The sequence below is a fragment of the Cyprinus carpio genome, chromosome A11 (assembly GCF_018340385.1).
Source record: "Cyprinus carpio isolate SPL01 chromosome A11, ASM1834038v1, whole genome shotgun sequence".
In the NCBI taxonomy this organism is placed as follows: Eukaryota; Metazoa; Chordata; class Actinopteri; order Cypriniformes; family Cyprinidae; genus Cyprinus; species Cyprinus carpio.
The window spans coordinates 7,863,795-8,131,790 of record NC_056582.1 but is presented as its reverse complement, the minus strand read 5'-3'; the positions used below and the strand labels follow the sequence as shown (position 1 = coordinate 8,131,790).

Sequence of the window (267,996 nt, the reverse complement as noted above, 5' to 3'; positions counted from 1 at the left end):
CATTATAATTATGAAAATAAATTTTTAAAGATTTTATTGTAAACCAAAAATATTTTTATTAATATTAAAAATATGAATAATTTCCTAGAACCTGATTCATAGCCTGTGAAAGAATCAGCAGTGTAATGGTTGATTGCTTTTAAATGGACCATCTGCACAGGCATATGAGCACATGGGACGTTCTTCCCTCAACTGTCAACCTCTGTCTCAACTTTATAAGAGTCAACACTGAATCAAATCAAGCTTCACTGGCTCTAGAGAGAAAATATACTGCAGCCAGCATTTGCTGAAACACAATACATAAGACACATAAAGAAACCAACTGAAACAGAAATGAACAAGGATAGAAAGGCAGCTGGTCTTAATCTTCATTATGATCTCTCTTCTTCTGCTCTGTGAGATTTTAACACCAAAATCGATGCCCCATGATACACATAAATTATTTGATCATGAACCTCACTGCAGATTTTCTATTACTAGCATGCTTCAGTGTGAGAGGACCAAAAATGAACTTCAGTATTGTGCGCGAGGCACTTCGACTTATTGTGGAAGGTTAGAGCTGCTTTCAGGAGGTTAAAATGTGCTCGTTTTACTACCTGCGTTTGCGAATTTCTATGATCTATAATGATATCACCAACACGTTCCTCAAGAGCCGTGTGAACCACTATGGTGAAATCCAAAGGGCATGTTCTATCCCTACGGTGTACAGAAGCAGCTGCCAGAAGAGAGTGACGCTCACTGTGTCTCAACGGGCTACCGTCTAAAGACAGCCAGTGAGGATCACATGGACAGGTCAAGGAGCAACAGGTCTCAAAAATTAACACAGCAGACACCCACAAGGTGCAACGCAGAGCATGGGCACATTCTCTGCCGTGGGGCCTGTAATCGGTGTCACCAGAAATGACTCCTGGGAATATAGTACAGGCTGTGAGGGGGTGACTTACAAAGCGGGTTTTACTTGTTTTTTTTGACGATTACGCCGGAGTAGTCTCTCTCCGGTTCCTCCCTGCGGGACTTAACTTTGTCCTGGTGTTATTGAGATTCATTGCTGACCGGGGCTTCTTTTGGGAGCCGCTCTCTTTTTTCATTTTGAGGGAATGTGAGTTTGTCCTGTGTTAGAGATTGATGATGAATTTTGTGAAGATATGTGTGTTCTTTTGGTTATTTCACTTAATTTACTATTTTTTTTTTTTTTGTATTGTCACATTATTTTCATATTATTTATAAACATGCAATGATTATATAAAACTTGGCTTAGTTTTCTTTAAACATTATTATTGTTATTATTATTATACTGTTTTGTTTTTTCTTTGGTTAGCTAGCCCCCTTTTTCTCCTTTATGTAAAGCAAACAAAACTTTCAATTAAGAATTTCAATTATTAATCAAAAGGGAAAAAGGATAATATATATATATATATATATATATATATACTATATATATATATATATATATATATATATATATATATATATATATATATATATATTAAATATTTTAAAATAATTTTTGAATTGTCACATTATTTCCCTGCAAGTTGTCCAAAGGTGTTACACTGTATTCAGGCTAACATTTTTAATTTACTAAAATGGTTCTCTGGAATTGAACCACAACCTTTTGCCCAAAAAAACGCAAGAAAACCCCCCCCCCCAAACCCGTTTTTATTTGGTGTTTTTTGGTTGCTGTTTTTTTTTTTTTTTTTTTTTTTTTTTTTTTTTTTTTTTTTTTTTTTTTTTTTTTTTTTATGTTTTTTTTTTTTTTTAGCTTGAAATATTTTTTTTTTTATTTGTATGTTTATTGTTTTGTTTTTTTTATTTATTGTTTTATTCCTATTTGTATACAGTACAATATTCCTATTTGTGAAATACTGTTTGAATGAATAATAATTATAAAGCAACCAGAAGGTAAGTTGGGCGGATCATGCGGGAGAAAGCCAACGGTTCCAGAGTCGTGATGGGGCCTAGGTTCAAGCGGACTATTAGTGCGTAGGAAAAATAGCGTGGTAGGGCACGCGCGTGTTTCAGTATCGACGGGGAAAAAAATTAAAAATCATAATTAACAAAAAATATGCCAAAGTGGACCGCTGCTGGCGCCGAATGGCACGGTGAACGGCTACTGTTTCCAATGAAATGTGCGCGAAGGCAACCAGCGCGATCAAACAGCTGAAACAGAAAATCAAAATTTTTGGTCACACAGTAAAGGCATAATTCAAAAATGCAAAGTGTTAGCAGTTGAAAAATCAAGAATAATACAAAGAATGACTCATAATTATTGCTAAATGCTGGACCGTTTCTCATTTCTGTCTGCAAATGGAACCTGAAGGGTTTTTTTTTTAATTTCTATCTGCAAATGGAAATGAAAACATTAACTTTTAAGCTATTTTATTCCGTGAATATAGGCCTTATATTTAATGACTGTTTAATAACAATAGCAAGCATATCCTTTGTGGAAAGGTCTTCTTTTAATTTTTGATGAGTAGACTGTAGCCTAAGACTATCCTACATTTTGAAATTAAAACTCACTGTACATTTTTTAATGGTTTTTTAAAGATGGGTACAATGTTATATCATAATGTTATTGTTGTTTTACCTCCTCCTTTTATTTCATTTTACAATTACATTCAGTTCGCAATCCGTCCCTTTGCGCCACCTGGTGGTAGTTTCGCGAAGGATTTTTAACACTTGACTGACTTGAAGTTAACGCCGCGGCCCTGCGGCGGCGGTACGCGCGGCGGTATTACTCATTTTGGTTGTCTACCATCTGTATTTAACGCCGCGGCCCTGCGGCGGCGGTACGCGCGGCGGTATTACTCATTTTGGTTGTCTACCATCTGTATACCATTATAATATATAATATATTATATATATACATATACATATAGATATTATATATATATAATATATTATGTATATAAATATACAGTACAAGTCAAAAGTTTGGAAACATTACTATTTTTAATGTTTTTGAAAGAAGTTTCTTCTGCTCATCAAGCCTGCTTTAATTTGATCAAAAAAAAATGTAATATTTGTGATATTTTATTACAATTTAAAATAATTGTTTTTAAATTTATTATACTTTAAATTATCATTTTTTTCTGTAATGCAAAGCTGAATTTTTGGGATCATTATCACATGATCCTTTAGAAATCATTCTAATATAATGACTCATTATCAAAGTTGGAAACAGTTCTGCTGCTTAATATTTTTTCAGAACATGTGATACTTTTTTTTAGGATACTTTGATGAATAAAAAAAAAAAAAAAAAAAGAAGCTATGTTTTTAAAATATAAATATTTTGTAATAACCAATACACTACTGGTCAGTAATTTGGGGTCGGTAATTTTTTTTTCTTTCTTTTTTTTTTAAATGAAATCAATACTTTTTATTCAGCAAGGATGTGTTAAATTGATAAAAAGTGATAGTAAAGAAAATATATTATTAGAATATATATTATTAGAATTTTTTTTTTTTTAATAAATGCAGTTCTTTTTAATCTTTTATTCATCAAATATGTTAGACTGCAGAACTGTTTCCAACACTCATAATAAATCAGAATATTAGAATGATTTCTAAATGATCATGTGATAGACTGGATGTTACATGTGAGCACACTGAAGGCTGGAGTAATGATGCTGAAAAATTCAGCTTTGCATCACAGGAATACAATTATGTTTTTAAAGTATATTCAAATAGAAAACTATTATTTTAAGTTGTAATAATATTTCACAATATTACTGTTTTTTTCTGTATTTTTGATCAAATAAATGCAGGCTTGATGAGCATAAGAGAGTTCTTTCAAAAACATTAAAAATATTTGTTGATCAAATAAATGCAGCCTTGATGAGCATAAAAGAGTTATATATATATATTATATATATATATACATTACAAACACACACACACACACATATATTTGCAGACATCAGTGTGAAGTTGCTGTGCAGTTACTACATCTGATGAATCACAAGAGGGCGCTAGAGGTTTAATGTAAGACCTGTTTACCAAAAACCTCAATAAAAGGTCATGAGGAGGGTAGTTCAGAGATACAGACACATCTAGCTTTCAGAAACAATTGCTCCTTTCTTTTCTTTTTTAAAAATTGTGACTTGAATATTATTACTAATATAACAAAATGCGCATTCAGTTTCTCTTTTCTAATGTGAGCTGGAAAACAGAAAAACTTTCAAATATAATGAATATGTGATACAGTGCATATATTTAGCACAATCCTCAGTTTTAGAGTTCATTTTTAACAATTTTATGCCATTACATATGTCTTTTCTGAGGTAAAACGTGACATTGTTTACAAGCTGGTCTTGGTATTTAAGAATCTTAAGAAAATAAGAATTTATTAAAATCTAATGATTGATATTTTCAACCCAGCATTAAAAAACACCTTCTCTAAGCATCACTTTTATAAATCATTGTCCTATAAGAACATCTAATAGATATGTAACATGGAGCTGAGGAATCCCATAGGAATGAACTGGAGTCTGGTGCTCAGATATGGAGGCTGGTCGGGGAAGTAAGGCAGCAGTTTTGAGTATAGACAGAACTGTAGATGCTGACACGGCAACACTTCAGGCCGGCGCGTGCCATGGAGATTCGTGTGAACCATAAAGACTGTCTATTAAATGTTGCAAACATTTAAGTTTACAAACTAGAACAGGGTTTGAATATTTGCATGGCCAGAGGAACATTAGGGTACTTGTTTACTGCCTCACTGACTAATCTGCAGAACATCAGTAGCGTAGCGATTCAGAAATGTTGTCAGATCAGTGGAGACTCGGCAGAGATCCTGTTAAACTGGTTCCTCTCTCTGTTTTGAGGGACAGGCCTTGACATGCCTCAGAGGTGAAGCTTGGTTAACAGAATAAATCTGACCTATATTAATCTATATGTATATATACAAGGTATATAACTCCTAAAGGTTTGGGGCTGGCTTTTAATGTTTTTTAAAAGAAGTCTCTTGTGCTCACCAAGGCTGCTTTTATTTGATCAAAAATAGGCCAACTGTAAAAACAGTAATATTATGAAATATTATTTTAATTTAAAATAACTCTCTTTTCTCATTTCTCTTCTTCTGTTTTAATATATTTTAAAAGGTGATTTATTCCTGTGTGTGGATAAAGCTCAATTTTCAGCAGACATTACTCCAGCCTTCAGTGCTCAAGAAACATTTCTTATTATTATCGTGTTGAAAACAGTGCTGCCTAATATTTACGTGGAAACTATGTTTTTGTGTGTGTTTTTTGGTTTTGTTCAGGTTTTTTTGATGAATATAGAGTTCAAAAGAACACCATTTATTTGAAGTAGAAAGCTTTTGTAACGTTATAAATGTCTGTACTGTCAATTTTGATCAGTTTTATGCATTATTGCTGAATAAAAGTAATAATGTCTTTCATATATTGTAAAATGTAAAACCCTATTCGTAAATAATTAAATGATGTTTTATTAATTCATTAAATGATAATGAAAAGCATATGCTTAGAGTAGATATAGTGAATGCTTACTGGAGCTTTCAATATTTCAAATGATGCAAAAATAGTAGCGTATAGCCTACTATATTGTACACTATATATACTTTTTAAGTTTATATATTATTCAGCATATATATAACACACACACACACACATATATATATATATATATATACAGTACAGACCAAAAGTTTGGAAACATTACTATTTTTAATGTTTTTGAAAGAAGTTTCTTCTGCTCATCAAGCCTGCATTTATTTGATCAAAAATACAGAAAAAAAAAGTAATATTGTGATATATTATTACAATTTAAAATAATTGTTTTTAAATTTATTATACTTAAATTATCATTTATTTCTGTGATGCAAAGCTGAATTTTTAGGATCATTATCACATGATCCTTTAGAAATCATTCTAATATGATGATTCATTATCAAAGTTGGAAACAGTTCTGCTGCTTAATATCTTTTCAGAACATGTTGATACTTTTTTAGGATACTTTGGTGAATAAAAAGTAAAAAAAAAAAAAAAAAAAGAAGCTATGTTTTTAAAATATAAATATTTTGTAATAACAATATACACTACTGGTCAGTAATTTGGGGTCAGTAATTTTTTTTCTGTCTTTTTTTTAAATAAAATCAATACTTTTATTCAGCAAGGATGTGTTAAATTGATAAAAAGTGATAGTAAATGAAATATATTATTAGAATATATAGTTATTATTAGAATTTTTTTTTATTTTGAATAAATGCAGTTCTTTTTAAACCTTTATATTCATCAAATATATTAGACAGCAGAACTGTTTCCAACACTCATAATAAATCAGAATATTAAATGATTTCTAAATGATCATGTGATAGACTGGATGTTACATGTGACTCTGAAGGCTGGAGTAATGATGCTGAAAATTCAGCTTTGCATCACAGGAATAAATTATTTTTTTTTTAAGTATATTCAAATAGAAAACTATTATTTTAAGTTGTAATAATATTCACAATATTACTGTTTTTTCTGTATTTTTGATCAAATAAATGCAGGCTTGATGAGCAGAAAAGAGTTCTTTCAAAAACATTAAAAATAGTAATGTTTCCAAACTTTTGGTCTGTACTATATATATATATATATATATATATATATATATATATATATATATATATATATATATATATATATATATATATATATATATATATATATATATATATATATATATATATATAAAAAAATTTTTTTTTTTTTTTTTTTTTTATATTTTTTAGTGCACCATAACACATTAGTCAGATTAGTACGATTTGTAAATTGAGTTTTCTTCAAAAGAGGAAAGGCAGAGCTATATCAGATCAAATCCTCCTCACAAGATCAGCACACAGACATACAGTATCAGCATCTGACAGCATGCGTGTGAGACAGAGACAAACTGATGGACTCTGGGAAGTGTTAACCGGCCCACACTCACTTCCCCTCTCTCTCTCTCTCTCTCTCTCTCTCTCTTTAGCCCTTAAGAGAAAATGGTGAGTAATGCTGGCAGCTTTCCAGGCCGCTATTTACATGTCTGCACTGTGGAAGAGAAACCGGTCTGAACCAGTGCATACCGACTAGCAGGGCCTTTCCAGAAGTCCGTTCACTCATTCCCTCTCTCTCGCTTTCTCTCTCTCTCTCTCTCTCTTTCTGTGTGTGTCATTGATTCAGACGTAGGAGCGCACAAACTTCCTTAAAGCGCTCCGGTGACATTCTGTCTCCTGGAAGGGTCTATGATACAGATTCCTGGGAATTGTAAGAGGATCCCCTCTTAATCCCAGCTGACCAGGGGCTTGTCGAGTCCAGGTGTCTCTTCACGTTGTGTGATATGTAGTGTGTCATGAGGATGTCACAGGTCACGATTAGCGCAGGCATGTGTCAAACATTTCTGAGGTTGCATGACTCGGAAGAAATAGTCCGGACTATCACTTTTGTTATTTTAGTGTCACCAACTATATGCTGCTGACAGAATTAGAATGCAATTGTGACAAGGTTCCAGCACAGAAAACTGCTTTAGTTAACTAGTTATTTAACTGTAATAACTGTCAAAAAAAATTATATATATATATATATATATATATATATATATATATATATATATATACATTTCAAATGCGCATCAAGACAGATTCATTCACAAACCTATATTTAATAAAGTTTTCCAAATAAGTGCTGGACCTTGGTCTGACCATTTCTTCTTATGAACATGAACAATTTATATGAATATTTTCCCCCAAATAGTGTTATTTTAGTATTATTGAGATATTATTATTATAGTTTCATTTATAATTGGAATCCATTTTTATTTCTATATTTTCCATTTTCATTTTCATTTCAGTTGAAGTTAAAGTAATTTTCTTTTGTTTCATAATTTTAAGTGATTTCTGTTTGTTTGTTTTTTTTTTCTATGAAGTTTTTATTCATTTGTATTTCAGTTTTAGTTATTTTAAGTTAGACTTAATAAAATTAGAAATGCAACTAGGTAAAAATAAAAAAGTTTTTACATTTTATTATAAATTGGTTAACATTTATTTTATTTCAAGTAACAATTATTTTGAATGGTTTGAAGTTTAGTTTCAGTTTTAGTTCAGTTCAGTTTTTAGCAAAATTTTCTGTATGTATGTATGTATGTATATATATATATATATATATATATATATATATATATATATATATATATATATATACACACACACACACACACACATATACATATATAAAATGAAAGGATATATATATATATATATATATATAAAATGTCCTTGTAATGTAGTTTATATGCAAATGTCAAAAAATGTAGTCTTTAATGTAAACCATATGCAGCCCTTTAATATCCCTCATTTGAGCAAGTGAACTGCTTTACGGGTTGCCTGTTATCTACAGTTGTGGGGGGAGGAGGGGTCACGACCTCTGACCTCCTTCATCATAAGCACATCCAGGTGCAGAGGTCATTTTCCTGCCCAGTGATCCTAAAGGTGCCATTCGTCTGAGCGTCTTCTGTACTTCAAACTAATTGAGCTGCCTTCTCATCACGTTACAAAGAATCAAAGATGTCCAAAAAGTGAGGAAAATTTTCATTTGAATACACAGGTCACAGGACAGACCCGTCTGGAACACAGCTAGAAGCTTCTGGAATACTGTGGCACTGTGTGTTTTCACACTCGCTGTGGTTTCTTGATGCCATTAATGTAAAATATTGTTGTGAACAAAAGCTATCCCTTACAAAAATGGACCACAGTTATGACAATAAAACTGCGGTAACTTGGTTTTAGCCACAATTTTGATCAAAATAAAATGACAGAATGATAATAAAAGTTTCTTACAGTGCATGGAGATCCCTTATTCATTTATTATATTTTACTGTAGTAACAATAACTGAAACTATTGTATTTTCAAGGTTGCTTGAAACTACACTGCAGCCAATGAATGTAAAACCTAACAGGTTCATAAAAGTAAAAAAAAAAAATTATAATAATAAAAAAATAATATCCACTATATTTTATTTATACACTCTAAAAATGACTCAAAAAAGGCCATGTGGTGTAACCATTAAGTCAAAAATGTGAACATATTTTCATATCTTAATCATTTTTACCAAAAAGATCTCAAATATACTTTTGAAGGAAAACACATTTTATTGGGAAAAAAAATATTATTAATTCACAAATATTATTATATTGTGAAAGAGTCACACCAAATAACATTTTACAACCTACATTAACTTTGTCTTGTCATAGAAAAGTCATTAACACACTTACAAAGTGGACAAAATAACCAAATAATAATAAAAGATTAGCGCAAAGTATTGTTTTCTTCATTACATTCATGACATTTAATTATATCTGTTAAAATCCCGTTTTTGTTGCTTTGTAAACACATCTTGATTGGATGAAACACTTACTTAATGCCCCAAACCTATGCTTTTGCATGATTGCTCATATTATCATACAGGTGTTTTTTATTACACAAAGCTATTTTTGGCTTTTCCATGTACATCTTTGACAGAGTAAATTAAGTATAATTACAGTACTCTGTCGCTACTCGCTGTTTAATAATACCTTAAGGACATATTATGAAATCCTGAGTCTGACATGACATCCAGAATGGAAAACAAGTACTCAGGGAACCAAACTGCACACAATATGGACCAGGTCAAGCTGTCAGCTCTGCCGTGAACCCCTCACCCTGGAGCACAGCCAAGCAAATGCAGAGTGAACCAGAGTAAGCCAGTACGACAGAGATCCCTGTAACCTCGCACCCGCTCCCCTGTGACTCCTGAACACACTCAGACACACGCTGGCACTTCCTGACTCACTCTGTCAGTCTCTTTCTCTCTCTTTCCCCCCATGTCACTGCTAGGACAAAAATATTGCATGTTTTTCTCACATTCCTCCTGCTTCCAAGTTACAAGATAAGTTAACTAAAACTATTAAGTTAAAACCATAAAAAAAAAATGTTACTTGAAATAAAATAAATGTTATATTAAATGTATTTTTATGATGTGCTAAAATAACTAAAAATGTAATAAAAATGAATAAAAATTAAATAGTCATAAAAAAATTGCTAAAAATGACAAAGACAAACAACAAAATTACTAAAACTTTAAATAAAATTCTAATGAAATCAGACAATATAATATACAGAATATATAAACTGGTTCAAAATATTAATAAAAACTATAATAGTATTTCCAAGATACTAAAATAACGCTGTCGGTGTAAAAAAAAAAAAAAAAAAAAAAAAAAAAAATATATATATATTATATATATATATATATATATATATATATATATATATATATATATATATATATATATGTATGACTTAATTTCATACATATACATTTCTCTGAATACAACATAACTACAAAAACACTCTGATTTCTAGATCTGACTTGAAAACGTGGTGAACAGTTGCTGGTACCCATTGACTTCCATAGTATGAAAAAAAACTAGTCAGTGCAGAACAGAAACTCTTTGATTACCGACATTCTCAAAATATCTTCTTTTATGTTCCGCAAAAGGAAGAAATTCCTACAGGTTTGGAACAACTGAAAAATGAGTAAATGATGCAGAAGCTACTTGTTAGCAATCTAGAAAAGCTAGAATTACTAGAAAAACTATGATTTAGTTGAATTACAGCCAGAAATTGAAGTTAAAGAGATAAATCACCCCAAAAATTTTGAAGAATGTTGGTCCCCATTGACTTCCATAGTATGGGGTAAAAATACTATGGAAGTCAAAGCAGACCAGAAACTGTTTGGTTACCCACATTCTTCAAAAATATATTTTGTGTTCAACAGAAGAATGAAACTCATACAGGTTTGGAGCAACATGAGCGTGAGTAAATGAGGACATTTTTGAGTGGGCTATCCCTTTAAGTTAGTAGCATCACTACTTTTAGTTAGTTATTCCCAAACACAGTGCTAATAACTCCTGAACGAGTTCAGCCTCTGTAACAATGATAGATTGTTCACAAAGCTCAGTGTACTAATATAGTCATGCTTTGCTGATTCCCAGAAATGGCCTGCCTGGAATACAAGAAAATATGAAAATTAACTTTTAACTGTTTACAATCTCCAGTCTTGCTTCACCCATGTGCCTCATATTCTTGGGGTACTCATCTGGATTTGGATGTCACACCTGCTTTCAATCAGGTCCCGTGCTAGGGTAACTAGGATGTTTCCTGGAAAAGAATAGCAGCCGAGCAACACTTGAGGGTAAAGACGCCTTTCAAATGCTGTTTTTGCGCTGTTTTGAACTAGCTGTGGTAATTCTAAACACATCTGAGAGAACAGTACCACTGGTATGGACTGTCATGGACAGACAATGCTGACATGTGCCAGGACATTAGCTGCGATTCGGGAATACACTGGCATCCGAATGACTTTGGTCATCTTGTTTACTTAAAATCCAGAACAAACATCTTATAAATGTGTTTTTCAAGCTTCTATTCTGGTAAGTGACTTTTTCCCCACACCCCTTGCTTACACCACAACAGCCTCTGCCAGAGCTAATAGCTCCAGAAATAGTCATCCACACACATCAGATGTAGTGCCCTCAGTGTTGTCCCCGTCTCACTTTTAACCCAGACAGTAGTTAACACTTCTAGTTCACACTGGCTCAACAAACAGCACATTTTGAACAGTTGATACGTTTCGTTGGATCCGTGCGACCACCCTGTCAGTGTTTGCTGAGGCATTGTGAACCAGCCTTTAAAGGACAACCATAACACTAATGTTCCAATGTCATTCTTCACTTTTCAGTATGGTTTAGTCCCATATTTAATCTGATGTGAATGGAAATGAGGATGTGAGGGACAGAAGAACAGTGTGTTCAATAGGTTGTAAGATATTAGGATTTGCAAAACATCCGGAAACATTCATTTTCAATTCAAATTGGTTATTTGATGCAAGTGACAGCAACCTTTGGCCATGTGTAAAAGTTAGAGTTTATGCGAATGCACAGCGGCACTATACAGCAGCTACAGATCAGACAGTAGCTATGTTTCCATACACATATTTTCTATGTGCATTTTGAGATATTGCATTAAAAAAAATACTGGGTGAGTGTAACTGGCTGTATAAAATGAGCAATGTACTGTATGAACGTAGCTGTGCTTTCTTGCATTAATCAATGCAGTCATTAATGTAATTAGCACAGATGTGGGTGATATGGAATGTGTAATGCAAAGCAGGTGGGTTTGTCATATGAGCGTTTTAGCATTTCTCACACTGCGCAAGTTATATATTCAGTATAAGAAGAGCAAACATTTATCACATTTATCATTTATCATCAAATTTGAACTCTATCTTAAAGAATGTTTTGATTTAATGTTGTACACAGCTTTAGTTTGCTGCACTGTTTTTTTTTTTTTCTTTTCTTTTTTTTTTTTCTTGATTAGTGCTTTTTACGGATCCCTGCATATGAAAAAAAAAAATCATGTCATATATTAAGTCTTTGTTTCCACAACTTAATTAATTCCCTCGTTTCAAGTAAATCGTGGCACCTTGTTTTTTTTTTAATAGTAGCCATGATTTAACTAAAACGAGGATATGAATTAATAAAACATGGCCATAAATTATGATCCCTGGGAATGAATTCTTAATTTTAAAAGCCATAATTTTACTATTTTATTTGACAATTTTTTACACAGTTTTTTATAAATTTACTTGCAAAGCAATATTGTGCAAGAGAATTTATCTTTCAGAGACTATATCTTGAATTTTAAATTAAAATAATTAAAATGAAAATTTTATATAATAATAACATTTATTCAATCATTTAAATTAACATTTTTGAGAAGATTTTTCCTAACACATGATGCATCAGAATTTTTTACTGGAAACAATACATATTAAAAATAATAATAATAAAATTAAAAACATGAATTTATTAATTATTTATTTTTTTGTGACAGAGGAAGGCTTGATTTTCTTAAGCTGTGTCCTTGAAAACTTGAAGACACGTCTATTTTTAAACAGATCATAAATAATGACTTTTTATGCATTCCACTGTGAAACAGAGGTGGAGGCACCAAATCAATGTACCACTGTAGGACAGCAGTTTATGGATCTTTTCCCAGTCATCAGATATCATCTGAGAGGAGTGACCCTCGAGTCCAGCAGTCTTGGAACTCTGATGTGGATGATAAAATCTTCTTATGGTGATATGTGGTCTAGATAAATCATCTAAATCATGTGCATGCGATTTCACACATTATTTTTGTGTATATTTCTGTATGTTTTTTTTTTTTTTTTTTTTTTTTTTTAAGCGTGTAAAACAATCTTCATTCTTTCTCTTCTCCCCCAAAGAGATTTATATATTGTGTTCTGTGCAAGCAGTCCAGTGCAGTTCACTGTTCTCTGTTTCCTCCTCGGTAAGAGTTTCAGGGGACTTGACCGATCATTTACAAACAGGAAAGGCAGACTGATAGGGAGCACTTCCCCCACACTCATGCATTTTTTTGTTTCTACACAGAGTGAGGCAAAAAAGGGGAAAAGAAAAAAAAATTGTTCCCACATCAAGCATTCCCAACAAATATATCACTTATCAATCCAATCTTTACTATAATAATTCATAATAAAACATAATTAATCAGCCCATCCAAAGTTAAACCTGTGGCCAGATGCATAAACTCCTGAGACTAGTCTTAAAAGTTAGTCATCTAACTTTTTTTTTTTTTTTTTCTGAAAGAATGGTCATAACACTTTTTAAAGTCAGTCACATAAAAACGTAGATTGGTCTAATTTGAATCTGAAAAGTAAGACTGATTACCAGTTGGTTAACTGCTAGTTAGTCTTAACATGATAAACATAACTATGTTTATGTGTGTCATTTCTGTTCTGCCAGCATCTTCAAACAGAATTGCAAAAATAGTGATTGTTTCCAAACAGCTTTCCTAAACACTCCCCTGTGCATTGGCCAAACAAACAGTAAGCCCCGCCCCAAACTCACACCATTGGCTGAGCCACTGTTTCTATGTCAGGCTGGTCGGAATTCTCAGACAAAGAGCTGTGATTTGACAGTACTGTGTTTTTAATAGAATTTAATTTCATTCAAACTAGCCACATTCATACTTTACAGAACATACTTAACTTTGTAATGGAGGTCAAATGTCACCAAAAATGTTTAGTTACCAGTATTCTTAAAAATATCTTCTCCTTTAAGACTTGTTTTCAGAGAATGCATATTAAATGAAATTATATTTTCTTGTACATTTTTTTTGTAAACTTGTTTTAAGTATAAACAAGTTTAAAACAAATAAAAATACACTACTTTTCAAGATTTCAAGAATTTCTGAAAACAAGTCTTAATAGCTTGCATTGTTGCTTCCCTCGAAAACTTGTCTTTTAGGCTTTTTGCACTGGAAATGGGATAGGAAAAATATTTAAGCATTAAAAAAAAATTTAATCAGAAGGTAACGTGGTGAATCATTAAATCATGTATGCATGTTGTTCTTTTATAACATGCATTTCATCATTGTACAGAATAGTCAGAAAAAAAAGCCAATTATGTTTAAAAAAAAAAGAAAAAATAAAACAAGATCAAATCATGTTCCACTGAGACAATGTGTCGTACCTGTGAGCAGAAGCAGCCTGTCAACCACACGCTTGCTTTTTATATGTTTGTGGTTTCATTTAAAAGGCACATGACGTCACTAATGTTACATTTTAGTTTGGTTTGCAGCAGAAGGGAAATTCATGCCTTCGTCTGATTGGCTAAATGTTGTTTTGTTCTCTGCAGACACATGCCCGGAGACAGGAGAGCCAATCAGAGAGAGCAGGGGGGGGGCTGCTGCACCATATGTTGAACCAGGCTGGTTTCCTGAACAGCCACACAGCTCTAGTCCGGATGTCTCATGTCACCCTGTTCTCTCTGTGCACTAGGCCAGCTGTGCCCTTTCCTGCCCTCTTGGCTTCTCCCCTTGTTTTGCATTAAAGGTGACCCATAATTCCCATGAGTTTGGCCCTGCTTGGGTTATTCCTCCAGAAGTCATCAGCTGTGAGAATACACTTAGACCTCACAAGCCTCTACTGCTGTTAGTCAGCCAAATGTTAAGTCACTGCACACCAGCGCACAAACAAACAACAGCATGGATGAAACACTTTTGGTAGCAGCTCAAATTCAGCCCGAGTCTATGCGAGATTATGCTCTACTGTAAGATTTGACCCTCTGTTTCGCTGCTCCTGGTGCTGATGTTTGTGAAGTATGGCACAAAAGGGCTTTTGTACCACTCGGATTCTTGGCTTTCTTTTGTTTGGCACCAGCTCCATGTGTTTTTTTCCCTGTAGTTTGGCACCAGTGACCTCTCTCCACCTGCTTCTTACTCTAAACCAGTCTGTCAGGTCGGTCTGGTTATAAAGCCAAAGATAAGCACTCTGTGGGATTCACTGTTGGTTGTTTTTCGCTGGTTGATTCTCTTCTCTCCCATACAGGAGGCAAAGATAGAAGGTCAGTTGTGGTGAAACAGCACTTATGATATAGAGATAGCTCATCCAAAATTGACAGCTCTGTCTACTCACCCTTATGGTGTTCCTAACAGGTATGACACTTTGAAGAATGCTTATGTTTCTGTCCATACAATGTAAGTCAATGGGTTCCAAAAACAACATTGGAAAAAAAGTCTTACACTAGGAAAAGGATACTAGCAAAATACTAATATTTTAAACATTTTAAACTACAAACCATCTCTTCCAACCCACGGAAGTTTTACGTCAAGAGTGGACTCATGAACATTAACTGTTGGCAGTTTACAAAGTTTGAATTAATAATATATTCCTCACACACACATGGTTTTTCACTTCAGAAGACATTGATTCATCAATTTAGGATTACCGTAGTGTTCACTTTGTGTGGTTTTTGAAACTTTAGCTTTGAGGGACCCATCTACTTGCATTATATGGTCCCAAAGAGATGGATTATTTTTAGTAAAATCTTAATTTACGTTCATCTGAAGAAAGAAAGTCATAAAGACGTGTGATGGCATGAGTTTGAGTAAGTGATGATGAAAGAATTCCCAGTTTTGGTTGGAAATTCTGGGCCAAAATCAAAACCGAAATTTCAGGATGCACTTGTCTAAAAAAAAAAAAAACTTTAATAATCAGTTAATTAATAATCAACACTAATCAAATCAATAATCAAAGAGCATTAAATGTTATTCCAGCACTAGTGTCCACACAGCTGACAAGTCATCAGAGAAGCACTAATACACGTCACTGATTTCTGCACTCCAACACTATTTTGTCCGAAATCGAAACTTATTTCAATCCAAATGATGTAAATAACAAAACATGACAAATATGTGCAGTTGAACTGGAGGCAACATAATAGCAGGTGTGCCTTGAGTGAATGGATTATAGGGAAACTCCAGAGATCATGAGCTGTGCCACCAAATGAGGCAACAGTAGTGTAATCAGATTCATTTTGATTAGCTAAATGGGGAAAACCCCGTAAACCTCACAACAATCCATGTGAGCAGGTTTGTGTGAGAACGAAGGGAATCACATGATCACTGTTTATGGACTTCTGGGAGCAAGATCAAGCATTTGAGATGTTTTTCGTCAGTAGATGAACATCTTGTGCATTTACCTTTAGATTGGCCTCCACAGCTGGTGCTATCATCTGCACGGACAGAACGTAGCCCATGTTTTTTTGTAAGATGAGACCCTCTTACAAGGTAAGGAGACCATCAAAACATTCCTTCATCATGATTTCCTTCACAGGTGACAAAGATTGATATCTCACAGGAAAAATATGAACAACCCATTGAGATCAATGTGGGGTACTGGATTTCTGAAGGTCACATTGGATGGCAGCAGGAAATCCACACCAAAGCTATGTTTTCAAACCTCTGTTACTCTGGCCATGGGACCAACAGGCCTTTCATGGAAACGTCAGTTTGCTGTGAGCAGGATCAGCTACGGTTGGCTGTTGAGACCAAGACAAGACCATGATTTGAGAGGCTGAGATCAAAACAAGACCAAGACCAACGCAGGGCGAGACCAAGTCAAGACCAGACAAGCACTACTCAAATTTATCTGAAAGATCCACATTTAATTCCCTCGTTAATTTTTGGCCCGGCCTAACAGTAAAAATCATTTCTCAGCCAAGGGGCCGGGGCCCACTAGATTTACAATAAGACAAAACACACATTAAAATAAACTAAAACAAAAAATATTCAAGATCTTTCTAAATATTTGGTCATTTTTATATCAGGTTAAAGATGGTTACAAGTAAATCAGACAATGCACTGGCAATTTAGTGATATCCCCAAACAAAATCCTGAGTCCTCTTAGTCTGAGACCATTACTACATCACTGAATCTCAGTCTATAGAGGTTAATTTGAGACCTCACTCAGAGCAGAGCCTGACATAAATCACGTCTTCAGCTGTAGGAAGAGATGTTCTTTATTATTATGTCCTGTTCAGCTGCCCTGCCCACGCTTTGTGTAACATTAGTTTGTTCAGGGCTGGCTGTAAGTGGAGAAGGTGTCTTGTTTTGGTTAGCAGCTTTCAGCAGCCAAAAGTTCTCTGTTAGTTTAAGATGCAGGCATGCTGTCTGACCTACATACACGTCCAAATTCTCATTGTATGGCCAGGACAGGGGTGATAACTTGTTTACAAAGCACTCTGGAAAGAGAGCTAGAGTGTTTTAAATGCTCAAAAATACATGCAAGAGTTTTAGAGAAAAAAAAAAAAACAAGCTTAAATTTTTTTATATGAACATCACATTGAAACAAACTTTTATGTTCTAAAAATTCATTTTTGCTATTTGTCAAATCTTTTATATAGAGCCCTGCACATGAGAGAGAAAAAACAACATGTTGCCACCATTTAATAAATTCCTTAATTTTTGTTAAATCATGACCATGTATGTAGAATATGTATTTATGTATATGTATACAAAAATTAATCTGGAATCTGTGCTGCAGTTTTTATTATTTTACCCTTGTCCCAAACACAGACTATAAATCTAAAAAATAAATAAATAAATAAAAATAATAATAATAATTAATATGATGATCTAAACAAAAAGCGACAATGAGCCTAAACCATTTTGATTATTGTATAAAAATACATTTGTTTACAGAAATTTTTACATGAAATGTTCAGTAAAAAAAAAAAATAGTAATAATAAAAATATATATATATATATATATTATATATATATATATATATATATATCTATAATATATATATATGTATATATATATATATATATATACATATATATATATATATATGTATATATATATATATGTATATATATATATATATATATATGTATATATATATATATATATATATATATATATATATATATATATGCAGATATTTTTATTGTTATTGTGTAATTTCCAATCAACTTTTAATTTTGTGAACTTATGCAAAAAAAAAGTGAAAATATTATTAATATGCAATATTATATGAAATGCTAGCTGTGTAATCAGTCTTAACAAAACTAAGGAGTTGGCCACGTTGTAACACCTGCATGTTGTGGAAATCACATTTGGGGGAAAAATTTGCAAAAAATGCCCAAATTCTTCTGTGATATATTTATGTACACTGTTAGACATTATAGACCAACTAAACGAACCAGTGAGCTAGTTGAATAGGAATAAAGACCCTTATACAGATGATGGGATACGAGAAGCTCAACATGACATTGAACTTCCCAAGTCTGTCATTAGCTTAGAAGAACAGACATAGTGAACATGTCATCCTGATATCCTAAACCCTTCAATATCAGGTTCAATTGAGTTTTAGGCGGCCTGCTGTAGTAATAGCGTCATTCACTCCAGCCAGTACAGAACAGTAAGATCTTTAAAAAAGAATACACAACAAATATTCTATTAAGTGAAACCTGAATCAGTGTGCTGCTCATTAACTGTCAGGAAAAGTCGTCAGTGCCAGGGAGTTATTTAATGGCTGAAAGGTCACCGAGTTTACAGTCACTTCAGGAATATACACTGACCTACATACACACACTCCCTGTCTCTTTCTTCTTTCTGTCCTTCGATCTCTCAGTCCTGACCATCATAACTTAAGTCGGTCAAAAACATCTTTTTCTTACAGTTTTTCTGTCTTCCTCATCAAATCTGCAGTCTTGTCCACACTTTAAATCTTTAGTGTTTACATCTGGCTGTTCCCCTCAGGTCTTCTTGTTTACTTGTACATAAAGTGTGACGTCAGTGAGGCAGGGAGCTCTACTCGTCCCTGAGAGAACTATGAAAGAAAACCTCATTAAAAAAAAAAATATATATATATATATATATATATATATATATATATATATATATATATATATATATATATATATATATATATATATATATATATATATATATATATATGTATATATATATATATATATATATAGTGTGTGTATATATATATATTATATATATATATATATATATATGTATATATATATATATATATATATATATATATATATATATATATACGATATATTTTATTGTTATTGTGTAATTTCCAATCAACTTTTAATTTTGTGAACTTATGCAAAAAAAGTGAAAATATTAATAATATGCAATATTATATGAAATGCTAGCTGTGTAATCAGTCTTAACAAAACTAAGGAGTTGGCCACGTTGTAACACACTGCATGTTGTGGAAAATCACATTTGGGGGACAAATTTTGTCAAACAAATGCCCAAATATCCTTCTGTGTAAGATTTATGTACACTGTTAGACATTATAGACACTAAACGACCGATTGAGCTATTTGAATAGGAAGAAGACCCTTATACAGATGATGGGATACAAAGCTCACATGACATTGACTTCCCAAGTCGTCATTAGCTTAGAAGAAAGCATATGAACTGTCATCCTGATTCCTAAACCCCTTCTATCAGGTTCATTGATTTTTACGGCGGCATGGCGAGTATAAGCGTCATTCACTCCAGCCCAGTAACAGAACAGTAAGATCTATAAAAAAGAAATACACAAAAATATTCTATTAAGTGAAACCTGAATCAGTGTGCTGCTCATTAACTGTCAGGAAAAAGGTCGTCAGTGCCAGGGAGTTATTTAATGGCTGAAAGGTCACCGAGTTACAGTCACTTCAAGGAATATACACTGAACTACCTACATACACACTTCCCGGTCTCTTTCTTCTTTCTGTCCTTCGATCTCTCAGTCCTGACCATCATAACTTAAGATCGGTCAAAAAAAATCTTTTTCTTACAGTTTTTCTGTCTTCCTCCATCGAATCTGCAGTCTGTCCCCACACTTTACAATCTTTAGTGTTTACATCTGGCTGTTCCCCTCAGGTCTTCTTGTTTACTTGTACATAAAGTGTGACGTCAGTGAGGCAGGGAGCTCTACTCGTCCCCTGAGAGAACTATGAAAAGAAAACCTCATTATTCCCAAACCTCCCTGTTTATCTAGCGGCGCTCTTAACATGATCCTGCTGAGTGGGAGTGTGCCTTGCGGTTTAGTATGCATCACATCCTATCAATTATGACCCAAATTGTTCTCTTTTCTCACAGTGTCATTGTTTTGAGAGGGGGTTTGCAGATAATGATGACTGTTTGGAAAGTTGAAATAGGGAAGGGCTGACCAGAAACAAGTCTTACTGATGTCAGTGTGCACATGACTCATTCAGTACTTCACAGTTCAGCATTTTGGAAACAAAACGACCAGGTGAAAGCTCAGAAAATGCTTCTGTTTTTAACCGAAGGTATTCACTGTTAAACTAGGTCCTCAACACCCTTCCAGGCTTACCATGTGTGGAAATGGCAACCCCTCCTAATGGCCAAAGGTGGAACAGCATATCCTTATAGCATACAACTAGTGCTCTTAAAGAGAAACTTCACCTAGTTCACCTCAGTTTTGTTCCAAACCTGTGCGACTTTATTTCTGTGGAACATGAACGTTTTTTAAAGAACCGTTTTTGTCCAAATCGACTTAAAGGCCGAGTAAATAACAGAATTTGCATTTCTGAGTGAACTATCCCTTTAAGGTTATGTTATGTATTATAGAGTGTTATTGGTCACAGTTACACCCTGAAGACACATTTCTACACATAAGCATGAGAGCCAAGAGCAGCGCAAACATCTCTGACAGACCTTTAAAGGAATATTTAATGATCATTTACACATTTCCAGGGTTCTCAGATGCAGAAGTCATAGTTTGGTCAGCATTTCAGGTTAAACTGAAATTTAATGCCAAGGTAATAAAACCTTGAAATAAAGAAAAAAAGAAACATATACTGTCGGTCGATAGATAGATAGATAGATAGATAGATAGATAGATAGATAGATAGATAGATAGATAGATAGATAGATAGACAGACAGACAGACAGGTAGACAGGTAGATAGATAGATAGATAGATAGATAGATAGATAGATAGATAGATAGATAGATAGATAGATAGATAGATAGATAGATAGATAGATAGATAGATAGATAGACAGGTAGATAGATAGATAGATAGATAGATAGATAGATAGATAGATAGATAGATAGATAGATAGATAGATAGATAGATATTAAAAACTGTGGAAATGTGTCATCACAATCTGTGAAAAGCGTCCATTCACTTTCATTGTATGGAAAAGAGCAGGCTGGACATTCTGCTCAATATCTCTTTTTGTGTTTCACGGATGAAAGAAAGTCAGACTGGCTTCAATCCACATGTGGGTGAGTAAATTGTCACAATAGTAAATCTTTAAACTTCAAGTACGCTGGAATATTGCCTATAAAGAATTAGTGATCAAGGGAAACAGTTGTTGTTTCTTAGAGGACTGCGGTTGTGCTGAAGTTTGACCACAACTTTTGTGAGCGAAAGAGAGGGAGAAATCTTGGAGAACATCCTGTTCTTCTAGTAGAGCAATTGTGCAATTGTACTGCAAACACATATTTTGTTTATGCTTTTTCAAATCACCAGAGAAAGATTTGTACGAAACTTTCTTTTGACCCAAGGTAAATACATTCCTCAGGATATTTACCAACGCTTCAGAGCTGTGTCTGAGACCTGGACGCGAGCCAGCAGCGGAGGAAGAACACGTCGCCACGTGCAGCCTGACGGGGGAAGTACAGTAACATGCATGCGCTTTTGACGCATTTAACACTTGTCACCCACATAACATGCAGGAGTACATCAACAACACTTTTCTAAATTCCTGACCTATGCCCCCTTTTCTTGATTCATGTTTGTGTGAAAATCCAAGTGCAGAATGATACATGCAAATAGTGCATGTAAATAGTTTTTTTTTTTTTTTTTTTTGTGTGTTGTGTGTTTGATTTGATTTTGTTATGATTAATGTAATGTCATGATTAATTAATTGCTAGACATCAGTGGGAAAAATCTGACTTCATCTATTTGGCAATGAGCTAATGCATTGATTCAGCATAATTTTCGGGAAACGGACAAAGCTCAGTGCTGTCCAACACGTACAAAGCAAACGGGCAGCTGGAAATGCAATAAACATTGCAGCCTTCCGACGCTCCCAGAGCCTCCAAATGTGTCTGAGATGTAGTGCAAACCAAAACAAGTGCATTTTAAGTCATACACTGCTCAAACAAGGCCAAGACATCAAGAATGTCAGGATATTTTTGGAGATTCCTTGGCTGTAAGGGTAGCCTCTTGATTTGCCCCTAACGTTTCCTTGGTTTCCATGAAGTCCCCGGGCTTCACAGCAAACTGATCTGCCTGAGTGAAGTCAACAAGGGTCTCACACCCAGATGCACAGTCTTGAACGTCATGTCTCCATATAAGGAAGCCTCTCTAAGGACAGACAGACACAAATATCACTGCTGATATGTTTGTGCAAGGTAGTGACTTTTTGATTTCCAATGTTTTCTCTTGCTCTCTATAACCAGATTTGCCTGTAAGACATATTTAGGAGATATTTAGGAGATAATTCACTTACACAAAAAAATAAATTAATAAATAAAAATATATCAAATATAACATTACTGGTTTCCTTAACGTTTTATTTTTCAGGCAGAAACCATTCTCGAGTAATTAAGTGCTTGTTAATCCTGTTAAACAAGATTGTACTTTTATACCAAACATATTGTTTACAGATTCTATTTCAGGAGAGAGATTCTCTGTTTGCTTTAAAACTTGTTCAACTTCTAATCTGAGTCTCCAATCTTGATTTTTTTTTACCTGTACATATCTTGTACTCAAATTAGCTTTGTACAGTCAAAATAAATAAATAAGTTATTTACTTACAGTTCCTATATAGAACACGTTTTGCATTGCACTTTGTTGTTTGTAATTGTTTTTACACCTGCGTTAGATGGACACACTATTGGCGTCTATAGCATGAATGTTGTTTTTCAAATGTCAAATTAAAAGAAGTGGGGGTTTTAAAATCATGTGTCAAGAGCTGAATTCCCACCGATATTTTCGTCAATGAATATCTTTCTTTGACCCATTTTAAAAACTCCTAAAGAAAGAAACATTAAAGAGACATTAAATCAACAGGCGAATCAGGGATTGAAACTTCACGCAAGCACACACAGGTGTACTATATACACAACATTATCTATTGTAAAACAGGGCATGTAGATCTGCAGTCTTATGTGCTTTTGTCAGCGATGAGCTCAAAGGTCTTTAAATTGTCATAAAAGGAAATAATAAAGAGCCTTTGTGACGTGCCTGTTTTATTGTGCAGGTTCTTGATAAGTGATTATTTTAATGTACACAAAGGACCATGTGTTATATTTCCACAATTGGGTGTCCCTGTCTGATATAGTGCCATGTTTAAACAATAAAAACTCACAGAACAAAAGCTGTGTTAATGGCAATCATGAGAACACTTTTCCCCTTCAGCAAATTCTGTTCTTTCATATGTACATCTTATGTTTGTCTACATTCCACACATAACTGATGCATAAGAGTGCATTTGTTTTTAGAAAACATGGGAGAGTTCCTTAACACAGTAAGACTTTAAACTTGTGACGGCAGCTTGACTTTCAAGAGAATGGGAACTCTAGTCACCAATCAGTAATCGTTTGCAGAGTTGTTGTTCCACTTGTTCATGTTACATTATATGATGATAAAATAATAAAAGCCCTGCAGGATGTACAAATAAAAAAAATAAAAAATGACATTCCTCTAATATGACCTTAAATAAGTTCAGTCAGGTCTATATTATGCTGGTGCATATAATATTTTAAATTAATATAATATAAGTAAAATATATATTACTATTTGTTGTTATAATTATCTAATTGTCTTATGAAAGTCAAATCATGATACATATTATGTATTATTATTATAGTATAGTATACACATTATCTAACTTTGCTCCCATAAGTTTTCTTCTCATGAGGTTCAAATTTGAATGACGCGAGTTTTTAGAAATGATGGGATTTTATAAGAATGGAAGGATTTCAGACAACAACACAGAAGGAAAAAGGACACTCAGTGCCTCAGGCTCCACTTACAGTATATACAGTTAAAGCTCAACCCCCAGGAAAACTGCTGTACTCTTGACATTCTCATGGATGGAAAACAAAGATTTTATGATAAATGTAACTCTTGGGGTACTTCCAACTTTAACTTTTGCTGGTCAAAAATGAGCTGAAGCAAAACATGTTGCTTAACCTCCTTCACATAACAGTTATATTAATATTATAATCACATGAAATAAAACACCATATTCAAATGTAGTTTTTCATTTTTTATTTAAGTGATTAGCAAAAAATAAACTTATCACAAATTTCAACAACAACAAAAAAAAAGCTATAAAAAAAAAACCTATAAAATACATTCATTCAGAATGAGTGCCATAAACAATCATTGTGTTTAAGCCTGATGTTACATTTTTTCATTATCTGGAAATGAAGCGAGTCTGTGGTATTTTTGGAATGTCTGTAAGGACACTTCAGGGAGTCGTAACACTAGGAAAGCTTAACGTGACATAATCCCTGTAGTCATTCATTGTTTCTTCTAAAACAACAAAAAAAGGCACCTTGGATACACATGGCTCTGTATTTTCCCCCACTCTTCGTAAAGCTAACTGTCAAGGGCTGCTCTAGCCCTGTCTTACATTACTTTAAGTCACTGGCAAAAATAACCAAGAAAAACAATGGTTTTGCACAAAAAAAAAAAGTTATGTGTGGTTTACATTCAGCGAGGTGTCATGGACTCGACCTCTGACGAGCCAAATGAAACTTGACAACATGAGATCCACTCCAAGAGGGCGGGGGGGAAGATGTTCTACTTCCAGAACATTTGCAATTTTCCCTTTTGCATAGAATTACCCGTTCACATGAACGTCAAACCGAGCTCTTTGGCTAACATCAACACCAAATGAGACGTACATGATGATGGTTTTGGGAGAGGACAGCATCGCATGCCTGCTAGCATCTAAGGTGGGCAGCCTGCAGCTGGTTTTAAGAGGGACTCGGCCCTCGTTCACAGCAAAATAAGGCACTTTGTGCAGCATCTAGAATGGCTTCTCACCCATAATTCTCTAGTGATCATGCCCAAAATTCCCTGATTCTACCTACAACCGTTCTAGGCACAATCCAGAGTCTGATGGCTCTTTGGGACACAAATGTGGGCAGAAGCTTTGTTTGCCCCGGTACTGAATGTCCTCTTTGTTTGATGAAAGCGCTCTGCCTCGCCCAGTCCAGACATCTCCTCCTCTCTCTGCCCCACTGCAGGAAGCACAGATGCGAACGGCACGAACGAGGAACAAGTGCCAATCTCAGTCTCAGAGAGGCGTCCGGGAGAATCAAATCTCGGCTTTTGTTTCAAACATCAGTCGATGCTCAGCTGGCAGAGAGTTCAATAGGTCATGCAGCGAGGACGCATGGTGATGGGCTGAGGGTTTGGGTCCACCTGAGAAGAGAGAGAGAGAAAAAAAAACCACAAGTCAGAAAATTTCCAATACGATAGTTTTCAAAAGCACCAGATTCCTTTATCAGTGAGAATCAACTCTCCATAAGAAGGACAAAACACTTCCTGTATCTTTTGTTGTTGATGTCACAGGCTGCGCATTCAATCTAACTCAGTATTTTGATGCAAATTCATTTGCAACTTTTTAGTCGCAGGCCAAATTGGGAAGATCCCAATTTTGTGATTTTGCTTTGATTTTACACATTTTTATGAAGACTACAGTAAGTACAAAAAAAAGTAACTGTGGAATAGTTCAAAATAAGAAAGAGTCAAATTCTTAAAGTTGCAGTTATAAGGAAAAAGTCGCAACTGTGATATTGTACAACTAGGAGATATAAAGGGGCAAATACAAGTCACAATTATGATATATAATCTGCAATTATGGAAAAGAAAGTCACAAGATTTATAAAAGTGGCAAGATAAGATAAGATTTTACTCTGAGGTAGAAATAGGCTTCCAAAAATTGTTTAATAAATAAATAAATAAATAAATAAATAAATAAAGGGCCTCTTCTGGTGTAAAAATCTCAGTAATAATTGTGATGGAATATTGAGAGATTTAAAGTCACAAATACATGAAGTCACACTTATGATATATTATCTGCAATTATGGAAAAGTCATCAGACATATAAAGCTGCAAGATTAAGTGACTTTTTTTTTAAGTTTTTTTTTTTACATTATTATAATTTTATTAATTTTATTATTAATCATTATTATTATTATTAATTTTTAACTCTCGAGTAGGAAATAGGTTTCCATAAATTTCAGTTTTCTGTTCGACATACAAATTTTGGATCTCTTCTGATGCAAAAACCTTGGTCGTGACTGACAAAAGCAGCTGAAAAGCGCAGTCTAATAAATAAATGAATGAATGCAGTCTTGCATGTAAGCGTCTGCTCACCTCGCTGTACACCGGAGGTGGCCGTAATCTGAACTCCTGCACGTAGGCCAAGAGGGAGCGCTGCAGCACGCCGCTGAGGTCTTCCTCAGGTTGGACTGCGGTGGAGCTCTGGACCGCATCCTCATCTGACACGACAGAGCTGTAATCTGGAGGAGCTGTGGTTAAAAAGAACACAAGAGTTAATGTGAGGGGCATTGCTTTCAGGCTGATGAAAGAGAACGAAACTCGGGGTGGTGGTGTATATACGTACGCTCAGGCTGCTCCGGGATGGCCATGCGAAGCCACTCCATGTTCACGCTGTACTGGCTGCTGACGCTAGACGTGCGACTGCCGAATGGATGCAAAGGGATGGTGCCCATAACCAAAGGAAGCTCCAGGGAAAGCTTGGACGTCCCAGGAACATAAACACACACCTATGAAAATACAAAGAGATGTTAAGTAAGACCATTCTAGCAGCTTTAGTAGTTCAGCAGCGTAAAGGTCTCGAACTCACCCTGAGCGTGTATTCCACTTTAATGATGCGACACTGTAGGATGGAGGGGCCGACGGGGGGGATTTTGATGGCTCGGCCGTGCCACGTCTCCCTACGGCGTGCACCAAGTATGTCCCCGCTCAAGGTGGCCACCACGGCTCGCTTCTGTTTCATGGTGCCCCTTGCGAGGAAGGTCTGCGTCTGGGTGATGTAAGCTTTCGGCACCACGGAGCGAGACGTGGAGTTATCGAATTCGGCGAAGACTGGAATCACTTCACCCGGCGTGTACCCCTTGCGGTCGATCTTTGCGGTGATCGACACCTGCCCGCAGTTGCGGTACCAGATGCGGGCCATCTTCTCTTTGGTTCCGGCTTGAGGCGCCTGAAGTAAAACCTCTGATTTAGCGTGCATGCCACCAAAACTATGAACTGAAAATGACAAGGCAACATTTATTCCGGGCTCCTACCAGCAAACTTGGTGTGTTGATGTCAATGGGCTCGATAACGGTGAACTCCTTCTTGATCTTCTTGACGGTGGCCCACGGGCGATGCAGCTTAACCTTCACCCAGTATCGAATGCTGCCGTGCTTGCCTTCAAAGGATGTCACAAGAGTTCTGACAGACAAAACACTTACATTAACACTCATATCCTTCCCAAATAAAGCTCAAGGAGAACATCTGTATGAGACTTACTCCTCTGGCAGCTGGAAACTGAAAGGGTACTCGTGTCTCCCGGCGGACAGGACAGTCAGCTCACCGTTATCTGCAGGGGAACAAGATAAAGACAGATGATGGCAACAATAAATCATAAAAACACAGCGCTAGGGGCTGTAATGTCAGAACTGGATCATGATATAACACAAAACACAACATTAACCGCTGATGTCGATTATGTATTTCTGTCCAGTTCATAACAAAGCTTCAGGTTAAGGTTTTGTTGGTTAATAAAGGCATAAAGTTGAACTTTGTCTGAAATGTTTCTCATTTAACCACAGCCTCTTATAATGACTGACTTGGTTTATTCAGCAGTTATTAAACGCTGCTCACCATAACAGTTCACACATTAACCAATCTGATGCTGTAGCATGATGTGAAATAAAGGGTCTATAGCAAAAAAAAGCATGTTTGTATTATGAACAGAAATCTGCCGTTTAGAGAATGCAGCGATATCAGATGAGTGGAATATGTTCAGTACACATCGAGCTCAGTTCTTTTGAATCAATGGTTTTGTAGTATGATCAACAAAGTCTGCGCTTTAAATGAGCGCTTCAATCTATTTTCACTTTCATTTTGATGAAAAAAGTGGTCAGTGTGTTTTATTTAAATCACCTCCCACGTGAGAAAGCAAATCATGGGGGTTTAGAGCGACATGGGGGAGAATAAAAATAAAATTATTATTTTTATTTTTGGGTGAACTGCTTTAAGAGTCGCCTCCATCAGCTCGACAGAAACAAGCTGGAACTCTTCTGCACGTCTTAACTCTCTGTCTGTCTCAGGCAGCGCATAGCTTCAGTGAGTCTCTGGCTGTGAGGGACTGACCTGCCTGCAGGAGAACCTCTCTCCGGTTCAGGTACTCCACCTCATCGCTGTAGTTCTGCGTGTAAGCGGTGCTGGAGCCGGCGCTGCGAGACTCGGTCCAGTGGACTCTGGCGAAACCTTCAGCGTGCAACTTCAGCGACTCGACTTTAGTCTCCGCCGAGAGCTCGAGCACAACCTTCCCCGAGACAACATCTCCGCTGCTGAACACCGGAGGACAGTCCATCTCCGGGGAATCAAACACTATCTCGAACTTTTTCAGCTTGTCGAAAATCATCTTTGGTCTTGCAAAAGTCTGCAGCCCCTAAAGTAGGTCGAGTTCAGACGTGCGAAGTCAAACAAAGCGCGAGAGAGCGCGTTCAGGTGCAGGGAAGCTGCTCTTCCTTCAGGTTCAAAACAAAACTGAAGCTGTGCATGTTCCCGGATCGGCCTTTAAACTCGTGTGGGCGGGTCTTACTGATTTTATTATGTAAGGCCAGTGGCAGGAATCGCAGCCTGCTCATAAACATCTTAACTGGGTGTGGATGGAGAGCTCGGATGATTGATGCTTACAGGTTCTCAGACGAAAACAAGCTGACTGAGCATGCCCCAACCAGAGGAACCTCCCCGTGAAGTTCAGCAAAACAAAAACGGGTACTTTCTGTGCTGTTGTGCTACTTTCCTGTCAATCACATTTCTGAAAGACGTGCATATGCGAACTTCCTTTGCATACTATATATAAAACAAACCACGAGGTTTTAACCGAAAGCCGTTTCAATCTCTCAAAAAAAAATAAAAAAAATAAAAAAAAAACTGGTGACAACGCAAAAAGATGAACTTCTAAAGTATTAAGCTGTCAAACAAAACTACAAAAGCACTTCTTTTTTTAATCAGTGTTATTAAAGACCAAATCAACTTTCTTTGTTAGTAGCGGAATGAAGTTCACGTGTCGCCCTCTCGCGGAGAATTCGCCCTAGTAGTTGAGCAGGGTTGCCAGGTTGTGGGGGGATCCTCCGGCAAAATTCGCATTAAATACACGTTTTTGGGGTTGTTCCCCAGCTAAAATTCGCACTTACCACGTTAAATATCCCATGTAAATCAACATGTAAATCAACCAGCGGGAACAGTTGTTAAAGTAGCCCAATCCCGCGGGAAAACTCCGGACCTGGCAACACTCTCTCAGCGTGGCTCGTCCCCCCTCTAGTGGCTCCAAGTTGAAATTACAACGTGAGGACTGTCACGTCTGAGCTTGCCAAGTAACGAGCTGTTTATTTAGATAATGATAAGCAACCCTGGCCATGCGATTTCTTTAACTGACACTGCGGTATGTGAACACGTACTAAAACTGTGTATCATATCCACGACTATGGAAAGATCACTGCTCTCACAAAAGTGTCCTGTTGTATAACTAATATGGTATTGTTCGTAGCAGATGCCAATAGTGATATATAGAGAGCAGCAGGGTGGCAGATGACTGATCAATAATACCACTTAAATGCACATGTGACATTTTGATATAAAACAAAAAATTACGAAAATTGTTGCCAGTCTGTTTTTGTTTTGTGTTTAGTTATAATTTATTTTATTTCAAGTAACAACAACAACAAAAAAGGCTGAAACCTTAATATAGCCAAATATCAGCCAGTTCAATTCAAGCCTTCATAGATGAACAGACATACGCCAGAGTAGTAATCGTGTTCATGTCAGTCGTGATATCTGACTAAACATGAGCTGTGAGGACGGATCTATCATTGTGTCCGCCGCCTCATTTCTCTTTATCACCGAAGAAAGAAAAGAGTGTTTGCATTCTGATAACTTGAGGGGAAGAATGCTCACTATCAATGAAGAGCGCACTGATAGTCAATGTGCAATTTATTTGTAAATAAAATATTTTTCATATATCGCTACTTTGCATGCTAGATAACAGTTTATCAGGCGTATCCTATATAATACATCTCCAAACAACAAAACAGAAAAGTATTGGGACACCGTATCGTACCACATTCATAGAAACTGCCAATTACTGCTGCAAAGTGTTGAAATCAACATAACATCGCTCGTTTTTAGAGCAGTAAAACACAACCTGATGACCTGTAAATCAGTTCTTCCTATTAACATCAACCCAAACGTGCCTTTATTTCATTTTAATGACAACAGCTGAGCTTTTATCACCTTGGCGAGAAGCTTTTAGCTTTGAAGTGCAGTTTGCTCGCGTGTATTTCACCTAAACAGATGAATGATTAACCAGATCATACACTTGCTCAGCATTATCACTCCTGTGCCAGCTGTCAAAGGTCACGACGAAGAAGCCAGTCAACACTGAAACGACTGCATGGCTGCACGATCACAGTTGTACCATTTTGTCATTGTTTAGTCAGCCTCATGCTGTACCAAACCTGCATGACTTTCTTTCTTCGTCATTTTTATGTATTCACAATGAATGGTGACTGAAGATGTAAAGCCTTGAAAAGGGCATAAATATCTGCATATATATGGTCCTCACAAGCTTTATAAGCCTTTTGGAGCCATATGGTATGACAGTGAGGAACCCACCTTTGTGTTATGCTCATTATTATTGATAATATTGATATCTGTCCGGACTCATTGAGGATTCCTGCCAGAGATTTGTCCATCGTCTGCTTTACTGGATGAACGATTCATTTGAATTCAAGTCAAAGTATACAAAACCGATGAATGATGCATTCACAATTTAAACTGATACAACTAAAAAATGTCTTGCAAACTAAAAGTTTTTGTTTTTAACAAAGCTAGCATGTGGCTTTAGAGGATTTGGAATATTCTGACTACAGGCATTTATTATAATATCTATGGTGAGTTACCATTGATTTTAAGATCATAGAAAAGACCGATCAGGACTTTCTTAAAAAAATCTCATTCTGTGATGCACAGACGCATTCAGCAAAAACTATGTTTTTAAATATATTTCAAAATAAAAATAAATATTTTTATATATTTCTGGCCATTTTTTGCACATTTGTAAAAAAAAAATAAAAAATAATAACTATTATTTTAAAGCCTTTAAAATATATTTATTTTATACCATATATTTCAATCCAAAAAAATACATTCATGTCACATTTGAAGAAGAAAAAAATAATTAGTTATAACACACGTTAACAAAATCAGAAAGGAACATAGGCCTACTTTACAATGTTCCAAAAACATTACAATATTTAATTATAAATTAAGCATTATTAAATCATTAGAAATCTAGCTTTGGTCTCGAGTAGGCTATTCCATCCACATTTGCATTAGCCAGAATGTAGGCTACTGTAAGATTGTAAATGTATTTTCTTGCCTCTGAAATACATTTTGAAATTTGAAGGTTGAAACTAAATATATTTTCTATTTTTTAAATATGAAAATAGATTTCATTGAGCTTTACTGTTTACAACACACACACACACATATATATATATAGATAGATAGATAGATAGATAGATAGATAGATAGATAAGAATCTTAATTTTTGAGTGAACTCTTTAAATATCGAATGAGTTGTTAAATCCACTCAAACCCACCTCGGATAAGGTGCCGTCTCTTCCTGAAATAAGTGATCTTGGATGTGTGGTCGCTATAGACGGTGCTGACGCCGACATTGCGGTTTTCCAGCCAGTGGGCTGCAGCGACCCCTCGTCCCAGGACTCTCAGGGCTCGGACGATGATGTCCCGGTTGAGCTCCAGGATCACCACGCCGCTGATCATCTCTCCGCTGCCGTACACAGTATCCTCTGGACCGTCCAGCTCCAGAGCAAAGCGTTTGATGCTTTGGAAAGCCATAACTCTGATGCCCAAAATATAGCGTTCAAGTCATATAAATAACCAGTTAATGCATCTCTTATGATTAGAGATTATTTGTACTTATCCATACAATGGTGCAAGCGCAGTGCTCAATTGAAACATCGTTAAATCTTCAGTGTTAGCTAGTTAAAACGTTACTGAGTTACATGGGTGACATTACAGCAAGGTCAAAAAGAAGAGGAACGTACCTTCCACCTTTATAACCCACAAACTGCGAGAAAAACAGTCAACAACACAGCGAGAGTAAAAGTTAAATGCATTCTGTCTGTTTAGAGACCGCCCAATTTCGATTGTGCACCAATAGGAAGCAGACCACGCCCTTTAATGCTGTAGCCACGCCCCTTAGCGGGTGTAAATATGCCTCCGAGCAGATGCTTCGCAGTGCATAACGGGTCAGTTTTTGAACACATAGAAGAGTAGTAGCCTAATGTTGTTCAGCGATACATTTTCTTCCTATATGTAATGTAACATGGTTTATTGTTGTATTCTGCCTGGATAAAGAGGAGTCCAAACGAGTGCCCCCCCCCCCCCCCAACCCCCCAAAACAAAACAATTATATATACATATTCTTTCTATACATAATGTATAGTTTTCTGTTGTTTATTGTTGTATTTCTGCATAAAGAATAAAGGGGAGTCCAAACATTTGAGATGGGATGGAATATTTTTGTATTTTAAACCTAAAAAAAATATAAAGTTTTGGGATTTTGACTAATCAAAAATAAAGAAAATGACTGAATGAGTTAAAAATATTTAAGGTTTTGATCTATTTTCAAGGTCTCTAAACAAATAAATAATGCTGTCATTAAAACAAAAGGAGGACAACTACTAAAACTCCTACTACTCATACTTTCATCCAAATGATAATGATCAGAATATTCATAATGAAAACATTTTTTAAACTAGAAACATGCAAACGCAGAAGCACTTTCAAAATATGTTATCAAAATTCTGGACCCACCATAAACGTTTACATGATAATGACAATATTCCTAATTCCATTAACTTAATGGAACTTGTGTGTGCATAAGCACCAGTTCAAGGTTGCAACCTGTAACAGGAGTAGATGTTGTGAGTTAGACCATCACCTCATCAGACCGTCTGATAACACACAGCCTCTGGTTAAGCACAGTGCAAGTAGGACATGTTCTGTTGTCATAACACGCCTCAAAGCCTCTTATATGTTGATAAGAACTATTCACACTCGTAGTTATGGAGGTAATGATGTTATGTGCCAAATTCTGGACTTCCAACATGACATGAATTTGACAGGACATACATACACAAGTGATGCTTTGAAACATGCATGCTTTTAATATTTTAAAGTCAAAAACAATAAAGGTCTGCACTCTAAACAAATGTCCTTTTTTAAGTCTGTGTGTATTATCAGGTGTTTATCAATAAAAAAAATCAAGTCCATCAAAGAATAATAAGAACTCATAATTGCTCCTGTTTGTTATTATTGTATGCTGGAGTTGAGTTGGATTTGGTTGATTGTGCATGAATGTTGCACAGGCCTTCAGCCGAAAAAAGACATTTGTATAGAGTGCAGACCTTTTTAATGTTATGTGGATGTTTTTTAACTCAAAACGGCACATGGCTGATGTGTTGTAGAGGTGGCTTTTCCAGGGATGCCTTGCAGTAGGGTTTAGGCACAAATGCTTCATTGTGGATTGTCCTGAAGTCATGTTTGCTGTGTTGGGGCCTTATATGGCTGTCTTTAACCTAGAAAGAGATTCATTTAAGGTCAAGATCAGCTCTAAAACTTACTGTGCTCTTAAACACACATAACTTGTCTTTGAATAACTATTGTGCTCTACAACCCCTAAAAATGGGAAAACTGTTGATAATTATTTGGTAGTATCAATGCCTTATTTCGACAATATCATTTTGTGACACTTTTTAACTACTTGTCCACTAGTTATTATCACATGGTTTAACTTTGGCACCACCAGACGAGGCCCATTTCACAGCTCAAGATGATATTAAAAAAACTGACCAGTGTCTGTGTTTACTTCTGAAGGACTGGAGAATAAATAGGAAACAGGTCAGCTGGAGTTTATCTGTTGTGAAATATGTAAATATTTTACCTGCTGGAGCTGGCTAGGGCTCATTTTCTGTCTTTTACAGTTCAGGGGGACAAAATCTTTTTTCATGGTTGTAAGCATCCAATCTGGCTCTAAAAAATAAATAAATAAACAAAAGAAAATCAGAGAATAATAAATATTGCATTATTAAAACAACTACAAAATTATTGATTTTTGTTTTCCCCTTTATATTATTTTCAGAATATATTTTATTATTTTTATACATTTTATTGAATCTATGTTTTTTATTTAATTTTATTTATTTTTATTTTTTTGTCAGGTAACCAGGGTTATTATACTAAACTAAAACTAAAACCAATAAAAAAATTGTTACTTGAAATAAATGTAACTGAAATAACTGAAATAAAATATATATAAAAAACATGATCCATAATAATGACATATTATAGTTTAACATGACATATTAAAATTACTAAAACTGAATTTAAAAATTGATAAAAATTGATAAAATTAAAAAAAAAAAAAAAAAAACTAATAAAATAAATAAATAACAAAAACAACAAAATTACTAAACCTTTAACTAAAATTAACATGAAATTAGAAAAAAAAAATCTAATTCAGAATATTAACAAAAATATTTTAGTTTATTGGTAATGAAAGAAGATAATATGAAGTTATTTTATTATATTTTATTTTTATAACTTTTTATTTTAAGTGTTTTTATTCCAGTCAGAAAAACAACAACAACACTTAGTATGACTGAACCAGTGACAACATTCAGTCATTTAAAAGGTTAAGTTTAAGCAGAACAGCCGCCCATATGCTCTTTTTACACTCTAAGGGTATAATGTGAAGTAATGTGGGCAGGTTGTTTCAGGAGACTTTTCATTGTGTATATACAGGTAAAAGTACCTTGCTCAGACAGCACATGACTAGGTGGGTAGATCGGAGGCTTGGGGGGGACCACCTCTTTTGGTGGGAACTGCTCTTGTGTTGCTGTGCTATAAAAGCTTCCCGCTAGATCAGGCCTCCCAAATTCAACGCTGCTCAGAGTCCTGATACTGGCTCCATCCACATGCACTGGGAACTGTGAGCCGTTTATCTGAATGGTGAACATCTCAGTTAGAAAAGGCATGCTTTGTGTTATCTAGATTGTCAAGAAAGAGTAAGTTGCAGCAGGTCAGACCTTTGGGAAGAAGAACTGGTTTGTTGTTGACAGTCTCTGCTGGTCACCTGTGAGCGTCTCTCCTTTGAACACAGAGCTGAGAGTCGGGCATCTGCGCTCGAAGTGAACAGGGCCTGGTAAAAAACCAACAGAGTTATTAAAGTCACTGATGAATATGTCATAATTTGTTAATTTTGTGATGAATGTAAAGCAGAAGTCGAAGGCAGGTTGATGTTTGAGTCTACTTGAAATTCACAGAAGTGAATATTAAAAAATCAGGAATACTGAAATGGCACCGTCTGCTGCTCATGCTGTGCTTTTACCATAAACATGCACAAAAAGCAACAGATAAAGCCGACTTCCTGTTTATTTAGAAGAGATACCAACTTTGATTGAGTGTAAGACACAAGCAGGCCAATACAAGGTCAGAATAAAATAACAGAGAATTAAATCATTCTTAGAATTAATGTCATGATTTCAATGTTACATTTAATTAAGATATTAAATTAATGCTTTTAACTTGTTTGTAGTTTAAAAACAGCTGTACAGCATCAGGAGAAAATTACATTCTCGTATCTGTGTTATTTTAATAACACTGAAATACTATTATAGTTTTTATTAATATCTGAATCAGTTTTAATTCTTTTATATTTTACTTTTCATTTTAATTTGAGTAATTTAATTTTGTTGTTGTCATTTTGGGGATTTATATGTCTTTATAGTTATTTTTTTATTTCAGTTTCAGTTATTTTAGTATGTCAACTTTAAATAAAAGCTGAAATAATTATTTTATATAAATACACACACATATATATATTTTATTTCAGTTGACGTTTATTTCAGTGTCTTTAATGCTTTTCATTTTAGTTTTGGTTTCAGTTAACTATAATAACCCTGTCCCATATCCTGCATTAAAGAACAAAAAATACACGGTGTGCAGTTATCATATATACCACATTTGTGTGCACGGAATTCCTCAGATGAGTTTGTCGTCCATTTGTCATCAGGAACTTCCCGAAGGTTGATGGGCCGAGATTTATTTATCTTGGGAAGCAGACATTCCTTGAATTCAGCAGAGCTGTTGAAAAAAGAAATGTTTCTAATTCTCCACATGGTTTTAGTTTCTCTCATCTATGCTGCTCTCATCCTGATTAACTAACTGGAAAGTAAATGTGACCAAATGTTATTTAAAGAGCTTTCTTGTGAGGTTTTATACAATCAGACACGGTACAATATTAAAATGTGCATGTTTTTTGTTCATGCTGCTTACAGAAGCTCAATGGACACACCTGTGGTCACCTGACTGTCCGAAAGAGGTGGAATATGTTGTTTGTTTGTCCACTGTCTTTTCTCGGTCTCCCATCACCACAGATGAATACTGAATTTGTTGCTAAAATAAAAGACAAAAGGATGTTATTGAACTGCAACATTATTGGCACTCTCTGAGACCACTGCCAAATAATATAAAATTGCCTTCTCTGTCTCCGGAGGATGAGGATACCATCTGTACTGGAACTGCTCATGATAACTGGATCTGAACCGGTCCCTTCTGTCCATAATTAGACTCGATCCGACACCTGATCGATACCAAAGCATCTTATATCAACTCCTAAAAAACTAAATGTCAGTGGACAGCGTGAGTGTGCAGTACGTACCTGTTTTCGCCGATTGCTTTGCTCTGAAGATCCGGGACACTTTATGTTTGATGTAGGAAGACCTATAGGTGGGTTCAGGATATTTGTCCTCCGGCAGACTTGTCCTGACTGTAGTGGTGGGACGAATTATTTTGGCTGCACACATCGGAAGGGGCTTTAACTCAGATTGAGTGATCTCATAGTCTCCACACCTGTCCCCCGAATGCAGTTTAAAGTTGGTGCGCTGCATGTTGAGGTGGGTCAGGTTTGGCTGGACGACGGGGGCTGGTGGATGAGACGGGAAGGACAGCGCTGTCTCGGTCTGGTACTCTGCCAGGTATTTCTGGTCTCCACGCTTGAAAAGTGAAGAGACAGGCTGAAGGACAACTTCTCTTTTCGACTTGACAGTGGCATCTACTAGTTTAAAGTGGCTCTTGTTACTTGTCGCATACATGTCATCTGCGCCATCCAAAAACGGTACATTTGAGATTCTTGAGCGAAGCATCTTCACAGCTTTGTGAGCAAGTAAGACGGATTGTAAAATGCAAAAATGTGCGGTTAAAATTGCTTTAGACTTCTAATTTGTCTTCTCAGAGCGATCAGGGCAGAAGTTCGTCACTTAAATAGTAAAAAGAAAAAGAAGAAAGTATTGTGTATGATGTCATAAAGAGGCTGGTGAGATGCGCCAGTCAAACATTCCGCAAATATCATTCAAATATATACAACACGACGGTCTACATCTTCAAAATATTCTTAGTTTCATATAATACTGCAGCATTTTAATTTTTACATTATTAAGATTTCCAACATATGATCCTTTATGACCCCAAAAATCATTTTGATCCTAAATGTCCTGTGCTTAACGATTTGTCGATTAGATATTATAAACTAAGTTCTGCTTAAATTCAGCGAAAAACTGTTAGCAACACACCATTTCTTTAAAATGTTCAGTTCTCTTTCTGCATCTAGAAGCGTGAAGTAATTAGTTTTCTTTGACTCAGGATAACTTCACTCTGCAGTAGATGGCAGTATTGAGTCAGTTACAGTGGCCAATATCACACAACTTTGAAATATACAACTAGGCTATGTGTGTCTATGGTTGTTAGTTTTTTTGTTTGCAGATGCTACTTAATATTCAATATTTTAATTTATAATGCAATGATACTAAGACATTTTTGAACATGACCAATACTTTTTGGGGCCACTGTGTAACACGATGAGACCTGAATTTGTCCGAATTATTAATTATTAAACAATTAATATTATTATTACTACAAGAAAACTAACTAAAATTACATGAGATTCACTAAACCTAACTAAAACATTGGTTTTAATTTCTCACTTTTCAGGGGAGAAGAACTACCTTCATATTTTCCATCATACTTTGAAGGTCATGCATCATTTTACAGTGAAACACGATTAACAAAGAAATGTCAAAAAAGCTCCTTTGGATCCCAATTTATTCAAAACCATAGCAACAACGCTTCAAAATGAACCATAAATATTATAATTGAATATTACACCGAAACACATCAGTGCAGCAGTTTATTCCTTCATTCATTTGCACTCCATGCCATGTAACTCGACCAAATAAATACCAAAGTATAGCTATTTATAAAGTATCATAAGGGCTATCTTTAAGGGTGTTAGGATTGTGAAAGAATGGTTAAAGGACGTATACACATGAAGCAAATATGTTTATTGGGAATTCATATAAAACCAACAACAACACGCACACAATAGAAAAATAGCATATGTGCAAATGTCTTTAAGGTTATAGGGCAAATGTCCAAGCAATGTAAAATGAAACCAATAGTTAAAGTGAAAGTTAAAGGTTTTAAAAAGAGGAAAAAGTATATACTTTAAAGCTTGGTATAAAGATGCATGCTGAGGTTTTGCACACAATAGTGGTCTACAAAAAATTCTATAGTGTTTTTCCTTAAGGGTTGTTGCATTCAGAGCTAATGGAATCTGACAGTGACAATTAAATGAAAGTACTCTGCAAAACAGTTGATCCTTGCAGGAATGCATTGGATTTATAACTACCTACATATTTAGACTGCAGCAGACCAGTTAAAATAATGAATAAATGAGTTAATGGAAAAGAGAAGTAAGAGAAATATCACCTTTTGTTAGTGCTTTGTGCTTAGATTTCCCTGTTTCTCTGGTTGTCAAATGCAAAGCCCTACATTAAGCAAACGTTCTAAGGCATATAAGAGAAACTATAAGCCTTTACATCACTTAACGTCCTAACAGAGACGTGCTGGTGTCCGTAAATAGTAGATAATCTCATTCGCCAGTTCTAGTTATGTATCTAACAATAATACTGGTAAACACATCAACCGGTAGCTTGTATCCACAGAAAGTCTTATTTTAATTAGAAGACTAGTCACAACCAAATCACAGATCTTTATAACACTTTCAACTATATTGTTATCTAGTACCAATAAACAGGTCTAAAGAAGTTCTAGTCTGTTTATGATTTTCCTTTTTCTGTGCGAGAAACATCTGGTAAGTTACACCCATGGCTCTCTGGAAGCGAATGTGGAATGAATGTGTCCTAAATTCATGCTAGTCATCACCTCTCTAGTTTTCACTAGCAGCCTAGTACCGTGACGAAGCGTTGAGTTGTGCAGCTTGGGAAGATTCCAGTACTGAACGAGTTCTCTTCTACCTCATGATTAACGTGTGTCTGAGTGCAGTGGTCATTTCTCCAGGAGCTTGGCTAGGTTCTGCCGCAGGTCGCTCAAGTCGTAGATCTTGACGTCTAAAGTTTCAATGACCTTCTGCACCGCGCTCTCCGCCCTGCTCCGAGCATCCTGGGACGAAGCTAAAGCGCTCTCTGCTGTTCGCACTCGTTTATCCAACTCAGAGTTCTTCACTTCCAGGTCCTAATGCCAAGACAAATAAGACAAAACATGATCATATTTATACAACGAAGTCCAGAGCAGGGTTATTATAGTTCTCAGGGTTGCGGGACAAGAAATAGGAGACTATTGTGCGAATCTAAAGCAAGTAACAACAAAACAAAGCAGAAGGAAACAAATATAGAATTACGTAAAAAGAATTATAGAATTAAAAGAGTAGCATAATGAAAAAAGATGAGTTTTAAAGCCATAAGAACACTTTAACTTAAAACAATACAATAATGCATAAAAATAAAACATTAAATATATATATATGTATATATTTACATCATAATTTAATTTGAACTTTTTTCTAAAATAACTAAAAATTAATTAAAAAAGCAAAAACTAATAAAAATGTCAGAAAAACTTTATCTGAAAAAAAATAAAAATAAAAACTAATTCAAAATACTAATACATATATATAAATGAAACTCGTCTAAAGCTAATACTTATAATACTTATATATTTTGAGTTATGGGAATTTACCTGCATCCTTTGACAGGCCTCTTCCCTTTCTTTCTCCAGCTCACTTAAATCTGGTTTCTTGCTTCGCAGAATCTTTATTTCCTGTAATAACCATTTTTACTGTAAATACGGAATATTCTATACCAAATTTTGTACCATTTTAGAAGTACTTCTATTTTCAATGGAAATTCACTGTTATAAAAACAGACTTTAAATGGGCTGAAACATAAAATAATAATTTTGTAAACATTTCAAATGTATAGTATATAACCAGTGTCACGAATAACATACTAATTTATGTTAAAGCAACTCCATATTTTCAGATTTATGAGTATTTCTGTGCTGGCTGCCTTGTTCACAGGGGACCAGGATCACAATTTCAGTAATTAAGCACAGAAGAACTTGCAGTAATTATGCACAAAAGGTAATTGTACTCTCAGTGTCACTAACACTAATTACTTAAGTACATCATGATTATTACTGAGTCCAAAACAACACAAAAAATGCAAATATTAGCGTACATTGTGAGAAAGGCCACAGCAAATTCAGGAATATTAGGCTGCAAAAATCTATGCTAAATCCTGGTTGGACTGATACACACACACACACACACACATAAATATATATAGCTAGAAGCCACATCACAGGCTGGCACTGTATTTACATGTGTGAGTAATGTTCATACATGATTCTGTTTGTAAATAAATCTTTTATATTAAATAGACATTGATAATACAGTGTCTGTGCAGCTTACAGTGTTGAGATTATAATGGGATCGATCTAGAAGCATCCAGCGTAGACATGGTGAGTCTCAAGATGGATTCTCTTGCAGTGTCAGTTAGCACTGTTACTACATTAAACAATCTTTACCTCATCTTTAGCTCTGATAAGAGCCTCCATCTCTGCCACAGTCTGTGTTAGCTCCTCGCTGCCCATCTCACTGGAAGCAGAAACCCCGCTCTGAGCCTCCAGCTCTGCGACCTGAAACATCAAACCAACAGAACAGCTATTACAAGATCTGTCATCAAACTCAGGCCGAGCCTACTGTATAAAACCATCACAAACATGGAGAAAATCAGACAATCTTTTTAAAAACTACTTTAAAAACAAATGCAAAGTAAAAAAAACAAAACCTTGACCTTGACTTATTGGCTGCACAACACGACTACAATTTAATAGACAAAAAGTTTTTCAAATATTACCATTTGAACAAAACTGTTTCACTACTTATTTGTTTCTAAGAAATAATAATAATAAAGTACTGTGCCAAACTACTCAAGGTTTGCTTTTTAGGACATGCCATCTGTACAAAGGACTTCATATGCATAATGCATAGAATCTTAAATATTTTCATCATTATACTTAACCAAAAATTCTGAAAACTGAAAATTGTGTTTATTTCCAGATAAAATATGTAAATAAATAATTTTCAATATAATCTCAGGGTTTTGGAAAACAAAACACAAAGCAAAGAAAGCAAAACAAAACAAAGCAAAATAAAATGAAACAAAACAAAGCAAAGCAAAGAAAAACAAAAAACAAAACAAAACAAAAAGCAAAGCAAAACAAAGAAAAACAAAACAAAACAAAGCAAAACAAAGCAAAATAAAATGAAACAAAACAAAACAACAAAATAAAACAAAGAAAAGCAAAGCAAAGCAAAACAAAGCAAAGAAAAACAAAGAAAAACAAAACAAAGAAAAACAAAGCAAAGCAAAACAAAGAAAAACAAAACAAAGCAAAGCAAAGCAAAATAAAATGAAACAAAACAGAACAAAATAAACCAAAGCAAAGCAAAGCAAAACAAAACAAAACAACACAAATCAAAGCAAAAAACAACAACGAAATAACCCACTATCCTGTTTGCTATTCTTTTACTTTCCACACAGTCATGGTTTCTGTGATTTAGCATCACGTCTCAGATGTCGTTTACTGAGGAAAGTAAAGCAGGCCATCACTGCACTGGAGCTTTTAGCGCTGTCACAACTCAGAGCCATTTTCTCAGTTTGTGTTAGTGAGAAACTTAGCGGTCTCATTTTCCCTGCGGTCATTTGTCTTTCCTCTGTTCCAGACAATGAAGGCGTATTGTCTTTTCCTATAAATATCCCTCTGCACTCTCTCTGAAGACCTGAACTATATACGTCACCTGGTTGATGCTTGCTTCAGTAGACCTTCAGAGTGTTGTGGAACCCTTTATGTATGATTATGTAAAAACAATGAAGAGTCCCGAAAGGAAAATATTCTGTTTGCTTGAGCAACTGCTAAAACAAATTGTTAACACATGAGAACATCTAAAATGTGGATGTTATCCTTATGTGGTCCTCAAAAAGCAGCAGTGTGGAAAAATAGTTTCATCTGGAGCCACTTCTATCATCTCCCAATTAATCCTAATTGTTTTATATCGTGAAAGTTATCTGAAATATTATGTTTAATGCAAATTAGGGATTAACTGATTAAATATGCAGTAATTTGCATACATTTCCAGAACAAAAAATATGAACATTGAATAAGCCCATGTTCAAAATTCTTGCTTTATTTTGCTGACATCTTAGATAATTTTTACCGAGGGAATTTTTAGATATCTCTTTTTATCACTCCATAAATTAGAAAATTCTGTAAACAGCCAGGAACAAAAAAAATGTAAAATTAAATAAATAAATCATCATGACACAGTTCACATGCATAACTCGAAATCTTACAATTCTGAAATCTGAAAATTCTGTTTATTTCCAGGTTCAAAAAAAGTTAGATATTAAATTTCTATTTATTCAATTTCAATGTATTTTTTACTTATCTTAACATTTAATTTTTAGAATCTAAATAGAAATCAAGCGGGAATGTTTGGAGAATGTAAGTGCTACTAAAGTGGAGATTTCTGGCTCAAACTGTACTGCACCTAAAATCTACAGATGTAAATAGATAAAGAATAATAAAATAAACACTCACATGTGTTTTTGGAAGCTTTCTGAAGGAAGACAAGTTATAGAAGCAAAATAACCTAAAATCTCTGCAGTGCCTGAAAAAACTATGGTTTTGCCTGCACTCCTAAAAACAAAGGATCTTCAGATTCTTTACATTAAGAACAAAATGATTCTTTTAAATGTTCTTTGAAAGGTATTTTGGCAAACCTAAAATTGTTCTTCATTGGCATCACAAAAATTAATCACTGCTTTAATTTTAAGAGGCTGTAGTCTCTTTTACTGGCCTCGTCGTTCCTCACCTGCTCTCGTAGGCGATCTGTTTCTTCCTGATACTCGGCTAATAGTTTTTTCCATTGGTCAATGCTGCTGTTAGCTTCATGAAGAGCAGCTACCAGCTTAGTGTTGCTGTCCCGAAGAGAAAACAGCTCAGCATCTGAGTTTCTCTCGCATATCGACCTGTGAACAAACCAACATCTGGGTTTCAATTATACTCTGGCAAAGACAAATTTCACTGGAGAATTTTACTCCAACGGCAGCAGATGTTAAACGCAGTTTTGAAATGTAATTTTTTTGTATATTTTAGAACAAGTAAATCAATAACAGACTGTGGGCTAAAGATCACGGATGTTACCAGCCAGGTTTCAGATTTAAAGGGTGAGCATGTTTTAACAGCTTCTTTAATCTCATCTTATTTTGTAAGTAAGCCATCTGCAGACTGGCTTCCTGAACACTGTCTCTTTGTGATGTTTTCAGGGTTGCGCTTGTATGGTGAAGTACTTCATGCTTGAATCCGTAAAACTTTTGACGTTAAACTCACTGCTAATTACCCCAGAAAACTACTGAGGAGGAAAAGTACGTCAGGCGGCTTGATTCGCTTCATGTGCATCTGAGCGAGCCACTGATGAAATCCATCAAACAATTGAAATTTTAAACAGTTTGTCTCCAAGAAATTAATTATCGTGTATGAGACTCGACGGGTATCAGGGAGATCTAAATGTTTTACCCTTCAGAAAGCATCTTCCTCATCTGTTCTTTCTCCGTGGATTCCTCCATATCAGCACTCTTGCTGCGAAACAACTTGTCCTCACTGGAGCCATTGACACCAAGCACTGGAGGAGACTGACGGTCCTCAGACAGCACCTGGATTATAAACACATGATAGACAATATTAAGACTTTTGCATGTTTTTAAAGTCTGCATTTGTGTGCTCAAAAATATAGTAAAAAAACACTAATATTGTAAAATAGTATTACAGTTGAAAAGAAATATTTTCTATTGTAATATATTTTAAAATGTAATTTATTCCTGTGATGCAAAGCTGAATTTTCAGTATCATTACTCCAGTTTTCAGTGTCACATGATTCATTCTAGTTTGCTGCTCAAAAAACTTTTCTTATTATTATCAGTGTTGCTGCTGGATAGTTATGATGAAACAATAATATGTTGTATGTGTTTTTAATAGAAACTAATGTTTTTATTGAGCAAATATGTATTGAATTGATCGAAAGTGAGAGTAAAACATTTATAATGTTACAAAGGATTCTATTTGACATTGATAATAATAAGAACCATTATTAATAACGGAGCACCAATAATAATTGAGCATTAAATCAGCATATCAGAATGATTTCTGAAGGATCATGTGACACTGAAGAGTGGAGTAACGATGCTGAAAATTCAGCTTTGGAATTCCAGTTTTTCACATAGAAAACATTTCTTTTAAGTTGTAATAATATTTCATAATATTATAGTTTTTAATGTATTTTGATTAAATGAATGCAGCCTTGGGGAGCATAAGAGACTTGTTTCAACAACATTAAAAAAATCATAACGACTTTCAGTATATATCTCCACCATAACATATAAATTACAACCAGTTTTCATAATTTTAAGTGTTTATGCAATATTCTTAAATGGCGCCATTGATTTGGTGTTTACAGGAAATGTCCACATTTAAAATGAAAGACAGTCCCAGTGAGCACACATTTTCTATCCCATGTTTCAACAAAAAAGAACTTCTTTAAAAAGCACATTCTCAGTCTGTTTGTTTGATGAAGAAACACTTGAGCAGTCTGCACATGTGACTAAACAGGGCACGAGGCAACATATGGCACTGTTCTGTGACTGAGATTTGAAAGGACATCGGTTTACTTCAGCCTGCTGTTCAAGCAGACTTGAGAAAACCAGAACAGTACTTCTGAAAGAACTCGGCTCTTCTGCTTTTACTGTATAGCAGCAAATGCAGCCTTGGCATTTCAAACATGGACAGTGTTTCTGTGCAGCAATACACACTTGCTCTTGTATAAAGCTTGTATAATTCATCAATCCCAAACTCAGCGTTCCCCAGAGGAAGACGTTCTATTTCTAATCCGACCATCAAGGCCGATGACTTGTGTGCCTTCTCTATAGCAGTACGTGGCAGACGTAGAGAACTTGAGATGGAGCTTTCCGTGTGTTTAATATATTTAGAGAGGAATCAAAGATAAGAGATCTCAACTGCATCGTCAACGGCTCGGGAGCTCCATTCCTTCAATAATGCATCTTGCAGATTTCTACATTTTTAATGAGGCATTACAGATTTCCAGAATATTCCTCTCTTATCATGAGCCAATGTCAAACCATAGAAGAATGATACTGGAGTTTAGCAACACTATTAGAAAGAGCTCAGATTAAACCACCTCAATCTTCCCCCAGATATCATTCGAGACTCATGCTTGATGTGCGCTACTGAAACAGGAAGTTGGAGCGGGACACGATGAAGAGCTCATCTTTTTCTTTATTTTTTATAAATGACTTATTTTTTTCTTTTTTAATTGTAGATGAAATCAGTCTAGTTAGTGGAGGAGATATTAGTGGCAGTAGAGCTATTTTAGTACTCTTTTATATTTTAATATTATTAGCTGGAGTCGGACATGAAGAAGGACTCATCCTATTGATTTTTTTTAATGATTTAAATTTGTTTTAAATTGACAGTTTTTATTTTAATTTTAGTTTAAGTTTCTATTGAAACAGCCAATAGTTTAGCCAGTTTAGTTTAGTTCGATGGAGAAGGTATTAGTGGGAAACCTTATTTATTTAATTTTATTTATTTATTTTTTTTAGTGCTGGGCAACGATTAATCGTGATTAATCACATCCAAAATAAATGTTTTTGTTTATATAGTATATATGTGTGTGTGTGTGTAATATATATATTTATTATGTATATATAAATACACACACATGCATGCTTATATTTTAGAAAAATATATTGTGTTTATATATTAAATACATTTATAAATAATATAAATTATATGCACATAAATATATACATTGAAATAAATGTAAATATTTTTAAAATATATAATGATGTGTATGTACTTATATATACATAATAAATATACACAGTACACACACACATATACTATATAAACAAAAACATTTATTTTGGATGTGATTAATCACGATTAATTTGTATCATTATTTTTATACTATTATAGTATTTATTAATTTTTCAGTTTTCATTTTTTTTATATTTTCTTATATGTTTATAAATATATATATATATATATATATATATATATATTTCTTCGTTTAAGTTTTTGTAATTTTGTTATGTGCTTTTGTCATGTTTATTAGTTTTGTTTAATGTTAGTTGCAAACGCAACATTTCTTAAAAGTTTTAAGTTAAAATTTTTCATCTAATATTACCAATTTATTTCACCTTTATTTCATTTAACAAAAACAACAACAACAACGCTGAGTGGGAGGGACTTTATTATTCTTGACAGCATTTGATCGCACACTATTTTGAATATGGCCCTGAGTTCAAGATGATCGACATCAATAAATATTTTAAATAAATCTTTATATTTACCCAAGAAAAAAAAGACCGTCTTAAATGTGCCAAAGATAACAGTCATTTTAATTTTGTTGATATTTTATTTGTACACTTGCATACAGATGGCACCAAAAAAGCCACAAAACTCCCAATTCTGATTCCATAAGGTTTGTATAAATGGCTTTTGTACAAACTGGGACAAAAGCAGGAATATGTCATCCTGCATGAGTGTGTTTCATATCCAGGGCTTCCTGCGGGATTTGAGTAACTCTGTGACAATAGCGAATGGTGTCAGCTGCACAGGAGACACAGGTGTGACATTGTATGTGGAAACAGATGTAGATGGCAGATTGACAGCTTACCTGAGACAGCTGAGAGAGAGACAATCCCATCACCACAGAAGAGACGTGAAAAGAAAGAAGACACAAGCATTTCATGATTTACTATTACTGTCACTCATACTTAAAGAGTTTGACCAAAAACATCAGTGTGGCAAGTGTTGCACAGGCAAGTTCACACACTTTCTTGCAAAAGATTCAAACCTGTGACAAAACAGACCCACTAAAAACCGTTTTTGATGTACAGGAGACATTGCTTGATGTTTCACTATTAAAATAGCAGTTACATAAACATAATACAGGATTTGGACAGAAAGCTCTCAGAAGCAGACACAGATATAGATTGAGTGACCAAAGAGCACATCTCTCTGTTTGACTTATTTCTACACCTCCGTTCTTCCCCCATCGCCCCTAGATTCACTAAAGACCCCAACACACTTTATCAATTAATAAGGGCAGCATTATTCAGCACACACTGTTGCGGTTTTGAACTCTGAACACTCAGGTTTGATTAAATAATGAATAGCTCTCAGTCTGTTTCATTCGCTCTAGAGAGGCACGTTTGAACGCTAAGAGCTCATGGGACGAAAAACCTGTCATGACCATTAAACCACTACAGAATACTGTATATGGCCACACAACACTTAGAGCATTTTACAGCACTATTAAATGGTAAGCTTGTCGACCAGCCTTGTTTTGTTACAGTGTTGAGAAGTAAATTAGCAATTTGTCTTTTTTTTCTGTTTGACCTTTTTTTTTATTATTAAAACACCATCTTGCTGGCAGTAAGCTACCCCTTTAACCCTGAAGTGTCCTTAGAAAACAAAAAATGTCCATGTCAATAAATTGACCTCATCAATATTTTTTCCACTTTCACTGACATAGATTTTTTTTTTTACCAACATCAGTCCTTATCATAACTACTTGTAAAAATCATTTAAAGGGATAGTTCACCCAAAATTGAAAACTACCCCATGATTTACTCCCCCTCAAGCCATCATAGATGTATATGACTTTCTTCTTTCAGACGAATACAATCAGCGTTATATTTAAAAATGTCCTGGCTCTTCCGAGCTTTACAATGGCAGTGATGGGTGTTGATATTTTGAAGTTCAATAAAGTGCATCCATCCAACATAAAAAAGTACTCCACACTGCTCCAGGGTTAATAAATGCTTTCTGAAGTGAAGCAATGCATTTGTGTAAGAAAAATATCCATATTTAAAACTTCATAAACCGCAAAGTCGTACGTGTGTTCACGAGAGAGTGGCGTTCCAGTGGATGATGTATTCATTTACGGGTGAACTATCCCTTTAAATGCCAGGTTGTTAACAAAATACCACTGTTGTTATTTTAATTATTAAAGGGGTGCTATTATGCTTTTTCACCTTTTCATCTTTAGTTAGTCTGTAATGTTGCTGTTTGAGCAGAAAAAAGATCTGCAAAGGTACAAAGCTCAAAGTCCACTTCAAAAGGAGATATTTTATTTAACAGAAATCACTTTTCAAAAACTACAATGAATGACTCGTTTGGACTACAGTGTATATTTTCCGGGATTTGTGATATCACAAAGATCGACGAATGGGACGAGACCTGGTTGAGCTGCACTAGAGAAGGCAACGAGTGTTATCACTATGTCGGGCTTTCATTTGATGCAGGAACTATTCGAGCCATTCATGTCAGACTGGGGAGAGGGGTGTTGTAATAATGTAAAATATGTGAAAAATAATGTGTTCTTCGAACAACCTAGTAAGAGAGCCTGTTCTAGTACACCCCCAAAACAAAAACAAGACTTTGTAAAAGAGCATAATAGGACCCCTTAAAAAAAAAAACATAAAACATAATTTGTAGAATTCACAAAATGTAGAATTCCAATTTTTTAAAAATTCAAGGTTGCAGACGGAATAAAAACGTATGAAAAAAGAATGCATGATTTTATGCTTAAATGGCACTGCAATTTTAATTGGTTTCATTGGGGACATTTTTTGCCTTAAAGTCCTGTGTGTAACTATTTATTGTACCAAGGGTAAGCCTGAAAGCAAATGATGGAGAAATTTTAAAATTCCATTTAAAAAAAATACATTTTTGGTAAAAATTAATGTTTTTTTTTTTTCATTAACCCACCCAAAATTATCAACAACAACAAAAAAAATAATAATTTAAAAAGACAAAATTTGTCTCTAAGGATGCACAAGGGTCAAACATTTTGGATTGTAAGATTATTTTAATGAAAATGAAGCTTATTTTTCCTCAAAATACTCAATCCCATATAGTTTCCAGACTAGAGATGTGCAACAGCAATCGAGTACTCGAGTACTTGACCGTGACAGCTACGATCGATCATGTAAACAATGATCAAAATGTAGTTTTTTTCTACTGATTGCTGATTGGTTATTGCAGCACTTTGGGTGGCGCCCTGAGCTCTGATTATTTAGCTTGTTACAGCATGCATCAAAAGACGTGAGAAGAGAGAGAATGGCCTCGAAGTCACATAGTGATGTCTGGCTTCACTTTGACAAGATAGATTTGAGATATCAACATTTATGAACATGCTGAATGCGCTGCAGTTAACTCAATTCTATTCCATTTAAACCAGCATAAATACATAACATTTAAATGTAATATAATGTAACAATTTCCGATTTACTTCTTTTGATATGTTGATGAAATCTCACCTGGGCATGTTTTTGACTAAATAAATACGCAGCACAGCTCATGGCAAACAAGTCAAACTGGAATGAGCGGTTTAATCAAAGAATACATATTATATAAAGCAATGTCCTAATCTGATGTGGAAGTAGACTCTCAGGCTGCTATAATGGGCATGATAATTAAGGGATGAGTGTGTCACAAATGGTGAATGAAAAAGGTTAGCCAACTGTAAAGTTAAATTAACAAGTCTTTTGTATTCCCCGGTTGACCGCATAGAGTTACATAACTCTACACGGGCTCCAACCAGTGTATCTGTGTCACCTCCTGGCATGCGAGGACATGCTTTGTGACTCACACACACTTCTTAAGAATTCAGAAAGACAATAAACACAGTGGAGCACTTCTCTTGTGGGACTGGTATTAAAATGGATACGTTGTACCATGTGTTAGGTATCATATCACTAGAGGCCTGATGATCCTCTGCGCTATTGTAAGAGCGGCTAATAGTGATGGAATGAAATGCTCTGGCATGTTATCTGAATCGAACAGCTGAGATAGTATAACATGAGTTGTTACATGTCTAAATTTTAATCATTATGCATAATGCTAGTGTGTTGTTTTCAGTCACAATTCTAAAAGGTTTAGCTGAAGTTTTAATACTGTGTTTACCTGTGGAGAAGAGATGTTTAGGCCAGGACTCAACAGCTCAAACTTCTCCTGTGATTTATCCCGGACGAGTCGTGCAGCCTCCTTAAACTCTTTAAACTGCTCTGAGAACTGCACAGACAATTACAGAGACATAACTAAAACCTCCATAGTAGCTTCATCAAATCTTTTTAACAAATGTATAGACATAAGTTACAAGAGGCCATGATATATTATGAATAAAGATGCGGCTAAAGGTCACTGTTAACTCTGCCGTGCAGTGGAGCCCTATATATCTCTTTTAAAATGTCACTAGTCATTACATAATCAATACATATACATTACACCTGTTATGGGTCAATTAGAGCTGTTGGAAATACTGGTTAACCTAGAATATTTCTAATTTCTTATGACAATTTCACATTTAGGATTTAAGTTTTGATACTATGAGGTATTGTGCATGCAAAATGTTTATTACAATTATGGTGTTTGCGGGTCAGTTTGACCCTCACAGGTTAGCGGCAGCTGCGCTGACCCAACATAAATAAAAATAGAATTGATGTATTTTGATATATAAGGTTCTTAGCTACCTTTTGAGGTTATTTACATTCATACATTTGGCAGACACTTGTATCTGAAGAAATGTACACTGCATTAAAGGTCTAAATTTTTATCAGTTCACGGTATCTTGGCATCGCTAGCACTACTGCTCTACTGCTTGAGCTTCATGAAAGCGTACAAGTTTAAAATAAATGGTACATTTTAAAACAGTTTAAAAAAAAGTTTTAAAAATTTTAAAAATGAAAAAGTAAATATTTTTACATTTGTAATGAAAAATAGTTACAACTGTTTATAATATTCATATTTTTAATATAGAAAAGTTTAAAAATTATGGTTGTTTAATTGAAGTAGTAATTTTTAAAAATGTGTGTGCTTTTTGCATTCTAATAAATTCAATAATTTTGCCTGTAAAAGTCTCGTTTCTCTTTATCAAAGACACACATATTTTTAAACATTTTTAATGCGCCTCTAAACTTTTTGAAGGGACTCACATTTTTCAAAAGTAATTAAATCTATAAATATCAAACCACTTTTTAGTTTGTTAAACCATTTATTTCACAATTTACATTGATTGGCTTAACCCACAACATTCCTTAAAGCTTAAATTCACCCAAAAATGACAATTTTGCCATTACTCAAACATTCCAAACCTTCATGTATTTCTTTCTTCTTCTGAACACAAAACAAGATATTTTGAGGAATGTGGGAAACAAACAGTTGACGGTAGCCATTGACTTCCACAGTAACTGTTTGGTTACCAACATTCTTCACATAATATTTTTTTTGTGCACAACAGAAGATTGAAACTCACAGAGGTTTAAAACAACATGACGGTAAGTAAATGATGACAGTTTTCATTTTCATTTTAATAAAACCGTGCTATAATTTGCATTTACCTGCTGAAGCTGCTGCTCAGTGGCAAACCCAAGGCCGTACACTGTGTTGGCCCTACTGTCCGCCCACTGGCCAAACTTCTGTGACGTTTTCGTGAAGGTCATATTAGGTGTAATGGTGCTGTTGATAATCGCCTGCATAAGAGCAAAACACAAAAATACCACCATTAAATAGCATCACGGCACAAATAACAAAAATTAGCATTAGTTGTCTCTCACCTTAGTGCCCCCTACACTGATAATGCGATACACGCTCCTGCCGGCATCATAGAAGAAGGAGACGGTGACGGCGTGTTTGCTGGCTGGAATCCAATTTCGTTTAGTGGCCGGGTCAATTTGGAAGACGTGTGCCTTCAAGCTGAATACTGGCTGCTCCCTTCCGAGAGAAAAAAATATATATATCTATATATTCATAACATACTCTTCATTATTTAATTCTCCATTAGGATGCCATCAGACACATTATTCTTGGGCTGATGTAGGTTGTGACGGGAGTGAGAAGCATCCAATGCAAGGTCAAGTGTGGGACATCAGAGCCAGATCTGATTATGAAGGGGCACGCCCGGCCTGGACTGTCTGACACAACACCTCATCCTCTTATCACCAAATCAACATGTGATGATTATGGACGGATTAATCAAAGATATATTTCTGATCTATGAGAATGGCTCAGACTCCAGACTGTTCAACGCTGCTAGCAAACAAACACTTGGGGCAGACACATGAATCGATTAATTTTCTAAAGGACTATCTAATAAAGTGTTTTTTTTTTACCAAATGTTGGACCCCATTGACTTTCATTGTATGGAACATTTCCTAAAATGTTCGGTGCCCTCTTGATCTGCTCCTGCCAGCCAGAATCCCACTGCTAGAAAGTAAGAGGCTGATGCTAATGACAAGTCAGTGAGTAATTTCAGATTAAGAGGAGATTCATATCAGCCCTGTCCACACAGTACTGAAGGTCACACCTGTGTCATCAGTGTTGTAGCTCCATAGCAAACTCTGGCTCCATCAATCTTTCCTGATTTAAACCTCCAGAGGCCAAAGAGACAGTCTGGTAATGCTTAATCACTCTGGCATTCTGGGAAGGTTATCTAGGACAGAACACCTCCGGAAAAAGCGGTGCAGGTGCGCCATGTAGAAACTGTTTATAAAGCACTTCTGTTGCACAGTAGGATATATAAAAAGGTCTCTTCTCCAACTTCTACAGTAATTTCTCGCCGCAGCCAAGGTCTTCATTCAGAGACTGAGCCTCCTGGATAGTTCCCAAGACTCTTTACAGCATCTTTTTATACCTCTAAGATGAAGAACCCAATCAAATCCTGCAAGTACTGAAACTAAGAACAGCAGACCACAAAATAAACAGGACAGGAAAGAGACAAGTCTTTCTGTCAAGGAGAAGTCACCTGCTGGGTAATAGCATGCTGTTCTAAAATTTCACATCTGATTTATGTGATCCTCTGACCCAATCGCCAGGAAATCTCCAATAACAGCAAATGTATTTACAGAGTGCCATTCGAGCCCATCTGAGAACGGTTCATCTGTTGATTTTTCTCGGCTGCACAGAAAGCGTCATATCACAAGGTGACCTATGAGCTCTCTATATAACGTAGCATATGAGGTCAAACAAGACTGCATTGCAAGACTTTTACTGCAAGATACTGGGAAAGATAAGTAAACAATACAATTGTATTTCTCAATTTTCACACAAATCTTCACACGTCTCACCCAAGTTATATTTTCTATATAAGAAAATATTATCAAGCAAATATTTTTCTTTAATTTATGAGAAATGGGTTTCAATCAGTCAAAAATCAACATTTTGTCCCAAATAAAGTAGCCCCCATGTGTGACAGCTTAATTTAGGCTAAATTTGCAACCCTATTACTCATTCTGCCATTGCTTTTTTTGTAATTGCATGCATATTTTCTATTTAATGTAGGTAATGCTTATTGCTATAGTTTACCACATTTTGGTAACAGGGTTGCAAAAATCGCTAACCACACAGAAAATGAATAGAAAATAAAAGTAGTGACATAGCATTCCTTCCAAAAAGTGACGTACATCTGAATAAACAGAGTATTGAAAATTTGGGCGTTTATTGCTACAATTTCCCACATTTTAACAGGGTTGGAAAATCTGCAAAGCGCATAGAAAATTAATAGAAAATAAAAGTCTCAATGAAACAGAAGTAGTGACAGATAATTCCTTCCGTATTGTGAAGTATTTCCAAGTAAATTGGATTATTGAGAAAAAAAAATGCAGAGCAAGTACTTGGTTTTATCCATAGGTTGTTGAGATTTTACCAGAATCTAAAATCATATTAAGATATCTTTAATACTTCTTGAGTAACAGGCATGCAGACTAAAGAAAAAAAGGACATTTTTGGCACTCAGACATGCATGTTCTATGCAATTTGTCTTGATAGAATGAAACAAGATATATTTCTAATATCTCCTTTAATACAATAAGTATCAGCTGTACGCAAAGTGACCAATTTTTATTTTTCGACGACTGAAAATGTGTAATATTCAAAAATCTGGACATGAAGCCACTTTGGGATCCCCATATCTCTGCGACTGGACTATACAGGGCCTTGAAAATAAAGATTGAAAAAGAAAAGTTTAATCTAAGATAACTTTACTACTTCTTGAGTTGCATGCACACAACTTTAGAAAAATAATACATATGACACTCCGACAGATATGTTCTATGCAATTCTATGCAATTATTTTGATAGAGAGAAGATACAACAATCTATTCTCAACAATATTTGCTCTTCAGATATTGCTCTTAAAAAGATAAAAGTATCATCTCTGAATGCAAAGTGACCAACATTTGATATTTGACCACTGAAAATGTGTACAGTTTAACAGTTTACTCCTGTAACCATATTGAGAGCACTATATATCTGGAAATGAACCATGCAGAGTCTTAAAAATTAAAATGCCAAAAAGTTGCCAAGACCCAAAATCTAAAAGGGCATTAAGATATCTTTCTTGAGTTACAGGCATGCAAACTTTGGAGAAAAATCTTGAAAAGTGCTTTTTCCCATTTTTGAATAATCACCACTGACGTATAACTCAACAAAGACTTCTAAAGTCAACTTATTTTACTAACACACCTAATAATCTCTGTGTAAAAATAATATAATAACACTCAAACACTCAAAAATAATATAATAGCACAATAATATAATAGCACAGTCTTTCTGAAGTCGTTTTCACCCTCTTGTAATTTGGCTCCGAATCTCGCCCCTCTACAAAACACTGGATCACTCAGTAATCATACCACCAAGACATTTCATATCTTTGCTTTCATCACTATACATGTTTATCTTTCTTCAGAAAAAAATACTGACAGTAACGTTACTCAAACCTGGAGCCGGGGGCCTCTGGTTGAGTTGACACGGGATGACCCTGTGGAGAAATCCTTCTCATAAACAGAGCTGAGAGATAAAGAGACTCGAAATCCATTGAGCTGCATAACTGTGGCTTTTCTTGGGGCATGACTTTAGACATTTTCTGCTGGCTCGGAAAGGGCAATGGTGACTACACAGGAGATTTTGAAACCCAGCAGGAATGTTTGCTCGCGTTCGCCTTTTCCAAACGTACTTACACCGTCCAGAAAACACTGATCCGGACTAAAGTTAGACTGAATGTGCAGCTGTCGCACACTAGTAAGTGTTAACTCTAAGTGTACACAGAGAGGTTATCGTGCGCTGTTCATCTGTAGTAAAAGGAGAGTGAACTCACCCCATTTTCACAGAAGTAGCGTTAAATCAGCGAATTTCAGCCAGTTTTCTTTCCCAGCTGATCCACGTCGGCTCGGTTTCGGAGCGGTCTGTCGGGTTTATATGTCGATGACCGCACAGCAACCTAAGTGTCAAAACAGTTGTTGTGCTTTATTTGCTCCGTTATGGAGCGTTTTTATGGAAGCGGAGCTCTCCTTTGTCTCGTGTCTCTGTTTGCTCTCGATTTCTCGTCCTCATAGTCCTGTTAGTTCTCCTCCATCGGTCTCGCTGTTTCCACGCGACTGAAAAGCACGAAGTAAGCGTGCACTTCTGCTGTTAGGTTCCGTGGAGCCCTCATAGTCACATTTCTCAAGTAATCCGCTCCCTCTGAATACTACAGCGTTCACTCATGTTGACCTACCCCACTGCTTCAGGATAATGTAATCTGTTGCCCTCTGCTGGCCACGGGACGCTGGAGACACTGGAGACACTGGAGAGACTGGGCTCATAGAGTATCTATTTCTTAAATGTATTCATAGTGATGTGTGATATCAAGCCTGTGTGTAATAACAGTGTACGCTAGCTGTAGTAACTGCTGAAAACGACGGTTACCATGGTAACGCATTAAGAGTTCTCGCTCCGCTTCTAATGTGAACGCGTGATCTTATGCTATTTTAATCCGTTTGTTGCGCAACGTTAGAAGTAAAATGGTTCATTTCTGTTTCTGTTAAATGTTTTGTCCCACACTTGTACCTGTAAGTGTTTTTTCTTTTTTTAACCCCGGATTCTGAGGAGTTGGAGATCTTCATTTGATTGATTCGCGTTTATCTGAACACGTGGAGTACAGACAGGTACAGTAGCAGAATCACGAAGGTAGGGTACTTTCGTGAAGACAGAGGGCAGCAGCACCTTACTTTGGGACAGAGAAATGTGTAGCTACAGCAGGAGGCTGTTCTAACTAAAGACACCAACACCTAAAGCAACATTTCTCTCAAAGTCTCTCTCAAACGATCGATGCAGATCACACAAAAGTTATAAAATAATATATATTTTAAATATTAAATAATGATGTAACACAGTACAATATAAAATGGAAATGTCACTTTTTTAGGGTTCTACTGTATAGGAACACTCTCAGAAAAATACCCTTTCAAAAGGTACATCTTTGTACCTTATATACCCCTGAGGGGAGCATATTAGTACCTTAAAGGTGCATGTTAGTACTTTTTGAAAAGGGTCCGCCCCAGTCAGCTTTTGTGCATTTTTCTGAGAATAAAATGTATAGTTGAATAAGTGTTGATAAATATCTGATAATAGATTAAAATGTCAGAAAACGCTTAAAAAAAGAATATTTGTAGATTAAAATATTTAATAAAATAATTAGTAAATATTTGTCAATTTTTTTAAAGAAGAAAAAAGAAAGAAAGAAAACAAAGTTGCACCATGGATGTAGATTCCATGCAGATTTATAATGGCTTTACAGTAGCAACATAAACTGTAGTCACTATGGTTAATATGCTAAAACCAAAGATTCCTGGTTTGTGATGTCTGTTTATTTAAAGGGATACTCCACCCCAAAATGAAAATGTTGTCATTAATCACTTACCCCCATGTCGTTCCAAACCCGTAAAAGCTCCGTTCGTCTTCGGAACACAATTTAAGATATTTTGGATGAAAACTGGGAGGCTTGTGACTGTCCCGTAGACTGCCAAGTAAATAACAGTGTCATGGTATAGAATAGTACATCTTCCATCAGTGGTTTAACCGTAACATTATGAAGCGATGAGAATACTTTTTGTAAGCGAAGAAAACAAAAATAATGAATTTATTCAACAATTCCTTTGTCAACGGTCTCCTCTGTGTCTCTCCACATCACCGTATGCCGTGTATGCTCTTCTGTATCATCTGCGCCACAAGGATGCGCTGTTTTCTTTCAAATCAAAGCTAAATACACGTAGAAACAGCACATCCTTGTGGCAGATGGACTTCTCTGACGACGACTTTCATACCTTTTCTGGACCTTGACACTGATATTTATTTGGCAGTCTATGGGACAGTCACAAGCCTCCCAGTTTTCATCCAAAATATCTTAAATTGTGTTCCAAAGACGAACGAAGCTTTTACAGGTTTGGAACGACATGGGAGTAAGTGATTAATGACAAAATTTTCATTTTGGGGTGGAGTATCCCTTTAAATGTTGTAAAAACCCAGTGTCTTTTCAGAGAGATTAAATTGCCCTCCCTAGTGGACAAAACTGTAAATACGTACATATATACTGTATGTGTGTGTGTCAATCTTGATCAATTTAATGCATCCTTACTGAATAACAGTATTAATTTCTAAGAAAAAAATTGTACTAACCTCAAAATTTGGAACAGTAATGTATCTGTGATGGGCACACTAACCGTAACTTTATTATTAAAAACACAGTAGGCTTCAAACATAGACATAATGAGAATCCCGAAGGTGACGTCAGTGACCACAACAAAGCTTGAAAGTGAGGATGCGTTTGCAACCTTAGTAACTGCTGAGAATCACACACTGTTCTCAGAACTGGGTTATTTCCAGTATTATGTCTCAGGTGCACTTTAAAGAAAAGCTAAAAACGCTAGAGATGCATAACGGACTGCACCTGGATGTACAGAAGACACATGTAGCAGATAGAGGAGGTTTGTTTAGGTTCTTGTTATCTATAGTGACGTTTTGTCAAACTCCAGGACTTTTGTTTCAAAGAACAGGCCATTTTTGTATGTGGACTCTGTGTCATTGTCTTTTGAAGTGCTGTCTGTCGTGTGGAAAGGCTCTGGCAGCTGTAGCGTCTGTCCTCTGTAACTAGGATTCGGATAGCAACAGGATTTCATAGAGCTCAAGTCAGTAACTCCACCCTCTTCGTCCTCCTCGCCTTCCTCTTCAAAGACGACAAGCCCGAAGTCTTGCAGTAAAGTGCCCTGTTCAGGGGTCACGTCCTCCCTGGGTTTGCTGAGATCTTGACGTAGCAAGAGAATGAATTCATGCACCTCCTCCATCATCGGGCTCAGGTCCTGCGACACAAACATGTTCTCATTTGGAATAAGATGCACTGATGACTCATGCACAATAAGATAAAAATATATACCCTCTGTTTATTTTGTGTCAATTTGATTAGTAGTTCAAGTCTATAATTTATGTAAATCGGTTGAGTTCTGTATGATGTTTTTTCAACGTAGCTTTCCTTCACTCTTTTTCTCTGTCTTATAGCTGCTTTTAAAGGGGTCATATGATGTTGCTAAAAAGAACATTATTTTGTGTATTTGGTGTAATGCAATGTGTTTATGCGGTTTAGGGTTCAAAAAACACATTATTTTCCACATACTGTACATTATAGTTTATCCTCTATGCCCCGCCTTCTGAAACGCACCAATTTTTACAAAGCTCATCGTTCTGAAAAGCAAGGTGTGCTCTGATTGGCCAGCTATCGAGTGCCTTGTGATTGGCCGAATGCCTCAAGCGTGTGACTGAAATGTTACACCCCTTAAAGGGATCATATGATGCGATTTCAAGTTTTCCTTTCTCTTTGGAGTGTTACAAGCTGCTTGTGAATAGATAAGATCCCTAAAGCTGCAAAGACTAAAGTCTCAAATCCAAAGAGATATTCTTTATAATAGTTGAGACTTGTCCACACCCCCCTAAAACGCCTCGTTTAAACACTCCCCCCACATGTCTACGTCACAATGTGGGAAGATTTGCATAACACCACCCAAATGTTCACACAAAGAAAGAAGGCATAACTTTTATTCTCGCTGTTGCCGCCGGCGCCATGTTGTGGAGACACTGTTTCATTGTGAAAGCAAAAATATTTTTTTGGCCTTCCAAAAGAGGACACAACTAGAAATTAGTGGTTAAGTTGTATTTACAACACTGTTCCAGAACAGTTCAACCCAAATATTCAGATGTGGGCAGCACATTTTATGGAGGACTGTTTCCTGATCCTGGGAGTAGGCTACAATGCCGGCTGTTCTGACTCACAGCCTGTAAGTACGTTTTCATATTTAAAGGATTTGCCACTGATGATTCAAACACGAGTTTTGAGCAGTGTAGAGTTGCGCTTGTTTGTCTTTTCTCTGATCACAAATGCAGACATAATTTTATGTTTATGCGGCGTGATGCAACACAACATGTGAAAACACAGTATAAGTCATTATAATCCGTAATTATGTCCCCACTGGATGCCACAAATGGCTCGTTTGTAATGAGTTTTATTGTTTTTGTCGTCTCGCTGGTGTTCTGACCGGGACACACATCACAGTATAGTAAGTGACGTAACATTTCCGTCACACCCTTGAGGCATTCGGCCAATCACAACGCACTGGATAGCTGGCCAATCAGAGTACACCACGCTTTTCAGAACGATGAGCTTTGTAAAAATCGATGCATTTCAGAAGGCGGGGCATAGAGGAGAAACAATAATGTGCATTATGTGGAAAATAATGTGTTTTTTGAACCTTAAAAAAACACATTAACACATTTCATTACACCAAATACACAAAATAATGTTCTTTTTAGCAACATCATATGATCCCTTTAACATACTGTGATGCGTGTCCCAGCACGACGAGACAAAACCAATAAAACCCATTACAAACGAGGCACCTGTTGCATCCAATGGGGACATAATTACTGATTATAATGACTTCTACTGTCTTTTTACGCATTGCGTTGCATATCACACTGTGTAAACAGTCGGAGAAACAACATATTACAAGCGCTACTCCAGCGATTTTCAATTCCATTCATGTGTAGTTCTCTTTAATTTTATTTAAATTTAAATTGTACGTTTGCTTTGGACTGGAATCATGGCAGAATATATGTCCACTTCGCAGGGCACTTACGTTCGAATAGAACAAACGTCTGAAGCGATAAGAAAAACACACCAAATGTGCAGAGCAGCAGGATGCTAGGACTGGAATTGAGAACTGCTGCTCTACTCTACACTGCTCAGAATTTGTGTTTGAATCATCAGTGGCAAATTCTTTAAATATGCAAATGTATTTACAGACTATGAGTCAGAAGTGCCAGTCTGTCCTTTCAAAGTTGTTATTGCCCCACTTTATAGATGCAAATCTTGCCAATCTTCCCACACAGTGATGTAGACGTGGGGCGTTTAAACGAGCCATTTTATTTAGGAGTGGCTGACTCTTAACTTTTATAAAGAATATCTCTTTGGGTCTTTGCAACTTTACAGATCTTCTTTATGCACCAAGAGCTTGTAAAATTCCAAAGACAAAGGAAAAATTGAAATTGCATCACATAACCCCTTTGAAGTACATCACTGCAAATGCGCTGATGTGACGTTGTGGTTGCTATTTTGACCTCACCACAAATTTTTTTCTGCTAACAGTGAAGGGAGATTTCAGAATTTGGGTCATTATAATGTGCCGCATAATCAGTCATGCCTTGTTAAAATATTGAGGCCGTTTTGTTGGAAATACAGTTTAAATTCTTCAGCAGTCTGTGTTGCTAACCTGCTCTTCCGGACATCTGAACTCTATTGTATCTAACACAGGACTGGGAACTTCAGGTAACAGCTTCAGTCTGCAAAGCAAAGAGACAGTTAAAGAAATAAACATTTACATTTATCATTGTGATTTTTTTAAAGAGATTTAAGACAAATTATAAATGAAACAGTGTCTTTTTATTATTCATCAGAGAAACTGCTGCACATTTCTTCAAAACTGAACTGAAATTTTTAAAAAAATCCTAAATGAATAAATAATATAGATCTCTTCATATAAACAAGCTATGGCCTGTGCGCTTTCCATTTAAAATGACAGGTTAGCATATTATTTTAATCATGATCCAAACAAAGAGCAGTTTTTAATCTAAATTAGATTGTATAATTTAGAAATCTGAAGAACAAACATGGTCTGACTTCAGTTTTGTAAAATTATATTACATAAAACATTTCTGAACGAAACAAAAACACGCTTCCTTGGTTACTGCTGTAAACAAAGCAGCGCTGCTCTTATAAATACTATTTTATTATGCATTTTACAGAGACTAGAATGAAAGAAAATGCCATTTAAACAGTCAGTTGATTATTTTAAGAATAAAGTCAAAATTATGAGATTATAAAGTTTTAAAATGTTAAGAATAAAGTCGAAATTACAAAAAAATAAAACCGTAATATTTTAAGAATAAAGTCAAAATTATGAGAATAAAATCCAAATTATGACCAAAATGTAAAATTTGTTATAATATTTTAAGAATAGATAAAATTACTATAAATACAAGATTAAAGTTGTAATATTTGAAGAATAAAGTCATAGTGTTACAAGAATAAAGTTGTAATATTTTTAGAATTAAGTCAAAATGATATGATATATTTGCAGCAATACAAGATTAAAGTTATAATATTTTGAGAATAAATTCAAATTTACGAGAATAAAGTTGTAATATTTTGAGAGTAAAGTCAAAATTACCACCAATACCAGATTAAAGATTTAAAAATGTAATTTTTTTGTGTGTGTGTGTGTGTGTGTGTGCGAATGTGTGTGCATGTATTCTTTAACCCATGTCTAACCCATGACCTTGGTGTACTGATCTAGCTCTATGTTCTGTCAGTCAAGCTACAGCTTATGTACAATATAATATATCTTGCACCTCAATCATTTGTTCTGGGTTATGGTGATCTCACCTCCTGACAGCTACGGAGCAGATTATAGTACACAAGAGGGCAACAACACAGATGATCAGGATGGTGCAGTCCTGCCATGATAAGCCTGGATGAAATGGCAGAACACATTTGCTGTATATTCTCCCACCTCATTGTGTTTATTTGACAAAAAGCAGACAATGCAAATACATATTTCAGTTCTGTATAGTCATTTCTCATTTTGCACTGACTGTGTTTCAGTACCCATTTCTTTGGAGTGTGTTTCGAAGTTCACCGTTGAGTTCGGCCCATCACCAGCTTCTGTCCTTCCGGCTATAGATACAGTGTAAGAGGTGGCTGGGTGGAGATCCTTAATCAGGAAGCTGGTGTTATGTGCTGGGACTTTGTGGACCTCTAAAGCAAGAGGAACAGATAGCGAAAGATGTTACTCCTCATATTTTACTCTGGTGAATTCAGCGATGATATGTTTGTGATGGGTTTGGTTGTTTGTCATACAAGTAAAAAAATACTTCCATAGCAAATAAATGATTAGTGATACTGTAAACTTTTGGCTTACTCGTGTTTCCATGTCCAGATATCCAAATGACATAATGCTGTAGAAATCCTCGCTGCTCCACCACAGGAATGGCAATCCAACTTACCACAGCTGATTCATGTGTCAAATCAGAAATATTCACATTCGCCGGACCATTAATAGGTGCTGAAACAAATGCAAATGTTCCACTGAGAAAATTAGAGATCATTATGGACTACATCTGGACTATATACTGAGGTCTTCATTTTTCAATAAACTACTCTAAATAGTCTAAACAAGGGATGCACAACATGATACAATATCAATTATATTTTTAATTGATTAATATCAGAATGTATTGTGTATTTAATGTTGTAATTTCAAATAATTTCACATTTATTTGTCATCTAACACACAATTAAAGTTGATCTTCAACCTTTTTTATTGCCTTTTTTCCCCATCACATATTTTAGTAATCATCCTGTATTAAAATTATTTAAACGCTTAAACAATCTAAATGAAAACCATTTTGAAATTGGACATTGCGTTACCATGGAAATGTGTGTGTGTGTGTGTGTGTGTGTGTGTTGGGGGGGGGGGTCTCAAGTGTCATTAGAAAAGTTACTACAACTTTTTCTAATCTTTCTAACATATCTCAAGTTGAAGGTTGCATATTTGGTGGTTATTTTGTGATAGAGGTAATATTGTGACAGAAATTGACAAATTGACAGGAGAAATGCATTAAAAAATAGTTTGGGTCTCACTCTGTGCCTATTTTTGGTGTAGCGCCTAAACAAAATCTCACAGGAACCTCAATTTTTGTGATATCAACTTCAAATTTGGAACATAACTTAGTTAGGCTTTTACATTTTCTTTACAGAAATGTTTTCACTTCAGCAATAATCTGCTGATTGTCTTCTTTAGGAGAACCTAGGTCTGTATTTCAAAGCATTCATGAATTACAACCATTTAAGTTCGGATAGTGAATTTTCATGTGTTCAGTGACAGGTAAGAGGTTACAACCACTAACAATTTAACAGCAATTCAAATAATTTTATCAAGTCCTAAAATATCAATTTTTCATATTGTACATTATAATGATTTACTTTAAGAATCTTCTGCTTTGTTTTAGATTTTGGTATTTTATTAAAAAAAAAAAAACGAACAAAATAATATTGTAATATCGTCCATTTGTTTTAATATCGGCCAGTTATTGGCCATAACATGATAATAATTAACAGAATTTTATTGGCACATCCTTAGTCTGAACTTACCTCTCTGTTCTGAGTAAAAAGGACACATAACAGCAGTTTGATAATGTTTCTTTTTCACGGTGTGAAGAAAGTAATAATGACGTACAAAATTCTCCACTGTAATTAAAACCAGAGACACGAGTTAGCATATGCAGCACATGCTAATATGACACATGAACTGATGTTTAAATTGGATGAATGGCTTATCTTTACCTTTAATGTCCTTGAGTGCTGTATTGTATGATTTATTTACTTTCTCTGGTCGGGTCTCACCGTCTTCCAGCTTGTACCATTCTAAGCAGGTTTTCATAGCCTTGGTGTTCACATTTGAGGACATGTGAGAGTCACAGTCTAAAAATGGTCAAACATTCATATGAGTTTCCAATTTACTGTTTCTTTTTTCTTCATTTTTTCAATATGAGTAATTTTTAACGACACTTTAAGACTACTCAGTCACCAAAAACCCCACAACTCACACTCTAACACACATACTGTACCTGAAAACCCACGCTAACACTTACAGCTCAGATGTTTGACAGCAGGAATGGTGATATGCTTTCGTGGTGAACTTCCAACAGTGTTAGTTGCAAAAATGGAAATCCTGGCTTCTGAATAAGTTATTGATGTATTATATGTTTGATTCACAGTAAAATGGTCCATTTTCTTTTGGTTTATTTTACAAGGCCAAACTGAGATGGTCAGATTGTACTTCACACCCCCTACAGACTCATTATAAGGTGGGGCCTAAAGAACATGATATTTTAGCATCATTCAGATCATATTTTATGAATCTTCAACCTAATAAAAATATTTCTGGTGTGCTCTGTTCCTTTCATACTTACATCCCAGGAGAGAGTAATATCTCTGTTACCATTTGCCTTGTTGTTTTCTACCCAGCGTATTACAGGTGTGCGACTGATTTCTGTAGAGAAGTGTTACATCTGTTAACCAAATATTTTCAGATGCTTTTTACTTATTAAAAGTTGTTTTGCATGCATTGACAGATACAGCTGAAATCGAACCTAAGGGAACATCCACCACTGGGCTCCAGTCACTCCAGAGAGCATGTAGTGAGTCCTTACATAGATGTAAATGCGGTTTGGCCTGCCGTCTCATTTGGATCTGGTAGATTTCCGTGTACTGTAGATGTAGCGTGTATAAATCTATAAACATATTCATCTCAATCAGTTCTGTATGTTTAAGAAAAGGATGGACACAGAATTTTAGAAATATGTGACTGCAAAACCTGTTTTCTCAAGCTTTCATGGTTGGGGTTGCCAGATTTCAAGAACCATAACCATTTCAATACACCAATCAGACTTACTTAACTTTACTTAATCTTCCCAACCTGGCAACCATGCGCCATATATATATATATATATATATAAGCATTTAATCAGTGATAAATTGAACCTGTCCCTGTAATCATAATTTGAGTGAAAAGGAACAAAATTGTTGGAACTGCAGTGTAATGTATTGTATGTATAGGTACATTTTTGCAGTTTTGCAGTCACATATTTCTAGTGATCCTAGATTGCAACCTTCAGATTTTGAGATCATTTAAATTGCAGTTTTTGCACCAAAAACAAGTTTTAAAATAATTTCGTTTTCCACCCTCTCTATACCCTCTTTGGTGCCGTGCCTTTAAGAGTAAACACCATTGTTGCATATGTAATGAATAACTGCTTTGCTGCATATTTGCTGTCAAGTCAAATGATCAGAAACTGCATAAAAATGATGAAAAAATCCTTCACTGGAAGGATATGCGGAGCTGTAGGTGCTACACAAAACCAGATTTGATAACCCTTTCACACATTTTAATCATTATCTTTAGTAAGTTTTATGGGCTGAAGTGTACAGTGTTGACATGCTATTCTTACTATCAGTATTTAATATGCACACAGTATGCACATTTTAACATGAAAAGAATACCTCTATGGCCAATTTCATTTAGCAAAACACACTACACAGAATGCTGTATCCCATGATACTCTCAAATTTACCTTTCCTTTATATTTGCAGCAACAATCTCTTTTATTTTTAAACTATTATCTTAACAGTAACACTTTACAATAAATTGTATTAGTTAACGTTAGTTAATGCAATAGTTAACATGAACTAAAAATGAACAATGCATCTGTTCAACATTACTTAATCTTTGTTCATGTTAACATTTGTTTACTAATGCGTTAGTGCATGCATTAGTTAACATGAAGTAACAATGAACTATGCTTGTAGATAGCTTTATTTAATTATACTACATACAGTATATACACATAAGTTTATTTAGCAGCTAACACACACAATGGATAAACAATACTAACTCCCCATTTGTGCACTGATTTGGGCTATTGGTAAACTTGGAAACTATCTAAACATCAACTGATAATGTTTCTCATGTTTGTAGACTGTTTATTAACATGACTTACTGCTAACAAAGCATTATTTAAGGGAATTTGTGATCCTTATTGTAAAGTGTACACTAGTCCAACATTAACTGATGTTACTAACATTTGTAGATTAGCTGTTAATGTGAAGAGAAGCATTAGTAAATGTGTAAGTTAACATTAACAAAACATTAAGTAATCCTGAAAAGTTGAGTTGTTCATTGTTATTTCATGTTAACTAATGCATTAACTAACGTTAACTAATACAACCTTATTGTAAAGTGTTACCATTTTGACCAATTTTACTTATAATTGAAACCAATTTAAGCAGACTGCAAAATGTTAATAATTATAATTACTAAAGTAATATTTTGTAAAATTACAGAATGTTCTCATAGTACATTGAATTCTTTTATTTAAAAAGATGTAGAAGAGGTAGAATTAGATTTTTGATTTTACCCCTTTAAACCATTGTTATTTTTAATAATGCATTTTGAATTATATCAAAAGAGTCATTAACTTTTTTTGTTTTTATAAACCAAGGACAGATCACTGTTCAGACTGTGCAACATTCAGACTACTTGCACATATATAATTTGTATTAACAGAATGAGGACTCTTACCTTTGGTTCTGTCCTTAGTTTCAAATGTTGCCTACAATTGGAAAACACATCATATTAGTAAAATAACAGATTCATTTCAGGAATTTAAAATACTAGGTTTTCTGAAACGTCTTACATTCTGCCATTCAGAGCCTCTCTCCCTCCATCTGATCTCATATTTAGCACCTTTGTTATCCTTTGGTTTGTCCAGTGTGATATTCAGGATCCCAGCTAACCTTTCCATTCTGAGAATCTGAGGTTTACTGTATTTGACTGTTGACAACATGAGTATACATTAGCAAAAGCTATGCTGATATGTAAAAAAAATACATGATACACATGATAATAATAACATGATACATTTTTAATTCTATAATTATTACATATCCAATATATTTTAATAAATGCACACATTTATGCTCCCATTCATGTGTATTGGCCGTCATTAATGTAATATAAACTTACCCTTGCATTCCAGGATGACTGAGATTTTGCTAGAATTACAGGTGAGGTTGCCGACTTGTGTCTGTATCCATATGTCTGTCTTTCTTTTGGTGATTCCTAGTTCCTCCAAGAGAATGTTTGTCTGTGCTTGCTTGCCACAGTTCTTATGTGTAAGAATTTTTTTATTTTCACTGTCCCTGTGAAAGGTATATTTATGATGACTGACATGCATTATCAAGCCTCAGGTATCTGTTAAACCCAAGGTATACTTTAGTTTTTTTACGCTCAGTCAAACACACAGCCTTTCATAGGTTTACAGTTTTTGTAACTGTGAAGACAGCATGATTTGTTTGTTACTTTCATGCTGAATGTGTTTGTTGAACTCACCATATATGAAGAGTGTGTGTTTGACTCTTCTCAGGGTTTCTCTTATCCCATTCACAAGTGAAGTCCTCTTCTGGCCTAGTTGAATTTTTGTAACAGTGTGGACGACTTGTAGATACACATCCTGCTCCTTTAAGAGCATTTAAAGGATGTAAAAAAAAAAACAACAACAACAACAACAACATCTGTAAGTCTGACTGTAACTTACCTGATCCCACCAAGAGATATAAATGCTAAAGAGTATGTTTTACACACTACACACACAAGACATTTATTTGTCTTGGTAACAGGAGCTTCCAGAAAAAAGTACAGACATATATATATATATATATATATATATATATATATATATATATATATATATATATATATATATATATATATATACATATATACATACATACATAATATATATATATGTATTTTTGCATAATTTTATTTGTGTATAAAATAATGGTTTATATTTTAATATCCTTTAAAATATAATTTATTTCTGTGATGCAAAGCTTAATTTCCATCAGCCATTACTCCAGTATAAAGTGTCACATGATCCTTAAGAAATCATTCTAATATGTTGATTTATTATTAGAATTATCAATGTTGGCAATGATACTTATTTTCAGGATTCTTTGATGAATAAAAAGTTAAAAAGAACAGCATTTATTCAAAATATAAAACTTTTGTAACAATATAAATCTTTGCTATCACTTCTTAACAGTTTAACACAGTTTAGATGAATAAAAGTTTTAATTTATTTAAAAATTTTGTAGAATACAAATGTAATGACCCCAGACTTTTGAACGGTAGTGTATATTAGAAAAGATTTCTATTTTAAATAAATGCTCTTCTTTTTAACTGTTTATTCATCAAAGAATCCTGAAAAAAAGTATCACGGGTTCCAAAAAAATATTAAGCAGCACAACATTTTCCAGCTCTGATAATAAATCAGCATAGTAGAATGATTTCTGAAGATCATGTGACACTGAAGACTGGAGTAATGATGCTGAAATGCTGGAATAAATTAGATTTTAATGTATATTAAAATAGAAAAACGTTATTTTACATCATAATAATATTTCACAATATTAAATCTTTTCCTGTATTTTTGATCAAATAAATGCAGCTTTGATGAGCATAAGAAACTCCTGTAAAAAACATTAAAAATCGTTCTGATCCCAAACTTGACCGGTAGGGTATGATACATGATAATAATAATTATGATAATAATAATAATAATAATAGTTTGTGTGTGTGTGTGTGTGTGTATATATATATGTATATGTGTGTGTGTGTTATATATATATATATATATATATATGTGAAATAATAATAAAAAAGACAACTACATTTAAATATAATACAATATACTAGTGGTCAAATAATAATAATAATAATAATAATAATAATAATAATAATAATAACAACAACAAATAATAAGAACCATTAATAATATGAATAATATGCACCAGACCAGCATATTAGAATGATTTCTGAAAATAAAATAAATATGAAATAAATGCAGGCTTGGTAAACGTAAGAGACTTCTTTCAAAAACATCAAAAAATCTCAATCATTCCAAACTTTCGACCAATAGAGTGTAACCATTTGAAGTTAGCTTAACATTTCAATAAGTATGTGACTTTTTAAAAGCAAAGAAAGCCATTTCTTTAATTTGTTTACATCCTGTGGTTTTAAAGGTGCTTAATGGTGGTTTAGTCAAATGGCGGCTGTAGTAGATTCACAGCTCTGATAACCATCTAACACCATCTGACACAAGAGCACTATCTCAGTCGTCTAATTGATATTGTTACTGTGCTTCCGTAAAAGCTTATCAATCTAATCTCAGTATCATCTTGCTCTGCGGTGTTGAGATCTGCCATCAGCCATGAAAGATGAAAGTCAATGACATACATACCTTCAGTCAGACTGACATAAACAACCAGCACCAGCACAGCTACTCTCATCCTCATCGCTTCTAGTGTTCGGAGAGTTCCTCAAACAAAAGACATGACCAGTACACGGGCGCTTCAAGACAGCCACTGTAGCCAGAGTTTGTAGCTTCATCTAGACTACAGAAAGATGAAGGAGTTTAGTCTGTACGTATTAGTCCTGGGTGTTTCTGGGGCAGAATGAGGTACTAACTACTGCAACACCACAAACCACAACACGAGCTCAGCAGGGGAAGCTCTTCTCACTTCATGAGAAAAAACATGTTCGGTTACCTGCTACACCCTTAAATAAACCTGACTGTTTGAGCCTATTGAGTTTACATTCCAACAAAATCATCTTTAACCTGACGTGGACGGCTTTTAGTAAAGTTTAGTGCTGCAGAGTAATCAGGATTTGACCCCAGAAACTGACTTCATTTGTGTTTGTTAGTGTCTCCCTCTTCCTAAACACACAAACCCTTCAAAACTAATTTAAATACTTTTAACCCTGTAAATACTTTACACTTGACTCAAAAAAAAAAAAAAAAAAAAAAAAAAAAAAGTGGCAGTGTTTGGTTTTGTTTGTTGTGTGCCCGTTCTCTGAAATCTCTGCCAGGGCTATTTATAGTGAACTAAACCTAAAACTAAAATTAAAACCATTAGAAGGAAAAAAAAAAAAAAGTTTATTACTTGAAATAATATAAAACATATTTGAACAAAAACACATTTTAAGGCTAGTTTCCAAAGCAACATTTTTCATTTGAATTTAGTTTAACTTAAAATAACTGGTTTTATCATAAAAACCTAAAATAACAAGAACTAAAACTGTGTGTTTTACCGTGTTGGTTTTCAGTCGACTATGCAGGTTTCTGTCAAATGATTAGTGCAATTTGGTTTCACTTCTAATAGTTGTGTTTTTGCGAGAGGTGAATAGGAAGGCTTCAATTTAACCGCAAGTTGTGGCTATACTCTTACAGTGTATAAACTGCTTCTTGAAGTTATTAATAGTAAATGTGAAGCAGTAAAGGTCCATTGAGTGTTCATCTGAGAGGAGAGCTTTTCACCATCACTTAAGTTTCTTCAGATCTTATGCAAAATTAGAATGAAAGTAGATCACAAAAAAATGCTTTTATGTCTGTCTTTTATGATGACTGCACTTTTGTTAAAAAAAAAGGTCAGTGGAAAGGGTTTCTTGGAAATGATGACATTCATTTCCTCTGACGTTGACTCTTTTTCGAATGTCAAAATATTAATACAAAACAAAATTATATATAAATGTAATTCACTTGTAAAATGTTTTTATGTTTAAAAAAATTTAAAATGACTAAAACATTTACAATATGTTCCTGGCTAGAAACTAAGGATCCCATGCATGCACTGCTATCAGTTTTATTCTGATTCAGACTGAGAGAAAATGAATTAAAGTAATTAAATGAATTCCAATTCAAATTTAGTGTAATACATGCATTTAGAGTATACATTTTTTTCTACATTTTCATTCAGTTGTTTATGTTTGTGTTTATGGCAGAAAATAACTTTAGTCTGATTTCACATTAAAATTCTAAATGCAGAAATTAGTTTTAAATCTTGGAAACGTTTAACACATGCCTCACAAAAATTCTGTTATGTTTTTTAACTAAAACAAAATCTGAATTACCTTCCTGTTTTTGCACATATTGAACATTGCTGAAAATGCATAACTTGAATAAACAACTCTATATTTATTTTATTTGAAATAAAAAGATTAATAAAATGCCGATATATCATATTTATCATAATTTTAGGAAACATAAGATGCATCTGATTTTCAGCCAAAGTCGAATTTGTCGCCATCTCGTGGTCAGAATTTGTATTGAAAATGTCTACCTCCGTAACCCCACAAAAAAGTATAATAAAAATAAAAATTAGATAGATAGATATACATTACTGTATATCTAAAATGATTAAACTTTCTCATTTCAGCACAAGATTCGTCCAAATCCTATTATTATTAAAATCATGTTTATGAATGCATTAAAATGCATTGGCATGCATAAAAATCTGTGGTCATGCTGCAATTAATCAGATCCTATTGTTGCTGTATTGCACCACCAATATATTTTATTTTTAATCCAAAAAAATGAAAAAAAAAAACAGAAGTGGTTGTGACACAGTCATTCTGTGTTAACTGAGTTCACTTCTGTTTATCACCGATTTATAATCAGCAAAAAAGAGAGGGAGAGGAGAAGGTAGGTCCTCATCACCATGGTAACTGAGAGACCTCAGCTCGCTCTTATTTTGCAGTGTTCAAGTCCTCAACACAAAGAGAAAGAGAGTGAAAGGAAAGGCCCAAAATGTTTACCATAATTCATGTTGATGGAAATATCAAAGCCAGGTGTATATTACTCAGTCAGAACATTCTGAAAACTCCTACTTCTATTACATATTTGTCCGATTATTTCAACTACATACCCTTTTAAGTGTTGAGTTAGTTCATTGCATTGATGTAAGCATCTGTAATCAGGAAGCAATACTTCTATTTCTAGTATGTGCAAAATGCACGTCTGCATGCTTTTGCAGCCAGGAAATGCAATCAGCTGATTGGTCAAAGGCTGCCTTGACCATGAAAACTGTAATCTTTAATAACATGCCAAGGCACTGAGATAAAATGTCTCATAGATATTGAAATGACAGGCCCCAACAGTGTAGGGACAGTTTCCAAGTGGATTCTTTGAGGGTTTCTGGTGCTGTTTGTTTTTCCACCTGTGACCAAATAGCAGAGTTGAGGCACATTGTTGAAGTAAGTTATGGCAAGCAAATTTAACATTTATTTCCTAAATGAGCTAGAATCATCCTTAAGGTGGCTTCTTCACTCTGTACTTTTAATAGTTTTTATTGTTTATTTATTATTATACGCTATTGTTGGATTCCTTGTTATTTGGTCGTGCTTCTACATTCATGACTGGGATTGGACAAACACTCCTAGCTGTGCCTGTGTACTCTAGTGGTGTGCCTGGATTTCTCACTGCCTTGTGCTCTCCGTGTTCCCATATAACAGTGTGTCAGAAGTTCTGTTTTATTTTAACGCTTTGTATTTTACCCGGACACTTGGATTTGATCAAACCGTGTCCTGTGTACCGTGTACTATATACTCTGACAAAGCACACCCTGAATTCATCAGGTTCACGCACCTCAATGTACGTTCATTAAACAAAAAGACTGATTTATTCTATGACATCATCTTGGACAAAGAACTCGTTGTCTTCTGTATTTCTGAAACTTGGCACCAACAAAATGACTTTTTAAATCTCAATCTGTGTACTCCACCGGGATTTACATATCTTGACAAACCCAGAGCAATTGGTAAAGGGGGTGGCCTTGCTGTTGTGTACAGTACCGAGGTCTCTGTTACTGAAATTGTTGTTCCTTCTGTTTTATCATTTGAGAGTATTGTTTTTAAAGTTAGTGGTGTTTCTCCTGTTCTGATTTTGTTTATTATCGGCCACCGAAACCTAACCCTCTGTTCTTTGATGAACTCACAGAGCTACTTGCATTTGTAAATCCCCTTTGTCCATCTATGATTCTTATTGGAGATATTAACATTCATGTTGATAATTCTAGTTGTAATCATACTGCTAATTTTATGGAGATTCTGGATTGTTTTAACCTGATACAACATGTCAACTTTCCTATTCATAGAAAAGGTCATTCACTTGATTTAGTGTGTACAGCTGTTGCTGATATTAATCAACTTGAAGGCAAAGATTTATGTATTAGTGACCATAAGCTCTTAAGTTTTAACTTAACTACAAAAGAGGGTTATTAGTTTTAGAAATCTTAAAAATATTGCTCTTAATCAGTTTTCATGTGTGATCAATGATAGTCCTACAGGTAATACTGTTGATGAGTACTGATCACACACACCTGCCCCTCGTCAGCAGCCAATCAACCAGCACATAAAAGACACTCTCATGCACACAGTCACTGTCTGGTCTCGTTTGCACATAGGATTACCTACCTGCTGATCGTAAGGACTGCCACTGGATTATTACCGGTCTTTCTCGTTCTCAAGTTGTCGTGTGTGTCGTGTGTGTCGTGTGTGTCGTGTGTGTCGTGTGTGTCGTGTGTGTCGTGTGTGTCGTGTGTGTCGTGTGTGAACCTGGAATACCTGAAGATGGCAAAGAGACTCAATCCCTGTCAAGCCCGGTGGGCTTTATTCTTTACCTGTTTCAACTTTACCATTTCCTACCGACCCGGATCCAAAGTGTCAAGGCAGATGCCCTCTCCCATTGTCATGCCCCTGAAACCATCTCTAAGGAACCTGAAACTATACTCCCAGAGAGACTGTTGGTCAGCCCTATTACCTGGTCCGCTGAGACCATACCCTCCAATGCCTCAGCCAATACTCCGCCGGGTTCCCCCCCTGACCAACAGTACATCACCAGGACATGACGCACTCCAATCATCCAAGCTGCTCACACCTCACTAGGCACTGGCCACCCGGGGGTCAATGAAACCCTCTCGTTGCTAAAAGAACGCTTCTGGTGGCCCAACATGGCATCCGAGGTCAGAAGGTACGTGCAAGGATGTAAGGAATGCGCCCTCTCGAAGAGCCCCCGTCATCTACCATCTGGCAAGCTCCTACCTCTGCCCGTTCCCAACCGACCATGGTCACACCTAGGAGTGGACTTTGTAGTCGACCTCCCTATGTCAGGTAACTGCACCTCTATATTCATGGTAGTGGATAGATTCTCTAAATCCTGTCGTTTGATTCCTCTCAAGGGACTACCGACTGCCATGGAAACTGCCGAAATCATGTTCGGTCACATCTTCCGGTACTTTGGCATCCCCAAGATATCGTATCAGAGGACCTCAATTCATCTCTCGGGTATGGAAGGCCTTTCACTCTCTCCTAGGTGTGGCCGTCAGCCTATCATTGGGGTACCATCCGCAGTCGAACGGGCAGACGGAAAGAAAGATCCAAGAGATCGGTCGCTTCCTCCGTACCTTCTGTCACAGCCACCAGGACTCTTGGAACCAGTTCCTTGGGTGGGCCGAGTACGCACAGAATTTCCTGCGACAACCATCCACCGGACTTACCCCATTTCAGTGCATACTCTGCTATCAACCGCCACTATTCCCCTGGTCAGGAGAGCCCTCAGACGTACCAGCGGTCGACTACTGGTTCCGAGAGAGCGAGAGGGTCTGGGACTCAGCCCACCACCAGTTACAATGGGCCCTTTGGAGATGCAGAATGACAGCCGACCTTCGCCGCTCTGAAGCTCCTACATATCAACTTGGACAGAAGGTCTGGCTGTCAACCAGGGACATCCGCCTGCATCTCCCATGCCGGAAGCCCCAGGAAGTCCCAGGTTCATTGGCCCGTTCACCATCATGGAGCAGATCAACCCCGTCACTTACAGGCTTCAACTCCCACCTGAGTATCACATTCACCCCACATTCCATGTATCACTGCTGAAGCCTCACCATCCTTCTGTTCCTCTCTCCACAGAGCCTGGCGTAGACGCAGCTGAAGCCCCCCTTCCACTCATCCTGGTCGATGGAACGGCTTACGAGGTGGGGGGGGGTACTGTTGGATTAATGAATGTATGGTAACTTTTCATTTAAGAGCACACTCCCTCACCTGAGTACTGATCACACACCTGCCCCTCGTCAGCAGCCCATCAACCAGCACATAAAAGACACGCTCACGCACAGTCACTGTCCGGTCTCGTTCGCACATAGGATTACCTACCTGCCGATCGTATGGACTTCCATTGGATTATTACCTGTCTTCCTCGTTCTCAAGTTACCTCCTGTGTCAACCGTGAGTGTCTCCTTCCCGCAACATTTCCTATACTCTGATTCTTCCTGGACCTTCATCATACATCACAAGGACAGTATTCAGTTTACTCTCTTATCCATCACCTCAAGAACACCTGTTACCATATTTACTCTGCTATTGTCAATAAACACCACCTTACCTGTTATCTTCCGTCTCCGTCCCTTCTGTATTGTAACAGTTGATCACCATCTTAATTTTATCATCAACTCTAGATGTGCTGGCCCCCAGGAAGGAATGTATTGTTTCATTTTCAAAATCATCGAAATCATGGTTTACTATTGAGCTTAGGGCTCTTAAAGGAAAGAACAGACAGTTGGAACAATATAAAAAAATCAGGGCTCACTGTCCATAAACTTATGTATGATGAGCATTTGGTTCGGTACAGTGATGCCCTCAAAATAGCAAGAACTGAATACTAATCAAGTCATTAATGATGGTACTGCAAATCCAAATAAGATGTTTAAAGTAATCAACAAACTCCTTAAACCTACCAATTCACTTATTTGTTCCTCTGTGCAGCAGTGCAATAAGTTTTTGAAATTCTTTGCTGAAACTTTAGAATATTTATCAGTCTATTACTTCTGTCTCTCTGGGTGCTCTGGGAGATTCAGCCCTTAAATTGTCTGTTAACTTGGTTTTCTAGTTTTAAAATGGTTACCATTTGATTACATTTCTAAATTATGACGAGTTCCACTACCTGTACTCTGGATCCTATTCCAACTCACATTCTCAAAGAGTGTCTGTCATCTATCAGTCCTCATTTTGAACATTGTTAATGCATCCCTTACTACTGGACTTCTTCCCCAAACCCTTAAGGTTGCTTCCAATCACAACAGTTCTTAAAAAGCCCGGGTGTGATGCGTCTGATCTGTCTAACTATATCTAATTTTCCTTTTTTGGCGAAGGTTCTGGAACGTATTGTCACAACTTCATTCTCACTTGTCCATGAACGAGCTTTTAGAACCTTTTCAATCTGGGTTTCAATCAGGACATAGTACTGAGACTGCCTTGGTCTGAGTTATGAATGATCTCCTCGTCTCTGCTGACTCTGGTGCCCTTACTATATTGGTGCTGTTAGATTTGAGTGCAGCCTTTGACACGGTGTGTCACTCTATACTGATTGAGAGACTCAAGACTTGGCTTGGTATTTCCGGTATGTGTTGGAGTGGTTTAAATCTTACCTCACTGATTGCACCCAGTTTGTGCAATCTTTTTTTTCCTTTTTGTATTTTTTAATGTATTTACTTTTGTTCTGTACTTGTTGTAGTGCTTTGGGTTTTGAGTTTATTTTTGCCTTTTTCTTAGAGAAATTGTTAAAGCCAAAAGGTATAAGATATTTAGTCAATCTCCAACAGGTTTTGAATAAAATGTAGCATCCCATTCATTGGTAAACATATAAACATTCACACCACTATCTAGATATTCAGCTGGCAGACGATTCCTAAATTTTGGTCAAATGAATGCTATTTTCACTGTGTTCAATGTAGATGTTGTGGGAAAAACAAATAAAATTTTACAGTACTACAACTATGTTTCACTCCTCCTGTTTATGATTATGATTTATAATTCTGAAATGACAACACGTGACATTCTACACAGAGCTGATTTATGTGTTTCTATGGCAACACAATCAATGCCAAAGTCTTCACATGCTCCAGAACTCGTGATTACAACTTGTGAGCTCTAAATGTTCTGAAAGCTACGACTTGGACCAGGTAACAGCTGTACCACCTGACCGCCACCAGATTCATTTAGGCGCTACATACACTACATCCAACAGATGAGCTACTGTAGCTCAAATTGCTCAAGCAGTTAAAGCTGCTTCTGAAGAAAAGGTGTCATAATACAAAATGCATCGCCATTTGTTGTGTATAGGGCTGTATAGCCGCAGACCAGTCAGGGTGTCTATGCTGACCCCTGTCCACAGCCAAAAGCACCAACAGTGGGCATGTGAGCATCAGAACTGGACCATGGAGCAATGGAAGAAGGTGGCCTGGTCTGATGAATCACATTTTCTTTTACATCACGTGGGATGTGCATTGCTTACCTGGGGACATGGCACCAGGATGCACTATAAAAAGAAGGTAAGCCGTCGGAGACAGTGTGATGCTTTAGGCAATGTTCTGCTGGCAAACCTTGGGTCCTGGCTTCCATGTGGATGTTACAGTACTTTGACACGTACCACCTACCTTAGCATTGTTTCAGACCATGTACATCCTTTCATGGAAACGGTATTCCCTGGTGACTGTGGCCTCTTTCAGAAGGATAATGTGCCCTGCCACAAACCAAAAATGGTTCAGGAATGGTTTGAGGAGCACAACATCGAGTTTTGAGGTGTTGACTTGGCCTCCAAATTCCCCAGATCTCAATCCAATCAAGCATCTGTGGTATGTGCTGAACAAACAAGTCCGATCCATGGAGGCCAAACTTTGCAACTTACAGGACTTAAAGCAGAGGTGTCAAACATTAGTTACTTGTAGTATCTATAACTAGTCCAGGGGTAGCTAACGTCAGTCCTGGAGAGCCACAGTTCTGCAGAGTTCAGCTCCAACCCAAATCAAACACACCTGAACAAGCTAATCAAGGTCTATGGGTTAGAAAGTTACAGGCAGGCGAGTTTTTATCAAGGTTGGAGCAAAACTCTGCAGGACAGTGGCTCTCCAGGACTGACGTTGGCCACCCCTGAACTATTAAGGTTGTAGTAAAAGTTTTAATGTATTTGGTTTTATTTGACTGTTGTTTTGGATTTCTGAACATTTTTTTTGTGAGACCTGAATAGACAGTAGTAAAACAGGAATAAATCAGCACAAATTTGACAAGTTGGAAGTCGATACATGAGATTTGCATATAATTGTATGCAATTGTATGTACAGTAGCTTTGTGTATTTTTGTGACTTTGGAGCCCCCTACGGTAGATTCGTTGCCAACGCAATCTGCCTTTTCCAAGTTCACATTGAGATATATTAAAGCAACACCATGTAACTTTTGCTCACGATTCCCACGTGGTTGATAAGCACATTTTTTTGGTACCAATGTTGTAAATACTGTCACTGTATAAGTTTACCCGTGGCCAGCACAATACACGTGAATTTGTTGACTAAGCTGACAGAACCAGTGAATGGAGAAACCTCTTTTTTTTGCTCACATAGTTCGTATATAGCATTGTTTGCAAAATGTGTAATTTGTATAATAGAATAAAATATCGTCCGCATAATCATGAAGCCATTGACATGAAGTTTATAAGGCCAATTACTCTCTCTCTCTCTTTCTTTTCTTTGCTTCCTCCGACAAATCCCCTTTTGGTTTCTTTGCTGGCTCTGCCATGGCATTGGTTTTGAGACTTGCATATTAGATCATTTCGTCTTATAGTTAGCTGTTGGCTAACTCCACCTGAGTTGGCTGTACCGACCCGAACATGAAACTTACAGAGTGTGGTTCTAGCTGCTAGGAGGCTGCTCAGGTAGCAGCGGAGGTAGAATCAGTCCTGTGAAGAAGTGTTCTACCACTGAAATAATTTTAGAGACATTATGTTAAGGTAAAAAAAAAAAAAACTACATAGTGTTGCTTTAAGGTTAAAATGATATTTTAAGGTTAAAAACTTACATGCTGCTGCTTTAATTGCACAAATTAGCAATGTATTTCCAATAATAATGGAACAGTGACTAGTATAGCTTATAGGAATTAGACTAATTGAAAAGATATTTAATAATAAATACAAAACAACAGTAGAATAAGTATAGTCGAATTAAAAAAGATAGATGAATAAATGTTAACACGGCTTGCCACACAAACAGCTCATTGGTCAAAAGCTGCTCCTTATGCCATGCAAACTGTAATTACATGCTAGGTTATCAATGTAAAATGTCTCATGAATGTTGATATGACAGTTTCCAGTGGTGTCTCGGGTTGTTTCCCTTTTTTTCATTTTTCTTAGAGTGTTTGTTTTTTTCCACCTGTGTGTTAAAGCACACCTCCTCTGAGCAATCACATGGGAGATTCAATCTCAATCATCCCTCACTCGCTCTGCCTACCGGAGTCACTTTCGCTGAAACATGACATCTCTTTAACTAAAAGTGTTCCTTGAGAATGTGTCTATTTTAAGGAAGTGTCTGCACCAGCACAGCACAACATCTCAGGCTGTGACGATGTGTAAACAGTGGGCACTTTGTGTTGTCTCGCGTGAGATCTGAAACAAGCTGATATTTTCACCTGATCGCGCTTCACGGGCTTCTTAGAGATGAAGAGGAGAGACAAGCTGAAAATCCCCTCCCTCACTTTGGAGTAAGCGTAAATATTTTTTTCATTATTTAAATGTTGGTGATGAATGATTTACTCGCGACGGGGGAAACCCCCCGGAACTGGTGAGTGAGTTTGAGAGAGACTAGCCGACAGCGAAAGCGGCGAAATTGTACAAAATTATCCCTTCGTTTAGTAATTTCACTTAATTTCCCGTGTGTTTTAAGGTTAGTATTGGTGTAAACTAAAAGTGTCGGTAGCGAGTTCGCCTTCACAGTGTTTGCTGTACGGAAGAAAATGATCATTTTGTGACGTGAAACAAGCTTTCCATTTGTTTCATGCGCATTACCCAACTATACAGTATGGTTCTTAAACCTTAAAACCTAAGTGAATATCATTTCGTTAAATGTCATATATGAGTAATAGCCTGTGTTTATTACACAGTCCGTGGCTTCTTACACTGTAGAAAATTATGGAAATATTAATGTTAAAAGAATGCTACCGTAAAACTGTTAACTGTATAATCTTTACCAAATAAACATTTTAATACATTTAAGAGCATTTTGAATGTAATTTTACTGCACAAATTACAAATGACTAAAAAGTATGAATTGCCTTGACATTATATTTAATCAAATACACATACGTTTACAGTAAAATATTGTTTAAATAAATTTGTAAGTAGAAAAAATGTAAGTCACCTTCTTATTTATGGTGGAAAAACAGTAAAAGTTCACATAAAAGCTTCACATTTATTTATTTTTCTTACACATTTCCTATTTTGTTACCTTTTATGTTGTTTAGTTAAAGGATTAGTTCACTTCCAGAATAAAAATTCCCTGATAATTTACTCACACCTGCGTCATCCGAGATGGTCACGTATTTCTCTTTAGTCGCAGAGAAATTGAGGTTTTTGAGGAGAACATTCCAGGATTTTTCTTCATATAATGGACTTCAATGGGGACCAACGGGTTGAAGGTCCAAACAGCAGCTTGTATGGTTTCAATGCAGCTTCAAAGGGCTTTTTTTTGTTGTTTAATGAGTGTTACCCTATAAGTGTTTGTGTTCTATTGGCAGTTAATGGATAGGCCCACTTGTTGTTATCATATTTTTATTGTACATTTTTCAAAACCAATAGTTTTACAGTATATTTACCAGGACTATACATTATTTGCCATTCCTTATTAGTCAGAATTGTCTTTACTACAGTCTCTTACTGCGAACTGTCCTTTTATTGGAATAATGGTTATAATCGCATTGCATCACATTAGAGTTGAATACTTGCAGATGTGCTTTCTATTGAGTGACCTCTCTAATCACACTTTCAGGATCCTAATATGAGTCGAGCTTATCTCCTTATCACATCCGTAATGTTTTCCTGCTTTTCTGACACTTGCTTCTGCCTGCCTTCAACATGATCACTGCAGCTTTCCAACCCTGTCCTCCCACTCTGAACTTGGAGTGAATATAGCCGACCCCACAGCCCACTACATTTTCAATCCCAGTGTGTAGGAGCCCATATCCAGAGCCTTTCTTTGATTGAGGATTGCTGCTGATTTACAGGGATTTTCAGCTTTGGGTTCCAAAAGCACTGCATTGTATCAATAAGAAGATACAAAGTGCTTCAACAAATGCTGGTTATTCTAAATGCACCGAGAATGGTTGAAAGCAGCATAACATCAGATTGTTAAGCACAGGGGGGTAGTATTCACAGTTGGGTCGTCTCCAGTTTTCTCTCTTCACCATGACAACATCTTCACACTTCTAGAGCGCTTGTTGCTATCGGTTGCAGTGAGAATATACAAACCGCCAGACAGTGGCAGCCCTATTTGTACAGTCATGCATGTTTAATGTTCCAGTTAGCTTTTAGGCCACCAAAATGCACATTTGTTACTCAAACCAAAGTTCATCGAAGTTCGACTCATGCACTTCGGGGGATAATTTAGTACAAAGTGTAGAACGGTCAGTACTAAAACAGCACATTACCCAAGGTCACAATAATCAATACCTGTCTAAACTGGAATCCGCTAACAACATGCCTCGTGTCTATTTTGATTTGCTCCATTAATTCTGCTTTCAGTTTGACGTGTAAATACCTGTCGGGTTAGCCTGGGTATGTTTTAGGCTGCTCTGCTGATGAGAACATTGAATGGCACGAAGGAACATGAGAAATTGTGCTTCCTGCAGTTGATGGGCTTGTCTTGATTCCACTAATGCATTTTGTGGAACTGAAAGTTATGGTGGTGGTAAACGGTAAATGACTTTGAAGGTCACACATTGAAGTAATTTAGTGAACTTTCCAGGAAAACACCTGCTTCCTGCAGAGCCAGATTTTAAGGTGTTGACAAGAACGGCGGAAATGTGAGATTTTATGGTTTTATGTAGATAGAACCCTTCTAATAATCTAGTGCATATGCTGTGAGATCTCTGATTGTATAAATCATGTTGCACACATTGGCTGGTTATCATACATCATGCATTCCATCATATCTCCTGTGACATTTTCCATTAGGTGGAAATTGTCATTTAAAGAAGCTGTAAGTGATGTTAGCCATCTTGCTAACCTTCGTCAGACTAAACTGTCTCTGTCTATTCATCCACACGCCTTGGGAGTCCAAGGTTGCTGATTGGCTAAAAAAGTGCGGGCCATGCTTAGATTTCTTACAAAACCTTACAAGCCAAACAGAGTGACTGCAAGGACAATAAAGATTTATAAATATATCATAAATGCTGTTCTTTTGAACTTTTAATTAATCAAATCCTGCAAAAAAGATCACAGATTCCACATAATATTAAGCTGTATTCATTATTGGTATTGATAATAAATGTGTATTGAGCAGTAAATATTAGAATGATTTCTGAAGGATCATGTGACACTGGAGACTGGAGTGAAGATGCTGAAAATTCAGCTTTGCATCACAGGAATAAATTATATTTTAAAATAGAAAACTCTTATAATATTTCACAACATTACTGTTTCCACTGTATTTTTAATAAAATGAATGCAACCTATAAGAATGCAGCGTATAAGAGAGTTCTTCCAAAAACATTATGAATTCTTCCTGACCCTAAGCTTTTGAACAATACTGTTTATCCCTCAGACATCTGGACAGTTAATGCATAATGTTAAAAGAATCACTTACAGCAGCTTTAAGATGGTCTTATCAAAGCCCCTGTTCATATCTCATACATTCATTTGTGCATTTATGTTCTCTTTCCATCATTTCATTGTCGTGTTGCAGCACCATGATGCCACTTAATGAATCCCTAAAGCACACTGATTTGCAGTGCTGCCGAGAGCATGAAGAAACACCAAGAAAAATACAGTCCACATGCACTTAGTCAGAGCGCTAATGCATGTAAACGTGTCTTGCTTTTCAGTTTGTCACCCAACCAGAGTCCCATCATCCTGAGTCCATGCAGTCCAGGCAGCCCTTGCAGTCCTTTACAATCCCTTCACCCCTGGAGGTAAGACAGCCGAATCGCATGCCAAAACATTACATAAACCTGCTCCGGTCCTGCAGAGAGACAGAACTGTCTTCAGTTAGTCAGCATGACAAACACATCTCATTGATTTTTTTTTTTTACTCATTTAATTGGTCCAACACTCATATCTATATGTAAAGCTCATGTTATTTGATTCATATGGATAGCAGATCCCCTGAGCAAATGGGATGCGCATGACTGATTAGCTGATTTTAGTGTTGTTTATCTCCTTTTTAAAATCCCCCGCAACAAGACAGTTTATGTAATATGAGAGTTTTAATGTTATAATTTGATGCACATGTTAAATATATTTTAGAAGCCTATGTTATATGATAAATATGGAACAAGCTTGAAGCCCATACTGCTTCCCACATGTGTACATTATTTTTCATAATATAAAACTCAGTAACTTTTGTAATTTTACTCACAAAAAGAAATTAAAATTTTTTTTTTTTTTTTTAGATCTGTCTATCTATCTACACTGAACAAAATTATAAACGCAACAATTTTGTTTTTGCCCCCATTTTTCATGAGCTGAACTCAAAGATCTAAGACTTTTTCTATGTACACAAAAGGCCTATTTCTCTCAAATATTGTTCACAAATCTGTCTAAATCTGTGTTAGTGAGCACTTCTCCTTTGCCGAGATAATCCATCCACCTCACAGTTGTGGCATATCAAGATGCTGATTAGACAGCATGATTATTGCACAGGTGTGCCTTAGGCTGGACACAATAAAAGGCCACTCTAAAATGTGCAGTTTTATCACACAGCACAATGCCACAGATGTTGCAAGTTTTGAGGGGGTGTCCAATTGGCCTGCTGACTGCAGGAATGTCCACCAGAGCTCTTGATCGTGAATTGAATGTTCATTTCTCTACCATAAGCCGTCTCCTAAGGCGTTTCAAAGAATTTGGCAGTACATCCAACCGGCCTCACAACCGCAGACCACGTGTAACCACACCAGCCCAGGACCTCCATACCAGCATCTTCACCTCCAAGATCGTCTGAGACCAGTCACCCGGACAGCTGCTGCAACAATCTGTTTGCATAACCAAAGAATGTCTGCACAAACTGTCAGAAACCATCTCAGGGAAGCTCATCTGCATGCTTGTCATTCTCATCGGAGTCTCAACTTGACTGCAGTTCGTCGTCGTAACCCACTTGAGTGGGCAAATGCTCACATTCAATGGTGTCTGGAATTTGGAGAGGTGTTCTCTTCACAGATGAATCCCGGTTTTCACTGTACAGGGCAGAGGGCAGACAGCGTGTATGGCGACGTGTGGGTGAGTGGTTTGCTGATGTCAACATTGTGGATCAAGTGGGGTGGTGGTGGGGTTATGGTATGGGCAGGTGTATGTTATGGACAATGAACACAGGTGCATTTTATTGATGGCATTTTGAATGCACAGAGATACTGTGATGAGATCCTGAGGCCCATTGTTGTGCCATTCATCCACGACCATCAAGTCAAGTCAAGTCTGCTTTATTGTCAATTCTTCCACATGTACAGTACATACATACAGAGAATCGAAATTGCGTTACTCTCAGACCCCGGTGCATACAGATAACACTAACAGTAGAGCCTAAAAATCTAGATCAAATATAAAATATAAGATATAAAACTATACAATAAGGGAATGTAAAAAAGACATAATAGAAAAAAATAAAATAAAAATAAGGTTAAATAAAAGCAGCGCAAGGCACATGGCAGATAGAGTGCAAACCAGTGAACAAACAGTGCAGATAAAAAGATTTTTAGTGGCATAAAAAAAATAGCTTATTCAGTCTGATTAAAAGTGACAAAGGGCTCAAAGAGCAGTTATTTTATTAAACTGACTGATGAGGAGGTAGAATGATGTCAGTTCCATGGTGAATGAGGTAGTGAGCAGACCACTGCTGCACAAAGTGACTGGTGCATGACATCGTATGTTAGAGGGAGGTGGGGTGGAAGGACCTGGGGATGTGGGACCTGGGTGGGTGGGGGGGGGGGGGTGTTCATAGTTCAGTGGTGCCTGAGGCAGAAGAGGGACGGGGGGGGCAAGTTCGGGAGCGAGTTCAGCTTCCTGACAGCCTGGTGAATGAAGCTGTCCTTCAGTCTGCTGGTCCTGGCCTGGAGACTTCGCAGTCTCCTCCCTGATGGCAGCAGACTGAAGAAGCTGTGTGACGGGTGAGTGGGATCACCTGCAATGCAGAGGGCTACGGGTGAGTGGGATGGTTTGATATGTGTAGTGGAGGGAGGGGAGAGAGACACCAATGATCTTCTCAGCTGCTCTCACTATGCGTTGCAGAGTCTTCCGGCAGGACGCGTTGCAGGCGCCATACCACACAGTGATGCAGCTGGTCAGAATGCTCTCGATGGTGCCTCTGTAGAAGGTGTACATGATGGGGGGTGGGGCTCTGGCTCTCCTCAGTTTGCGGAGGAAGTAGAGACGCTGCTGTGATTTCTTGGCCAGTGCTGCAGTGTTGTCGGTCCAGGAGAGGTCCTCTGTGATGTGCACACCCAGGAACTTGGTGCTGCTCACTCTCTCCACAGTCGCACCGTTGATGGTCAGAGGAACATGCTGAGTGTGCGCTCTCCTGAAGTCAACAACAATCTCCTTCGTCTTCTCCACGTTCAGAGAGAGATTGTTGTCACTGCACCACCCGGCCAGGCGGCTCACCTCGCTCCTGTAGTTTGTCTCATCTCTGTTGCTAATGAGACCCACCATCACCTCATGTTGCAGCATGATAATGCATGGCCCCATGTTGCAAGGATCTGTACACAATTCCTGGAAGCTGAAAACATGGCCAGCATACTCACCAGACATGTCACCCATTGAGCATGTTTGGGATGCTCTGGATCGGTGTATACGACAGCGTGTTCCAGTTCCTGCCAATATCCAGCGACTTCACACAGCCATTGAAGAGGAGTGGACCAACATCCCACAGTCCACAATCAACAACCTGATCAACTCTATCTGAAGGAGATGTGTTTCACTGCGTGAGGCAAATCGTCGCTGCCCGATGAAACTCACGTATGTCCAGAACGGATACTTTTCAGGAAGTGAAAAAAACACCGTATTTCAAAAGCAGTTGAATGTAGCGTTGTCATACTTGGTACGGCATCTTTACATGTAACCATATTCTTGCCAGTGTAATGTTATAATCCACGTTTGACCAAAATTGAGTTTAAATGGACATACATGCATATTTTACAGTAACGGTGGTCGATACGTGTTCTTCCGATCATTAATTAGAATGGCCAAGTCGCGTTTCATATTGACAGATGAATACGCTCAGTTTATTAAATAGCCTACGTCTTAGTTTATTAAATACGCTTAGTTTATTTAATATTAATTATAAATTTATTAAATGTCTCTTGCAAACTATGAAGGGACAATGAATCAATACACTGACATGGTAATGCTAGACAGATACTTTGTTTGCATAGTCCTACCGTAATTTTGTCACTCCTAGATGTACGTCTGGCATCGGGGGGAAACGTTTACCTCGATGAAGGAAAGTCATTGTCTCACCAGGCTATGTTTATTTGGCAATGTATTGCATAAAAGAAAAGTGAAACTTCACGAGACCGGCGAGATGCTTCCACAGGGCGGGAGATACGTGGCGTGATTGACAGCTTTGACACCAAATGGATATATGTGAAAATCAGATGACATGATTTCACAACTTTTCATTGGCCATTTAGATATGTGAAGCATACTGTATACGGAAATGAACCTGGACATTCAATCCGTCGAAAAATCTCAAAATCGGCAAAATGGACATACGTGGTTTTCATCGGACAGTGACGAAATGGTGGTCACACCAGATACTGACTGGTTTTCGGACCCCCTGGACCCCCCAATACAGTAAAACTTCACATTTTAGAGTGGCTTGTTATTGTGTCCTGCCTAAGGCACACCTGTGCAATAATCATGCTGTCTAATCAGCATCTTGATATGCCACACCAGTGAGGTGAATGGATTATCTCGGCAAAGGAGAAGTGCTCACTAACACAGATTTAGACAGATTTGTGAACCATATTTGAGAGAAAAAAGGCCTTTTGTGTACATTGAAAAAGTCTTAGATCTTTGAGTTCAGCTCATGAAAAATGGGGGCAAAAACAAAAGCGTTGAGTTTATAATTTTGTTCAGTCTTTCTATCTATCTATCTATCTATCTATCTATCTATCTATCTATCTGTCTGTCTGTCTGTCTGTCTGTCTGTCTGTCTATCTATCTATAATAATGGTAATATTTTACAAATATTTTTAAATAAAGAAAATAAAATTTAATTAAAAATAATATTTAAAAGTCATTAAAAATAAAATAAATTTCTAAAAATCATTAATTATTATATTCAGTGGTCTGACTTTGACTAACTCTCCTGTGAAAACAATGTCACTGGGGAAAAACTTATTACTTTGCATGTGACTTGACATGCAAAAATGATCAATTATTTAAAAGATGCATAATTTATATTTCTACAAGTACCAACAAATAAATGTAAAAAAGTAATAATAAACTACAAGTTTTTTATGTATGAAATGTCTATGTGTGTGTGTGTGTGTGTGTGTGTATATATAAAGGCTATATAATTATAATGATAATGTATGTCAGGTCATACCATCTTTGGGATTCACTATATCTTCCATCTTGACATGCAAAAATTATACATTTAAAACATTTTAAATACATTTTCTTTTAAAAAGATCCCCCTCTTCACAGCCAGATGGTACATCCCAAGCTTATCACCCGGCAATCAATCAACACGAGAGAAACAACCACAACACAGCATCTTACTATAAACATGGACTCTCTCCTGTTATCCGATGAAAGTCGCTTTTTAGAAAGTAAATAGTTAACTCTGTGCCAGGTCGAGGCGATATCGGAAGATGATTAAAACAGCATGTGAACTTCTAAACTTTTACTAAGTTGCACGGCGAGTCCAGGCAAACAGCAGCAGCAGCAGCAGCGTGCCACACAAAGAGCAGAGATGCACCGCTGCGAGACAAACGCAGTCCCCCTCACCAGTCTATCCAGTCGAGAGGCGGACGCGTGACTCGCAGAGGGGTTCGACTCTCGCTCGGGTTCTGTTCACTTACTCGGTTTTGTGTGGACCTTCTGCGATTATGTCTGACCCGAGTTCCTGGAGCGCGTTGCCTGGCAGCAGCAAAGCTCATTTCGTTACTGGCGCGATGCTCAAGCGATCCAAAAGGTAACATGTGATATCAGAGATCAAAACTTTCTAATGTGTCAACTTTTGACACGTGACGTGGGCATTTCTCGGTCGATTTGTGTAAAAACGCTGCGGTCTGTACAGTGATGCTATGGTTGTGTCTCAAATCAGTGTGTTGTTTACCTAGACTGTATTTTGGGCGTCGTTGTCGCTTGTCTAACAAGAAGTGGCGCACTATCATAGTGCAAGGAGTATGAAGACCGATGCATGATTTTATTTTGAGCTGCTGATGGTGGCACAGAGAAATATCTGCATGCATTGATAAACATCTGTATCTGCAGACTAGCAAGAGATGAAGGTGCAATGCATGAGGTGCTTGATGAGAAAATGACAAATCACACGCACAACTTTATTCTCTCGGGTAATGCAAGTGACAGCTGTGTTGAAGGACCTGCAGATGTTGCAGAATTACTCATAGGAATATTTCTAATTCAAAAATGCTGCGTTATTGTAACACTGTAGAGAGCGTGCTGATCATTGAATCCTTTGTCACTTTCTTTGTTAACTTTGCCGTCGACTATAAAGGCTGGGCTGGATTATGTTGAAAGGTTTTTAATAATCCCTCTCCTCTTGTTTGTGTGTTGCAGCTGTCGCAACAGCAACAGAAAGAGCCTTGGGGTTGGAACGCCGTCGCCCACCCGCCCTCTTTCGCCTCTGTCCGCCCACACAGGTAATACTTGCAGTCACATGACACTGTGACCGTTGACAGGTTGATGTAGCTGGCGTAACATAAGCCTGTCCGCTCCTTTAGCCTCATGCCTCAAGGCTTTACTTGATCACCCCCCAAAAATATGGAAAAATCCAGAACTGTATTTTTTTTCTTTCTGCAGAGCACAAAAGGAGAAGATTATTTTTAAGTCTTCACACAGCTCTTCTCCATTCAGCAGCAGTTTATCAGTAACCATGTCTGTCGACTACAAAAACGACAAAAAAAGCACAACTGAAGTAGATCATATGAATTTTGCATTGTCTTTCAAAGCTTTTGATGCATTATGATAGCTTTGTGTGAGAAAATTGATCCTCTTTCCCACAATGATTGGACTATTTGATTACTTGCACTAAATAAATCCATAACAGAATGACAAATCATGATTATACCGAATGATTAGTTCATGTATCATCAGAATAAAGTATTACGAAATTAGCTGTATTATTTGTTTGCAAATCTGCTGAATGATTCAGCTGAACCGTTTGCTCACAAATTAGCATGAGGAATTTGTTCATGAATCAGATGAATGATTCACAAATCAGACTGAATAATATATTTAACTAAATTCATGAAGTATCATTTACCATTTGCTTTTTAAATTTGTTTTAATTTATATCTGTGTGTCCTTTTTGCGCAAATAATGACTGTTTTCACACTGGTTTCCCTGGCACAAACAAACACATAGCCTCGTCCAGAAAACATTCATCATTGGTGGAGCCAGTGTTGCCATGTCAGGCTGCTCAAAGTTGGTTTTGATTGCACCAACTTTCTTTTGAAAAGTCAGTCTATGAGCTATTAAGCTGGGAGAAAATATTTCAAAACATTGAAATAATTAAACACGTCAGCTTTAAACTCCATAGACAGTGAATCAGACGCACATTATTGTTCCGAAAGGAGATAGATGTCCTAAAGTGTGCGATTTGTGAAACATCTGAGGTCAATCTGACGTCTATTAAACCTTCGAGCTTACGTAACACTGTGTGCTCTGTTGAAATTTCCTCTTGTTCTCCTTCCAGCTGCCAGCAGTCCTCTGGACAGCCCACGAAATGTGTCCACTGCTGTTTGCTCTCTCAACTTCCCTTTCGCCCGCAGGTAGACAAACGCTCTTGTCATAATTTTCTTGTTCATTAAATACATGACAGACCAACGATCTGAATATTTATCAGCATTTACCACGTTGTTAACTAAGTGTCAGGTTCACATTATGTACAGTTGACTCATTTATTCTTATGAATCTTTCTATATAGAGCTCACTAAGTCTGTCGCTTATATTCTCTCTCTTCATCCCTCTTTATTTCTCCTCAGCCACCTGGCTCGAGCCGACAGGTAGCCAATCTCTTTTTCACACAATGGCGTGGCCGAACCTCAATCATCTTATGTATTTCTGCGACTCTGTGTACTAACTTCCTGTTATTTTTTTTGCTTTGACGCTTTGCATCACCATTTTTAAAAAAAAGATTCACTTGGATTGAATCTAGGCCTCGTAATAATAAACTATGGCCATTTTTGCCAACTTCTATATGCATATTTAACTTTCTATTTAATTGAAAGCTTATGAAGAAAGCTGTTGATTAAGGAATTAATGAATGTGCAGTGATCTTAATTTTTTATTATATTGTCAGGAGAAAAAATATACGTGTGTGTGTGTGTATATATATATATATATATATATATATATATATATATATATATATATAGGAATATAATTCTGTCTCCTGAAATGCTGTTATTTTTTCTCTGTAGAGCGGAAGGGAGACGGTGGTCTCTGGCTTCACTTCCATCCTCCGGTTATGGGACCAACCCTCCCAGCTCAACCGTATCAGTATGTGGCTCTCATTCATCTGTAATAAAGTCTTGTGTGTTCCATGAAAATAAAATGAACAGCATTTGCTTTGAAATGACGAGGATGCATAAATAACGACAGAGTGTTTGTCAGAACTTTCCATTAAATCCCTTTAATAGTAAAAGAGCAAAGGAGGAGGAAGTGTTCCTGTCTGAATCAGCTCTGTCAAACATTCTCATAATTACGCATACCCAGACAATAATAGTGATAGGTTTAAGGATGTTTTTAGTAAATATGGGACAGTTTTATGTTCGTTGTAGCCGTGTATTTGGAGTAATGTGTTTGTTTGTTGTTTTCCAGTCATCATCTTCATCACAGGAACGACTGCACCAGCTTCCATACCAACCCACACAGGACGAGCTTCATTTCCTGTTCAAACACTTCCGAAGTTCGGAGAGCATGACTGATGAAGACGGGCGGCCCTCCCCGTTTATACGACCCCGGTCACGTAGCCTTAGGTAAACAAAAACACACATGCACACATTAATTGCAACATAGGATGCCACTGTTTGCATTTTATTCATATGGCTATTAGGGTTTGATCATTTAATACCCCTGAGTAGTGATTCTTGGCCGGTCATCTGCGTTGACTCTATCAGAGCAATGACTTAGACTTATTGAGCTGTGTTGTTCATGGAGGAAATTAGAGTTCAAGTCTGGCTTGCACTATTTTCTGATTCCATTTTTGTCATCTACTGTTGACAATATTAGTGAAATGACAAAAAAAGAAAGAAATATATGCAATGACTGTGATTTGCACCAAAAAGGTCCCTCATTACTTTTTCTTACATGCTTTCTTGCATGGAACACAAAGGACAAAAAAGGTTTACCATGTGGCTGTATTTTGTGTGCACGATATAAATCATAATGTGATTTTGTAGAAATTGTAATCAGATGCTAAAAAAAGAGTACCTATTAAAATGTCTTTGCTTCAAGGACTCGATCATGGAACAATGCACAGTACAAGGGCAGAGTTGAGCTGCTTGAGTCTGTTCAGTAAGGAGCGTTTTGATTGGCGGATTAAAAGCTCACCGCGATTGGCTGAATGGAACACCCTCCAAAAAAAGATATTTATGAATCTGAACTTGCCAGGAAGGTCTCAAAAGTACCGCATGCAAATTCAAAGCAGTTCACGCATGTGTGACGATTTACAAAAGCAGATTCAACGATCCATAAATACATGTAACCTCATTCATAAATGTGTGATGGAAATTAATTCAAGAACTTATATATACATATTTGTGTAAAATTTACATTTAAAGAGCAGGTCATATGGTATTTTAAAGTGTCCCAATATTGTATTGGAGTCCCCTACATCAGGTTTAAATGCATCTAAGGTCAGAAAACATTGTAATTTTCTCAGAATATACATTTAATATTAGAGTCATTTGCCAATGATTAGGACATGATTAGTTTCAAGCAAGTTCGGAGCAAGCCCCTCCCTTCCTCAAGCCTACTCTGCTCTGATTGGTCAGCTGGCCAAACCTGTTGTGATTGGCACAGAGATGAGTCCTTGAGCCAGTTAGCCAGCGCTACCATTGACAAAGCACCTTTACATAAAACAATAATATAATCAATCCGTTCTTATAATGACATAAAATACAAAAACACTTATGCAAGCGAATCGTGCCCACAGCTAAAGTTTAGCTGCTAAACTGTGAACACTAGGTGGATACGTTAGCCGAGTGCTAACGTGACTAACTGATAAAACAATACAGTTTGTAAACCAAAATATGTCTACTGTAATGTTTGAAGAATGACAGACAAAAGACGCTTGGTCTTAACTTTTAATCAGAAAGCAGAACAGTTGTATCACAGGAGCACCAGCCGAAATCACTCATCTGTCCCGCATTAACCCTGTAACTGCCAGTGCAGCACAATAAACAGCAGTTCACAATTATTATAAAGTCTGTGTGCTACACTACATTCTTTATTATTAAACAAAGTAATTAGAACAACGTCAGTCTACAATAATCGACATATTCTTAGGATCACTGCGAATTTTTAGAACTACTTCAGTAAGACAGAAATATCGTGCTTTACCTGGAAACCTAAAGCTGCACTAGGTATACATCACATATTGGCACAAAAAAATTATATTTTGAGCACTCAATTGAAAATGTACACCTAACGTATCAATCGTACTACTTACAGGTCGTGGTTCAGAGAGCTTGTTAGTCCAAATTAAGAAGATTAGAAGCCAAGGAAGATAAAAGCCCAGATTAGAGAAGCAGTTCTTGATAAAAATGACAAGCACACAACAAAAGGCTCGAATTGTATTTCTGTGGTATCCTTAAACACCGCGTCTTCTCAACATGATGTAAACGCACTAATAGCAAAAGTGTTTGTGGGCAGATCAGACTCTGTTCGTATTTCGCGGGCAGGCGGGGATTATGCAAATGTGTTACTCAGTGACGTACACCGGTAACAGCCAAAAGAGTCGAAAATATAACGACTCGTTACGGCGATTCAGAACCGACTCTCTCTTTTGAGAGACAATATCTTTATTTATCATGCACTTTTTTGATTAACAACTTTGCAGATTGTTTTCATTTAAGGATAGCTACGTTATAAACTGCAAAAGAGAGATTTTTCAAAAACCCATCTGACCTGCTCTTTAATTAGGTAAGATGCATTTGGGGAAATATTTACGCGTTTTCTTGTGTATTTATGAATTGTTTTGAATTTACAAATCGGATTTTGTAAATGTAAATTGTGCTGTGCATTTATGAATTTTGTTTTGTAAATGAATTATTTTTGAGGCTGATCTGGCTCCACAGTCACGCTGTGGTCTGCCTGAACCACGCTTCAGCTCCATTCGTCACTCAAACTACATTAAGATACTTGTGTTTCTGTATAACTGAAGCAGTAATGTCATAAAATCACAAGTCTGTTTTGATTTAAAGGTCAGAAGCTATAGCTTACATGAATAAAAATCACAAACATGACACGTGTAAATTAAATTTAAAATTAATTTAATATACACAGATTTATTCAGTAATATGTCATATATATATATATATATATATATATATATATATATATATATATATATATATATATATATATATATATATATATATATATATTTTTTTTTTTTTTTTTTTTTAACGGATTGAAAACTTAAAAAGCTCTAAAAGGTTATTTTTTTTATAGCTCTTATGTTTTAGACCATCTATTAATGTTAAATCCACAAATAAAAAGTTAAGGTTTAAACTGCATCTGTCAAATTAAAAAAAAATAATAATAATAATTGTGCATCTAATGGAAATCAGTGGTATCCAGAAACTGTTTGGCTTTGTGTCCAGCAGAAGAAAGAAATTCATACAGATAAAGAACAGCTTGAGGATGAGTGAATGATGACAGAATTTTCATTTTTGGGTGAAATGTCCCCTTTTAAAGACCACTTTTTGGTATTTCATTGGTGCCTTTGCACCCTTTTTTAAAGCTTGGACTTGAAATGACATGAGAATGAGTAAATCATGACAGATTTTTCTCTTCTTGTCAGATGAGTGGACTCCTGACTAATAGGAATATCCAGGCTTTCCCATCAAAACAAAACAAAACAAAAGGAGTGTTTTTGTTTTGCAAAAGAACCTCCCTCGAGGCTGAGTCAGAGAAGAGACAACTTTTACTGTGGTGTAACACTGGGGTTTGAAATTTGCATCTGACCAGTTGATATGCGAGAGGATGAGTCTGAAGTAGAAACTAAAATCTAATGAGGTGTTTTTTGTTTGTTTGAGGCTGCAGACTGCAGTGCAACACCTCACCTTTAGCCCACATCTCGCAGGATTCAGAGCTTTAGATGTCCACCCACAGTGCTTCACACACTTCAAACAAGGCGCTCGCGCAAACAAAACACTGCTCGCTTAGTTTCTGAAATAAAAGAGGTTTAGTTGGTATGTTTGTCAGTAAAGTATTAAACCGTCAATCTACATGATGGCAGTTTTCATTAGTGATGCAATGGAATATTTTCTGCTGCATTTTTGGTTTCAAGCAGAAATATTTTAGAAAGACCAGAATCATTAAATGGACCAGTGATGTTCAGGGTTGGTCATGAAAAACCTGGAAAAGTCTTGGAATTTTAAAATAGCGATTTCCAGGCCTGGAATAGTTTTGGAAAAATTAACAAACCCAGAAAGTTTTGGAAAAGTCATGGAAATTTATTTCACAAATCTCTGTGCAATACAATATATTTTTTAATCAGGTCCTGAATTTCGGTGTGGTATTGTGCACATATTGCCTAGTTTTACTCATTTCCGCAGGTTGCGCATTTAGAATGTGGGAAATCCCACAAACATTTATTTAATGTATCATGTAGGTTAGATGTAAATAAATCCACACAGAATATCAGATCAAATCAGTCATATGAAAACAGCATGAGTGATTCAGCGGCACCGCATCTTCTCTCTCTTTCACTCTCTCAAAACGGCTTCATATCAGCACAACTCGTCTGCATGCTGCGATACCAGATTTTAGCTCATGTTTTGGGACAGTTGACAGAATTGTCACTTGCCTAATCGGGCCAGTGCTGCATTTTCACAAAACTGTATCATCTTTTTAAGTCATTTTAAAGCATTGGTTAGTCGCACGCTCCAGACGGTTTTCTGTGCGCTCACAAATTGGGGTATTTTTTCACAGCTTATTGCTCTTAATTGGCCAAATACACACAAAACTGTCAATATCCTGGTGAATATTCTCATAAACACAGTCGGTTTTGTCTTAAGTCAATGTAAGCAGTTGTGTATCAGTATATTGGATCCATGCAGTCGGTCTTAAAGTGACAGCAGTTGTGATTTCTTTTATGTTAATCCAAAAAAAAAAGATCAATCACTGCTCTTGACTAAACTTTTGTAACTTAAATTTTAAGGATTAATCTGTTTTTAATTTACAGTTTATTTAATTTCTGTATATTTATGTACCTGAATGCTACTTGCTATACCTAAACGGTTTCCTGAGTCCTGAGTTTATTTGATAATATTGGTTAAATAAATTATAATATTCAGTAATGGGATATGTTTTCTTTGTGGAGTAACCTCTGACACAGTCGTAGCTTGAACTTATTATTAGAACAAATGGAAAGCAAATAAGTAACATTAATAGTCATTAATTTTTTTTTATTCTCAAACTTTAAATGGGTAAGAAGCCCGGCTTGCTGGCCTTTGATCGTGTCAGTGTCTATTTCAGTGTGGATAAACTACCCCAGGTAATCATGTTAGCTGTATGGATGCTGGTGCTAGATTAACAATATCGATTTATCATTTTTAATCAATATGGATTTTCAGTTTCGGCCCAGTACATCTCTAGTTTTCATTTGTTGTTCTCTTTGTTTTAGCCCTGGACGAACTGGCGGCTCTTTTGATAATGAAATTATAATGATGAACCATGTCTATAAGGAGCGTTTTCCAAAGGTATGTAGTGCCAACAGATTATTGCCAGTTTTTCCTCTACAAATCTGAGATGCCTAATGTTCTCTCTGCTGTGCAGGCCACCGCTCAGATGGAGGAGCGTTTGTTGGATGTCATCAGGCAGTTTTCTCCAGACAGCACCCTACCGCTGGGAGACGGAGTCCTGGGATTTATCCAGCACCAGTTGGTGGAGTTGGCCAGGGACTGTCTGGATAAATCCCAGAAGGGCATGATCACATCCCTGTACTTCATAGAGCTGCAGGATAAACTGGATAAAATGCTGCATGAGGTGAGGCGTTTTTTTTTTTTTTTTTTTTTGAAAGTTTCCTGTTCAGTGACAATTGTTTGGGTATGAGACTAATTGTTGATGTTGGAGACGTCGTCTGCACATGCTTCGATATGTGGCACCTGCATACGGCGACCCATGTACAGAAAAAAATTAATAATATTATAGCGACACAGAAGCTAGATTCACCTGATCTGTATTTTAGTTGATGGCAATATTTACTAACAATTGTGAAATTTAGGTTAGTTACATATTAGTTACATATCATGGACAGGAGAGACATACACTTTATGAACATGTAACTGAATTCAGTCCCACAGAAGATTGGAATCTTATTGGAATTTTGTGAGTGTAGACATTTTAATCATGTTTTTTTTTTTTTTTTTTTTCTAGGCTTGATTGTGTTTATGGGGTTATTGTTTAACTGCCGAACACATTTCCCACGACTGTACGCACACTCGCGCCTTTGATAACTTTGCATGTCGTTTTGTCTGACTGTATATGTACTGGCAGCGCGTAGCTCCTGCTGCCACTAAATTACATTATATTTGTCCCATATTGCATATCATTAATATACATACTGACTTCAACTTAGACCACTAAATAAATAGACTGCTAGTGTTATGCAAGTATGAGGGTTAGATTATTTAGTGTACAGGTCATTTCAAGAGTGATAAAGTGATAGAAAATATTTATTTTCATGCATTTTAAATGATTAAAAATGTGGAAACCACTCATTGCATCACACCATCTCCTGACTGCATTATTATTTGTAAAATAGGGTCTTAATGGAGTGTGTGTGTACATGGTTATAAGTATAACAGTGTATATTTCATTGATGTAGGGAAATGAACAAGTGTCTTAGCCCTCAAGGGACTATTTGGCAAACCAGCTTATTCCTGCTTGAAAAGCAAAATTTTATTGATAGTGTAGAAAACATAAACTTTGAAGCATATTCTGATTGATGGACTTGCATTACTCACCATTACTTACTACCTTCCAGCAACACTACATTCAATGAAGGTAAAATAGTAAAAAACATAATAATAGTTCATTAAAATGAAATCGGAACCGGAAAATTTGTATACTGTAATATATATGTTGAATTTTGACATTGCCAACCTTTAAATTAAGTTGACAGTGTAATAAACAGTATTGAGCATTGAGAAGTTGAGTATTGTGCATTTTTCCTTTCCACAATTTTTTTAATAGTTGTTTAATGATTTTAATGGAACCGGAACCGGAAAAATTCTAACGATTCCCAACCCTAGTTAAAAGACAGAATCGTGATTCATATATGAATAGATTTTTACATGCACCTCTAGTTTTCTCTTCCTCTTCTCTAAAGCAGCACAACATGGCCTCGCCCCCTTCGCTGCGTGTTTCCAGGGGGTGATGATATCTCCGTTTGCGTTGAACTTTCAGCGCTGCAACTTTGCAGATATTTTTTATGCTCAAACAGCAACATTACACATTAACTAACGTTAAAAAAAGTGAAATCGCAATAAACTACCCCTTTAATCCTGTTGAATCTGCGAAGTTTGTGTTTCAGAGCAAATTACCTACTGTTTTTCGTCAAACTCTGTGATCGTCTGAGAAATCCTACGCGTTTCCTTGTGTGTTTTGCCCAATGTTAACTACCGTACATGCTCTTACTACTGTGCGCATTTTCTATGTGTTTGCCTCTCAGCGAAGATTAATAGATGCAAGCAAAAAAGGGTCATATTATTGATCCGCATATAACCTGAGCCCGTTCTCAAAATTTGTAGATGACTGCTAAAAGTTTTAGATAGTCAGTCATACGGCTGTGTGATGAATCACATTTTAATCTTGATTTCTGCTTCTCTCGATTTTAAGCATAATTGTGTTTAATAATCGTGATTCTATTTTTCAGCAAAATAATCGTGATTAAGTGTTTAACCATTATCTAGTCAATCAGATATAAAATGCAATTTTTATGCATGAAAACATTTTTGTTTAGGATTTACTTTGAAAAACCTTTAACCCAGAAATAGATTAAATGAAAAGCATTTTAGAATTTTAGAATTACCTAATAAAACATACTGTTAAGGCCAGTTCACACCAAGAACGATAACTATAAAGATAACGATATTAGCGTCCACACCAGCGAACGATATCTTCTGTTTATTCGAAGCGCACGCTCGTCTGGCGCTTTAAATTCTTGAGTGCGTTACAGCAGTATGGATTCTGATTGGCTGTCAATTTTTTATCGTTCATCAGCTGGAAAAAAATAGTTTTGAAAGTGATTCCAACGATATCGTTTTCTTTGTCTTTATCGTTATAGTTGTGGTGTGGACGCTGCTGTACTTTAATACTGAAAACGATTTTTAGAACTATATCTTTATCGTTATCTTTATAGTTATCGTTCTTGGTGTGAACAGGCCTTTACTCTCCAATCTTTGTTTTATTTGCAACTTCGATTTACAACTTCTAATATCTATGCGCCATTAGTTTGAATCTAGTTTGACTTCTTTGGTCAACAAGTCCTTTTCATTATTGCATGAACAACTGTTTTCAGGCTAAATTCTGTTGATTTAGCCAGTGTCAGCTTGGTAACTCTGTCCTGTTCTGATTATGGCAAAGCCAGCTGGTGGTCTGAGATGGTGGTTGTGGTTTGGCAAGAATATCAGGCTGACGGCGACATCAGGGCATGGCTGGGTTCTGTCACTGCTGCTGTTAGTGTGCTGCTGCTGGCTTTAAGGGGTTAGAAACATCACGTGTTCTCAACAGAAACTGTGACCATTTCCCCTAATGAGTGTGATATCCGCCTCATTCCCCAAGGTGTTTTTACTCTAAAAATACTTTTTCGTTTTTTTTTTTTTTTTTTTTTTTTTTACACCCAGCAAAAAAAAGAGCATGCAGAGTTAGCTGCATGCACGTACATTTACGTACATACGAGCATTTTCGTGTAATTGCACATGTCGTTTTGTGTATAAATGTGTGCATACCCTGCAGCAGAGGTTTTGATTAGAAATATAGATCTCCCTGTTAAAGCTCCATGCTCATCTTTGCAACTACAGGGTGTTAGTTTCCATAGCAACCCTTACGCCCACCCTGTATGTAGTGTTCAGACAACCCCAGGCAAGACTGTCAGATCACTGCTGTGCGGTGGATGTCGTGCTCATAGATAAGGCTATTAAAGTGTTTCCCACTTGCCTTAGTCAGCGGTGCCCAGCGCGGGGCCATAGATGCTGCAGTCATGCCGCAGTTTAGCTGTTCTTACCGTTCAATCATCAACCTGTTGTGATTGATAGTCAAATCCTGTGGTTTTGTGCTGGTTTGTGGTTACATCAGTCCACTCTGCACTGTTCCTCTGTCATTCTCTGCTCCCTTCTGGGATCTCATAGTCTTTGCTGATTTATTTTCACTGGCGTTATGAGAAAGAAAAATAAAAGACACAGATAAGGCATGTTGGTGCACAAGTCCTATTTTATTATTACATTCTGAAGTAATGTAAAATATTGGTAAAAACAAAAATGTATATGTACTCAATAAAAAAATATATATATACTGAAAAATCCTTTGAAATTCAGAACAAACTAAATTAGTGGCATTCATTATAAACATTATAATGGCAAGACTAAATTTAAAGCTTTTAAACTTGGGCTCAGGTACCTCTCCTTTTTTTGAGTGAACTTCACAAGGAATGGACTGAGGCTGGGGTCAAGGCATCAAGAGCCACCACACACAGACGTGTCAAGGAATTTGGCTACAGTTGTTGTATTCCTCTTGTTAAGCCACTCCTGAGGCGTCTTACCTGGGCTTAGGAGAAGAAGAACTGGACTGTAACCCAGTGGTCCAAGGTCCTAGAGTCTGGAGGAAGGGTGGAGAAGCTCATAGCCCAAGTTGCTTGAAGTCCAGTGTTAAGTTTCCACAGTCTGTGATGATTTGGGGTGCAATGTCACCTGCTGGTGTTGGTCCATTGTGTTTTTTGAAAACCAAAGTCACTGCATCCGTTTACCAAAAATTTTGGAGCACTTCATGCTTCCTTCTGCTGACCAGCTTTTTGAAGATGCTGATTTCATTTTCCAGCAGGATTTGGCACCTGCCCACACTGCCAAAAGCACCAAAAGTTGTTTAAATGACCATAGTGTTGATGTGCTTGACTGGCCAGCAAACTCACCAGATCTGATCTCCACAGAGAATCTATGAGGTTTTGTCAAGAGGAAAATGAGAAACAAGAGACCAAAAAATGCAGATGAGCTGAATGCCACTGTCAAAGAAATCTGGGCTTCCATACCACCTCAGCAGTGCAACAGACTGATCACCTCCATGCCACGCCGAATTGATGCAGTAATTAAAGCAAAAGGAGCCCCTACCAAGTATTGAGTACATGTACAGTAAATGAACATACTATCCAGAAGACCAACAATTCACTAATTTTTTTTTTATTATTTGGTCTTATGAAGTATTCTAATTTGTTGAGAGTTAATTGGTGGGTTTTTGTTAAATGTGAGCCAAAATCATCACAATTAAAAGAACCAAAGACTTAAACTACTTCAGTCTGTGTGCACTGAATTTATTTAATACACACATTTCACAATTTGAGTTGAATTGAATTGAATGAACTTTTCCACAACATTCTAATTTATTGAGATGCACCTGTACAAGTCGCAGCACACTTCAGATGATAGAAACATGTTTTGTATTTCAGAAAATTATGGAAATATTCAAAAAATATTTATTTTTAACTTCAGCTTTTCATTGGTTAAAAAAAATAAAAGAACTTGTCAAAGTTAAAGGGGCAGGAAGTGATTTTTGAGAAATGCTGTTGAAAGTGAATTGGGCCGAGCAGCAAAACACACTTGTAGCCAATCACCAGGAAGGGGGTTGTCCAGTTGTGATGGGGTAGGTGACTGTGCCTCATAGCATTTTTGTGAATTTGGGGGTGGAGCTTTCAAGATAGGGTTGTGATTCTTTTAGGTAGGAGCATGTTGGTTTTGGTGATATCAAATATCAGCAGCGTTTCTCAGAAATCGCTTGCTACACCTTTAATACAACTCATTTTTTTAAATGGGGGGAAAAACGTATTTTAAGACTTTTGGACATTTATCAGTTTCATGAATAGTTATTGAATGTGGCAAATGGAACACCATGTTGCGCTTGGTCCTTGAGTAAAAATGACTATCTATTTATATGATTATGTAAACCGTAAGGACAGCCTGAAGCTGGGCATCATTATAAAGCTCTGTGCTGCAGGGGCACAAGCCACAGTCGAGTCTGAGCTGCCATCTGCTTATGATGGAAAGAGACTGGCTGGCTGCAGTGCTAAAAAAGGAAACGGTTCATTGTTTTGATGTGACGGTTCGGGTCGAGTTAGAAGCATCCATGTCTCCCTCAAACCAATCTTGCAGTGGCATTTGGCTGTCTGCGAAACATGAGTCACACATCTTATCGTGCTATGAGGCTCTTTAATGCTGAGCATGTCTCCCTCACTTTGTTCGGCTTCATCAAACGCATAAAAATGCAGTAATTGTAGTTTTTTCGTAGGAGTCGCCTGACCGAGCGTGATCCTTTGTTTACTCAGCTTTTCTTCTAAACAGACTTACATGAGGAGACAGCAGCTCAAGAAAGATTAAAAATGTTTAAATGCACTCTGTCGCAGACGCTTGTGTATAATATCTGAATAAATCTCAATGTTTTTAGATTTTGAGATCCATCTAATGCATCTCAAATCCAGATTCAAGGAGTATGCAGAGTTGATTAAAATTCACACGAGCGCCTGGAAAGGATTTGATCCTGTAGCACAAGTAGCTCATTACCTCCCACTCCTGCATCCCACGAGCCAGCAGATTCCCCTGCACAAGAAATAACATTCCAGTCACTTTGCCAAATACTGTCCAGTGTTCAGAACGGATACAGTGTTCTTCTGTCTATTTGATGATCAGCACAGTATGCTGCTGAAATGGTGTGCCTTATTAAATTAATTCACACCTTCAGTTTTGTGACTCTTTTTTTCCCTTTGGGTCCACTTATGTTAGTCAACATTTCATGCTTAAAACAGTCATAAATGTTAGTTTTAGTGTTATACACTTAAAAAAAAAAGTATACTTTTATTTAGCAAGGATGCTTTAAATTGATCAAAAGTGGCAGCAAAGACTTTTATAATATTACAAAGGATTTCTATTTCAAATAAATGCTGTTCTTTTGAACTTTCTATTCATCAAAGAATCCTGAAAAAAATGTTTTAAGAAATAAGAAGCAGCACAACTGATTTCAACATTGATAATCAGAAATGTTTCTTAATTTCTGAAGGATCATGTGACACTGGAGACTGGAGTGAAGATGCTGAAAATTCAGCTTTGCATCACAGGAATAAATTACATTTTAAAATATATGCACATGGAAAACTGTCTTAAAATTGTAGTATTTCACAATATTACTGTTTCTAATGTAGAGACGACTTTTGAAAACATTATAAATCTTACTGATCCCAAATGTTTGAATAGTATTTTACATATTTTCTTAGAGGGACAGTTCTCCCCAAAATAAAAATTGTCATTATGTAAAGTTAATATTATTCCATTTGAACTATTTTATTATTTTTATTTTTTAACTACTTTATTTGTTTTTTATATATATTATTAAACTTAGTATGGTTAAAATTTTTCTTAATTTTTTATGTAAAGCACTTTATATGAAATGTGCTTTATAAATAAAATTGCCTTGCTTTTCCCATTAAATAAATGTTTTTTCCCCGGTTCAGCTAGATTAAAACTTGAATTTAGTTTTGTGTTTCTGTAAACTATCATTTTGGTGCATCACTAGTCAAAACATATCAGAAAAGTGCTAATTGTTTTGGTTAGTGATTTGAACAAAAACGTTCTCCTTTCTTTTTTTTCTTTTTTTTTGTGGCTATTTCAGGCCAGATATTTTCAGTTGCTTAAATCCGTGCATCACTTACTCTCTACTACATACAACTTTATACGTACCACATCCATAGATCAACACTGTTTGTCCCTTTAACAGATTGTGTTTGTCTCACTGGCTCTGGAGCGCTCTGAGAGTGAGGAGGTTTCAGTGATCACCCAGCTGGTGAAGAAGATCCTCATCATCATATCACGCCCGGCACGACTGCTGGAGTGTCTGGTGAGATTCTGCAGCTACACTGATTCACATTCCCAAACCTCTGCTCCTGATTTTCACGTCCATCTCTCTGTGTAGGAGTTTGACCCTGAGGAGTTTTACCATCTACTAGAGGCTGCAGAAGGTCACGCCAAAGTCGGCCAGGGCATCAAAACGGATATTCCCCGCTATATAATCAACCAACTTGGACTTAACCGTGATCCCCTTGATGGTGCGGTTATCTTGTGGTGGTTTTGTTTTGAAAGCCTGTCAGTTTCTCTTAGGCTCATGTTGTTGTGTCCTTCATCTCTTTTGACAGAAGTTGTGCAGCTCGAGGAGCAGTATGACTCTGGCCCCACACTGACAGTCGATTCTGAAGAATCCGCAGAAGTAAATGCACCACGAAAAGAGCTGAAGCATTAAAAAGCCTCGCTAGGTTTCGTAAGACGTCACTAATGATACGTCTCTTCTTGTTGCTTACAGCAGAATAAATCTTTACCCACACCGCTGCGAAGAAAACCACTGGAGAGTGATTTTGAGACTATTAAACTCATCAGCAATGGGGCTTACGGGTAAGCAAATCACATGACTACAGGTAAAAAAAAAATTACTTTAAAAAGGCGTAAGGGCATATTTTTAGCTGGCAAAACGTGATTTGAAGCAGAACCCAGCTAGAGAGAATTTATTGCAACTAGAAGATGGTTTGTTATAACCATCACAGTCAGATTGTTTTTCTGGTGTTGCTTGCTGCCAACAGGACCTTCTTAAATTGAGGCAAATTAGCTTAAAATCCTAATTAGAGTGATTGGTTTGACACATCGTGGCTATGACAGAAACAAATTAGCACAATTACCTACAATTATTTTTATATACTCACCAGAACTCATAGCATGGGAAATATGAATCTAAATGTTCTCATAAATATAAGAGTTGTGAAAAATTGGAGACATTTGTGAAACTTTATAAAATGCATGTAGACGGTAGTAATGTTTCTTTAAAATATCGTTTTTTATGTTCAGTATATGTTTTAATGTTAAATAGAAATAATACATAAAAAAAAAGAGGGCAGATGAGTTTAGAGCCATGACTGAAAATGTAATGTCATCATTTTGATTAAAGTAAAGAGAAAGTCAAATAAAATAGTGTATTTGTGATTATCTGATGATTTTCAAAGTAGAAATGTTGATCATTTAAAGGGATAATTCACCCAAAAATGAAAACGGTCATTATTTACTCACATTCTTGTTGTTCCAAACCTCTATTAATTTCTTTTTTCTGCTAAAAACCAAAGAAAATATTTTGAAGAATGTGGGTAACCAAAGAGTTTTTGGTCCCCGTTGACTACCATTGTATGGAGAAAAATCAATGGTGTCCAGAAATGGTTTGGTCACCAACATTCTTTAAAATATCTTTTGTAAAAACAGATTTTTCAAAATCCCTTCAATAACTAATTTAATAACCACTAAAATTATGCAACATGTTTTAATCATGAATCAGTGCTCCATGTCTTCAAGGTCAGGAAGCTCCTAGAACGTTACCCAGGCGTCCTACTGCTATGTTCTCCATCTGTCCCGCAGGACTGTGTATCTGGTGAGGCATAAAGAAACTCGACAACGTTTTGCGATGAAAAAGATCAACCGACAAAACCTGATCCTGCGGAACCAGATCCAGCAGGTGTTTGTGGAGCGAGACATCCTGACGTTTGCAGAGAATCCCTTTGTGGTCAGCATGTTCTGCTCCTTCGAGACCCGCAGACATCTGTGCATGGTCATGGAGTACGTGGAAGGTAAGGCACTGAACATTTCAACTCAACAAAACTAAATGCTGTGCTACTCTGGATGATCCAGATGGATGGATTTCTAGATGGTTGGTGAATGGCCGCCCTGCTTGGCTATAGAATCACATTGGCTAGTCATTTATTTAGTTTACTTGCCAGACTTGTCATTTTAACAGAATGTAGGGCCCCATGATTTCCATGATGCGGAAAACATGGACGGAATCACGGAATCCAGTCATAAAAACGGAATTTACAGTTTAACGCGGAATGTCACGGAATTTTGTCAAATTCTGAATGAATTAATCAAAAATAGGTCATTTACACTTAAATCAAATCGCGATATGGACTAGTAACTATTAAGCCACAAAAGTCGATTTAAATATGAATCCTGAATGTTCTGCGTGTCTCTGTTAATGAATGCTGCAGACGCACGGTTTCATTTATTACACACACACTGAAGCACGTGTGACGCTCGCGGTGTTTTCAGTGTCTGCTATCCCTCTAAATGAGGATTTAAACACATGAACAACATCTCCAGAACTGCCCTGAGAGTCATTTCATGTATGTAACATTTCCATGTATAAGTATGTCTTGGCTAAAATGATTTCCAGGTGGCGACTGTGCCACTCTGTTAAAGAACATGGGCCCACTTCCTGTGGATATGACCAGGATGTACTTTGCGGAGACGGTTCTGGCGCTGGAGTACCTGCACAGTTACGGCATTGTGCACAGAGATCTCAAACCAGACAAGTGAGAAAAGAACTGCAAACCTCATGTATGCAGCCGTATGTCAGTGTAACTGTTGTTAACCTGATCTGTTAACCCTTCACAGCCTCTTGATTACTTCAATGGGACATATTAAACTGACTGACTTTGGGCTCTCCAAAATCGGCCTCATGAACATGACAACCAATCTGTACGAGGGCCACATTGAGAAAGACACTAGGGAGTTCATCGATAAGCAGGTGGGCAAGAGCACAATACTCCTTGGGTACAATTTATACCAAGTTTGAAAAAAATGTTATTGATATTAATATAGAATCTGTGTTTTGTTTGTTATATTCACAGGTTTGTGGCACCCCGGAGTACATTGCTCCAGAAGTGATCTTGCGGCAGGGCTACGGGAAGCCTGTCGACTGGTGGGCCATGGGCATCATCCTGTACGAGTTTCTGGTGGGATGTGTGCCGTTCTTCGGAGACACAACGGAAGAGCTTTTTGGACAGGTTGTCAGTGGTGAGTTTTAAACTGTCCTGTCAGCTGTCAGGACACAGATACCTTTAAAAGGATCAGGAAGCTTTACCAACTGGTTTAAAATGAAACCGCTGTAAAAGATTTGATAACACTGTGTTCCTCCCGCAGATGAGATTATCTGGCCAGATGGAGATGATGCCCTTCCTGTAGACACCCAGGACTTGATCACACGATTACTGAACCAAAACCCACAGGAGAGGCTTGGAAGAGGTGCTTTGTCATTCATTTGTAGTCAATAGGAATTTAGTATAAACCTTTTTAATATAGTTATGTTACCTGAATATAGGTATTTTTTTTTAAGGGTCATATGATGAGAAACCAAGTTTACATTGATTTGTTTTATTGTCCTATTCAAACAAACTGATGTTCAGATATGCATATTGCATATATTGAAACAAAGCTGATAAAGCAGGTCATTCTGAATTTTAACAACTGACTCAACCAATTTGTTTATGTGTTTAATTATGAATTTTTATAAATTATATAATTTCAGAATTTTTAAAATATTTATATAATTAGATTTAACAATATATATAATTGATCTCAATTAATTTTTGAATATTTATACATTATTTTATTTTTTTATAAAAATGTAATTTTTATTTTGTCATTTTTATAAATTATACATTTGTTTTTTTTTTTTTTTCAGTTTTCATAATTTTTTTTTTTTTTTAATTTTTATCAAATTAATTACATTTTAATTACAAAATTACATTTTTTTTTAATTTCTATATTTTATTTTGGGTTTTTATGAATAATTACTTTTTTTGTAATTATATAGATATTGTATTTTTTAATTATTAGAAATATTTTTTATTTTGTGAATAATTTTATATAATTCATGAAGACACATTTTTGTTCCTCTGAATTGAAACGAGATGTTTTTTTTTTTGTTTTTTTTTTTTTGCTTCTGCAAAGGGCCAGAAATAGGGCCAAAACATGTAATGTAATATAATATAATTAAATATAAAAATGTAATTAAGATTGTATGAAACACTACATTAATTATATGATATAACCCAAATATATTATATGACCCATTTAAGTTCAAAATAAATGTTTAGAATCAGATGTTCTTCAAACATCATTCGTTCAAGGGCTTTGTGTAGAGCTGTGGAGAGTTGTGATGAATTCACATGTGTTTGTAGGTGGGGCTTCAGAAGTGAAGCAGCATATGTTCTTCAGCGGTCTGGACTGGAACGGACTCCTGCGTCAGAAAGCTGAATTCATCCCTCAGCTGGAGGCCGAAGACGACACTAGTTATTTTGACAGTGAGTCTCACTAATTCAGCACAGGGAGGAGATTCTGAGAGCTTCATAAATGCCTGGAGCGTAGCGCTCTGGAAATGTCAGCTTATTCTTGCAGCTTATGCGCTGAGATGCAGTTATGATGTCTTCATTGTACTTACCTATTACACCAAATCCTTTTTGTTTGTTTTTTCCGCATAGCTCGATCTGAACGCTACCATCATTTGGCCTCTGATGAGGATGATGAAACTAATGATGAAGAGTCTTCCTTAGAAATACGACGCTTTTCCTCTTGGTCAAATCGTTTCAGCAAGGTTGGGTCCTTTTGCTGTCCGCACATTTATAATATTAAAAAAATGTGTTTTTTAGAACAGCTATCACACTTTATTTCTTGTCATTATTACTTTATATATAACAATTGCAACTTTCTGACTTTTTTGTTGTTATTTTTAACGTTCAATTACCCATTTTATTTTCTGTTCTGAGATCGGAACAGGCTTCCATTGACCTCAAATTTAAGACCTGTTCACACCAAGTTATATTTATTTAAATATGAAGATAACTCTATTAGCATCCACACCAATGCACTAAAACATTCTCTTTATTATAAGTGTGCTGAAGTATTAAATGCATTCCACAAAAAAGATGTATTCCATGTAAGCATTTTACCTTTTAATAAATGAGTCATGGATGACACATACGCTTGTGAATAATAGAGTATTTCTAAAATAACATCAGTTGTGTCTGTAATTAAACTTTTGCTTTTAAATAGGTTTTTAAAAAAACAAGACCCCTGTTGTATCGACCAGCTAAATAAACAAAAGCGTAACAAGCGTCAGTGCCAGTGGTATTTTAATATTATTTACTTATATATTATTTATATATATTATGAATAAGTTTATATATTTTCAGTTTTAATTTAATTTGGTAATTTTATTTGTTTTCGTAATATTTAACTTTTTAGCTGAAATAAAAGTGAACTGAAAAAAAAGTGAAAATATTTGTTTTTGTTTTATTTTAGTTTCAGTTTTGGTTAACTGTAATAACCCTGGTCAGTGGCAGGTTTTTTTCTGTAGGGTGGCCATTTGTCCTCTCTCTCACATTTATTGTCCATAATGTTGTAGGTGTACAGTAGCACAGAGCACCTGGCCACCCCATCCAACCTGAGTTTCTCCTCCGACCGCAGTCACAGTGAAGAGATAGAGGATGGGAGGGACACTCACTCACATGCAGAGATCCAGCGGCAGGCCTCCACTGGAGACAAGAGGCTCTCGGCTCAGAGGGCAAGGTGCGAACTGAGGAATCCAGAAATCAATTCACACATGCATAAAATCATGTGATTAATTGTGATTAAAAAATGTAATTGTTGCCCAGCACTACTATATATATATATATATATATATATATATATATATATATATATATATATATATATATATATATATATATATATATATATATATATATGTATATATATATGTATGTATATATATATATGTATATATATATATATGTATGTATGTGTATGTGTATGTGTATGTATATGTAGTGATAGAGGCTCAATCCCAGTAGATGTTATTTTCCAGCACTCTGAATGTGTTTGATTCTTCCAGTCTGCGCCCTCGCACTTCTTCCAGCTCCTCTCAGCCTGAGCGAGCTGTGAGCCCCCTAGTGGTGAGCAGCACACACAGCCTGGAGGCCATGCCACGATTCGCCCTCTCCACAGACGATGAGGGTGAGCCGACTCTGAGAATCTGACACATTTTAGTTTTTTTTTTTTTTTTTTTTTCATCAATTTATTGCCCTTCGCAAATTTTCTAAATGAGCATTTTGTCACACCTGCCAATGGTGGTTAACTTGAGAACACTGAAACATTATTATGTTTTAAAAAAAAATTAAAAACCCGTTTGTCAGTATAACACTGGGATTAATTGAGTTATTTTTAATTATTTTAATTTGTATAATTATATGTGTTCTAAAGGTGCCTCCTAGCAATGTTCAGATTAAAGTCCACCTAAATATACTTACATTGTGCTACATTCACTAAGGTGGAGTAGTGTTTTGATGCAAACCTTTTAATTCTGCAGCTGAAGTTGTCGTGTCCAACCTGCGACGAATCAGACTACGTAGCAACAGCACAGGAACGAAACACTCGTCACCAAGGGAACAAGGGAGTCCTCAGTGCTTTGGAAACCAGCTGGAGACACCCGACAGGCAGCGGCTCTCACCAGGGCGCAAAGTCCCCAAGTCTGCATCAGTGTCCACCCTCTCGCTCATCATCACGCCAGGTCAGATCCCAAGCGTGGTCACCACTGCAACGCTATAAAATGCTGCTCCTCATATCTACAGAGGGATCAGGGTTGGGTAGATTACTTGCAAACTGTAGTCTGTTACTGATTACACATTACATGTTGAAAGTTGTAGTTAATAATGTAATCTATTAGATTACTCATTTTAGGTAGAATAATCTGGATACTTTCTGATTACTTTTGTCCTAACTCATTTATAATATTACATATTTAAATATTTTTTCTCATATAAAAAAATTTCTTTGTCGTAAAAAGGCTTGAATTTATCTATTATAATGATTATAATCTATTTTCTACACCTTTATTTCATTTAGTATACGTGGATCTATGAATATGCAAATAAGTTCCTGCCTCCACATAATCACACCAGTTCAGACCTGCTCCACTTTCATTGGGTTAATTGAATTAGTAAATGCTGCACAGTGGCAATACTGGATAAATGCTTAAAGGGGTCATATGATGCTTTTTTAAAGATCATTATTTTGTGTATTTGTTGTAACAGAATATGTTGACATGCTTTAATGTTCAAAAAACATTATTTTTCTAATACTGTACATTATTGTAGGTCCTCTGTGCCCCGCCTCTCTCAAACGCTCGTTTTCTACAAAGCCCCTCCTTCTGACAAGCACAGTCTGCTCTGATTGGTCAACTGACCCAGTGCATTGTGATTGGCAGAACACCACAAGCATGCGTCAGAAATGTAACACCCCTTTCCATAATTGCCAGCTTCATCTTTCAAAATAAATGTAAAGACAGTTAATAATGTTCTTAGTTTTACCATCAGTTCAAGCCTGAAAGGGGAACAGAGTCACATGACAGACACAGTGATGAAGCTCGTATGTGTTTGCAGTAACGATACACAAGCCACGGACGGTTAAGACAGCTGACTCCACTGTGTGACCCCCCCCCCCCCCTCTCACTCTCACACACACACAAATGACGCGCAAAACTCCGCATTTGAACAGTCAATAGCAAATACTTAAACTAATAACAAAAAAAACTTACAGAAGCTGATTCAGAAGCGCCAGATTGTTGTAGCAAAGTCAGATTCACGAAACGGTCATCCATAAAATGTGTTGCTGTTCTGTTGTAAGTAATCTTAAAGATTCCTAAATGCATCTGCTTTCGGAAGACCAAATAAAGTGCTTTTGCTTTTGCCTAGATACACACAGCATCTCCCTGACATGACTGCTTCAACACTAACTGCGGTTACTGAAACCACGCCTTCTTTCTTTGCATGAACATTTGGGCAGCATTATGCAAATATTTCCACATCGTGACGTAGATATGTGGGGGCATGTTTGAATGAGCCGTTTTAGGGGGGTGTGGCAGAGTCTTAACTTTGATAAAGAATATCTCTTTGGATTTGAGACTTTAGTCTTTGCAACTTTACAGATTTTTTTTCATGCACCAAGAGCTTGTAACACTCCAAAGAGAAAGGAAAATCTGAAATCGTATCATATGACCCCTTTAATGGAATGCTGAATGAATTATAGCCTAGAAAGCGGGCAATTAGTGCTCCCTTTGTAATGATTAAAAAACTTTCACTCATCTTAGTTCATTGTGATCTCATGAAGTTCCATTCTAATCAGTGAAGCTCTACTTTGCACAATTAATTTCTTATTTACATCACGTCTACACTTTCTTTGTTATAATGAATGGATCCGCGAGCGGCGATTTGAGTGATGAGTGGATTCTCACTAACTTAAACACTTCTGATGGGCCTTTGTGTTCGTGAAACATTAAAACCTAGATTTTCACCGAAGGGGGCTGTAATTTTTGGAATCTCATACATGTAACTCAGTATTGTTGTTTTTGTTTATTTTTTTAAATAGTGGTATTATTTGAATAAATGTACATTTGTTTTCACTTCAACTGTTTTTTGTGACTTTTTTTTTTTCTTCCCCAGATGACGGGAGTGTCAGCCTGCAGGCGCACTCTATTTCCCCTCGATCATTTTCCTCTAATCCATCATCCCGAGACTCCTCCCCCAACCGAGACCTGTCACTCAGCATCAGCAGGCTCCGCCCCCCCATCGTCATCCACAGCTCTGGGAAGAAATACGGCTTCACCCTGCAGACCATTCGAGTGTACATGGGGACCAGCGACATCTACACCATACACCACATGGTCTCGGTGAGCGGGGAATCACACCTAACACACTCGTTGAGCTTTAAAGGTGCTTATCGGTCTGTTTATTCGGATTCTTCTTGCTCTTTCTGTCAGGGCGTGGAGGAGAGCAGCCCTGCCCATGAGGCTGGACTGCGAGCAGGTGATCTGATCACTCATGTGAATGGAGAGTCTGTGCAGGGTCTAGTGCACACAGAGATGATGGAGCTGCTTTTGAAGGTATTTGAACAGAAGCATGCTGGGATTCACTGAAGCGTTGTGTAATATTCTGGAGTGGACCAAAGGCGAATCATCATTTGAAGAGTTTCACAGAAAACAACCATTTTGAAACCCATAATTAAAGCAATACTTTACAGTGATTCTTACCATGGCTTGGTAAAAGGTTGTTTGTTGCCACACAGCCTCAAGTGGCTTATTAGTTTTCTAAACATTTGGCAACATCAAAATGATAATAGACACATATGTTAAAAATATTGTGTTATGTATGTATAATATATTATTAGTAGTAGAAATTATATATATATATATAATCAAACATTTTTACTAGTGTTGTCAAACGATTGATCATGATTAATCGCATCCAAAATAAAAGTTTTTGTTTATGTAATATGTTTGTGTACTGTGTATATTTATTGTATATGTAAATACACAAACATACATGTATTTATAGTTTAAAAATATTTACGTGTGTGTATGTATGTATTTTGGACATAATTATAAAATATCTATACAAATATAAATATTTTATATATAAACTAAACATTTTTCTTAAATATATACATGCATGTGTTTAAATTTATATATACATGTATAATAAATATACAAAGTACACATGCATGTTATGTGAACAAATCTTTTATTTTGAATGCAATTAATCGTTTGACAGCACTAATTTTTACTAATCATTTTATTAGTCCAAATTGAATTGCTGATGTCTTTGAAATAATTACAGATGTCAGCATATTTATTTGTACTAGTAAATATAAGTGTTAGAATATTTACTAGTCAAAATAACATTGTAGAAACCTGCCATATGAACAATTGCTTGTTAAAATTGCATTACAGATACCCAAGATATGGGTTTTAATGGGTTTCTAAAATGGTTTCTAAAATGTAATAGTCTAAAACATTTATTTTTACTATCTGTAATTCTATTCAAAATATCTGCAAATCAATTTGGAATAGTAAAATGCAATTTTTACTAGTAAAAATAAAAAAAACTGCAGATACCTTTTGTTCTTAGTAGTTCAAATTGCATTATTACTAATAAAATTGTGTATTCTAATTTCTTAACCAAATAGAATTCCAAATAGTAAAGCTGCATGATTAATAGGTAAATTAAAAGATAAATTGGTTTGCTATAAAATATGAGAGAAGGCAAAGATTGCTTTCTTGTAGTTATTATGTCAATTGGTTTCATCTGTGTTCATTTTGGTCCTCTTAATATACAGAGCGGTAATCAGGTGACCCTGCAGACTATCGCACTGGAGGACACATCTATAAAGATTGGGCCGGCACGCAAGCGCAGCTGTAAAGGAAAGATGGCCCGTCGCAGTAAGAGGAGCAAATGGAAGGACAGTCAGGACCGGTCAGGAGAACTCTTGTTTTTAAACTCTCATATTATTTTAATTGGACAATGCTATATATACAGTGGGGAAAAACTTTATTTGATCCCCTGCTGAGTTTGTAAGTTTGGTCACTTACAAAAAAAAATGAAGGGTCTGTAGTTTTTATGGTAGGTTTATTTTAATGTGTAGAGACCAAAGTATTTGATCCCCAAGCAAAACATGACTTAGTGCTTGGTGCAGAAACCCTTGTTGGTAAGCACAGTGGTAAGATGTTTTTTTTTTTTGTAGTTGGTCACCAGGTTTGCACACATCTCAAGAGGGATTTTGGTCCACTGAAGACAGTGGTTATTAATTCCTGACAGTAAATGAATGCCTCATTGTATTTATGATGTACTGAGAGAAAGTTTAATGATTTGCAATGGTTGCATGTCACGACCAGTGTAGACAGCCTTTAGCTGACACAGTGTTAGTGTAAATAGACATCCGGTGTATGGAACCATTTTTGTTGGTGCTATAGAGAAAATCAGACATGCAAGTCACTTAATATTAAAATCATCATCACATTTGCAGTTGTGCTAATATTTGAGTTGACAGCACTCTTCTTCCTCGATTGATATTGCTTAACTATACCATATGTTGTAAATATAGAAAAACAAGAACTCATAGAGACAAACCTCACTGGCACTGTGTGAGAAGAGTGTTGGCCACCCTGATTTACAAAGATTGAGAACAACTCACTTTTTTTTCTTTTTTTTTTTTTTCTTTTTTTTAAGAATAACCAGTTGCCTCATTGGTTAAAATTTCCAAACATTTTACATGTGTTTGGTTACTCAGCAACCCTGTCCATCATTGATGTTTTCCATTAACCTGAATCATGTCCGGTGTTGACCCAGGAGGCGCAGCATGCTGAAGAAGCTGTCCAAACAGAGCACCGTCATGCACAGCAGCCGCAGTTTCTCCTCCGGCCTGCATCACTCTGTGTCCTCCAGCGAGAGTCTGCCAGGCTCTCCCACCCACAGCCTTTCCTCTGGCCCCACAACACCCTGCCGGAGCCCCGTTCCCGACCACACCGCTGGTATGACTTTAACTCTTATGAAAAATGAAATATTTCAAAAAGTTTGTCAACCAATAATTCATCAGTTTAAGGTGCAGAATTATTTTTTATTTATTTCTTTTTTTTAATCTGGAAATAAAAATTTTGAAATATTTAAATATTTTTTTTTTTTTTTTTTTTTTTTTGGTTTCTTTTATTTTTTTACAGTACTAAAGTACTGGGATGATTTTGCGTGAACTATTTCCCAGTACCATTTAAAGAGTTGGATTTGCATTTTTGTAGTTATATGCAGATTTTTTTTATTTAAACTTCTAGTTCATTTATTCTATTAGAAAATGCCAGAAAGTTGGTTGAATGTATTGTTCATAGTTTAAATTGTTACAAATTGTCATAAAACATTGCCGTCCATTCAGACGCCAGCCTGCCCCAGAACGCCTCTCCATGCTCCAGCTCTCCGAGTTCACCGGCAGTCCAGATGCGGCCCAGCTCTCTGCACGGCCTCGGCTCTAAACTTAGCAACCAGCGTTACACTAAAGTGGGGAGACGGAAGTCCACCAGCAGTATCCCGCCCTCGCCTCTGGCCTGCACCTCCTCGCCACAGGCCCTGTCCCCTCAGCGCTCCCCCTCTCCCTTACCCAGCATCTCCAAAACCCTCCACTCCTTCCACGGCAAGACCCTCTCACCCCCCACCATCATTCGGCATGTGGTCCGACCCCGGAGTGCAGAACCTCCACGTTCCCCTCTGCTAAAGAGAGTCCAGTCTGCAGAGAAACTCTCAGGGGCTTTGTTTGCGGACAAAAAGCCCCATGCAGCCCGCAGACACACGCTGGAGGTCCCGCACTGCGAGGTGGACATCCCGGGAGACGCAGAGGCGGAGGGGGCCTGTGGTGCGACATATACAGCGGATCACGGCAGGCTGGGCGGGTACCTGTGCGCCCAGAGATTGCGGGACTGGCCCGGGGAGCGCATGGAGCAAATCGTCGTAATGCGCAAACTGAATCTCTCCGAACGTCGTGATTCCTTCAAGAAACAAGAAGCTGTGCAGGAAGTGAGCTTTGACGAGCCTGATGACAGGGCTCCTCAGATACCCGCTCAGTCGGCCACGTCCGCTGGCGCACGGCCCAAGCAGATGATGGGCGAAACGCAGTCGGAGGAGGAGTGCGTGGCGAGGAGGAATCCGCTGGTTCCCCAAATCGCCGTGCAGGGATCAGAGAGTGAGGAAGCAGATGACTGGAGGCTTTGCTCAGATGAAGATGAGGAAGAGGTTGAGGAAAATGTGTCTCAGAATCAGAGTGAACCTCGGGCCGAAAAAGACGGCCCACTCTCCTCAGCAGATGCACACGAAGCCGCCGAGACAATCGCAGATGCAGCAGAGCCGGAAAAGCATCAGAGTCCAGAAAAAAGCAAACTGAAAGAGAGATAAACGACTGAAGACTGTTACATATCCACAGGCTTCTCAACCCAACCGCTGAGATGTTTGTTGCCACGCAGAATTCAAACAATTACCGAGTGGAGTATTTTATTAGCGTGTAAATGGAAGTAAGCTAGTCTTATACAGGGAATATTTATGCTTTTTTATTTATCGTTTACACTGGAGACGTACTGTTGGCCAAAAAGAGAACTTAAAGGTTGCTAGTACATTTTTCTCACCTTCTGTGAACCTGTTGAGGGAAATTGAATGACTTGATTTTTCTATGAAAATGTGCAAATGCTTTGAATTCATTTCATCCTCCAAGAGCTTTTCATTTTTGCACCGACTTTGTGTGCGATTTTAAAAGCTACAAGTTCAAATGGTATTTGAATGGAATTGTCATGTGGCCCGTTTCATGTTTATTTCACAATCTCAAAAGGGTTTCCAGAGCGTTTTGAAATGATGCGTGCAAAGAAAAAGAAAAAAAAGACTTGCTTTGCGCTGAACATTTGGGCTTCAACTGTAGAAACCCTAGAAGTAACTTGACATGTCGTACATGTTGGTCAGTGTGTCCAAAAAACTATATTCATGCATCAAACCAAGTGCACATTTTTTCTTCTTCTTCTTCTTTTTAAAGATGAATTTAGATTTAAAATATTTTAAATTAAAGGGATAGTTCACCAAAAAATGAAAATTCTGTCTTTTACTCTCCCTCAAAAATTTCCTGAAGAATTTTTGAAGAAGGTCCCCATTAAATTTTTTTTGCTGCATGATGACAATTGAGATCAGTGGGTACCAACAACTCTTTAGTTACCTGAAATCTTCAAAATATCATCTTTTATGTTCAACAGAAGAAAGGTTTGGAACTACATGAGGGGTTTTAATTTTTAGGTATAATGTCCCTTCAAATCCCTTCCCTGACACTCTGTGCTTCGTAATTAAGATAAAATTACTTTTTTTGAATTTATAAAATGAATTTTTTTTAGCATCCAAAATCCAGTCATTATCCATTCAATTCTAAAGTAAATTTTCACAGAGTTCCCACAATTATTTTTTGCATGTCTTTAATTTTCCTTAAATATTCTTCCCATGCACTTTTTTTTTTCTTTTCCACGCAGCTTTGCATGTTCCATCTAAATTATCTGTCAAATGTTCACAGGTGCTAATGGACACCTCTGAAATATTCTAAGAAACAGTAAAGCATATAGTCACACACCTCATGCTAACTGGAACTCATGTGTGCACAGATCACTGCGTAACAGAGCACGTTATCACAAGTTTTCCATGCACTGTTGGCCTGTCGGGAGTCCTCACAAGCTTTTGTACTTGGAATAATGTTTACATTTTTATATATTTGGATTTCTACTGTGCAAAGGGATCTGTATGGCCTGTTTTGAACTTGATTACAAATGTGTGCAGAACTGAAGTTGGTGGGTGGAGGCTTTAGCTGGATTATGGTTTTAAAGTTCGTTGTGATGTCATTGCTAATAGGCAGATCTTGCCAACGTTGCACATGTCAGACTGGATGTTTTTGTGTTCATATGCATGACTCTCTCTCAAAACGCTTTTTCTAAGTTGAATATGTCATTATTTGAATCTAATGGGACAGTGTTTTATTGCATGAAGGTGCAGCAGTCATTTGGATGTTGTCAGTCAGTCAGGATAGCACATGTCTGACAAGTTCAACATTTCTGTTATATTTTTGAAGTTTATTGTTAATTGTGACCTCTTTGTAACTTTTTTGCATCAAGCTACTGAAATCGTAAGCACTCTGTATAAGACAAATTTGTGTCAATTTTAATAGGCTGTATTTTCTGCCTAACAGCCGACTGATTGCATGCTGCATGAATACACAGTACACACTGGTATGGCATCCTCAGTGTAATATGTTCAATGGTCAAGTATAGCCAAGCCTTTGAATTACAGTAATGTTATTAAAAGCTTCATGTTATACAGAGCCTGTTGTGACATTTTATCCCTCTGTGATCACAGACTTTAGTGGATGAAGTGTTTGTTGTGTGGATCGTGTTCAGATGAGACGCCGGGTCACTATCTGCCCTTACATTCACACTAGAGCTTAACAGCACTGGAAATGCATCATCTATATATCCTGATGTGCTGATGGTTTCTTCCATTTTTCCAGAATTGTCAAGAATTCTTGATTATTGGTATGTGTTTGTAAAACAAACAAAAAAAATACTTTTTATAAATATTTTTTTAATGTTATAACTGTCTGATGTTTTGTAATAAATCATTCACTGGTTAAGAGGGAATATCACTGACTTTTGTTTTTCTTTAAAAAGAGTGTTTTCTATACAAACAATATCAAATAAAATAGTATTTGGAGACTGAAAGACACTGAAATAAGCAGGTTACTTGTACTTCCAACAACAGCTTGTAAGACGCAGCCAACAAATGCACTGAGCAGCGCTGCCATCGGAAATCACCCTTAACAGATGAAAGGATAGTACGACAAAGATATCGCTTTCCTCAGCAAACATTCAAACTAATGTTTTATGCTGAATTTGAGATTGAGCTGAAGAATGAATGCTGTATCAGATGCAGGTCATCACACTTGCTCAGTCAATCTCTCTCTCATAATACTTTTAACTTCGGTGTTCTTTTGTTGCTAGTTCTAAAGTGATGTTTTTGATTATTCTGTTGTAATAAAGGAAAAATACCAAAAATAAATCTTTAAAAAAAAAATATCCAAAAACTACTTGCAGCGTGTGATATATTTCATGAGGTTGTGTACTTGCGTTATCCCAAGGATTTGTAAATCCAGAGAAATTCCAGTTTTAAATAATGACTCGTCCCTGATCATTGTTGCCTATCGATGATGTAATATCCGTACTGTCGCAAATACAATGAAAATGAAATGAAAAGTGTTGACTGCAGCATTAAATTTAAAGATGGCTACGTGCTTGTTTCTCTGGCAAAAATGGTCTGTAGTAGAAAAAGGGTTTTAATATTATTAAAATGTTCTCCACACTAACAAAAAAAAATATTCTTTTTAGAACTGATTACCTAAAGGTGCTCTGGGGAACCAAAGATGGTTCTTCAATGGCCCTTTTGGAATCTTTATTTAAGAGTGTTAATGTTCCCATGTGGCTATTGGCCTACACACATGCTTAAAGAGAGAGAGAGAGACACAAATATCTGGAATTTCTACTTGTTGGATCATTTGGTTAGTTTACCAGATTCACATCTGTCAATGTTTAACCTGACTTGTCACGTTGTTTGCTTTTGTATGGAGAAAACCGTGTACTTTGGCACTGTCCGCTGGCCATTTCAAAACATCTGGTCTGAGTTCCACTGCACGAGTCCTCTTTCATGTTTTGACCTACTAAGAAGAGCAGAATAAAGCATTTAAGCATGGGAAATCATCCCTGCACCCCATCTCCAGCAACTATAGACACTATTTACAGGGTTGCCCAGGACAGTGGGATCATCCCTGACATCACTCTTGATGGGACAGTGGCAAACCTCCTGTCCCTTAATTCCAGCACCGCGCTCAACCTGCAGTACACGGCCGTCCAGCAAAACTTCACCACAGAACAGCTGGCAGCTTTAGACACCAACCTCACCTCTATTTTCAGACAGAGCACAAACGTATCTTACGGAGGCGTGGCAGTTGTGGCACTTGCTTTATCTTTCCTGCTTGAAGCTCCTGTATCCAGTATTGTTAGTCAAACGGATGGTTTGAGCACAGACCCATTTAAGAAGCCATTTGGATTGGATAACTCTTCGGAAATAGGCAGCATTGCGAGCGAATACCTCAAACTGGTGTCTAAGAGGGGCCAATGACATTGACGAAATGGGAGAAATAACTGAACTCTATGACCAGAAGCTGAAGTATGCTCTGATCGAGCTCTACGAGAGAATGACTGTGGATCATCAGCTGAACACGAATAATATAAAGCAGTGGATCAATGGAGCAGCAATCCACCTGCACATGAGGATTCATGGTATTCGTTTGGCATCCGTTCCTAAAGGCACGGCCGAATCACTGCGTTTGTCGTACCGAACGGGGTTGGGGAGGTTAATGCAGCTCTACACGGCTTACTTGACGCAGCACGTAAGAGAACGGTCCACCACAAAAAGGTCCTCCGATGGTAAAGGCGGGATTCTTAATCATTGAACCCGTTAAGAAGGTCAGACACCGCGTGGTCCATAACACCTGCCAATCAGGCTATTGCCTCGGCGGTCGTGGCCCGAATTTTATCTGCACAGAATATTGGAAAGATAGAACGATTTTTCGATGAAGCTGGTCAAATCTTAGACAGCTTGCTTCAACAGAGAGAAACTTTTGAACTTCACAGACGCCGGCGAATGAAATCTTAACCGGATGTGACTTATTCTGAGGTGATTTATTGAGCTGCTTTTTCTAATACTTCATATACTTTAAGCACAATACATTCTTAAACTACACAACTAAACTACTTAAATGTCTGCTATTTTTGTTTGTAAGTTTAAATATTGCCATATTCTATCTATGCTAAGTGCTGCATGTATTAGCATTATTTAATGAATGAGCATACTGTTAATAAATAAAACCAGTATCTTGGTGTTGTGTTATGCAGTTGTGTGTGTGACACTAAAACACACACATACACACTCATATTATGTACATATATGTATATAACTGGGACTTATCACATCACTTACATATTGTTGCTCTTTTGTTGGCAGCCCTAATAAACACCCCTTGTGCATCAAATGCCTCCTCCTTGTCTGAGAACGCTATAATATTATACATGTTTTGTCACGGACATATTTTTGGAGGGCTCTTAAAAGCAAAAAATGGACTTTAAAGCTTTTATTTTTCCGTCTTCTGCCTTTGAAGTCTCAGGTCATTTCGCTAATAAAGTTTGGAATTGTGATGTTCTTGTCATTGTTATCATGACATAATTTCCTCTGACTCCAGAGCGATTAATCACAACATTTACGGCTCAGACTCTGCTTTTTTGTTTAATCGATAAATGTTTTATTTGATAGTACATAAATACATTCATTTGCAATGAATACAACAAACAACACATTTAAGAATTTGTTTACAGCATTCAGTTATTAGATTAACAAAGTTTTCTTTTGATACACAATTTTTATACAACATTTACTCAAAATGCAGTAAAAATATTTCTGGGAAAGAAGGCTTGGTAATCAGCCTCTCTAGTACTGAGTGCTGAGTGTGAGATTAGCTGATCGGCGCTCCGGTCGTGACGAGTTTGTAGTACGCGCCCTTCAGGCTCATGAGATAGTCATGCGTGCCCTTCTCAATGACGTAACCCCGTGACATCACAGCTATGATGTCAGAGTTCTGGATGGTAGAGAGACGGTGAGCGATGACGATACATGTTCTGCCTTCTCTGGCTTTATCCAGTGCTTCCTGTACAGTCTGACACACACACAGACAAACATACGACTGTATGAGTTCTCAACAACAGGAAGATCCTCTCAAACTCTGCTTCTGGCTTTCCTGCTCACCTTCTCACTCTCTGTGTCCAGTGCTGAGGTGGCCTCGTCCAGCAGAAGTATTTTGGGGTCTCGTATGATTGCTCTGGCTATGGCAATGCGCTGCTTTTGGCCACGGGACAGCTGGGAACCTTGGGAACCAACATTAGTGTCGTATTTCTGCATCATGGGACAGAAAAACAATCAACTTTTGTTTTTACAGCATTTTACATTGATCAGCGAACATAAATAGAAGCTAAGCCGTATACTTGCTTGATGCACAAGAGCAAATCTCATTGGTTCTCACATTTCACGCAAGCGTGCTTGAGCTTCGGTTTGCCATAACTGATGTGTGTGTTGATAAATGTTTATATGTGAATAATAAAAGCATTATATAAAGCAATTAAGTCCCTTCAGAAAATTTTCTTTATGAAGCGTCAAAGTGGTAGTTGCATAGACTGTCAATGGAGGGACAGAAATCTCTCAGATTTCATTCAAAATATCTTCATTTGTGTTCTGAAGACAAACACAATTCTTACTGAGTGTGAGTAAATGATGACAGAATTATCATTTTTGGGTGAACTTTCGCTTTAAAACCTTTAAACTCTAAACTTTGAAAAATGACTTCAAAATTAAAACTGCTTCAAACTTAAAATCTTCAAACTTCAAGAATTTCAAACTATTAGGCTACATAATGTTGCATAAACTTCTGCTGTTTTTATGTCCTTTATAAATAAATTACTTTAATCTGAAGACGTGAAGAGCTTAGTAGAATTAAAGCAGAGTTGGACACTAAGTGAATGCAGCATTCATTCAAAATTCTTATAAAATGAAGATTCCCCATCGAACACCTCAGGAAGTGACATGACAAAGTCATGCAGCTGGGCTTTCTTGGCTGCGGCGATGACGTCATTCATGCTGAGATCGCGCTGATTGTCTCCGTAGCGGATGTTCTCCGCTATACTGCAATCAAACAAAATCGGCTCCTGAGAGACGATCCCAATCTTCGAGCGCAGGAAAGCAACATTGACCCGAGTAGATTCATGTCCATCAATCAGCTAATCGATAAAAAACAATGATTAGATCACAAACTCAAAATCATTTGATGCAAAAACTCAATTCATAATCTGTGAAAAGTTTTCTTACCACACGTCCATTGTTAGGATCATAGAATCGCTCCAGTAGCTGAACGCTGGTGCTTTTGCCACAGCCGCTGCTGCCAACAAAAGCCAAAGTCTGTCCCGGTCTAACACTCACACTCAGACCATTCAGAACCTGAATATCTGGCCGGGACGGGTATGTGAACTTGCAGTCTATAAACTCAATGTCCCCTTTAAAATTATCCTAAGAGAAAGAGAGAGTCATTTTATATGACGGTCAGACTGTGTCTTCCTGCCTATCCAGAACATTCTTATATTGCTGGACAAAGAAATAATGCAGTAGTAAAATGCAACGTTTTATTTTATTTTTATTGTTTTATTTTGTTTATATTTCCTAACATAGAGTATATACTCTAAATATGACAAATTATGTTCAGTCCTGTAACAGATACGATGATTCTGGAATGTGCACTTCCTTTTTTAAATGTTTTTAAAGGAAATCTCTTATGCTCACCAAAGTTTCATTTATTTAATCAAAAATAAATATAAAAAATTGTGAAATATTATTAAAATTTAGAATAACCATTTTCTATTTTAACATATTTCAAAATGTAATTTATTCCTGTGATGCAAAGCTGAATTTACTCCAGTCTACTGTCACATGATCCTTCAGAAATCATTCTTTAATTGATTTCATATTATTTTATTTTTTATTTTTTTACATTTTTGTTTACTGGGGGAAAATAAAATAACATTTATAGTGTTTGTAACATTTTTAAATGCTTCATTTTACTTCTGAATGTAATTAATAAAATGCGACTTGTCTGTGTTTTCACCCAATGGTGTGACTTTTTGTCTGGGAAATACGGGACGTAAATGATTGGTACTGCTAACTGAATTACCCATTTGTCTCCTTCATTGCTGTAGACGCTGATTTTAGGAATGTGGTCGAGTAGCTGGAAGAATCGTGCGGCAGAGATCTTGGCTTTGGCGTAGTCTGGAGTGTATGATGACGCTCGGCCGAGAGCAGTGCCACTGGTTACAATCGCTGAAATCACCCTGTAGTGATAGAACCTTACCTAATTATGACATCCATTTACTCCAAATGCACAATGTAAACCAAAAAACACTTTGTTTCACTGTCATTTCACCTGAAAACAAAACTGAAATGTAGCCCCTCTCGATAGACCAGGTATCCACCAAATCGATAGGAGGCAGAGTTTGCCATGAAGACCACGCACTGGGCAAACCCATAACAGGCGCCATAAACATTCGCTTTCTTCAGTGCAGCCTGGTACGGAGCCTCCAGCTGTGCCTCGAACATTTCCACAAAGTTACGCTCTTTTCCCAGGCCGGCAATGGTGCGGATGTTATTCAGTGCTTCCCCAGATATCTAAACTCAGAAACAGACAGCGAGACATTGAAAAAGCTCAATACAGAAGATGAAGGGTTGGTGATGTTTTAGTAGGGATGTACCGATGTATAATAATATTTTGTAAAAATCAGTATTACCTTACATAATACCTTATGTGCAATTGAGTTTAAATAGCTATTAGAAAATAATAGTTTGGGCTCTGCGCATGGTATTCTGAATAATCAGCGGAGAAATTTAGTATGGGTGTATCCCCAGGTTTGACCATACTCTAGTCTAGCCTCACCTGTCCTGCTGCCTCCAAGGCCTCTTTGTCCTGCTTGGCGAATCCAGTTAACATCTTAGCCTGAAACCCTCCAGAAAGAGCCAGGAAGGGCAGGAAGCACAGGATGACCAGAGTGAGCTTCCAGCTGAAGTAGAAGGAGATGATGATGGCCACACCGATGTTGGTCAGAGAATTCACGATCATGCCGATCTGAGAACCTGTAGCCTGTGGTGTCATTTAGTGTAATTTAGCTTCATTTTTATTGAAAAGTGTCACAGGTCATCTAGAAGGATCTGCTGAATGTTTTCTTACTCCCTGGACTTGTGAGGCATCAGTGGCTAGTCTTGTGGTCAAAGCACCTGGGCTGTTTCGGTGGTCATCAAACCAGCTGATCTCCTTTCCCAGCATCGCCTGAAAACCCAGACACCTCAGTCTACGAGTCAGCAGCTCGCCAGATTTAGAGAATGCATAGCCCTGAAAGAAAGAACGAAAGATGTAGCTGTATCAGCTGTATAATCTAGATATTGAGAAAGCAAATGTAGACCCAAGGCGCTATGCAACTACAACTTACAGATACAGCAACAAATTCTGAAATCTGACTGGAATGCAATTCATAACAGAACATGTGTTGCATTCCCAGTGTTGCCAAAAGGGGGCGTTAATATAGAGTATAATAGTGTAAAAAGTCTTCTACAGTTTTGCCTTTTTTTGGTCAGTTTGAAGAGAATCTTGCAAAATGAGACACATTTAAATATTTATATATTTATAGCTACCTAAATAATATAGTATGGAGCCCCTCACATGGCATGCAGGAAAAAATAGTAGGCTAAATCGTATGCACAATTTACTAATTCGTTCCCTAAGTGTACTAAAACGTGCACACGATTATTATTGCGTTCCCTCAATTTACTATTTCGTTCACTTGATTTATAAATTGTGCACACGATTTACTAATTCGTTCCCTAAGTGTACTAAAATGTGCACACGATTACTATTTCTTTCCCTCGAATTACTATTTCGTTCACTCGATTTATAAATTGTGCGCACGATTTACTAATTCGTTCCCTTGATTTGCTAAATCGTGCACATGATTTATAAATCAAGAGAACTAAATAGTAAATCGTGTGCACGATTTAGCAAATCAAGGGAATGAATTAGTAAATCGTGCGCACAATTTATAAATCGAGTGAACGAAATAGTAAATCGTGTGCACGATTTAGCAAATCGAGGGAACAAATTAGCAAATTGAGGGAACGCAATAGTAATCGTGTGCACGTTTAAGTACATTGAGGGAACAAATTAGTAAATTGTGCGCACAATTTATTTATTTGTTCTTGCATGTCATGTGCGGAGCTTCGTAATATAGCTATGAGAAAACTTGAAAATTTTAATTTTGCCTTACAACTAAACGAAATCAAAAATTCTAAATAGAAAATTTACTAAAATTAAGACTGAAATAAAAATAAAGTTAAAAAGAACAAAATATAATAAAATTTCCAGAAGCACATTAATTACTAAAACTAAAAACAAAAAAAGCTAATTCCAAATAGAAATCAGCACTCTCTAGTATATAAATAATGCTAAAATAACACTGTATCCTATTCCCCTACCGCAGTTCTCTTTCTTTGTTTTTAGTTAGCCTTCAGTTGGCAAGCTAACAGCTTAGCCTAGTAGCTTAACATAGTGCTTACTCATTAAGAAGTGCTCTTTTTAATTAGCGAGAATAATGAATATTTTTGATCAGGCATTTAGGAAGAGGGAATGACACTTGTGCTGCGTCCGAAAGCTCTAAAATGCTGCCTTCTAAAGCAGCATTTCAAGGCATGAAGGCATCAAGACACATCCGAATATAAATTCTGCTTCACTTCCTGTCTCCGGAGGTACCTTCTTCTGATCGAACTTTGAGGGCAGCATAGATGCTTCGCTGCCTTTGATATCCCACAATCCTGTGCGTCCCATTCCGTGACGGTTGGGATAAAAAAATAAAGATGGCGTCTTAAAGTTGCGTTTGGTGGTCGGTTTGTGTCTAAATGCATGTTTCTGACTAACTTTTTGCACTTTTGATGTTATTTCTAACGAGAAATCAGTATTATGACAATTAAATATTTGTTTAGTTATCATCAAAACTCGTTCTATTTTGTTTTGTTGCCTCAGAAGCCTGTCTGAAATCACTTTCATGAGGTGCCTTTGTGCAAAAACGGTCTGCAAAGTCATTGCCTCATAAGGCAGCAAGTCAGCTGCCTAGGCTTTCGGATGCAGCTCGGCATTTGAAGGTAACTCTGTCGCCCCCTTAAGGTGTAGAGCTTCCACAGTAAAGAAAAAAGTGCATAGAATTGTTGGTCCAACTGTAAGTTTTCATGAAAAAGGCTTAAAATGAAGACAAACCTGTAACATCTGAGTGAAAAACGAAACCAAACCAACGACTACAAAAAACAGACAGATTCCATTAATTTCCCTCCGTTGTTCAACAGGGTCAGGCATCGAGAAGGTCTGCAGGTAAAGAGAGATGAAAGTCACACTTACAGCAAACACATGGACTAGAGAAGAATAGCTGCCGGAAACCTCACCGCCAGGATTTGGCTGAAGAGGAGAGAGTAGACAGGGTTCACCCCTCCATTCACAGCGGCTCCAAAGCTTCCAAAGAGCATGTAGGGCCATTCAGGAGCGTTGTATTTCAGAATACGAGTCACTGGAGCTGGTTCCACCTCTTCTGAATCGTCATCAGGAAGGCCGCTCTACACAGACATACAGTATGCAAATACGTGAGGTGTCTGCGAGATGTTGCGTCAGGCTTATGGTGTTGGAGTCTGAGCTCTAACCATTCCCTGGAATTCCTGAGGAACGCCCAGCTCTCCAGCGATGGCCACAGACAATTCAGGTACAACGTTTGACAGCTGCGATCGAGATCTTTGGTGAACAGAAGCCCTGCAGATATAGTAAAAGAGAGAGAGAGTGGGGTAGAAAGAGTGAAACACTAATATACTGTGATATTTACATATACTTCTAGGCATTTACCATGCATCACCAATAGAGCTGACTTCGTATGCAATGTTTTTAGGCATTAAAACACACGAATAATGCAGCTATTTAGCATACACTAATAATTCCAAACAGTAGGAAATTTCTAAAGAAAAGAGTGCAACATTCGGGTTCCGGAAGTACAAACTCCATTAGTTTTTAGCAATAACTGATAAACCTTTAAAGACAGATCTGTTGTGAGCTCTGAGGTTGTTATTTGATTGAATATGCTTTTGCTTAAGCCATCTGTTCACACTTATTCAAGTTATTTTCAAAATAATCTTGTTTAATAGCAGAATGAAGCACTGCAAATGACGTAATCCAGTCAGTGTCCCTACGTTATAAAAAAAATACTCAATATTTGTGTATGTATATATGCATATTTTGCAATAAACTTAAAATATATTGATTATATAGATACAACCAACAACTTTAAATGAATAGTTCTATATTTCTCCATCAGTTTTTAATTTGATCGTCATTCGCAATACTTCATAAGATTTGTACCTTAAGCTAGCACGATAGCTTCCTGCCCTGTTGAGACTCTTTCTCTCTGCGTCAGGTACACTGCTTTCAGCTTCCTCCATCTCTGAGAAGTGTAAGAAACAGAAAGATTAGAATTATATCACTTTATTTGCTTATTATTTTATGTGAATATATATATATATATTAATACAGTTTTTGTGCTTAAAGGGTTCATGATTTTCATATTTTGAAAAAAACTAATTTTAACTTAAAAAAGAAGAGTAGAAATGTTAACGGTTAACTGAAATAAATTTACATTGAAATACTAAATTGACTAAAACTAAGACTGAATAAAAGCTTAATAGAAAGATTTCAAATAAAATCTAATAAAAAATGGCAAAAGCTTAAAAGAAAATTACTAAAACTAAACTGAAAACATGAAATTATAAAAATAAAAGCTAATTCAAAATACGACTATAATAGTATATAAACAATACACTGATGTAAGGTTAATGTAAATTAATAAAAAGCAGTTATGAGGTATTTAAGATGACTTTTTAAAGAGCCTAATTGCTTTTTACTCCAAAATATTTGTGAGACAAACAAAGACACTGACAACAAACTGTCAAGTTAAAACTGGCTGTTTTTCAAAAGGTCAGTGGTAATGGGGTCAGAGCACCACGTCTTTGCTCCACAGAGTTCAATGCACTGGAGAACACTGACACAAGACATGTTAAAGGGACAGTTCACCCAAAAAGGAAAAGTCTGTCATCAAAAGAAGATATTTTGAAGAATGTTGGTAACCAAACAGTTGATGGTAGCCACTGACTTTCATAGTAGGTTACCGTCAACAGTTCGGTTACCAACATTCTTCACAAATATCTTCTTTTGTGTTCAACAGCAGAAAGAAACTCATACAAGTTTGGAAGAACTTGAGGGTGAGTAAATGATGACAGAATTTCCTTGTTTGGGTAACTATCCCTTGATACAGAGTACAGTTACACTTGAAATTAGGGAACACATATTCACTATTAATTAAGATTTTTTTTTCCTCAGTAAACTCCTAATTTGCTGCTTATTAATAGTTAGTAAGGTAGTTAAGTTTAAGTATGGGGTCGGATTAAGGGATCTAAAATATAGTAATGCAGAATAAGGCATTTATACGTGCTTTATAAGTACTAATAAACAGCCATTATGTTAGTAATATGCATGCTAATAAGCAACTAGTTAATAGTGAGAAGTGTTACACAGAGGGGTAACAGTAGGTCAGGAAGAGTGTGTGTTACTCACCCTGTCGGGCTTTTTGGTTGAGGGCTTTGTCTCCCTGGCTCTGAAGAGTCACCAAGGTGAAGTAGACGCCCTTTCTGTCCAACAGCTCGTCATGTTTTCCTCGTTCCACAGCACGGCCGTGCTCGAATCCCACTATCACATCAGCGTTCTTTATCGTGGATAAACGGTGAGCGATGGAGATGGTGGTGCGACCCATTCGGACTTCAGCAGAGGATTGATGGTTGTGTCTTCAGTGATTTGGATGTAACCGTCTACTATTCTGACATATGTGATATGTCTGCCTGGACACGTGTGACTGTGTGTTGCTGACCTTGTCCAAAGCCTCCTGTACAACAGCTTCACTCTCATTGTCCAGAGCTGATGTAGCCATGTCCAGGAGGAGGATTCTGGGATTCCTCACCAGCGCCCGGGCTATTGCGATTCGCTGCTTCTGCCCGCCACTCATCTGGCCTCCACCCTCACCTACCAAAGTATCAAACTTCTAAAAAACAAAATAAATAAAAAAGACACATATGTTATATACACACTATTTTAAAGAAGTCTCACCAAAGCTGCAATTATTTAATCAAAAATACAGTAAAAACACTAATATTTTGAAATATTACTACAATTTAAAAGAACCATTTTCTATTTGAATATATTTTAAAATGCAATTTATTCCTGTGATGCAAAGCTGAATTTTCTCCGGTCTTCAGTGTCACATGATCCTTCAGAAATCATTCTAATTTGCTGCTCAAGAAACATTTCTTCGTATTATTATTAGGTGTTCCTTAATTATGACCTCTATGTATGCACTGTATGTTCTGGTGTTAGGTGGTCTCCTGCCTGAGGTAAGTCCATGATGAAGTTGTAGGCATTGGCCTCTTTGGCTGCTGTGATGATGTCGTCGTTGGAGACGCCAGGTCGCCCGTACCGAATGTTTTCAGCGATGCTGGTCGCAAACAGAACCGGCTCCTGCTCCACAATCCCAATCAGAGAACGCAGCCACTGGATGTTCAGACCCCGGATGTCATGACCGTCCAGCGTAACCTGGAGTCAAAGAAAATGTTAGAAAGGTTTCAAGAGTTCTGAATGATGTACACCACTAATGTTACAGTATGTAATAGTGCTGTTTCTTTACCATCCCTTCTTTGGGGTCATAGAAGCGTTGGATGAGCTGGATTGCTGTGCTCTTTCCAGCACCACTGGGACCCACAAACGCCGTCGTCTCTCCTGACGTTACCTGCAGATTTAGCTGTTCGAGGATCTGTGAGAAGGAGGTGAGTAGAGTTTGTTTAAAGCAGCCCAGATGGCGTGGCTGTACTGGTGTAAATTTCAGCTTTACCTTCACTTCAGGTCGAGATGGGTAATGAAAAGTTACATTATGAAACTCCAGATCTCCTTTCACTTTGTCTAACTTATATCCAGCCTCAGAGAGACAATCAATCTCTGGTTCCTGAAAATAAGACAGCATTCATGTCAAATCATCACTCTGGACAGAGTCTGGTGTGAGATGGATGTCAGAAATGCAATAAAACAGCTGTTTCCTTTTGATTTGCTCCTGCATTGAGCTTGCTGGGCATTTTCATTCTGTTATTTAAATATACAAAAAATCTTTCACAGGAGGACTTTAACACTCATTTGTCATCTTTACATAAAGTGGTCAAATGTGGTGGTTCTAATACAACTGTCTTTATTACATTAAATATTATCATAAAAAAAAACAGACTTTAAAAATTAATTCAAAAATAATAAAAAACATAAATGTGTTAATATTTCTTACAAGCTGATTATTTATGTTTAAATTAGATCTCATTGAAGAGTTTCAGTGTGTTTTTTAAACAGTTTTAGATTTGAGCAGTTTTATTTCAGTATTATTTATATAGTATTTATTATTTTGAATAAGCTTTTATTTTTCTACTTTCAGTTTTTTTTTCATTAATTTTTGTTACAAACAGAATTGGAAAATGAAATGAAAATTATTAAAAAACATACATGTTAATGTTAATATTTCTTTTTCATTTTACATATCCTAAAAAAGCTGATTATTTACAAGTTTAAATTAGATCTCACTGAAGATTTTCATTGTGAATTTTTGATTTAATCAGATTTATTTTAGTATTTATATATGATTGTAGTAATTATTTAGAATTAGCTTTAATTTTTATACTTTCAGTTGAAGTTTTTATCATTTTATGTGTTTTTGTAATTTTTATTAGTTTTTGAGTTTTTGTTTTGTGCTTTTGTAATTTTTATTAGTTTTTGAGTTTTTTTTTTTTAAATGAAGTTCTATATGGATTTAATTTATTTCTATTTAGGTTTAGCAATTTTTGTATTTATATATATATATATATTTTTTTTTTTTTCATTTCATTTCAGCTTTAAGTTAATGAAAACTTTTTGTATAGGGTAGTTTTAGTTTTCATTTTAGTTAACAATAAGAACACAGATATTAGTCTTCTTTTAGTGATGTCAGTACTAGATGCTACTGGTTTTTGTGATGTGGGTTGTCTGTGTTCTTACACGCTCTATGGTCTCAAAGATAATGGTGGCAGCTCCTCTTCCAGCAGCAAAAGCCTCCAGACAAGGAGAAGCCTGGCCCAGACTCAGTGCAGCAATGAGCACGCCAAAAAATACCTGTAAACAAAAAAACACACAACGAATGACAATAAAGTCAACCATGATGTGTGGGTTCTTTTGCATGTGAGATTATGTGTGTACCTGCAGTAAGGTCCCTGGACTGTACTCTTGTGTGTCCACCACTAAGCTGGATCCATACCAGAAGGCCAGTGCGTAACACAGGAAGATGATAAACCACATGTACCCTGTGAAAAACCCCATGATCAGGCCCTTCCTGATGCCCCATCGCTGGGCAGAGATCAGATTACGGTCATACCTGCAAAAGAGTTTGAGGGTTAAATTATGGTATCAGTTCAGAGAAAATAACACACAGTAAGTAGTGATTACAGGACAGCGTGGGAGTCATTATGCGTGAAGATGATGGTTATACCTCTCCACCTCTTTTTTCTCGCCGCCGAATGCTGCCACGGTGCGTACAGAGGATAAAACCTCATCCGCCACGGCACCTGCTTTAGCGTACGCCTGCAGCTCCATTCCCGTCAGCTTTGCCACAAACTAGACACACACATACAAACAAAACAAGTGTTCATTTATTATAATTAAAGGGATAGTTCATGCAAAAATTAAAAATCTGCCATCATTCACTCAGCCTCAAGTTGTTCCAAATCTGTATGAGTTTCTTTCTTCTGTTGAACACACAATAATCTATCTATCTATCTATTTTATCTGAAATGTGAGTCCTGATGAATTTTCTTTTCTCACCAGAGCCATGAGACCTGCTCCGACCCCAATGAGAGGAGACACTGAGACAATGACCAGCGTTAGTTTCCAGCCTTTTGCAAAACCCATGAGGAAGCCACACACAAATGTGGTGAAGCGCTGGATGAAGATCCCCACCTGATCAGCAATGGCATCGTTTATCTTGTTGATGTCACTAGGATCATATGGAGACGATACACACACAATATTAGGTGACTTGTGTTTATGTGGAGTGTTTGTGCTGTGGAAAGTGTTTGAATGTATCATACTCAGACATGCGCGTATTGAGCTCTCCCACAGAGGTGCAGTCAAACCATCCGATCTCCATCCTCATGACCTTCCTGAAATACATCTTCCTGATGATCTGAATCTGTCGTGCTGCTGCAGTTATCCACAAAGAGATCTGAGGGGAAAAAACTCCTTTATAGGGTCTAACTTTAAATTAGCTGCATTAAGGTCATGGAAAATTCTGCACATTATTAAAGTTTTTCACATTTACAAAAACAGGAGAGAAGCGGTTTAAAAGGTTCACCTGGAGGTATCCTAGAATGAAGACCCCCGCTCCGATGCCTACATAATAGTAGGCGAAATTGGTCATTTCATATTCAATATCCAGTAGCCTGAAACAGAAGAGCACACTATGTTTGAGAGAAAATTAGGAGATAAAAAGTATGAAATGCATTTTAACAGTAGAAATTAAAAATGAAACCATTTAAAATTCTTAAAAATTAAAATTAAAAATTCTTCCAACTATATTTATTTTGTTATTGTATATTTATAACAAAAAGCACTAAACAAATCAATGTTATTTTAGTATCATTAACATACTATTATAGTTTTTATAAATTTTTTGAATGAGTTTTTTCGTTTTTAATACACACACACACACACACACACATATATAGTTTTTATTTTTTTTATTTCTATTGTAGTTTAAGTTATTTTAGTAGAAATGTTGTCTTTGCTGAAATATAAAAATTTTTTTTATTTTATTCCAGTTAATATTTATTTTATTTCAAGTAACATTTTTTTTATGGTTTTAATTTTAGTTTCAGTTTTTTGAGCCTAAGTTATTGATACACCAATAACTTGATATAAAGTAAATCATTTCAATAATATATTTTGGCATTAGTAAAATGACAGTGCTAATAATTTCACTTTGGAAACAACATGTGTTCTCATTTCCTCACAATATAAATGTGTCTGTATACATTAAAATATAAAACTGCATTTCTATATTTAGACTTCCCTCAAAGGGCATCATCATATTTGAGGGTCCTTGGCTCTCACCCGCATGATTTGGTCATGTTCAGTGCTATTTCCGTCAGATTTCTCCACTGAATAGTATTGTTCACACATACTTTCTCCGGGTCACTGAGCTCGTTGAGCTCGATGTCGTACTCTATGAAGGTGTCCGTCAGCATCCCAAACACGAGCAGCATCAGCGGCTGCGCCGAACCATGAACAATCGCACATAAGCTCCCAAAAATCATCATGCAGATCTCCCGACAGCTGGCAAAGCGAAACTGCAGGGGAAAACATATCAAGCACTGTAAAAACAGCTTTTATTGACTTGTGCATAATATTTAAATGGACCAAAAATGCAATATCATGAACAGAAATTTATCCAGATGATCTCCTCGAACCACAAACCCTTGATTTTAGACTACAAGTCATTATAAGTTTGCTGCTGTATCCAACAGGTGTTCATCTAGCAACATCTATGTAACATAATATATTTTGAACCCAGACAGGACAAGGCATGAGTTCATATTCCTCATTGTTATAGTATATGGTTATTACCAGCTGAAAGAAGCTGACACGGATGGCTGATTCTTCTTTCTTGCCTTTCTTGGACCTGTGAATGAGATGGTTTGTGGTGCTTAAAGGAAACGTGAAAAACAAGCTTCCGTCATCAAGAAAAATGTAAAAAAAAAGATTACTTTTTATGCTTTCCAGAAGCCTGTATTAACACAAATTCAGTTAAAGAAACATTCAAATAGGATTTCGCAATACTTAATTTTGAAAAAATGAATGTAGGTTTCATTTAAAAAACAAAAAAACTTACATGTAATCACCATTTGTCTCTGTAACAGAATCAATATGTTCATTAACATCTGAATGGAGTGTGATATAGATTTGAGAATAGTTACTGCTACACAGTTTACCTTCATCTGAAAATTCATAACCAACATTTTCCTGTCCAAACTTCTTGACGCTGCGCAGCTTCACGCTTCCTGGCATCGCTCTGCCTGTTCTTGTCTTAATGGCATTTAGAAAACAGATGCTTTAGGATAACTGAATCAGAGAAGAACATAATGTACCATTTCAAATTAAACCCAACACTAAGAACACACCTTGCTGATCTAAAGTGACTCCTCTTTTCTTTTCTGGTATGTATTTGTTTTATGTTAAAAATTCTATCTGGGATCCTCCTAAAATCCAGTCATGTTCTGGTAGATTCCGTGTCAGCTGTGTCTGAGTGAATCTCTCGGTCGTTGCAGACAGTATGTGCATGAAGTTAAATGTCTTGGTCGGTTTGGCTCAGGTGAGGTAACTGTCCGGCAGGTTTGTTCTGTCAGGGAGGGTGAATGACCTCTGTATACAAACACTGACATGAGATAATTGTCCCAAAAATCAATACATCTATTCGGGCTCACAAGATATGAGCATTATTATAATAGTGTCTTGACATTTATGCTCAAAATCTCATTAAATATAAATAGACATATAATAGGTACAAATACAGATAGAACAGATGGTGCCACCTGGATTTCTGAGGAACATCTGATAGGAAGGCCATTTGTCATGCAGTCATTTTATGCAAAATGAGCCATGATTGAGTCACTGTACTCTAAAATTTGACTGGTGTGAGATTTAGGAGATATCTAAAGATTATTTCGGAGAACTGTTTCTCAGATGTACTAGATCAAGGTAAAAGCTTGCGAGGTCATTTACCTCAGCATGTTTCCGCACAGGACACGGGTGACCCTTCACGGCAGAATAAACAGGTTTGGAAGGAACATGATCTTTAATAGCATCATGAACTGAAACATCACATACAGTAAACATCTTTATAAAGCACTCTGATGTACATAACTAATAAATAATAATAATAATGAAGTGAAATATCCACCTATGTGGTGGTCAGGGGCAGAACATGCAGACACGTGTGAGATCCGCTACGCAGAAGCCAAATACAGAGATAGAAGTGAATCTTTAACTCAGAGGTCAGATCCTCCTGTAGCTCCGCCTCATTCCACACTCAGTGTAAGACTGACAACACTCTGTATGTGACTGACCTCACAAACAAAACACTGTTGTGCTCTTAAAATAATCACAGAAATCAAACATAGATTTATGGGAATTATGGACATTTCTGATGTATTTGTTTGATATATCTGAAAGTCAGATCAAATCAGTATTCAACCGGAAATATATATATATATAATAAAAAGAACCAATTTGCTGTTGTTTTCTAAATGCAGTGAGTTTGTTTCCTCATGCACTTGCATGCAGGGTTGATATACTTTCTCTGAACTAAAAATGACTCTATAGCCTCTCTAGGGCAAAAGAGGACACACTTAAAGGAATAGTTCACCTCAAAATGTACTCACCCTCAGAACATCCAAGATGTACAAGAGTTTGATTCTTCATGGGAACAGATTTGGAGAAATGTAGCATTGCATTACTTGTCTTTATCAGCTGTTTGGACTCATTCTGATGGCACCAATTCACTGCAAAGGATCCACTGGTGAGCAAGTGATGTAATGAAAACTATTAATTTAAAGCAAAACTATACTTGGTAGAATTACAGTAGGTTTTTCTATGATCTGTGAAATAAATAGTTTTAAAAAGCCCCAAGTTTCCTTCCACAGAAACGGGACGTTAAGTATATTTAACAATGTTCTCTAGAGGATTGTTACATGTTTAGTTTGTGTAATCATGCTGAGCTGCCAGAATTCAGAAGCTTGGAAATTCCCTAGAATTATAAAATGGGTCTAAATATTCCTATTGTGTGTAATATTAAGTATATCTTACAAAATAACACTTATGAGACATTTTAATTACAGAAAATGTCAAAACGGCATTGCTGCAGATGTTTGATTTATAATTCTTGTCCATATGTTCCCAGCTTTATGTTTTGACAGCCATGTTGGTGGTCCTGTTTCACATGCATAGATGGTACAAAAAAAAAGATTTTCCAGATTATAGCCAATGATTTCAGAGGCCAAAGATGAGGCACTGAGGAATTCACATTGTTTAACCTACTGATTGGAGGACTTCTGTTTTGATATTGAAGGTTGCAATGTTTAGTTGCACTATAAAGTTTTGATCCACCTTCCAGTGAGTGTCTACGTAAAGGTGAGTGAGTTGATATCCTACAATATTGACATACTGCTGATTTGGATTTGTTATGGTCAGTTTGACAGCAGCTACAGCCACATGTCGATGTGATGTGCAATGGCACCATCATGTGGTCAGTTGTTAATAAGGCTCGGAATACAGTAGTCACTCATTAAAATCATTAGAAACTTCATAGCATAAAGACTCAAAAGCATTTTAGCTAAATAAAAATTAAATTAGAGGGCATGTAGAAGACTGTGTAAGAGTCTTTAGCAAGGATTTGATCATAGCTATTTAGAGGCCTTACAAACTCATGTATCAAAATGGGCTTCATAGGGACAGCATTAGGTGAAAAAAAATACAACAAAAAAAAACAAGACCAAGAGAAACAGTTCACGGTAAGAGTTTTATTTCCATCTTCACAAATTGGAAACATTAAATAGAACCTCAGAATGACCAGCGATAAAGATACAATTTGTTTTTGAATGTGACGTTACAAACCAAGTGCCATTTCATTCAAGCCGCCCTGACTCATTTACACAGACTCATTTACGAATGCTCCTCAGCCAGTTTCTCTGCCTTCAGAACGACCTCCTCGATGGGGCCCACCATGTAGAAGGCCTGCTCGGGCAAAGCGTCATACTCACCTAGTGAAACAGAAACTCGATGAGCAACACTGAATAAAAACAAATACTATTACCATAATCAAAACAGAAGGCAAACTTGAGACTTACCACCCAGAATGGCCTTGAAGCCCTTGATGGTGTCTTTCAGGGGCACCAGCTTGCCCAAGTGTCCAGTGAAGACCTCAGCGACTTGGAAGGGCTGGGACAGGAACCTCTGGATCTTACGCGCACGAGCCACAGTCAGCTTGTCCTCCTCCGACAACTCATCCATACCCAGAATAGCAATGATATCCTGCAGGGACTTGTAGTCCTATGACGGAGAGCAGCGAGAACAAGGTCATGGATTGGAATTCAAAAATGGAGCAAAGTGCTCAGACGTGGCCCATATTCGTTGGTGCTCACCTGGAGGATCTTCTGGACGCCACGGGCTACATCATAATGCTCGCTTCCCACAATATTGGGGTCCATGATACGGGAGGTGGAGTCCAGTGGGTCCACAGCGGGGTAGATGCCCAGCTCAGCAATGGCACGGGACAACACAGTGGTTGCATCCAAGTGAGCAAACGTTGTGGCAGGGGCAGGATCAGTCAAGTCATCAGCAGGCACATAGATGGCCTACGAGAGACAATGACACTGTAGAACATGAAGAGATCCAGGTGTGCTGTGCAAACAGAAGGAAGTGTACCTGCACGGATGTGATTGAACCCTTCTTGGTTGTGGTGATTCTTTCCTGCATGGTACCCATGTCAGTGGCCAGAGTTGGCTGATAACCCACAGCAGAGGGGATACGCCCCAGCAGGGCAGACACCTAAGAGAACAGAAATAAAAGCCAGTCAACAAAACACTCAATTCAGATTAAAGACAAGAAATGGGTCTAAATGATCCCAACGCTGACCTCTGATCCAGCCTGGGTGAAGCGGAAAATGTTGTCGATGAAGAGCAGCACATCCTGCCCCTCCTGGTCACGGAAATATTCGGCCACGGTCAGTCCAGTCAGAGCCACACGGGCACGGGCACCAGGGGGCTCATTCATCTGTCCGTACACCAGCGCCACCTGATGGGAACCGAGAGGAGTTTGTAACTTACTGCAGTTCTTAAGGTAATGGATTTTAACCGGTGCATGTTCCACAGTACCTTAGACGTGGTGTCCTTCAGGTTGATGACACCAGACTCGATCATCTCATGGTAGAGATCATTGCCCTCACGGGTTCTCTCTCCCACACCAGCAAACACGGAGTAACCACCATGAGCCTTAGCCACGTTGTTGATCAGCTCCATAATCAAAACAGTCTTTCCCACACCAGCACCTCCGAAAAGACCTGAAGAATCGAGACGCCTTTAGTTAGCTAAAGCACAGCAGGATTCAAAACAAGCAAAACGTCAACTTCAATTAAAGGGATAGCTCACCCAAAAAAACTGAAATGGTCATTTACTCACTCTCAAGCTGTTCCAAGCCTGTTTGAATTTATTTCTTCTGCCGATGACAAAAAAAAAAAAATTTGAAAAACAATGGTAACCAAACAGTTTCTGGTCCCCATTGATTTCCATAGTATCTTTTTCCCCATATCATGGAAGTCAATGGCTTCCGGTGACTGTTTGGTTACACACATTCTTCAAATGTCTTCTGTTCAACAGAAGAAAGGATCTCATACAGGTTTAGAACAACTTGAAGAGGAGTAAACAACCATTTTTGGGTGAATTATCCCTTTTATATTATATATATATATATATATATTAGGGCTGTCAAATGATTAATCACGATTAATCACATCCAAAATAAAAGTTTTGTTTACATAATATATGTATGTGTACAGGGTATATTTATTATGTATATATAAATACACACACATAAATTATATATTTAGAAAGTATTTACATGTATATACATTTATATATTTATATTCTTATATTTTATATTATATATAAATATATTTAATATATAAACATAACATATTCTTCTTAAATATATACATGCATGTGTGTGTATTTATATATACATAATAAATATACACAGTATACACACATATATTATGTAAACAAAACTTTTATTTTGGATGTGATTAATGGTGATTAATCATTTGACAGCCCTAATATATATATATATATATATATATATTTTGGATGTTATTAATGTTTATTAATATTTTTATATACATAATATATATTTTTTTTTTTATTTATAAAGTTTGGAATCAAAGATTTCTTTCTAATGTTTTTGAAAAACAATTACGCTCACCAAGGCTGCATTTATTTGATCAAATGCAATAAAGAGTAATACTATAAAATAACTTTTCCACTTTAAATCTATATCCTTTTCTGTGATGCAAAGCTGACTTTTACTCCAGTCTTCAGTGTCATGATCCTTCAGAAATCATTCTAATATGCTGATTTGGTGCCAAACACTTATCAAATGTTGTAAAGAACTTAATTTTCTCCGTATTCTATGATGAATAGAAAATAAAGAATAAAATGCACTGATTTAAACTACACATTTTATAACGTTATAAGTGTCTCTACTGTCACTTTTGATCAATTTAGCGCACGCTCGCTGAATAAGCATTCATTAGAAAATACCTGAGCCGTATCTTTTGTATCAGTAGTATATCCACACACATACCGATCTTGCCACCCTTGGCGTAGGGTGCCAGCAGGTCTACCACCTTGATTCCCGTGACCAGAATCTCCTGCTCCACACTCATGTCTGTGAATTCTGGGGCCTCGGCATGGATGGGGGCAGTCCTGAACAACAGCTCACGATCAACTCAACAGCAACAGCACATCTGCCTCCATCTCAAACATTCAGCTGTCTACTTCACAAGAGGACTAATGCTTCTTAAAGGAGCGTGCAAACACGGGCAAGTTGCGTTCGTGTTCTGAATAAACTCACTGTTTTGTGGTGATTGGTCCTCTTTCGTCGATGGGCTCGCCGATGACATTCATGATCCTGCCAAGTGTCTCAGGTCCCACGGGGATTCTGATGGGGGCGCCGGTGTCGAGTACCCTCTGACCGCGCACCAGCCCCTCGGTACCGTCCATAGCAATGGTGCGGACGGTGTTCTCGCCTGAAGAAGAGCAAAAACTGTCACTTTACAAATCTATCGTGACTTTGCAATTCAGATGCAGACGCTTCAGGCTCATTACCCAGATGCTGAGCCACCTCCAGGACTAGCCTGGTGTCACGGCCGGCCACTTCCAGGGCATTGAGAATAGGGGGCAGATCCTCGTCGAACTGGACGTCCACAACGGCACCGATGACCGCAACGATGCGCCCGCTGGCGGCGGCGGCAGCAGCTGCAGGAGCGGCATAATCCCTGCCTGAGAGGAGGAGAAATACCGCGTGAAACTGACACGGATGATAACCTTTTTGCATTTGAAACATGCACACTTGAGCGCTTTTATTTTGATTAACGTTACTCACTATAGTTTCTGTTTGCACAACGTCCTGAGAAGTCAGAACAGGCCGATGATTAATGAATGAACGCACGATAAAATATGGGAGTCTGCACTTAATCTTTATAAACGTGGTTGCATTGACTCGTTATCTTATTCCACGTGTTTATCTGTACGTTACCGTGACCTCGCGAGCTGCGATCACAGCTAGCAGCGCGTGACACATAAAGGTCATTCCTGTTTTCATACCCACCAGAACGAGCTGTCGTCGTCAAATGAAGTATTGCGTTATGGTGATTTATTTCCACCAGGAAACAACACACACGTAGCACATCGCGTGAAAGCAATCACTGGAAAACGGCGAGGTTAGGACTTTGCGGCCTGCACCAGCATTTAGCATGACGCTGCTGTCGGGATAGCTGCGTTAAACCCAACCGTTTTAAAAACCAACCAATGAATTGTACTTACGAGAGAACAGCGCTGCTGGAGCTCCGTTGAGCGCCTTCAGGGGGGTCAGCCCGGGTTTGAGAGCTTGTAAAGCCCCGGTGCAGCAGCGTCCCACAGCTCCCAACATCATTAAAATGGCTGAAGGTGGAATGAGGCAGAGGCTCGGCAGCTGGTGTATAGTGCCGCTTGAGTCCGATAATGCGCATGCGCAGCAGACATGGCGACACAGGAACTGAGCCTCTGCGCATGCGTCAGTGTTGAAGGACAATGCACTGAAACAGCAGTAACTGATTATTACATGCAATCTGGATAACGTAATCATTTTATAATTATTGTAATAACATTTTAAAATACTTGTAATCAGACTACAGTTACTTTTTTATTGATTGCATGTTTACATATTATTCACACAATAGCAATAAATTATAAATTTAATATAACCAATAGTATTGATTGATTCTCCCTAATTGCTTTTTTTAATCTTTTAAATTTTCTAAAATAGTTTACCACTACACCCAGAAAGTCCAGTTTTGTGGACATTGACCCAAAGAAGGTGAATACATAGCATTTGACCACTGGATTTACAAAAATCATTTCAGGTTTAAGAACATTGCATCAACTAGGCTACTGATAAACACATTATTTGAATTATCAGGAACTTATTTGACCATGTATTAGCTAGCTACTATAGCTTTGGAAGGCTTTTGTCTTTCAAACACATTAAAAATGCACAAATTCACGTTATTTCTTATTTACATGCAATGCAGACATCCCCAAACTTTTTGTCATCTGAACCTCTTTCACCTAATATGTTTTATTTTGATTGTTATTTTAAATGATTTATTTTAATTTTACGTTTTTATGATTTAATTGTTGTTAGCTTTTCATTAAACCCATGAACCTCCTGCAGTTTACGAACCCCAGTTTAAGAAACCTTGATGTATCTAATATAATGTTTAATGCACTTTATGTTGATAATTACAACAAATGGAATATATTTTCTGACTCTTTGTATTTTTATATCTATATGGTACAAGATTATCCTATTTAAATCAATGTGATAAACGAGTTGTCTCAAAAGTAATCTAAAAGTAATCCAAAAGTAGTCTGATTATATTACCAAAATGTGAAATAATGGATTACATTGTCATGTAACTTGGAATCAAAAACAGCTTACAATTTGTAATCTACCCATCTCTGACTATACTGTGCAGAGGAACAATTAAAAAGTGAGCCCGAAGATTTTGGCCAAATGTAATACTTTAGGATACATAGGCCTATATAAGATTTCATTTACGTAAATACGCCTTATTATCCAGAATATGTTTGTTTTATATGTAACATATAAAACAAGGGTGGTACAGGTGGCAAGTCTGTATCTTGTCATCTTTTTTAGAGAATAATAGCCTAAATATGAAATGCTTTTTAGCAGATTAGATATAGCCTAAACGTAAAACATACAGTTGAAATCTCACGCTTCCCTGTCAGTGCCGAATACTAGCTTGTGTTGGTCAGCCTTTGACCTCTAGGTGTCGTTGAAAACGTTATTCAGTAATCAAGACTGAACATTTTTGGAAATTCATTGGTCAAAAGACGTGTATGGGTGGCCGTTTTTCATCTCTCTGTCAAAAATCACCTAAATAGTATGTCTTAGTATGCAAATAAGCAGTAACATGTTGTTGTTACTGTAGTGAATGCCAGAAGACCCATTTTGATTTGTTTTGACAAAGAAATTAAAACACTCAGTCCTGTGATTCTAATCTTTTGTTCAATGTAATGAATAAAACATTTTTTTTTAATCTAAACTCATTGAAAGTGTGTTTATCTTCTATTCATATTTAGAGAAAAACAGGGTTACAGAAGTCATGCAAAAATGTCAACAAAAAGCTTTATTAATATCAAACGGAGCAAATACTTAAAAAGCATTAAAAACACTACATGAAGCAACAAATGATTCACATTACATTTATTTTTCATCAAATACATTAAGTCGTTAAAATTAATGTTAGTGAAAGCTGAATTAAAGTTTACAGTCTAAACTCATGCAATTATATCCATCTGAGGAATTGGCTGAATAACATGCTTTATGATACATTTTATGCTATATGAGATTTTTTAGTATAAAACATCTGGTTTCTCATGAATCAGTCAACTGTGTTGGCAGTTTACATTTTTCATCTAAGTGGCAGATGTTCATTTTAAGTTGGGCTGATCCCCTATCAGGTTAATTCAATAACTGCTAAACCTGGCCTCTTATGATCTGGCCTACACTACATGTATAGATATTTTTATATGTCCCTACCCATTTTTAAAATCTATGCTACTGATTCTGTACATTGAATTTTTTTCTAACCAAATACTGTGTTTAGTGTTAAAACTGTTCACATCAAAATGATCCAATTTCTTCCGGTACTACTGACTAGCAGTAGTATGCTAATTGTAACTTTCTTTCGCCTTGTTTAATGATCGACAGAAGCCTGATCACTGCAATGTTATATGTAGAGTAATTGCTTTGGAATTCTCAAAGTCTCTTAGTTGTGAATAAATAACTGGATTCAAATATGAATCTGTGACAAAATATTTATTTTAGATCCTACCAAAATCTAAAATATCTTCTATTAGCTCATCTATTAGCTCCTTTAACAGCTCCTTCAACAGCACCACCAACAACTCCACCAACAAATCCACCAGCAACTCCACCAACAAATCCACCAACTAGACACTCAATTGCAACAAAATATACTCCAGTAAATAAAACCAAAGTCCCAACAATAAGTAAAATAAAAACTCCACCAGCAACTCCACCAGCAATTCCACCAACAGCTCCACCAACAATCCCACCAAAATCTTCACGAACAACTCCCCCAGTAATCCCACCAACAGCTCCACCAACAACTCCACCCATAATCCCACCAACACCACCACCAACAACTCCACTTATAAACCCCACCAAACACCACCACCACCAACAACTCCACCCATAATCCCACCAACACCACCACCAACAACTCCACTTATAACCCCACCAACACCACCACCAACAACAACTCCACCCATAATCCCACCAACACCACCACCAACAACTCCACCAGGAATCCCACTAACACCAACAACTCCACCAGCAATCCCACCAACAGCTCCACCACTGTGTTTTTTTCGGGGGCAGGATTGCACTTCTACAGACTTCACAGATGCAATGCAGTTGCCAAGGCAACAACTCCACCAGCAATCCCACCAACACCACCACCAACAGCTCCACCAAAAACTCCACCAGCAATCCCACCAACAGCTCCACCAACAACTCCACCAGAAATCCCACCAACAGCTCCACCAACAACAACACCACCAGCAATCCCACCAACACCACCACCAACAGCTCCAACAATAATTCCACAGATAGAGTTACTACCAGCTCCACTACCAGCTTCACTACCAGCTCCACTACCAGCTCCACTAAAGGCTGCACCAATAGCAGGAGCTCCGCAAACAGCTCCAAGACCAACTCCAGTAGCTACACTAACTACAACGACTGACAAGTCAATATTATGGCCATCCCCTGATAAAAAAGAATATCCAGAGTTTCTTTGTCTGGTTATTTTTCTCCTCCTCCTTTGTGTCAGCTGTTCTTCCCCTTGTTGAGAATCTTTAAACATCTCATTAGTGTAGTATCCGCCATTCTGCTCTATCATTCTGTCAATCATCAGCAGTAGATGATTGACCTGCTCTCTATCTTCACTGTTTTTATTGTTGAGAACATGATACCTGTCTCCACACTGCTGTACTAGATGTCTTAATGCACAGTTCCTCTCAATAAGTTTCTCAATGGACCCTCCTTCTAACTGATCCCCATGAGTGAAGACAATGACGGAGTATTTTAACGCATCCTCTCCAAACAGTATTTGGACCATCTGAAGAATCTGCCCCTCACGCTCAGTAAACCTCATGTTCGCAGGAAATGCAATGAGAAAAGCTGAATCAGGTGTATCAACTACAGACGCTATCCTGCCTGCAACCGTGGTGCGTTTCTTTAAACATTTATTGGTTACCGCAGATTTGAACACCTTCTGTCCCAGTATGGTGTTACCGGCTGCACTCTTTCCTGCACCAGTTTCACCCAGGAGCACCATCCTTATGGATTCGTTAGCATTTTTTGACATTAATTTGCATCCATTTGGTGGAGGCTGCTCCAGATTCCCATCTCCTTTTTCTGATAAAAAATATGTGAAGTGTTAGTAAGACTGTTTGTCACCAATGTGACAATGTCCAGAACATTACCAAAAAGACTGACCTGTTTTCTTAAGACACGTCTTGAGAATTTTTGCAAGCAGCAGTGTAACTTGTCCACTGTGTCCTTTTTTCTTGTTGTTGAACACATGGTATCTCTGGTCATATTTCTGAAGGAGTTTTTTCAGATGTTCATTTTCATTTATTAACTCGTTTATTGTCAAGTTTTCATCCTCCAGTTGATCTCCTCTGGTAAAGAGAATCCAGGTTTTCTGGAGACGCTCTTGTCCCAAGAGCTTCTCAATCTTCTCCACAGTTTTTCTGTCTTCTTCAGTGAACCTGGCAGCTTTGACGACCAGGAGAAACGCACAGGGACCTGATTCACATTTCTGAAAAATGCTCTCGTATTTCTGCTGAATGTCATTCTCCTTTAGCTTAATGTCAGAGAATCCTGGTGTGTCATGAATGGTGACCTGTAGACCGGAGACAGTTCCAGATTCTTCCACCATATCTTCTGTAACGGATTCAGATGTTTTCTTTGACTTGAAAGCTTTTCGTCCTAGTATTGTGTCTCCTGTTGCACTTTTCCCATCTCCTTGTTTTCCCAGTAGGACCAAATTTAAACCATTCATCAATTCTTCCATTTTCAAGATGTGATCGAAGCTAAAAGTGTTGTACGAGAAGAATAAACACACATTAAAAAACTCATTGATTTGCAAAAATTTTTTAGACCTAAATACTCCTTTAAGTGCTACAAAGGCCCTACACATGGGAGGAAACATTATATTTCAATGCTTTTCAATCCTCTGAGAAACACTCTGTTTGCTAGTAAAACTTTTGCAAACAACCTAAAACTGGTGATGGAAATAAAATTAGGTGAAAGGGAAACTACATTTCAATGCTTTTGAGAGGAAACACAAAGTGTCTCTCTTTAGTAATGAATTTTTAGAAGTTCTGTTTTAGACATTTTGTGTCTTAGTAGTTTTAGTTTTTGACCAGTAATCTAATTGCATTAAAAGCACTTTAACTTTGCCAGGTAGGCCTATTATAAATTATTGTCATTTGCACATCTTACACAACTGGCCATTAAAATGCACAAACAAACAAAATGTTTTTTTTTTGAACGATTTGAAAATGTACGACGGCCTTTTAATGCCACGTTAAAAAAAAATAAAAATCTAAGATTACGAGATTAAAGTCAGAATATTTCGAGAATAAAGTCGAAATATTATGAGAATAAAGGTGAAATGTTTCGAGAATAATGTCCTAATACTACGAGAATAAAGTCGAAATGTTTCAAGAATAAAGTCGTAATACTACAAGAACAAAGTCGTAATACTACGAGAATAAAGTAGAAATGTTTCGAGAATAAAGTCGTAATACTACAAGAATAAAGTCAAATGTTTCGAGAATAGTCGTAATACTACGAGAAAAAAGTTGAAATTTTACGAGAATAAAGTTGACATTTTACGAGAATAAAGTAGAAATGTTTCGAGAATTAAGTCGTAATACTACGAGAACAAAGTCGTAATACTACGAGAATAAAGTCGTAATATTGTGAGAATAAAGTTGAAATTTTACAAGAATAAAGTTGAAATTTACGAGAATAAAGTAGAAATGTTTCGAGAATAAAGTCGTAATACTATGAGAATAAAGTTGAAATTTTGTGGTAATAATGTGGGAATGTTTTTGGAATGTTGTCGTAATACTATGAGAATAAAGTTGAAATTTTATGAGAATAAAGTAGAAATGTTTTGAGAATAAAGTCGTAATACTACGAGAATAAAGTTGAAATTTTATGAGAATAAAGTTTTAATACTACGAGAATAAAGTCGAAATGTTTTGAGAATAAAGTCAAAATTTTACAAGAATAAAGTCAAAATTTTACAAGAATAAAGTCGAAAATTTACGAGAATAAAGTTGAAATTTTACTAGAATAAAGTAGAAATGTTTCGAGAATAAAGTCGTAATACTACAAGAATAAAGTCGAAATGTTTCGAGAATAAAATCGTAATACTACGAGAACAAAGTCGAAATGTTTCAAGAATAAAGTCGTAATACTACGAGAATAAAGTCGAAATATTTCGAGAATAAAGTCGAAATTTTACAAGAATAAAGTCAAAATTTTATGAGAATAAAATTGACATTTTACGAGAATAAAGTAGAAATGTTTAGAGAATAAAATTGAAATGTTACGAGAATAAAGTAGAAATGTTTCAAGAATAAAGTCGTAATACTACGAGAATAAAGTAGAAATGTTTCGAGAATAAAGTCGTAATACTACGAGAATAAAATCGAAATTTTACAAGAATAAAGTCTAAATTTTACGAGAATAAAGTTTAAATTTCAGTAGCCTTAGGGTCATTTAGGTCACCATAGTGGGTGTTGCAGGCTTTGCAAGGTGATTTGCTTCTCTTGCCCTGCTTTTTTTTCTTTTGGTTCTCTTTTCACAGATTGTAGTTGTTTGGCCTTACTTTCCCTCCCTGTTTTATCTTTGTATCCTTTCCTCTCTGGTCCTTGCTCCTCATCTCTTTTCTCTCTTTCTGTCTATTCTCATTTCCATTGCATTCCTTTCTCCTCACCTGTTCTCTCACTTCCTGTCTCCTCTGTTTGTCTCCTCTCTCATCTTTCCTCCTCCTCTCACTTCCTCTTTTTCCTTCTCCCTCTCTTCTCTCCTCTCGCTTGCCATACTGACTGTAAATAAAATATCTACTACCATTATTACTGTTGGGGGGGGGGGTCATGGTGAGTGTGTGTGTGTGAGAGAGACACACACTCACACTCACACACATACACACACATACACACACACACACACTCAAACACATGTGTATGTGTGTTTGTGAGTGACACAGATGATGGCCCATTTTAGCTGAAACCATGTGGCCCATTTTACCTCAGTGGGTTAAGGTAAATTGGGCCGCCAAGAAAAACATCACTTTTTCAAAAAATATGTTCCTATACCAAACTAACAACATTATTTCTGATTGATGCCATTAAGACCGATATTATGCATAGTTTTTTTATGTGCATGTTTGTTTTTTTATATATTTATCATCCTTATAATAGTTTAGTTAGATTTGGTATGCCAGGCTACTTACCATGCAGCTTTCTGGTGCAGTCTTGATAAGAATTATTGCCCCGCCCACCATAGCAACCATAAACCAATCAAATTACCTGTTACTTGTCAAGCACAGTTATGACAACAGTTTGAAATCCTTTGTAGTCATTGGTTATAAATTCCAGAGGGGGTGGGACCCCCAAACCTTAAATGGCCCATTTTACCTGATGGCCCATTTTACCTGATATCACCCTACACTGCTGAAACTACCAAACTTAGACGTTCTGACCCGGAAAAGGAAGTAAAACAGCACGAAATACAATGGATGCAGATGCAAATAATATTATACAGTGTTTTGCTTTCCACAATATTTTGAAAAGTCAACAAAAAAAATCAGCAAAACATTGGTCTCGTACGGCGCGGCGGAGAAAAAAAGCGCTTAAACCGTGCCTCCCCATATCTCGTGAAATGTCTTCAAACACGGATTTATTTCTGTTACAACCCTGCATTTTTGCCTGCACTGTCTCTTCGCCCCAAAGACTTAAAAGACATGAAACCTTGGCATTGCTCCACTGTGTGTATCCTTCGTCCTCCATCGCGCTTATAATAAGTCATGTGATCTCAGTTGGTGGTGTCCACCTGAGTTGACGTCACTTTTTTAATGACGTACGACTCGCATTTACTGGGGAATATCCGATTTGTCTGCTTACATGGCACACGCAAAATGCGCGTATCCGATTCATATCCGATTTATTACCACATATGAATGAGGCCTGAATCCGATCTGAGAAAATCTGAATCCATGCGGTTTTTTCCTGCTTACACGTTCACCGGTCATATCCGATCTGTGCCACATGATAGGAAAAAATCGGAATTGGGTCACTTGAACCATGCAGTGTAAATGGGGCCATATGTCAATATGCCCCGCGCTAGCAGAACATGTGATGGCGGACCACTCATCAGCTGTATATGTTTAGAGTCATTTGAACAACATAAAAAAATTTAAATTTTAAAAATTAAAAAAAAAAAAAAAAATTCCCCTGAGGCTAAGGTGAAATCAGTTTCATACCAAACCCTTACCCCGCGGAGATCTGTCTTCTTTAATCTGAGCTCGAGCAGCGAACTAATGCACCTGCAGCAGTATCTCAGCAGCTGAGTCATTCCACGAAACCGGAACGATTGGGGCTTACACATTTTTATATGTTTTACCAATATGTATTACTTTCCTGAACAACCCACAACATTGATGACATATTTAACTTCCAGAAAAACATATTTTCCCACCTCATGCATCAAATTCCTATTAATTTTGGTCATTATTTAGAGATATGGGCACTATAAGTCTTCAACCCCGTTATGGACACTACGGGAGCTCTCTGAATATGTTTATAAAATGTATTTGTAATGAAATCAACATTTTCCTTTTAATCAGATGTCGCTTACACTAATTCAGTATTTGTAAATATAAAAGTTACATAAAATATCAGACTTTTGCTGTGCTCAGATTGAATCAAGTCTTATGGGGGGGGTCCCCACCATTAGACTTTTTTTTTTTTTTTTTAGGGGTTAGTCTCGCAATGTACAATTTAAATACACAATATAATCATCATATGCGTAACAGGCTTACATAAAAGAACAGGCATTTGTGTTGATAAAGAATAATCAGGCCAAGGTAGCATAACAAAGAAAGATAAGCTATTCTTCTTTTAAATGGCTTACTCCAAGTAATACTGGATTTAGAGGCTGACAAAGCAGCAGACCCAAAAGGGCAACTATGGCAAATATACCAGGGGACTACGTATAAGACACTTGAAAATCCGTAAAAACATGTGACATCAAAATACATTGAAATTTCTCGAAAACAGTAGAAAATATTCAGATGGCGTTCAGACTCACTGAATGGTATTCAGTTTCAGCAGTGGCACAGGAATCATTATTTCGTAATGTCTCAGAAAGCTGTGATAAAGGAGAAGTCAGTAACTTCAAATGGACCTGTTTAAGGACCTTTATACTTAAACAGTAGCAAAAGGATAAAAAATGCTATCAGGCTGTAGTGATACTATAGAGATGAGATTAGGTATTATTCAAAGAGTGCAAGACAACTTGGCAAACAGGATATAGTCTTTATAATAGTTCATAAGTTTAACATAGGCATGTCCAGGAGATTTTCAAAAGTCAACTCATTTATCCAGAACAGCTCTCAAAGTGATTTCAGGAACCAGTGGGTGAAGACATAAACCAGTGTTGAAAACAGTTGTACAAATTGTGTTCAGGATTCTTTGCTGAGTAGAAAGTTCAAAAGAGCAGCATTTATCTGAAATAGAATAATTTGTAACATTTTAAATGTCTTTACTGTCACTTTTGATCAATTCAATGCATCCTTTCTGAATAAAATTATTAATTTCTACAATTTCTTTTAATTTTCTATTCTTACTAACCCCAAACTTTTGAATGGTAGTGTATAATGTTACAAATTATATTTAGTTCAGATAAATGTTGTTCTTTTGAACTTTCTATTAATCACAGAATCCTGAGAAAATAAATAAATAAATAAATAAATTGTACACAACTGTTTTCAACATTGATAATAATCAGAAATGATTCCTGAGCACCAAATCAGCAAATGATAATTATTTCTGAAGGATCATGTGACACTGAAGACTGGAATAATGATGCTGAAAATTGTTTACTACAGTTTTATTATTATTTTAAATTGTAATAATAATGATATTACTGTTTTCACTGTATTTTGGATCAAATCAAGGCAGGCTTGGTGAACAGAAATGACTTTTGAACGGTAATGTACTTCCAACAGAATAAATCTAGCATTATTTACCAATGCAGTATTTATTAATTTCCCTAAAAACAACTGGATGATTGACACTTTGTGATAATAATGTTTGTTCCAAAAGGCTTGTATAAATGCAAGAAACTAGTTTATCAGATATTAAAAATATAAATTGTGACAAGACTGGCTGTCAGTCTGTGTGTTAGTGTTGTGGGGATTTTTCAATGATTTCAGTGCAGTTTACATAGTTAGGTCCAGTAGGTGGCAGCAAGGGACTGTTATGAGTGAGTCTGTCAGTCAGCAGAAAATTTACCATATCCATTGCATGAATTTAATCACATTTGACATTCTAATTTTTACTAAAAAAAAAAAAAAATATCTGAGGCCTTATGGGGGGTCCCTGATTCCCCCAGCCCCCCTTGAATTCGAGCACTGCTAAAGCCTGAAATGGGCACTTTGTGAAAGCAACCTCAACATTTTTGATCAAAGAAGTGGCTTAACTTCACAATTTGAACTAAAATATTCTTATGATTGCTCTGAACATTTCAGACTGAGTTAAACAAACATTAAATTGCTTTTTCATAAACTTAAAATAAATAATAAAAATGTAGGTGTGACGGGGTTGAGACTAACGGGGTTAATGATAGTAATGGGGTTGAAGAGACAAATACATTTTAACATATAAATAGTTGTTTTTTACTCAAATTCACTGTAAGATTTTTTTAAGATTTTCTATTAACACTGTATTTCATTGTGTAACCAAGAAAAAAAAACAGATATACATTGCAACTGAACACAGTTTTATTAACCTGACTGCAGGAAAAACAACAATAACATAGTATACATTAGAGCATTATAAACTGACTGAATACAGTGCATCCAGAAAATATTCACAGCACTTTACTTTTTCCACATTTTCTTACATTACAGCCTTATTCCAAAATTGATTAAATTCATTATTTTCCTCAACACTCTACAAAAAATACCCCATAATGACAATGTAAAAGAAGTTTATTTGAAATGTGTGTGTGTGTGTGTGTGTGTGTGTGTGTGTGTGTGTGTGTGTGTGTATAAAGCTTGGCACACCTATTTTTGGGCAGGTTCACCCGTTCTTCTTTGCAGTTCCATCAGGTTGGATGGGGAGCGTCTCTCCAGATGTTAGATAGGGTTCAAGTCGGGGCCACTCAAGCACATTCACAGTGTTGTCCCATAGCCACTCGTTTGTTATCTTGGCTGTGTGCTTAGGGTCATTGTCCTGTTGGAAGGTGAACCTTCTGCCCAGTCTGAAGTTCTGAATGCTCTGGACTGGGTTTTCATTAAAGGGGTCATATGATGCTGCTAAAAAGAACATTATTTTGTGTGTTTGGTGTAATGAAATGTGTTTATGCGGTTTAAGGTTAAAAAAAAAACATTATTTTCCACATACTGTACATTATTGTTTCTCCTCTATGCCCCACCTTTCTGAAACACGTCGATTTTCTCAGGCCTCATCTCTCTGAAACGGGGGGTTGTGCTGTGATTGGCCAGCTATCCAGCGCGTTGTGATTGTCTGAATGCCTCAAGCTTGTGACGGAAATGTTACGCCTCTTAACATATTGTGAAGCCTTGTCCGGCCTGAGCGATGAGATAAAAACATAAGGACAAACATTCTAGTTGTGTCCTCTTTTGGAAGGCAAAAACAAAGTAGTTTCGCTTTCTCGAAACAGCGTCACACACCGCGGCCTTGAGTGAGCCGCAGCCGGAGGCCAAGACTGAGCCGCGGTCAGCTTGAATGCGCAGAGGCGGGCAGCTTGAGAACAGTGCGGCAGGCGGATTCTACGAAGGAGCGTATCTTACACTTGCAGCAACCACATGTGACGACCCCGGACTGGACTCCGCTTCGTCCACGGTTAATCTGATTCAGCGATCCACAGTGAAAAGTTGATGTATTTCCTCAGCGACCAGCACGGATCAGCTCGGATCAGCTCTACAACGAGAATAAACGGTACATCTTCTTTCTTTGCATGAACATCGGGGCGGTGTTATGCAAATCTTCCCACATACTGACGTAGATATGTGGGGGCGTGTTAAAACGAGCCGTTTAGGGGGGCGTGGATGAGTCTCAGCTTTTATAAAGAATATCTCTTTGGATTTGAGACTTTAGTCTTTGCAACTTCACAGATCTTCTTTATTCACCAAGAGCTTGTAACACTCCAAAGAGAAAGGAAAATCTGAAATCACATCATATGACCCCTTTAAGGCTATCTCTATATTTTGCTGTGTTGAGTGTTCCTTCTACTCTGAGGAGTCCCTCAGTCCCTGCCTCAGGCTGCTACCAGCACACTTTACTGTTAGGATGCTACTCTGCAGGTGATGAGCAGAGCCTGGTTTCCTCCAAACATGATGCTTAGAATCGAGGTTCATCAGACCAGATAATCTTGTTTCTTACAATCTTAGGGTTCTTTAGGTGCTATTTTGCAAATTCCAAGTGTGTTTTCATGTCTTCACTGAAGAGAGGATTGAGTTTGGCCACACTGCCATAAGAATTTTTTGAAGTTATAGTTATATAACTTAAGTTATAAAAGAAGGTGGGAACTTGCCTATGTCTGCTCACAGTGTTGTTCAGAAGACTTATATGATGTCACTTCCTGTTAATGATGTCACATAAGGATCAGTTCATTGTTTTTATGGGGGATAATAATTTGTGTAACGGGGTTGAGGGGTTACTGAGGGGAGGAACTAAATAATATGATTTTAATGAATAATCATGAATTTACTTAGAAAAAAAACATGACCAGCAAAAAAGCACAGATAGATATTTATGAGAGTGGAAAAATGTACGGACTTTTTTCTTATTTCATTATTTATTTCCCAAGCACACTTTCATAGAAGGCCATGAGGGACATGACAAAATAAGTGGTGTCAACTGAAAAAAAAAACAAGATAATTTCTAATATAATGATATAATGGATTTTACTAATGAACTTACTAAACATTACCTAATGATTAACATATGATTATTGAATGTAAATTAAAATGCTTACAAATGTCAGTAAACTTTCAGTTCACTGGTCTTTGTTTTTTTGTGTAGACCTCTATTTACACATCTTAAATAATCTATTAATCATTTTTCATGTTTTGCAATATCCAATCTAAAGTAGAAACTATTCATCATTTGCAAATGTGTATAAATGATTACTAATCATTTTTAAAAAACGTTAAAAATGTTCACTTTTTTTGTTGTTGTTGCCTAAAATCTTCCTGATTATAGCCTTTATCAGTGTTAATATAATAGTCATATCATATTCATCAAACTTCTATTGTTATCCACAATATTGCTGTATTAAGTGCAATAAATAAAGACTGTAGTATCAGTGCAAACGACTTTATTTCTCAAAATTGGAAAACCAAATGAACTCCTCTGACCTGTCCCACAGTTTTTAGGAGTAAAATGACCATTCCATTGACACCACTCCTGAAATCAGCCTTTGTTACTCCTTTAGAGCATCACAGAAGCACTGAATACTGAGAACATATCATTAATATGAGGTAGCGCCCTCTAGTGTCATCCCTGGTACATGAAATGTTTCCCAGTACATACTCATAAAGGTACATACATAATACATGGACAGCCACTAAATTCTTACCATTTCATCTTACCTCAAACAACATTCTGAGCAACAAATAACAGGAAAAAAATAACCGTGCATGATTTTGAATTTGATAATACAAAAGGCAATTGAGAGTAAATTGGTTATTTTGCACATTAGGAGCTCTGCCCCCTCCCGAAATGGCACATTTTGCACGAAATACAAACCAAAAAATTAAAACAAACTCCATCTCGTAACTGAATCGGCTGCAGATAAAATAGTTTATAAAAATAGTTCACTTTTGCAACAAAATAATGTTCAACACTCTTAACAGATATAAAGCGGAACCATGAAAAAAATATACATAAAATGAAAAAATATAATCATCTGAAATCTGAAAAGACAAAAATATGTACTGTGCAATATTTACTAATTATTTGAGCTGAAAATATCTGGTCAAATATCTGTAACACCTAATGAGCACCCTCAGTAAAGCAGCAATACCTCTGGATTGCATTTCCACTTAAGACATACATCATGATACACCTCATGTGTATGTCACTCTCAGGCAGCATGGCTTTACATTGCTCAAATAAACCAAAACAATAACTAAACTACAGCTAGACGTTATATAAATAAACAATAGAAAAATAACAAAGCTAGAGGTCCTGTGCTTTACAGTAACTCGAGTGGTTTTAAAAACGTTAAAAGAATCGATGTTTTGTTAAGAATAGAAATGCTAATGTTGATTAAAAGCCACAGTGATGTGGCGATATTAAAATCAAACCATCTGTAGATTCCCTCAGAGCTGAGCATCCTTTTTATATCTGACTGACAAACACCACCAGCCATAAATATTTGGTAATAAATATAAAAACAAGCACAATTTCCGATGCTTAAAACACAAAAAACTCACATTACACAGAGTGAAAGACCTGTAAATAAATTAGAAATGTTTGGATGTTTTTGGTTTGTATATATAAGGTTAGTCTGTGCCTGTGCTACAAAGTTGGTATCACTGAGCCTGTGGTGCATATACATGTGTGTTTGCTCAAGAACCCATCTGTTCGCCAGAGAAGTTATGTGTATGAAAGGTTATAATGCACTATGGTGTGCACGAGTATAACTGGAGCACCTGTGCCGTGGGTAGGCATCAGTTATTGGCGCGTAGTGCTTGAGATTGTGCTCGGCGACGGGCTAATCTAGAGTTAGATGGAGGGGAGAGCCTCATAGAGCAGACCACGGCACCAAAGTCCTCCTGCTCTTCCTCCTTCTGAGACAGCTGCCGATTGAACGCGATGGCATCAGCTGCGAACTGCGTCAGGTCTTTAGTGCTGCAGTTTCTGTAGGTTCAACCAGAGATGGTTAGAAACATTACAGAAACTGGAAAATATACTTAATCTACTGCATTGACATCAAATACCTTTGTAGAACACGAGGAGTTGAAAGAACTCTTTCAGGTGCGTTCTGAAAATTTAAATGAGTAAATAAAAATGTTATAAAAGCATATACATTTATATAATAATGTATATGATATACATTTTGTACATTATAACATTTGATTTGTATAATGTATACTACCGACCAAACCTTTGGGGTTGGTAAGATTTGATAATGTTTTTGAAATAAGTCTCTTATGCATTTAAAAAAAAAAAAAAAAAAAAAAAAATTTTTTTTTTTTATACAGTAAAAACAGTAATATTGTGAAATATTATTACAATAAAAAAAAAAAAATATTAAATATTAAAATGCAATTTATTCCTGCAAAGTTGAATTTTGAAAATATTTTAATTTGCCGCTTAAGAAACAATTATTATTATCAATAAAACAGTTGTGCTGCTTTGTATTTTTTTTGTATTAAAGTACAGAGCTTTTACATGACATCTATTTTGTGTCAAACGGCTGCTTCTTAATTATCTAACTGCTCTTATTCAAAGAATTAAAATGCAAGTAAACAACAAGTAAAAAGATGGAATCAAAAAGGCTTCAAGAAAAACAGAGCTAACGTCTCACCCCTTGCACCCAGGGATGCTTCAGGACCTGGGCAGCACTCAGCCGTAGAGTGGCATCTCGCACCAGCAGCCGCGAGATCAGATCTTTGGCATCGGATGAGATCTGAGCCCACACTCCATCGCCAAATTCATATTTCCCCTCCTGAATCCTCTCAAACAGGTTGTTCTGAACAGGAGTGGACAACACTTTTAAGTTGTCTACGTGGATGACGTGAATTCTCTGCATTTTTGAATTGGCGTGTGCCTTACCTGGCAGGCACGACATGTCTCTCCTCTTTCCCAGCCACAGTTGGTGCCGCAGTGGCCGGTGAAGGGAGGACTCCCGCTGAGCAGGATGTAGAGAATCACTCCAAGGCTCCAGAGGTCACAGCGCTTATCATAGAACGAAGCCTCATCCGTAAAGACCTCCACCACCTCGGGTGCCATGTACTCAGCTGAGCCACACTAGAGGACAAAACACATCCATCAAAACATGCTGCTCTACACGTTTACAGTTCAAAGGTGCCGAAAACACAAACGTGAGGATGTGGTTACCGGTGTGGTGAGCTCAGGGGTAGTTATTGGGGTACAGGCACTGTTCAGCTTCACTCCGCTCCCAAGATCAAAATCACAGATCTTCACAGGAGAAACCTGAATAAAAGCAAAATACTTGTTACAATTAAGACTGGCTAGATTTGAAACATACAAACACTACTGTTCAAAAGGTTGGGTTCAGTTAGAAATGAATACTTTTATTCAGCAAGGACGCATTAAAAAGATGTGTGTATATAAAATGTTACAAAAGATTTCTATTAAATCAAATAAATGCTGTTCCTTTGAACTTTCTATTCATCTATCAAAAATCTATCACAGTTTTCTACAAATGAATATTAAAGTGCCCCTATTATGCCATTTCCAATATTGCCTTAATGCAGCTGGATGTGAATGTAAACCATCTGCAAAGGTGAGTAAGCCAAAAGTGCATGATTAATAAAGTTATAGTCTCCCAAAAAGATATTGTTTCTAAAAAAAAAATCGAATTTGAATCGGTGCCATAATTTCTGCAATGAATGAATGAATGGTGGATGGGGCAATGCACTGTTTTGTTTGCACAAGCGTGGACGACGCTTGCGGTGTTTTCAGCCTCTGTCGTCTCACTATGATGACATGAATACACAAATTTCATCCCCAGCTTCTCTGAGAGTCACTTCATTAGCATTTTATCGTTTAATTTGACAACACTACCGTCATATCACATACACAGAAGCTGCAAGTTCCTCACGGCAACCTGTCAAAATAAAAGTTTAATTTAACGTGAAGAAACTGACAAAAATATAATACTATTTAGCAGTCTTAAGACTCAATGTAACAACAATAAATCTACTATACAAAAAAAAAGAAAAGGTTTAAAATACAGGCCTGTAGCTCTTAATTTCTTTTTATAAATTCACCATTTGTAAACTGATGTTTCCTGTTCATTTTTTAGAATTATCAATACTATTTGTATCGAAACTATGTTCACTGAATGTAATATTTAATTTTTTTTAATCGAGAATCAAACCAAGAATCGTATGGAATCGAGAGCTTGTGAAGCGAAATCGAATCGGGACATCTGAATCGATACCCAGCCCTAGTGTTTCCTTTCTTACACACGCTGTACGCTGTAGACTAATCAGAACAGACTGGCCATCTGACCAATCAGAGCAGAGTAGGCTCATGGAAAGGAGGGGTTTAGACAGACTGAATCTGAGAACTGCTTCAAACTAATCTTTTGAGAATCACTGAAAAATGATTTGATAAATAAAAAGCGTTTTTTGACCTTGCATGCATGTAAACCTATTGCAGGAGACTACCAAAACAATATTGGGATCCTTTAAAATGGCATAATAGTGGCACTTTAAGCATACCAAGCCGTAAAATAGCTTTTTATGGAGCCCTGCACATGAAGGAACAAATTAGTAAATCATGGTCATGAATTAGTTGTGGAATCGAGTTCTTAATTCTATTACTATACATTTTTTCCTGCATGTCATGTGTGGAGCTCTGTAGTTTTCAACATTGATCAATCAATCAATCAATCAATCAAATTGAGCGTATCAGAAGGATTTCTGAAGGATCATGTGACACACAAAACTGGAGTAATGATGCTGAAAATTCAGCTTTGACATCAAAGAATAACATTATAGAATAACAAGAATTACATTTTAAAACAGTTGTAGGGCTGTCCTTGACTAAAGATTTTTCTAGTTGACTAGTAGTCGTTCATTTTTAGCAATTAGTCGACTTATCACACTTTAATATTAATAAACCACATCATTCATAACAAGGAGCCTTTAATTGCTTATAGCCTGTCAGAGCTCAAGCACACATAAAACTTGCCACTGCACACCAGCAGAAGTCGTGATTGTGAATGCGTCAGAGGAAAAAAACAGCAAGAAGACTGCCTTAACATTATAACAATTAATTGATAAATTTCTGTATTTTTGGTTGCAGTGATAAAGTCGCTGATACTGACTCGTCTTCACCACTGTGGACGTGCATGTTTCATACTGATTACATAATCTGAAAACATTTATTTTCCATTTGAATGGGTTCGTTTAAAAGTAGACATTTTGCTTAGAGATATTTTTCATGTCTGTGCGGCAAGCGGAGAGTTTCAGTTAAGTTTTTTTGACATGCTCAAGTTCACAGAGACCTAGATGGCAGAAAGCGCACAATTTGCTTTCGTTATTTTAATTCGAAAGATGTGTTACTCTGTATGAGGATGTAATGACAGTGTATTTTAAGTTAAATGCAAATGATCGCACCGGTGCCTCCAAGTTAACTGTCATGCAGTGAGTGCGCTGCTTTAATATCGCTCATTTTTCTAGGTTAACGTTAGAACAAGCGGCCATGTAATGTTGCTACTGCTACTATGGCAGCTTTTATTAGTAATGTATACTAATGTTTGATGTAAAATAATGAATTTTTTGTCCTTGCTGGCTAGTCTTTCTGGATTCTCCCAACCCTAATCCTTCTGTAACCAGACAAAGTACACAGAGTGTTACCGAATCAAAATGCATGTGTTACCTTATCAGTATATTCACACAGGATATTTTCAGGCTTAAGGTCCCGGTGAGCGATTCCTGTTGGAAAAAGTGAGAGAAGTCTGTGTAAACACACTCGCGCGGGTCATGGTCAGCGGGCCACAGAGTAAATGTACAGTACTTACCTTTATTGTGCAGAAAGTCCAGTGCATGTGCTATATCCCTGACCACATGACTAGCCTCTCTCTCATCAAAGTATTTTCGACTCTGTATGTGTGTTAAAATGGAACCTGAGAGGAAAAGAAAAAACTATTCAGAAATAAAATACCCAAGAATGAGAATGCATCTGTATTTTATCTCTTTACAACTGTATAGTACCTCCACGCAACTTCTCGAACACCAGATAAAAACAGCAGTCCTCTTCAAAAAACTGAATGAGCTCCAGAATGTTCCTGCAGAGAAACACACAATGTGTGCGGTTGAGCAGTTATGTATCAATTACAGGTAAAACTGTGATTGAGTATAATTATATATAAATTATTATTGAGTATGATGACCATTGTGGAATAAGATCATACTTATTTCCTTGACACTGGTAAAGCGTCTCCACCTCTCTGAAAACTCTACTGCGACTGTGACCAGCTTTCTTCTCGATTATCTGAGAAATGTAACCACACGTTACACTCAAAGTCATTTCTTATGTTTGTTTGACAAAGCAAAACAATGTGTTGTATGAGAAACACTTCCAAGAAAATACAACTTCCAACCGATCTCCATTTTTTTAAAATTAATTTTTACAAAAAATGTCTTATGGTTTGAATATAATTTAAATAATAGTGCTGGCAATTTGAACTAATTGAATGAATAAATGACTCAATGACTGACTCATAAAGACATCAACTACAACCTGCTGGCAGTTTTAGTTTTTATTTGGAGCATCATTTTATTAATATATATATATATATATATATATATATATATATATATATATATATATATATATATATATATATATATATATAATAAAACATTTTCATATATATAAAAAAAATTAAGGGGTAATTTGCTGAAAAATGAAAAACCTGCATGACATTTACTTTCTTTTGTGGACCATAAAGAAGGTACTTTGAAGACTGTTGGACTATAGTTAACAAAGCTGTTTTGGTTTCCAGCATCTTTCATTTTATGAACAAAAAATACTGAGCTGTTTCTCAAATTATCTTCTTTTATGTTCCATAGTTTATGTAGCATAAACATTTATGTGTAATACACTTTATGTTGAATCAAATAAAATATTTATTTCTAAAGCTACTTTTTATAATGTCTACTGGATCATGTAATTAATTAGAAAAATTCTAATCGACTGACAACACTAGAAAATAGCTTTTAATGTACCTTCTGATCACACTGCAAAAAAAACTTGTTTTCCAGTACAAAAGTCTAAAAAAATCTTAAAACAATAAACATTTACTCGACAAGCAAAATAATTCAAGTCATGTTTTCTGTGACATTTATCAAAATTAAGTTAGTTCATAATAAAAAAATAAATAAATATCCGATTATTTTTTGAGAAATTTATGATTATTTGTTTGTGATTAAAAGTTTTCATTCCCCACTGACAGATATTTGTTCTTGTTTTAAACCATCTCACTTCATTTAGTTCAATTTCTCAGAAATCAAGATTTCACATCTAGTTATTATTCTGCATCTCAAGCAAATGTATCTTGATTTAAGCATATTTCTACTGGAAAACAAGATGAAAATATTGAGGGAAATATTCATTTGCAGGGCATGCAAGATTTAATGCCAAGACTTTATGTAATTAAGACTTTTCTATCTTATTAAGGCTTTAATTTCGTGGAACAGCAAATTTAAAGACATTTTTCATCCCCGCGGAAAAACCCTGTTACTCCCTTCTCACCTTCACAGCATACTCATTGCCGTTCTGTAAACTCACACAGCCCTGGACTTTAGCATAAGCTCCCTGACCCAGCAGCTCGTCCGTCAGCTTGTACAGATCTACAACACACACACACACACACACACACACACACTTGTGAATTGACTCACACCTTACCCAATCAGGAAATGTCGGGAGGATATGCAATCAAACATTTTGAAAGATCTGATGATGATGCACGATACAGACTACACAGACTGAAAATGCAAGGTAAACCATAGAACAAGAAGGTGCACATTATGAGGATTAATAAGAGCTCTTGTAATCTTCTAGATGGTTCAGTACCACTAAATTTGCCGGTGAAACTGTCCGTGGCACGAGTTCTGCGTTTCTTCTTCCGCCGCGTAACCAGGTCTGTGATGGCGATCGGTTGACTGCTCTCCATTCCTAATCCCAGAATAAAAACCACAAAACCAAAGGTGTTACGTAACAAATTCTTAAGTACTCTGTGAGAATGCATTCTTTGAAATGATTGCACGATTTGAAGGATGTGTTTTTAAACGTTTCGTCATAAGCAGCTGTACCTGCGGGGCTGCTGGAGGCGTGAGAGATCAGACCACGGCTCTCCACCTGACCAGATCCCAGAGCACTGCTGGTTATCTGAGAGAAAGAGAGAGACACTTACTATCAGGACACGGTGTTAGTATCAGAACAGATAACATGCACCTTTATCAGAGGAAGAGGAAGTGAACACTTGCAGCATGCACTTATCATATTTCTCACTCTGAACAAGTCTATCATGACTAACGTGTTTCAAAACTTCTCCCCATATCTACCTACCATTAAATGTCTATGTGCTAGACTGGAAGCGCTCGTGACCTGAGCGCGAGCTTCCGCATTGAGAAGCGATATTACTGTCCTGACGTGTCTTGTCAAGCTCTTATCATCTGTCTGCTGGCACACTCACCAGCATATATTACTGTTTTACATGAAGGTGGGTTAAATGACGTGGCGTAACGGGAAATTATATAAATATCAATCGTAGTATAAGAGATATCGCCATTCGTGGTTGTTGGGTAATAGGCGGGAATATTGGGTCAGCGTAGCAGCTGGGAAAATTAACACATTTAAAGCGACAGTAGGTGCAAATCAACACTGACTGAACTGAACACTTAATCCACAAATTATAACAAATATATTCCAAACCCGTATGGATTTTTTGTTTTTTTGTGATGACAAGCACGTCCACGTTGATGTTCACCTCACAAGTGAATGGAGACTGAGGGTGTCAGCGCCTCTTTAATGCTCCACGAAGCCCCTGTTTGGCTCAATCAATGACCGAATTCTTGTTTTGTTTTATTTGTGTGTTTTATAAATTTGAGAAGGGACTGTAAATAAGTTACGAGGAGAAGCTACAAGTGTCAGAGAGCTGTTAAGTGTGGCGATGTCAGCAAAACTGTGGTAGCGCTAAGCGAAAAGATGATTATTTTTGAATAACTTTCGTTTTTAGGACATTTGACTTTGATAACAAGCGTACAAGCGTTTGTTTTTGCGACCTAATGTTTCACTGGCGCGAATACAGCCACACACGTAACAGCAGCGAGCCTAATTTAGTACAAGCTAACGTTACTTGAGCTCATGTAAAATACCAGTTACGTATATATAATTTATGTATGTTTAAAAAAAGACTCAAACCTGGAAATTGCGGCCGAATGAGTCTAGCTGTGCCGCGATTGCCTCCGCCATCATCCCGCGCTGAACAGCAGCAATGAGGAGGACAACAACACCGAAACACAACAGCACCACCCCAAACGCGCCGACTGCCCTCCCACTGCTGGACGCTGCCAATCATACTATGGTGACGAGTCGGCTCATGAATATTAGGTAGGCTGCGTGACTGGACGAACAAGGGAAATTACGAGGTCACGTAAGCATGACCGAATATATTCATATAGACGTTACTGCTGCCACGAATAATTCATTATATTAGTATTTCGCACTGGAGAAAGACCGGTTTTGGGGCTAAGGAGGAATACGCTCAAATTAAATGATTAGACGCCAACCCAGGCTCACGGAATGAAACTCGATCTTTATAAAGTTAATGCTGTCTACCGAGTCTGTGGCGGAGAGTCACTATAAAAAGGAGTGACGCAATCGGTAGAGTGACGTGTAGTGAGTTTCGGTGTTATTATGCTATCGTTGAGATATTATCATGCATATTTTTATTAATTTTAATTTTGATTCAATGTTTAATTTTTCGAATTTTGAATTCATGTATTATTTTTTAAATCGGTTTTTTATTTGTATATTTAAAAGTATTATTAATTCTTAATTGCGTTTGTCATTTTAGTAGCTTATTATGTTTTTTATTATTGTTATTTCAGTTTTAGGTATTTTACAATCAATTTACACTAAATTAAAATGAGAAATGTTGCTTTGACAACTAGCTAAAATAAAACTTTTTAATATTTAATTTTATTTCAGTTAAAGTTTATTTTATTTCAGGTAAGGAGTTTTTTAATGGTTTTCAGTTTTAGTAACTATAAGAATCCTGGACTTTAAAGGGGTCATATGATGGGATTTCAATTTTTTCCTTTCTCTTTGGAGTGTTACAAGCTCTTGGTGAATAAAGAAGATCTGTAAAGTTGCAAAGACTAAAGTCTCAAATCCAAAAAGATATTCTTTATAAAAGTTAAGAGTCAATCACGCCTTCCTAAGACCGATGAGCTTTGTAAAAAATCTCAAAAATTTCAGAAACAATTTCAAAAGGCGGGGCATAGAGGAGCAACAATAATGTACAGTATGTGGAAAATTATGTTTTTTAAACCTTAAACCGCATAAACACATTGCATTACACCAAATACACAAAATAATGTTGTTTTTACCAACGTCACATGACCCCTCTAATCTGAATTTTTTTGCCATGAAAGTTTTCCATGCGGAATTCGTTGCCTATTTAGTGTGTTAATGTAGTAATTAGGTTAGTAAATAGGTTATTTTCTAAGTATGGTATTATTTTAATATTGCCATGATCCTGAGAAACCTGGAAATAAAAATAAAATTGTTAAGGCCTGGAAAATACATAATTATTATTAGTGTAGGGTGGGAGAAAACCTAAGAACCCTGTAATTGTTTTAATTGAAACAAAAGTTAAATGTGTCCAGAATGGTTATCATAGTTTTAGTGACAATGACATAAATTACAAACCAAGTATGAAAAATGTCCAGAGTTTTCATGTTATTAGATTTTTAACAAAAATTTAAAAAGCCCCCAGTCTGACAGAGCAATTTGCTTTATACATTTACATCAAAATCAGAGTCCAGGCAGTTTAGCTTATAATTAAAAAGAATATAATCATGATTTAAAAAATTATAATAGCCTATTTGGAAAAATATTGTTAGCTGATGCTAACTGGCAAGCTTACTAGCTACGGGAAAAAAAATGTCATTCTGAAAATATAATTATATTTTTCTTAAATAACATGTACTCCCTATCTACAGGCCTTACTATTCTCATATACATATCTGTGATGTTCTACAAAACAACAAGCTTTTAAACACTTTTTTCTTGCTAAAAATTAGATCCCTTATTGTGAAATCCGTTTTCTCTCAGGTTCATCATCACCAGTGTAAGCTTCTACATCACTGTTGTCAAGGTAGTCCATAGCAACAACAAAAACGTATCTAGACTTTATCTGGTTATTTTGGGAAAAACAGTAGGGCTGCGTTTTCCCCAGCTCCACCCTATTATTATCATTATTGTTGTTGTTGTTATTATTATTATAAAGCAAAGTATAAGGAATGTCAGAAATTGATATATCATTGTTTTGAGAAACTTATGGATTGGATTTTCAGATCCAATTTCTTAAAAAAAGAGTCTTTCTATACATTTAAAATGTTTGTATTTTAAACTTGCATGCAAAAAATATATACTGTAGGCAAAAACAGCACATTGTCAGAACAAAATGTCTGAAATAAGAATAATACTGCTGAGTACTATTCATCATCAGTCACTGGAAAACTTTTCTTACTGTAATGCCCTGGTTAAAAAAAGAGACTAGCAAAGGCTTCTGCCCCTGCACTGGCACAGACACGGCAAAGCTAGAACGTAACCTCTGAAACTTAGCAGAAGTTTTAGACATATCATTTCATGACGTTACCCTCAGGAACAGTTTTTTTTCTATCTTTGAAGTCACATGGTGAAATGCTCAAAATGAATGCAATACTAAGCAAATCAATGCATCATTTCACATCAGTGCTGAAGAATTTGAGCTACTGTGCATGATTTAAACATTTACTGTCTCAAGAATGTGTTGAATTACTGGACCCACAGTTTTTTAGTAACACTGAAGCAAGGATGTATTGCATTTTAGCTCGTCTGTGAGTCTCTGATCTCGCCTGATCTTAGATCAGACCTCAAGTACATTGTTTTTTGGTCTGAATGTTTGACATTTGGATTCCCATCTGTTCTTTCAGTGGCAGATCCTCTCTGTCATTTCTTTCTGTGAAGACAGAAAAGTCCAAGTTATTACGACAAACACACCACATTTGCATTGTGCTGTCAGCATAGCTTTTCATAAAACCTACAAGTAAGCTAAAGAGCAGTAAATTCTGCTAATTGCCACTATCATTTATTATTTTGTGTCTAATAATAACAGTTATTATTATAACACATTGGCAACATACACACTGCAGTAAAATTTGGCTGTCTATTCACCTTTTAGTGCTTAATCATGTTCTGTTCACACACAGTTCAGACCAAACTGAACAACTAGTTGTTAATGACGTATTTAAACACATATAACAGTTATCTTTTTTGTATGTGAAATTACAGGGTACATTTTGACTCATTGGTGTTGACAAATCTTGCTTTAAAAAAAATTTAAAAAAAAGACAAATAAAGAAAAGTTCATAATAAACTCAGATCCAAACACAATTCCTTGGAAATAAGCCACATGGTAAAATATAGCGACCTGCACCTGCCTACTTTATGAACTCCATATATCGCTTTATGAGGCGAGCAAACGTTTGATAAACATTGCTTATAATAAGTGGACATGGCAACCCTTCAAAAGCATGCTTTATGAAGTAGCCTTCAAAACAATATATATATATATATATATATATATATCTATCTATCTATCTATATATATATATATACACTGCTCAAAAAAATTAAAGGAACACTTTGAAAACAGATCATATCTCAATGGGGAAAAATATCATGCAGGATATCTATACTGATATGGACTGGGTAATTTGTTAGGAATGAAAAGGTGCCTCATTGTTTAATGGAAATGAAAATTATCAACCTACAGAGGGCTGAATTCAAAGACACTCAAAATTAAAGTGAAAAAAGCATGCAGCAGGCTAGTCCATTAAATTTAATTGCAGCAACTCAAAATGGTACTCAGTAGTTTGTATGGCCCCCACGTGCTTGTATGCATGACAACGTCAGGGCACGCTCCTAATGAGACGAAGGATGGTGTCCTGGGGTATTCCCTCCCAGATCTGGACCAGGGCATCACTGAGCTCCTGGACAGTGTGAGGTGCAACCTGGCGACGTCAGATGGACCGAAACATAATGTCCCAGTGGTGTTCTATTGGATTCAGGTCAGGTGAGCATGGGGGACACTCAATGGTATCAATTCCTTCATCCTCCTGGAATTGACTGCATACTCTCGCCACATGATGCCGGACATTGTCGTGCACCAGGAGGAACAAGGACCCAAAGCACCAGCGCAGGGTCTGACAACGGGTCCAAGGATTCCATCCCGATACCTAATGGCAGTAAGTGTGCCATTGTCTAGCCTGTAGAGGTCTCTGTGTTCCTCCATGGATATGCCTTCCCAGACCATCACTGACCCGCCACCAAACCGGTCATGCTGAACAATGTTACAGGCAGCATAACATTCTCCACTGCTTTTCCAGACCCTTTTGCATCTGTTACATGTGCTCAGGGTGAACCTGCTCTCATCTGTGAAAAGCACAGAGCGCCAGAGGCGGTCCTGCCAATTCTGGTGTTCAATGGAAAATGTCAATCAAGCTACACGGTGCCAGGCAGTGAGCACAGAGCCCACTAGAGGACGTCAGGCCCTCAGGCCACCCACATGAAGTCTGTTTCTGATTGTTTTCTTAGAGGCATTCACACCAGTGGCCTGCTGGAGGTCATTTTGTAGGGCTCTGGCAGTGCTCATCCTGTTCCTCCTTGCACACAAAGGAGCAGATACAGGTCCTGCTGATGGGTTAAGGACCTTCTACCGCCCTGTCCTGCTCTCCTAGAGTAACTGCCTGTCTCCTGGAATCTCCTACATGCTCTTGGCACTGTGCTGGGAGACACAGCAAGCCTTCTGTCAATGGCACATATTGATGCGCCATCCTGGAGGAGTTGGACTGCCTGTGCAACATTTGTAGGCTCCAGGTATCGCCTCATGCTACCAGTAGTGACACTGACCCTAGCCCAAATGCAAAACTAGTGAAAAACAATCAGAAAAGATGAGTAGGGAAAAAAATGTCAGTGGCCTCCACCTGTAAAACCATTTCTGTTTTGGGGGTTTTCTAATGGTTGCCCATCTAGTGCACCTGTTGTTAATTTTATTAACACCAAAGCAGCTGAAATTAATTAACAACCCCCTCTGCTACGTAACTGACCAGATCAATATCCTAGAAGTTTAATTTACTTGATGCTATACTCTGATTAAAAAGTGTTCCTTAAATTTTTTGAGCAGTGTGTATATATATATATATATATATATATATATATACTCTGATTAAAAAGTGTTCCTTTAAATTTTTTGAGCAGTTTACCATGGTGCCAACCATCAGTTCTGAGAGTGAGTTCTGTTCCATACACATGAAACAATATTTTAGGGGATTGACTACAATATATAAATGGAGTTGTCACTCCTAAAATTATACAGTCTATACACAGGCCATGTACACACTTTGTACAAACTGGGAATGAATGTTGTTATGTATACAGTCATCAAGTTCGGAAGGTTTGCAGAGCTCGCTCTTGAAGGGTTGCCATGTCCACTTATTATAAGCAACATTTATAAATGTCTTAGGGCTTGTTGCTTGTGCTCGGCTCATAAAGCGATCCATTTTTTAAAGTTAATAAAGTAGGCAGGTGCAGATATTTTGGTATGTGGCTTTTTTTCAAGATAATGCCTCTTGCCTTTTTTATAGCAATATCTGGCAACACTGAGTCAAGATGTAGGCCTACTACCTCCTTCGTGATTTCCTGCACCACAATATGTGTTATGTGTTAAGTTGTTCAGTTCAGTTCCGTACAAAACCATGTAGAAGTTCTATAAATGTGGTCGTCACTACCTGAATAATTTAATTCAGTTGTAGAATGCGGTTGTCACTGCTGTAAATTACTGAACTGTGTGTACTGAACAGGATTAAGCACTAAATGGTATCACTGAGAATTTTTTTTTAATTATAATTTTTTTTATTTTAGTTTTAGTTAGTGCCTCAAGTTAAACTGACGACCAAATTTAGCTGCAGACAGTGTGTACGTGGCCACAGTAATGAAAGCACAGTGCTCTCACCAGCGGCTCCAACTCCGAATGGTCGATGAGACTGAACTCAGAGATGAAGTAGAAGTAGTGTTTGTAGCAGGTGTTGATGTGAGCCTCAGCTCCCATACTACAGATCATATCAAAGTGATGGATGTACACGTGCACAAACACCCGAAACAACCGGCTCAGTATCTTTTTACACACCTGCTGAAAGTTCTTGGGAAAAGGGACTCCTAAAAACAGAAGAAAACCAGTGTCACACTTATATCGCACTGCATTCAAGATGTTATATGATTTTTTTTTCTATGAGAAAAATCAAATGATATTTAAGGAGAAAAAGCCTACTGAGTTTTCGAGGGTTTTCAGCCAATAGTTCAGCCTGTGGAATTATGAATTGTTGGCCGTGCTTATAAGTATAGCTTCTGTAACTCTCTCCAGTAATATTTTTTCAGACAGAAGTATGTCTGGTGTTCCTGGCCCTACATATTATACAGCAATTCCTGAGAAACTTAACTGGACCATTTCTCATCCCAGTTATCCATTAATATTTCTACAACTAGCCTAACTGTTTTTGTCTTATTTCCATTCATTTGTATACCTCTGCTCATTTATTAATATGCTATACATTCCAAAGCAATTTACTGAAACAGCTTAAAGGTCAATAACAAATAGGTGTGTCCACAACAAAGAAAAGTAAAATCTAAAATAGAAATAAAAATCAAACACAGATATACTGAATTAGGGGTCCAGATCCGAACAGACCAGGCCCCATGGTTCAGAATCGGCACGCATGTGATTCGTGGATTAACTGTTAAGTTTCAGCAATAGAGCGAAAGTTTATCATTTGCACGTGTTTTGTCTCGCCAATTTATACATTCAAGCAATTTTAACTTGCGTGCTGTTTTCTGTGCACTCAGCTGCTGCCGCACACAAGTACACGCAGAGAGAGAGTTATGTTACAATACCTGTTTTGGCAAGTATTATAGTAAACACAGCTGGTAATTTCTTAAGTAAATGTAAACAGCTGAGAAAGAAACCAGTTGTGTGTTAGCATATAGGTCAGTGCATTTGGTCTTAAAGAAACAGTAGCCAATAAATACCTGCTTCTGTCTGCTAATCAAATAAATCCACATCTTAAACAAAGATTGATCTGTTTTTAACTTGTGCAGTGAGCATGTTTTATTACTGACTTTATTAGTTAGCTTTAAGCTAGTTTTTGCGGTTGTGTAAAAGTACTTAAAGTAAGCTTTCAGTAATTTTCTAAATATGTATTTATTTATTTTTTGCTGATCCGAAAAATTATCTGATCCGTGAGTTTTGTGATCTGTTGCACCACTAGTCTAAATTATAAAAAAAAAACAGAGTCAGGGTTTGATTGTACAGTTGAATAGATGCTCTGAAATCTGAAAATGATTTCCACTTCAAACAAACATGGGAAGTTATGAAAAAATGGTGAACACTACTATATATATATATATATATATATATATACACACACACACACACACACACACATATTCCATTTTTACTTCATTCAATTTTAGCTACATTTTATTCAGTAAAAAGGACATATTATCTGATATTTAACTAAAATTAACACCTCAAAAAACCAAAGTTAAAAACTTAAGGTAAATTAAAAAAATTATTTGTTACTTGAAATAAAATAAAAGTTTACTGAAGTAAAATATATATAAAAATATTTCAGCTAGTTGCCAAGGTAGCATATTTTAATTTACTTTAAAATGAGGCACTAAAATGAAAATAATAAAAATAAAAGAGATTTGACGTCGCGCACCTACTCGTGTAGGAAAGATGTCCTCATTGTTGATGAGGGACTCGATCCAGTTCATCAGGAGGTTCATGTATATAAGAGCAGGCAGTTTGGTGGGCCTCTTATACTGATCCCCATCCTGCCACCTGTATTCATAACGAGGCCCTCCAGACATGATGGGACAGCTCTTCTCAGTGCAGAACTCGCTCACGGTCCCGTAGATGAGGTTGATTCGATTGAAGAAATCCACCACGTGCACAGCTATCCAGTCGTTAATGTTCTCCCCGTCTGGCAGCTGCACCACTTTCCTCAGGTCCAGGCCTGACTTCAGAGACGCCTGGGCTCTTTTGTACAGCTCAAAGCGTTGGGTTCCAGGTTCAAATCGTTTCCGAGGCCGGAATGTTTTGTCTTTGCTGAAGACCTGACCCAAGCACTGAGCCATTGCTGAACTGAGCAGGGTGACGGAGTCGTCAGATCCACTCAGGATCTGGATAGTTGAGATTTTTCACTACTATGGGCCCTTTCTAGAGAAGAGAAAAAAAAATAAAAATAAAAAAAGACTTACTGTCCCCGAACTTTTGAATGGTAGTTTAAGTACACTCCATAAACAGACCATCACAAACAATTAATTTCTTCCTCTCTATGCATTTAGTTTCCCTTTGTGTTGTTTATAAGATACACGGAGTGTCTGTTCAGCCGTACAATCAAACCCCGCCTCTCTGTTTTCATTTAACGTTCTGCCAGTGTATCTGTGTTTTAGCCCATCCTTTCTTTGTCTCTTTGATAAGTCTTGTTTTTCTTTCCCTTTCTGTTTCTCTCTCCTTCCATAAATGAAAAAAAGAGAGATATTATGCAGGTCTGTTTCTGACACTTGTTGCTGTAACTGAGAATGTATCTTCATGCAATAAAAAGGCACTATAAAAGCCTACATTTCCATAATTGTTTTTTATATGCAAATATGCATCTTTTATATAGTTTTCAATTCTATAAAATGACATATCATTTTTGTTTCTAAGCAAACTGTTAATATCCAGTAACTTTGTAAACTTTATAACAAACATAAAAGTCTCAGTTTCGAGGCTGGCTTTAACTCGATTCATTCAATTGGTGTGGAAGCAAAGGACAGAGGAGTTATTTGTCCACCTCTACAACAAACACAGACGTGTCTGAGCAAGCTTTTTCACATTAGTGCTTTAACACAGAGCATGAAACAAAAGTGGCATCTTATCAATGAAAACAAATGAAAGAAAAGAAGAACTGTAGACTTTAAGGTCCCTACCTAAAGCACCTGGCTTTAGTCCCACTGTAGACACTTGGAATGTTGTGGGAAACCTGGAAAGATTTCCTCGCTCTCCTGTTCTCTCCAAGAGGGAACAGAGCAAATCCAAACGGTCTTGTGAGGATCCTTTCTGGCACTCATCAGCCTCTCTCTACCCTCCAAAACGCACATAGGAATAGGGCATTATAGAGCGAAAAAAAAACAAGCTGAAAAGTTATTTGGCTCCGCTTCCTGTGTATGATGTCACTTCCTGATTTTGTCTGCTAGGCCCCAGTGTCTGTTTTTGTGTGTGTGTGTGTGTGTGTCGTGTGTGAAGTTTTCATTGATGGTGGGAGGAGCAGCAGTGAGTCTGTGAAGTCCAGTCCCACATCAAGCCACATCCTTTGCTTCAAAACAAGAGGACTGTATCCCAGCCCATCCATTACTACACACTTCACACTTTCCTGTTTCTCAGAACGTCTAAATCAAGTTTGATTAACATTGTTTCAAAATCATTATTATAAATGTTAAAAAATAATGTGTAATATATTCTTAAGTATATGCAATTTATTTAAATAAGAATTATTTTAAAATTAATGTAAGTGAATGATTAATGAACTTTAGAATTCATTGTGATTTTGTTTTCAACCTTATTCAATTAATACTCTGAAGCACAATTGTGAAGACATGTAATTACAATAAGTAACCACTAGATGGAAATATATAGTTTCCTAAATATTGATAGTGGCACAATAAATGGCATTTGGTTTGAAATCTTTTTAAAGTATGAAGTGAAAGGCAATAGCATACATTGTGAAAAATTATAAAGGCTTTTAAGACCTTTGGAGTATCTTTATTTCTTGAGTCATGAAGATATTGCACTGTACAAATGTTAAATAAATAAAAAAGTAAATGAATTAATAAAGATTATATGTTTTACAAGTAAATACTATCTATTCTAGTTATTCTACTTCAAAATTTCATGTTAAGTTACTTGCCATTTCTTTGTAATTGTAATTTTATTTAATTAGGTATACTGCTTCTACACCAATTTTCTTTTCTTTTTTTCAGTATGGGGATATATTTGATGGGATGTGGTTAATAGAAATTTACATAAATATTTTTGTGTGTTTGAGTAAGAGTTTTCTTTTTTTAAGGTTTGTTTAAAAAACAACAACATTATTTTCAGTACAATGTATTGACTGAGCCATAGAAATGTCTTGTCTAATGAGTTGATGTTCTAAATCCATTAGAAATCAGGTCATAATATACAAATTGTATTTCTAGAATGTTCTGAATTCCATCAGTGTTTTGTCTTTGAGATGTTAATGTTACAGATCAAAAACTTGATCTTGTTCAAGAATTCTGTTCCAGTGCTTTTCTGTAATGTTTGCTGTGTTTGCAAAACAGGTTGAACATTTTTTTTCTGTTGTTCTGCAATGCCTCAAGGAATGAATAGATGGACAGAACAGATAGAAAGAACAGACACATACATAGACAAATATGTAAGCAGATTGAAAGACTAGACAGACAGACAGACAGACAGACAGATAGATAGATAGATAGATAGACAGACAGACAGACAGACAGACAGATAGATAGACAGACGGATAGATAGATAGATAGATAGACAGACAGACAGATAGACAGACAGACAGATAGATAGATAGATAGATAGATAGATAGATAGATAGATAGAAAGATAGACAGATAGATAGATAGACAGACAGACAGACAGACAGACAGATAGACAGACAGACAGATAGATAGATAGATAGATAGATAGATAGATAGATAGATAGATAGATAGATAGATAGACGGATAGATAGATAGATAGACAGACAGACAGATAGATAGATAGATAGATAGATAGATAGATAGATAGATAGATAGATAGATAGATAGATAGAAAGATAGACAGATAGATAGATAGACAGACAGACAGATAGATAGATAGATAGATAGATAGATAGATAGATAGATAGATAGAAAGATAGACAGATAGATAGATAGATAGATAGACAGACAGACAGACAGACAGACAGATAGATAGATAGATAGATAAATAGATAGAAAGATAGACAGATAATTTTATTTCAATTAACATCTATCTAGCTAGATATAGATAGATAGATAGATAGATAAATAGATAGAAAGATGGTAGGTTGGTTGGTTGGTAGGTCAGACAGATAGATAGACGGATGGACAGACAGACAGACAGACAGACAGACAGATAGATAGATAGATAGATAGATAGATAGATAGATAGATAGATAGATAGATAGATAGATAGATCATATATTAGGGTACAATAAATAAATGTACCCTATATATATAAATAAAATACATAAAATATATATCTAAAAATAAGATATTAAACAAAACAAAAAATAATTAAAATTAATAATAAAAATTCATTAAAAATTGTAAACGACAGAATTAAAGAGTATAAAATGTGGTTTACCTGGCGGACTCGTCACTATATGGCTGTGTCTCAAAAACTAGTGCTGCCTACCGAGACTGAAAGAGCGCCCCTCAGCCCTCACACATACCATGCCCAGAAATGCAGTCTAGGTAGGCATGTAAGTAGGTTTGGAGACACAGCCAGTGCCTACGTTTTGGGTTGAGCCTTCAACACACCTGAGGGGCAAACGCGAAAGGACAGCTGTTTTTCGGGAGCTTCGGCCTTTCACAGGTTAGTCGGGCACAGAGGAGGCAGATGTTAGCGGATAGTTCAATTATTATTATTTTTTTTTTTTTTACATGTTTGTGTGTGTGTATGGGGGTAATTTATGTATTTATTTTTTGTGGTGCCGGGTTAGATAAACACTGCAGTCGTTCATTCGCCTTGGTTCGTGTGATGACTTTTAATTCGCGCGACATCTTTAAAGAAGGACCTTTCCGTTCACACGTGGTTTTACGCAGAAAAGAGAAGAAGCACAGAAGCTTGTTTTCTCTCCGCCTCTGAAAAGCTGCTATTGGTTTAGTCTCAGCTCCCGATCGCGTAGTTTCCTGTCTTTTGTTCAGGTGTGTCGTAGAAGTCGCGATCTGAAGCTGCCAGAGGCGTTTTAACGATCTCCTGATAGCACTCGAACCCTTTACAGGTGAGTCCTAAACGATTTTGACCTCTTTCATAATTCACTTCTGCAAAAGTACATCTGTATTGCCAAAGCATTAGCTGTGTAACTGCGTAGAGTCCGAAATTATGCAATGTAAATTAGCAGTAGTGCAAATAAGTAATATGAACAAATAAAACGGAATGCAAAGTTTAAAGTAAAAATAAAATGAAAGTAAGAGTTAAATGTAACCAAAATAAATAAGTTATGAAAAATAATGACTAGCATACATTTTTATTATGATTTACAGAAGACACCCACTAAAATGGCATTCAGTGAAACAATAGTTTATATACAAAATATATATTATTATTTTTTTTATTTTTTTCAGGGATATTTATAACAACAAACATAAGATATTAAAAGACTTTAACCCATTTTCACTCATATTTTGGCTTTGTAAGTTATTTGAAACGTTAAAGCAGACACTATAATTGCATTTAATATGCTTTCTGTGTATATAAAATCACATTTGTAAATTTAATTTGATGTGTACACCAAAATGGGACGTTTCATCTTTGACTCATAGACACTGGTGATCTCCCTTTCAGAAATATTTGACCTCGGCCAGAGGTGCAGGTGACCCGTCCCTCATGGTGATGTTAAAGTAAAAGCTTGAGAAGCTTGTTTAATGACTTGTTTAGAGTGTCTACTGTACAGAAACGTGCTGCTGCATCGTGTAACGCACAGTATATTTAGTTTAGCTCAAGTTCACCATTTAATTGCTTGATGAGTGAACTGTTACTCTCTGTGTGTGCTGCCGTATTCTCCATCGAGTCAGAGATAATGTTTGTACCGAACATGAGAGAAGAGCTTCACCTCAGCTGTTAGGGTGTTGAAAGGTTGTTTCACTTGCTAAGTGTTTTGCAAGTTTCCTCTTTACAGTTCTGTTAGTTTCCGCCGAAGGGATGAATGACACCTTGCCAAGTTTTCGAGTTTAGTGAACGCCCATTAACCTTTTGCATTCTCTTTGTGGGCTGGTAAGCACTTTGTTATTATAAGAAGAAAGGTTTTCCCATAACGCTTACATTAGTCAAGTTTCACTTTATAATATATTGGTGTATGCATTGTTGGTTATATTTTAATGTGTGTGTGCAACTTAATGAACTCAAGTCCTCTTCACCTGTCAAAGGTGTCTTTGATAAGAGTCACTAGAAGATACATTTTTAAAGTCTGTCTATCTGTTTTATAAATGCATGTTTATAGATCTTATTGTAAACAGAAAACACATGCATGTGTGTAATTAAAAAAATCATTTAGGCTGCTTTTCGACCACCCTTGGAGGTACGTCACAATACAGAAGACGCTACTTCCATTTCAATGCAACTTTAATGTAAGATTCCCACTTCTTTTTTTTGTAATTTGTTCACAGAAGTGAGAAATGGGGAAGGGATGGTATGCAGTGACTAAAAAAGAATTGAAATCTTATGAGAACATAATCATCAACTTTTATTCTTCATGCAGTAGTGCAATGAACCAAATTAAATGAAAAACATGTTAAATATAAACATTTTCTCTAGTGGTCTCAGACTTTTGGTCCCACTGTATCTTAACTATGTAATTGATTTCTAATCAGATTATTGAAATTGTGATGTTTTAACTAATGGAAAACATTTGCTAACCTGATGTGATGATAATATCAGTCACTGTAACATTTTGTGATGAAGAACTACACTGGGAATGTTTGGTGCATGTGTCATTATATCAGTGTTTCGTTGCATGAGGTGTAAGCACTGACACCACACTTCTGCACTCCAAACACGTTTCTCGGCCCAGCTGAATCAAACAATTAAACTGTAGTTTCATTCCTTTCATTCCTGAAACGAGGCATTTGCCTATGACAGACTCGTTCCTCACTCATTCTTCTCATAATACAGCACTGAGTAAGATGCATCAGAGCTTTTTTTCTAATGTGACAGCTCACACACTTTCTTTTTCATGTCTCCTCGTCTAGTCTGGTATCTGGTTTCTTTCAGGGAGAGCACCTACTAAAATATTTCAGTCTATCCTTTTTAAATAAGCAACCTTAAAGGGATAGTTCACCCAAAAATGAAAATTAAGTCATCACTTACTACACCCTTGTGTTGTTCTAATGCTGTATTCCCTTCTTTCTTTTTCGGACAACAAAAATTTTGTTCAAAGTAAAATGGTCATTTATGATTTCTCATTTATTTATAAATAAATCAGTAAAAATCTGGTCTCTATTGACTTCCATAGTTTTTGGTTGCTATTCATTTTAATTGCGTCAATACTTCTTTTGGAATAATTAGTCATAATTTTAAAACACGGTTTGGGTGAGTAAATGGTCACAGTTTTAATTTTTTGGGTCAAGTTTCTGTTACCAAGGTTGCATTGGCTGTTGAATTGAGCACCTGTCTTGACAGATTAGTTTTGCGTTTTTGAGGTTTTGGAGGCCTGACAGGGGCTATGTGTCTGACTGGTTGGGCTTTGGGTTATTTTGGTGCAGCGATGAATTATATGTGTGAAATGTTTTCTTTCATGTATCACAGAAATGGATAAATACCTGTTTGCACTCTGGTTCTGTATGTTCATATACCACTGACAGGTTGATTTAACTTGTTTAATGCAACAATGCCTGCCAAAGGTCTTTGTTGAAATGTTACAAGACCCTTCACAGCCAAGATTATGCAAAACATTTGTATCTGGGCATTATCGTTATTAAAGGTTACCATGGTTCCATGGTGCTTTGTTATTAGATGAGCCATTTGTTGAAAAGCCCTTCGTGAGATGCAACAAGGAGTTTGTGAAACATGAGAGCATTTTTTTCCCCTTTGCACTTGAAACAAACGCACATTCTTAATCCAACCAATACTGGTTTGCTGGTCTTACCTGGTTTGAGGTCAACCAGTCTGGATAACAATGTCTTCTGCTGGTTTAGCAAGCTGGTCTTCTAGCCTGACAAGCTGCAAAAAGCCCAGAATCTCTCTGAAACCACACTTGATGAGTGACGTCACATTCATTTATTTGTTTAATTGACCCAGGCCATAAGTTTATATGCTGGTTTTGCTGTATGGCCCATTCAGTTTGTTTTAAAGGGTCATGAAACCCTGTTTCAGCAGCGGTTAGTTCTCACCACTCTTTTGAAAAATGATGCAAAAATAGATGTGGTGCAGCATTTTGGATTCAGACAGTTTTATTTCACTCTCATTGAGTTCAAAGCTTCACACAAATGCATGCTGCAATTATATGCAACAGAATGAACAAAATTTATTATACATGGTTTTGTAGGCTCACAGTATGTTACACAAATACACAAATATCCTGTGACAACTAATTTAAAGGTTTTTTTAAATATAAATATAGAACTGAGTATCATTAGCATAACATTGAAAGCTAACATTGTGTTTCCTGATGATATCTCCCAAACTTAACATGTAAAGCGTGAAAAGTAACGGCCCTAGTACTGAGCCTTGAGGTACTCCATACTGCACTTGTGATCGATATGATACCTCTTCATTCAATGCTACGAACTGATGGGGGTCAGATAAGTACGATTTGAACCATGCTAATGCACTTCCACTAATGCCAACAAAGTTTTCTAGTCTATTCCAAAAAATGTTGTGGTCGATAGTGTCGAACGCAGTGCTAAGATCCAGTAGCACTAATAGAGAGATACAACCATGATCAGATGATAAGAGCAGGTCATTTGTAACTTTAATGAGAGCAGTTTCAGTACTATGATACTGTCTAAATCCTGACTGGAAATCCTCACAGATACAATTTTTCTCTCCGAGATTCAAATTTTATAAAGCTACAAGAATACTTTTTGTGTGCAAAGAAAATGTGCCTTCACAAGAGTATCATGATGCATGCGTGTGGTGCTGCTGACACAGGGCGTTCTGATGTAGAACCCGGATGCGCTGTGCCTTATTTGCAAGCTGAGGAATGCACATGCATGCATTATGGTACTGTCGTAAACGTGCAGCGAAGACTGAAAGAAATTTTTGAATGAAGTCATTATTTTTGTTTTCTTTGCACATAAAAGTATTCTCGTAGCTTCATACAATTACAGTTGAACCATTGATGTCATATGGACTATTTTAACAATGTCCTTACTGCCACAATCTGTATGCAATCTGACAATTTCAAATAGCGCAAAAAAAGCTTAAAATTAACCAGTTTTCTCCTACAATTTAAAATAATGGATGCAAGCAAGACCAAGATGGCGCCCCCCGTTGCAGACGTCTTTGTTCACACCTCTCAAGAACGTTCCCCTTTTAGTATAATTTTATTTATTATTGCGAGTAAATAATACTTTTACTTCAGAAATCCATTGGACATAGAACATATGACTGAGAGACTTTATTGAAGATTGGAATGAGATTGGAACTGTTTTTAAGTCTCCATGATTTGGATTGCATTATACACCCGGCCTCAAGTGGAGCTATCCTATCATCACCGATCTCGAATGGCCTAACCTAACCGCCAGGAAGAGTGACTGAAGCGGAGGAGAGGCAAACGAGGGGGGCTGCATGCTAGGCTAAAGGCTCGAGCAACCAGGCCACCCCTACCTAGCCTGTTACTTGCTAATGTTCGGTCGCTTCCAAACGAAATGGATGAGATCCGCACCAGTGTTTCAATTCAAAGGGAGTACAGACACTTAATATTTACTGAAACGTAGCTAAATGAGGATATTCCGGACACTGCCATCTCTTTACAAACCCACTCCGTATACCGGAGTTATCAGACAGTTGCCTCCGGTAAGAACCAAGGCGGTGGAGTCTTCATCTATGTAAACAACTCCTGGTGCTCGGATGTCAGTATTATGTACAAATACTGCTCACGCGTTATAGAACTACTGATGCTGAAATGCCGACCTTTTTACCTACCAAGAGATTTTAGTGCTACTTTTATCACAGCTGTTTACATTAAACCACAAGCGGATACACAGATGGCACTCAGTGTTATTCACTATACTATCAGCACACACAAGACCACAGACCCAGACGCTGTTTTTATTATTGCTGGGGACTTTAATCAGTGTAAACTGCATTCAGTTTTACCAGAATTTCCTCTTAACACGTCAACATTCCTACTAGAGAACAGAACACACTGGATCACGTATATACAAAGTTAAAGGGTGCTTACAAAGCTAAGACCCGACCTCATTTTGGACGCTCAGACCACAATACAATTTTTCTATATCCAACCTACAAAAAGAAGCTTAAACAGTGTGCTCTAGAAAGGAAAACCATCAGAGTGTGGTCTGAGACAGCTGAACTAACACTGAAAGACTGCCTTGCATGTACTGACTGGGATGTATTCAGAACAGCAGCAATACAACAGGACACTACAGTCAATATTGATGAATATGCATGAACTGTTACAGCGTATATCAGCACATGCATTGACAATATCATACTACTCTTCCAGTCTATGTGCTTGCTGTATGGCTTTTAAATCTGGGGGCTCTGAAGCCAACAAAAAGTCAAGATATGATGTTCGTAAAAGCATTAAATCTGCTAAAGCATCCTACAGTCAAAGACTGTAAACTGAGTAAAGTGAACTCATGCAGGGCAGCAGGTCCGGATAACATTTCAGGACGTGTGCTTAGGCTTTGTGCTTCAGAGCTGACCAGTATAACCACTGACATCTTCAATCTTTCCGTCACAATGACTATAGTCCCTGTCTGTTTCAAGTCCACCATTATCATCCCTGTCCCAAAAAAAGCCACAGATTCAAGTCTGAATGACTACAGACCTGTGGCTCTCATACCGGTTCTCATGAAGTCTTTTGAGAAACACATTCAAAGCATTGTACCAGCCACACTGGACCCTTAACAGTTTGCGTACAGGACTAAAAGATCAACAGAGGTACCATTTAATTTGCCCTTCACAAAATACTAACTCACCTGGAAAATAAAGACCGCTATGCCAGACTGCTTTTCATTGATTACAGTTCGGCATTCAACACTATCATCCCCTCCAAACTCATAAACAAGCTATATAACCTGGGCCTGCCTTCTGCACTGTTACTGGATACTGAGCTTCCTCACCAGCAGGCCTCAGCTTGTCCGCCTCAGAAAACACTCCTCCAGCACCATCATAGTGAACTCAGGCATCTCTCAGGGCTGTGTACTCAGCCCGATGCTGTACACTCTCTTCACTCATGACTGTGTTGCTAGCCATCCTAACAACCTCATCATAAAATTCGCAGATGACACCACAGTCATTGGCCTTCGATTGTTGTGGGCATGAGGAGGAGTGAGCGTGTCTATCAGCCTCTGCTGATCAGAGATGTTGAGGTTGAGAGAGTGGGCAGCTATAAGTTCCTTGGTACACACATCTGTGAGGACCTCAGATGGACCGTTAACACAATGAAACTAGTAAGTAAGGCAAATCAAAGAATGTACTTCCTGAGGAGGCTAAGGAAATTTGGCATGTCATCAGAGATTCTTCATAACTTCTATGGATGCACTGTGGAGAGTGTGTTAACTTGCTGCATTGCTGTGTGGTTTGGCAACAGCACAACACATGACAGAAAGGCTTTACAGGGGGTCATAAACCTGGCCCGGAAAATCACAGGGACTGATCTCCCCTCACTGCAGGACATATACAATAAAAGGATCTCCAAATGGGCTTGCAACATCATTAAAGACACCACCCATCCCATCCACAATTTCTTCACCCTCATGAAATCTGGCAAGCGGTACCGGAGCACTGCGCCCAGAACATCCAGACTCCAGAACAGTTTTTACCCCCCGTTCATTAGAGTGATAAATAGTCAAAACCCACTGCCACTTCCACCTGTATCATCAGGATAAATTCAGCCACGTTACCTGCTGGACCTTCATACACTCATAACGCATCCGACAATCATTTACAGTTTAAACACTAGTCTTTACACTAACACTTTATCACCACTTGAAACTTTAAAATTGTCACCTTATTGCTACTTGCACTGCACATTTTTACTTTGAAGAATTTTTTATTGACCGTTGTTTTTGTAATTAGCATACGGCTCTCTTTTTCTTTTCTTTTCCATCACTTTCTTATTTAATGTTATTATTATTTATATTTTTACTTTACTGCATATTCTATAGTTTTTACGTATTTTGTATTGTCCATGTAAGTTAAATTTGTTCCCCTTCTACCCTGTCATTCTCGAGGGGAGTAAACAAAGTAAGAATTTCATTGTACTATAGTACATATGACAGTAAAGCTCTTGAATCTTGCTAACATTGGCCAAGTACACACTGTTAAGATTCAGGGGTCACATTTGCATTTAAATACAGTATTTATTCTCTTAAATTATTGTTCATGTGTACGGAACAGAACTCAACTCTCGAAACTGCATGATTTACACCATGGTAACCATAGCAACATTCTGGCGTCTCACGCATTTGGTGTCCACTGTTTTTAAAAAATGTATACAACCGCTACCAAGGAGTCGTTATTTTCAGTGATTTTTAACTATTCCACCGTCAGCAGAACCGTCTTGTTTTATGTTTGGAAGGCTATTTCGCAGAGCGTGCTCTTGAAGGGTTGCCATGTCCACTTCTTATAAGCAATACTAATGGTGCTAAAGTCCAAATGTACCCTGTGATTACTTGGACTGTACATACAGAAAAGACAAAATGCGTCATTAACAACTAGCTGCTCACTTCAGTTCCGTATACACTGCATAAAATTTCCGTAAATGCAATTGTCGTTATCTGAATTTTTCGTGAGACTGTTTAGTTGCAGAATGCGCGTTACTTAATTTAGCTGCAGTGTGTATGTGCCCTCTGTCTTCTATGATGTGCAACTCGCATACACATGAAAAATATCAGAAAGTATGGTTTAGTGTTTCATGACCCTTTAAAAAAACTCATTGGCTTTTTTTTTATTTATTATTTTTTTTAAATAAATTTTCAGAAACCTGAGCTACTTGCAGCCAAACTGGTTCCTTTTTGATGGCATTTTGCATGAGTGAATATTTCACCCAGTCATTTACTTGCACAGTGTACATGTTTCTTGCTGTATAAGCAGTCAGGCCAGTAAGAGTGGTTTTGCTAACAGGGGCTGTGCGTATTAGTTTCCACCTCTCTGTTCACACCTGCAGTTTCCTCAAGCACCCCTCCAAACTGAACACTACCCTGTGGAGCAGCACAGGCTGACAGAACGTATTACAATAACCTCAGCACATTCCCATATTTATTAACCACTCCGTAAACACACCACAATGCATTGTGCTAATTATTCTGTGACCTTTAGAGCAGTTTACATTTTAATATCCCCATTAACATAATGACACTGCATTGGTGAAAATTCAAGGTTCATTTAAGCAGCTGAATATTAGCATAAGAAAGATCAATTTTTTTAAAATGATGTTAGAATGACCACTTTCAAAAATTTGTGTTGAAAAAATATTTTTGTAGCGCAGTATAGTTGTCATTATTTTAATTATTACTAAATAAAATATTACTAAACAGGAAATAATCCTGTTGTAATGTTTAATTGTAAAATAAAATATGTAAGTAATCTAATATAAAAGTAATTTATTCTACAACTGTAAAATTGCAATACTGTTATTTTAATGTCTTAATTTCTTCATTTTCAAATGTTAAACCATTGGAAACATTGCTCTTTTGCTGACATCAGTTTATAAGAGCTTCTCATTACCAGTTTGGGAAGATGGTTGATGTATGTTGTGTATAATTAATCACAGTCTTCGTGTTTTATTAATTGCACTAAGCCATTTTGTGATTTCTGTCCCACTTCTATCCCCACCTAGCTAAATCTCACTATAGTCTTTAGTGATTGAAAACCTCCTTATTTATTTTTGATATAGAAATAATCTAGTGTAGTCTAATATGAAGTGAAAAATAATGACAGGACAACATATTGATCCTAACGGAAAGCAACTGTACTGCCAAGTTGCTCCTCATGTGAACGCAGACACACCCTCACCTCGGCAGATCTCTTAACACCTACACAGAGAACATTTGTAATGGGATAGTCCCAGATTTCACTGGTGTGGTGAGTGGAAGGCCAGGAGTGTTTCTGTTTAGAAAGTTTTAGTTGAAAAAAAAAAAGGGGGCCTGGTTGAGCTGTAAAAGGAATTTCCTGATGAAACTTGTCATTTACAGGTATGTAATAATACAAATACAAACGCAAAAGCTATAGAAACTTGAGTAATGCCTTTTCTGTCAGGCCTTTCGAGTTTTAGGTCTTGTCTGGCTGGACCAGAGTAATTTCCTTGTCTTTGAACGAGAGCTGTACTGTCTGTTCCTCTCGCAGATTAAACGTCTGATAGTAATTTTAATATAATATACTATAAACAAATATACATACTATACATATACATACATATAACACAGAAATGTTATATCAGTCAAAATTAATAATACTTATCTTGATGTTAGTGCATTTTGCCTTTTAGGGCAGAATATATTCCTTTATCCTAATTCCTTTTACTAACAGCTGTATATATGAGGTTTCTAGTCTGATGTGGTGTCAGGATCCATTGTGTCTCTGCGTGCAACTGTGGATGCTTCTGTGTTTGTGTCAGTTACAGTTGATCTAAAACTAGGGGAATAAGAAATCAGGGCATACCCAAAAAAAGAGAGGCTGAATTAAATGCTTTAACCTGACCGTTCTTCTTGTGGCCTAGTTCTGTTTCAGAACTGCTTGCATGCACACACTCTCAGCGGAGCCAGTGAGGTGAGCGTTTCTCGGCTGGAGAACTGAACACCTTTTACCACTTCTGAGAATGTAGATTCATTTGACTCAGTGAAACGTCACTTTCATGCGGGGGTGGTTAAATTCCATGTGCTGTGTAAACATCTCCTCTCTTCTACCTTGAGTGTTTTCTGGTCCTGACAAGATGCTTGAAGAAGGTTCAAATTTTTCACATTTTACTGTGATGGCGATTTCCGTGCATTTCCAGTACAGCTTGTTCGGCCAGCAGGAGGTGCAGAGATTTAATGAGAAACTTTCTCTCTGACACACTATGGTAGAAAAGCATACTAACATAATGCTCCTACAATTTTTGCTGTATGTATTGTATATACAGTACTCTGTGCACAGTATGCAAATTGTATGTATCTATGAAATACAAGGATTACACATTTTGCAAAATGTGAGGTAACAACAGAGAGTAATACTGTATCCCACATACAGTGGAGATCAAAATTAGAGAACAATCTATAAATACTTGATTTTTTTTCTGAAATATCAATCTTCATCACTTAAAATTTGAAGTGATGTTAGTTATGTGTTACAGTGGAGGGTTACAGCTGTCAGAAACTAGTAGGAAGTGTAGAGGCTCTTGCTTTGAATGTCTTCAGCACATCTGTGTCCGCAGGACATCACTAGTTTCTCACACTGTGCTGCTGTGATCTTGGTCCACTCTTCTTCTATTCTCTTCCAAAGTTGGGTGACTGTAGTGGGTTTGTTTGCCATAACTTTGTCGCCAAGGATTTTCCCGAGATTTTCTGTTGGGTTTAGATCAGGACTCTGGGCCGGCCATTTCATTATTTTAGTTTTTTCATTTTTTAAAGGAACTGCTTTACCTGTTTTGCAATGTGACAGAGACCTGGTCCTTTTTTACATTTCCAGGTTTCTCCGCAGCAGAAGTTGTCATACTTGGGTAAACGTCTATAGCGGTGAATGGGAGACTTACCACAAATATCTTTTTTGCATTCTCATTTGTTTAAATAGCAAAAGAAAAACTCCATGATGGTGTTTTCACGACATTCAAAGAAAAAAAAAATACAAATTAAATAGTGAGAGACTGATAATGGCAGTCAGTAGAGAGAACGATGTCAAAAATAAACCATCACTCCCATATACACTGTATAAGAAACACCCTTACATTAGCATTAACTATTTTTTTGTAATTTGATGCAAAGGTAATATAGTACAAAGTATAGTGTTATTTTTTTTTTAATTTTTTTTTTTTTTTTTTTTTTTTTTTTTAAATTAAAATATATAAAACTTTGGAGGATTTACGTTGAAATGTTATCACAGTCTTGTGAAAGGGTCCATTGACTGGCATGAAAATTGCAGACTGATTGGGGGATGCTTGCAGGGAAGGAACCGCATGTTGCTGGAGGAGGTTCTGATAAACATTTGCATTCACTCTGACATGAAGCTGTGTAAGAGGCCCAACTCTTGCTGCAAAAAACATCCCCCAAACCATGACGCTTCCTCCTCCACCTTTCACTGACTTCTTTATGCACTCACCACTAAAGTGAACTTTAGAAATACTAGCCTTTTGATTCTTTCTGCTGATGAGAGGCTTCGTCACTGCAGAGTGCACTTTCAGTCTGATTTCTCTTAAACGTGCCGAGACAGATCCATACCCTGGTTATCACTGAACTGGCGAGCAATTCCAGCTGCAGTGTTGAACCGATTCCCCATTGATAGTCTCTGCTTTATCCTGTCTTTTCCTGCATTTGTCTTACATGGACGACCAGCCTTTTTGAGGGACTTTAATGAATTAATGTCATTGTAAAGCTGCAATATTCTAGAAATCAGCAGTTTTGGAATGGCCAGCTTCTCTTGCAGTGGCTGAAAGGGTCTGTCACAGGCTTTCAGTCACCTTAGAGCGGCCCGGCATCTTGCAATCTCAGTGAAAATTGGAGGAATGCTGCCAGTTAAATAGGGTTTGTCATATAATGAGGAAAATTAGCAATAACTTAGAGGTTTCTGTAAGTGAGTATGCTCTGATTTTGATCAGAGTTCTTTTTCAAATCTCATTTGTTTATATATATATATATATATATATATATATATTATATATATATATATATATATATATATATATATATATATATATATATATATATATATATATATATATATATATATATATATATATATATATATTTGTATGCCAGTTTACTACTTACATACTACTTATCCTTAAGGAGGTTGATAGACCGGTCCAACAGGATTGAACAGTCCGAGACACTGATCTCCTGTTTACAATAAGTCTCTAATTATTTGTATTGTATCGGTGAACTTGTCTGAGAGCACATCTCGGGGATCTCACCTTTCACCGACTTGACATCCGGCGGCCCTCTAGTTCTGCTTAGCAGTTGTGTCCATTTAAGCTGCGGTCACCGGGGAAAATAAACACTCATGTGAGGAATCTTTGTGCTTCTGCTAATGTGTAAAAATGATATTGATTTCCCAATAGACCGTCTGTAGACCGTACACTGTGGTTTGTTTTAATCTGTTGATGATTACTCTCCAGCCCTACACCCGTGGAGCAAGACCAAACCTGAATATGTCTTCATAAATCCTCACAGGTTTTCATATTTGGTGTGGTCTTGTGTAAAGCTTTCAGCAGTGAATCACAAGTTTGTTTCACCACTTTGGTCAAATGAGATGGCATGTGGGAATCCTGAGGTAGTTCTGCACTGCGCTTTCTTAATGCTCTTGTTCTCATTGTTAGTCATCAAATCAGATCCGTGTGTTTACTTTCTGGTGTGTAGCTGCGTTGGTTGTTGAAGTATTGGGTGTCAGTAAGTGACTGAAGGTTGTATATCACGTTATTTTGAGAGGCCCTTACCACCATCACCGTCCTGTGTAACGTATGGAAAGCTGAGCATGTGATTGTATGTATTATAAATCTAGGAAAATAGCTGTTGTCATCTAATTCTTACTCACTATGTCATGTGGTTTATGATGTCAACTATGCATGACTTAATAAATCAAAAGCTTTATTTTTATGCCAGTTTTACAAATGAGGATGTCCCAAAAGGGTGGTTTTTGGAGATTTTATCAGGTTTAGCTCACTTTTGGGTATAACGTTATCCCCAAAATATGGTTAAATAGGTACACGTACACACACACACACACACACACACACACACACACACACACACACACACAGTGCCGTTCAAAAGTTTGGGATCAGTAAGATTTTTTTATGTGTTTTACAGTCTCTTCTGCGCATCACAGCTGCATTTATTTGATCAGAAATACAGAAAAGAAAACAGTAATATTGTTGTGTATTATTATTATTTTTTATAATGGTTTTTTTTTTTTTTAATATTTTTTATATTATTTTATTCTTGTGATCAAAGCTGAATTTCCAGCATCATTACTCCAGCCTTCAGTGTCACATGATCCTTTAGAAATCATTCTAATATGCTGATTTATTATCAATATTGGAAACCATTTTGCTGCTTCATATTTTTAGGAACCTCTGATACTTTTTTCAGGATACTTTGATGAATAAAAAGTTAAAAAGAACAGCATTCATTTCAAAATAGAAATCTTTTGTAACGATAAACACTACTGTTCACAAGTTTGGGTCAGTATTATTTATCTTTTTTTTATGAACAAAATTAATGATTTTATTCAGCAAGGATGTGTTAAATTTAATAAAAAGTGCTGAAGACTAAAATATATATATATATATTCTATTTTTATTTATTTTCCCCCCATTTAAAAATATTATATCATTATTTAAGGATTAAAAAATAAAGCATGATGTGTGCATGCTGATCAATGGGACTAAGGCTATTTAATTTCAAACCTGATCTGTTTTATGTAGCTTGAAGAGCAAATACAGAGAAACATTTATGCAGTTTTAAAAATAATTAATGAAGGCATTCATATTTGACATCATAAACATTTCAGTGTGCAGATTATTTTTCATTGTTTATTATTAGTTTAAATTGTGACTTCTTGTGGCAGTTCATTAAACTATGGGCAGTGCTTCAAATGCAGAATTTGATGAAATCTGCATCTGTATTTGATGTTGCATATTCAAGATTAAGCCTGAGATATTTCAAATCAACTTTGGTTTTGAACACACCCTGGCCTATACTATGAATGTTAGCTTGAGAATTTGCTTTTATTCAAATGGATTATGCAACCTGTTTCTGAATATTTGTATGAACTAAAAAAAGAATGCGGTCATTTTGTAATGATGTTCAAACCAACTGTAGACAGTGGGTATAGAAAAGAATCACTCCCCTTTAAAATAATCACATTTTGTCCGCCTGAAATGAAGGCGGACCTAGTTTTTGTTTTATCCAGCTGTATTTACTCAGTGCAACTTATAACAATATAGCACCAACATGTTTGAACAAAATAAAAAACAGAATCAGTGAGTTGGAAAAAGGATCACCCCCCTCCTAAAAATTATTTGTTAACTCAATCAGATGTAGCTAATTGTCTTCTCAATGGCACACAAAGCTGTAGGAATGTAGGAATGCTGTTATGTGGATGCTGAGCTGTGTTGGATATCTGCCAGACGTATCATTTGGTGTTGAGCCCAACAAATTCAATTTTAGTCTCCTCTGCCTCAGAATCTTCAAGGTGCATCTTAGCAAAGCTCAGTTGTGACTGCATGAGGCCTTTTCTTCAACCCTCCCATACAAGCCAGATGTGTGGAGAATTTGTGATATTGTTGTCACGTGCACACAATGATCACTCTTTGTCATGAATTCCTGCAGCTGCTTTAGAGTTGCTGTAGGCCTCTTGGTCTCCTCTCTGACCAGTTTCCTCCATCTCTTTTATCCAGTTTGGAGCGACGTCCTGATCCAGGGAGGGTCTGTGTCGTATCAAACACCTTCCACTTCTTAATAATAGACTTCATTGTGCTTCTAGGCACTGACAAAGCCTTTGAAATTTGTTTGTATCCATTTCCTGACTTGTTCCTGTCCACAACTTTATTCTTGAGATCTTTTGACAGTGCTTTGCCACACATAGTTGATGGTTTGCTTCAGTTGCACTACCAAGGACTGATACACTCCAGGAAAGCTCTTTTCATGCTGAGCTGATCAAAATGAGCACAGCTGATCACAGCTGAAAGTCAAATGGCTTTGTGTCCCATTGAGAAGGTGATTAGCTACACCGGATTTAGAAGGGAGGCGATCCTTTTTCCAAGTGATTCAGTCTTTTAAAAAAAATTTCTGACATGCTGGTGTTGTATCTTTCACTTGGATGTTATAAGTTGCACTGAATAAATGAGTAAAGGGGGATGATTCTTTTCTATACCCACTGTGTGTTTCACATTTTATGCAGATTTCTTTTCTGACTGGACGTAGTTCCCATTATTTGCATGAACATGGCATCTTAGCTTTTAGATTTAGCTTATGCAAAGCAAACACGTATGCTTACTGAGGGCCGTGCTCTTGTTCGTCTGGAGGAGGTTTTTGTATTTGTGAGGGTTAGTGATGTTATAGATGCTGGCTTTGTGTTGCAGGGTGTGTTTCTCTGCTCCCCTTCTGGTTAGAGCGGGTGGTGTACAACAATAGCCCCCTTCATCATTACAGAATTGCACTGATTTCTCGCCTCGGCTTGTGAATAATATTATAGGCGCGGGCTGGGGGAAAAGCAGCAGTCCAGGCCACTTACATTATTACAGTAAACGCACTGTACTGTATATTGGGGATGATATTGTTGGTGATATTGTGATTATTTTGATTTTCCAGGTCATGTCACTAGTTTTTTGGTCTTGTGCAGCTCTCATGGAAAATGTATAATTCAGTGTGAACTACCTTAATAACATCTGTAGTAAAATCAGTGTTAAAAATAATGTTTGATTCATTTGTGTGAGTCAGTTCAAACTGATTCAAGTATTTGTTTGCATCATCACTCTGAAAAGTTCAATGTTTCTGCATTGTATTTTTCATGATTTAAAATGTATTAACAAGGTTAATTTTTGTTATATTAGTAGATATATGAATATAAATAATCATTCTTGTTTATTTAGTGAAAAAATAATGCCTTGATTATTTTCTGCTATTTGTTTTAAACGATAATCTATTCTGCTGCAAAAACACTCTTTTAGAATTTTCAAAGAATAGACTAATACTGATTAGAGAGATTTATTTTTATACTAAATATTTTCATGAGTTCAAATAGATGCTGTTCTTTTGATCGTCATATTCATCAAAGTCTCCTCGAAAATTTTTTTATCAGTTTCCACAGAAAAATTAAGCAGCACAGCACAACTCTTTTGAACATAATACGAAAGGTTTCTTAATCATCAAATCATTAGAATGAATTCTGGATGATCATGTGACACTTAAAGGGATACTCCACCCCAAAATGAAAATTTTGTCATTAATCACTTACCCCCATGTCGTTCCAAACACGTAAAAGCTCCGTTCGTCTTGGGAACACAATTTAAGATATTTTGGATGAAAACCGGGAGGCTTGTGACTGTCCCATAGACTGCCAAATAAATAACTGTGTCAAGGTCCATAAAAGATATGAAAGTCGTCGTCAGAATACTCCATCTGCCATCAGACGTGCAATCTGGGTTATATGACGTGACAGGAACACTTTTTGTAAGCGAAGAAAACAAAAATAACGACTTTATTACCAATTAGACTGTTGACAAAGGAATTATTGAATAAAGTCGTTATTTTTGTTTTCTTCGCTTACAAAAAGTGTTCACAACAATAAATGGCCAGTTTTCTATTTTAATATATTTTAAAATGTATTTCAGATTATAGTAATATTTGCTGTATTTTGGAGTCAAATCAATACAGTCTTGATGAACAAAAGAGACTTATTTAAAATACATAAAATTATTATTATTTTTTATATATATATCTTTTTTTCTTAATCCGTTCCAGTTTTTGGAACACTAACCGTATCACTGCAGCCTCTCTCTCTCTCTCTCTCTCTCTCTCAGAGCCAGTTATTCATCCACAGAGTGAGTCAGGGTGGGAGGGACCGGGAGGCCAGCCGTACCAGTCACACCATCATTTCTCTAACACACACACTTATCCTCTGTCTTTCCTTCCACTTCTCCTTCTCTCTTCCTGCCCTCTCTCTCTCTCTGCCTCTCCCTCTCTCCACTACCGCTGCCCTGGCTTCTTTCTCTATCAGCAGTGAGAGGGGCAGACACTGAAAGGAAGATAAGAGTCGGGCTGCTGGCACTGATCAGGACTCTCAGAGGAAGCAGGAGGATATAAGGTGAGCCGCTGGTTTAGATTAGCATTTTTCCGTTACTACTTTTCCTACGCAGACTGTAGTCGTTCAGTGCTTTCACTTACAATAAAGTGGAGTCATCGCAAACGGTTTTTATGGCATGATACTTCTCTTCCTTTTGTTATTATTAACTCTAAACATGTTCCTTTTTTTCGGCGCATGATTCACTCACAGGATGCCTGTCGCCGCAGCCTGTGTGTGACCCCACCCTTACCGTTCACTCTACGAGCGAGCTTCACTTCTTAAAACTTTCTCTAATGCCTGTAAATGGAAGTGTTAGTCTGAAGTGCACTCGGTTTGAGTGATTTGTGCCGTGTCTCTTTGCTGTCTAGGAAATGTAAGACAGATTATGGAGTTATTAGTGATTTCTCTGTTGTCTTCAGATGTCTTTTTTCTGCCTGTGGTTTTTGACCTGATGTTTTCTGGTCACATGACAGGCGGCCTGAGAGCAGGGTGGTTCCCCGTCTCTGCTGGAAACCGTGTCATTTTACGCCTGCCCACTAATTCTTACAGAGCAGATTTAAAGGGCCGGATATGGGTTGATGTTTTCCTCATGTTGAGAGATGGAAAGAGAGTGGGGGAAGTGTGATGGAGTAAATGATGAGGGACTACACCGCTCTGATCCTAAACGCTAACATAGCATGATTTTGTTTTTGCATTTGAAGAGCTTTGATGAGGATGTTGTTACCATAAATGACCGTCGTGTTGGTCTCTCTTTCCTGTCTTATCTTTAGAGACCAGTGCTGATGTTGGGGTTTAGCTTTCACTTGATGACTAATTAATTGTAATCTGATTTTGTTTATTCGGGTTCTGTACAGAATGAAAGTGAGGTTGAGAGTTTGTCTGGACTTTGAATGACACTGGGGCTTTCTGGTGAAAACCTTTAAGAATGTGACCGGGTCATATTTCACCCAAAAATCTAAATAATGAAATGTGCGTTAAAAAATGAGTCGATTTTAGGGGCATTAGGATTTTTTTTATTTATCATTATTTGCATGAAAATTAAACACTTTTCCTTGAAATTCTCATTACCATTACTATTATGCCGAAAATTTGTCTTTTTAAACAAAATATATAAATAAGACAAGATAAAATATTGTAGTAGTTTTACTGTAGCATAAAAAAAACACTGTAATAAGAATTACCAGATAGAATAATCACTGATTAGTAATGTGAATTACAGGAGAATGTGGAAACTCATTAAAATGAATGAAAATGTGATTTTCATTTTTAATTATCATGACAGTGCTAATCAAAATATATAAATGAGTAAGAATAGAGTTTATTTTCTTAAAGGAAATGTGTTTATATAAAATAAACAAAAAACAAACAAACATTTATTTATTTAATTTTATGCATTTTTAATAGGTATATAGGTATATAACCTACCTAACCTATACATTTATATTTTGAGTTATTAAAAATTATGTTTTTAGACATAATTAAAACATTTACATCCATTTTCCAAAGAATCACTTTTTCATGTTTACTGGGTATTGCTGTAGATATTTTTACTTGCAATACCAAACCCTATCTCTTTGAATGGGGAAACATCAAATTCTCTACAATGGTTTGCCAAGCTTACGATTAAATTTCATATTTGAAATCGCCAATGAAATCAAAAATGTTGTTTCTTTTGCTCAAATAGTGTTAAAAAAGCTTATTTTTCAGCCAGTGTGAACGCTGATTGTTTCTATAGCAGCCGGGACTTTTAGCGGCAGCTGCAGTGACTCGATGACTTTAGTGATTAGTGATTGGCTCTTTGATACAGCGGCCATACTGAGTGTTGCATTTGAGTCATTCAAAACTATACGAGTGAGACATCTTGGGTATTCTATAGTCTTTGGTTTTACTGAAAAATCGGTATTAGAACTTGTAGTTTCTCCTTATTCACACCTTTCGTCGAATTGTGTGTTTGTGTTCAAAACAGACCTCTTAAACTCACCGCCTGTTTCTCACTGAGAGGTTTACTAACATTGTGGCCACTCATAGTATTGTCTTTCTGAAGTATGCACCCCTCCTAAGAAAATGTTTGCGTCAAGTTTCATCAGGATCATCAATCCAGAAGCAAATCCAAAAACAATCCACCGAGACATAAACCCCAGTTAGACCCAACCCAGGCAAAGCTCTTCTGTGTGTCTAGATCTGGCTTCCATGAGTTTCCACTGTTAGAGTATTTAGTTGCTAAGGCATGCGCTCCATCAGCAATGCCAAAACCTCACAATACATCCACACAGCCATTGACAATCCTGAGACGTCTTACAGATGCCTCTCATATCTCACACAATTAGATTTCCCCCACACTGGCAACCGGGATCAGACACCACTTGTGTTCAGTTTTTGTTTTTGCTATACTATGGGGTCTAATCGTTAAAGCAGGGTTGCCATACGTCCTCTTTTCCTCACTTGATTTCTGATGGATTTCTAAATTGTCCGGGTTTGACTTTGTTTTCCTACTGACATGCTCTCTACAGTCATTCTTTACTGTATACGTATTTGCATTGCTTTGACTGTTCCCTATAGATCCCGCCTTGCACGCCACGATTGGTCGATTGTGTACAATGCCTGCACACTATTGGTCAGACTACTTTTTAGTCATTACCTTCAGCAAATATGAAAACATTAAGAAAACCACCCCAAACGTTAGCAAAAATTGATACATCATTTATTGCATGCCTTCCATCCAATAAATCCAATTTTGATATGAAACCGTCTCAACTTGTCAGTTTTATGACGAAATTCAAAGAATAAACACTATTTTGGCACCCTTTAATATGGCGTGACAGGTGGCTGTAGCGCCTCCATTCAAGCAGCATGTGAAGGATCATCTCTTCCTATTTACTACTAGTTACAGCACAAAATAAACACAAGTGAACATCAGAAGGTATGTTGAAAGAAACCGGAAAAAAGCCCTAGTCGCTTCATGTGTTTTGCACAAGGATGATGTAACAAAAACCAGTTTGGACCATATTCCCTTCCTCCTGGTGCATCTGATCTATAACTGATCTTCGTCAGAACAAGATTGCAGAAGTTCATTTGATGGACTGAATGTTCGACATCTGTCACACCTGACTGAATGAAGGCTTGACATACGCACATTCTGAGATAAGAAACTCACTGAAATCGCTGATTTCAGATGCTTGTGAGAACTTTTTTTGTGTGAACTTTACAGCAAAGTCTGAAAGGAAGGAATATTATGATAAAGGTCGGTCACAGTTCACATGCATTTGTGTGTACGTTCATGCAATCTCTGCGTTTCCTTTCACCAAACTCAATGTTGCACTAATCTTATCTCAGGTCTTCTAACATCCACTCGCAGGTCAATATGATGCAGTAGTTTAAATTCTTCGATTTTACTCACAAGGCAAAGGAATGTTATCTTTTTACAGTCACATCGACTTAAAGCGATAGTGACCAGAAAGTGGTTTAACCTGAAGGTCGCAGCACATTTTCTGTGTACGTCTTTGTGTGTGACGCAGCATTGTCCATGATTCCAATCAGCATCTGTAGAAATCCTGTATCACTACCATCTCAAAATACATCTGTGTGCCCCAGTCAAGGGATCTACAGAGAATATGTGAGAGAACCTGTCTGGGTATGTCAGTTTTCACTCTGAAGTGTTGTTGGGTGCTATTTAAGATAAGTTCTCACCGCTTCTTTAGAGCAGATGTTGTGCGGCAGCGAGACAGAGCTGTTTGTTCATGTGAGTCCTTGGAAGGTAAAGGATTTATTGACCTTTTATTTATTGTCCCCTCTCATGTTAGATGAAGTCTTACCTTTAGAGAGTCATTATTTGGACCAATTTGGCGAGACAGGTCAGTCTATGTATGTACAGTATGTTATCAGAAGGACAATGGTGTCAGTTGCTCCATATATTTCCAAGCTGATATGGGCACATTATTGTATCTCTAGGTTGTAAATGAGTAACTTACTGCTAATCTTATCTAAATTTACGGTTATTAAAATTTTATTGTGTTCTACATAACTACTGAATGGGTCTGTGTATTAAATTTGAACCTAAAGGAGCCTTAGCTTTGAGTGTTTGTCTTTGAGGTTTTATTTTGCTATTGTTTTCATATGTAGTTTATTTAAATATATAGTTTTTTTTTTGTGTGTGTATGTGTGTGTGTGTGTGTGTGTATATATATATATATATATATATATATATATATATATATATATATATATATATATATATATGTATATATATATATATATATATATATATATATATATATATATTTCTTAAATTTACATGTGTATAAATAAGTACACACATATGTAAACAAACTTTTATTTTAGATGACATTAATCGATTTCTCACACACACACACACACACACACACACACAAGTATATACACATACATACAAAAAATTATATATAGGCCTATATATTTTTTTTGTATGTATATGTGTATGTATGTATGTATGTGTGTGTGAGAGAAATCGATCAATTTATGTCATCTAAAATAAAAGTTTGTTTACATATGTGTGTACTTATTTATACACATGTACATTTACGTGCACATGTACTGCGTTTGTTAATCTTTAACATTTGGTTCGTGAATAATCCCTGAATGTAGAGCTTGCTGTAGTGTTTCCTGTGCTCATTGTACAGTCCTTTCCTCACAGCGCACTTTAGGAAGTTCTTTGTTTTATTGAAAAGAAAGACTTCAAACTGAAGTGCACGACACACCTTAACCCCTCCTGTGTTTACCCAGAATTCAGTTATAAGAGCAGACTCCACTACCTGCATCTGTGTAGGCAGCTGTATAAATCCATAAGTGTGTTTATGGTGTCAAAGCTCAGGCGCTGATATATTCAGTGGAGGTGACCGAGCGTTTCATGAAGGCATTACCTCACTGCTGTCTTTTCTCTCCCTCCAACATTAGACCATATCAGCCAAGAGGAAAAAAAAACACATGGAAGAGGGAAAGAGGAAGTTGGAAAATAACTAAGAAATTCAGAATTTGGTGTAAATAGAAAAATCAAATAACTTTGTTACTCGAGTTAAAGTGGTAGTAGACTAAGAGGGTTCACTGTTAAGAAAGCTTCTGGCTAGAGGATGTTAAATGAACATGAGATGAATATCACATGTTTCCAGCGTGAGGTTCAAGGTCTTTCACTTTCACTGAATCAGCTGTTGAGGTCACCTGATGAAGTGAATTCACTCCATCCCTCACAAACACTAACTGCATTTAAGTCGGTTAGCTGCTGGTAGAAAAGCCGGCGTGGAGATCAAGTACTGACTGAGGAATCACACTATCTGCATTCATGCATGCTTTGCTTCACTCTGAACTGACAACATCTCTGTTTCTGCCCTCACAGGTGCTTTCGTGTAGTCAAACGTGAAGATGACGTCAGTGAAAATGCTGGAGACGGTGAAAGACAGAGTGCTGGAGGTCTACGAAAACCTCTTAGCAGGAAGAGGTAAAAATGCACATTTCATGACATGATCCTGTAATCAGTACTGTAATAAATGTGTAATATGCAGTCTAGTGGGCAACTGATTTATTTTTTTTCTAATGGCTGATGGGTTTGTATTAGCCAGTGTACAAGAGAGACAAGCTTGACACATAATTGCAAAAATCGCTGTTTTAATTTCAAAATGGGACATTTTATTTTGTAAAAAAATATATTTTCCACAAAAATAAAAGCTGTATGATTTAATAATTGAAAGCAGAGAAATTAAGAATACGGATATTTTGTTGTTATTAAATACTATTTTTTTTTTTTTTTTTTACAATTGTATTATGAAAGTAATATTTGTTACATTTTTATAATTTAATAATTAAATGTTGTGTTAACATTATCATTATTATTATTATTATTATTATTATTATTATTATTATTATTATTATTAATACAAGTGACAATGTGGCCTGAGACAACCGAAGTAAAAAGAGTTTATTTTTATTTAATAAAATAGAAGCTACATAAAGTCTAGGGTGAGTTTTTCAACTCTAAATCTACATTTTAAAACTTATTATTATTTTTTTTTAATTATTATTCCTGATGTTTCCATCCCTGGTATACACAATACAGTTTGATACCAATTTGATAAATGCATCTAAAAACACTGCAAAAAAGTCTACATGTTCGGCCAGAACCGTTTCTCTGCCATAACATTAGCGGTCATGAAAGTGCACACTGGCTGTAGTAGAAGCAACAAAATTATTAAAGTCTTAAGAGTTGTGGTTTGACACATTTCAGAACGCAATGCAACTAGCTGCTGTAGCTAAAGGTGCCAGTATTTTCAACTGGTGCAAGGAAGCTAAAATTGCAGCTGAAGCAAAAGATACAACCTCAAAATGTTGTCGATATATTTCTCCATCACTAATTCATAGCATAATATATGGCTAAAATGTATTAGATTTTTTTGTGAAATCTCTCTCTCTCTCTCTATATATATATATATATAAAAGAGCTGTGTTTTTGTGTTTCTCTCTCTCTTTCTAGACCCTCGGTTGAAGGATTACCTTCTAATGGAGAGTCCAGTCAATATGTCTGCTATTCTACTTGCTTATCTTTTCTTCGTACTGTACGCTGGCCCTAAGTTCATGGCCAACCGCAAACCCTTCCAGCTGAAAGAAGCCATGATCATCTACAACCTGTCCTTGGTTGGCCTGTCTGTATATATCGTATATGAGGTGAGCATCAGGAGATGTTGGTTCTGTTAGGTGGTGTGATCTGGCTAATGTGTTTGAACTTGAATGCACGTGTTTGTTTGCCTGCGTTGACTCAGAGGGAGGTGTTTTATATATATAAGATAATATGCTAATCGTCTTTTCTTGGCGTGTAGTTCTTGATGTCGGGATGGGCGACGGGATACACGTGGAGATGTGACCCATGTGATTATTCAAACAGCCCTCAAGGACTCAGAGTAAGATTTGCTTTCCATTTCCTCTAACGCACTCAAATATTACTGTGCACAAATAATAAAAAAAATTTCTTTCCCAGATGACAAGAGTTGCCTGGTTATTCCTGTTTTCAAAGTTCATTGAGCTTATGGATACGGTAAGATTTGAATAAACGGCTGATTGTAAGGTTTGATCGGTTCGTGGAGTGTTGAACGCTGCTGTGGTCTTGTTCAGGTGTTCTTCGTGCTGCGAAAGAAACACAGTCAGATCACCTTCCTGCACATCTTCCACCACTCCTTCATGCCCTGGACGTGGTGGTGGGGCGTGAGCTACGCACCAGGTGAGCCAATCCCCATCAGTCAGCAGCTATTTCAGTGACGTGAACCTGTTTATAGACTCGAATTAATCTATATAGAGTAAAAATGTCCAGAGCTTATCATCATTAATGACATAAACTTTATAGCTATCTTGATATGATATGGTTTATCATCATATATGAGTTTGAAGACTCACTGCAGTGTTTCTTGCAGGTGGAATGGGCTCCTTCCATGCCATGATCAACTCTTGTGTCCATGTGATCATGTACTTCTACTACAGCCTTTCTGCTGCAGGACCTCGCTTCCAGAAGTTCCTCTGGTGGAAGAAATATATGACTGCGATTCAGCTAGTATGTTCATTCGATTTGTAGAGCAGTATAAATCTCACCTATGAAGATGTTAAAGGGATTGTTCAACCAAAAATATGACATTTACTCACCCTCATGTTGTTATAAATCCATTTTCTGTTATGCAAAACACCAAAACGAACAATCTTCAAAATACAGTGACCATTTCCAGTCAGGCACAATATTTCTTTATAGATTTTTTTTTTCTTCTAGTTTTGTTCCTATATTTCAAGGCTTCTGAAGTTGGGAAACAAATTGAAATTTAAGTCATTATTCATAAACAATAAAACACTCGAGTGAGCTGTAAACCCAAAAATCTTGAGATTAGTGATTAATTAAATTTAGTAATAATTAAAGAGCTGTGTATTTCAGACACTCTTTGACTTTCTTGCTCTTCTCTACAGATTCAGTTTGTGTTAGTGTCTCTTCACGCAACTCAGTGGTACTTCATGGAGAGCTGCGACTACCAGGTGCCTCTGTTCGTCCACCTCATCTGGATGTATGGGACCTTCTTCTTCGTGCTGTTCTCTAACTTCTGGTACCAGGCGTATGTGAAGGGCAAGAGGCTACCGAAGAACACCCAACAGCTCGCCCAGAACGGCACGGCTAACAGATCCACCACAGTCGCCAATGGCTCGGCGGTGGTTTCAAACGGCCACGGACTGCACGGAAATGGCCTGAGCAATGGGAAGAAACACCACGAGAATGGAAGCGCTCTCAACGGCAAGATGAAGAAAGCCTGAGAGCTCAGGAAGAGAAGACCCAAAACGGATGACCAGGAGAACCTGCATTAAGCACTGTGGAGTCCAAAGAATGTTTTGGGACTTTTCGTTTTCATCTTGTTTTTTTTTTTTTTTTAAATATGTACATTGAATAAGCACATGGGGATATGAATGCATTTGACCCCATTTGTATTTTTTTTTTTTTGTCAAATTAATCTTAAGAATAATTATTGAGCACAATGTATGAAGAGAAGAGGAAGAGTACTGACTGGATCCATCCTCCGCTGATGTTGCTCATGACGTTCATCTCAACAGAATGAATACACAAATGGGCACACACACACACACACACACACACACACCTGTGTTTCACACTTTCCCAATAGCAGACTGTACAGTCAACATCACTAAACTTGAATGACACCTGTAAATAGTTTGACCTTATAAACTAATGCGATTGATATGGTAAAAAAAATGTTGCTCTTGAAATAAATACAAAATATAAATTCAATTTTAAAATACAGTTATCTGTTTATTTCACATAAGTTATGCGGTTTGATGGCACATTGTAGTTCCTTATTGAATAAAATCAGTGCAAGTCATTTGACCTACAATTCCAGCTCACATTCCAATGCAAATGCTTGACATATTAAAATATTATTATTTTTTTTTAAATCTAAAAGAATGCAAGAGTACAGTCGGGCTTCCATCGGATGCGGTTTATAAAGAAACGCAGTGTGCGCATGCTGCATTTCTCCTTCACAATCTGCATTTTGTCGTCTCGAGAATGTGCAGCATGGTGAATGTAAACAAAAAGTCCTTTCAGTTCCTGAAAAGCAACAGAGGAAGGCCAGATGAGCAAGCATCCTACGCTGTAAGTGTGTGTGTGTGAGGGATAAAAGAAGGCCAGAAGAAAGTTCAACGAGGTCACAGAGGAACAAATGACTTTTAGCTCACAGTGCACGAGAGTTTGTGCGTATATTTGCGCTCCTATTTATCCAAGCATCGCCTTTGTTTGGCTGAATTCCTAGAGCTTTTTTTCCAGGCAGGTGTGCGTATATGTAGGGCAGACGTCAGGGCGCTCCTCTCTGCAAGCTGGGAGAACAGGGCGTTGCATGGGATTTGTACAGTGACTCAGAAGGAAGTCATCCTCACGCCTCTTTCAGAAAGTACAACAGAGATCGCCATGGCTACAATGAGTTCTACATGTGGAAGACTAGAAGGAACTGAGTCTCCAAAATCACGTCATGCTAATAAAACTCATTCGCTCACTTTGGTCCTCATTTATCAGTACTGGTCAGCATGTTTCAAATCCTGTCAAGGTCTACAGAGGGAGTCCAGACTACAATTTGTCACAGATGAACTGTTGGCGATGACTAGAGGTCGAATGATAATGGTTTTTGTTGGTACCAGTACCAAAGAAATCAAAATTTTCATTTTTGGGTGAAGTATCCCTTTAAATCTTGTGAATGTGTAACTTTAATTACTGACTCGTCAAAGTCAGTACTGCATTTCAGAAGGTTAAGTTAATGTAAGAGTTCACCTGTGGCAGGCTCTGTTTTTACCAAGCTTTAACTGCTAGAAGCTTGGGTCGATCCCTAAAACAACTGGATGTTGTTTCTGCCTCAGAGTTAAAAAATAAAAACCGTAATTCAGAGGAAAATACTTAAGGGAAAAAAATCACATTGGGATATGTATTAACAATTACAAGTAAATTGCAGCTGTGAGATATAAATTAATAGAATTATCTATTACAAGAAATAAAGTAACTTTATTATTTACATAATTTTTTAAGTCTGAGGTGGAAATAAAGTTGCAATTATGAGTAATAAAAAGTGTGAAATTACAAGATATGAAGTCACAATTATGATAACTGGTCATGAGAAACATGAGAAATGTTGCATATGTGAGATTAGAAGTGCAATTGAGTGAAATAGTCACAATTACAAGAAAATTCCGGTTATGAGATATAAAATTGCAATTACAAGTAATACCATAAATTACGTTTTTTTTTTTTTTACTCAGAGGCAGAAAAGGGCTTCCATAAGTGTTAATTTTTGCCATTATTCAATAGTTTCAAGAGCTGTTACTAGTGTTGATTGATCAGCAAAAACTAGACACCGATCAGCCTCGAGTGCTGACTGAGAACTGTAGTAGTTTTTAAAGTGATTTGATGTTGTGACCCCAGACTCTATCACAGTGAGCAGTAGGGAATCAACTAAACTACTGAAATAAGCTTGCCCCATGGGGACGTCTACTACATTCCACTCTCAGATGATACTGAACTCATGAGGTTTCTGGGAGTGTTGGCACATGTGACAGTGGGTGGTTCGTCTCTATGACGTGTCCTCCAGAATATAGAAGATGAGCTCCAGCTGGCAGGCGGCGAGACCCTGGTACTGAGAGTTACTCTGCACCACGGACGTTAATGATTGGTTAAGACAGTCCTGGTACGGTGCTGGAAGGCGCTGACCATTACTGCCCGCCAAAAACTCCATCTGAAAGATTAAAGAAAACACGATAAGAAAACCTTTGCACTTTGGTGTCTTGACCTTTGATCAAAACCCGAGATTTAATCAAAATACAGCACTAATAGTATAGCAGCACACTGCCGTCATGCACATCACACTCACACGCTACACTCCTGACCGGCCATTACACAAAACTGATCTACAATAATTACAACAACTGAAAGTCTACATGTTAAATCTGAGATCAAATCTGAGATTGGGAATACAGTTCTGGGTAAAGGAGTAATAAAAATACATAAAAATGCTAGTCAAATAGCAGCCTTGGAAAATACAGTACATGTGATAAGGAATAAGGAGTTTTCCTTTGAAGGTAGACAATGTTTAACTATAAATTATATATATATATATATATACACGATTTCAGTTATTTCTTAGGTCCATACAGCTTACAACAGCAAAATATATTGAAGAAAAATAATGACAAATGTCTTTGAAAGAAAAAAGCATGTCGAACTGCACCAACTGAAAAAATAATGCATTGTATTAACAGTGCTTGCATTTTAATGCCTTGTATTTTTAGGGCTTGCATTTTTAGGGCCTGAAATAATTCAACATAGTTGTTAAATTAAGCTTTGAATATTTCAATTCAAAACATTTCACACACATTTTCATAATGAAAAACAATCAGTAATCCATATTAACCTTCCTGAGTTCACTTCCAAATATTCAATCTGTTTAAAAATAGGATGTATAATATTTGACAGGCAATTTTCTGTCAATTTTATTTCACTTTACAAATTCAGCAGAAAATTTTGCATTGCACATGTGGGATCTGCCGGAATAGCATGATCTGCAGCTGCTGTTAGTCGATCACCAGCAGGTGGCGCAAACAGGTGTTGATGAAGAGCAAAGTAACAGGTAGAGCAAGTCATCCATTCACAGAACCTGACTTGCAGATATGGAGCAAGTAGTAAGTAGAAGTTATGATTTTTAGGGCCGGTATGTATATGATGTGTTTACATTTAATTCAGCATCTTCGCTGCTGCATTGTGCAGTTAACATTGTAGAACAAAACGTAAAAGTATCCTCAAGTTATGTTTACCACAGGCTTTATTTTACTCATAAATTGAAAAACCCTATTATAAAACCCCAGAGGAAAATCTTGAAGGAACCCGCGGCAAATTACTTGCCTGGATTCTGACATCATAGTTCCCCCACTCTATTGTAGTAAACATGCTGCCGCTTGTCATTAAAGGAATAGTTCACCCAAAAATGAAAATTCTGTCATTATTATCAATAATATTTCAATTGGTCAGTTATTTCTGTGTACAATAAATTATTAAAATGGGGGGGAAATAATCTGTGGCAAGACAGCTGTGGACATAATGATCACTATCTCACCTTCTGCCCGTCCAGGATGACCCTCAGTGCCAGTTTGGTCATGCCATCCTCCTTCAGCAAACACAGAGACTGACACAGTGCCAGGCAGAAAGCCCGCGCAAGACGCTCGGTTAGACGGTTATGACTGGTGTGGTTATTAAGACCATTTGGAGGCTGGTCTTTGAGCAAATAAAAGACCTGTGAAGAAAGCTCAAACGTGAATTACTGGCTGTTGAAAGTGGTTTTCAAAAGCATTCTTCAGGAAACGAAATTCAATCACATTTAGATAAAACCACTAAGATGCAGCGAGCTCTTAATTCATAACCATAAATCAAAATAAAGCCACTTATCAACATATACTCTTTGTACTTTCCGTATTTTCACCTTTATACCACTCTGATTTGACTCTTAAACAAGCCGCAAGGCAGTGCTAGCTGATCAGAGGAAAAGTAGATTTTTTTTTAAAAATAATATTATATATAATATTTTTTTGTTATTTACATAATTATACATTATAATTATATTTTATGTTAATATTTATTATATATTAACTAGACAATATTTTTTCATTCATCAGTTTTTTAACAAATTAATAATTTTACACATAATATTTAAATTTTTCATATTTTCATAGTTTTGTTATTCATATATAATATCTAAAACTATCTAGCTGCCTGTTATATTTTAGGATGGGTCCATAATATTTGTTTGTGTCAAAGTTCTGTCATCATTTATTCACCCTCAAGTTGTTCCAAACCTTTATGGATTTCTTTATTCTGTTTGTTCAGTTGCCGTTAGCCACTGACTTTCATAGCATGGGGAAAAACACTATGGAAGTCCATCAACTATTTGGTTACCCACATTTTTCCAAAAATCATCTTTTGTGTTCAACAAAAGAAAACAAACTCATAGGTTTGGAATGATATAAGGGTGAGTAAATGATGACAGAATTTTCATTTTTGGGTGAACTATCACTTTAATATTCAGGGTTTGTATTGATCCCACTCCACAAGTTACATGAGTCTGTTTACCTCTGTCCAGCGTATGAGCTTCCCACTGGCTCTGTATTCTAAGCGCTGATGGGTCTTGCTGTTCGTGAGAGACTCCATAGACTTGCCATCGATGGGGCTTATGATGCTGTGAAATGTAGGATATGATGAAAGGAAATAGCACAGGTTTAGACTATATATATGTATATATATTTGTTTCTAACCCTTTATTAAAGCATGGCTCTTCGTCCTGCCATTGAATGTGCACACATTCCTGCCTCTCTGCTGGGTGGAGTTTTCCACAGGTGACCGTGAAGTCTTTCATTTCCCGTAGAGACCGACGCAACTCAGCCATGGTCTCCATGGTTACCTGCACCATCAAACCATCTGTAACATTGAGCAGATGCATGGATCTTAGCACATGCACATATGCTGTATACTGTACACCTGAACTCCTGGACATACACATTCAAGTTAGAAACGCATAGGAGTCATTCTATAATTCAGGGTACATTGCATGTCTATTCATGATCATTTTATTTTTTCTAACAATTTTCTTCAGATGTATCATATTTTATTCATTAAGAGAATACATGCATACATCTCACACATAAATTTGTGCAGCCTGTTTTTCAGTTAGCTTGAAACTGCCTTGAATTACACTTTTTGCATTGTTCGCTCAGAAAACATCTTTCTTTTTGTAATGCATAAACTGAAACCAATGTTTCAGTAGAGAAAGTATAATGTTTATAGACTTTTCCTGGTGTGAAATGTACCCTAAATTAACTCATAGACACAGACATTAACACTGAACTACTGCTGAATGTGAGTCATGAAACAATGGATGTTCTGCTTGGACGAAACACAGAAAAGAACAAATCAGTAACCTTCCACAATGCTGGACTTGGCCAAGTACCCCGATGAAGGCTTGAGCGCTCCACTGAACACAAAAAAACATGAGCCCGTGACTGAAAGGTGAACAGAAACACAGATTTAGATTCAGTGAGAGATTCCAGTCAAGAAGGAATAAAACAAATGACTGAATACTTTCCCAGACTGTCAGACAGTGCCCTCAAGTGAGCGTTCAAGGAAAGATGCAAATCAATCAGTCCTTTGTTGAAGTTTATCAGTTTCTGTTTTATTTGTCATACTAAATCATGTAATAATATTAAATAAATTATAAAATTAAGTTACACAAAGGTCCATAGGTCCTTAGAGGACAAACATGTCTGTGTCAAACAATTATGATGAAAATATTAGTCCGGATCATAACTACCTAAAATGTTCATATACCAATTTGTTTACAAAACGCCGCTCTTTTTTTAATGGGGAAAAAAGCTAAATGCTAAGCAGATGTTTTTTTATAGTCACAGATATGTGTGAAAAATAGTACAAACTGTAAAAATAGTAAAAGTCTTGTAAATAGAACGAAAGCTTATTACCAAAGAATGCACGATTATTTTTTTCTTTTTTTACTAAAATGGCACTGAGATTACCTAATGTCAAACAGATTTATGAAAGGACATGAGGGTGGAATATTAAAATTCTAATATGTTTTTTATACATCAGATCAATGACGCCTACCATAAATCAGTTCCAAAATGAAATACAAAACCTGTGCTAACTGAAAGAAAACAAGTTGAAAGAAAACAAGTTGAAAGAAAGACTGAATCTAACATTTTATGATAATATAGCATGAGAGATTTACAAGGTAATTAGGTAATGGATTTTCAAAAAGCACAAAGATTAAACAAATGCATAGGTTTGATACTTTTATTATATTATCCAGTGACATTCGTCCAGTCCCAGGTTCAAGGTGTGTCTAAATACTTTTTTCAACCACTGTACAAATATTCAAAAACAAACAAAGAGCACAACAGATATTTGTGTCTATAGCTGACATGAGTGTTGGGATGTTCGGATGCTCTCTCTCACCTCTGCGAGGCTGGCTGTGAATGCTGATGGCCTGGGTCTGGTACTGTCCATCTTCCGTCTGCACGCAAATCAGATGAGAGTCGGCCTGCTCATTAAAGCAGGAGCCCAGGGCCAGCACTCTCTCATTAGACTTATTCAGAGCCTTCAGCAGCTAAAACACCAGCAGAGACAGAGACAAGACCCTCATTACCCTGAGAAGTGAAGGAATTACTCTTCACCTCAGGTCTGCTTATCTATTGAACTTCATTTTGATAATCCTTCGGATACTCAAGCCACAAACAACAAAAAAGATCTTACCAACTACTCTGGAAATGATACCATGTTGCTCCCGATGCATTTTCTTTTTTGAAAATTCACGGTTTTATTTGAGATGATTTTATGTTACGGCCATGTACACACTGTGGTACACACAAGTACAACCGCATTTAAATACAGGAGTGAATCCACTAAATTATCATTTCATGTGTGTACAGAACAGAACTCACTCTCGGAACTGCACTGACTGACACCGTGGTAACCATAGCAACGTTCACTATTTTCGACCAAAGACTTGTCATTCGGTGATTACAACCAAACTTCCATCAACAGAGTCATGTGTTTTGTTTATGTTTGGAAGGCTATTTCGCAAAGCTTTTTATGGGTTGCCATGTCCACTTATTATAAGCGACACTTATTAACTCTTTCCATGCCAAACTCTGAATTTTCCGGGTTTCCGTGTTCTTGCTGTTGTTGGGGGGCACTATAACGCATCTCCTGAATGAGTCTAGAATGTGTTGATCAAAAACACATGCGATGAAGACGCAGAAATGAGCGATCTGGTATGTATGCATATGAAAAACAATGCGATCATCAACAATAAACAGCATATAAATGAAAACTGGCCTAATGTTACAGAGTGAAATGGCGATCCCAGAAGTGGCGGACTGTGCATGCTTTGGGGGTGTTGATGGAAGCGATCTACTCCATCTTTGCTTTGATCGTCCTACTGAATATGATAAAACTCACTCAGAAACACGTGACAAATGAAAACATGTTTGATCTCCTCTGACTGGAGTCTGTGACCATCATACACTACGTAATTTTCTATTAAATCTGTCAACTCAAATCTGCAGACTGGCTCTGACTTTTGGCAGCTAGCATCAACAGGTCCAGATTGTAAATCTGGGCAAAAGTCTTATAGTGTGTTTTAGCCTTTAGTGTGGTGTCGTGGTACCTCTGGATGACGTGTTTTAGGGATTCTTATACAGGTGCTTCTAGCCTCTAGATCGACCACGAGCCCCGGCACCGTCGGCAGTGTGTAACGGTAAAAACGGAAATCCTTTGAGAATTGAAACAGAATGGAAATCAATTAAAAAACATCAAATGAACGAAACAGGAAGCGGTAACAAGAAAGAGAGGGTAAAATAGGTCACAAATCTCACCACTAAGAGTCTCATAATGCTGTTGTTGACGGGTCCAAAGAGAGGCTCTCTGAAGCGCACACTGAACAAGGGACAGGGATAGACTACAGGACAGAAGAAAGCATGAAAAACTCAACCACTGGGCTTACTGAGACCATAAAATAATATTTCACAATATTACTGTTTTTTCTGTATTTCTGATCAAATAAATGCAGCCTTGGTGAGACTTTCATAAATATAAAATCTTACAGTCCCAAAATTTTGAATGGTATATTAATCATAAATTGATTTGGTTTTCTTACATCTGTACTCCGCTCCTAAACGCAGCATGAGTCTCAGGGGAAAGGCTCTGGCCCATGGAGCCTCTGCGCGGAGCATGAGGAGCCCGAACAGGAAGGGCGGCGCAGGTAACGGCAGGCCCTCCAGAGACTGGAACGTCGGACGCACGTAAAGAAAGCCAGCATGCTCGTTATTACCCAGAAAGCCTCGGGATACCAAAGAGTGACTCAGGTGATTCAGAAGCTTTCCTGCTGCTGAAGAAATAGAAAGATCAAGAGTTATAAAGCCACTGCAGATAAGTGGTCTCAGTTTTATGGTTGAGTAACATCCTGTGCAAGGTTCACCTGTCTGGGCATCCCAGTAGATCTGAATGAAATGATTGAAAATATCCGTCGGGAATCTCTTCTCCTCAGGCAAACACTGCAGTAAAATGACCACCTCTGGCTGTCCAACAGCGTGCATGCCCTTCGACATAACACACCAACACCGCCGGTTCACATCTACAGGAGCACAAAAACACCTTAGTCATCACACAGACACACCAGCTTACTGTTATCAGAAGTTAGGGATGGGCAATATGGCCAAAAATATTATCATAACATTTCTTCCCATATAATGCAAAAATTATATTAATCATCATAATCATTTACCATTAATGGGAAAAGAATAACTTTCCACATGTTTGTATGACACTGAGAATGAATGTAAATGTAACTTGTTTGTTCACAGTTAAACTTATGTTTATTTTAATTTAAATTATTTTTTTTTATTTCATTAATTTTTTCTGGATTCTGTGCTTTATAGTTTAATACACATTTATCATCAGAAATCATGCATTATAAAATCCATTTAAAAAACTAAAAATGTAATCAATCTATTTATAGATTGTAACTAAAACATATTAACAATTAATTTACAACAAAACATTGCTTTTTTATTTTTCTGTCAAATAAGATGCTGCACAACAGAACTGTGTAAATTAAAACATGGGTGAAAAAATATCTTGCACGATGTTCCTTAAAAATAATAATATATTATGATCATTATTATTTTAAGAATTACAATTTAGTATAAAATAGTCATACACTTCTGTCATAATTTCTTCAAGTTAAACCAAACTGTTATTGCACACACATCCTTAGAACAGATGCATACCCGCACGCACACACACACACGCACACACACACACACAGAGTTTGGAAACGACTGACCACACTGACTACAACACAGCTTTGTTGAGTAACATTTGCAACATACAGCTGACAATCTTCACCACAGCCAGCAGGTTTGCGTTGAGCACAAACACCAGAGGCTCAGCAAGACCTCTCTCCAACTCCTCTAAGAGCGACGACTCTGTTCTCTTCTCCTCCAAAGTGTAGTCTGCGGAAATAAAGACAAGAACCAGCCTCTCAAATATCAAAATCACTCATTAAATGCTTTAGAAATATCAACAATATCTCATAGTGACTGTTTTTAGTGATGATTTACTCAAATATAACATTTTGTCATTGTTTACTCTCATATTGTTCCCATCATAAAAGGACTAGTTTTATGGTGTTTTTATTTGGTGCATGGCGGCTTGTGATTACTGTATGCATTCATTACATGGAAAATCTTTTTGTTCCACAGAAGAAAGTAATGAATGTTTGGAAAAATGATTTTGGGGTGAATTATTCCTAATTAGTCAGAGCTAGTGTGCTTATTATTAGGACACATTCTTACCTCCTTTGACCCCTGTAGATGTCAGAATAGGGGGAAGGTCCTTCGGTGGAGCGGGTTTTGTAGAGTTGCCACTAAGACCACTGACTTCATCTCCACTAAGGTCAGACACTTCCTACAGCGTAAAAAAAAAAAAAAAAAAACCTTGAAAGTCATTGTGCTAATAAAAAAAAAAAGATAAAAAAGTAATATTTATCTAAATGTTATTTCACAAAGAATAAAGAGAAACAATAAAATAAAATAAAATAAAAAAAACATCCTCTCAATAAGGGTCATTACAAGGGGCAAAAGCGTTATTTAAATTCATTTTACAAAGATTAAAAAGACATTAAAATAAAATATAGGGTTGTTATAAGACTGTAAAAATGTTTCTTCACAAAGATTAATGGGAAATAAAAACAAAATAAAAATCAAGCAAAATAAAGTAAATAAATTCATTAGGGCCATCAAATCGACACACATACATATGAATATTTAAGAAATATTATTTTCATTTAAGAAATAAATGTAAATAAGAAATATTTACATTTACTGTATGTATATATATATTCATTTTTTCTATATGATTTATATTCATATTTTTAGAAGTTACAAAAATGAAAGGGAAAATAACACATTTAAATGAAATCACAGACAAGCAGAGAAGCAGAAAGATGTCCTGTCATACCGCCTGGGCGAGCTCAGCCCTCTCTGTGTGGGACACGCTCCTGTAAACGGGAGAGCTGTTGGCACTTCTACTCTCAGACTGAGGAAGGAGATTATCTGCAAACCAGACCTTCTTCTGGTCCTTGCGAAGCGTCCCTGATGAAATGACATCATTGTAACTGTGTAACTAATGTGTGAAAGCACATAAGTGGAGAATCCACCACGACACTCACGGCTCATCAAAGCTGAATGACAGGTGACACACACACGCCCCTCTTTCCCACCGAGATGAGTCAGTCTGAATCTCAGGTCACAGCACACCACACAAAACACCTGCAAAACAAATCCACCGTTCATGATTTGAAGGAGAATACCCTCCTAAAGGGATAATTCACCCAAAAGTAACAATTTATTAAACATGAAGTTGTTCCAAACATTAAATTTTAATTTAAAATCATCATCTAAACTTAAATATTTTTGGTAGTGGAAACTTAACTAGCTATTAGTGTTGTCAAAAAATATTGATCAATACTGAAATATCTAAAACGGTTTCAAAACGTTTTTTTTTTTTTTTTTTTTTTAAGTAGGCTATCGATACTCTCTCTTCTCTCGGACAGCCGATTCACTCAAACCACAGTGTTATGAGAAGCATTTATAAACCTGTTGTCCAACAAAATGCACATTTAACAGCATATTTTTACTCCAAACTCACTTCATAACACCAGTTGACTTCCTTTTGCGATCTGATGTGACTTCTTATCAAGAAAGAACGAACAACTCGTACCTGAGGACTCGAGAGGTGAACAATTCTCTTTCCTGTTAACACTGCATAGCTTTCAGTTAGCCTTACGGGGATGTGACGTGAAAAAATAACGAACGGCCCGAAGACTTGGGAGGTGAGGTGAACTAGCAGACTGCACAGCCAGCTAAGCAATGAATTAATCATGTCTGTTTCTTATAATTTGGTCTTGGTTGCATTATAGTTTTGACTTATTCAAAATGTGATCAATGTTTGCATAAATAGATATGTTGGGGAATTTGGATATTAACATGTAACATTTTAATTATATTCTGCAGAAATGAATGAAATGACGAGATTCAAAGATCCAAGTCAGTTAAATGATCCGAACTTCCCATCACTATTACACTGGATGCCTTTGTCCATATTAGGGATTTCCTGGAATGTCATAAAAGATATTACTTTTGTGTGGCATATTTTGAGTTTCTGCGCGACGGCGCCCTCTGGCTTACAGTATGAATGAATGCTCCATAGTGCTCACGCCACCCCATTTCAGTTAAAAATGTAAAAAAAAAAATACTTCTCTCTAAAGAAATTTCTAGTAAACATATGCAAATCCATAAGTTTTTTCTCCAGTTTACAGTGTAAGTTCACCAGTGTTTTTTATTAATATAAAAATATACCTCACTGTCATATTCTAGCCTTATTATATTATTGTAAATAGTATTGAAAGTGGTATCAAATATCAATATATTCTGTGTCCAGAAGAAAGAAACTAATACAGGGTTGGAACAACTTTAGGATGAGTAAATGATGACAGAATTTGCATTTTGGGGTGAACTATCCCTTTAAACTTAAATTTCCACATGCATCTCTCACCTTCCCACACGCTCTGCAGTGATGGCGTCTTTTGGTGAAGGAGAATTTGGATCCACATTTCATGCACGCTGGTGCCTGAGAATCAGGGACCCACTGCGGGGCCGTAGTGCCCAGGGAACTGCAGCGCTGCATGGGCAAAGCACCAAGTGAACCCCTCTTCCTGCCAGATACTAGTGACGCTTCCATCTCACCACTCTTCTTGCAGTCTAGCGGGTGGTCCAAGGGCCCTGGGCTGTCCGTTATGTGGGTGTCCTCCACAGGAGACGATGGAAGTCCCAGCACAGCCTCCAGCTGCTCCTGCTCATTCTCTGCCCGCTCTTTCTCTTCAATGACAGAGTCCTCTTTTAGACCAGGCCTCAGCTTGCGCTCGTCCAGCAGCGACTCACTGGAGTCCTTCAGGGTGGAGTATCCGAAACGCCTCTCGCTCCACACAGACAGAGTGGCGGTTACTGCTTGCCTCATAGTCTCAGTGGAGGGAGCTCAAAGCGAGAGGGTTACTGATCATACATTAGCCCACCTGGAGCCTTGTTCTACCCTCAAACCGTCACGCCATGGCCCGCACAAAGTCCTGCAAAAGATGACTCAGATATATAAATTCCCGGAAGCCTAGTGGATTTGTCAGGACTGCTTGGCTTTCTTTATTTTAACCCCATAAAGCCAACCATTTCAATCAACCACATGCTTCTATCGTCTGAATGATATGTTTTAGCAAGTAAAATGCCATTCTGAAAACGTCCCCCTTTAGCTTGTGGTTCATGTGTCTCTTTGCTGTGAAATCTGTACTGATCTTTATAGGGTAAACATTAAAATACATTTTATATTCTTAGTAGTATTTTTAAGATGAACATACTTGACTGAAGCAACTTCGGTTTACTTGTTATCCAGATTTTTTTTTTTTTTTATCATATTAAAATGCGAGTCCAAATATGATCCATCAGGTTTTTAAGGAATGCATATTTGTTCATCTTTCAATTATCATTGTATTGCATTGCATTATATGTTTTGAATCAACAAAAAAAGCATTTAAATATCATTTTACTAGGAAATATAAAGTGACAACAATTTTATCTTCCTTTTCAGCCATATAAATCTCAGTAAATTTCAGCATTTTATATTCTTTGGACATGTACCCTACTGTAGTTAATGGTGTGCCACACTCTCAGACACACAGACACAGGTTCTGCATCACTGAGGATTTGCTGAGTGTGCAGAATGACTCGTCTGCATGGGTGCATTTGCAGATACACATATTCATAATTATATGATGAACGCATGAACGCAGCTGAATCCAAACTAACGCATTTCAATGTAAATTAAAAACACAAATCCAGATGCATTAATACAACAGCTGCAAAAAATAAAAAAGTGCTGAAAAGCACTGCTGTTTTGGAGTCCAATCTTGTCGCCTCACCTCACCCATCTACACTTCCAGCGACGCAACGCGACACACTAGAACGCGTCGCGCGCTTGTAATTATGGGAGCGTTCTAGTCTACGAAGTGTCAGAACATCACAGCATTACAGTTTTCGCCTATTGTCCGTCTATTCCGAAATTGTCGGCCAAAAAGTTAGTGTAGCATCTGTTACCGCAGGGAGGAATGAATGCGCGTTCGGTTATTCTCTCAGCAGCACTGCATTGCAGACGAGCCGCCGCAAGCTTCACACAAGACAACATCTTCAGCGCGTTTGCGTGGACACAGGTTCCTGCGGTAATTCCGCATCTCTTTTGGTTAATGGCAAGCTGCGTTGTAAACGCACATGCGTTCATATATGGCTGATGTACATCACTCTCGCCTGTGGCTGCTGTGACTACAGCAATGCGACACAGAACCGCCAACAAGAGCCAATTACCACATCCTCACTTACAATAATTATCTCAACTAAACCCCGAAACTCCCACAAGAACTAGAGATCGTTTTAGCGCTCGATAGTGGTGCAATGAAGGAATACATATAATACATGCAAGTAATTACCAGGATCTGTGCTTCCCATCGCCACCTCTGTGCACTTGTGCTTGTCATCAGAGGTCTGCGCGAGGCTGCGCGGCGGCGCTCGAGATGAACGCGCGTTCACAGGGGCGTCGCAATCACTTGAGCAGAGCGAGTTCAATCTTCTCCTTGGTCTCCTCTTTATCTCACATTATTAACCCTCTGGTCTGAGTTTTAAGGCAGTCGCAATAATGTTAATGGTCGTAAAAAAGTCACACTTGTTGTTCTTGGTCAAAAATCACCAAAATACAGAGAGATGTTGTAAAATCACGATGCAGAAAAAAAGTGCACAGCAATGAAGGGGTGACACTATAAAATATCAGACACACCCAATCACACATTCACTTTTCACATTTCAACCCCCCCCCCCCCCCCCCCCCCAAAAAAAAAACCTTAATAAAAAGAATGTCTAAATATATATATCCAAATCCACAAATTAATAAAAGTAAGTAAGTGAGCCTTTTATATAGAGCTCTATAGGAATCTAGTGGCTGATGAAATTTTAGATGTTTTTCTTTTTATACTCCAACCAGATGGAACTAATCTGCCTTCAAAAGCTGGATTTTAAAGGCATTGTCTCCATTTGTCCATGAAATGCTGCCATAATTTAAAATTAATATAAACATAGCCTATTAAAAATAAAAATTAGTATTATTTTCAATTGGGGAAAAAAAATATTATAATTAGTACCATGAAATTATCTCAAAATAAAAAATTAAAAAATATTATTGAACAAAAATATTTTATGGCCAAAAAGTTAAATTTCAGGTGTTCGGTCACTTTTGCCCGCGAACAATAAGTGAACAGAACCAGAGGGTTAATATAACACATCGCTTTTATGGTATTTCTATTGCTTGAGTATATAAGATAACTGTTCTCATTACTGTAGATAAAAACGCCTTTAATCATCCAAAATGTGTTTGATTATAGCAAAACTCTTCTTGTCAAATACTGTGGTCATGTATGAAGTGCAGCTCGTGCAACTGTGTTGGAAAGTGAAAAATTCGTCTGAAAAATGTGGACGTGTTGCGAAATATGCATGAGAAACGGATTCCTATTGAAATGACTGGATTTCGCCTGTGAAAATTCACTGAGAATACATAAATGTGAACCCCTCGTAACTCACTGTATATGTTATGATTATTGAAATGTAATAGATAAAAATATAGTCAGTTTGCAAACAGTGGTCATGGGTTAAATAAATAAATAAATGAATGGTAAGTATATTTGTTAAGGTTTTTTTTTTTGTTTTTGTTATGAATGGCTTTTTTTTTTTTGCAGCTGCTTGGTTATTGTCGTTATTTGCCGATAAAATGATCATTAACCATCTTTATTTGATGATTTTGCTAACATATTTAACAAACATGCAGTTTCTAGGCAGCTATTATACTGTAAACATAAAAAGGAAAAAATTATCCTTAGTGTTTTGGTGCAACCTAGTTAGCATTTTAAACATTTCAAAGGGAAAACATATTTTACTCTTGTAATAATAATAATAATAATAATAATAATAATAATAATAATAATACACTTAATAATGACACTAGAGACCCCATGACAAATCTCTTCAAGCATCTACAGGAAAAGCAAAACACCATATAGAAAAGTTTTATGAGCTTTATTTTTTATTTAATCAACAGAAAAAAAAAATCATTAAGACCAATTTTTATAGCATTTATAGCATTTCAACTAGAAATGTGTTGTTAAGATTTACGACTGTTAAGCATTCATGTTACCATCCATCCTTCTGTATAAATGCAGGAGAAAGGACAGGCATGGATCTGAAACAGCCAATTTACGATATAAAAGTCTCTGGTTTCACTGATAGTGTTGAAATGATATGTCTGTCACTCTAATTTAAAAATACTGCAGGAGACTTTGCCCTGAACAGCAGTTACTGAAGGCCCAACGTTCAGTTTGCCTCGTTCTTTGATGCCTCGTCGAAGTTCTCTACAAGATCTGCGAGGAGAGAATAAAACGACTTAAATCTGCATCTTGCAATTGAAAGTCTCGCTCGAAAGAATAACCTTCATACCTGGGACGTCATCGTCTTCTTCATCGATATCCTCTGCTTTCGGAGCTTTGTTTTCGAGAACGAAAAGTAACAAAACATCAATGTCAGCATCTACACTAAACTCTAAATCCACCCCTATTTCCAAACCGCCTCTGTGCTCACCCTGTCTGGGAAACTGCTCGGCGAGCTTGCGCAGACTTGTGAGACTGTCAGCGCCGAGCTGACTGAGGATTCCCGGGAGCATCTCCGTGAGCTGTTTGGTCTCTGCGTGGCCGGTGATGGCGAACGTATTAGCAGACAGAGACGCCTGCACTTTGGGGTTATTGAAGTGAATGACCGTGCCATCATCTTTAATCATATTCACCTGCAAAACAAGATCGAATTCTCAATGCTGTCTGAACAGGACAGAAGGATATCAGTGAGGAAAGACTGGAGAGCTACTGATCTACCTCTTCAATGCCGGCTATGTTATTGACCGCAAGCTTCTTTAATGAACTCTGGAGTTTCTTGTCATCAGCCGTTGCTGTTCTGTGCACCACCTTCTTCTTTCTGCGTGCTGTTCCCTGTAGAAAACAAAGCAAAACTGAGCAAAAAAAAAAAAACAAAAAAAAAGTAATACATGTTGAAAATAATCATTGATCAGGGTTCATGGATAATATTTCTTACCTTGCCCCCTATCCGGACCTGGGCTTGAAGTTTAGCCAGTTTCTCTTGATTCATACTGACTTCTGAAACAAACAAAAACAAATTCTTTATTATCCAAATCCTTTAATATGCACTTATGCAAAATTTTTATTCACTATATCTTATTCACACTACGAATGATAACTATAACGATAAAGATATTAGCGTCCACATCAATGCATGATAACATTGTTTATTCCAGCATTTCTTTAAGTTTTGTCGCCTGCCACTCGAGCTCTTTAAAGCAGGATGGATTCTCATTGGCTGTCAATGTTTTTATCATCGATCAGCTGGCAAGTGATTTATAAAATAGTGTTTCTTTGTGACATCACGGTTACATTTGTGCTGTGGACTCCATTTTTAAAATTGTGAATATTACATAAATGTGTTACGCTGAATAAACGTGGAACATTATTTCACACATATTTTCACATTTATTTTCAAAAAGTTATGTGAAACATTAAAGGGATACTCCACCCCAAAATGAAAATTTGGTCATTAATCACTTACCCCCATGTCGTTCCAAACCCGTAAAAGCTTCGTTCATCTTTGGAACACAATTTAAGATATTTTGGATGAAAACCGGGAGGCCTGAGACTGTCCCATAGACTGCCAAATAAATAACAGTGTCAAGGTCCATAAAAGGTATGAAAGTCGTCATCAGATTACTCCATCTGCCATCAGACGCGCAATCTGGGTTATACGAAGCGACGGGAACACTTTTTGTAAGCGAAGAAGTAAGGAATAATTGAGGACGGGCCGTTGAATTATTGGAAAAATAATGCACACCCGAGGCGGCAACGCGATCATGACGCGAAGCGGCCCAGAGTCAATTATTCCGCTTATACAACGGTTACCACACCTCAAGACATCGAACCGATGATTTATTTAAAGGGATTCGTCCGGTTTTTTTACTTAAATCACTATTGTGAGTAGGACTATTTCTTCCGCATCTCATCCAATGCCTCTTTTGTTAGAACCAAAACGTTGTTTTAAACATGGTAACGGAGGCTTGAGACGTTGATAGCATTCTAATGCAGTTATTAATGAAGTTATTAGAAAGAGAGAGAGAAACAGAGACACATGGAGAGAGAGATTGTGTGAATTAGGCTAACGTACCTCTGTGCGTCTCTAAACACTCTTCTGCTGCAGCGCCTCTAAACAGCGCTGTTATTACATCGCTAGTGAGAAATGTCATGTGTAGCCTTTAAGTTGCTACACTGTACAGGCTAACTGATAAAATCGTCAGGGCAGCGCTGACAACACCTTTTTGTGCAAACTGTGTGGCTGTTATTATAGCTTTAATATATGCGAAGTGATGTGGAACTGTAATGCAGTCAAGAGAGCTGCCTGGAACTACGTTCGTCGTGGGTTTCCCAGAAAATAATTGCACACCTCAGAACGTTCGTCAGCCAATCAGATTCAAGCATTCAACGGCCCCATAGTATAAAACAAAAATAACGACTTCATTCTATAATTCCTTTGTCAACGGTCTCCTCTGTGTCTCTCTATATCACTGTATGCTCTTCCGTATTATCCGCGCCACAAGGATGCGCTGTTTCTACGTGTATTTAGCTTTGATTTGAAATAAAACAGCGCATCCTTGTGGCGCGGATGATACAGAAGAGCATACGCAGCATATGGAGAGACACAGAGGAGACTGTTGACAAAGGAATTATAGAATGAAGTCGTTATTTTTGTTTTCTTCGCTTAAGTGTTCTCGTTGCTTCATAAAACCCAGATTGCACGTCTGATGGCAGATGGAGTAATCTGATGACGACTTTCATATCTTTTATGGACCTTGACAATGTTATTTACTTGGCAGTCTATGGGACAGTCACAGGCCTCCAGGTTTTCATCCAAAAAATCTTAAAATGTGTTCCCAAGACGAATGAAGCTTTTATGAGTTTGGAATGACATGGGGGTAAGTGATTAATGACAAAATTTTCATTTTGGCATGGAGTATCCCTTTAAAGTAGACACTTTACATGCACTTAACGTGCTATGTGTGTATAAAATATTTTTTGTAAATTTATTTGTGGACAACAACACGGCACATCTCGTCTTTGACCCACACACACACACACACAATTATATTTAGTTATATTACACTATGGACTCCCTGGAAAATACATTTTCATTATCTATCTAATATAAATCTTCAATAAATACGGTTATTACTTTAACACAGACTGGCACGTAATCATGTTAACTGTATCCCCAGCGCACGATGTGCTGTGAAGCTGCGCTGTGCTCCTCTCAGAGCTGTGCAGTGACAGAGAGAGGGACCGCCGATGAGATCAGGGCCCACGAGATGAAAACACTGGCGCAGTTTGTCGTCAAAACTCGTTCGTCGTCGCTCTGAGGAACATTCCAGGCTTCTCTGTCTTTACCTCCGTCTCTGTCCCTCACACATGTCGCAGTGACGGAGAATAAAGAGAAATCCTGACGGTGCACAATCTGAGCTGAGTGCATCACTCCAGCCTCACACACACACCTCACAATCACATCACAACAAAAACAGCGCGCGCAGCCACTAACTTACAGCACACACGACGAGTAACGCTACCGCCCAATCATCCCGAATGATGAACATTTCACATAAACACATAACGCTGCTCATTACTGACCTGATAAACGCAGCTGCGCAGAGAAGCATGCGTTGAATGAACAGGGCGGAAGTGGTCAGACTAATAAAACTAAACACGTCACGTTGTTTTTGCTGTTTTAATGACGAACAGCAGTGATGCTGCCCTCTAGCGGCTCGGGCTGAAATAATGAAATAACTATCTATCTATCTATGCATATTTATTCTGTTATTATCCCACTGGTCACAGATGTGACAGATTACTTGTTCATTTGTCCTGTGACCATAATTTCTATAAGATAGAACACACTTTATAATTTAATAACAGACAACATAAGCATTATGTAACACATGATTGTTGTATCTTTATTTTGACGTTTATATTTTGTAGTACATTGACACAAAAATGTGTATTTAAAAAGCTCTTTACAGCAGCAAATTATAATGTTTACATTTCAAACAGAGACACTTAAAATCTGTAGCTATCTTAAAATGCAAACATCATGATGATGACAGACACACTGTATATTGGATGCATAACACCTCATACATACATTGATATATATTTACTATATTTGAAACATTTAACCAAATAAGTTTGCTGATGATTGCTGAAGTCTCAAAACACAGTTGCTTGACGCAACAGACTGAAACTTCAAAAGCATGTTTAGACCTTGCTCTTCATTTGAACAAATGTCTTAGGTTGATTAAAATTCAGTATGCAGGAAACTATTTGTATATTTTTCTCTCACATTGTACTTCTGCTAATGAAAACCACTCTGTGGTTGACATCAGACTGAATTTTCAATTGAATGCAGATTCCCTCTATGAGAGACATCGCATGGCTCTCTGAAACAGTCATGATTAAATATCTGTGAATGGAGGTCTCTCATCTGCCGTCAGGGGAGGTGAGCTGCATGATTGGATGGCAGTGTCTGGTAGGAAAGGTCCCTGCAGGCAGATGAAGTCTGGTCTGCTGATCACTGAGCTGCTGGCCTCCATCCTGGAGCTCCCCAGAGTGCTGCCCTGCCACTGGAACCGAAATGTCAAGTGAGGACTGCAAAGTCTCAACGCCACCTGAAACAGTCTCTTCAGAACAGCTTTGCGCAGCAGAATGTACACCCATGGATCGAGGATCTGGTTCCATGTGGCCATGCGCACAACCAGCAGCATATGAGTGTATGATGTCTGATCCTCACCGTGATCCTGTAGGCTGAAGATGATGCCTGTTATCTGGGGACCAAACCATACAACTCATAAAGCATTTGACACAAAAATATACATTTAAAATTATACACAAGAATTATACATCTGCTTGTGTTGCTCCGAGCAAAAATTAATTATTTTTCAATATGCTTATGTATGCATATATTTATTAAATATAAATGTGTTGATATTTAGAAAAAATAAAATCTCATATACTGAATATAAAGTTAAGTTTATATATAATACACCTATTTTATTAAATTAATATAAATTAAATGCAATATATATATATATATATATATATATATATATATATATATATATATCTATATATATATATATGTATAATTTAATTTAAAAATGAATTATTTTTTTACATTTAACTGAATTTTATTTTATTTATACACACATTTATATAAATGTATTTGTATTATTTAATAGAAAACATTTATTGAAAGTTATATTTATACTTAATACAGTAATATTTTGTTACATTTATATGTATTTCTTAAAGTGTAGGTGTATATATATGTGTGTGTGTGTGTAGATAGATAGATAGATAGATAGATAGATAGATAGATAGATAGATAGATAGATAGACAGATTTATTTATATTTTTACATTTATAATTTAATTTGTAGTGAATAAATTATAATTATACACACACACACACACTTACTTGTATTCTTACATTTGTAAATTCAAATTAATGGCTTAAATTTATTAATTGTTTTAATTATCAATTAATTTTACCATTTTACCATTAATTAATTTTACCATTAAGAAGTATTTTCTTACCAAAATTGGCCCCCAGCACACACAGGAAACCAGCATGATTGCCAAAAGCTGGCAGACCATTTCAGAATGGTGTGATGTGTTACGGCTATGGCGATGATAATCTCGGTCAAGTTGTACCCTGCTCCGCAGGAGAGTGAGAAAAGTCACAGTATTGCACACCAGCGAGACGACGAGAGACAGCAAACCCAGCATACAGAACAGTATCGGCAGAAGCATGTCCACCCAGTCACGCAGCCCCTGCAGCCTGAAGAAGCACCAGCTTCGCGAATGCTGCACCTGGTAGGACCGCTGAAGCAGGAGGGGCAGCAGGGCCACCAGCAGACCCAGCAGCCATGTCAAACCCAACAGCCTCTTGACGTGATGGGACCCCAGTGCCGTGGTGTGAAAGAGAGGATGGGTCACTCCGATACAGCGCTCCACCGCCATCAAGCTCCCAAGCAGCAGAGGGGTCAAGCCGAAGAAAACCATACAAACTCCAAAAAAGTCACACAGAGACTTGTGAGGGTCGAATGTTTCCCAGTCTTTCTGTGAGGCATAAACGTAGAGCGCCAGAGAGCCATTGATTAGGTGTCCCAAGAAGTCAGTCACCACCAGACCACTGGCAAACAGGAGAAAGGCTGCTTTAGACTTGAATCTAAATCTGTGGTAGGCTTTGATCAAGATGAAGAGGGCCAGAGTGTTGGAAATGATCCCCACTGTCATTGAGATGGCAGTCGAGGTCACAGACACTTCCTTTTTGGTACAGCTCCCATTACACACATCACTCGACACCACACATCCAGCATCAGCTGACCCACTGTGAAGCATGATCGGCACTATGCACTGCAAACAAACTAAATATTAGTGATATCATTTATGTTCAACAAAACTACAAGGTAAAACTGTAGACTGTCGTCATTTACAGTAAAGAAACAGTCTATCAATCAATTTATTTTATATTAATTTCTGAGTGAAAATGGTTTCTACACTAATTTTTTTTGTGTATATACCCTGACAGACAAATAGATAGACAGACAGATGGATAGATAGTGATGTGACATACAGCCAAGTACGGTGACCCATACTCAGAATTCGTGCTCTGCATTTAACCCATCCAAAGTGGCAAACACAGCAGTGAACACACACACACACACACACACACACACACACACACACACACACAGCAGTGAACACACACACACCGTGAACACACACCCGGAGCAGTGGGCAGCCATTTATGCTGCGGCACCCGGGGAGCAGTTGGGCGTTCGGTGCCTTGCTCAAGGGCACCTCAGTCGTGGTATTACCGGCCCGAGACTCAAACCCACAACCTTAGGGTTAGTAATTAAACTCTCTTACCACTAGGCCACAACTTCCCCAATTCCCCAGACAGACAGACAGACAGACAGACAGACAGACAGACAGACAGACAGACAGACAGACAGACAGACAGACAGACAGACAGACAGACAGACAGACAGACAGACAGACAGACAGACAGACAGACAGACAGACAGACAGACAGACAGACAGACAGTTAATCTGGATGAATTTAAATATGGATGAATATTTGTTAATCTGGATGAAATATACAAAATTTATTCTAATATTATAAGTGGTTCTCATATGTACAATATGTTAAGAAATAAAAATATTTTTTTCTTCTACTATATAGTTAATCAAATTATATAAAATCAACGGTGTTACTCCAAAGATTTCCAAAAAGTTAAGTAATCTGTGTTTCATTCTTGCTAAATAATTTAAATCTTCATATCCTATATTATAAACAGGTCTTGAGTTCAGATTTCTATTGACAATGATTTCCAGAATATGAACTCACAACTTCTTAAATCGTAGCCACACATAACATCAATAATGCTTCATGTTTGTGAATCTCTTCTTTCCAAATAAATAAATAAATAAATAATATTTTCAGTTTTACTTACCGTAATCAACTAACCAAAGGAATCTCAGCGGTCCAGGTTCATTCGCTCACCCGGCGTAAATAACGGCTGTTGGGAAAATCCACGGACACTGACTGAGCTCCACAGAGTGAAAGAGCAGGCTGTGATGCGCGCGCTCTGAATTCACCACAGTAAATGCGAAGTCCCCATCGCGCATCAGTCTGCTGACTGCGAGACGTGGTTTGTTCAGAATGTCCCCAATATAGCAGTCCTACGTGTTTTGATCTACCACTGTAATATAATAAATCATGTGGTCTGATTATGGACTCCATCACTATTACAGATTTTACAACATGTTATTTTCCACCAGGGCCATTAAGAGCTGAACACCTGCTGCGCGTGCCAAATCGTGCCATTACGCACGGGATACTTCTTATGAAACGTGCGTCTTTTTCATTTTTCATTCATATTTATTCATTTATTTTGTACGATTTTTACGAATCCTATCATTAAATAATGTTTAAGTGTTAATAAACTGCATATAAATTGCATAAAGGTTCATACAATTTTAATGTTTTATGTGGAAAGCAAGTCAATGTCATTATGACAGTTTTTTTTTTCTTTCTTTCTTTCTTTCTTTCTTTCTTTCTTTCTACAAAGGGAAAAGGTCATGGTAACTTAATGCAATAATTAACATTAACTGACAATCAACAATATATTTGTTACTTTATTGTTCATAGTTAATGTTAACTAATTTACAAATGTTAACAAATGGAACATTTTAAGTCTTTTTGTAAATACATTATGTACATTACACAACTAAATAGGAAAAAAGACACAATGCTATGCTCAACATGTATTGTTTTCATCAAAACACAAGGCAAGAATTTTTTTATACATAATGAGGAAGACATGGAATGGCACTATTTTATAAATGACTTACAATGTATAGTTGGAAAGCAAAATCACCTCATCCTTTTACAATTAAAGTAAAACATAAGCTAGATGGATTATGTTTTATATGTTTTTTGCGACAAGTGCACAGCAGGATATAAAGTTTACATCATAAAAGGGATTTGCATGAAGTACAGCCTGAATGTTATTTGGCAATTAGCGGGCTTTTTATGTGACGAGACTAAACTCAACCACTACTGTTCTTTGAAGTGCTCAGACTGCAGTAGTTTCTAAAACTGAAACACATGAGGAGGTTTCATGTAAAGCTTTAAAGCTTCACAGAATAACTCTTGATGTCATTTAAAGGTAGACAGACAAACACCATAAGGTTTTGCTCTCTGCCAAATTCAAAGTTTTCAAAAAGGTACACAGACCCCTGGAGATACATAAAACAGGAAATTCTTATTTCTTAAAAAAAAAAACAGAATCCTGCTAACAGAATCTATGACTTTGGTGTTTCTCCATATTCTCTGTCTGATTCTTTTGATGTTATTAATTAAATTAATTATACAGATTTATCATTACATTTAGTAATTGAAAATACAATTGCAAAGTAGATCGGTGGGTCTGAAAAGACTGACAACCCCTTTGCCAAAGCTTTTTGGATTTTTTACTTACAATATTATAGGGAATAAGAAGGAAATGTCTTTTCCAATAATTATTCCCAGATTTGAAAAAAGTTTAACTTTTAAAATAACAGTTCACCTAAACATGAAAATTTGCTGAAAATGTACTCATCACCACCTCATCAATCAATCCTCTGCAGTGAATGGGTGCCGTCAGAATGAGTTTTAAATTTGTTGTTTAATTTATCACAATAATCCACAAATAATTGCCACACAACTCCAGTCCATCAATTAACATCTTGTGAAGGGAAAAGCTACACGTTTGTAAGAAACAAATTCATCATTATGACGTTTTTAACTTTAAACTCTTGCTTCTGCCCAAAATAATAATCTTTAATAATGCTTCCTCCAGTGAAACCTCCATCCCCTGCTGCACTGTCACATTAAAATCCACTGACATATTAGCTGAGAATTGTTTTTGCCTGTAAACGATACTTGATCTGTGCATTTTTCTCTCCTGATTCAGATTTCATAGGAAAAAGCATTATTATGAATAATTAAAAAATATCTTGATGGATTGTTTTATTACAAATTAAACGTCTTTATTATTGATGGACTGGACTGGAGTAATGTGGATTACTTGTAGATTATTGTGATGTTTTTATCAGCTGTTTGGACTCTCATTCTGACGGCACCCATTCACTGCAGAGGATCCATTGGTGAGCAAGTGATGTAATGTTAAATTTCTCCAAATCTGTTCCTATTAAGAAACAAACTCATCTACATCTTGGATGACCTGAGGTTGGAGAAAATCTGAGCTAAATTTCAGTTTTGCATGAACTTAAAATAGCATGAACGAAATGTCTTTCTAATTGCTTTCGGCGACCTCTAGAACAACAGGTGTATCCAAGGACACAGCATGTACAGGAAAGGCCATTATGGCCGCATGAAAAAGCAACAAGTTTTTTAATTCCCTGCCTCAAGTCAATATCACCACAGCTATTAAAAAACATCCTGGATGAACCTAAGAAGAAGAACTAAAATGTAGCTTATTCTAATCAGGGCCAAATTTCTGTGATTAAACCAAAAAAAAAAAAAAACCTGATGTACAAATTGTTTTAATGACTATGATAGCAAGTCAGCCTGATGGGTTCAAAGAAGGACAATCTCAGACAAAATGTTGGACTAGGTGATATATTTGACTGGTGGCAGGTTGTACTTACCCAAAAAGGCTTCTAAGTGACCTCAAGTAAATAACAAAAAAACATGAAAATAAATCTATGAAGGTCTCTCACTTTGTGAAAGCAAAGCCATTTTACACCATTAACGTGATTGCTTCTCGTGAAACAGTGTGGCCAAAAACAGAATAAAGAAGTGGAAAAAAAGGACAAAAATAGATAAATGAATGAGAAACCTCTGGCTCTGAAATACAGATGTCTAGCATAGATTTGTGCCATAATACAGAGCAAAAAGAGAAAAGAAATAGAGTACACTTGTGCCTTAGCAGAGAACAAGGTTTATAATACTGAAATGAATCATGACCCGCAAGTCTCCAGGCTCTGAAAATGAGATTGAAGAGTGTGTCTTTTTAGAGTATAATGTAGCGAGGACATCTTTCTCAGGGCAGGTCAGAAAGAATCTCTGAAAGTACACACTGAGATGTGCTGCATTACTCTTTGTATCACATAAAAAGGGGAAATGGAGTGTGGTTTTGGCTGTTCGTTTCTCCAGACTCTGGGACTCTAGAAGAAGGAGATTTAAACATTTCTATATAACACATGAAAAATGCTAATCTAAATTACATCCTTGAAACATACACTGCCAGCCAGAAGTTTGATATAGCTGAGATTTTTGAATGTTTTTGAAAGTCTTACCAAGGCTGCATTTATTTGCTCAAAAATACAGTAAAAACTGTTATATTGTAATTTAAAATAACTGTTTTGTATCTAATTATATATTTTAAAATGTCTTTTATTTCTGTCACCCAAAGCTGAAATTTTAGCATCAATACTCCAGTCTTCAGTGTCCTTCAGAAATCATTCTAATATGCTGCTCTAATTTGCTGCTCAATAAACATTTCTTATTATTATCAATGCTGAAAACAGTTGTGCTGCTTCACATTTTTGAAGAAGCCGTGATACATTTCTGCCATAACCCATCGGTCAGCTGCACTCTTTCCCCCTCTGCTCAGTGGTCTACGATTTCACAGGTTCTCTGCAGACCTCAGATGAACTTTTGCATAATGCTGCGCTGAGTGCTGTCTGAAAGCATGAATATGACAGCTGTTATGGAATCTTTTTCAGCTAATAACATCTCTGAGTGTCTGTCTTTAAAATTACACTGCATTATGATCAGGTTCACAGGGGCTAAAAGACATAATGAGCTTCTTGAAAAGTAAAAGGACAGCATTGCAATTTTACAAGACACCTGATGTCGAAATGTGAACATTATCATCTTACTCCAGTTATAAAGTCATAGACAGTGGAAGTAATTGATGAGAAATTACTACCACTGTCCATGGCTGGTGGCCTAAAGGTCATAGATCTGCATTACACAAAACAGCTTCAACCCCAAGGAGAAGTTACACAGAATTTAAGAGATATTGATTACAATCTTGTTCTCTTTTTGCATGTCCCTTCACTTTGGATAAAATCAAATGCTAAATAACAAGCAACTAAATTTGTAATTTATAAGCCACATTAGTTTCACAGCATTTCTTTAATTGCAAGCAACCACCTTCATTCCTGTAAGAGAGTCAAGAGCCACTAGAGGGCAAAGTCTGTCTATGTAAGGATCACCATATCATTTCACACAGGTTTCGGAATAGCACTCTTACATGTTACTATTTCTGCAGTATATAATATGCAGAGCACAACCAATCCACCAAACAGTTGTTGGTACCTATTGACTTCCACAGCATGGAAAAAATAACAGAAGTCATAAGGGACCAGAAACTGTTTGGTTACCAACATTCTTCAAATTATCTTGAGTTCAGCAGAAGAAAAACACTTGTACAGGTTTGGAACAACTTGAGGATGAATAAATGATAACAGAATTTTCATTTTTGGGTTACTATCCTTTTAAGGGCTGAGCTGAGCAGACATAAAGAGTTTCATTTGGGCAGGACATTGTGTTTTTTTTTCACAATTGTACTTTCAGGATGAAACCTGAAGAGGATTTTGTAAGATGAGAACAGAAGTGGTGTATAGCAAAAATAAATGAGTGTTTTATAAAAGACTAATAAATCGCAACCACCAATTGTCAGTGTAATATTCCAGCTGCTACCTTCAAATTCAAAAGGAAAAGAAAAGAGTCTTACGCAGTGCATTATGAGCTTTTTATTATATGGCACAGCAGTATGAGAACTTATACTACAAACGAAGCAAGATAAAATTTTGTAATTTAATTAGATCCAGTGGAAATCGATATCATATCAAAGCCATAAGAACTCATAACAATGAACTTTGAAGCAGCATCGTTGTGGGAAGTGCAGGTGTGTTTTTGAGCTGATATTGCTTTTGTTAAAAATATGTCATACTTTTGATCTGTGGGTGGCCAGGTCTTATCCATATCTATTTCTGTTTCTTATTAGGGCAAGGAAAGAAGCACCTCTCCGAGACATCTGTCACCACTGTCAAAACCATAAGAGCAAAGACACAGCGTTCCTGCCTTTATTAACACCTGTGGAAAACACACTGCTCAAACAATGCCCTTCTCAGACCAAACTTCTTACAAATCAGCAATCATTCACGCTATCATTCTTTCGCTCTGTCCTCACAAGCTGCATTTTTTCAAGCTCTCTCTGTCTTCCTCTGTCACTTAACGTCCTTGCTGGGTCATTGCACCTCTATTGGAATCAGTTACATGAGAGCTCTGGTATTTGCTGACTATTGTCTGGCGGGATATTGGAGTCACTGACCCTGCAGATTCGCTAGCGGTCATCAGGAAAACCCGATGCTTTCTTGTGTTTAAAAGGGCCAAAATAAATTGAAGCTAATTAGGATATTGATAATCATATAGTGGAGAGCAAAACCACTGCCAGCTCATCCATCACAGATATCCCCAGGGTTTCAAATATATACGTTATTTTTAATATAATTAAACATAATTAAATATAATTGATAATTGATAATTGCTTTCCTTGCCTTTGGGCACTTTATTTCAATATTTTTTCACAAGTAGCATAGGGCTGAAATACATTCAGCAGGCAAATTCAGCAGGGATTCATGTGTGTAGACCAGGGATAATGTTAATGAGCCCAGCTGAGTTTGACAGATCCCTGCTGTCTGGCACTCCAGCATACTTAAAGCAGGAATAATAATAATATGTATACAAAATAATTCATTGTGGTGAACCCATTCATGGAGTCCTAAAATAGTTCAGGAGGCAGAATAAAGTTAGTGTGTTTGATATATGGATGTTGTATATATATATATATATATATATATATATATATATATATATATATATATATATATATATATATATATATATATATATATATATATATATATATATATATACACACATATTTTTTTTCCAACCTTCCTATTCCAGAATTTATTTCAAAATTCATTTTAGGGGTAAGAAATTACATTTTCAATTTTACAGTCACATTATGTTTTTCAGTGACTGTTAAGATGTTTTCTTCAACTTGTTTCTAACACAGTGGTTCATCAATGACATGAGTTTACACACTTCATGATATGATATGATAGCAGGAGTGGGAGTCTGATTAAATCTCCAGTGTTTTCAGTGTTAAGTAAGTCCATGTCTGTTGGCTCTCACCTGTGCTGTTTGATCCAGAACTGTTTGTCTTGTCCTGATAGGCACATGTGAGGTGACATCGACCTACTCACTGTGACAATCCAATTTGGTGGCGGCAACATGAAAAAGTCCAATCTCTCTAGAGACCAAAAACAATTACATATTGCAGTTTATCAAAAGTGACCATTTGAATGAGAATCCTAAACCCGTAATTGGTTTGTCTGCACAGTCAGAACAGACCATGCTGTTTGTCAAGGGCTGGAAAACATCCAAATCCCACAATGCATAGCCTAAACAGCAGCAGCAATTTCAGAAAGACACTCCTCATTTGGTATTTGGGTCTGCAGCTAAAAGATTCAAGCTAAAGGTCTTAAATCATGTATTCCTGCAATTATCACGGATGTATTTTCATAAAAGCCCCACTGGAACCTTAACTAACAACCTCATCAGTATTGCAGCAGGTGGCCACACTTTCATCACATGCAGGAGAAAGATAAAAAGGCATTTGTGATGCTGATGCATATAATACAATCTGCTGAAACTGACTTAAATACATTATGCACTTATATTAAATGAAATCTAAGAATGTCTACTGAACCTAAAAGACCCCTTTCCATGCATTCAGCAGTTACGTGAATTAACATCAATTCAAACAGTAAGTCCTGCATAATGAAACTCATTAAAGCTTCACGTGTATTTTATCAACCATCTATTAGAATAAAAGGCAACCAAATGCAATTATTCATTAATACACTGAATGTTTCAGATTGTATCATAGAGGGCAGCCAATTTCTATAAAGAAGCTCTTGTATTATTTAAAACAAAATCCTTGTAGCAGCGTTTGATTGGCAGCTCTGTTATCATATAGATTTACTGATATCTGCTTCACTGTCTTTTTATGTGAGGTTGAACCATAAGGTGAGCTGTCTTTAAAAATCAATTTGTTTGGTGTTAATTCCCACAAGGCAAGAGAAAAGATGAAAAGTAAAGAGGAGAGATGGTGTTTCAAGAGTGTAAAAACTCATTTGCATCTCAGCGAGAACACAATGACTGTTTTAACATGAAATCAATATTGACTAGAAGAATTTATGTAGTAGAAATAACCTTTCACATGCAAGTATTTTGAGTCTTAGTTGAGTGTATTATTCCTTTAAACCACTACAAATGGAATTTGTCCAGTGTGGTCAAAAACAAATGACAAACAAGGAGTATCTATTTTACATTTACATTTAGTCATTAAGCAGACGCTTATCTATCAAAATCGACTTACAAATGAGGACAATAGAAGCAATCAAACCAACAAAAGAGCAATAAAATGTAAGTGCTGTGATTAGTCTCGGTTAGCCTAATGCACTATATGAAGCAAGTATTTTTTTAAATAATAAATAAAAAGAAAACAAGTAGATAGAATAGAAAAAGAATAGAGAACGCTAGTTTTAGAGAGTCAGTGTTTTTTTAATAAAAAGAAAACAAGTCGAATTCAGGCTTCTGGAGGGCACAAAAGTCTGAAGTAGTGGATTTAGGTAAAGGGGTCTAGAGCCAGTGGTTGTTTTGTATGCAAACAATAAAAGTCTTGAATTTTATGTGAGCAGCTATTGTTAGCCAGTTGAAATTGACGAACAGAGGCTTGACATGCACTCTTTTCGGCTCGTTGAAGACTAATCTTGCAGCCACATTCTGGATTAGTTGTAGAGGTTTGATGGAAGTACTGCCAAGAGAGCATTGCAATAGTCCATCCTTGACAGAACAAGAGCTTGAACAAGGAGTTGTGAAGCATGTTCTGAAAGAAAGGGCCTGATCTTCTTAATGTTGTATAAAGCAAATCTGCAGGACCGGGCAGTTTTAGCAATGTGGTCTGAGAAATTAAGCTCATCAATGAAATTCAGATCATCAATCAGAACTCCAATAACAACTATGGTTGATGCACCTAGCTGGATGGTGAAATTGTGATGAAGTGATGGGTTTGCTGAAACCACAAGCAGTTCTGTCTTGGCAAGGTGGAGCTGAAGGTGATAGTCCTTCATCCAGCAAGAAATGTCTGCTAGACATGCTGAGATGTGAACAGCTATCTTCAGATCATCAGGATGGAATGAGGGGTAGAGTTGAGTGTCATCAGCATAGCAGTGATATAGCTTGACTGAAACCTGGCTAAAACCAAATGATTATATTGGTCTAAATGAGTCTACTCCATCAAACTACTGTTATAAACATGAGCCCCGTCAGACTGGTCGTGGGGGAGGTGTTGCAACAATATATAGTGATATTCTTAGTGTTACCCAGAAAACAGGATACAGGTTTAAATCATTTGAAATACTTATACTTAATTTTACACTGTCAGATATGCAAAAGAAATCTATTGTATCTTTTTCTCTGGCTACTGTGTATAGACCACCAGGGCCATATACAGAATTCCTAAAAGAATTTGGAGATTTCCTCTCAGACCTGTTGGTTACCGCTGATAAAGCGCTAATTTTCGGAGATTTTAACATTCATATTGATAATACCAAATGATGCATTAGGACTTGCGTTTACTAACTTATTAAACTGTTTTGGAGTAAAGCAAAATGTCACCGGGCCCACTTATCGTTTTAATCATACGCTAGACTTAATTATATCGCATGGAATCGATATTACTGACATAGATATCGTACCTCAAAGTGATGATGTTACTGACCATGTATCGTGCATTCTGCGTATTAATAATAATAACTAGATAGCTTCGCGTTATCGTCCGGGCAGAACTATTGTTCCAGCCACCAAAGACAGATTCGCAAATAACCTGCCTGATTTATCTCAACTGCTCTGTGTACCCATAAATACACATGAACTAGACAAAATGACTGGCAATGTGGGCACTATCTTCTCTAATACATTAGAAGCTGTTGCCCCCATCAAATTGAAAAAGGTTAGAGAAAAAACGTACTGTGCCATGGTACAACAGTAATACCCACGCTCTCCAGAAAGAAACTCGTAGTCTTGAGCGCAAATGGAGAAAAACTAACTTGGAAGTTTTTAGAATTGCGTGGAAAAACAGTATGTCCAGCTATAGACAGGCTCTAAAAAAAACTGCCAGGGCCGAGCATATCCACAAACTCATAGAAAACAACCAAAACAATCCAAGGTTTTTATTTAGCACAATGGCTAGATTAACAAATAACCAGACGCCACCCGATCTAAATATTCCCTCACAGTTAAATAGTAATGACTTTATGAATTTCTCACTGATAAAATAGATAACATCAGAAATACAATAACAAATGTAGATTCTACAGCGTCTAATACTTTAGGTTTATCTATCGCACCCAAAGATAAACTGCAGTGCTTTACAACTATAGGACAGAAAGAGCTAAATAATCTTATAACTGCATCTAAACCAACAACATGTTTATTAGATCCTGTACCCACTAAATTACTGAAAGAGTTGTTACCTGTAGCAGAAAAACCGCTTCTCAATATATTATTAACTCGTCGTTATCTTTAGGTCACGTCCCAAAACCATTCAAGCTGGCGGTTATTAAGCCTCTTATTAAGAAACCACAACTAGATCCTAGTGAACTGGCAAATTACAGACCCATTTCAAATCTTCCATTTATGTCTAAAATTTTAGAAAAAGTTGTGTCTGCTCAATTGTGCTCCTACCTGCAAAAAAATGATTTCTATGAAGAATTTCAGTCGGGTTTCAGGCCCCATCATAGCACAGAAACTGCACTTGTTAAAATTACAAATGACTTGCTTCTTGCATCAGACCAAGGCTGCATCTCATTGCTAGTTTTACTTGATCTTAGTGCTGCGTTTGACACCATAGATCACGACATACTCATAGATAGATTACAAAACTATACAGGTATCCAAGGGCAGGCTTTAAGATGGTTTAGATCCTACCTGTCCGATCGCTACCACTTTGTTTATCTAAATGGGGAGTCATCTCATTTATCACCAGTAAAATATGGAGTGCCACAAGGATCTGTCCTAGGTCCTCTGCTATTTTCAATATACATGTTGCCCCTTGGTAATATCATTAGAAAATACGGGATTAGTTTCCACTGTTATGCTGATGATACTCAACTATATATCTCAACAAGACCAGGTGAAACTTCTAAATTATCTAAGCTAACAGAGTGTGTTAAAAATGTAAAAGATTGGATGACCAATAATTTTCTCCTATTAAATTCAGATTAGACAGAGATATTACTTATTGGACCAGAAAACATTACACAGAATCTCGTAGATTACAATTTGCAACTAGACGGATGTACTATTACTTCCTCTACTGTAAAAAATCTGGGTGTTATATTAGACAGTAACTTGTCTTTTGAAAATCATATTTCCCATGTTACAAAAACAGCATTCTTCCATCTTAGAAACATTGCCAAGCTGCGAAACATGTTACCTGTTCCTGATGCAGAAAAGCTAGTTCATGCATTCATGACTTCTAGACTGGACTATTGTAATGCACTGCTAGGTGGTTGTCCTGCATCCTCAATAAACAAGCTACAGGTAGTCCAAAATGCAGCGGCTAGAGTCCTTACCAGGTCAAGAAAATATGATCATATTACCCCAATACTACAGTCTCTGCACTGGCTACCTATTAAGTTCCGTATCAGTTACAAAATATTATTACTTACTTATAAGGCCCTTAATGGCTTAGCTCCTGCGTACCTAACTAGTCTTCTACCACGCTACAACCCATCACGCTCCCTAAGGTCACAAAACGCTGGACTTTTGATAGTACCTAGGATAGCAAAGTCCACTAAAGGAGGTAGAGCTTTTTCACATTTGGCTCCCAAACTCTGGAATAGCCTTCCTGATAATGTTCGGGGCTCAGACACACTCTCTCTGTTTAAATCTAGATTAAAAACACACCTCTTTGGCCAAGCATTCAAATAATGCATCTCATAATTTTGGACTGCAGTTATATCTGATCAAATGTGCATTATTATTCTTTAGCTTGGGTTAAACGAATTAATTTTACTTGGCTGGAACAGCAGCTACGCTAATTATGTCTCTATTTGTTTCTCTGCTTTAACTAGGATTTACACAAGCTCCAATCTGGATCCAGAACACCTGAGAAGAGATGATGCCAGCCCCTCAGAGGACCTCAGATGATGCTAACCCAGAGACAACATGCAGAACTACCACATTTTGCTATAAGTTTGATTGCATAATTGCTGTTAATAGTGTTAATCGTCTGTTTGTTTACGTCTTTTTATTGATTTTTCTGAACATTTCTGCTATATGCACATGAACTGACAGTCACCACTGATAAGCTACTACTAAATATTGTAGAAACTTAATTTTCTGTAAAGTTGCTTTGTAATGATTTGTATCGTAAAAAGCGCTATACAAATAAACTTGAATTGAATTGAATTGAATTGAATATGAAAAGCCGTGTTTCTATATGCCAGAGCCCAGTGATGCCACGTAGATGACAAGTGGTCCAAGAACTGAGCCCTGAGGCACCCCAGCAGCTTTGTTGAAGCCATATCACCCTGTAGCCCAAGAATGGTTTCCCAGTGAAGCTAAGCAGGGTTGAGCCTGGTCAGTACCTGGATGGGAGTCCTCCTGGGAAAACTATGTTGCTGTTGGAAGAGGTGTTAGTGAGGCCAGCAGGGGGTGCTCACCCTGTTGTCTGTGTGGGTCCTAATGCCCCAGTATAGTGACAGGGACACTATACTGTAAAAAGCACTGTCCTTTGGATGAGACATTAAACCGAGGTCCTGACTCTCTGTGGTCATAAAAAAAATCCCATGGCACTTCTCATAAAGAGTAGGGGTGTATCACCAGTATCCAGGCCAAATTCCCTCCACTGGCTCCGAATAATCCTCATCCACTGAATTGGCTCTGTCTCTCTCTCTCCTCTCCACCTGTAGACAGTGTGTGGTGAGTGCACTGGTGCTGTTGTACTGTGGCTGCCGTTGCATCATCCAGGTGGATGCTGCTCACTGGTGGTGGCTGAGGAGAGAGCCCCTCATGATTGTAAAGCACTTTGGGTGTACAGCAATACACAATAAAGCACTATATAAATGCCTCATTCATTCATTCATTCATTCATTCGTAGATGTTGCGATTTGGACACCTCACCCTTCCAATATATGAAGGGGCATTTCTGAGAGGTAAGACTTATACCACTGGAGTGCGGTTCCTTTGCCAAAAGGGTTGACAGGAGTATCTGGTGGTTAACCATGTCTAAAACAGCGGACAGTTCCACCAAGATAAGTACTGAAGATTTGGAAGCCGCTCTTGCCAGTCTCAGGGCTTCAACAATCAAGAATAAGGCAGTCTCGGTTGAATGTTCACTTCTGAAGCCAGACTGGCTGCTGTCAAGGAGTTTTTTGTGTGTGAGAAAGTCAGAGACTTGGTTAAACACAAATTGTTCAAGTGTTTTTGCAATGAAAGGAAGAAGGGATAATGTCTGTAGTTCTCTAGAAGAGCTGGGTTAAAACAGTGTTTCTAGTGGGGTTATCGGAGCCTGTTTAAATGTTGAGGGACAAACACCAGTGTAAAGGGATGTGTTAATGATGTGAGTGCAACAATTACAAATCAATTACAGCTGAAGAAGAAATGGTTTGAAGGAGATTAGATGTAATAGGATCATGCAGACAAATAGTAGGATGAAAGAAAAAAAAAAATCTAGAAAAAGAAACTAACCACCTCAAAATTTCAAAAAGAAAAATCTAGTTAAAAATGTGCCGAATTCTTTGAAGTGTATTCTTTGCATTTCACATGCTGAAAAACCTTTATTTCACCATTTTTTTTTTAGAAAAGTTTAAACATATTGACTAAAAATGTTTTTTTTGTAAACATCAAATAAAAAGTGTTGTGTTGACATTCCTCATGAGTGTTTTTTATTTAATTTTAATGATTATTTAAAAAGATAAAAATAGTTATTTTTTTATAAACATCATAAGTTTATTCATTGATTAATATTCATAAATTAATTAATATTCATAAATATTTTTATATTTTTAGGGAGTCTTTAGTTATTTAAGGGATTTTCTCTTTAATATAAATTCCTGTTTTGTTTTCTTGTTATGTTGCATATTTTAACATATTGCACTGCTTTGATTTGGCAGACTTTTGGCAGATTGTTTTTTTTTTTTTTTTTTTTGCTGAATAATAATTTTTTGTTGTTGTTTTTGTTTATCTTCATTATGATATTAGGACAATTGTCTCACCCATATATTTCTGACTGTATGCACAAACAAATATATATATATATATATATATATATATATATATATATATATATATATATATATATATATATATATATATATATATATATCAAAAAAGAATTCAGAATAATTAAAAGCACGCTCATCATAGAATATTCATTGTATGTATTAATTGCATTTTTTAAATGATGAGGAATAATTTACACAAAAATGACAATTCTGCCATCAATTGCCCTCATGTCATTTCAAACCTGTATTACTCTCTTTCTTCTACCTACAGTATAATGAAAAAGTTTAACTTCCACATAAACTTCCATTTACAAAATTACATTTTTCCTCTTTTATTTTTATTTGAATGATTCCTTTAATAAACAGGACAAAAAATGAGTGTTATATCATTACCCACATGTTTATGCATACAGTCAGAGAGTATGGAGCGCTGCAGAGGTCATATTTGGGCTCAGATATGCTGCTTATATGTAATTCTGAGTCTATGATGCAGAAATAACCGTGATGAATTACGGACGGCTGATATGTGAACAGGTGTTATGACTGGATACCAGATCTAGCACGGTATTGATCAACAAACAGTTGTAGCTCAGTAAGTTCAAGGTGAACATGACATTCAGGGAGTGCACTTGCTTTATGAGTATTGCTGTATGCCTGGGTGTGAATTTAGCTTTATGTGATCCAATTCAGTATATTAAACTCATATTTCTGTCTATTAAAGCACCATTAAATTGCTCTCTCTTATGTAAGGCTGGTTAAAGTCATATCCGCCCATTGATCAAAGCTGACATGATATTACAAGCAGTTACGTTAGATAGGCATTCAGGGTGTGGAAATTTCAGATTCAATAGGATGATATTGATCCTGAATTTCTGAGTTTGTGTGTGTGTGAACGAGAGAGAGAGACACAGACAAGAAGTGAGAGAAAGGATATCTCTGTCAGGTCTTTTCTCTCAGCACCTTAATGAAAGTCTGGATATTGCGATTCAAGGTTGAATTCATTCGCGTGGAGGACAACGTTCTCCGTGGGCATTTGCAAATGGCATCTGATGAAACAAATTATGAATGTTGATGACCGGGGACTTGTTCACAGCCAGAAAATAGCTCTTTGCAGCTGGTTTCTGTCCAACATTTAGTGTTTGTAGGTAAACATAGGTAAACACAGTCTTGCTATTAGGTAAAGTGATCAGTCAGCTTTGAGGGAAAAACTATTTCATATTTAGCATTTGACAACCCCTTGGTGTTTTATGCATGGCGTAAATGTATTGCAAGCTCTCCCTGCATGTCCACTTCATATCTGTATTATTCATAAGGAAATTGTGGGTCATCCATGGCTGATTTATTGCCTCTTCAGACAGATGGTTAATCAGTTTCTTGGAGAGGCTCTTGTTGGATTGCAGGTGTGTGCTGGATTGGAAACAGCATGGATAAATATTTTATTTACTCTCTTTTAAAATGCTAATCTTCCCCTGATAGCAGCTTTTGGTGGTTAGTTCTCTATAAGACATACATGTCTTATGGTACAGTATTAATGATAAATGATTGGCATGCATAACAGCCTTGTGTTTTTCTTAAAGAGCTGGTTAATCATGTAATTATATATTTATCTATTAATATTATATAATTATATAAAAAAAAAAATTATATATTTATATATAATTTGGGACCAAATATACATGCAAGAATATAACAAACTTCATTTTTTATCAAATATAAGACATTTAAATTTTGAATGAACTTTTAATCTTACTTACAGATAAATAAATGTTAATCACACAGGCTCATGCTATCAGGGACAAACGCTGAGACGGAGCATCTCTTCTTGTAATTAATAAGCAGAAAGCATCCTGAGTTTGGCTGCCACTGCTCATCTGCACTGTTAGATCACTTCCAGACATATTTCAGTCTGTTTCCGTCTCCTTTCCTTTGACTTTTTCATCCCTTCTCTCTCTCTCTCTCTCTCTCTCACACACACACACACACACACACACACACACACACACACACACACACACACACACACACACACACACACGCACACGCACACACATGCGCACACACACACACACACACACACACCTTCTTGCTCTTATGGTCCTGGATTTGCAATCTTAAACTTCTTTAAAGGCGAAACATAAAAAACTTAATAGAAAAATGCAATTAAAAACAGTTCATGCTCATATAAACATATCAAGAACTTTCACATAAGGTATTTAGCCACGTTATTTTAAGAATTTGTCCTCAATCAATATCTTCTTGCCCTCTCTCTCTCTGTGACACATTCTCATGTATAAAGCGCAGCCTCCAGCGCACAACATCTACTCAGCGTAATAGGCAGAGATTGGAAGGTGGAGGGGCCAGAGAGGAGAGATACTGAGAGTGAAACAGCAAAACACAGAGAGAGAGAGAGAGGGAAGGAAGAGAGAAAGGGGGAGGAAAAGAGTCTGATGACAGCTAGAGAGGCATTCTGATGGACTCCTCACTTTTACAAAAGCTTTGGACACTGAATGGCTGATTTTATGCGCTTTTTGGTTTTTTTTTTAGTTTGCAGAGAGATGATCTACCAGTCTTTTCACAGAAAGGGATTTTTTAATATAATAAATATTTAGATTTTTTTTTTTATTAGCTCAACTGGAAATAAATTTTCGTTTGGGACATCATCCGACATCAATTGGACAAGATGAGAGCAGCGTGGAGTGTCTTCTTTCTTCTGTGCGTCTGTCTGCAGCTGGAGTATGGTAAAGTCTGACCTTCGGTTTAACTTTACAAGTAACTCGCTGCAGTTACAAAATACCCTTGATTTCCTGTTTATGTACTGATGCAGTGTGAATGAGGGGTAGTGAGCAGCTCGTCACTACATAATGTTTTTCAAAGACAAAGACAATAAAATCCCCATGCACATTACTAGGAAAAAGCTGCGACGACAATAATGATACTTACAATGTAATAATAATTATTTAATATTGTTATATCATACAGTATAATAATATCACAAATTTTTATTATAATACTAAAATAAAAATAATTTTTATTTTATATAATAATAATAACAAACGTCATGTTTTGAATGTAAAAAAATATTGTTTGTAATGGAAACAGCTGTTATCCTATTTGTATGGTGTAGATTTAAGCAGCGCTGCTGAAACTTGGTTTATAATCCTCTGACCAGTGTTTTCCACCAGTCCAGCTCGTGCCCATGCGGAAGAAAGACTCCTGCAATCTTTGTTCAGCAACTACAACAAGCTCTCTCGTCCGGTAGCAAACATCTCAGATGTGGTTCTGGTCCACTTTGGCTTGTCCATTGCTCAGCTCATTGATGTGGTGAGTCTCAGATGCACTCCAGCACAGCAACATCTTAATTTTACCAAAAAAAAAAAACGGAAAAAGTTTATGGACAGTGACATATACTCACTATATATTTAACCCATCTCTTACTTCTCTCTTCTGCATTGATATCCTACTTTGCATCATAATAAACCAGGATGAGAAGAATCAGATGATGACCACAAATGTCTGGGTGAAGCAGGTAGGTTTTAATAAAAAAAAATAAAAAAATAAAACACAGCCCATAATTGGGCATTAATGAGATTTTTAATTGGAACTGGGCTCTTGTTGCTTCACTCTCCACCCCTGTCATACCTGCTGGTTGTGAACAGTGATGAGCACACATGTTTCCCTGCAGGAGTGGAACGATTACAAGCTGCGCTGGAACCCAGAGGAGTATGAGAATGTCACCTCCATCAGGATCCCCTCCGAGATCATCTGGAGACCGGATATTGTGCTCTATAACAAGTGTGTGACGCTTTTAACAATCCGGAATACGGCCAAATCCATTTCTAAAAATCTATATCCTCAAACACTGTTAACCTCCTGCTGTTCCAGCATTGTAATGTGTTCACGCTATTCCAGACTGCACTTTGGGTACCTGTTAACTCTTTTCCTCAGGGTGATGCTGTGGTTCTTACAGAGGAAACTGGTGCATAATATTTGTAATCTTTAATCCCCCTTTAATCTTAATTCTGTATGTCTTCTGTTCATGCAGTGATAACTAGAAGTCATGGGAATTAGGCTGTCCTTCATTATGAAGGCTGATATGAGTACTGATCAGTGCTGCCCTTATAAGAGACCAGGGTGAAGTGAGTGAAATTACAGACGGTTCAGTTAAAGGTGCATTGTGTGAGGCTTTTGCACTAAAAGAAATACTAGGTTTTAAAGAAAGTCTTATTCATACATTACAATTACTGATCAGAAATGGAGTATAATTGCTTGCCTTTTTTAGACATCTACAGCTAAAATGTACTTTAAATGGTAAATATAGTTCTTTGTCAAATCTACGAATTTAACATAGGATCATGTAAGGTAAGGATGTTTTATTTACCTTTTATTTACATTTATTTACATACCTTTATTTACTAGAATTATTACTTTCAGATTAATCTATTTTGTTCACACAAAATTGAAATTCTGTCATTGTTTACTTACCCTCATGTTGTTCCATATCTGTTTGATGCAGTAGAGTTTGCAGTCTGGACTGAATGTCACCAACATGAAAGAAAAAAAGCCCACGTAACACAAAATAGTGCCAAAAAAACCCAAAACAAACACACCTTTCGTTCTTCTCAGGCTGCATGCAGTCCAATTCTGAGCTGGTTCTTTTACAGAATCAGGAGTTAAGGCTGGAATACACTACATGACTTTTAAAATCAGAAAAGATTTTTAACACACTTGGCATCATACACTTGCAGACTCTGTAAATAGTCATAGTGGAAAACTGGCCATCATACACTAAGCGACTGAGGATTGTACACCATACAGTCATTCCAATCACAACAAAATTCAAGCAGAAACGTGTGCCTTGTTGCTAGGACATGCTTGACAAATGAAAACAATATGTGTTTTAAAATAGGCTGACAATATCACTGAATGCAATCAAAGTCTGAAGTAAAAAAATCAGAGTCTGTGACCATCATACACTATGCGTTTTTCTATGAAATCTGTCAACTCAAATCTGTAGACTGGCTCTGATTTTCGGCAGTTACTGCAGACTTATCCAAACTATAAATTGGGGGCAAAATCATGTAGTGAATTCCAGCCTTTAGCGGATTGAATCAGTCTGAAGAGTCGTTCTCAAAATTGACTCAACAAACATCCGACTCACTTCATCAGGAAGTTACCGTTACTTTTATTGATATTCATCACATGAAACTCAAATTACTACTCATATGGCCTACAGTTAAAGAAAATGTAATCTATATTTTAATAATAAAATAAATATGTATTTTAAAAAGTCCTTTTGATCAGCTTTTTAAAATTTGCTAGTAAATTTCTAATTATACTTTATTATCATCAAACCATGGAATGGATTGCTTGATTGATAGACAGATCGATCAATCAATCAATCAATCAATCAATCAATCAATCAATCAATCAATCAATCAATCAGTCATAGTTTGTAGTTAATTTTGGCAATATTCATTCAAAAACTAAGGTGTATAAGCTCAGATCAATGAGGCCTATGATTAATCAGTTTCAAAATAAAATACAAAACCTGTGCCAATTGAAGGAAACAAAGTTGATAAAAAAAGACTCAATCCATTATTTGATAATAACATATCATAAGAAATTTATTAATTTTTTGTAGGCTGGTCATTTTTGACTGGGAACATCACAAGTGTAACTACCAATTTCTAGACAAAGCAAATCCTCTCTGAGTCAGAACACAATAGTTAATGACTAAAGTTTTTTGTCCTTTTGAAGCTCTATGTAAACTGATAGAATTTTTGGTTGAACTGATCTTTACATAAGCTCTGATTGCACATTTGCATTTTAAGTGAATACAGAAGCTATTAGAACAATTATGAACATGAGCCAAGATATTTGCTCTATTAGGAAGAAAGTTCTGAGAGTTCAGAGGTTAAACACAGTCAAAGACGTCACGGGTTATTGATGGTTTGGCTCACTGTGATGCACTGACACCGCTAAAGCTGTCTTTCACATTGCTCCACAGATATTTCATCGCAGGTTCTGTCTGATAGTTTTGTGTTTGATCTGCAGTGCGGACGGAGACTTTGCGGTGACTCACTTGACTAAAGCTCAGGTGTTTTACGATGGCTGGATCAAATGGAAACCTCCTGCCATTTATAAAAGCTCCTGCAGCATCGATGTCACCTTCTTTCCCTTCGACCAGCAAAACTGCAAGATGAAATTCGGCTCTTGGACGTACGATCGGGCCAAGATTGACCTGGTCAGCATGGCCAGTGATGTAGACCAGATGGACTACTGGGAAAGCGGGGAGTGGGTCATCATAAACGCCGTTGGTACTTACAACATCAAGAAGTATGAGTGCTGTACAGAAATCTACCCAGATATCACCTACTCCTTCATCATCAGACGTCTTCCTCTGTTCTACACCATCAATCTAATCATCCCCTGCTTGCTTATATCCTGCCTGACCGTTCTGGTCTTCTACCTTCCCTCAGAGTGTGCTGAGAAAATCACGCTGTGCATCTCTGTCCTCCTCTCTCTGACCGTTTTCCTCCTGCTTATCACGGAAATCATCCCCTCAACCTCGCTAGTCATCCCGCTTATTGGCGAGTACCTCCTCTTCACCATGATCTTCGTCACCCTGTCTATCATCATCACTGTGTTTGTGCTCAATGTACACCACCGTTCGTCCCGCACACACAGCATGCCACACTGGGTGCGCCAGTTTTTCCTTCACATGGTGCCCCGTTACCTGTTCATGAAACGTCCTCCCGCCTCAGGTAAGAGGAACTGTGGGAAACTGATTGAGATGATGCACAAGCCAATGGCATCACAGTCCATGTTTCTACGGAACAACATTCTGGATATTTCTCCGCAAAGCCCGCTCCCTCATTTGGACATGGACATGGTTGCCCAGCTGGATCAAATTCAGCAGGACTCTTCCCCCAAACCCATGTTTTTCTGCAGTTCTCCCAGCAGCCAGTATTCCATCCTGCAAGAGGAAACTTCACAGACACCTCAAGCACAGGTCCTCGCTTTTACGTGCGCATACACAAACAGCGTCTTTGCCTCAAGCACACCTTCATTTCCTGATACTATGCTTGGTACTCTGCTGCACACTATCCCGCAGGATGGAGCCGAGTGTACAAACCGTGATATCCAAGGCCAGAGTGTTGAGAGAGTCTTCGTGGAAGCTAAAGAGAGTGTTCTGGGAGCAGGGAGTTGTCAACACTGTCTTACATCTGAGGGGACGAGTCTACAGAAGCTTGATCACGATGAAGCAGGGAGGTGTACCAGACATAACATGCCCAGCGCTCAGATCTCCAGCTCTAACAGTGACGGCACTACTGATCTGAATGCAGAGCAGCCAGGGAGCAATCTGTCGCAGTCCCTGCTCAAGGCCCTGGAAGGAGTTCAGTACATTGCTGACCATCTGAGAGCAGAAGATTCAGACTTTTCGGTAAGTTTTACCAATTAAAGGGGTCATATGATGCTTTTTTTAAAGAACATTATTTTGTGTATTTGGAGTAACATAATATGTTGACATGCTTTAATGTTCAAAAAACACATTATTTTTCAAATACTGTACATTATTGTAATTCCTCTGTGCCCCGCCTCTCTCAAACGCATCGTTTTCTACAAAGCCCCTCCTTCTGACAAGCGCAGTCTGCTCTGATTGGCCAACTGACCCAGTGCATTGTGATTGGCCGAACACCGCAAGCATGCATCGGAAATGTAATACCTTTCCATAATCGTGAGCTTCATCTTTCAAAATAAATGTAAAGACAGTTAATAATGTTCTTAGTTTTACCATCAGTTCAAGCCTGAAAGGGGAACAGAGTCGCGTGACAGACACATTGATGAAGCTCGTATGTGTTTGCAGTAACGTTACACAAGCCACAGACGGTTAAGACAGCTGACTCTGTGATGTGACCCGGTCTCTCTCTCTCTCTCACACACGTGATGTGACACGGTCTCTCTCTCTCTCTCACACACTCAAAAATAGACAGACAAACACACGACGCACAAAACTCCGCATTTGAACAGTCGATAGCAAATACTTTAATAATACTTACAGAAGTTGATTCAGAAGCACCAGATTGTCGTAGCAAAGTCAGAATTACCTCTTCTCCTAGGTTCACAAAACAGTCGTCCATAAAATGCGTTGCTGTTCTGTTGTAAGTAATCTTAAAGATTCCTAAATGCATTTACTTTCGGAAGGCCAAATAAAGTGCTTTTGCTTTCGCATAGATACACACAGCATCTCCCTGACATGACTGCTTCAACACTAAGTTTGGTTACTGAAGCCACGCCTTCTTTCTCTGCGTGAACATTTTGGCGGCATTATGCAAATATTTCCACATCGTGACGTAGATATGTGGGGGCGGGTTTGAACGAAACGTTTTAGGGGGGCGTGGCAGAGTTTTAGCTTTGATAAAGAATATCTCTTTGGATTTGAGACTTTAGTCTTTGCAACTTTACAGATCTTCTTCATGCACCAAGAGCTTGTAACACTTCAAAGAGAAAGGAACAATGTAAATTGCATCATATGACCCCTTTAAAAGTGCTTCGCCTTCAAGACAAATACAAATTTTGTCATCATTTAATTATGTTATATCATTCCAAACCTTTCTTTGTTGAAACATAAATGCTCACCCTAGGCCTGCCGATATAACATGTTAATGTGGTGCGTTAAATTATAGAATAAATAAAGTGTTAAAATTAATAAATGCATTTGAAGTATCGCATCAGAAACGAGCATGCAAATGCCTAATTTGGCGATTCTTCAAAATGCACATAAAAACAGGGTGATGAAAACATAGCTAATGACTAAAACTGGTAACTCATCTTTGTGAACTGTTAATTAAAAGCACCAATATGTTCATTCAAGAATTAGAGTAGCCTTCCTGATTGCTCGGTGCATTTCTGAATCATGCAATTTAACCCGCTTATATGTTCTTGAACCAAACTATTGATTGCGCCATATGTTTGTGAGGAAAGACGTTTCTTGTCATTATTTTGCGGTATGCAGTCTTTTTATTTAATCAAATTCAATACAAACTACAAAGTCACATTCACAGCTCAGGTAAAATATGATTTGATATGAGGGTGAGTAAATATATTTATTTTTGGATGAAGTAGGCCTATTTCTGAAAATAAAAATACAGTAGAGATGAAAGTAAAATAAAAACAAACACAAAATAGCTCTAAAGGTAAATAGACTGTTAAAATATATATATATATTATAAGAACCTTGAAACATTAGATTCTGCTCAAGTACTTCTTAGGCACTTTGAACTGGCCTTTGATATTGGGATTATTTCTTTTTTATCACTGCTCTTGCTACATAAAAAAAAAAAAAAAAAAAAACAAAACAAAAACACAGTGGTCTCACAGGAAAGTAGTCATCCCCAAAAAAAAAAAATCAATTCTGAGAGAGAAAGACGCGAGTGAACTATATATCATGATATCTGAAATGAATGAATCTCCTTTTGTCCCACCAGGTGAGGGAAGACTGGAAATATGTTGCCATGGTGATTGATAGAATATTCCTCTGGATGTTTGTGCTGGTGTGCATTCTGGGGACCGTCGGACTGTTCCTCCCACCGTGGCTGGCTGGAATGATCTAGATCCTCATGTAAAGTATCTGAATGGTTCTGGGTGGGTGGGGAATGGCCTTGTCAATCACATTTGACTTCAGTGACCTCGTTAAACTTTCCCTGTCATGAAAATTAAGTGATGTTTATGGAGTCAATTCAATGCCACATATACTCGCAAAAGAATTGAAGTATTGGAAAAGAAAATAAAGTTTTGCAAACGAAAATGAAAGGACTGAGAAAAAAAAGTTATTGCAAGAAAAAAAATATTTTTCAAAATATATATAAATGATAATATATAATATAAATATATAATAAATATATAATGAAAACATAAATGAAACAGAGCAAAAGCAATGATTTTGCTAAATATTTTCCATGGTCATAGCTACTAATTTATTTGTTTCAGTCAAGTTTGAGCTTGCATTACTGTTTTTCCCTTTGTGCTTCACGTTTCTGCGCGTCTCACTTTCTGGCATTGTTTTGACATGGGGGTGGAGTCAAGGGACTGGGTCATGTACAACAGGCCTGGACACGCCTCCCTGGAAGTTACGTCATCGGCCTGAGATGCAGATCACATCTGATCATGGCACCGTCATTGAGTAGAGGCATGAGGGTGGATCGTTTCCTTTTATTCACTAGCATTAAAACATGCATGGCTTCGCTTTATTAACTATATGTGTATTAACAGCGTATGCTCAAGTTAAAGAAGTTGCTAACATGAACATCTGCTGTTTATTTCTCTCAATGTACACACTATTATAGCATCAAAATGTGAATTGTTTTGTTTTAAGTAAATGTGTATTAACAGTGTTTGTTTCAAATCTGTTAACCTGTGGGAGGACGCCAGCGCACAGAAGCATTCTTTGTTTATATTCGTTCAAAGTTACTGCAATGTAATTAACTTGATAAACTGTACATCATCAAAAAACTTCATTTTTTAAATCTAACAGTGACAGTAATTTCTTAATTAATGTCATGAGTTATGTAAATGAAAAATTAAGTCAATACCTTTTTGTTTTGCAAAACGTCTTTTTCTCGCAATACTTAATTTTCTTTTGCAAAAAGCAGATTTATTTTTTCCTCAATACTTTCATTTTCTTTTGCAATACTTCAATACTAATACTACAATACTGCAATACTTCTTTTGCAATTATATGTGGCACTGACTTGACTCCATATGATGTTTAATGTCAGTGCAAGGGGAAGTTGGTAGTGGGTTTCTGTGCACATGAAGGACTGTTTTGTGTTAAATGCAAGTTAATAAAAAATTAAATGAAACAAAATGAAACTACTGTGATCATTTACTCACCCTCATGTCTTTCAAAATCAATGATTTTATTTCTTTTGTGGAATATAAGGAGAAACTTGAAATAGTTCTAATCACTTTTTTCCATTCAGGTAAAACTTTCAGACTTAAATGGATAGTTCACCCAAAAATGAAAATTCTGTCATCATTTACTCATTTACATGAGTTTTTTTTTTCTTCTGCTGGACATATATAAAGTATACATAATATAAAGTATACATCTAGCTTAATGGTTTACACTGGAACACATTTCAATTATTTACATTAATAGTTTTCCCCTATTTTGGGCATCGCATCACAGCACATGGAATTCAGTGTGTGAGAATTACTTACAGGAGATTTCAGCTGTGAAATATAACATAGGTGACAGCAGATAAAATTGTGCCATAGTTTGTTCAAGTCTGTCCTGAATGTGATATGAATTCATTAAGATCATTCCCAAGGTCTGCTTGTATTGCAGCTGTTCACCTTTACAAACACTGAATATATCAGACTGAAGATGCCAAAAGAGGCAGGTCCATCTTAACTTGCGAAATTGTACTCTATTTATACGAAATATATACACTATTTATGTCCATATTTTGGAAACAGCTTTCAACAAATACTTTTTACAAAAATTTGTATGTCAAAGGTTGCAAGATTTTTCTTTTTAATAAACTAAATTAACTTGCAGGGGCTATTTATAACAGGAAGAATGACTATTTAAAATGCGAAAATGACCATTACTAAATTTCAGATGATTTAGTAACTAAATGTTAAGATGTCCATTGAAAAGCCATTTGGAGGAGTGATGAAACATCTTCAAAAGACAAGAAATGAGTCCATTAATAACAAATGAAAACCACTTGAGATTTGTTTTAAATCTGTCTTTCAAGTGCTTTGTGAAGGATTTAAGATTTTGCCATTAAATGCTGACATTTCCCAATGATTTAGCGAGACATGTTACGTTATCGTTCCTGAGCAATACCGAAATAGCTGTCAAGGAAAATCTGCTCTAATTCCCCCCTCTCCTCTCAGGTGCTGGATGAGTTGACCTACAAGAGAAGAGGTCACAGGTTGAGTTAAATCAGTGCCTCAGGGCAGATGGAAAGCTCAGAGTGAACTAGTGCTGTCGTCCTCTTCAAGAGCATCACCGATATTGGATTTCACCATCCACACCATAATGACAGCTGTCAAACAACTGAGTTAGGTTTCCACTTTAAAACATGCACTAACTTTAATTCCTTTATCTGTTGGGTATGTCTTTGTAAAGAAATACTGGTTTCAATCGACATATTCATCATAAGTTCTCTTTAAAATGTTCGATACCCATACATTTTTATTCACCGTTCCAATATACAGTTCCAAAGAAGCTTTAGAAAGAAAAGTTGGTTGGATTTGAATTAAACCAAAACCAATATGCATAGGCTGTTCGGCCTGCTTTGGTTCATACATATTTAAACAAATGTCCACTGGCCAAATATAAATGATCTGCAGAAAAAGCCAAGGTATTTGGTATTAAATTGATGATTAATGATTTCATTAATAATGATTATTAGTATGTTTAGATTCTCAGAACCCTGATGTTCAGGTATGTGGTAGTAAACAGAGAAGCATCTCTTACTGCTGAGGTGCTCTGAATGTTCTTACATACAGTATAAATACATTGATGCATTTTCTAAATGACGTCTCAGATTTGATTCTAGGAGATCACTAACTGTTTCCCGGTGCTGGACTGGATAATCTTCAATTTCAGGAAGGAAATCCCCTTTCCCCTGCTGAAAGACCAGTCTGCTCAGTGTGCTGGTGTCTGACTTTTATCTTGGTCAACCAGATGCAATGGTAACTGTAAAGGAACAGTTCACCTAAAAATGAAAATTTGTTGAAAATGTAGATGAGCTTGTTTCTTCATCAGGACAGATTTGGAGAAATGTAGCATTTCATCACTGGCTCACCAATGGATCCTCTGCAGTGAATGGGTGCCGTCAGAATGAGAGTCCAAACAGCTGATAAAAACATCACAATAATCCACAACGCGACTTCAACCTATCAATGAAGTGAAAAGCTGTGTGTTTGTAATAAATAAACTCACCATATAGATGTTTTGAGAGTCTTCTATTCATTTTGTTGCTTTCTCTAGTGAGAGAAATGCTGTTTGTCCAGTAACAGAAAGCAATTCTGATCCACACGGGAGATTTAGTGCTGTACTGCATTTACATGTAATAATTTAGAAGGCTTCTACATAGAAGAGCAAACAATGACAAGTTAACAAGCTGTAGTGTAGTAAATAAGGAAAAGACAAAACAGGAAATTAGTTAAAGGGATACAGTAGTTCACCCAAAAAATGAAAATTACCCTATGATTTACTCACCCTCAATCCGTCCTAGGTGTATATGACTTTCTTCTTTCAGACGAATACAGTCGGAGTTATATTTTAAAATCTCCTGGCTCTTCCAAGCTTTATAATGGGAGTGAATGAGGGTCGAGATTTTGAAGTCCAAGAAAGTGCATCCATCTGTCATAAAAAGTGCTCCACACGGCACCTGTTGTATGTGGATTCACGGTAGAGTGGCAAAACAAAACACTGGTCATGAATTAGATGTACAAAATGAGGATTTGTAAAGAAAAATATCAGAGGATTTTGATATAGGCCAAGAGGAGACTGGTTTTCCTTTTCTGTAAACAAAACTTGGATCTATTGAGACTAACATTTTCTCACCAGTGCTAATGCTATGCCTACATTCTACTCATCCGCTGGAACGCCACTCTCTCGTGAACACATGTACGACAGTTAGCGGAAGCTAGAGATTACAGTTTATACATTTTATAGATATTTTTCTTACACAAACGCATTGATTCACTTCAGAAGGCTAACCCCCGGAGTCGAGTGGAGCACTTTTTATGATGGATGGACAAACTTAATTTTGCTTCCAAATCTCAACCACCATTCACTTCCATTATAAAGTTTGGAAGAGCCAGGATATTTTTTAATATAACTCTGACTGTATTTGTCTGAAAGAAGAAAGTCATACACACCTAGAATGGCTTGAGGGGGAATAAATCATGGGGTAATTTTCATTTTTTGCATTAACTATCCCTTTAATGCTACACTAGCCTATGTAGCATTGTAATATTTGTAACATATGTAACATTTGGCCCTATAGCGGTCAAAAATAAAAACTGTACACGTCTTTTAGTTCTCTGTTTTTCAATGCAGAAGAAGGTGGTTTGGGGTACAGACAACACGTTCACTTCTACAAAACAATTCAGCCAGTCGCACAGCCATTTGTAGGCTGCGTGTGTAATTCCCTGCTATATTCGAAGGTCTAAAACATACATTTTTGGTAAGTGTATTTTTGTAAGGACATGTTTTGAAAGGTGGATTTTTCACTCTTATCAATTAATATTTTGTTACTTTTATCAAAGTGTAGCTTTGAATAAATCTAGAACAATTACATCTAAAATCATTTTAGAAATATCTTCAGCTTTTCCTTTAAGTTTGTTCATTCACAGAGAGATTTTGAAAGTGACACTAATCAAATAACACATAACATCTGAATATTTGTTATTCTAAAAGCCAGATCATTTTTCAGCATGCAAAAAAGGAGAACCTGTGAGACTGTAGTGTCTGCAGAAGGACAATGTGCTAGGTCATTGTGAAAAAAGAGGGCAGCGGTTCATTATTTTCTCCCATTCACAGGTAAGACTGTGATCATTTCGAATTCAGTCATCTTCTGCTCCTGAGCCTTCAGCTTGCAAACACAGCAGAATCCCAAAGGACAGAAAAGAGGCAGAACTACTCATTCTATGGTGTGAAAAGGAACAGCAGACAGAAGAGGAACTGGAAGAAATAATGAGAGAGTTATAAAGAGAGGGGGGAAGAGAATGAAGGAGGTGAAATTCTACCTTCTGTTCCATCTGCTTAGGGACTCGGTGAGCAACAGGATTCCTCTCTCCACCTGAGCAACCCGGAGGAGCTGAATGTTCATGGAGCGTCTGGTGTTGTTCCACTCCTGCAGGCGTCTGAGCCAGTAACGGATGAGTTTAATGAGCAGGAAAAGGCAGCTTGTGATTTATCACCAAGTTTAAGTCACTGAGTTCTAATCATTCTAATAATCGCACACCAATAATTGAATGGTTTATTTGTGTTTATATGCACAGGAGAGAAAAAATAAATAAATCAAGTATTGTACGTAACATTAATTTGTTCTTAACGTTGTTGTAATGTTAATGAATTTGGAGTATTCTAAATTAGCTTAAAGCTAATTACCAAAACCATATAAGGGCTTTCAAATGATAAACATTTGTGATGGATTTATCGATGACACTGACAATTCTGTCCAATTACTGTATGTCCCGAGCATCTTTCATACTGGCCATTGGGCAGTCTTTACTGTCAAGCCCTGATTTAGTAATATTTATGCTACACTGGCAGATACAGTCTTCTTGGACTTGTACTGACACCTAGTGGTGTGGATGAAGCATCCCAAAACATTTCCAGTTGTTATTAGCTGACATTATCAAATAACAGTCACAAATCCCACCTGGACATGCAATAAGCAAAGACATCTGACCAGGTTAGAATGTGTACTGTACATGCATAAATGAGATTTGAGAGCTACAGCCGCAGACGTAAAATATCACTTCTTACTGTTTTCTTTTGATTATGGGGTGAAACATGACATGGACATGTTCTTGACAGGCTTCGTGAGCTTCACCCACACATATCTGTAAGGTGTTGAGGTAGGAGGAAGCTGATCCAGAGGCTGTTATGAATACAAGTGTCAAAGTCTTGAACTAAACTCTACGTACATGCCCAAAAGTCAGCAACCTTGGTTTGAGCCAATTTTAGCCAATATACAAACACACACTATTCATTTCATAGGGGCTGTTTTGAAAATTGCTTTATTTTTTGGTTAAATTCACAGACGTGAATGTACACTAAAATGCTAAAAAATGACAGAAAATTACCTATAAAGTCTGCTAGTAATGTACTGCAACAAATGTATGATAATCTGAACAATATTTCCAAGTTTACTCTAAAGAAAGATAAATCTGCAAATTAAATATTTAGTAATAATGCCATAATATGAGCATGTTTTTTTTCACCATTTCACACAGGGTTTATTGTAAGAGAGTACTAGTTAACCTAACACGCCTCATAGCACAGAGGATTGGATCCAACCTTGTTTCAAGTGGAACATGGATGATAATATTGTCATCGGAGAGATCTTGACCTCCATCTGCAGTTTGTCTGTCTACATACATGGGGCAGCAGTACAGAGGCTGGGGTGATGAATTACAGTGTGAGGTTTTAGAGGAACAGATCTGGTCACCTTTGTTCTCTTCAACACTGACCCAGAGGGGTGGGAAAGGGGAAGGATTGGGGGACTCAGTGTCTTTAAGAACTCTTGACCCTGGATCCCACAGCGCCCCATGCAGCTCCAGTCCAGACAGGCAAACACCACTTATGGGTGGAGAGGATAGGGATACCATATCATGAAGCACCTGAGTGACAAAATGACAAACAGTATGGGTAAATCATATGGCACTTTGCTTGAATACAGCACACTTTGTTGTCCCTTTACTTTTTTGCCATTGAAATTTATTTATTTTTGAAGTGAGAACTAAATGTTTGATAAATTATTAAATAGTCAACAGACCGCTGGCTAAACGCTGATGTTTAAGGCACACAAAATGAAAACCATTTCAGCATTTTCAAAGTCATCTTCTGATTGGTTGAATTCTACAGGACTTCTGGGAGACGTGTGTGTGTTTGTCGCATTCTGGTAACAGTCCACCAGAAAACAAATCCATTGTGACACCAAACCTGCTCATGGCAGAAGAAAGCTGTTGTGTTTACAACTGTGACAACGGTCACTTATCAGGATAAACTAAATGCTGGATTTTCAAAAGTATGTGAAGTTTACAAAAACTAACTGCGTCATATTGCCTCTTGGCCAGTCTTTGGCCAATGAAAGTGGCGATGGAGTCCCGACCTTCTACCATCAGTTTGAATAACATGAATTTAATCTAGTATAAGTAGCAGCTAGATTTAAACCCATGTCTGCATTTCACCATTCTCCATAAAATCTCAGTCCATTTTCTAAATTTTTACAGTAATTTAACTGTTTATTGCATTCTTCAAACTCATGCTAAATAAAAGTTGACAGCTTAATTTATTTTTGTGTTTGAGAAACTGAGATTTACCTTAAAATTCAAGCAGTAAAGACTGATATCCTCGTCTTGGATGTGGACTGCATCTCTGATCAACGCTGCTAGAAAGCCTCTGGGATTGAGAAAGGCAGCCAGTCGATAAAGACGAGGTTTAATACTGGATGACTCCTCCCACAGGTATGACCTGAGCTGCTCTGCTTGAGTCTCCAGCCGTGAGAGAGCTGATGATGTTAGATACGCAGTAGAGGAGCTTGTCATGTTATATTTAACTGGCTGAAAGCTGTCTAAAAGGAGGGAAGACACCAGTGCATCCAGATGCTCCCGCTCTGCCTGGAAGAAACAACGCAATGGACCAAGAGAAGCAGATTCCATTCCCATGCCAATGTCCATTTTCCTCAACTTGTTTTGTAAAGTTAGCAGCCTTTCCCAAGCTGTCCGATAGTCTGGAAGTTCTTGAGGTTGCATTAAAAGACTGGTGTCTCCTCTGACTTCAGCGTAGATATTCTGTGACTGATGCAGTAGAATGCTGAGTCTATGACTTTTTAGCTTCACCAGTTCACTTGCCATACCTGGACTAAAGCCCAGAATGAATGGGTCTGTACTGCTAGTAATGCATTGAATACAATGCCTCAGGTCTTTCAACAGGCCACCAGCTTCTGCAAAAATATGAGTGTGTGACAATTAATTGAAGCATTTACGCATTTATAAATATAATATTAAAGCTTTACTATTATATAGTTATAGTTTATCATGGAAATTTAAGTAATAGAGTGTGTTTGCATACCAAATCTTCCTGTAAAGTTAATGATATCTGATAGAATGTCTTTGCCATGCCCCCATAATGTAGACGGCTCTCTTAGACATGCCCTAATCACACTCTGCACAGCTGCTCGATCTTCATGGTCTGACACGTGGCTCCCATAAACCAGGTGACCTGTTGAGAGAGTAAATCAACCAACATCATCAAGTTCATACTGAACCGGAGAGATGCATTTAAAGCATTACATGTCCTAGCTGTACCTGCTATGTACTCCAATGCTCCGACAGGGTCACTACAGTGTTTGGCTATGCAGTGATGTGCATCAATCAGAGCAAGTAGATCTTCCTGAGTCCTATAAATGGAAAAAAGTTTGAGTTACTTTTATAACTTATGTGCACCAATATCAGTTTAAAATCCTCACCAAAGGTAAAGCTGCGCTTGGCCCAGGTGTTTGAATGTTTGTCTCTGCCGCAGGATAGAGTGCAGGACAGCACATCGAGTGTTCACAGTGTTTTCATGAGAGGAGAAGGGGAGTGTCTGCTTTACTGAAGACCACAATTCATCCTTCAGGTCCCAGGAGGAATCACACACCAAGTGCAGGGCTCTAATCCTAACAGCAACTGTATCAGATGATAGATTATACACATTAGACAGCATTTGTATGCTGCAGACAGAAATAAACTGATTTACTTTCTCTTAAAAGGAACCCTTTTTTTTATTTGTATTTTTTTTGTAATTTAGACCTGCTCTTGCCACATATACCAAACTTGTAAAAGTCTGGGAGGGGTAAAAGTCTCTTTTGCACATCAAGGCTGCATTTATTTGATTAAAAATGCAATAAAAACTTTAATATTGTGAAATATTTTTACCATTTATGGTAACAGTTTTCTATTTGAATATATTTTAACATTTAATTTATTTCTGTGATGCAAAGCTGAATTTTCAGCATTATTACTTCAGTCATGTGCACATGATCCTTCAGAAATCACTATGCTAATCTGCTAATCTCAAGCAACATTTCTTATTATCAACAATAATCATTCTTATTTTTATAACATATTTTTTCAGGATATTTTGATAAGTAGAAAGTGCAAAAACAGCATTTTTTTTAAATAGACATCTTTTGTAACATTATAAATATCTTTACTGTCCCTTTTTAAAAAAAGTATTCATTTACCAAAAAAAAAAAAAAAAAAAAAAAGAATTTAAACATTAAATTTAAACAATTGAAAAAAATAAATTATGTACAGAAGTGTAAAGTCAATTATATCACAGTGATTTCAGCTCTCATTTACAGTCTGGCAATTTATTCTCCTATAGTTTTTCCAAAAAGACAAACCCCAGGAAACTAAAGTGAGGTCAATACAGGTAAAATTTAATTTAGTCCGTTTTGGGGTTTTAATATATTGAGATATGGCATTAAATAACTGTTAGCTATTAAAAAGATCTTAGAAAGGCTACATTACCCACAACAACAGCCTAAACAGCGCCTATACGAATATTTGGCAATTGGAGAAATATAACGAAGACAAATTATATTTTTTGTGTATATTTTTGAAATAACTCACAATAAGACTATTCACAATAAGACTAGATTGCGTTGAGGAAATAAATATGGTTCATGTAGACAGTATTCATTATACCATGCTGCAGACATTTCAGCCATCATGATGTGTAATGAGCGGAGCATTGCCTACCTGGGACTGAGTGAGTCCTGTCACTTCTGGTTATGAGCCACAGTCTAAACTGTGGATGCACAAATCTTCCTGTACTTGCAGCATTTAGAACCCTGCCATCTGTCTCCAAATCTGTCAAATTCCCAGGTGGTTTAAAATGAGATAATGAAGTCTTGTAGGTGTCGTTTGTATTATTATTATTGTGTTATTAGAGTCACCTTTTCTAGTGCTGTACACTACTTGTGTTAACTTGTTCACAACTCTGACATCCCAGCAGTCCAGCAGATGACAGTTGTTCAGGACTAACCAGTGGCCATTCTGGACAGCGCTGTCTAGTGCCGAGAGAACAGCATTTCGATGGCACCCAGACCCGAAAGAAATAACACTCAGCTTCACCTGTTGACAATAATGACAGGCTGCAACATAATTTAAAAGTATAGTTATATTTCATAATAAAATAATGATTTTATTATAAAATTAATGATCACTCCTTGTGCGGTAGCATATTATGGCCATGCTTTTATTGATTGGGAGAGAGAAAGGTCAGAAAATAATGAGGAGAGAAGGGGAAATGTCACAAGTTGGACTGAGCAGCACAGACCACATGTGTTAACCACTAGGCCAAAGCTCTGACTTTTAGAATTAGATTTTATTTATTTCCACATGACCAGGCCAGTTATATATGTTTCTGTGACATCCATAGAACAGTGCCATGACTTTATTACAATGACAGTCCCCCAGGAGCACCTTGGAGTGTCTTGCTCAAGGACACAATGTTGGCAACAATAGAATTGAAACAGCAACCTTCTGTTTTTCAGAAATGAGCCTAAACCACAACATCAGGATGTTTATATATGGAGTTAACTTTGAAAGTCTATGCACTGGTGGACGGTATGCATACGCTACTGTCTGCGTCAAAATTTAAGTATACTTTGGGCTTAAAAATATCAGCTGCACACGATTAAAATACTAGTTCTTACTGCATCACACTTCTGAATTTCCATTTTCATTTAAAAGTTTAAGCAATTTTGTTGTGTGTAGTAATGAAAATGTTTATTTAGTTTTAGTTAACTAATATAACCCTGGCCTGCCTATCCAATCAATGCAAGGACAGCAAATCAAATTTCACTTACAGGCCTATTAAAAACCTATTAGTAACTTTATTTATACTTTTCTGATATTTTCTTCATTATATTTTTGATATTTTCTGCCTCTCCAAGCTCATATGTGATGGGAAAACTGAGAAGAATGGTATCAGTAAAGTTTTCAGCTTTATTTTAATTAGCAAAACCATTTTTTTTTGTCACCAAAAACAACACTGCTGCAACAGTAACTTACCATTTTATAATTTCTGTTTTCATTATAATTTTAGTGTACATTCTAGTAATTTAATGTAATTTGTATTATTATTATTATTTTCTATATTTCTATTTAGCTTTAATTTATTTTATATCCATTTTAGTTTTAGTCATTTTAGTACTTAAGCTAATTTATTTTAGCTAGATGCCAAGGCAACATTTAAAATTTTCATTAAAATTTCATTGAATATTTTTATTTTATTTTATTTTTTTTTTTTTTTTTTTTTTTTTTTTTTGGTTTACTTTATTTTAGTTTAGTTTAGTTTAGTTTATAGTCTCCAAAATTACAGCTGCTACAGTAACTTACCCCTTTGTTGTCCACTTGGCACTGCGCAATTTGATTAATCAAGGGGAGAGGGTGAATGCTTACTGGCACTTCTTCATTTTTATCTGGTAAATGTACAACAACAGGACCTTGATTTTTAGACAAAAGGTTGGAGATCATTTCCGCAGAGCTCACTGGAGGATCTCCAGGACATGAATGCAGCAAATGTCCTTGCGCACAGGTTGCAAGGTCCTCCTCCACTGCCGCAAGCCAATGAGGACACAGCGTCTTCCAGAGAATAGCCCGCTGCATTGTGGACAAATGAGAGTGAGACTGACAAGGGACCGGTCCAATCACTGTGGACGAAGGAATGTGCAGGTATTCCCGCCATAGCTTGGATGAATTTACCAGAGATGATACAAGGCCACAAAAGGGTTCAATCCTCTCTAACAGAAAAATATCATTTCGAGCACATGTTTGAATCCAGCTCGGCAGCTCGGGGACAGACTGTGCAGACGGTGATAAAAAATGCTCTGAAGACTTCCAGTTGCTTAATCCTCTGAGGAAAGTGACTCGTTCTACCTCAGGGCATCCCTCATTGTGCACAATAACAGCAACAGATACCAATAATCTGAATAAAGTGGAATGGTTCTTGAACAAGCGGGGTTTATACTGAGAAAATACATGAGACACAATATTGTAGGTAATCTCAGATATGACTGCTGTGGACTCCATCACTCTATGAAGGCTCATGTCTGAGCTCTCCAGGGCTAAAGCTGACCGTAAAGTGAGCAGGAAACCACGAAGAGTGAAAAGGTAACATGGGGAAAGTCGGGCCACATCCTGCAGAGCGTTGTACAGGGCTGTGGCGAGCTCTGCTATTCGATAAAAATCAGCCATCAGGGCTTTGTGCCGATCTATCTCTTGGGATAGTTCCTTGATTTCTGTCTCAAGTTCAAGAGAGACACTCTGACACATACACACGTGTGGAAGGAAGTCGGGGTCCTGGAGAAGTGGTGTGGATGCATGCATGACATAGTCCATCAAGGAAACCTGCAATCACAATAAAAATGGACATTAGGACGTGCTGTTAGGAATATTTTAAAAAGCTTAGCTTTCCATAAAAGATCTAAACTTCTTCACCAGCCAACCTTGTTTTGAAAAAGTTCATGCTGAAGTGTCAGTTTTTTTGTTTGAATTTGACGATGTTGAGTCCACAGTTCTAAACACACAGTCTGCATCAGTTCTGTCAAGAAAAGGTCCTGAACTTCAGACGTGCTTGAAGAAAGATCAATCATTTGAACCTCCTCCAGGAATGAAGTGTGAATTTCTAGTAGAAAATGTGGGAAATAAAGTGGATTAATAATACAAGGCAACACCTCATAGCAAAGCTATTCAGACTAGAGTCCATGAAAATGTGAGAGAGAAACTTTTTTTTAGGGCTGTCAAAGTTAACGTGTTAACTTAAGATTTTCATTCAGATACATGATTCATATATTTTCATTAGATTAATTTCAATTTATTTCTGTCTTAACAGTAAAAAAAACCCTGCATCTAATTTTGTGAAATCTTTTCTAGGCATATATGCACTTGGGAATAGCTTGTATTTGTGTTGTACTTTTCTACGAAGTTTCTCTGTACTGAACTAAATATGTTGTTCTTCAGGTTTACACATCCAATGTTAAAAGTATTTAAGAAAAAACTATATCAAGTAAATATATTCTTAATGATATTTAAATAATTAAAATACATTTAGTACAATAACAATATAATACAGTTCCATTCTAGAAAAAATATTTTGTCTTTTATAATATAATATAATATAATATAATATAATATAATATAATATAATATAATATAATATAATATAATACATGTATTTTACTATAGATGAGGTACATGAAAATATATAGATGCCTTTTTAGGAAGGGGGTCCTATTCCCATCAGCATATTTGGGGGTCCTTGGTTTGAAACATTTTGAATTTTTTTTTGCCCATTTGTGAAGCACATATTGAAGCCCTGCTTCAAAGACTTCAAAGAGGATCATACTATGACTATCCTGCAGAATCAACACATCACACATCCTTAATCTCTCACCATGTATCAGCGTTTGAACTGGAAGGGAAGTACTCATAATGAGACGAAAGTCCGGATGAGCAGGTTTAACCGAGTGGCTCTGACCAGGGGAACTTGCTGGCGTAACAAACATCTGAAGGATTTGTAGGTTTGATGTTGCTCGCTCAGTATGCGTCACCAATACTCTTAGACCTGCAGTGGATGAAAGCAAAATGAGCTTAAACCGTTTACAGCATAGATACGAAAATGAAACTGAAGAAGCCTTTGCAGATGATTACCTTCTTTTGCTCCATGATTTAGTTTATCAAATAACTGTGGATCATCAGCAGAAACTATAAGTCCATATTTATCCCCCTCATGGGCTTTTTCTTCACATCTTGTAACCTGACCTGTAACAAATCTCACCATAACTGAAAGATACAGTATTTTTAAAATGCACTGTAAAAAAAGGTTCTTTCTTTATTTAGGACCATTTTGTTTTTTAGTGTGTAAGATATATAAAGGCAGGCTGTCATACTGACCAGGAGGAAACGACGTCTGAGAGCTGGGTTCCTCATGTTTATGATGATCTGCCAGTAGAGGACAGCGCTGAGCCCAAGCAAATCTGTGCCCCCAAAGAAGAACACTCTGGACCAGATCAGTGGAATCTCCATGGATGCGATGCAAATCTAGTCCAAGTATTCGATTTAAGGCAATTTGAAATGTCTTACTGACAGGAATAGCCACATAGTGGTCACAAGTTGCAAGGGGGACATCAATGAAAACTGTTGCACGTGGGTCCTCCAGTTTCATATTAATTGCACCATCCAGACAAAGTTTGTGCCACTTCTGGAGCAGCTCCTGTCGAACATCAGGCCCGAATGGACCCAAGTATGTAACAACAGCTGCCAAAAGCAAGGCGTCACCTGGAATGCTGCGATTAGCCAACTTTGCTTCCTTTAATATATAAAAATCTGAGTCAAATAATGGGTTACACACACATTGCTTGAATAATTCTTGAATTGAAATTGAAATACCCATCAACAATTTTAGCTATACCTTTCCTGCTGACATCCAATCTTTAATGAGACATTCAACCAGTTTGATAGCAGCACATGTGTCCCTTTCTTGAGCTTCTGAGGTACTAAGCTGGGCCTTCAGCAACTCCATGTCTTGTCTGTTGAGCTTCTGCCTTCTCTCCAATTCTTCTAGTCTTTTCTGCTCTGAATCCTCCTGCAGCCTTGCAAGTCTCAACCTCGCTCGACTCTCAGCCATGAGCTCATCTAAATTGCGTTTTTTTGCCATTTGAGGTGCCATGTGGCGCTGTATGCAGGCATACTGGTATACCGCTCTCACCCAGCGACACAAAGACTCACAAGTCCGGCTTACATCTCGCACAGAGCTTGGCTGAAAGCATGGTGCCTGTGTGATCTGAGCCAACTTATGAATGGTCTCATCTGTTAATTTAGATATGTTGAAAAATTCCAGTTCCTGGTGGAGCACATACAAGAGAAAACTTTAAGACAAATCAAAAAAAAAAAAATTGGGGTTCAGTAGGTTACTTTTTTTACCTGAAAGAAGCTGGATTGCATCAAAAGTTGTTTGCTACTGTCCCACCCACATGGACGGTTGAATAACATGCATATAAGATCCATGACCATGACAAATCCATCAGGTGGCATCCTATAGTGCCGCATCTCATCCAAGTCAGACTGGCTCAAAGCCTGCAGTGCCTCCACAGCTGCTTGGTACAGCGGGCTTACCTGCACAAAACCAGCAACAGTGAAAATCCCATTTCAGTGTCCGATGTGTGATCATACTAATCAAACCAGACCTGTTTAAAGGCATCTTGAACTTCTTGCTGAACTCGGTGTGACTGATCCTCTAGATTTAAAAGCCATTCTTCTTCCTGTGAACTTTGGTGGTGGGTTTGTTCCCAGATTTTGTATGCCCCATCCACTGATTCCTGCAGCTGGTCCAGACACTACAACAGATACATGAATGCACGCAATAGTAAGAAAAATGACATTGTGATCATTTTAGATCTGAGCTATTGACACAAAGCTCCAATCTTTGCTCCATTTCCTTTCAGCCTTGAGCAAGTAAAATCACTTTTGAACATAATTTTCGTCACATCCGATTGCTCCTCTATTAACAACTGTTGCTGAGACGTACCTTCTGTTTTTCCTCACATTTGGCCCTAAAGCTCAGAACGTCCTGGGTGTGCCTTGCAGCTGTGTCAGTCATGTCCTTCACATGCGCTAAAACCTTTGCCAAACTAATATGTGAAAACAAGTGTTAAAAAAATAAACACAAGAAAATGTGCATACACTACTGTTTTAATGTTTTTGAAAGAAGTCTCTTATGCGCACTAAATATTATTACAATTAATAAAAAAATAAATTTTAATACATTTTAAAATATAATTTATTCCTGTGATGGCAAAGCTGAATTTTCAGCATCATTACTCCAGTCTGTCACATGATCCTTCAGAAATCATACTAATATGCTGATTTGCTGCTCAAGAAACATTTCTTACTATTATCAGTGCAAATGGTGTTATATTTTTGCATCCTTGCTGAAGGAAAAAAAATAATTGACTCCAAAAATTTCTGAACAGTAGTGTATGTTTAAATACATGAGTGGTACTAGCAGTCCCCTCACCGGTCATCCTGAACTCTGCTTTGCTCAAAGAGGTGGCGGCAGAAGAAGGAGAACTGGACCATCAACTCTACGTAGGACCGAGGGCCAAACGGTTGAAAACGAAACAGTGTGGCAGCATATTTTGTAGCCGATAAATGTATTCTTGCCATCGCCTCAGAAATGCTAGCTGCTAAGCTATTCCTGGCAACTAGAAACACACAGGCACAAACTCTTTCAAAATATGAAACAGATTACAAAACAATGCATTAGGAGCAGAATTATAATTATATTCAACAGATTCACCTGTTCTATCTGTCTTGGGAATCTGATGGCTGGCTTTTAAATGATACAAGGCACTTTCAGCTAAAGCCTCACAGGTCCAAGGTTGGTACACTTCTACACAACAGCAGAGACTCAAAGCCTTGGTGATATGAATCTCCAAAACTGAAGATTTTACGGTTTGTCTTTCACAGTTGTCCCAGAGAAGAGGATAAAGAAGGAATACATGAGTATTTCTTTGGATGTTTTTGAAATACCTGGACAAAGAGGGATGCACAATATCAGTACTATAATGGTTACCTTCTGATATTAGAGAATTTTTAATTTAACAGTGGGTTGATATTGAATATTTAACTGCATGCTCAATTCTCGTATTTTTACATGTAGATTACCTTTGCCTAACACTAATTTAATCTATGAAAAAAATTATATTTTATTAATCTTTAGCTAATCTCAAAATGAATATCCATTTTTTACCATAACATGATAATAATTATAGATTTTTCAGTATCTGCTTGAAATTTATAGTCAATGCATTCATTTTTTCAGTGACATGATCTGCTGCAAAATCACAAGAAATCTAAGTATAAAAAGATACAAAATGATGAACAGAAATTAATATGCATAATTAAACATGCAATTGAAACAACATCAGTATCTCAAGTAAGTAATACGAAATGTAATGGAAACTTATACTCTACATTTCAATAGCTCTGGCATCCTTCGTCAAATTCCTCAGTTCCTCATCTGAATATAGTCCAGGGAAGCTTCCATTCGCCATCATTACATGCAGCTCATCCTTAAGAGCCTGGCTAGTGTCTTCGTGAACCAGTAGAACCAAATGTCCACCCACCCCAATTTGGCTACGAACCCCTTTCATCATTTCCCACAACTTGGCCTCATTTTCAGGATGAACCTCAATTAGTTGATATCCCAACAGAGTGGCTGCTAGGCGTACAATGGTCTTTCTGCCTGTTTTCTTTGCTGCTCCAAATAGAGCCCCGTGTCCACCAGGAATGAGAAAAGCGCGGATGATATGCACAAGTTGATGTACATTTTGGTGATGCACAGCCCAGGTAGGACTATAGTAAGTGTTGTCAGATTCCTCTTTATTTTCTTCTCTGCTTTTAAGAGTATGAAATAGTTGGTCTACCAACATATCTATGTCTCTTTCCCGATACACGCATTTGAATTTAAAATTATGATGCTGAAGTATGTTGTTCAGTGGTTTACAAAATTCTGGACTGAAGACCATTTTCTGGATGGAAGAAGCTGCTTCCTGTAGAAGCTGAATGAATGTTTTTGCTGTGGTTGTTGTTAAAGGCATATGTTGTGTGGTTAGCTCTTCATGTGATTCTGGTTTTTGATTAATGTAATCATATTTGTTTTTAACAGAATGAGAACATTTTAGATGCATTTGAGATGAACAACTTGAGAATTCAGTTGCAGATTCAGATTTACACTCTGATGTTCCTGGTTCACTTTTGGCCTTTCCATTATCTTTTACTTCATCATTACCATATGAGGATCCATCCTCATCACTTCCTGGGTTATACAAGCAGGAGTTGTTCTCTACTGCATAGCTCTCTTTCCTCTTTATCTGAACTTCTGCCATTCCAAGCAAGGGAATCACATTCTCTTCCAACTGGGAAGGGGTTGAATACAGTTGCTGGTTTAAATTATGTTTCCTTGATACAGATGATTGATCTGTAGGGCTTGATATACCTTCTGTATATTCCCTTGACAACCTAGTGCTAAAATTCTTCTCAGAAACTTCAGCTATAATTGAGAGAAGTTTTTGGCGTGCCTCCTCTGAAGCTAGCCGATCACCAAAAGTGCGCAAACACTCATGCATCCACAGGCGGGCGATGTTAAGGTCATGAGCTGCATGACTAAGAACAGATGAAGAGACACTCCTATAACCCAGACTACTATGAAGAGCCTGCTGGACATTAAGCCTTGGCTTCCAGAGGTACATTCCTTGAAACACTTTGTGAACATCATGCAAAGAAAAGATGAAGATTGGACTGTGTAAGGCAGGAGTAAAACATTCACGCACTGCAAAATACACGTCAAGAGTTGAGGTTAGGACGCAGTTTGTTATATTTGCAATCCTCTGCATGGGTTGTATTTCTTTCAGCCATGGTTGCAATTTTGAGGAATGGATAGAAAACAGGATTTCAGAAGTCATGCTTGGGAGAGTCAAGATCGTGAAGAGTCGAGAGAGACGTGGAGAGATCCGATTGCTGTTGACTCCAATAGGAGCACTACAAGTGCCTAGATAATTAACGGCTCTTGATTGAAACAGCTTGAAATGAGAGCCGTCTGATATCAACACTTCACCTCTAGAAATACACTGACGCAATGTCTCTAGAGTCACTGATGTTTTTTCATAAACATCTGCAAAATAGAAGATAGGGAGACTTTAGTTGTTACTCTTTGAATACGCAAAATTTGCTACAAGTGCACTTGTTACAAGTTTGTTACAAGTTAATCTTACTTTTACAAGTTAAAATTACCAAAAATGCTTGATAACAAAGGTTTTTTTTTACTTTATTTCATCAATGATATCATGATATATGATATAACAATACATGAAAATGTGCATCATGAAAATAATTTGTTTTAATTAAAACATTCTGGAGATAAACAGTCCAGGATAATTAAAAAAAGAAAAGGAAAAGAAAAATAAAGGAAAAACCTAAAAGAATATGATATGATATATGATATGATTGCAATATTGTACTTATAATGTTATTTGAGGAGCTCAAGTTATTGAACATTTTGACTTGATCCCCTAAAATAAAATTATACAGCAATTAATCCTGCAAAAAAATTAAATATGGTAAATGAAAGGTTAATATGCATGACAGAGATTTTGGTTTATTATTAAGAGACCCTTCAAGCTGCTTACTCGATCTGCCTCTTCTATAAACTCACCAAATGGTGCTTCGTGAAGGTCATCAATGAACAAAAGAAAGT

General features: G+C 36.8%; 16 protein-coding genes and 2 long non-coding RNA genes across 31 annotated transcripts in view; 4 read left to right on the top strand and 14 right to left on the bottom strand.

Moving 5' to 3' along the window:
• Nucleotides 1-24,648: 24,648 nt before the first annotated feature.
• Nucleotides 24,649-32,873, bottom strand: LOC109069654 (arrestin domain-containing protein 2-like). 2 transcript variants are annotated; one of them, XM_019086282.2, is made up of 8 exons: nucleotides 32,782-32,873; nucleotides 32,314-32,576; nucleotides 27,950-28,019; nucleotides 27,724-27,871; nucleotides 27,279-27,638; nucleotides 27,036-27,198; nucleotides 26,786-26,940; nucleotides 24,649-25,827 (listed from the first exon to the last, which is right to left on the bottom strand). In XM_019086282.2, exons 2-8 carry the CDS (start codon nucleotides 32,570-32,572, stop codon nucleotides 25,774-25,776), a joined length of 1,209 nt encoding a protein of 402 aa, XP_018941827.1. In that variant the 5' UTR covers nucleotides 32,573-32,576; nucleotides 32,782-32,873; the 3' UTR covers nucleotides 24,649-25,773. The 2 variants fall into 2 exon arrangements, with proteins under 2 accessions (XP_018941827.1, XP_018941826.1); XM_019086281.2 differs by lacking the exons at nucleotides 32,314-32,576; nucleotides 32,782-32,873 and adding an exon at nucleotides 28,796-29,209.
• On the top strand, nucleotides 29,302-44,742 carry LOC109069663. The gene is made up of 3 exons (XR_002014258.2): nucleotides 29,302-29,425; nucleotides 44,318-44,388; nucleotides 44,488-44,742. It is a non-coding gene; the product is annotated as an uncharacterized LOC109069663 (long non-coding RNA).
• LOC109069653 lies at nucleotides 33,907-38,075 on the bottom strand. The gene is made up of 8 exons (XM_019086278.2): nucleotides 37,461-38,075; nucleotides 37,279-37,382; nucleotides 37,095-37,195; nucleotides 36,759-36,883; nucleotides 35,827-35,939; nucleotides 35,553-35,742; nucleotides 34,683-34,771; nucleotides 33,907-34,317 (listed from the first exon to the last, which is right to left on the bottom strand). Exons 1-8 carry the CDS (start codon nucleotides 37,942-37,944, stop codon nucleotides 34,177-34,179), a joined length of 1,347 nt encoding a protein of 448 aa, XP_018941823.1. The 5' UTR covers nucleotides 37,945-38,075; the 3' UTR covers nucleotides 33,907-34,176.
• LOC122134060 (homer protein homolog 3-like) lies at nucleotides 39,122-56,935 on the bottom strand. Of its 2 annotated transcripts, XM_019086285.2 has the most exons (10): nucleotides 56,397-56,933; nucleotides 52,861-53,017; nucleotides 52,645-52,776; nucleotides 51,212-51,319; nucleotides 47,916-47,924; nucleotides 44,738-44,874; nucleotides 44,034-44,190; nucleotides 41,684-41,794; nucleotides 40,835-40,915; nucleotides 39,122-40,330 (listed from the first exon to the last, which is right to left on the bottom strand). In XM_019086285.2, exons 1-10 carry the CDS (start codon nucleotides 56,399-56,401, stop codon nucleotides 40,145-40,147), a joined length of 1,083 nt encoding a protein of 360 aa, XP_018941830.1. In that variant the 5' UTR covers nucleotides 56,402-56,933; the 3' UTR covers nucleotides 39,122-40,144. The 2 variants fall into 2 exon arrangements, with proteins under 2 accessions (XP_018941830.1, XP_018941832.1); XM_019086287.2 differs by lacking the exon at nucleotides 47,916-47,924 and having other exon boundaries at nucleotides 56,397-56,935.
• Nucleotides 56,936-58,757: 1,822 nt separating this feature from the next.
• On the bottom strand, nucleotides 58,758-71,045 carry LOC109069661 (leukemia inhibitory factor receptor-like). Its single transcript, XM_042767006.1, has 15 exons — nucleotides 70,526-71,045; nucleotides 68,614-68,740; nucleotides 68,248-68,423; nucleotides 67,919-68,055; nucleotides 67,804-67,834; nucleotides 65,816-65,956; nucleotides 65,636-65,715; nucleotides 65,315-65,537; nucleotides 65,007-65,144; nucleotides 64,815-64,910; nucleotides 63,583-63,726; nucleotides 63,270-63,419; nucleotides 63,048-63,132; nucleotides 61,876-61,945; nucleotides 58,758-59,415 (listed from the first exon to the last, which is right to left on the bottom strand). The coding sequence occupies exons 1-15, from the start codon at nucleotides 70,578-70,580 to the stop codon at nucleotides 59,065-59,067; spliced, it is 2,004 nt and encodes a 667-aa protein (XP_042622940.1). The 5' UTR covers nucleotides 70,581-71,045; the 3' UTR covers nucleotides 58,758-59,064.
• Nucleotides 71,046-80,333: 9,288 nt separating this feature from the next.
• Nucleotides 80,334-122,106, top strand: LOC109070364 (microtubule-associated serine/threonine-protein kinase 3-like). The gene is made up of 28 exons (XM_042767038.1): nucleotides 80,334-80,643; nucleotides 83,980-84,066; nucleotides 89,894-89,976; nucleotides 91,032-91,107; nucleotides 91,321-91,341; nucleotides 91,759-91,837; nucleotides 92,159-92,316; nucleotides 97,194-97,269; nucleotides 97,346-97,555; nucleotides 104,561-104,662; nucleotides 104,738-104,870; nucleotides 104,958-105,028; nucleotides 105,122-105,210; nucleotides 106,216-106,424; nucleotides 107,027-107,165; nucleotides 107,248-107,380; nucleotides 107,484-107,649; nucleotides 107,776-107,877; nucleotides 108,816-108,938; nucleotides 109,116-109,228; nucleotides 110,039-110,202; nucleotides 110,528-110,649; nucleotides 111,002-111,202; nucleotides 113,133-113,359; nucleotides 113,450-113,572; nucleotides 114,805-114,941; nucleotides 115,815-115,996; nucleotides 116,389-122,106. The coding sequence occupies exons 1-28, from the start codon at nucleotides 80,600-80,602 to the stop codon at nucleotides 117,396-117,398; spliced, it is 4,380 nt and encodes a 1,459-aa protein (XP_042622972.1). The 5' UTR covers nucleotides 80,334-80,599; the 3' UTR covers nucleotides 117,399-122,106.
• On the bottom strand, nucleotides 83,569-89,361 carry LOC109048150. Its single transcript, XR_002010906.2, has 2 exons — nucleotides 89,173-89,361; nucleotides 83,569-84,116 (listed from the first exon to the last, which is right to left on the bottom strand). It is a non-coding gene; the product is annotated as an uncharacterized LOC109048150 (long non-coding RNA).
• Nucleotides 122,107-122,349: 243 nt separating the features above from the next.
• On the bottom strand, nucleotides 122,350-136,229 carry LOC109070374 (bile salt export pump-like). Its single transcript, XM_042767001.1, has 28 exons — nucleotides 136,026-136,229; nucleotides 135,837-135,930; nucleotides 135,737-135,755; nucleotides 135,472-135,526; nucleotides 134,959-135,194; nucleotides 134,201-134,288; nucleotides 133,938-134,071; nucleotides 133,672-133,843; nucleotides 133,340-133,464; nucleotides 133,051-133,225; nucleotides 132,853-132,966; nucleotides 131,675-131,785; nucleotides 131,471-131,596; nucleotides 131,176-131,379; nucleotides 130,661-130,831; nucleotides 130,351-130,552; nucleotides 129,103-129,184; nucleotides 128,397-128,502; nucleotides 128,145-128,312; nucleotides 127,963-128,067; nucleotides 125,890-126,051; nucleotides 125,599-125,802; nucleotides 125,092-125,333; nucleotides 124,843-124,999; nucleotides 123,987-124,184; nucleotides 123,692-123,898; nucleotides 122,874-123,020; nucleotides 122,350-122,784 (listed from the first exon to the last, which is right to left on the bottom strand). Exons 2-28 carry the CDS (start codon nucleotides 135,910-135,912, stop codon nucleotides 122,584-122,586), a joined length of 3,987 nt encoding a protein of 1,328 aa, XP_042622935.1. The 5' UTR covers nucleotides 135,913-135,930; nucleotides 136,026-136,229; the 3' UTR covers nucleotides 122,350-122,583.
• A 2,173-nt stretch (nucleotides 136,230-138,402) lies between these two features.
• On the bottom strand, nucleotides 138,403-142,682 carry atp5f1b (ATP synthase F1 subunit beta). The gene is made up of 10 exons (XM_042767008.1): nucleotides 142,500-142,682; nucleotides 141,783-141,956; nucleotides 141,529-141,703; nucleotides 141,259-141,380; nucleotides 139,776-139,960; nucleotides 139,537-139,695; nucleotides 139,327-139,449; nucleotides 139,044-139,256; nucleotides 138,750-138,951; nucleotides 138,403-138,662 (listed from the first exon to the last, which is right to left on the bottom strand). The coding sequence occupies exons 1-10, from the start codon at nucleotides 142,606-142,608 to the stop codon at nucleotides 138,565-138,567; spliced, it is 1,560 nt and encodes a 519-aa protein (XP_042622942.1). The 5' UTR covers nucleotides 142,609-142,682; the 3' UTR covers nucleotides 138,403-138,564.
• Nucleotides 142,683-145,663: 2,981 nt separating this feature from the next.
• On the bottom strand, nucleotides 145,664-150,920 carry LOC122146553 (GTPase IMAP family member 8-like). The gene is made up of 3 exons (XM_042765775.1): nucleotides 150,844-150,920; nucleotides 146,767-147,365; nucleotides 145,664-146,685 (listed from the first exon to the last, which is right to left on the bottom strand). The coding sequence occupies exons 2-3, from the start codon at nucleotides 147,344-147,346 to the stop codon at nucleotides 145,664-145,666; spliced, it is 1,602 nt and encodes a 533-aa protein (XP_042621709.1). The 5' UTR covers nucleotides 147,347-147,365; nucleotides 150,844-150,920.
• A 4,979-nt stretch (nucleotides 150,921-155,899) lies between these two features.
• Nucleotides 155,900-164,888, bottom strand: LOC109073235 (MAP kinase-interacting serine/threonine-protein kinase 1-like). The gene is given in 13 exon segments (XM_042767020.1): nucleotides 155,900-157,463; nucleotides 157,544-157,587; nucleotides 158,134-158,298; nucleotides 158,382-158,576; nucleotides 158,667-158,762; nucleotides 161,181-161,236; nucleotides 161,323-161,427; nucleotides 161,516-161,589; nucleotides 161,716-161,795; nucleotides 163,059-163,156; nucleotides 163,383-163,484; nucleotides 163,622-163,697; nucleotides 164,733-164,888. Coding segments are annotated over 13 exon segments (1,383 nt in total). The 5' UTR covers nucleotides 164,787-164,888; the 3' UTR covers nucleotides 155,900-157,225.
• Nucleotides 164,889-166,921: 2,033 nt separating this feature from the next.
• On the bottom strand, nucleotides 166,922-176,161 carry mob3c (MOB kinase activator 3C). Of its 5 annotated transcripts, XM_042767034.1 has the most exons (5): nucleotides 176,057-176,161; nucleotides 173,613-173,763; nucleotides 172,358-172,857; nucleotides 170,593-170,795; nucleotides 166,922-167,538 (listed from the first exon to the last, which is right to left on the bottom strand). In XM_042767034.1, the coding sequence occupies exons 3-5, from the start codon at nucleotides 172,773-172,775 to the stop codon at nucleotides 167,509-167,511; spliced, it is 651 nt and encodes a 216-aa protein (XP_042622968.1). In that variant the 5' UTR covers nucleotides 172,776-172,857; nucleotides 173,613-173,763; nucleotides 176,057-176,161; the 3' UTR covers nucleotides 166,922-167,508. The 5 variants fall into 5 exon arrangements, with proteins under 5 accessions (XP_042622968.1, XP_018944938.1, XP_018944936.1 ...); XM_019089393.2 differs by lacking the exon at nucleotides 176,057-176,161 and having other exon boundaries at nucleotides 170,767-170,795; nucleotides 172,362-172,857; nucleotides 173,613-174,028; XM_019089391.2 differs by lacking the exon at nucleotides 176,057-176,161 and having other exon boundaries at nucleotides 170,767-170,795; nucleotides 173,613-174,026.
• A 107-nt stretch (nucleotides 176,162-176,268) lies between these two features.
• On the top strand, nucleotides 176,269-202,376 carry LOC109098431 (elongation of very long chain fatty acids protein 1-like). Of its 5 annotated transcripts, XM_019112010.2 has the most exons (10): nucleotides 176,487-176,696; nucleotides 193,320-193,340; nucleotides 193,517-193,603; nucleotides 198,948-199,049; nucleotides 200,079-200,269; nucleotides 200,422-200,502; nucleotides 200,580-200,636; nucleotides 200,714-200,819; nucleotides 201,010-201,146; nucleotides 201,548-202,376. In XM_019112010.2, the coding sequence occupies exons 4-10, from the start codon at nucleotides 198,974-198,976 to the stop codon at nucleotides 201,884-201,886; spliced, it is 987 nt and encodes a 328-aa protein (XP_018967555.1). In that variant the 5' UTR covers nucleotides 176,487-176,696; nucleotides 193,320-193,340; nucleotides 193,517-193,603; nucleotides 198,948-198,973; the 3' UTR covers nucleotides 201,887-202,376. The 5 variants fall into 5 exon arrangements, with proteins under 5 accessions (XP_042622961.1, XP_018967556.1, XP_018967555.1 ...); XM_042767027.1 differs by lacking the exons at nucleotides 176,487-176,696; nucleotides 193,320-193,340 and adding an exon at nucleotides 176,269-176,287; XM_019112009.2 differs by lacking the exon at nucleotides 193,320-193,340.
• LOC109098430 (zinc finger FYVE domain-containing protein 9-like) lies at nucleotides 202,372-216,566 on the bottom strand. 2 transcript variants are annotated; one of them, XM_019112007.2, is made up of 16 exons: nucleotides 216,274-216,566; nucleotides 214,302-214,869; nucleotides 212,917-213,016; nucleotides 212,706-212,839; nucleotides 212,042-212,153; nucleotides 211,577-211,699; nucleotides 210,664-210,819; nucleotides 210,343-210,573; nucleotides 210,062-210,144; nucleotides 209,854-209,958; nucleotides 208,641-208,791; nucleotides 207,593-207,673; nucleotides 206,930-207,092; nucleotides 206,748-206,853; nucleotides 205,738-205,914; nucleotides 202,372-204,363 (listed from the first exon to the last, which is right to left on the bottom strand). In XM_019112007.2, the coding sequence occupies exons 2-16, from the start codon at nucleotides 214,761-214,763 to the stop codon at nucleotides 204,202-204,204; spliced, it is 2,346 nt and encodes a 781-aa protein (XP_018967552.1). In that variant the 5' UTR covers nucleotides 214,764-214,869; nucleotides 216,274-216,566; the 3' UTR covers nucleotides 202,372-204,201. The 2 variants fall into 2 exon arrangements, with proteins under 2 accessions (XP_018967552.1, XP_042622937.1); XM_042767003.1 differs by having other exon boundaries at nucleotides 210,343-210,570; nucleotides 216,274-216,565.
• A 1,325-nt stretch (nucleotides 216,567-217,891) lies between these two features.
• btf3l4 (basic transcription factor 3-like 4) lies at nucleotides 217,892-221,731 on the bottom strand. Of its 2 annotated transcripts, none has more exons than XM_042767036.1 (6): nucleotides 221,617-221,731; nucleotides 218,969-219,030; nucleotides 218,752-218,865; nucleotides 218,466-218,666; nucleotides 218,324-218,384; nucleotides 217,892-218,247 (listed from the first exon to the last, which is right to left on the bottom strand). In XM_042767036.1, exons 2-6 carry the CDS (start codon nucleotides 219,020-219,022, stop codon nucleotides 218,201-218,203), a joined length of 477 nt encoding a protein of 158 aa, XP_042622970.1. In that variant the 5' UTR covers nucleotides 219,023-219,030; nucleotides 221,617-221,731; the 3' UTR covers nucleotides 217,892-218,200. The 2 variants fall into 2 exon arrangements, with proteins under 2 accessions (XP_042622970.1, XP_042622971.1); XM_042767037.1 differs by lacking the exon at nucleotides 221,617-221,731 and adding an exon at nucleotides 221,532-221,556.
• Nucleotides 221,732-222,390: 659 nt separating this feature from the next.
• ptgfr (prostaglandin F receptor (FP)) lies at nucleotides 222,391-224,387 on the bottom strand. Its single transcript, XM_042767021.1, has 2 exons — nucleotides 223,578-224,387; nucleotides 222,391-222,806 (listed from the first exon to the last, which is right to left on the bottom strand). Exons 1-2 carry the CDS (start codon nucleotides 224,382-224,384, stop codon nucleotides 222,438-222,440), a joined length of 1,176 nt encoding a protein of 391 aa, XP_042622955.1. The 5' UTR covers nucleotides 224,385-224,387; the 3' UTR covers nucleotides 222,391-222,437.
• Nucleotides 224,388-241,294: 16,907 nt separating this feature from the next.
• Nucleotides 241,295-248,747, top strand: LOC109063970 (neuronal acetylcholine receptor subunit alpha-2-like). Its single transcript, XM_042767007.1, has 6 exons — nucleotides 241,295-241,669; nucleotides 242,101-242,252; nucleotides 242,413-242,457; nucleotides 242,614-242,723; nucleotides 244,986-246,375; nucleotides 248,420-248,747. Exons 1-6 carry the CDS (start codon nucleotides 241,612-241,614, stop codon nucleotides 248,543-248,545), a joined length of 1,881 nt encoding a protein of 626 aa, XP_042622941.1. The 5' UTR covers nucleotides 241,295-241,611; the 3' UTR covers nucleotides 248,546-248,747.
• Nucleotides 248,748-254,692: 5,945 nt separating this feature from the next.
• The window catches only part of LOC109063956 (dynein heavy chain domain-containing protein 1), a 27,695-nt gene continuing 14,391 nt past the window's right edge, over nucleotides 254,693-267,996 (bottom strand). For both annotated transcript variants that reach the window (XM_042766999.1, XM_042767000.1), the window contains exons 24-43: nucleotides 267,955-267,996; nucleotides 265,716-267,414; nucleotides 265,039-265,271; nucleotides 264,757-264,943; nucleotides 264,268-264,370; nucleotides 263,927-264,076; nucleotides 263,664-263,855; nucleotides 263,152-263,583; nucleotides 262,635-263,049; nucleotides 262,392-262,502; nucleotides 262,135-262,305; nucleotides 261,188-261,366; nucleotides 260,079-261,089; nucleotides 258,632-258,809; nucleotides 258,435-258,545; nucleotides 257,159-257,357; nucleotides 256,998-257,089; nucleotides 256,762-256,911; nucleotides 256,011-256,633; nucleotides 254,693-255,308 (exon numbers count right to left, since the gene is read on the bottom strand). The exon at nucleotides 267,955-267,996 is cut by the window's right edge and continues 238 nt beyond it. In XM_042766999.1, coding sequence (XP_042622933.1) covers nucleotides 254,925-255,308; nucleotides 256,011-256,633; nucleotides 256,762-256,911; nucleotides 256,998-257,089; nucleotides 257,159-257,357; nucleotides 258,435-258,545; nucleotides 258,632-258,809; nucleotides 260,079-261,089; nucleotides 261,188-261,366; nucleotides 262,135-262,305; nucleotides 262,392-262,502; nucleotides 262,635-263,049; nucleotides 263,152-263,583; nucleotides 263,664-263,855; nucleotides 263,927-264,076; nucleotides 264,268-264,370; nucleotides 264,757-264,943; nucleotides 265,039-265,271; nucleotides 265,716-267,414; nucleotides 267,955-267,996 — 6,662 coding nt within the window. In that variant the 3' untranslated portion in view covers nucleotides 254,693-254,924. The remainder of the gene's footprint in view (nucleotides 255,309-256,010; nucleotides 256,634-256,761; nucleotides 256,912-256,997; nucleotides 257,090-257,158; nucleotides 257,358-258,434; nucleotides 258,546-258,631; nucleotides 258,810-260,078; nucleotides 261,090-261,187; nucleotides 261,367-262,134; nucleotides 262,306-262,391; nucleotides 262,503-262,634; nucleotides 263,050-263,151; nucleotides 263,584-263,663; nucleotides 263,856-263,926; nucleotides 264,077-264,267; nucleotides 264,371-264,756; nucleotides 264,944-265,038; nucleotides 265,272-265,715; nucleotides 267,415-267,954) is intronic.

Coding starts and splice junctions, on each gene's coding strand:
- LOC109069653 (XM_019086278.2), bottom strand. CDS start 37,944: ATGCTTCGCTCAAGAATCTCAAATGTACCGTTTTTGGATGGCGCAGAT. Junction 35,940..36,758: donor ATTCCGTGCACACAAATGTG/GTATATATGATA, acceptor GTTTTTTACCAG/GCCCTGTTCACTTCGAGCGC. Junction 35,743..35,826: donor ACCAGTTCTTCTTCCCAAAG/GTCTGACCTGCT, acceptor TTCACCATTCAG/ATAAACGGCTCACAGTTCCC.
- btf3l4 (XM_042767036.1), bottom strand. CDS start 219,022: ATGAATCAAGAGAAACTGGCTAAACTTCAAGCCCAGGTCCGGATAGGG. Junction 218,667..218,751: donor ACATAGCCGGCATTGAAGAG/GTAGATCAGTAG, acceptor CTTGTTTTGCAG/GTGAATATGATTAAAGATGA. Junction 218,248..218,323: donor AGAAGACGATGACGTCCCAG/GTATGAAGGTTA, acceptor CTCTCCTCGCAG/ATCTTGTAGAGAACTTCGAC.
- atp5f1b (XM_042767008.1), bottom strand. CDS start 142,608: ATGATGTTGGGAGCTGTGGGACGCTGCTGCACCGGGGCTTTACAAGCT. Junction 141,957..142,499: donor TCCAGCAGCGCTGTTCTCTC/GTAAGTACAATT, acceptor TCCTCCTCTCAG/GCAGGGATTATGCCGCTCCT. Junction 139,961..141,258: donor CGCCAAGGGTGGCAAGATCG/GTATGTGTGTGG, acceptor TCGATTCTTCAG/GTCTTTTCGGAGGTGCTGGT.
- LOC109063970 (XM_042767007.1), top strand. CDS start 241,612: ATGAGAGCAGCGTGGAGTGTCTTCTTTCTTCTGTGCGTCTGTCTGCAG. Junction 242,724..244,985: donor GATATTGTGCTCTATAACAA/GTGTGTGACGCT, acceptor TTTGATCTGCAG/TGCGGACGGAGACTTTGCGG. Junction 246,376..248,419: donor CAGAAGATTCAGACTTTTCG/GTAAGTTTTACC, acceptor TTGTCCCACCAG/GTGAGGGAAGACTGGAAATA.
- LOC109070374 (XM_042767001.1), bottom strand. CDS start 135,912: ATGCCAGGAAGCGTGAAGCTGCGCAGCGTCAAGAAGTTTGGACAGGAA. Junction 134,289..134,958: donor AACATGACCAAATCATGCGG/GTGAGAGCCAAG, acceptor CTTCTGTTTCAG/GCTACTGGATATTGAATATG. Junction 129,185..130,350: donor CAACCAAAAAGCCCGACAGG/GTGAGTAACACA, acceptor TACACTTCTCAG/AGATGGAGGAAGCTGAAAGC.
- LOC122146553 (XM_042765775.1), bottom strand. CDS start 147,346: ATGGAAGAATTGATGAATGGTTTAAATTTGGTCCTACTGGGAAAACAA. Junction 146,686..146,766: donor GACGTGTCTTAAGAAAACAG/GTCAGTCTTTTT, acceptor ATTTTTTATCAG/AAAAAGGAGATGGGAATCTG.
- LOC109069654 (XM_019086281.2), bottom strand. CDS start 29,069: ATGATTTTCGACAAGCTGAAAAAGTTCGAGATAGTGTTTGATTCCCCG. Junction 27,872..27,949: donor AGTTTCCAGCTGCCAGAGGA/GTAAGTCTCATA, acceptor TTTGTCTGTCAG/AACTCTTGTGACATCCTTTG. Junction 26,941..27,035: donor CATCCCGGAGCAGCCTGAGC/GTACGTATATAC, acceptor TTTTAACCACAG/CTCCTCCAGATTACAGCTCT.
- mob3c (XM_042767034.1), bottom strand. CDS start 172,775: ATGGCTCAGTGCTTGGGTCAGGTCTTCAGCAAAGACAAAACATTCCGG. Junction 170,796..172,357: donor CATCTTTCCTACACGAGTAG/GTGCGCGACGTC, acceptor TTCTGTTTTTAG/GAGTCCCTTTTCCCAAGAAC. Junction 167,539..170,592: donor ATTCGGAGTTGGAGCCGCTG/GTGAGAGCACTG, acceptor CTGTCTTCACAG/AAAGAAATGACAGAGAGGAT.
- LOC109070364 (XM_042767038.1), top strand. CDS start 80,600: ATGAAGAGGAGAGACAAGCTGAAAATCCCCTCCCTCACTTTGGA. Junction 84,067..89,893: donor CAATCCCTTCACCCCTGGAG/GTAAGACAGCCG, acceptor TGTGTGTTGCAG/CTGTCGCAACAGCAACAGAA. Junction 91,108..91,320: donor AACTTCCCTTTCGCCCGCAG/GTAGACAAACGC, acceptor ATTTCTCCTCAG/CCACCTGGCTCGAGCCGACA.
- LOC109098431 (XM_042767027.1), top strand. CDS start 198,974: ATGACGTCAGTGAAAATGCTGGAGACGGTGAAAGACAGAGTGCTGGAG. Junction 200,503..200,579: donor ACAGCCCTCAAGGACTCAGA/GTAAGATTTGCT, acceptor TTTCTTTCCCAG/ATGACAAGAGTTGCCTGGTT. Junction 200,820..201,009: donor GGGCGTGAGCTACGCACCAG/GTGAGCCAATCC, acceptor TGTTTCTTGCAG/GTGGAATGGGCTCCTTCCAT.
- LOC109098430 (XM_019112007.2), bottom strand. CDS start 214,763: ATGAGGCAAGCAGTAACCGCCACTCTGTCTGTGTGGAGCGAGAGGCGT. Junction 207,093..207,592: donor CAAGTCCAGCATTGTGGAAG/GTTACTGATTTG, acceptor TCAATGTTACAG/ATGGTTTGATGGTGCAGGTA. Junction 205,915..206,747: donor AGCTCATACGCTGGACAGAG/GTAAACAGACTC, acceptor CTTTCTTCACAG/GTCTTTTATTTGCTCAAAGA.
- LOC122134060 (XM_019086285.2), bottom strand. Junction 41,795..44,033: donor CAGATCGCCTACGAGAGCAG/GTGAGGAACGAC, acceptor TTGATGTTTCAG/GTCGCAGAGCTGGAGGCTCA. Junction 40,331..40,834: donor AGGCCTGTCAAAGGATGCAG/GTAAATTCCCAT, acceptor TCTTGGCATTAG/GACCTGGAAGTGAAGAACTC.
- ptgfr (XM_042767021.1), bottom strand. CDS start 224,384: ATGCTTCACAGTGGGTCAGCTGATGCTGGATGTGTGGTGTCGAGTGAT. Junction 222,807..223,577: donor TGTGCTGGGGGCCAATTTTG/GTAAGAAAATAC, acceptor TTTGGTCCCCAG/ATAACAGGCATCATCTTCAG.
- LOC109069661 (XM_042767006.1), bottom strand. CDS start 70,580: ATGAGGATGAGAGTAGCTGTGCTGGTGCTGGTTGTTTATGTCAGTCTG. Junction 68,056..68,247: donor AGTCATCCTGGAATGCAAGG/GTAAGTTTATAT, acceptor TGTTGTCAACAG/TCAAATACAGTAAACCTCAG. Junction 63,727..64,814: donor TTTTTACTCAGAACAGAGAG/GTAAGTTCAGAC, acceptor CATTTGTTTCAG/CACCTATTAATGGTCCGGCG.